The following is a 288358-nucleotide window of genomic DNA, read 5'->3' on the forward strand; positions in this document are numbered from 1 at the left end:
CCAAGAGAAATGCAGAAACCTTGGAGCAATCACCCAAATGTGAAGGAGGCACAAAAACTTTTGAAAGGGGAAAAGCAAAGAAAAACCCCTTGTGTTATTTTTTTTTTCGGTAATAATAATTTTTATTTTATTATATAATATATTTCTTACATCTTCAAAATGTCAAAAAATCAGGCTTTCATATGTTCATTTAGCCTGACACATGTGCTTACAAACCTTCAAGCTCCTCACATATCCATCCTTAGCAATCAGAGCACCACCAACATTACAAAAAACCACTCACCTACCCTTCACCCCCGAAACCCATAGAAAGCTTTATAATTTTGTTACTGAAAACTACAACTGCTAATCAAACCCATAACGGGTTTACATAGTTACTATTAATCTTATAAACCCTATTTGAATTCTAAAAAAATGAATTCCATTACACATCAAAAAGACTACACCCACCTATCACCTCACCTCCACCAAACACCAGTTCGATATTCGGAAGTGTTCATCTACTGCTGCCAATTGCCTTGGAATGTCCTCTGCTTCCACATTCCTTTGCACCTGCCTTTAGGGTGAGCCTTTGGCCATGCTTTAACAAGGTCATTCTCTTCCATCTCATGTTGTTGAATCAACCTTTTCAAATTCTCCCATGCTCCCACCCTTTCCAGCACATAGATTTCTTTGTCTACTTTCCCTATCCAGTGAACAAAGGGAATCAAACCAAACTCTTCCGCATCCTTGGCCTCTGCAAACCCTTCTAATTATTCTAACCCCACCCTAGGCACAACCCATTCTAGAATGGAATTGATCCCTTCAAGCATAGCATCATCAAAAATTGACGTTACTACCCATTTCACCGTTTCAATGTCTTCTCCAAATTCTAGGCCCCATGCTATCACCATTGAGATAATATCTAGATTCACCTTCCATTGAGCCACATTCTCCATAAAGAATGGGCCAACCACCTTTAGCACAATGTTTATCATTTCCTCCTCCTTAAATCGGAGGAGCCCTGCCATTCTATCCCTGCTTACAGCCCCTTTAAAACCTTTTTGTTGTTTTTTGGTGGTGACTGTAAAAGTCGCTTCCATATTGTCGACTCTTTGCCCTTCCTCATTCACGGATGCCTCTTCACAATTTCTCAAGACCTTGTTTACTTCTCCACACTCGTTGTAAACACTGCAACTTCTAATTTAACTCGTAAATCCCCTATTTATGGGCGTTGCACATCGTCCAGCTGATAATGCCTTCGCACATTTGCCTCTGCAAGACCCTATCAAAACACATTTAAACTCCACTTACTCCATCCACCTACTGATTTTTTTTCAAGTGTGCCAAGGAGCCACGCATCATTATTGTTACTTGCCCAATTGGACGCCATTTAAGTTTTACTTTACGTGTTATTATTGTGACTTCATAGTTTCCCCCGTACGAGCTTTCTCTTCGGCCTGCCACACACATAGTCCCCTTTGTAATTGATGCCATCCCACTATCAGCACACCTTCCAAACCTACTCACCAATCATTATCCTGTCACCTCACCCAAAAGTGATAATCCTTGAAAACCATCTACTTTCAAAACATCTTCGGCGTCGAAAGACAATACCCATTTGGATAACTTGTCCGCAGTTTGGTTGCCCACCCTTTTAATATGACTGATTTTGAATTTTTCAAAATAATTAAGTTCTTCTAATATTACTGCTAATGGCCCTTGAAGATATCAAGCACTTATCTCCTCATTCATAATTGCTTAAACTATAATTAAGGAATCCCCTTCCAAATGAAGGTTTTTAACCCCTTCTTTTTTTGCTAGTTCAATACTCAATATTGTTGCTTGAGCCTCTGCCTCATTGTTGGTGCTCTTCTGGAGCCTTTTCACTCCATATTTTAAAAGATCTTTGTTTTCATCCCATAAAGCAAATCCAGCCCCTGCTAGCTGACCAGAATGTTGCGCTGCTCCATCAAAATTTACTTTAACCCAACCCTTCTCTGGAGGTTTCCATTGGACCTTCTCTACATTTCCCTTATTACCATTGATGTTGATCCATGTCTGATTTTGATTCCTAGCCATGCTTTTTGAATATTTCTGTCCATTAAGGAGAAGGAGTTGGATAATGAGGAGGATTGTGAAGCTGACGAACCTACCACCTCTTCTATGGCTCTGTTGATTCTAGATAGCAATCTTCTCTCATCCTCTATCTTTTCTTGAAATATTCTTCGATTTCGTTCCTTCCATATTTCCCATACAACTATAGATGGGCTAATTTTCCAAACACATGAGAGGGTTGACCTCCTAGGTTGACTTGGCCAGCTCTCAAAATTTTCTTTTAAGGAACATTGAAGCGGTCCCTGCTAGTTTAGGTTCCTCTGAGGTTCAGACCAACATTTATGCACTACTTCACAGGTTAAGAGCAAATGGTCCACAGATTCTTCCGCCTGATTGCACATAACACATTTTGAGGGTCCCACCATTCCGAGCCTCTTCCTTCTTTCACCAGTTAAAATTATGCCTTTCACTGCTAGCCAAGCAAATGCACTTGCCTTTGGGAGGCATTCTTTACTCCAGTAAAGGGTCCATGTTTTTGAAGGAGCTTCCTCCCAACCTTCTATAAGCTGAGAGAGAGAGAGAGAGAGAGAGAGAGAGAGAGAGAGAGAGAGAGAGAGAGAGAGAGAGAGAGAATCTCTTTACAATAATGTCATTAAGAAGAAATGAAAGAGGAGACATATCTTAAATAAAGATGAGGAGAGGAGTTACAAAGTAACTCCCAAATCTATGAATGCCACCATTCATAAAATGTGTGTGCCATGTGTCCACATCCTCTTAAGGAGGAAATATAATGTTCCTTAATAAAGGAAAATAAAAGAAATGACTTGTCCTCACACATGTACTAGAGGACAAATTACATGTAGGCATTCCAAAGGAATATCCCAAACTAAATACAAATAAACCTAAGCCAAGTAAAGATTAAATATCTAACAAACCCTAATTTTCAAACTTGTTCCGATTGACACGAAATTTGAACATTTAGTTATATCAACCATCCTGAGTCCATTTTCGAGATCGAAATCAAAATTTGATGTCAATTTTCTAGTCAAATTCTTACAATGTTGATCACTTGGCACTTTCAATTTTCAAGTCGTTTTACGCTCAAATATTTTTTGAATCAATTCTTATATCAATCTTCGTGCTTAGATTATTATCGCTAAATCATTTTATTGAACAAAATTGCCTAAAAATCACTACGATCTCACCATCTTTCGATTTTGCTCCTGAGGGGGCATACTCATTACATCATCATTATCAATGATTACATCATCAAAAAGTCAAGATTTTTTTCCAAATCTTCATCAACACTCGAGCAACAAAATCTTTTCAATCAAAGATTATTTGAACATCAACCAAATCTCATCAAAGAAAACCTCATTGCTAGGGGCATATCAGTTTCATCGCACCAAATCAAGCTGATATTGTCTTCATTTGAATCAGTCTCTTAACAGTAATTAGTTTCATCGCACCTCATCAAGCTGGTTATTCGTTTAAACATAATCAAGGATCAGTGTTCAGATTCATCGCATCAAATCAAGCTGGACCTTCTGTTTTGCTAATCGGTTCTTATTCAATCAAGTTCAAAATCAGTTTCATCTCTTCACTCCTCATCAGTCCTAGTTCAATAAAGTTTGAGATCGGGATCGCCTTGATCAATATATTCAGTTTCATCACTTCAAATCAAGCTGAATATCTCGCTCTTCATCAGTTTGTGATCCGTCAAGTTCAAAACCGATATCTCTTTGACATCAACTATTCTTTGAATCAATGTGTTGCCCGCACATCAATTCAAAGAGGGGCAAATGTAATACCCTAAAAATGGTCATCTAAACCATGGGCCCCCTAATCTCGACTACATCACCAAGGTCTTAACTAAAGGCAGTTAAATCAATCTTGAGCACCTAATCAATTAATTCTTAAATCATCAATGTCACGTGACAAATAAATCATCTTAAATTAATTAAATATTTATTTAATTAATTAATCATTCCAAGTAAATCATTTTAATCAATTATTCTATTTATTTAATTAAATATCCTGGCATATTTAATTAATAAATCAATTTATTATTAAATCATTAAATCATTAAAAATAAATTAATTTGAAAAAAGGAATTAAAATTGGAAAAAGGAATCAAATTAAGATATCTTGAAAATCTAATAAATTAAAAAATCTCAAGAAAAGCAATTAAAACAATTAAATCTCAAAATTAAATAAAAATATGGAATAAATTAGTTTTTCTAGATTTTATCTTAATTTTAGCTCAATTTTATTTCCTTCAAATCTGAAGAAAGCAACCAATCACATCAATTCACCTGGATTGTGCTTCCTCTTGGAGAATCTTGACCGCTCATCAACAATTAATCTCGACCATTGTTCTCTATCTGGATTTTCTATAAATTTAGGCCTTCATCTCCCAATCAAAGGACCTTAGAGATTTTATTGTCATTATGCTATTTTTGCTCTAGGTTCATTGAGAATATTGTGCTTTAAGATTATTGCATCTTATCCTTTTGCATATTAGTTTAATCACGATTGTTTGAATTCATCTAAATTAATATTCATTCTATCTAGCTTGACCTTGCATCCATTTGGCTTAATCTTTCATTCATATAGATTAAATCCTTCATCTTGGTGTAGCCTAGTCACTGATATTGCTTAGACAAATCTGAAAGCAAGTATATACTCGCATCTTTTTAGGAGGCAATAGGTCGATTTGTTAGGGTTTTTATACATTCATGGATTATATTTGTCTAACCATATATGCAATGACTTATTGAAGTGTTTATGTCTTGCAGCTTACAGAATCCACTTTTTACACACAAGATAAAGGTTGAAAAAATGGGACTAAGTCTAGATTTGGTGTCTTCAGGGAGGAACTAGTTTGGGAAGAAAGTTCACAAGTCTTTGTACAATGGCTTCTTCAGCATTCTCTCACACTGTGATTTCTCTTAGGTTGAATCAAAACTTGTGAAGGTTGAGGATCGATCAAAAAAATCTTCTTTTCTTCCCTTGTAGGGGGAAGAACTAAAGAAACCCCACTAGGTTGAGAGTTCCCATATTCTAGGCATTTTCCTTTATATGATATAGGGGGTGAGATCGCAACATATAAAGGAGGAATAGGAGTAGGAAGAAGTCTAGGTCTAGGATGAGGAGGAGGAATATCCATGGGTTAAGGATCTTTAGGTTTACTTAAGGCCAATATCATCTCATTTTTATATTTTTGATAAGATAGGAAAAGAGAATCATTTTGAGGCTTCAAAGGTTAAGGTTGTTTATGTAAAAACTAATCAAGGGTGAAGATTACACATCTTGATGTTGGTTTAAAAATACTATGATTAATCATGAAACTACACACATTATGAGGGAGCTACAAACACTTATGGATGGTACAAGGTATAGCTTGCATGGAAGAGAGACAAGGATGTCCCATCTTCACATGAAATTGATCAGAAGTAGGGATAATAGTGAAAGTAACATCTAAGCACTTAGTGCCAACCTCAACTAGAAGAGTGATATAACCAGATGTAGGACAAACCATCATGTACCTTGATCATAACATAAGATTTGTCATATGTTTCTTGATGAAGTTTTTGTATAAAGAGATGTTTTTTATGTAATATCATTCACCATACATACTGCATCAAAGCTTCAATAGTCACCCATTACTCTGAGTTTGATCTTTCAAACAGAGTCATCAATCTTCATTCCAAAGAAGGTAGCTTTAGATTTATGAGAAACAAAACACACTAATATTTCAAATCCCCAATAAAGTCACCAAAAATATGTTGGTAAATAGATTAGTCACTGTGTTTGTTTCTACACAACTGACTCTATTCACTCAAAGAGAAATGATAATTGTGCCAATGATTAGGGAGATTTTTGTGAAACTGCAATCTTCCTCTGGGTTTGAGAGGAGTAGCTCCCTCGTATAATGGGGGTATTTGTAGTTTTTGTGTACTTTTATCTTGAAAGTACATAAAGGAGAAAACATAAAAATAAAATATAATGGATAATAGAAACCCTACTGGGAGACATATGAATACCAAGTAGGACTTTGTAAATGATAACAAATAACATGGTATTTTAGCATAAAATAAGTTTTGTCATGCAATGATGATGAAAAAAGGATGACGAATCTTGACATACAAAGAGATATGATACTTCAACACATTCAAACCAAGATACCAAAGCATGCTTGTATATCATTACATCGATTGCACAAACCATGAATGTTTTAATGGATAAATTATGATTTTCACAATGAGAGAGAAGGATTACCAATTTAAAAGACAAGAGATCAGTAATGATGACATAGGACATCAAGATCCAAATTCTTCCTTTATTATCTTTATGAAAATATACAAGCTCATAGACCATTTTGTGCAAAGTGTAAACATTAAGTTCTCTAAAAGCTTCTCTAGAAAATTCTCCAGAGTTTCCCCTGTTAATATTTCTTCATAATTGTTTTGTCAAACTATGAATAATACCATTACAACCAAAACCCATAAGTTGGATTCCTTTAAATTTGATGATGTTAATATGAGAGGATGTGATTAATACTGAGAGGGGGGGGGGGGGTGAGGGGGTGAATCAGTATTAACAACAATTCTTAACTTAAACTTAAACGGATAAAACTTCACCAAATCAATCACAAACCAGTAATTAACTATTTACCAGTACCGATAACCACTGACAACCATTTGCTAAACCGATTTATCAATACTACTCATTAAGTGTTCATCAACATGCATAAACTGAAAATCAAATCAACACATCAGAAACATTCACCATATAAACACCATGTTTTTCACGTGGAAACCCAAATAGGGAAAAAACCACGATGGGAGTTGGTACCCACTAAAATTGTGTACTCTTTCAAAATGCATCCCGTTAGGATCCTATCTCGATTAGGAGCTTACAATGATGCCCTGTTAGGAGTCACTCGGTTAAGGGATTGCTATGATGAGCCTTGTTAGGAGCTTTGCCCTGTTAAGAGCAACCTCACAAGACGATTTAAGACTCAGATGTTGAGTTACCTTGTTAGGGGATTTACAATTTAAGGCATGTTAGGACCTACCCGATTAAGTGATTTTATCTGCTGCAATTGTTAGGGAACAACAAAGTATGATCTGGGTATAACACTTCACTACTTACTTGATCAGATCCAATTATGCTCCAAATCTGCAACACTTTGGTAGATACACTACACTAGTTCGGCTTCACACTCTTTTCTCAAAACCACCGACACAACAATCATCATCTAAACCGACCTAAACAACCTTTACAACTTTGTCGGTTACAAAACCTTAGATACATAAAAAAATTCAAATGAATTTACAATACAGATCATCATAAATCATTACAACATTTTACAAGACAATATCAGTCATGGAATGATCATAACTCATCACAGCAACTCGATCCAATAGGCAGTTAAACCCACAAAACACTCTTCTAAGTCCTTCGCTGTTTCGCAAGAAATTGTTGGCATTTGATTGAAGATTGCATTGATGAACTATTGTGTTGTCATTGATGTCAATTGTAACCGGTAATGATGTTGTTATGATGTTTTTTTTGCAACTAGTAGTTGAGCAAGTGAAGGAAACCGGTATTACTTTAGAAGCACTGAGATCAACTGGTAACCCTACCTGTTGATATGCCAAACCCTAACCAATGGAGCTTGGTGAATCGGTTGTGTTGATTTATTATCAAATGGTGACCAGTAATGTTTATGCCACATGTGCATGTTGTATGCAATGAGTTTCAAGTGGTTTTTGGCACGTAGAGATAACAGTTTTATCTTGGTAATGAGCGAGTACATTACATGAAAAGGAAACTCCGTGATGATTTACAGGAATCGATGAGCGGTGATCAAGGAGCGGTCGAGGTTTTCTTAAAAAATGTGCTTATGATTTCTATGTAATCTAACAGTCATACTTAAACTGATTTGTTTGTAATCTCTATGAGATCTTAGGTTTGTGATGTGTAATCGACCTATTGTTTTTCTTATAAGGTCGATGAGTTGTTTTGTAGTAGTGTTGGAAATTTTGGTTAAGTGTAAGTGTGATTGATTGCCAAAACAAAAGGAGTATCTACAGTATGTGTGAAGGCAAATAGGAGCATGAAACTGATTTGATCAAGCAAAGTAGTGCTATTTACCAGATCAGCAAACCCCTGTTGTTCTCTAACAATTACAACAGTTAAATCCCTTAACCGGGTAAGCTTTAACAGGCTTGGTGCTATCTAAATCCTCTAACCAGGTGATCCATTAACTTAGATTTCAAATCCTCTATCAAGGTTACTCCTAACAGGGTATTGCTTCTAACAGGGCATAATAGTCAATCCCTTAACCGGGTGGTCCCTAACAGGATCTGTTCCTAACAGGACATTTTGTAAAACTTTAACAGGCTTGGCTCCTAACAAGGCGAACTTCAAAAGAGTTCAGAATACTTGTGGATATGCATCCCCACCATGGTTTTTCCCATTTGGGTTTCCACGTCAAAAATCATTGTGTCAAGTGGTGAATGGTTTTTGTGGTTATTTTTTATATGATTAATTTGCTTAACTATTAAATCCACTTAGATATGTTAAGATGATCGACAGTAATCTAAAATGTGCTTTTACTATTGTTAGTAAAGTATTTTGATGTTTTGGTTAAATGGTTTGGGAGTTTCAAAGCTGTTATAATGTTATTTTGATATGCCACTCAACCAAAAAACTGACAGTGCTATTGCAGTTTGTAGTACAATGTTTGAACCAGTTAGTCTAGAGATTGTTTCTAAGTTTGGTGGAAGTTTAGTCGGTTTTCCATCTACTAATTCACCCCCCCGCTCTCAGTAGTTGTCTGGATCCTTATTGATTCATCATATAATCAGAAATTCCTTCCTCAATCGTGCCAAAACAACACCTTTTCCTTCCACACAGGTTGTGCCACGTCGTCATCAACATTTGAACTTGATGTAAATAATCGCCAAACCAAAAATCATTACCAGTTAAGAGAATTTGATACTAGTTCTAAAACCCTTCTTAAACCCTAGAGAAAATACAACAGAAATCATAAACATGACTTCCAGTAATCAAAACATGAAGCGGTTCCAATCAAAGATACATTACAAGGATGAAAATACATGTTGCAAACCGCAACACTTGATTCATCACCAATCTCCATAACCAATCAAAACATTTCCATGTTTACCGATTAAGGTCCTAATTCCCAGTTCACTATCTTTATTGTCGGTTCACTGTTAAGATGCCTCTTCTACCGGTTATGCCTCACCGGTTGACCTACAAGACTTAGATGACAAAATAAACATGAACAAACATTAGTTGCCATCAATAATAATACAATGTCATCAAGCCAATCAATCTCAATCTCTCCATTACAACTCAACTATATAATCAACAGTCCTATACTAGTTCAACCAACATTCTCCATCTGCATCATCAGTTATGCCAATCATGCCAACAAATGAAACCTTCAATTTAATTGCATTCGTGAATCTGCTAGTGAAAAATTGAAGTTTTAATACCTCATAAACCATGAGTCACCTTGAACTGAAAAGTTACCACATTAGGATAAATATTACTAGGAACCAGGGATAACTTTAAGAAACTCCCTCCTCCCCCTCCCCTGAGGTAAAGGTGTAAAATCTTGGCGAATCTTTCATTATTTTGGGGGGAAATATTATTTTTGTTGGCAATTTTTTTTTAATAAGGAAAAAATATTAAATTTCGTTGGCGAATTTTTCTCAGTTGCGTAAGAATTGTACAAAAATTAAGGCAAATTTTTCATTCTTTTTGGAAAAAATAAATATTATTGGCAAATATATTTCTATTGGGTGAATTTTTTTGAAAAATTAACGTGAATATTTCATTATTTTTGGGAGAAAATAAAATATATTGGCGATTTTTTTCATATTGCATGAACAATGTAAAAAAATTAAGGTAAATCTTTCATTATTTTGGGGGGCAAATAATAATTACATTGGCGAATGTTTTTCAATCACATAAAAAAATGTAGAACAATTAAGGTAAATCTTCCATTACTTATTGGAGAAAAAAAGTAATATAGTAAACACATCACATCTTAGCTATAAGTGTCCTGCATATTCGTATGAAATATTTTAGAAAGATGCTTTTTTGCACGTATGAAATATTGATCGAAGATTCTCTGCTATCCTTTTTGCATAGAAAACACTGCACCTATGAAAGGAAGAAAAATACGGAGGATAGCACAAATTTAATATTCAATGAGAAGCTTTCAAAATTAATTTGTGTTGAGGTCTGTGAGTTAGGTATAGGTGTTAGGACTATTGGAATGAAAGCTTACTTGTGGTATATTTTATATCAAGAAATGAAAAAAAGGTACATCTCACACATATTAATACAGTATGTGGAATAATCCAAAGTATAGACCTAATAGTCAGTTGCTACCACTTCACAAAACAAGAAATAGGGTCATTATTCGCATGCTGCATTTCATAATGTAGAAGATAGAAGTTATATTATTTGCATGTTGCATTTCAGAATGTAGAAGATAAACATATTTCTAGAGATAATTTTTTAGGAAGTGTTGTTGCCTTGCTTGCATATGTTTTAAAATGAAGTGCATAGAAGGTGCAATTGAATTCTGGCATAAGGAGATATCACTGAAGGGTTGTAGATGCCATGAAGTAAAGCAAATTGATAACTTGCACTATAGCCAGAGGGATTTTAAAATAGCCAAAGGTAACTAAAGGGATTTTAAAAGGCTTGAGTGCAACTATAGGCTTCGGTTGCAATTGCAAATAATTTGGATTTCTCTACCAAGTGCCATTTCCCCCTTATAATGGGTAAAATGCAAAGAGAAAGCTAGGTGAAGACATGGGACATGTGGTTTTGGAGTCAAGCATCCCTGCTTGATCAAAATTACCAAAGTTCTCCCCTAACAAGAAATGCAATGAGAATCTTGTATCCTGGTATCCTCTACATCAATAACCATAAATGTGCGACAATGGCATGGCTCATAAGGTAGTTTGCATTCATGGAAGTTTTTTGTGTCTCAGCACCAAAGCTTTCATGTATACTAGCCTAGCAGTTTTACAACATCCTATACATGCAATACATATTACACATTCTTGTAAATGGTCGGTAGCTTGTTGCATTCCTTATGATTATAAAAGGAATACCAAGGTTGTAAAGAAGGATTCTAAAATTTTCTTCTCTCCGAGGAGAGTAGAAACATGGATCGTCTTATCTATTTGTGTAGGGTGGTTTCATGGTGAAAGAAATTAGAATGTACACTTTCTCTCACTATTTTTTCAATTACTTAATGAACAAACTACTATATTGTTGCTAAGATTGTCTCCATTTGTACTTTTAGATGTTACATGAATGATGAATCATAATATTAAGGATATTTTGTTTTGTCTTGGCAATTTCCTTGTCAATGTGTTAACATTAGGCATTAATGCTCGAGTGGTTCACTCATTTGAAATTATCTTCTAATTGGGTTTACATTCTTGATCTCAGATTCGACTCTCTACCTTAGACATAAGCATTGGTCTATTGAAGCTATTCATTATTTTTTGGGAAAATAACCCATATAACAAACATTCCATGGTCGTTATAACTTGTATCAAAAATTAGAAAAATAAAAAAAGAAGATATATATACTATTAATATATACCGCACAAGGCAACTTATGGCAAGTATGCATTTAAAGACATTTATGATGAAGTCGATCAAATGCCTTTAAATTGGGCATTGCAGCATTACCGTATTTCCACATGACACATTCGAGTTGGAAACACAAAGGTGGGAGTGATGGACATGTTGATTACACTTAGGGCAATGAAACAATAGACAACGTTTGTAAGTGAAGTCACTAATAAACAACTAGGAGGGGTCTTGGTGAATGACCACTCGTGCATAATGCATGCGGTCAAGACAGTGTTGGGGTTGGAGTTTATGATGGCGTACCACAAGCATAGGGTCAGTTCAGACATTCCAACCTTTGTTTCTTTTCCATGGTGTTATATATGAGGGTTTCCAAGGAGTGGGCGAAAAAACTCAACCAGATGTTGTTCGAGCATGCATATTTGCGCAACATTGGTCCGGTGATTGACATTGTGGATGAGAACCTCCTCATTCCCCTCCCATAGAAATATTACATCCAGAGGGTTTCTAAATTTTTGATTGTGCAAACACAAGATGCCCAGTTGCTAAAAGGGCAAAGGAGTGATATACTATGTAGTATCAATTTCCTCCCGTATGTAGCCAAAATCAAGAAACCTGAGGAGGACAACTGGAATTGGGACTACTTGACCACTTGAGGGTTGCTAGATGAAGTTGAAAATGATGAGGCAGATGTGGCTGAGATTATAGATTCACTATAGTTGGGGAGAAAAGAGGAATACATTGAGGAAAAAATACGCGATGTGGAGGAAATTGCAGCAAGCAAAGCTCATTCTAACTACAGACATGACTATCCTCTCATCTTACAAACTAATAAAGTCAAGCAAGACAAAATGAAGGAGGAACGTGAAGCAGCAAGGCAAACTCAAAATGTCTCCTAATTCTAAAGTATGGTGCAGCTACTTCATTTTGTTTTGAATTTTGTATTGTGGGTTATGGGTTGCTAAGTTTTTTTGTTAAGTACTTGTGCCATCTTTTTTGTCACTACTAGACATACAATATAGTGTGATAATTGGAAACGTTATCGGGAATATATTTTTGGCTACAAGCCAAATACTATTGTATCTTTATTGTTAATGTTATCTTAATATAATGGGTGTTGGCCCTATCCGACTATTAACCTATCATATGCAAGTTCTTTCATGATAATATCGTTCTAGAATTTTTTTATGTCTGGTTTGCTTCATTTTGGAAGTTGTTGAAGCTATATTTGTATGAGATGGGCACGATGGGTTTCAATTTTGGTTTTATTATTAACTTTTTCCCTACTGGACCATTAAACCAATACAAGTAATAGCTAGGGTTTCAAAATAAAACTTAAAATGATTCCTTCTGCAACTCTGTTACTATAGATTATCAATTAGGCTCATGAAATTGAAAGACACAAAGAAAGCAATGATTAATGTAACAAATGCAACTATAGCCCACACAAAAAAATAGAGCATAAACCCTTACAATGGTAAATTCAAATTACAGGTAGTGTATTGGTTTAATGTCTTTAATTTTATTATTTTTTATTTGCCATAGTTAATAAAAACCTTTGGCACTATGGAGTTAGCTTCATCAAGAGCTTTTGGCTAATTCCGCAATCGCGCAAAGACCTTGGTCATTAATCTTATAAAAGACAGTCGCACATTATCACACTTAGGAGACAAACATGTTGGACCCACATCCTAGCTATGTTACATGGCTTTCCACATGTCATTCATTTAGTGTTCCAAGTGTATGTCATCATTGTTGGTACGACCTGTGTGGGTGGAGTTGCGAAGATAGTTTTGGCGAGCAACTTTATTTAGTTGCACAACTGTGCAATGATTTGGGTTGTCGGATAAACAAGAGGTGACTACTCAATATTGTGGCTTACGAGGAGGATAGAATGGGCCAACCCTTTCCGATGTGTCCTTTGACCTCCAACATGCATAATTTTATTGATCCACTTAATAAGAGATTGACGTCAACAAGGCCCATGTGCCATGTGTGTAGGCAGGGTTACGAAGTTAAGGTGAATGAACATCTTAATCTAATTGTGTAGTCGTGCGATGATCTGGACCGTTGATGTCAAAGAAAGTGCACGACTGGATAAAAGCTTGAAAAATTAGAGCAACTAGGTGGTTAACAAAAGGGGTCGGTTATGATGATGATGAAGGAGACTCGAGTAGGATAAATGTTTCTACTTTTGAATATTTTAATAATAATTTTTAATTTATTAGGTATTTATTAGTCATAATAATTGTAGCCACATAAATCTGTCCACTTAATTAAAATGAATATTTAGTATTTATTTGATTATTTAACCATCAATCAATAATTAATTAAATTAATATATTTAATTAATTCATCTTAACCCTCTTCTCCTATTAATTAAATAAATTATTCAATTTATTTGATTTAATTCACTTAACCAAATTCAGACCATTAATTAAATAAATAAATCATATTTATTTAATTAAATATTCTCTCACATTTAAATAAATTAATATTTATTTAAATCCCCCAAAATCCCACCTCTCACATTTAAATAAATTAACATTTATTTAAATCACCTTTATCCTCTACCCACTTGCATTTTCCTACAAATGCAAGTTGCACAATTATTTTAAATAAATAATTTATTTAAATCACCTTTATCCTCCACCCACTTGTATTTTCCTACAAAAGCAAGTTGCACAACTATTTTAAATAAATTATTTATTTAAAATCCTATTTATCCTCACCCACTTGAAACCTTTAATGGTTTCCCTTAAAGTCTTCAAACTTGATGGCTTTAAAGTCTTCAAACTTGATGGCTTTAAAGTCTTCAAACTTAATGGCTTCTCTTAAAGTCTTCTTAAGACTTTAATGGTTTTCCTTAAAGTCTTCAAGCCTTTAATGGTTTCCCTCAAAGTCTTCAAGCATTTTAATGCTTTATCTTCCTTTTTCTCATTTAAATAAATTAATATTTATTTGAATATTTATCCAAATGCAAATTACACCATTTAATTGAAATAAATGATTTTATTTTAATTGAAAATACCAAAATTCCTCCCACTTGCATTTTCCTACAAAATCCACTTGCATGCCTAAACCCCTTCTAGATTCTTCTAAACCTTCCTAATTAACCTAATCCATCCCCTAAATATTGTCACATTCCTAAGCAAATTGAAGTCACTTCTCAAAGACTCCAAAGTCTTTGAAAATCAATTAATGCTTTGTGTGTTCAACAAATTAACCTCTAAAGTCTTCCAAACCACTTATGGCTCTTACATGACCATTAATGGTTAATTCCACTTGCACCCATGGTTAAGGACTTTGACCCCTAACTTAACCCTCATGTAACCCATGTGTCTCTTCAAAGCATTTATTTATTTGACTAGGGTAACCATCATGTCCCCTCAAGCATTTAATGCTCCTTATCACTCCTCTCAAACCTCCTCATGGTGACACTTGTCAACATGGGATTGGATTGAAAGTCTCACATGTATTGAATATCTTTCAATCCTAACCCTTGTTAAGATTACTCAATCTTAACCCTTCATTTCCCCATTTCTTCTATAAATAGAACCCTTCTCCTCAAGCAAAAGGAAGCATTAGAGTATTGTTGTTATACTGACATTAGCATAGAGCTTTCTCATAGCATCACTATCTACACTTGCATAGCATTTGCTTATCATATTCGACTATCTTGAATCTCCATATGGCATCCATGGCTAGTGCTAAAAGCTAAGAGCTACACTCATTTGGGACTTGGAGAGGAGAGGAACAAGGGAGGAGCAACTATGAGCATCTTGATTGGCTATTTTATTCTATGTTTATATGCTTTCTATTTCATGCTTAATATCTCTCTTGATATGCCTGTTTAGGATAATCTTTTGTTGCTAACACTAATGTTTGTTTCTTGTGCTCTTGTGTGTGTTGCCATCAAACAAATTTTCTAATCCTTTTTGTAGAGCATCAATAATATTTAAAATTTAATTTTTAACAATATTTGTCTAGTGTTGTGGTGTAATATTTGAAATTTAATATATTATTTATATTTTAATAGTAATTTATAAAATATAAATAAATAATACCATTGAGGACAATCAAGTTATATCAATTTTTTATTGTAAATTCACTTACATTTGTTTTAGAAATTGAAAGAAAAATTTGAAATTCTTGTCATATAACTAAATTATACTCCGTAAAATTATGATATGTTTGATCTATTTAGATGTAGAATCTTCTTAATGAAATTTTTTATATATTGTATTGCATAAAATTAATATTCAATAAAAAAAAAATTGAAAAAAAAATGTTACATTAGCAAATTAGGTAAGTTTTAATTTATGGCACATTTCATTTTTTATTAATTTATTTAATTTGCAAAGATGCATTCTTGATTTTTATCAAATAAAGGTAGTGATATTTTGTTTATATTTTAAATTTTAAATATAGTTAAAAGTTTTGATTATAATTTATAAATTGAATCCATAATTATGAAGGTAAGTTATTACTTTTAATTTGTATTATATTGAAGTGTTTATAAATTTATTCAGTACTTAAATTTAAATATTAGCTTAACCAATTATCTCTCTCTCTCATATATATATATATATATATATATATATATATATATATATATATATATATATATATATATATATATATATATATATATATATATATATATATATATATATAACTACATTTTCTCTTTCAATTTTTTGTACATTTCAAATTTTAAATAATTTATTTAATTTGCAATGATGTATTTCTGATTTTTATCAAATAAAGCTTGTTGTGATATTTTGCTTATATTTTAACTTTTAAATATAGTTAAAAGTTTTGATTATAGGGGTAAATTATGAATTTAATTTTTATTATATTTAATTGTTTATAAATTTATTCATTATTTAAATTTAAATATTAGATTATTTGACTCACATAAATATGTTAATTTTATAATATTAAAATACATTTAAATTTTATTTCCATAATTTTCTTTTTCAATTTTTGGTATATTACAATTTTTTTAATAATTTATTTAATTTGCTTGTACAATGTGAATGATGCATTCTTGATTTTTATCAAATAAAACTAGTGATATCTTGCTCATATCTGAACTTTCAAATATAGTTAATAGTTTTTATTACAATTTATAAATTGAAGTGATAAAATATAAAAGTCGTTACTTTTAATTTTATTATATTTTATTGTTAATAAATTTATTCATTACTTAGATTTAAATATTAGATTAATTTATTCACTTGTAATATTAAACTACATTAAATTTTATCTTTAATTTACTATTGGCAAGGTGCAAGTGCTAGTTAACTATAAGTCTATAATTAATTAATCAATCAATTTAATGACCATTGGATGATCGCGATTTGTTGATCAACAACATAAGCTCAATTTTGGGTCGAAGTTCAGAAGGACAAAGGTTTCTTCAAAAAGTCTCTGGAATAGAGACATGTGTGAGCATTATCTAATTAACTATTATAAATTATATACTTAATATTAACTCTAAGTCTATACTTAATTAATTTTAATCAATTTAATGATCGTTCAATGATCGCAGATCTATGGCATAAGCTCTATTTAGGGTCAAAGTTGTGAAGGACACAAGTTTCTTCAAAAAGTCCCCAAAATAGAAACACATGTGAGCGCTGTCAAGAATGAAAGCTTTTAATAAATGAATGATTGAATGTTTTTAATAAAATAAAGAAAGAAAAAGAAATGAATTGTAACCATGGTTTTGCCCTTTGAGGAAGCTCTTGAAATTAAGGGAGATTGGACTTTGGAGTAACCAGTTAACCAAAGAAATTCAATAATTAGAATCCAGATCCGGGGATGCAACAAAGTTTGTCCACACCAATTTGTTTCTTCATCATTCCAAAATTTAAATTTTCGGGTAAGTTCCCGAGAGAAATATAGAACAACTACATCCCACATTTTTTATTTTTTCAATCTTGCAATTTAGATTGTAGAATTAGGGGATCGGGTGGTGGGTGCTAAAAGTTTACATTTTCAAGCTTGTCTACCATCAATATCAGCGATGGGGAAAGCCAAAGAGATACAAAAAATAGACTATTCCCAATTGGTTAAAACCCAAGGTTGAATTCCATGATATAATTTATGATCCTATAATCCATGGTAGGCTAACCACACAACTTATAATTTCATGTGAAAATAAGGTCATAGGAGGCATGCCCAACAAGGCATGAAAGATTGTGTATAATAAAATATTAGGCCAAAACATATATAAAATTGCAGCGTGAGATGTTGGATTGGGACGCATGATGCTACCTGAGGCTTTCCTTTGCCTGAAAAGTTGTCATGGTCTACGCCCAAAATTATGATGAAAATTGACATAATATGCCCAACTAGTTAAAACTCCAGATTTCATTGATGAATCCCATGATATTTATGATCCTATAATCCATGGTAGATTAACCACACAACTTAGATTTTCATGTGAGAATAAGGTTGCAGGGAGCATGCCTTGCAAGCCACGAAAGATTGTGCATAATAAAATATTAGGCCAAAATATAAATAAAATTATAGTTTGGGATGTTGGATTGGGCCGCATGATGCTGCCTGAGGTTTTCCCTTGCTTGAAAATTGTCATGGTCTGTGCCCAAAATTATGATGAAAATAGATGAGCAATTGTTAATAAAAATATTCAAAAAGAAATTTTATCCATTACCGAGGAAGAATTTAAAAGTTTGTTGAACTCATGGCTTGGAGCTAGAGATTTTGGACACTCAAATGTCCATGTTGACCTAGAAAAGCTTGTTTGTGATTATGAAGCAAATGATGAAGAGGGGAGAAATAATTATCTTAAAGCGATAACAATGGGATCAAAATCATAAGCCTCCTTATAAAGGAGATATTTTTGTGCCATGGGTTCATGGTACTATTTCCATACTAACATTTTGCGTGGGATTGAAAAATAATATAGAAGTGGGTGCAAGCCTCCTTGAAATGGTATTTAATATCCATTGTGTTAATCAACCTGTTAGTTATAATTTTGTTGAGCATATTCTTCAATCCATGCATGAACATTGTAAATATTAAAAGAGGTCCCTTTAAGAAATTTAGATTTACAACCTACCTATGCCATCTTCTTTTAGTGAAATATAGTGGAATGTTCGAGTCCAACAAGCTTCAAATTCGGGTGTATAAGGATGATGAGGTGAGAATAGTGCATCCAATATATGAATGAACCACTAAGATATGGATGCATGATAAGAGAGAGAACTACAACCATTTTGTAGACTTCTTTTTGGCTCCAATGTATCATGAAATTACAAACACTCCAATGTTTACTCGAGTCTTATAGAGATTGCATTCAACTAGGACCTGAAATACAATTGGCTAACTGACACCTCATGGAAGAATATATTGTGTTAAGGTTTTATGGATCGGGATTAGAACCCTACAAACTTCCAATAAATGTGACAGAGAGGGTTTTTGCATTGAAATATGTATGACAGATGGAGAGTACACATAAGTTCTACTTTTATGGTCAGCAAAAGAAGAGCATATTTCCTTCATTACCTCTTTCATGTGGAGGGTACACATTTGAAAGAAAAGCATTCAGTGTGGTATATGAAACTTTGAATTTTTTTAATTATGATGTTCATAGTTATTGGCAATATGATCCATGCAACATCATTAAAGTAATGGTTGTGGTAAATAAGAACTCTACAAGTAAAATCCAACATGAAAGTAAACCCTTGTTAGAAATGTTGAAAAACAAGGATTCTTCAGATACAGTCAAAAAAGTGATGGAGGAAACTACTAATGAGAAAATTATTTCTATAGAATAATTATCAACACAAACTATGGCATCACACCCACATAGAACACTGAGCAAGAGATCCAAACTAGGAGGTCCAACAATTTTTACAGAAGAGATGATGTTCTATCTACTAGAAATAGTATCCTAGAATCTTTATCAAAGGCTTGTGTAGAGGCAAACTGGACACGAAACAAAATCAAAGATTTTTGGTCTATGAGGAAGAATCTAGGTGAACCAAAGACTATTGCAGATTTTGAAGATATCCCAAAGGATTATGAGTTTAGCAAATTGTGGAATATAGAGAATCTCTCTGAAGTATATGATGATAGTGATAACGATAGAGGTCATGATAGTGATAATGAGATACCCTCAAGTTAAACTCCAACATTTGTTACAAAATCTGCAAAAACATCTATTTTGAGTGAGACACGTGTTAGAAAAATATTCTTTAGGGGTAGCCATAATGGAAAAATCGGGTTATCAAGGTGGTGGAATGGGGTCCAAAGGAAAAGGCCCTTGTACGCCATTGGAGGTAGAGTTACCAAGAAGAGGTGCATATCATTGAGACATTGGAGTTGAATCAACTAGGAAAGGTGATAATTATAAACCTGAACCTCATTTTGTTTTAGCTTCAAATCCCGACACTCAGATTCAATCACAACCAGAACATGGTGGAGAATCAAGTGCTACTACCATTCATGGGGATGGTATGAGTACTAGTACTAGTTTTGGTCAACAAGTGCAAGGACAAAAAGGCACTCAAAAGAGGCCAATAGTAGAAGATAATATACAAAATCCTAGTGATCAAGGCATGTTGTATAAGTAAAATCTTATGACAACAATGATGAGTACAACTCCAACTACATCAAGTTTCATCCTGAAGGTATTATTTCTAGCTCTAGAACAAGCCCCTAGGCCTCAAACGAGTCTGATAATCCCAACTGTAAGTTAGAGTGGGATAGGATTAGAAATGTGTTTTGAATCTTTTACTAGATCTCACTATGAATTGGTTAGAGCCACAAGAACAAGTGGAGGTGCCTACATCATTGCAAGTGCTATTTCACCATTCAAACATTCAATTACGTCATCAACCCTAGATTTTAATTACAATAATTTTATTGATCAATTTAGAGAGAGATCAGGAAAAAATAAAGAAAAAAGGAAGCTAATGATGAAGGTTGCAAGTACTACAACTATAGACTAACAACTTGCAATGAATAGGGTATTTCCCACATATGACCCAAGTAAATAAATGATTTAGTAAATGGTTGTTATGCCCCCAATGCCAAATAAAAATAAACCAAGGAAACAAATTGATAAAAATAAACCAAGGAAACAAATTGATTCCTCCCAATTTCACGTTAGCACCATCCAAATGGATTTCTCAAGAGTTAAGAATGTGGACAAAATTAATGTGTCAAGAAAGACCAATGAAGTGGTGTACACATCATGACTCAAGCAAGAGAGAGATAGAGAGATAAGTTGGAGAGACAAATACAAAAGTTACAGAGAGAACTAGAAAATGAGAATGCAAAGAGGAAAACTGTAGAGAACAATAGCAGTGAATTACAGAAAAGGATAAAAAGATCTGCCTCTACATCAAGTGTAGAGAATGAACATTCAGAGGTGGAACTAAATGAACATGAAGAAAAGCTTAGCTAAAAGCATCAAAAAATTTGAAAGTGAAAGAGCCTCTTCAATACAATTATACATAAATCTAGAGAATGTCTGCCTCAACAAAAAAATTACAAGACCAATTGAACAAAGAAAAGGAAAGAGCAAATTGGTGGGAAGAAAAAGCAGAGGAAGAAATGAAAATTAACTCTCTCAAAGACAAATTGAGTGGATCTTGGAAACAAACAATGAGGTTTATAAAATTAAAGATTTGGGAGCAAATAACGCAAAAGGTTGACCAATTGTGTTAGTTGTTTGAATTGATTGGAAATCTCAATGTACATTATGTGAAGCTGACGGAATACATTGCTCAAAACAAAAAAAAAATTTCAAGAGAGAAAATTGCAAATCAAATTTGCAAACAGTCTACAAATCCAATGACAAATATTTGGTATCCAAGGGAATTCACAACCGCATTGATGCCTCATCAAAGGCTTCATATGTCATTCAAAAATGTAAGAAACTATGGGAATCACAAGAATGTTTGGATAAGGCTGCAAAAAAGATGAAGAAGCTGCATGGAAAGGTGCAGGGATTTATAGAGCTGGGTTTGCCGATGAGTTTTGATACAACACAACAATACATTAGATATGTTGCTTTCAAAAGTAAGATGGAGGAGAAAATAAAGCTTGATTTGGACCCGTTTTCTAAGGACAAATGAGGATAACTTTTTGGCCATGGCTAAACCATTGATAATCTTGAATGCATCGTTGGTTGAAACATTGATGTCAACTTCCACTTCCAATTATTAATTGCTGACAAATTTGCAAGTCACTTACTATATGTTAGAAAAATTTGGAGTTTCGTCAGATGGAGAGTGGAGCATGCTACAGAAGCTCATATAATGATTTCATAATATGTATTGTATAATTTGTATTCCCAAATACATTCAGGCTTTTTGATTTGCTTTGTTTGTAATTCCAAGTATATTGTAATTTGTCGTGGCTTCAATTAACTCTGTTTTATCTATATTTTATAATTCTATGAATTTTTTTTCATGGCTTGAATTAAATCTGTTTTATGCTTGTTTTGTGATTCTATGAATGTTTTGTCGTGGGTTGAATTAACTCTGTTTTATCTTTGTTTTATGATTCTATGAATGTTCTGTCGTGGCTTCAATCAACTCTGTTCTATCTCTATTTTATGATTCTATAAATGTTTTGTCATGGCTTCAATTAACTTTGTTCTATCTTTGTTTTATGAGTCTATGAATGTTTTTCCATGGCTTCAATTAACTCTGTTTTATCTTTATTTTACCTTTGGCAAGATCGACTCATATCATCGCATGATTATGCGATTGATCAAAGTTACTCGCTTGTATTAAATCCACAACCCCGTCACTTATGTGGTGGATGGGATCTACTCATGATGATTGTATATGTCTGGACAAGTAAGCAAGTTATGGATGGAAGACAGAATGACATGGTGGAAGTGTGGGTCCGGTATTCTCACACCTTATGTGCTATACTAAGTGGACAAATTGTATGAGATCAACAGACACGATGCTCATGCGATTGCACGATTAATGGAAGTTGTGCCCAAAGGTTAATTCCGTGAACTTCGCTATGAATGTGGCATGTAGGCTCCGCATAGATGATGATAGAAAAAGCCTGGACTAGTAAAGTTGTGGACACTTGGATGTTTATGCCACATAGAAAGGATGAGTGTCCCACTTTCTCACTGTCTAGGAGAATTAAGAGACGGTATCTTCAAAGAAAATCAATGGCTAGGATGCTCATGTGATTGAATAAAGATGCATGATCAAGCTAATATCGCAATGCTGAGGATATTTATAAAGGGATTAAAAATAAAAAACAATAAGATGATTACACCAATCTACGTGCCTGTAGCTAACGAGATGGTTATCTCCCGCCATCACACTAGTTAATGAGCTCAATTGCTCATTATGATCCAGACTTCCTCGACTATATCAACATTTTCTTTTGGTAATAATTTAACATTAACAATGCTCTGGATATGTTTTGAATCTCTCTGTAATTTCTTGCTACCACAATTAGGGTTTATGTGATAAGGGTTGTCATGATATTCTCCCTGGATTTGCTATACCATACCCATTGTCTTCTATGTATTCCCTTGATTGTGTATAAGTCCTTGAGCATTCTCGTTGAAATTTGAGCTTAAATTCTGAAGTTTTAAGTTGTTGTCTCCACAAGCTCGGGTAAACCCCAACCCCAATAATGGCATAATCTTCTAGCCTGGGAAAAAGAAAGTTTTTAGAAGAGCTAATTGCTTAGATCCCCAACTCAACTAAAACATAAAAGAGGTCGAAGCCAGGGTCCAAGCCAAATGAATTTATCATTGATCACTCAATGGGAATTAGGGATGCACTAATTCCACCATGGGGTTTTAGCCTTTGGAGAAAAGGTTATAACAAGAAGAAGGAAAAGGTTCCAATTTCAAACATATGAAATTGCAATTCGGGCAGACTAGTGGTCCCAAATGTATATGTTAACATCGAATTGATCATTGCCATTGCTGCAAACTACAAGCCAGACACTAGAGAGATTGTGGCAAGTGAGGGTGGCAGGCTCATTGAAATCACAAGGGATGTTATCAATGAGGTTTTCATGCTTAATCCCAATGCGAATTGGGTCATTGATTCAAAGGAGTTGGATGTAGAATATAAGAACAATGAAAACCTATATAGGAGGAAGTTGGCTTCATTTAGGCCTCCAATGTTAAAGGGCGATGACAGAAAGTTGACTCCACAATAAACTGCCCCCTATAATGTTGATTTATTTGCTAGTTATTTCACTAACACTTACCATGCCCTCTTCCAAGTATGTTTTGTAGATGCAAGAGACCTGATTCCTAAATGGATGCTAGTGATATGTATGGATATCTAGAGCAGAGATATCAACAGGCCATTTGAATTTGCTTTTGTGGTGGTTGAGACCTCCATAATGCTCTCCATGACTTCAACACTGGAAAATAATCAATTTTTTAGGTACTACTATTTGCTAATGCATATATTCTTGTACAAGGGCCTCAAGGTTTGGCATCTAAACTTGCAGATTACAATCGTAATTAGAGGAGAACAACTCCCAGTCAAAGAATGGACTTATATCTAGGACTCTCATATGAATGAATCTAATTACTTAGTTTTTGAAAATCTTTTTGTTAGAAAACTTTTGAGTATTTTGTAGGAGGTTAGGTGGGGTCTAAGACAAATAAACAAAGAGTTTTTAGACCCATGGACCTTATCTTGAATTGGATATCCCTCATAATTGGGGATCATGGTTCTATTTCAAGGACCATACAGTCATTAGGATAATTGGTAGCCCTGTTACTCCTCAAAAGCTACCTATTACTATTCAAGATAGGGTTGCCTTGTTAGAGATTATGCATCAATTAGTTGAAGCTGACAAGTCTTTGGTTGGTGGATCTCACAAGAAGGGACCAATGATCCCATCATAGGTTGTGATTGGGATGTATCATTTCCTGAATAGGAACGTATATGAAATTCTTGATTCCATATGAAATAAGTATAGATTACCTCAACTCAAGTATAGGTTTTATGACTTTGAATGGTTTGTCAAGAAGTTTGGGAAATAAATGGTACAAGAACGTGAATGGGGTGATGAAGAAGATATCATGAGAAATGTTGAGGACTTAAATGATGTTTTGAAGAGGAATGAAAGGTGGTACCAAAGTTAGTACATGGACCACAAAAAGATTAGGGAGGATAGTACATATTCTCCATCATGGCAAATGTTGATAGTTCCAAAAGTTAGAGTAAAGGCCATCTTTTGTGCTTATCATAATGTTGATATAATTCCTTTTCCTTATGAGAGGCCTCAATTGGAAGTTATGCCATAGGTTCAGAGAGTAGAGGAGTAAAAGCCAGAATCTCCTCAGTCAATTGGTCCCGCCTCCCCTCTACCAAGTTATGATGATCCCCCTTTGATCTCTACTACTATTACTATGTCTTTTGACCCCTCCCCTTCACATATATTGCTTGCAGAGGTAGCTATGAAAAAACCTATGGCTGCATCATCCTCGGGTGGCCCTATTACTCAAATTCCAAAAATCCCAAGAGCAGTAACCCCTCTACACACGTTATCCCCGGGGAGAGAAATTTCATTTCAGTCTTATGAGGGTTTTGAATACCAAGGAGATGAAACTTTTCCACCTCATAGGTTTGACACAAGATTGCGTGTCATAGTTCAAGATCCTTATAAGGAATGGGCCCTTGATGTATTTAAGCTTGGGGGTGATCTCAGTGAGGATGTAAGGATAAATTCCTATGAACAATTCATGAGTGATGATTAGTTTGTGAATACGAGAGAGTTTAGACATTTTGTAATAAGGAATTTGAAAAATGAAATAGAGAGAAAAATGGGTATTGATTTGGACAAGCTTGAGTATAATGAAAGAGTGAAGTTCAAGGATAAAATATTGAAGGTGGCAAATCAACAATTGGCAACTATGACCCTTGAAGTGGGGAGGGAGATTGTGAAGAGGAGTGGAGTGCTTCTTTTGGAAGGATGTGATATCTCATCCATTATTGTTTTTGATGAGCTTAGAAAGAGGCATGAAATTGATTTGGAGGCAATGAATCTTGAACAGAGAGAAAAGGTGCTCTTTGAGTGATCTTCGATGATCACCTTGATCAACTGGTAATCTGGTGCCTTCATAGAGTTAAAAAGAGACCTAGAATGAGTTAGGAAATTGACCAGTTGTTTGGAACTCTACTTGTTAAGAGAGTATCTGATACTTCCATCATGAAGACAATAGGCCTAAATTTGAATGTGGCAAAATTTGCCCACAAGGTAGGTCTAAAGACGAAGGAGGAAGTGCTCATTCCGAGAGAAAGGGTGACAACATTGCAATAGTAGTTATATGTAGGACCTACATATAAGCCTTCTCACATGATTTAGTATTCATTTGAGGAAGTGATAGGATTAAGGAGTGAATTGGCCCAAGCTAGGTTTGATGTAACAAGGTTGAATAATGAAGCTGATATATTAAGGGCAAACACTTCACAAGTAGAAGGAAGAGTAAGGGTGTACATGGCTAAATCATTGCTAGAGTAAAAATATAGTGATATTTTGGAGCATGAAAATATAGCTTGGGATGAGCACAAATAATTGATGAGACTTTCTTAGGAGCATTTAAGATGGCAACGTTTCATAACATTCATTATCCTATATGAGAAAGACAATTGCAGTATTGGAGCTTTTATCAATCAAAGTTCCTCATGACCAGTTGCATATCATTACTATGAGTTTCAAGGCAAAGTTTGAGGTGGTCAAGAAGATCTACATTGTTCATAGAATGTATGCACAAAGAATTGGAGATGAACTCAGAAGTTTACAATGTCTAGTAGCAAGTCATATGCCTACACTGTTTGATAGAAAAAGAAGTAGAGTAGAAGGTGGAAAGGTCCTTAGATCTAAATCTGAGTGGAAGGAAGACCTTAGAACCATACAAAACCATATATTTCTAGATGTTACTATAGATGATGCACAGTTCTTGAAGAAGTTGGGGTCATGCATGGATGCATTGTCAAGGATTGACAGTGGGATGACCAGAATGGAGATAGCTAGATCATAAATAGAAGACAAAGAGTAAGAGAAACATCTCAAAGGACTCCAAGAGCTCAATCAACATGGATTTGATGATTCCTAATCTTCTTCTTCTCTGTTTTTTAAGCTCTTCAAAATTTTGAATTTTGAATTTTGTATTTGGCAAAAACAAAATTTGAAAATGAAGGCTACCAAGAACATGTCAAGAGGCTTCAATAGTTTAAGTAGCATGGATTTGATCACTTTTGATCCTTTTTCCTCTCTTTTCCTTAGTTTTCAAAATTTGAAAATTTCAATTTTCAAATTCTTGGTTTCCCACTTTTTTGAATATGTCAAGCAGTTTCCCAAGTTTTGTTATTGTAAAAGGCTCGAAGCATGTAGCATCCTCAATTTTTCTATAAGAGGATAATCAAGGCCTTATTTTTACCTCTCCTTCTTTGAATTCTATATATACTACAAAAGTCCAATAGAAGCAGATATACTAATTCACCAAGGGTGAATAATATACAAAAACTCCACAATTGTTATCAAGAATGATATATGAATCAATGAAATTGAGGATTTTTTGGTTCATATGTCAACTTCTTCTAAAGTAGAAGATTAAAATTGCTTACTCTATTCAAAGGGATTCTATGTAGAGAGCAAGTAGTATGTTGCAATTGGGAAAATTCATATCATGCTATGGTTTATATCAAATATTAATCATATTTTTTGATACTAATGCAATTAATAGTCTCCATGATCATGATGTAATTACTAATGCAACACTCCACTTTTTTGATACTTGAATGTTGAATCAAAATTATCAAATAAATAATTACTAATGCAACCTTATTCTTGAACACTGAAAAATAGTAGTACGTTAATTTATTAACTTGTAAATAGAAATTTGAAAAATGCAATTGTATATTGATATTAAATGATATTGACATAAACATTAAATATCATCAAGTACAATTAGGATTTTGTAATGTGACAGATGAAATACATTATGCAATATGCAACCAAAAGTTTAATAAATACACAGTATCTGCTAGTGCTAAATCTCTTAAATTTGCCAAATCATCTCATCATCCTGATCATCAAATTGAGAGCTTCCTTGATTATTGTCTGTGTTTTCTTCACACTGCATACCTCCACTTAACTGCATATCAAAACTAGTAGTACATTTGTCATTGGCATTCATTCTGTCACTATCAATTGTCTCACTTTGGTTTGAAGTGTTGCCCAACCCTCTTCTTTCCGTTTTGGACTTCCAAATTCCCACTGCCCTTTCATAAGGAAAACTTTGGACATTATACCTCGATGTATACAACCGCAAGCAATTTTCCAAATTCTTGTCTAGTTTGTTCCTTATCTTTCATTTTAAGAACCCCAAAGCATTGGAGACTCTCACATCCTCCACCAAGACCAATATCATGTTTTGACATAAATAAACAAGTTTTAGAAACTCTGATAATGAATCAACCAATTGTACGCTCTGACCTATCTTTGTCAAAACCTTTGTTACTGATCTCTCTTCCAAGGGAATCTCCTCTTTTTTTGATTCTTCAAAATGATACCTCATAGTTAATGCAAAAAGGGTCGATTGCTCCCTAGGAATTGTTTCATTTAAAATTCCTTCTATAGTTTGTCCATTGATTTCTACATATTTACAAAAATGGTTTTATCTAAGTCATTATCCTATGATCAAAATCAACTGGATTGTTGAGTTCCCAATATTAAGAAAACACGATAGACATGCCTTCAAGTAACTCATCACGAGGGAATCGTTTTCTAATTTATGAGGAAACATAAGAGACAATTTTCTTCAGACTACCAGTCACAAAATCAACAATCTTGCTTAAAATATTCCCTTGTGACACTTACTTCTTTCTTCTTAGAGCACTTTCCAAATTTCGCGACCATGGAAAGGTGGTGCATTGGTATCTCAAATCCACGTACACTGGCACATAACTCCCTGTTTGCATTAAACTGAAAAAAATTGTTAGGATTGTTCAAATCTGTCAATGTCTGCCAGCTAGCAAATTTTACATCTACAAATGTTTGTTCTCATTGATAAAGATTATCAAGGGTCATGCATGACATTTTACATATCTTAGCATATTGTGCAATATACATAGCTCTTTCTTGGGCTTTTGTCACAAGATGGTTCATTTCCTCTAGCATGGGGATAAGACTTGCTAAAGTTAGGATTGTCTCTATATCACATAACCTACGAAGCTAGTTAGGAGATTTGTCTACTATGTGACAATGTTCGTACATTAATCGAACCAAGGATTGATATTCTAAGTAAACTCGATGCACCAGACCATGCAAGGAGATTCATCTGGTATCGACATCCTTGAGATGCTTGTTCCCATCGGTTATTCCATCGACAAAAAATTAAAATTCCAAAAACCATTTGGGACTTCGACAAAATTATGAGTAGAGCTCTTTGATTAAATCTTTAATATTTTTTACTATAGGATATTTGCTCACAATTTTAAAATCTATATTCATTATGTGGGATATGTAATGAATGGCAGTCATGTAGGGCGAACAAGAAGTTTGTAGCTCTATGCAAAGACCATTCTTATGACCTTGCACTACTGAAGCTCCATTCGCTCCTACACATACCATTTTTTTTGCAATTGTCAAGTCATCCATACCTCCATATTCAATTAATGAATTCTTAACTAGTTGAAATAGAGTTTCCATTGTCGCACTGTCCTTGAATTTAGAAACACATAGTAGATGAGGTTGGTGAAAATGATTCTTTATTATATAAACATACATACATACCCAAGACATATTATCTATTATTGTAACTTCATCCAAAGACAATGTAATAAAGTTTGACTCTCCAATTCTTTCCTTTATATCTTGTCTCAACAAGACAACTTGCCTATTCCCAACCACTGTTTACTGACTAGTGGCTATTAGGAAAGTTAGGAATGCCCAAAAAGTCTAATAAAGTACTAATTTCTAGGTAGTCTATCACAAGATGCCCTCTGGTTAAACTATGAAAAACAACACTTAACTGAACAATTTTTCTCGATTGTGCTGTTGCCATTGCCTTTTCAAAAATAGTTTCAAAAGAACCTCCAGATTCAACGATCTTTGCCTGTCTTTTCAAATGCGCATCATATTCTAAGGCACACTTAACATATTGACATTGCTCCTTTTTTCCCATCTTATCACTGATCTTTCAATTCCATCTATGATTTGCTTTTCATAAACTTTGTCGATATACTTTTCAATGGTGTCAAGCTTGAGCTACAACCTCTTTTCCTTTTTATATTTCTAACTACAAATCTTACACCTGCATTCTATTGAAGGGTCACCTTTGTTTAGATTCTCCACTGGTTCAATGAATGGGTACTTTTACACCTAATCAATTTGAAAATGCCTTGCCATATCCCACCTTGACCCATTTTTTATTTGGATTTTCTTTTCCCCTTTCTTGCATCATATCATCATCATCTACGACATTGTCAACTAGGTCGATTATCACATTCCCGCTACCCTGGGTATCTACTAGATCTTCTTCTTCATTGTCATTTGAGATATCACATTCGCCACCTTCTTCAATATTCAATGTAAGTTGTGAATGTGTTTGTGGTAGTTGTGATGGTGTACCTTCATGATCATCTTTTTGACCACAAACATTGCCAAAGTACGAATTTAAGGTTTTGTGCTTTGCTGCCCTCTCTTGGCCTTCACCACATTCAGTAGTCTTATCCTTCTTTCTGTTCGACATCTCCAATGAAATAAAGGCTGCAAAAAAAACTATCTACTTGTTTAAGAAGCAATAATTGACTATAAGATTCATTGCCCCTAGGGCCTGGAATCTAGATGTTTAAGGTCTCCCTACTCAATAAAAATGATCTAAAAATTGATAACAAATCGAGATGAATAATATTATAACACTTTAAAGAAATGATCACTTACCTTTAGATTCTTAGAGAGTAGCACAAAGCACTAGTAGATGACAATGCAACATTGGTTGTTCTTGTCTGTAACTTGACTATTGATCCAATTTGAGAGCTTCGAACCAACCAAATTGTGTTAAAATAAATTTGATCTTTCATACAATCTTATACCAATCCATATTTGGCAAATATTGCATGAATTTTAAATGGTATACAAAAAAATTGGCGAATCCCACTTTATGCTAACACATCTTATGGAAACATAGGGAAAACAAAACATCGACAAAACATATACGTTGTAATTTACTAGGCGATTATGGACCATCCATTGGGATGGACTTATAATAGAATTGGCGAAATCAATCCTCCCACAACATTGAACGATTAATGGTGTTGGCGAATATTGGAGAGAATTAAGACACTCTTCCAAAAGTGCCGAGTGAATTGGGTCCTCATACAAATTGAACTATTGATGGCCATTGGCAAATTATGCTAGTGCATTAAGGCACACTTTCTAAATTTCAGGTGAAAATATTAATTAGATCGTTGTAAAAATGTAGACTCTATTGGTGAAATCTTTAAATCGTTACAAATAATTAATGAAAATGAAGGTGAATTGAAATGCATTTGATTGAAAATTTATAAAGTCAGGGCAATCCGACCACCTCGAATGGTCCAACTTATTTACCATTTTTGAAATGTCCGATACTAAATATTCACCAATTGGTGATTATTCGCCACTAAAATTTTCTTTGCTGGAAACATCACTATAAAAGGATTTTGCATCATCACACATAAATTTTTGATAATTAATCATTTTCATGATTTTTTGCATTGTGGACTAATCTTGAGGAGTTTTGATTGAAAAGATGGCTGTTATGCTTCAAGATAGTGAGAGAATTGACACACAATTTTTGTTGTTGTTGTTGTTGCAAGTTTAAAAACAAGGCTAACAAATAGCAAAAATAAAAATGAACTTGAAAATATGTTAATTTTGTGGTTCTTTATCCATAATCGATTCACAAACTTCATTAAACTTCCCTCCTCCATTCATTAAATGAATTTTTAGATTAATGCAATGATGATGAAAGAAGGATGAAGAATCTTGACGTACAAAGAGACATGATACTTCAACACATTCAAACCGAGTTACCAAAGACTGCTTGTATATCATTACATCAATTGCACAAACCACAAATGTTTTAATGTATAAATTATGATTTGCACAATGAGACAAAAGGATTACCAATTTAACATACGAGAGATCAGTAATGATGACATAGGACATCAAGATCCAAATGCTTCCTTTATTATCTTTATGAACATATACAAGCTCATAAACTATCTGTACAAAGTGCAAACATTAAGTTCTCTAAAAGCTTCTCTAGAAAATTCTCCAGAGTTTACCCCGTTAATATTTCATCATATTTTTTTTTTGTCAAAATATGATTAATACCATTGCAACCAAAACCCATAAGTTGGATTCCCTTTAAATCAGGTGAAACTTTCAATTAATTGCATTCACGAATCCGCTAGTGAAACATTGAAGTTTTAATACCTCATAAACCATGAGTCACCTTGAGTTAAAAACTTGTCACATTAGAATCATTTTCAAATTTTTTGCAAGTTTAAAAATGAGCCTAACATATAACAAGAATCAAAACGAACTTGAAAATGTGTTAATTTTGTGGTTCTTTATCCCTTAAGGATCCATAAATATCGTTAAACTTCCCTCCTCCATTCATAAAATAAATTCTTAGATTAAAACAATTAAATAAACGAAGAATAAAAATTCGTAGATAAATGCTTGATTTAAAAGCATTGATTATGGAACCAAAGGACAGTAATCATTGCGTGGATGCTTGGTTCTTCAATTAGAAACACGCCTACGGCGGAGAAAACACCACACAAAACCAACTTAAGCTGGACGTCAAATGTCAAATCCATGTGTTGAGACCTGATTACTACCTAACTAAACTAGTAAATCGAACTGCCGGTCAAGGAAACGATTAATAAATGAATTGGGGCACATGTTTGTTTTTTTGTATTTTTCTGTAATTTTCCTATTTACAACAGAATTGACGAGAAGTGGAAGCCGAGAGGTACAGAAATCCAGAAAAGGGCGTCAGAATGAAACTCCCCTCAATAATAACATTATCGTTTTCTCCTGGAGAAAGGGTCTTTATACCTACCTATAATATCCACAATTATTATTTTTTTCTAGCTTGAACTCTGGCTCGCCTTTTTGGCTATATTTAGCTCAAAAATGGCGCTATTAAGACGGCGAAAGGCAAGCGAGCCAGAGAGCTCGGATAACGATAAGAAGCAGGCGGATGAGCAGCAGCAGGAGAAGGGAAAGGAAAAGGAAAAAGAAAAGGAGAAGGGAAAGGAAAAGGAAAAAGAAAAGGAGAAGAAAAAGAGCACTAGAAGTAAATGGAGCTGCATCGACAACTGCTGTTGGTTGATTGGCTATGTAGTCGTCATTTGGTGGCTGCTTATGGTTCTGTATAACGCCCTGCCTCCTTCGCTGCCGCAATATGTAACAGAGGCCATAACTGGACCTCTTCCCGATCCTCCGGGCGTCAAGCTAAAAAAGGAAGGGTTGAAGGCGCACCATCCCGTGGTTTTTGTGCCCGGAATTGTCACCGGCGGGTTGGAGCTGTGGGAGGGCCATCCCTGTGCCGATGGCCTGTTCAGAAAACGCCTCTGGGGTGGCACATTCGGAGAAGTCTACAAGAGGTTTCTCTACCTGCATTTCTTTAAACCTTTGAAATTATTACTATTCGTTGCAGTAAGATCTTCTTGAGCGAATAATGTAAAATGATATATCTATAATGAGATTAGGGCTCTAAGTAATCTGCTTTGGGAATGACTTCAAATGAACTTGATTCTTTTTAAATCCGTTCTACTCACTTCTACTTTCTTTGCATCAAAGTAAGCCCTAATCTGGAATTCCGTATCTTTGTTATTAGTGTGATTCTCTCAGTTGTGATTATTATACAAGAGCTAACATATAACTCAAACAAACAATTATCTTTTTTTAGGGGATTGGGGTCACGTGAAATTTGTAATTAATATTGGTGGCAATGCCTACCATTTTGTTTGTGAAGCCTTTCTTGCCCTCCTTCGATACCAGCTTTTACTTGGTACAGAAAACTTCTATGTTTACTCTAAGTTTGTCCGTGACTGCAACAGGAGCTCAACGGGAAACCTTAGCTCATTACCTTTGGAACACCCTTCAGCCTTCAGGCGTGAAAAAACACATTTGCTTTGGATCGGCACATGCAACCTCACTTTCTTTAAAACTGAGTTAACAATTGTTGGCACTGCGGAACAGACTAAATTTGCAATGTATAAGGATAAACACATCAATGATCCTTCAAGCTAGGATGGTTAACAGCTCCGTTTTGAGCAAAATGAAATTCTGAAATTCTATAACTCAACAGTTTTAGAAATGACATTTTTTCACAAAGACTGTAGTGTTATATTTAAGTATTCAGAATAAAATTCTGTTTTTATATGGCAGAATAAAGACACTGAAACTCTGACCTGCTTACAATCAATAATCAAACAGCCCAATCTTATAGGTGAGCCGTTCCTGATTTTGAAGACAAACAATCTTCCATCAAGTGCAAAATTGCATAATACCATCGGAAATAAATTTAAACAATTAGCCCCTTATTACAATATGTCTCAAATTTGCCGGCAAGGAAAGCTTCTCTATAAATGACTAATCTTTACTTCACCTCACAACTTACTAATCGAGAACGAATTTTTCCCATATTCTTTATTTGCATGGATGTTGTTTCAAATATTCTTTTTTCTTTATCCTCTCTCTTCGTTTTGTTGGTCCACATTTGCATAAGATATGTTTAGCTTGTCACAATTATTGCTGCCCAATCATATAAACAATAAAGGATGTTGAAGCATACCATGAAGCATATTCTACATCCCATTGCACCAAATATAACCTTTTATCACTTGTTGCCAGGGTGCCCTTAGGTTTTAGTATCAACTTCCCTTCTTTAAAAAATGGATGCAACTGATTGTCTCTTTTAATCCAGAGACATAAAAGCTGTTATGTATTGTGGCACTGGCAGCTAATTGTTGATTATGAGCTACTGCTCCAGCTGGTGGACTAATAGTGAATAGGCCATAATACCAGAGAGATAGTTTGTAAGATGCATTCTTCTTAAGGATGGTTTGTTTATAAGGCAACAACTAAAGGAAAATTTATCTCCAATGGCAAAATTCCTTTCTGATAGATTCTTATCCGTGTGCACTTTCATCCTATTTTGCACATTGTCAAGACTAAAACTTGTATGATTTCTTGATTCTCTATAGTGGAATACTGAACTGCTCATACTTTGGTGTCCCAAAAACCCCAGTTTGCATGAAGGTGGATCATATCCCTTTGTATGGAAACATATATGTTGACATGTGATGAGTGGTATTATATCTATTTTCTACTAGGTGCAACCATTAAATTATGCTAACTATATTTTTCTTACATAGTTTTGCAGATAACCTTTGAAGTCTTATTCACAATTTCTGTTCAGCCATCAGTTTAAGGATGGTTGGTACTACCAAAAGCAAAGTGGTGCTTATATCAACTATAAAATTTCCTTCCAAAGTTTGCTACCGAATTCTAGTTTCCTATCATTCACAATTCTTCAGTATAGAGATAGGCACCACAATGCCAGAGTATCAAATAATAGAGTATACGATTGTATTGGTTGGAACATAGATAATGTCAATTGACATTCTGACCATCTTGGTAAAGAACAAATGCACTTGCATTTATTTCTTAATGGGACTAGAAGGTCTGAAGCTAGTGGCTTAGCTGGTGGGAAGAAGGATGAACAACCAGGTGGCTAGAAAGTAGTGGTTGAAAGATGACGTGGCAGTCGTTGACTGTTTTGCAGAGGTTTGAGTCTAGGAGCAAAGCCAGCCCAGCGAATGTGGAATACAATGGTGTGCTCACTTTAGATGGCTGAAGTTGGTGGACCCAGGTGCAAGATATAAAATTCTATTCTTGATGCTGCAACAGAAGTGAATTTAGTGGAAAATAATCACTTGGTGTCTAGCATATTCGTTTGGAAAATTCTGATCTAAATTAGCACCTCACCTAGATCCAACCTGTTGATTTGTTTTTTATGAAACTCAAACACAGAATAAAATACCAAGAATCTTATCCTCTCTTGAACAAAGACCTCTCAAATGCTAAGCTTCATGATTAAATGAGATGACTCCAAGGTTTATACTGTCAGGTCTTGACTTTACATTGTGGATAGACTTAGTGTTATATGATGTGATATTGCTGGAATCACAAGGGGACTTACATTTTGCTTGAACTTTGCTGGAATGTGGGATCTATACTATCTCACTTAGAAATAAAGACAAAGAGATAAAGGGTTAAGAAAGCTAATAAGATCAATGATGACGATGAATGTTACTTAGATAGACAAACTCCCTTAGATCAAGGTTTGCTTCACCATGATGATAACAACCACACAAACTTGATGCAATCTTCTAAGGAAATGGAAGATTTTCATACTGCGATTACATCACTCAAATACCCAATGCTGACGCAATCCAAATGAAACATTGACAATCAAACTTTTAGCAACAATGATGTTTAGGCTAACTTTGTGTTGTAGCTTACAATAAGCAAACTACAAAAAGTATGAACTAAGGAATTCATCACAATACCTTCGTAAGCATCCACCATAATCAATGAACTCTAACTAAACTTTGAGAAGCAACAAGAAACCATGCAACATGAAGAAACAACACATTGAGATCCACCATACTTCAAGGAAATTCTTGTATTGGATTCAACAAGTCTTGGCAACAATTCCTTCTTTCCTTCTCCTACTCTACTTCTACTTGCTTTCTAATTATGAACTTCTAACTATTAACCTTTTCAAATGAGAGAATTGAGCCTCATATAGAGGTCTCATTACATTTTGAAGGCTTAGATTGATTCTCAAATCGATGGCCAAGATCTATCAATTAAACCCTAATTAGGGTTTGTTACAACAAACTCCCTCTTGACCAATGAGAAAATCACATTATAATGGACACATGTCCAACATTGAATTTTAACCAATAGGAATCAAGGTTAGGTAAGATAAACAATATTTGATGAAGTGACATGTGTCACTTGCTCCATCTTTGAATGAATTAGGTTCATTGAACTTGGACATGTTGAATTCAATTTGTGGATGAAAGTGAGTTGTTGCTACCCCAACTTACTCCTTTTAACTCATCACAAGTTTTTGTGGTTGAGCAATATCTCTTGATCCTCAACATTTCAAATTGCTCCTTGATGAATGTGATGATGGTGAGAGATATTCCCAAATTGCATCATCTTATTTGATTTGATCACTTTCACAGTCCAAGGTATTGTTGACAAAATAATATCATCTGATTTTATAATACTAGAAGAGTTAAGACTGCGAATTGCATATCATATCAATTGTATGTGAAGGAGGTACCCGTTCCAAATTGCAGCTCCAATGAAATCTCCGGCTGGTAATCATGGACTCTACTTCAAATACCTTATTGGTAGGTGTCGACAGACACACTGTCAATAAGAGAAATCATTATTTTGTCTGCTTGATTGTGGGTTGCCAACTACTGGGCAATACCACATCTTTGTCACTTCCTCCTTGAATTCGTACCAATTCCCCTTGGGTTAGATGACCTGCTGTTTGATTCGTTCTTCCTTTGGCTCCACATGATAATGCTGCCCTCTGTATGTATGGTGTTGGCTTGCAACCATGGCCTGCGCACAGAGGGGATAAGCCATATTACTAAGCTCCAGTATTACTCCTGATAGCTGAGTTCGCTATGAAATATTCATTTCAAGCATTAGTTTGCACTTTAGAATATTAACAACATAATTCTCACACTGTTTCTCTTATGTGGACACTCAAAGAAGCCAAACAATGAGTCGGTCCCACAAAGAAAGTATTATACCAATAATATTATGCCTGCTTTTAACTTAACCTTCAGAATAATATAAGTAGTTGAATCCCAGGTAATTAATACTCGGGCCGATGGACTTACAAGGCTATTTAAAACCTTATGCCATCCTTAAAACAAATTGGCAAAATGAAATAAAATTCTGTTTCCATAAATCTTATGCTGAACTCAGATTATAAACTCCTCAAAGCCGATAAGACTTATTTGTAAATTTGTCTCTATTAGAAACTTCCCAAATTTGGCACAGTTGTAGACTACGTTGCGAATCCACCCCTTGGAAGAACTAGGTTTTCATCCAGCCCTTTTGTTGAAGTTTTGAAGGTTTTGGAAGCATAAAATGTTTATCAAATCAAAAGCATGCCTTACTTCCTCCCTCCAATCTCCTTATAAAGAACTCCAAGAAGCTTCTAAAATATTAGGCTGACCACATTTGGAGAACTTTATTTAATAAAGTGACATTATATATTATTTTAATATTTATTTAATTAAATTAATTAATAATAAGTCATCATTTGATATTTTATTTATTTTTGACAACTTTATAATTTTTTTTTTAATTAACTGTCACCTTTCAAATTGGGGACATTATAGTCCTCCCGCTTTAGCAATTCTCTGCTGCTCCACTAGGATCCCAAACTAACCATATAAAAACAATGTACCATTCCGTTGCTCCACTCTGATGCACCCAATCGTGCTGAAATTTGCAACTCTGTTATCTTGAAGCCTTCCCAGTATTGAGCTGCTCAATGGATCACAAATCAACACATTCTCACACCGATGAAAAGTGGAGAGGTAGATGCCTCTTATCATGCCATCAACGGTTAGTGACCGCCGACATCTGTATGAGTTCCCAAGGATGTGATCAATGATCATCTTAAGTGCAAATTTAGTTATGTCAATACACCATATGCTACTGTTATAAATTAGGACAACATCCACCTGCTTGAGAACCTCACTCCAAGTGAAGCAATAAGTACCTCCAATGACAAAGGATGATGGGAGTTCATCAATAAGCCAACCTCCAATAAGAGAAAGATGATACAATCCTCTCCAGCTCCTCCAATCAGCTGCTGTCCCGAAAAGACAACCTGAAACCTTTGTGGCTTCATCATGCCATGTACCAAGGCTCAACTGAAACTTATCCACTCCGAGCAAATGCCACTCAACCTGAAGAACATTGATCATGCACACTCCATACCCTGAAAATTGAGCAACTCCATACTCCAATAATGTATCATGAGGTAGAAGTGTAACAGTAGCTTCTCCAAGAGAGTCCACATGCTTCAACAAAGTTGCATCACCAATGCCCCTATCCATGTACACTCCATAGGTTGGTCCAAAAAATGTAAATTCTACTATGGAACCTCTAGGAGAGATAACTCCTCAAATTCTCCACGAATGATTAAAAGCCCAATCAAAACACTTATGCCTCCCTTTACATGTGTAGGTATAACACTAGTGGCTGATCCACCAAGTGTGTGCTCAACTATCCCATCTTCCTCTATGATTTGAGCCTTCAATGGATTCTCTAAAAGGGAAAACTTATGAACCTCATGATGCAAAGTAGATATCCCAACAAAAATTTCCAAATAATACCGTTGTCACAAAAGTTTGCACCCTTGCTGAGCTATCAACTCAGCAACCTCGTGAAACGTGGAAACAACCCCAAAATGTGTGTGACTTTGCGTAAGGGGGTTGAACCTCCGGAGAAGGCTGGCTTCCTTTTCAATCTAGGTGCAGGTGTTGAACCAATTCAACACTCCAAATTCTACTTCTAAACCTATTCTAACAGCTTGCAAAGGAAAAGGGAAGAAGGAAATGCTAAAATGAAAGGAGGTGATGCACCAAGATAAGAGATGTTCCCCTCCCCACCTCAAAATGACACAGAATCAATTAAAATACCTTTAGATGCACAAACTTTAGTTGCATGAATGACCCCAAACGCATGTATGGAGGTTAGAGTTTGTTGAATGTCAAAAGGGGAGAAAGTTTCCCACAAGTCACACTCAGAAAACAAGTTAACACATCATATATGTGAGAGAAAGCCACAAAACACACACTTATCATGAAGGTAAGAAAACATACACAACATGCATATGTCGAAGAGAGGCAAAAATGATGATTTCAATTCATTCTCAAGCCCAAGGCCAAACTTATAGTTGCAAAAATGCAAAAAAATATACAAATCTTCAAGAGAAGTGAAAGAGCAGAAGGTAGCTCAAGCTAGCGAGGAGAGAACCCTTTACAATGAGGCTTAATAGCCTATATATAGAAAACTGGTCACAAAGAAGAGACCAATGGTCAAGAAGGGGAAACCTTGACCTTGGCGTATACAAGAGAATGTCAGTCCGGGAAGGTAGGGAAGTGCATAGATTTGGCATGGTTGTGCGTGCAAGAAACCCATCTATACCTTGACAAGGTAGTCCCAAGAAGAAAAATGCTTCTAGAAGGTAGATTGCCTGACATTCCAAAGTCAGAGCATGTAGACCTGACATGAAGGCCATCAAGTAACCATAAATAAGCATGGCCTTGGACTCCACTTGATGGCAATCCTATAAAAAACATTAAATGCACCCTTGTAGCTCCATGAATGAAAATAGACAAGAGATAGGAGTTGGTGGAGCATTAAGAGCCTTGTCTGTTGATCACGCCATCTGGAAGTGTTGTAGTCATTGGAGGTCAGGCATCGGGCCCTTGAGAAATCGTTGCAAAGGGAGAGGAGCCGGGAATCTCGGAGTTCAAAGGGATGAGAGGGAGGAGAAAGGAGGACTTCAGATTTCAGGGAGACAGGATACCTTCCCAAAATTTGGAAAGGAAGGGAAGTTCGGGTTTTGGGGTTCGGGGAGATAGGATACCTCTTCCCAAAATGGGAAGGGGTAGACTGGTTCCCTAAATCCTGAAAGTCGGAATGGAAGAAAAGTCCGGGTTTTTGGGTTTGGGGAGATAGGATACGTATTCCCAAAAGGGAATGGGTAGATTGGTTCCTCGAAATCCGAAATCTAGAAAGGAAGGGAAGTTTGGGTTTCAAGGTTCAAGGAGATAAGATACCTCTTTGCAAAAAGGGAAGGGGTAGACTGGTTCCCCGAATCCTGAAATCCGAAAGGAAGGGAAGTCTGGGTTTTTGGGTTTGGGGAGATAGGATACCTCTTCTGAAAAAGGGAAGGGGTAGGTTGGTTCCTTGAAATCCGAAATCCAAAATTCCTAAGAAGGAAGAGGGAAGGAGAATGGACCAATGGACTCCAAGGGACGAAGGCATGATGCAAGGTTGAAGGGAGAAGGCCCAAAGTCTGCCTCATGATAAGAGAACAATTAAACATTTCCTTTATTTTCTGACTTGGCGCTTGATCAACTTGAGCAGTGCTGGTCCATGGAACATATCTCTGATTGGTTCTCATTGATGGACCAAAGGTGTCATAAAATGACAACATGTACCTCTTCTCTTGTCCACACCAATTTGAATGTACTTCTTGCTCGCTTAACTCAAGAGGTTCATGTCCCGTATGTTCCATCTCCACGTCTTCTTCGTTGGAAGAAATAGTGATTGAAGATAGGCTTCTCTTCGTTGTCTTGCTTGTTCTATATGACTGCAGTGTTCCTTAATCTCTTACTGTCTTGTTTCGGCAGCCAACAACTTTGCCTCCCTAGCTCTTTGTAGCCATCCATCACACATACTTTGTGTCTTCTTTTCATTTTCCATGCTGAAATATACAAACTTAGTCCTCTTTGTGTCTTGGATTCATAATAAATGCCTCATGTTTGACTCTCAAATCTTGAGTGTCAACATTGCGAGACTCCATAACATGATCATCTTCATGTGTAAGGGCTGCCAACTCATAATTATGCTGAGGTGAGGAATTGTTGCTCCAAATCAGGAAATCAATCCGTTAATCATGCCTATGTGTGATGTCTTCATAGATCTTAATCACTTCTCCTTTCATGAGTGGATGGTCATCAACAAGTGCTGGTTCAAGAGATGTCTCCAACTGAAAACCAGCTGCACCACCTATCATAATTTTTGTCCCATGGTGGAAAGTTATATCTTTATCTGCTCTTCTAACAACTTCACATTGAAATCCCACAAATTCTTCATCCACGCATCTACTTCTGACAATCTCCATACAGAGTTGTTGCTCTTTGAATGTGGCTGCTATAGTTGGTTGAATTTCCGATTTGGATGATGAAGAATGTGTCAAGCTGAATTCCAAGCAAAGCTTATCAACTTCATCTTTGTTTCTTCTTAATGCATCCAAGCATCTCATTAAGCTAGAGGAGATGATCTCTATCTGAAAGTAGGTGCATGTGATTTAGTTTCATCATAACTAAAGCTTCTTTGAGTACCTGTAAGGGTGCAAGAGATAGTTCTCCTTCAAGGCCTTTGTGTCTTCCTTGAGTCTTCCAGCAATAATTTGCCAGCATCTTACGAGTGTCATCAAAGTGAGCTAAGGCAACAGTAATCATGTCTTTGTTTACCCTCAATTTTCCTTCCAAGTGATGCGATTCTTGAAGTCTAACGTCTTTAAACAAATGTCCATAATCATGCCATTCTAACTTAGCTCTTGTTATGACCTAATCACACATCACCCCATCCCAGATGGGGACCCCCAACTTTTTAGGCCCTCTCGGTCTTTTGTGTTGTCTTTTGGGGTCTTTTGGTGGTGATCTCGTTAGTCTCTCTGCTTTGCAAGTGTTTGGGGGTTGAATTGATCAAGTCTGCTTTTCGTTTGAGTGAATTTGGTTGTCTATGGCTCGTTTTGTCAATTCTAGGGTTTCTGTCTTCAGTCCTAGATTTTAGGGGTTTCTTTTAGGGTTTTGGAAAAACCGAACGTAGAATTGGAATCAGAACCCTTCGAGGAACCTCCCAGTAAAATTTGAGCGAAATCGGAGCAACTTTTTAGAAAGTTCTTATTGTTTAGGGATTTTACTGCGTCCTAGAATGTCTTCATTTTGCCGAAAATCAAACTTACTATTTTTATTAAGTTTCTATTTATAGTAAGTCATCCGACGTCTTGTTTTGGGGTCTAACATTGACATTTTGAAAAGTTTCTATTTTTGGAAAGTTTGTTTTTGACAGGACCATTTAGGCAGGCAATGAAGATTGAACATTCACGACTATTTCTAAATCTGGAAAGCCAGAAGCAGACATACTGGATCAAAAATGGCTGTGTTGGCATCCATTCCTGAGGTGGAAAGCTTAAAAATCATCCAAGCCCAAGAAAACCCTTCAAATTCACAAATGGTATTCAAGTCCAGAAGTGATCAAAATCACCTTAGTATAGAAGAAGCAAGATGAAAATTCCACCATAGGATGAATCTGGCGCCCATATTCCAAGAAGGGCGCCAAACTCACTGTCTCATGGAAGGATGGAAAGCGATGGAATTCCTCCCTAATGAGGAAATTGCGCCTTAGGAGGAGATAGGGCGCCAAAGTGGAGGGTCCTTGGAATTCAAGAAATGGATTGAATTCCATCTCCAACTCAAAATGCCGCCCTAGGAAGCAGTGGGGCGTGTTGAGAGGTATTCACACATCGCCCCATTGCAAATAGGGACCACCACTTTTTGCTTTCTAGGATTAGTCCTCTTAGCTTAGTTATTGGTTAGTCTTATAGTCTATGCTATTAATCCTTACATTAAAGGGATAGAATTTCTTGGGTAGCCAGAGAGTTCATCAATTCAGGTGAAAAAGGATTGAATGAGGAGTCTTCCCTAGGGTCACTTTTAAAGATTAATTTGACATGGACATTGAAGTGACTTAAGAATTGGAAGTTTGAATGATTAAAGTATAGGCAAGATGAGAGATTGAACGAATTGTCTACATAGGGTCATGTCCCTTGCTGGAGAATTTTTGCATTTAGCTCCCGTACCTTGCCAAGGGTCAAGAGCGAATTTGGAGAGATCATGTACCTTGCTGAGTTCCTAGAGCGAACTTGTTTCATGTCCTTCCTAAGGTCCTAGAGCGAACTTGTTTCATGTCCTTCCAGAGGTCCTAGAGCGAAATTTCTTCACAAGGTCATGTCCTTCCGAAGGACATAGAGCGAATTTCACCACCAAGTCTTGTCCTTGGCAAGGTCCAAGAGCGATTTTTACTTTCAAGGTCATGTCCTTTCAAAGGACATAGAGCGAACTCTTTCACCTTGACTTTGTCCTTCCAAAGGACATAGAGCGAACTCTTTCACCTTGACTTTGTCCTTCCAAAGGACATAGAGCGAACTCTTTCACCTTGACCTTGTCCTTCCTAAGGCCCTAGATCGAATTCTTACCTTGGACCTTGTCTTTGCTAAGGACATGGAGCGAATTTCTTACTTGGACCTTGTACCTTGCAGATGCTTGAGAGCGAACTTTCCAAATTATGTCCTTGGAAAGGACCAAGAGCGAAATTTTTATCAAGGTATGTACCTCACCAAGGTCATAGAGCGAATTTCATTTTTGAGTCATGTCCTTGGAGAGGTCATAGAGCGAATGTCCTTGGAGAGGTCCTAGAGCGAATTTCCAAGACATGTCCTTCCATGGGTCCTAGAGCGAAATTCTTCCATCAAGGTCATGTGCTTCCGAGGGTCTTGGAGCGAACTTCAAGTCATGTCCTTCCAAAGGTCCTAGAGTGAAATTCTTTCAATCCAAGTCATGTCCTTCCAAAGGACATAGAGCGAACTTTTTACCTTGACCTTGTCCTTGCTAAGGACATAGAGCGAACTTTTTACCTTGACCTTGTCCTTGCTAAGGACATGGAGCAAATTTTTCATGAAGGCTTGTACCTTGCTAAGGACATGGAGCGAATTTTTGAAATCATGTACCTTGCCTCCTGTTTTGAGTGAATTCCTCAAATTCAAGCATCTTGGCAAGAGGTGAAGTCGGCCAGGCCAGCATGAGGAAGGCAATTTATTATTTTGTCAAAGCAAGTCGGCCTTATACCCAAAAGACATGACCTTTACCCTAAGCGCCTATAAAGGATAAGTTAGAACATTCACTTCAACCATCAACTCAAACATTTTCTTCTCTCCAAATGCGAATTTGGGAGAAGATTTAGCTAACTTCTTCAGCTAGGCATCAAATTTTGTCAGCACTTAAGCGAATTTCATCAGAATATAGGCGAATTGCTCCAGCACAAGGGCAAAATTGGACATTGAAGGTGCAGAGCTGGTAATCAAAGAAGATAAATTCAAGCATTAAAGATACAGATATGATGTTTTTGGAAGGCAAATTTACCATGAAGCATCTGAATTAATCAAGAGGGAGCAAATTGTACTCAGCTGGAAGACATATCAATCAGTAAATTCGATCATTAAGGCAGCCTAGATTTGCCCTAGGACATTAAGTTGGCTTTCTACATAGTGAATTCATTGATTATTGTCAGTCCTTTGATCAGATGTAGAAAGAAATATCAAAGATTAGATCAAGCTGTATATCATGTGTGTTTGATGTGCAATTGTTCATTTTGTAGGAGGTAAGGAAAGAGATCAAATGGGCCAGGTCGAAGGATGATTGAAACAAGGATCTCAAGGAGAGAATTTCAGCACCAAGGTCAAGATACAAGGAAGACCTCTTCAAGAAGCTTCATCAGCATCAAGAACACCTCAAGTGCATGAAGAGGACTCAAAGTGCTACTAGGTTGAAAAACTTCAAATATTCGACACCTGCAAGCAGTAGAGTGGGATATCTTCAAGGTTCTCATTCTATCACATTGACATGGAGAGATCATAAGATGGCAAAGGGGAGATCATACGACCATCATAAGGCAAGATATACAAGCAAGGATTGAAGGAATGGCTTGACCATGACAAATTCTTCCTATCACCACTATGCAAGATCAAGAGGAAACTTCATCAGCAAACACTAGAGCATGAAGGAAGGATAACATATATGATGGAAGAATGTTTGACAATCTTGAATTCCCTTCGGGAATCCAAGAATCAAAGTCAGTACAATAAAGAGTTACATTCAACCAAGTCCATCATCCACTCAAAGTACATCACGAGCAAGAGAAAGTGAACCAAAGTCTATTAATATTATATTTTCCTAAGTTATTAATGCTCAATAATGTAATATATTGTAATTTTAGTTTCTTATTAGAAACTTTCTATTTTATATTTCTTTGTAATTCTTTATAGTGATCTTCATGATCATTCGTAAATACAACAATAATTTTTTACCAATTATGTCCCCATTGTTAGTTTTCGTGATCAGATTAACAATAATGAGCAGGAAATAATAATGCACAGTCACAAGAATCAAAGCACACAAATAGAAAGGGCACACAACACAAGTCTACCTTGGGAAAACCTCCCTCTTGGAGGAAAAACCCAACAACAACAGATTCTCAGATCTGATTATTCATTATGAATAAAATTGCAGTCTTACGATGCTTATCTTAGGCTGAATACATGTGCAGATATCTTCAGCTTCAAATGACCTTTTTGTAATCAGCATAACCGTGCCTTCTTCAGCATGAACAATAGACTTAAGTTCGCATCAATCAGAGCAGAGTCGCATCCATAGATCAGGTATCTTCACACCAAAGGAGAGCAGATATATTTTGCTCTGTTATTGCAGATCTGATTCACATATATGATAATTGTATCAAGATGCATTCTATGTAGCTTTTATATATGAGGATTGGTGCCTTATTGGGTCGGCCCAATAAGGCACTTTTTGGCGCTCAAGTCTGTACTTTTCCCACGTTATATGTGCAAGATAGGGTCGGCCCTATATCTCACTCCACGATTTATTTAGGTTCAGCCCTATCCTGGTCGCTAAGGTAGATGCTACAATCTCACACGTTTGACCTTGCTTGGCGTGTGGAAGAGAAAGGGCCCAGTCCTATCCTAATTTGTGTACATAGATAGGGCCCAACCCTATGTGCCCTTTTACATAAATACATTAGATGGAGATAGGGCCCAACCCTATTTACACGCCTCCTTAATGAAGAAGGGCCCAACCCTATAAGGATTCAAATGATGCCTTAAGGCAATCCGAATCCTTTTTATTTTCCTATCCTAGTTACACAAAAAAAGCAACACCCATAATATGGTATCAGAGCAGAAAGAAAAATTTTGTTTTTTCTAAAAAATTTCGAATGAAATTTTTCATCAGTGAAAAAAACAAATCTAGGGCCTGTGATTTTTTCAGAATTTGAAATTCAAATTTTTTTTGTAAATGGTTTTCTTCCAGGCGGTTTTTTCTATTGTTCTTTGTGTTTTCTGTGGCGGATTTCTTTTTAACCAAACCTTCGTCTCGCGATGCCATTAATCCTCTGCGTGTGACGCGATTTTTTCCACCTGCAATTTTTTTTTTCTGCCATTTTTGGATGGAATCTGCATTTTCGATTAGGGTTTTTACCCCTCAAATCAAGTCAGATTTTTTTTTTCTGATTGCAGATTCTTGGTGGGTTTTTCAAGAGCTCAACTGGGTTGTTTTCAGAATTTTGTGGGTGCATCGTTTTCCGTGTCTCAAATTTCGTACTAGTGGATTTCAATTCTGATTTCAGATTCTTTTTGGGTTGTCTTCGGATTTTTCTGTGTCAGCCGAATTTTTGTTCTTGAAATCTGTGCCAGAGCCGTACTTCGTAATTTTTTTGAAGTCTACTTGTATCTGCCTTTGTTTTTTGCATTGGGATTTGTGCTTTGTATTCCGTGATATTGCCTCTTCTCTGATTTTCGTTTTTCATGCATTGGGAAACGTGCAAGATGGTGTCATTGACCAACTTGATGTTGGAAGGCAGTCAACGATTTAATGGCAAGAATTATAACACTTGGAAGTAGCACATGCTGACTATTTTTGAATATCGTTGCCTTGATGATCTTGTTTTGGGAACAAAAACTAGTCCTACCATAGCCGGATCAGATCAGGACAAGTTTGATGACCGGAATCGAGAGGCTATTATGCTTCTCAAGCTCTTTGTCACAGATGACCAGTTATCTCAGATTCCTTCCGGCAAGTCAGCCTCAGCAATTTGGAAGCATCTGAAGGAGTTGCATGAGACATCCGACAAAAGCCGAGCGTTCTTTCTAAAGAACTAGTTGTTCTCCATCATGATGGATGAACGCATGTCCTTACAGGAGCATCTCACAAAGATAAAGGATATACGAGATCAACTCGAAGCTATTGGTCGGAAAATGGAGGAAGAGGATATGGTAGTCATAACCCTGAAAAGCCTACCAAAATCCTATGAGCACTTCATAGAGACTCTCAACATTACGTCTACGAATGCTGATTTGAAATTTCCAGAGTTATGCACCAAACTTTTGTAGCAGGATTGTTGGAAACAACAGTTTGGTAGCGGTGCCACTTCATCCTCCTCTGAGCAAGCATTTGCAGCCAAATCCTTTCACAAGGATAATGGCAAATTTCAGTCATCTCAGTTCTCTCAGTCGAAAGTCTCTAGTCAGTCACAGGAAGGCTTGAAAAAGAAGAAGGTTCAATGCAATTATTGTCACAAATATGGCCATTTGATTAAGGATTGTCGCACTCGGATAGCTTCCAAACAGTGGAAGCAGGGAGGGTCTCAGCCTAAAGCCAATGTCGCTGAGCACATTGAGCAAAAAGAGTCTGCCTTTTACGCCTTCATGGCTAAAAGACTTGCAGACCATGTGAAATCTTCTGCTTGGTATATTGATTCTGGTGCTTCTCAGCATTTCACTCACATGCGTGATTGGTTTACAAAATTCTCTCCCTATACTGATTCAGTTATTTTTCGAGGAGGTGAGGAGTATATAGTTGTCGGCAAGGGCAACGTTCAGATACAGTCTGGTGGGAGGAATCTCATATTCCTCAATGTGTACTACGTTCCCGGCATGGAACTTAACCTTCTCTCTGTGAGTCAGATTATGCAGCATTCTCCTTAGCTTGATGTCATCTTCAGTGCACAAAAGTGTTCTATTATTGATCGTGCGACACACACTACAGTTACTGTTGGTAATGAGGATCATGGTCTTTATAGACTTGTGGATACAGGTGATTCTCTTGAGCATGCCTTCGCAGTAAATTCCTCCTCTATCTCCCGTATATGGCATCAGCGATATGGTCACCTAAACATTCATTATCTTGCTCACCTTGTTCGGGAAGATTTAGTACATGGCTTACCTGAAATTCAAACTCAGAATCAATGAGTTTGTGACGCTTGTCAGGCTGGGAAGCAGCACAGGACACTGTTCAAGGATGGTGACTCATGGCGAGCATCTAAGGTACTGCAGTTGGTCCACGCTGATGTATGTGGTCCAATGAATACTACTTCTGTTACTGGGTGCAGATATTTCTTACTTTTTGTTGATGATTACAGTCGTAAGATGTGGGTGTACTTTCTTAGACAGAAATCAAATGCGTTTCCTGTATTTCATAAATTTAAGGCCTTGGTAGAAAAAGAGTTTGGTTGTTCTATTATTACTCTTAGGTCTGATAATGGGGGGGAGTTTTGTTCTACTGCTTTCTCCACTTTTTGTGATACACATGGCATAAAACACCAGTTAACCACACCATATACCCCTCAGCAGAATGACGTTGTAGAACGTCGTAACCGCACCGTTACAGAAATGGCTAGGTCTATGTTGGAACACAAAAATGTTCCTAAGAAGTATTGGGCAGAAGTAGTGTTTACTGCAGTCTATCTCCTTAATAGGTCTCCCACTCATGTTGTTAAAGGGAAGACTCCTGAGGAAGCCTGGACTGGTCGCAAACCCAGGATCAGTCATTTGAAAGTTTTTGTCTCTCTTGCATATGTTTGGATTCCAGATGTGAAGCGCTCTAAGTTGGATTCCAAGAGTTAGAAGCATATGTTTACAGGATACAGTGACAACCATAAGGCCTACCTGCTGATTGATGTAGACACTGATCGTCTCATCTTTAGTCGCGATGTTGTCTTTGATGAAGATCGAGGACCATTTCAGCTTTCTTCCTCTGAGCAAAATTCCGAGGATCTGCCTTTGAAGGCTTCTGATTTAGGTGTTCGTCTTCCATTTGGTTCACTTGATGGGAGGGATGATATAGATTCTGTATTTGATGATGCACTACTTGAATTTCCTCCGGATGATGCTAATCTTCCACTTGTTCCAGATCCTCTTCCACCTCCAGTTCTAGTTATTCCTCCTCCATCTGATGTTGGCACATCTACTCTTCGGCCTAAGTGGTGGGCTAAGACCATCAGTGATCTTCGTCGTGATGAGCTCATTGAGGGTAGATCTTCCAGAAATAAGGGCAAGCAGCAAAATACAGTTAACTTTGCTCTCATTGCCAACATTCATAGTATTATGAGCCTCAGACTTATACCGAAGCAAAATGGATTCCAGAGTGGGAACAGGCAATGGACGCAGAATACCAGAGCCTTCTGAAGAACAACACCTGGGTTCTCTCTGATCTTCCTCCAGGGAAGAAACCCATTAGTTGCAAATGGGTCTATAAGGTCAAGTATCATGCCGATGGTACCTTGGATAAGTACAAGGCCAGATTAGTTGCTCGAGGATTCACACAGCGGGAGGGCATTGATTATGAGGAGACATTTGCTCCTACTGCCAAGATGAGTACCATTCGTCTTCTTCTCGCTATTGCAGCTCAGTTTCGATGGAAAGTCCATCAGATGGATGTTAAGAGTGCTTTCCTCAATGGTCAGTTGTAGGAAGAAGTCTACATGACGCAACCTCCTGGTTTCAAGGTTGCCGACAAAGAACATCAAGTATGTAGACTCATTAAAGCACTCTATGGACTTAAACAGGCACCTCGAGCATGGTACATTAAGATTGATCAGTACTTGGTTGCTCATGGTTTTCAGTGTTGCCCTTCTGACAGTAATCTGTATATCAAACACTCTGGTGATGATATTCTCTTTCTTGTTGTCTATGTGGATGACTTGATCATTACTGGCAGTTCAACACATTTGATTGCAGAAATCAAACAAGATCTGTGCAAGGATTTTGATATGACAGATTTGGGGCTTCTCCATTATTGTTTAGGTGTTGAGGTTTGGCAGACTGATGGTAGCATTTTTATTTCTCAGTCTAAGTATGCTAGGAACTTGCTTGACAGGTTTCGAATGTAGGATTGCAAACCTGCTTCCACACCTATGGAGACTGGCTTGAAGTTGTCAGCCAAGTCTGAATCTCCTCCTGTAGATGAAACACAATTCAGGCAACTAGTGGGCAATCTCATCTATCTTACTGCTACTAGACCTGATCTCAGTTTTGCAGTGAGCTACATTTCACGCTTCATGACAGCCCCCAAGGCTGATCATTGGGTAGCAGCGAAGCGTGTGCTGCGTTATGTGATAGGCACCTCTGATTATGGACTTCTTTACACTAGGAGTCATGATCCTAGACTCAGTGGGTTCACAGATTCAGATTGGGCAGGCTTGATTGATGACAGGAAATCAACCTCTGGATATGTGTTCAGTTTGGGATCCGGTGTAGTCACTTGGACTAGTAAGAAGCAGCAGGCAGTGGCTCTCTCCTCGACAGAAGCAGAATATTGGGGAGCAATTAAGGCAGCTTGTGAGGCAGTTTGGCTTCACCGGATGCTTGCAGATATGCAAATATCTCAAGCAAGTCCGACTCCCTTGTTCTCTGACAATCAGGGAGTTCTCAAACTTGCCAAGAATCCAGTCTTCCATGAAAGAACCAAACATGTAGAGCTTCATTGTCATTACATTCGACAGTTGGTTGAAGACGGATCCATTCAGTTGCTGTATGTTCCTACAGTGGAGCAGCAAGCCGATATTCTCACCAAGCCTCTCAGTTCAGACAAGTTTGTAAAATTCAGGGGGTCTATTGGTGGAGTTGATAGATTGAGCATTAAGGGAGGGTATTAATATTATATTTTCCTAAGTTATTAATGCTCAATAATGTAATATATTGTAATTTTAGTTTCTTATTAGAAACTTTCTATTTTGTATTTCTTTGTAATTCTTTATAATGATCTTCATGATCGTTCGTAAATACAACAATAAATTTTTACCAATTATGTCCCCATAATAAAGTCATCACAAGACCTACATTGAGCATGATTGAAGAAGCAGATAGTTTTAGAAGTGTTAATCAAAGTCTGCTTCTCATCATCATCATTACACTAAGCAAACTGGATAATGTTGAGTATGAAGAGATATCTCTCAACATCCCTTCATGGTGATGAATCAAATCAAGTCTATAAAGTACAAGATTGAGGTGGCATCCTAGTCATTGCTCCACCCATCAGAAAATGTCCACATCAGCATGTCTAGATGCAATACACCTAGTTCATACATGGATGCACAAACTTCGATATACCTACCTCCGATATCTATTGGTCCACACTCACTGAATGTAATTTTCTCATTGGCTAAAGAGAGTTTGTTGTAACAAACCCTAATTAGGGTTTCATTGTAAAAACTTGGCCATTGATGGAGAATCAATCCTGGCCATTCATTGTAAATGAGGTCTTTATATAAAGCTCAAACTCTTCATTTGTAAAGGTTAATAGTTGGTTAATAGTGAATAGAATAGTGAGTAGCTAATAATTAGTGAATAAGAATAGAATAGAGAATAGAATAGAAGTAGATTAGGAGAGGGAAGAATTGTTGATATGACTTGTAAATGAGATACTCTTTTCATTGAAGTTATGGTGAAATTTGTTATATCAACAAGCCTCATGGTTCTACTTCTGAATTTATTTTCATGTTGATTAGATTGAATGGAAGAAATTGTTGAATGAATTTGTGTGGAATTCGTTTTGTCCATACCACTAGCCTCCTATTGATTGTAAGAGTGCCTTGTGTGGTCAACTAGAATGACATGAGCTTAACTTCGAATCGTTCTACTCTCATTGCTTATGCATTAACTTGAATGGTGATCAATGTTTGATGGTATTGATTCAAATATCTTTGAAATATCCTTAGAAGATTGCACTGAGCTTGTGTCAAATTGTTCAAGTTGATGGTGAGACCTTGCTCGGTAGGATTCCAGCTAATCATTCAATAATCTTCTTACATTCTAGGTCTTAGAATAGACTCTCTTAACCCTTTCCTTTTGCCTTTTTTTCAATTCAAGCTAGTTTAGGACAAAGAGCATCACCATATAGTGACATTAGATGATCGAGTTTCAGCAAATCAAGCATTCAGGTATTCGAATGTAAGTCCCCTTGTGATTCGAGCTTAATCACATCAACCAATAGAGCTTATCCACACGTAGTGATCCTACATTCATGAACCTTGGAGTCTACTCGAATGATCCTTAAGCTAATCTTCAGCATCCGAGAGGTTTTGTTCAAGAGAGGATAAGATACTTTTTGGTATTTTATTCTGTGTTCGCATGTGCCTAAAAAAACATCAACAGGGTGCCAAACTCAATGTGGCATGGAAACTCCCCAAAAAGTGAAATTCCTCGCCTTAGGCAAATTTGCGCCCTAGACCATGGGAGTGTGCCAAAATGAAGTGCTCATGGAGAGATTGAAAAATATGAAAATCCATGGCAATGTGAATTTAGCGCCTAGGAGTGATGAAGGGCGCCAAACAGGGATGATGAAGGAAATGTTAAAATTCATGAAATGCCACCCCAATGTGCATTTAGCGCCCAAAGAGGAATCATGGCGCCAAACTGAGGGCACCAAGGAAAATGCTTGAGTTGGAAAATTCCTTGATGAAGTTGAGACAACGCTAAGGAAGAGATAGAAGGCACCAAGGTAACTAAGGCATGGAAATGTGCAAAAATGATCAAAATTCTTTACCAGTGCAGAATCATTGCCCAATTCTAAAAGTGGGTGCCCAAGACAAGGTATCATGGAAGAGCATGGAAAGGATGAATTTCCTCCATCAAAGTCAAAATTCCATGCCCAGTCACGAAGTTGAAAATTGCATGGAAATAATGAAATTCCTAGACCAAATTGGGTTCCACGTTCAAATCTAAGAATGAAGAGAAATTGTCTAAGGCATGAAAATCCAAGGGTTGAGGAATGGAAAAGCAGAGATCCCCTCGGGAAAAAAATTAAAATTTCCATTTTTAGGCATCAAATCTCATCAGAATCTAATTTTTTTTTCAGATTTGGACTTGTGAGAGAATTCTCTCTCTGCTAAACCCGGGTCCTAAATTTTAGGAAAGTTCCTAAAAAATAGGAGATGGTGGAAAAGTGTGGAAAATTCCCTGCAAGGCAGGAAAAGTCAAGCCAAGTGGATGAATAAGGAGAATCTTGAAAGAATCTTCTAATTTCCCTTCAAAATTTGAAAAAAAATGGAAATTAATGAGTTGGCAAGGGAATATTCTAAGTATTACGCATAACTCAACGCAATAAGAGAAAGTTCCATTTCAAAACTCAACTATAAGGAAGATTCCATTTGCATGGCGTGGTGAATGGGAGAGTATGACGCATAATAAATGCAGTTGCCAAATTTAATTCCTCCTAACTTAGCAGCATGTAAGGGAAATTCTATATAAGCATCAAGATACATTTCATTTTTCACGTGCGAGTTTCAAGAAAGAAGAGTTGGAGAAGTGAAGAAAGTCATACTTAGAGAATTCTTTTTCATCGTTTTCAAGGAGCTTTTCTAGGATGGCGGAATCAAGCAAGGCGGCTACCATAACCAGGTAGACACAGATAAAAGCAGAGGTGAAAGGCTTCCTTCCGGATTCCAAGATTACTTCTAGGTGGAAGGAGATCAACAATATGAATTTAGGAACGTTCAACTTGGCTACCTTCAAGATCAGGATGTTTGGAATAGCAGGGCATAATCCATTTCCTACAAATGTCAAGTTTGTTAGAAGTGGAATCGTTGCGGCAACTAGTTTTCCTCTTGCAATCTAGTGTCCAGACTTGATTATTGAATGTGCAAAACACTACAATCTGGAGAGGAAGATGATTTCAACGTCAAATGGCAAGCTGCTGGCAACTTTGACTCCGGAATCAATTGGTGAAGCCTTCAGAATTCCTTCACACCATTCCATGACATATAGGACCGTGAATGGAGCTAAGGCGGTATATGATGCGGGTTGTGGCAGATGTGCGGATATAATCAACAAGCATTGGTTACTGAAGCCTAGATTGCATATCTCCAAAATGCCTAAGATACTCACTATCTTCAAATTCAAACAAGAATATGTGGACCTAATTAAATTGCTAAGCAGAGTGATGGGGTGTTCACGTACTGTGAATTTTGAGCCATGGATGTTCTTTTACATCGACAAGATCATGAATGCCAATGGATTACTGGATTGGGCCAGGTTGATCAGCCACTACTTGCACAAACAACTGAGAGATTTGAAAGAAAGGAAGTCCCAATCCTTCTTCATGAGCTCCTATGTGATTTATATGCTTGCAAGAAGGGGAGGCTTTGATGGTCTGCCGACAAAAGGAATCATGGGTTGCGGACCAGCACATCTGAAAGTGCATGAGTGTTCCTTAGCTGCATCTTCATAATACTAATTCTTACAAGCTAGCGAATGACACCCTCACAATGTTTTTGACAAGACTTATGCAAAATGAATTGCGCACAAGGGTGTCACCACAAGCTAGGGCCTTGGTTTCGAAATATGGAGCCACATTCTTGCAATATTTGAAGTTCACCTATATCAAGACGCAAGGATTCTCGTACCAGTCATACAAATTGCCGAGGTATCCATCTTACAAACTGGTGCTGCTAGAACTCATGAGGCAGTTGATAACCTATGATCAATTACAAAAGAAGAAGAAGAAGAAGCAGTCTATTGAATTCCCAGTTGTCCTAGGTGATTACATGGAGGTGTGCCCAAATTTGGAAGCAGTTGAGAAAGTAGCAGAGGAGTTGGCATTCTATCGCCTGGCATTTTACACATTCAGAGCTCAATATGATCCTTATTGCCAAATTAGAAAGGTTGTGGGAATGAAATTTATACATAAGTTTCACCTAGAAGATTACTGGGCAAGTGCCAAGGATGACCTTGAAGTTTGGAAGAAAATGTATTCTAGATTGCCCCTTGACACCTTCAAGATAGGTGAGATAATGTAGGTGCCGGATCAAGTGAAGAAAGATTCGGACTTGGTGCAACCAAAATTCAAAAAGGTGAAAGATCAACCCATTCAGCTACTAGATTGGTCGGAACCTGAAATTGATGATCTAGACATCTTGGCCAGACCTGTTTTAAAGTTTACCAAACACTAGGTTGATATGCATATCAAAAGGTTGAAAGAGGGAAATGTCCTTGACTTTCCAATTAATGGGAAATCTTGATTCCCATAGTGAAGCAACTTAATGATCTTCACAAGCTCAGGAAGAAGGAGAAGTTCGGCTTGATAGAGGGAAAAGTGCTCCAAAGAGGCCGAGGACGACAAGGAAGAAGGATGTCCATTGGGAAGCCCAACAGAAAACCCAATAGGAAGTCCATCAAGAAATTCATTAGGAAGTTCAGCAGGAAATGCAACAGGAAGAACCACTACAAAAGAGAGCAAGGGTAGAAAGAATGCAGTCACCAACAAGTTAAGCCAGTGTACGAGAGGTAGAAATGTTTGCGCAGGAAAATCCAATAGACCCACCTCCAGGCAATATCCCTGACAATGCTCTAGCGCAGGATCTTCTCAGCGTTATTGCTTCACATAGACTACATCAGCCAGGAAGTTAGAGATAGGAAATTCCTCCTCATCAGGAAGAAACTCACCAGGATAGTTTCGTGGAAGCCATCCTTGGTGAGATGGAGGAAGTATCACAGGAGCAAGAGCAGATGGAAATCCATAGTCACTCCATTCCCGCTCTTGATTGGCTGATGGATACATTAAGAAAGGAGCCGGAAAAGGAAATTGATCGAGCATGGGAGTTAGAAGAGCTGTTGAAAAGAATGGATCAACCGGTAGAGAAGAAGGTTCCTCGGAAATTCTCCAAGGTTGTAAGGGATGAATCTGGATCCCAGACCTTATGCCAGAAGATTTTGTGATTAGACAGATTGATCTAGGGCATGCTTCCACTGAGCAGGTAATTGAAGACTTCGAAGGATCCTCCTTGGCCATGAGGGAAAAGATGCAGAAAACAAAGTCGAAATGTAAAAGGCTGAAGGAAGAAAATAGGACCTTATGTGAATACATTAGAAGTCTCAAGTGGCCGCTCTAAAAAGCAGATCCCTCATTCATTCCTCCTTCCTCCCTCCCTAAGGAATTCGTTGATGACACAAAAGTAATAAGAGTAATGGCGTAGAGTTCCAGGGAATGGGTGGAAGATGTCTTTATTGTAGCGGGTTAGTTTATTGAAGAATTAGCTCGTCTTCATTCCAGATTTGTTGCCCTTCTAAACAGGTTGGAGGTAGTGGAAGGTTTGTGGGAAGATGTCCACATCTATCAGGACTTAACTATTCCGCGATTTAGGACTCTAACGAAGATTCCGAAGCAAACATTGATTGATGAAAAGTAATTCAAGAGAACGAAATTTATGACTTTTCCCGATGGTTCTGCGCCATTTGCTCAAGAAAGAATACCTTTGAAAAATTTAGCATGGAGTCTTTAACTTTGAAAGACTCAATTAGAAGGGTGCACGAGGAAGTCATCAATGTGATTGAGGCACTGTTTGCAAAGAAGCTCAGTGAAGATGGAGTAACGGTGAACTCCCTGAAATCCCAATTACACGAGTTCTTCGTAGGTTCCTTTTCTAAGGAACATTTCCAGGATGTTTCCTCCTTTTCTAGCAAGATGAAGAAGGCGCTGGGAATGATGGTGGAGTGGGAGAACTTCTTTTCCAAGAGTGAGGAAGAAATCACCTTGATGGAGTTCGACATTGAAAGCGTGCCAAGTGTCTCCATAGGGGAGTTGGAAGCCGTCATCACTAAGTTCATCACGTATGCAATTAATGAGCGGGATAATGGTCGTCCATTCTTGGACAAGAATCTTTTGATTGAGTAGTGGTGACACATTTACTGCTGGAATATTTTGACATAGTGGCAGCCTGGTTAATGCATGTTGAATGCATGAAGAATCTTTTTGCATGCAGCCGCCGTATTAATGATTTATGACAGATTCCTTCTGCATGTAGCTGTCACATGGAGAATGATGGACATTTATGTTTGCATGAGGAATATTCATAGTATTTTGGGCAAATTTGATGTAATGAGGTGCATTTAATGCACGAATGGATGCCATTTTGGGCTTATTGAATTAATTGTATATGGGCTTAGTGGGTATTAATTGCTGATTCCCACCTTGTTGCATCTTGAGTGGAGAATCTTTTAGGGTGAAACCCTAATTAGGGTTTGCATGTTTTCATGGCCCAAGGCCTATATAAAGGGGTGATCCCCCTCATTTGTAAAGGGAGGAGAGATTGTTGCTTACAATTTTTGAAGCAAACACTTAATACATTGTTCGATTGTTGGTGTGTTCTTGTGTTGTTTCAAAGCTTGCATGTTCTCGCTCTCTTCATTTAAAGTAGATTTGCTTTATGTTGTTAGAAGCACTGGATTTGATAAGATTTCTTATTGCAGAGTCCGAGCTCATACTTTTGTGTGTAGCTGATTGTTGCATACTTTGCAAAGTTAGCCTGAGCCTCCATTATATGTGTTTGCTTAACTTCGTTGACCAGTGAAGATTGTTCGAATTGACGGTCTTCATTGGTGATTTGAAAACCCTCTACACACCCTTTGCAGATTGCACCACCTTCGCGTAGTTGTGCTTTGCTGGCAAAACGAAGCGTGGTTTGATTTTGCATGAGTGATCCCGTCTCCTTGTTCTTAGGGTTAAGTTAGTCTTAGTGTAGTTTCTTAAACCCTTGCCTTATTTACTTTCAGTATTTTCCAAATCGAAAAGTCCCACAAAAACATTGTTTTCAAAGCTAAATCATTCGTATCAAATCCTTGAACTTGCACAAATTTGTTATCCTCTTCAAGTGAATGCGTAAGGCCCCTTGGGTTATCAGCAAACTCATCAACTGACTGAGTCACGTCTAGGTTTAAAGGAACCTTGGAGTTAGCCGTTTGAACTATTTTGCAATCTTAGCACACGGTATAACTTTGATCAAGAGAGAATAGAGTGACCATTGGTAAACTTTATTCTGTGTTCGACGCTGTCATAAAAAAGTAAAAACATGTCAACAGCTCCCTTCACAACATCTCTCCCACATAACTCACGTTTTGAGGGTAGGCCAATATCATGCTCAATCAAACGATTACCAACATAACCGTGAGAAGAAATGTTATGTCCCACCTTAATCTGGAACATTGATTAACTGTAGAACTGATAACAACCTGCTTGTTCGTTGTATTATTATTTGTTTGATTGATTTTATCTTTCAGAACTAGACAGAAGTTGTAGAAGGGTTTGGTGTATTGTGTTTGCAATGTTTTTCTTTTGCATTGATAATAGTAAACAACAATATTCTTGCAATAATGACAATTCTGAAAATAGCATAAAAACAACGGAACCTGAGAACTTAATTTCCAGATTTCTTCATAGTTTCAAAGTTACAAAATTTGGTGCAAAAGAGAATGACCTAGTTTAGAAATAGGTAATAAGGGCCTCTAAAACTTGATGAAGGAAAGCTCCAAACAGCTGTCTTGTAGGTCAGAATCACCAAGCTAGCAGCCACATAGGATACTCAAAAAATACTAAGTTGGCAGCCACATAGGTCACTCAGAAAATCATTTGCAGCTCTCTCAAAGCTGCCCCTTCCACCTCGAAATTCTTCTCAACAGGGAGGTCTGATTTAGGCGCTTAAGAAGTGCAAAAGAGCCCTCAAAATCTAGGCAACTGGGCCTAGTATCAACATGTCTTGGTAGTAGTTGTATGGTCTGATGTGAATCAGATTTGGTGCTGTTATTTATTTTCTAACTCTCCAAAATCACTAAATATCTACTCAAATCTGCTGAAGATGAAGAAACTAAATATATTAGCACTGATCAGCAATAGAGAAGTCTTCTTCAACTCCTAGATGTTGCCAAGAATGGTGCGTCTAGACAAGCAAGTTGCACACTCAGAAAAATTAGCAATGATGCTTCACAAAACTAGTTTCTTTGTTGCCCAAATGAAACCTCCTAAGCGGGATTTCCTTGCACACTCTTGGAAGATCTCTCAATTCTGCAGGTACTAATCTTCATGAAGGATTTCGTCTTCACAAAGTAGTTCCAAACCCTCAGGTTCAGCCAGCTCCTTGGGAAGCAAGAGAGGAATAATCAACATAACCTAACCTACCCCAAAATGTTTTCCATGTGCCTTCTTATAAAACTCCAAAACCGTACACCCTAATAAGACTTAAGTGAATTTTGGTGTTGTATAACTTGGGTTTTTATATAGTTTTAACTTGGCAACATTGAGACATCATAATTAATAACTGATACCTCCCAATCTACCTGAGCAACCCATCTAATCCAAGAGAAAATCAAGTCAACAGGGGTCTTCTGCCCACCTTGTTAGTCTACAAGGCCCTGGTGATAGACTAATCTTGATTGGTTGACGCTGGCTAAGAAGGGGACATTGCAGTCCACCCTCCACAAATTTTTTTGCCCACAAGCAATCACCTGTATCAAATTTGTGTTAGACTCAAATGTTCCCATCAATACCTGGATCCCGAATTAATCTAGGCCCTTGGTATGTCTTCACATGTGTATCTCCAAATTTCTGCTGCTCCACTTTGATAAAAACATCACTATGCTTCGAATTGTGAAACAACTTATCATGATTCCAATGAAGTAATGCACCAAACCTACGAATGCCAGGATCCCAAATCATCACGCTGTCATATCCATCAATCATGAGAAAATAGAAGTATCTCGAAGAGCTATTAACAAACAACTCTCCAACTCCGGATTATGTCTCATGGATGTGCAAGATATCCATAGGTGCACTAAAAGACATAGTAGCCAATCCTAGGCTGCTGATGTAGACCAGAACAGCACCCATAAATCTGAAGATCAGACCTATGATGATGTAAGGAGTGCCTCTAATGACTAATGATGATGACACCTCATTGTTATGCCAACTTCCAAAAGTTAAAAGATGATCCATGTTCCTCCAAAGCACCCAAACAGCTGCTGTCATCCACGTCCTCTCTAGGAATTTAATGTATAACAGTATAGGACAGCCACCTCCTATTGATTCATGGAGCAGTGATCTGTGAATTTGGGCTGGAACGTCAATGTCCTTGTGCTTACACCAATGCCAAGCACCATAGTCCACAGCTGTAACACAATCATTTGCAATTCAAGGTCAAGTGTTATAACGATATTCCCATGTTTAGGATCATACATTAGCTGGAACTGAATTTCCCAAAATCCATGCCAATCAAAAGCAAATGTCTCCATGACATGTGCCATAAGTCTTGGAGGTGTTGTGACGTTTTCACACATTGCCCCATTGCAAATGGGGACCCCCTACTTTTTAGGCCTTTCCAGTCTTTTGGCTTTGTTCTTGGGTCTTTTCGCAGCAGTCTCGTTAACCTCTTAGCTTGCAAGTGAGTGGGGTCAATTTGATCAAGTCTGCTTTTTGTTTGAGCTAATTTGGTTAAGTCTAGGGCTTGTTTTGGTCATTTTAGGGTTTTGTCCTTCGGTCCTAGATTTTAGGGGTTTCTTTTAGGGTGTTTGAAAAACTGAACATATAACTGGAACCATGACCCTTCAAGGAACCTCCTAGTAAAATTTGAGCCAAAACGGAGCAACTTTCTATTTTTAGAAAGTTCCTATTTTTTAGGGATTTCATTGAGTCCCGGAATGTCTTCATTTTGCCAAAAATCAAACTTACTATTTTTAGTAATTTCTATTTTTAGTAATTTCTATTTTTAGTAAGTGCTTTCCTGACCTATTTTGTCCAAACCCTAACATTTTGAAACACTTACTATTTGGGAAAATCTATTTTTGACAGGTTCTTCACAGGAAAACATTGAAAACTGAACATCCTTGAAGACGCTGAAGACTGAACGTTTTTGAAGATCATTTCTAAATCTTGAAGAGTCAGAAGGCAAACAAGTGTGATCAAAATTTGGCCAAGTATGGGAACCAGTCCAAGAATGGAAAGCTCGAAAAATCATCTAGTTTGGAAATTCACATCAATCCACAAATGTCATCATGATCCGGAAATGGCCTGAAATTTGACTGTCTGAAAATTTAAAAGATCTTCTAAAACCTAGAATTTGCATTATAATTCCTAGAGATCTGAAACCACTATCAAACATCTTGCCAATATATATGAAATATAACTTAAAGTATAAGAAAGGAAAAAGACATATTGAAATGCCACTTATACTTAAATGCTATATTTCATATATGTTTTGATGAAGAGAATGAGACCGACCTGGTAGAAATCATCAAATTCCTCCACAAGCGTGGAAATCCGCCCAAGCAAGGATGAAGGCACCAAAGTGGAGTGGTCTTGGAAAACTCCAAAAATTCGAAATTCCTCTTCAAAGTGATATTCCGCCCAAAGAGGATAGAGGGCACAAAACTCTAATGCTCATGGAATTCAAAGGAAATGGTGAAATTCCTCCCTCAATACAAAATTCCGCCCAAAGTCTTGTGAGGGTGCCAAAGTAAGGTACTCTTGGAAAAGTTGGAAAATCATGAATTCCTTGGCCATGGTCAAAATCCGCCCCAAGACAAGTGAGGGCGCTAAAGTGAAGGATGCATGAAAAAACGAACCAATGATGAATTCCTCCTTCATTAAGAAATAGCGCCCAAAGGTGAGGAAGGGGGCCAAAGTTGGGTTGCCAAGGATAATGAAGAAAATTATGAATTCCTTGCCTTGGTGGAAATGGCGCCCAGTGATGGAGTAGGGCGCCAAATGGAGGTAATGAAGGAAGATTGAAACATGATAAAATTCCCCCCTTGTGAAGAAATAGCGCCCAAAGGTGATGAAGGGGGCCAAAGGTAAGGAGTCTTGGAAAACATGAAAAACTTTGAATTCCATCACTTGGTAAAAATTCCGCCCTACTCCTCAAGAAGACGCCAAGGTGTGGTCAGCAAGGAAAGAGAAGAAATTTGATGAATACCTCCTCCGAGTCAAAATTCCATGCTAGAAGCAGGATTCTGAAAAATCAAATGGCTAAGGATGAAATGATGAATTCTTTCATGAAGTGAATTCCATGCCTAAGTTGGAAAACTGAAAATTTGTCCAAGGCATGAAAACTGAGGGTCAAGGAGGAAGGAAAAGCAGAAATCCCCTCGGGAAATATTTTGAAATTTTCATTTTAGACACCGAATCTTATCAGAATCCGGAAATTTTTACAGATTTGGAATCGTGAGAGAATTCTTTTTGTCTTGGACTCGAGTCCTAAATTTTAGGAAAATTCCTAAAAAATAGGAATTGTGGAAAATTGATGGAAAAGCTTCCTTGGAACAAGATGAACTCAAAAAGCACAAAAAATTCCTTCCTCAAGGAACAAATTTCCAGAATTTCTTCTCCTGTTCCAAAATGTGCCCAAGGTTGAAATCAAGACGTAAAAATCAGGGTTTAGGAAGAAAGGTTCAAAATTAAAAAAAAATTCCTTCCTCGGGGAAGAATTGCGCCCAAGAAGAAGAAATTCTAGGAAAGTGAAAAAAAATGACTAAGTGATGGAAATTCCTTCACGTGAAAGTGAAAAAATTGACTGAGTGATGGAAATTCCTTCCTTCACGACAGAGTTCTTGGAAAAGGTGAGAATTTGGCTAAGTGTTGGAAATTCCTTCCTTCAAGACAAAATTCCAGAAAGGTGAAAATTTGGCTCTGTGATGGAAATTTCTTCCTTCAGGACAAAATTCTTGGAAATCATGAAAATTGGCTAAGGCATGAAGAATTTCCTTCCTCAGGGGTAAGGAACAAATTTCTCTCCAAAGGGGAATTCCTTCACAACATGAATTCCACGCCAGGATGAATTGAAGGTGAAAAAATCAATTTCTAAGGCAAGGAAAAAATCAAGGATGAACTGAACAAGAAATTCCCCCCGGGAAATTTTTTGAAAAATCCATTTTCGGGCATCAAAAATCATCCAAATTTTAAAATGATGATAGATTTGGAGTCGTGAGGGAATTTTATCTCTCTTAGATCGTGGAACTCTAATTTGAAATTTTTTATAAAAAATAGGAAATGTACAAAATTGATGAAAAATCTTCTCCAAGGCAAGGAAAATTCAAAATCTTAGGAAAATTCTTCTCAGATAAAGTTTTCTCTCTCCAAGGGTTTCTCGCCAAGTGGCAACCGGGTCAATGCATGATGAATTAATGGACCATATTTTGCTTGCAGCCGTTGCAAGTGGAGGTGTTGGTGTGCATTTATGGCATGATGGGGCAGTTTTGCATGGATGAATCTTTATTGCACAATAGACGATCTTTTGCATGAGGGTGCATTCATTGCATGGTAGGCACTTTTTGAATGTAATGGTTAATTAATGCTTTATGGGTGCCATTTTTGGTAGGATTGTAATTAATTGTATATGGGTGTAATAGGCATTTATTGTTGATTCCCACCTTGTTGCATCATGTGTGGGGAATCTTTCAGGGAAAACCCTAATTAGGGTTTTGCATGTTATCATGGCTTGAGGCCTATATAAAGGGGTGATTCCCCTCATTTGTAATAGGAGGGAGCCTTGTATGAAATTATTGCGATAAGTTTTTGAGATAATAACAGTGAAACATTGTTATCTGATGGTGTCCACTTAAGTTATTTTTTCAAAACTTGCATGGTTTCACCTTCCTCACTTAGAGTAGAATTTTATTTTCTCAGTTGTTAGATAAAGTGCTTTGATTTCAATAGAGAATGTAATGGTGTTTGATGAATTTCCATGGTTCATACTTTTTGCATCTTGCTGATTGTAAGTTGTAGTGTAAAGTTAGCCTGAACCCCAAATTTGTGCTAAGTTTGATTGTGATAGTTGCTTGGATTGCGCCGTGTTGGGTATTCAAGTGCACTTTCTCAATGTGAAAATTCTTCAACATCCTCAGAAGATTGCACCGGTTCTTGCAGAGTTGTAGTTAAACTTGGCGAAGCAGAGCTTGGTTTATTTGGAATTTGTCCACCAAAGCATTAACTGTTGATATCACTGCCCTTAGGAATAGATTTAGATCCTTCTAAACCCTTTCCCCTTTATTTTCAGGTCATTTTAGTCCGTTCGAAGCAACGGCATCACAAAATTGCCATATCCGATGATGAATTTCTAGCCACAGTAAAGAAGTGAAAGAACGATCCAAACGTAAGGCCCCTTGGATTACCAGCGATCACATCTGCCAACTGAGTCACGTCCATTACATGAAGGTGTTCTGACCATCTCACACATCGCCCCATTAAAATGGGGACCCTCCCTTTTTTTGGTCTAGCTTTCTCTTTGCTTGCCTTTTCTCTGCTTCTCGGGTGTTTTGAGTGAGTCAGTGATTGCCTAGGTTAGGTAAATTAGGCTTTCCTTCGAGGAGCCTGCCTCATGATTGTCTCTAGGGTTCGTTTTTGGGCCAAGTCTGGCCTAAGAGTAGGGGAAGTCATAGTTCTATGCCTAGAATCCTGGTGTGAATTTTAGCAAGACCTTGCCTTAGAGAGTCGAAGAATGTATATTTTGTAAAGAAAGTCTTGAAAGTTTGAGTCCAGATGAGCCAAGGATATCGGTCAAAGGGTGAATTGTTAGGCCAGAGTGTTGACAAGGGTCTCCTGTGAAGTTTGAGTTGATAAGATGAATTAAAGATCAAGTGCAATCATGAAGGAGAGAGTGAAGGGAGTTAAAGCTCTTTTTCCCTTAGTTTGATTAAGTTCTTTGTTTGTTGGTTTCAAATTGCCAAAGGATGGACATATTTATCCTTTGGAGGCACCTGTGGCTAAGTCTAAACTTGAAGGTTTGACGAAATAAAGAAGAATTTGAGTAAAACACCTAATTCGCTCTTGACCCTCTCTAAGGTACACGAGCGAAATCTTCCAAGACTCCCTCTTGTCTCCTATTTTGGACAAAATATCACTTTGAGGCTTGGATTAGAGGAAAACCAACTTGAATTCACCTTTGACAACGAATTTAAACACATTTAGACTTGAAGATTTGATGAGGAAGAGGGGAATTTGAGAAATATTTTCAAATTCGCTCCTGATCCTTCCAAAGGTACAGGAGCGAATTTCCCTAAGATCCTCCCTTACACCTAGTTTGGACCATAAACCTTGCTCCCATGACGCAAATGTAAGAATGTTAATGCCTTGAAAGTGAATTGAAGAAGTTAAATGCACTTGGAACATGAAGAAATTGAGAATTTGAGGCTTAAAGGTCAAATTCGCTCTTGACCCTTCCAAGGGTACATGAGCGAATTTTCTTAAAACACCTATTTGCTCCTTGTTTGGGTCAGAATCTTTGTTCCTATGGTGTGATTGAGAGAGGATTGATGTGTACATGCCCTTGAAGTAAGTGAATTCAAAATTGAGCAATGAAAAAGCAAAGAATTTGTGCAAACTTGACAAATTTGCTCTTGACCCTTCCAAAGGTACAAGAGCAGATTTTCTTTGAGGTCATGTACCTTCCAAAGGTACCCAAGCGAAATCTCTTCTAGGCCTTCCTGGGGGTCAAAATGATGATATCTTCATATGGAAGAACTGGAATCTAAGGCTAAAATGATGAAAAGAAGGCAATAAGTGAATTTAGCTAGTAAAGAAGCTAATTCGCTCATGTACCTCTTAGAGGGACAGGAGCGAATTCTTCATGAGCCCTGTACCTTGCCTGTGGTCTTGAGCGAATTCTTATCTTTGAGCCTTTTGATGATTAATTGATGATGTTTTCATAGGAGAGGAATTGAAAATCAAAGATCAAGACAATGAGAACAAGTTGAAGCAAGAATTAAGCTAAGAATAGCTAATTCGCTCCTGTACCTTGCCAAGGGACAAGAGCGAATTTCTCAAAAACATGTACTTTCCTCCCAATTTCAAGCTAAATTGCCCTCAAGGTCTTTTCCTAAGATGATTTGTAGCTAAAATAGCATGAACAAGCAAGCTAAGTGGAAGCCTTATCAATGCCTAAGCCCTATTTAGCAATTTCGCTCCTGTACCTCTCAAAGGGTCCAGAGCGAATTTTCTTAGAGGGTCTTGTACCTTCCAAAGGTACCAAAGCAAACTCCTTTGAGAGACTTCATTCCTCATTTAGAACATTGAATGAATCCCATTTCTAGCATATTTGAAAGCAAATCAACATGATCATGATAAGAGGAGGGTTGGAAAAGTCAAGTTTAAGGCAAGTAATGAGGAGTGAAGCATGAATTGAGCCTAATACCTCAAATTCGCTCCTGACCTTTCCAAGGATACAGGAGCGAAATCCTCAAATGCCCTTAATTGCTCACTCAAACAATTAAATGGATCCTATTATGAGCTAGGTTGAGGGCAGATGGACTTGATGAAGGTGGAAGGAGGACTCAAAAGCTAAGTTTAAGAGCAAAATTGAAGGAATATGAAGTGTTTGAATCAAAAAGAAGAACTTTGCTCTTGACCCTTCCAAAGGTACAGGAGCGAACTTCTTAGAAGGACCCCCTATCTCACTTAATGCACTAAGAAGATCTTGTTTTAAGCTAAGATGGAGGTGAATTGACTTGATCATGGTGAGAAAGGAATTAAGAAATCAAGTCGAAGGCAAGATAAAGGGAGGAATTGAGTGTGAATTCAGCTGGGAACAAAATTTGCTTGTGTCCCTCTCCAAGGTACCAAGGCGAAATACTATCAAGGACATGTACCTCTTGAAGGTACAAGAGCGAAGTTATGAAGAGGATATAGTGCCTCATGATATAAGCTGAAAGAATGGAGGAAAGACTAAGCAAACAAGTCGGCCTACAAAACATTTGATGAATTGATAAAATTGATTTCACCTTTTTGGCGCCAAGAGCAATTTTGAATTCCTAATGAGAAAGTCGGCCAGCTTTGGAAAGGATGCAACTAATTTTATTCATTAGGACAAGTCGGCTGTTATCAAGAAGGTGCAAATCCCGATGTAGGCGCCTATATAAGAAAGAACACATCTTAGTCACTCATCATTCATTCAAACACATTCTTCCTTGGAACGAATTTAAAGAGCAGACTTAGGAAGCGAACTTCATCAGCAGATTTCATCAAGTCTTAAAGAAGCCAACTGCAGATCCTAAGAAGGAAGCTTAATAATCTTCATGAGCCAAATTTTACAAAAAGCAAACTGCAGCAGCTGATTTGTAGGCGAACTTCAGAGCTTCATAAGGCAGGTTAAGGCAAATTTAATAATCTTCAAACCTAGACCTAATTCTCCAAAGTGCGAATTCAAGGAACAATGGATATAATTGATGAATTAAGAGGGTGAATTTAGAGAATACCTACCCTTCTAAGAAGGCTCTAACATATTTAAGGTGCAGGTCTGAATCATTTAAGGAAGCTATCTTGTGAAAGCATCACTTGGAAAGGAGGTGAATTCAACAGCAACTTACCATTTACCCATCTTTTTCAGGTTGATATCTTTAAAATTAAGGTTAAGGTATGTTCAATCTGATTTATTTGAAGGAGTTTTAATGAAGATCTGATTTAGTTCAATATCAATTATTTTTGTGAAGTTAGGTCTTCATGATTTAGCTTGATTGATATGTAAAGTCAATTTGAAAATTTATAACTTCAAAGTTTATTCTTTTGATTTTCAAATTGAAGTTCATAATATAGGCATACTTGCTATTTTAGGTCTTGAATTAATCATCCTTGTGACCTATCCCGTTAAAACCCTAACTTAAGGTATCTATGTAGGTGATAAATGGCGGCCCCTAAGGCGAGTGGATCCACTACTCGACAAGCCCTAATCAAAGAAGATCAAAAGAGTGAAGACTTGGAGACGAGGATCACATCCAAGTGGAGCAATGTCGGAGACACCAACCTAGGAAACTTCAATGAGAAGAAGTTTTGTGAAGAACCCTATTTCGGCAAGCCATCACCCATAGCCAAAAGGATAATTGAGAGTGGAATCATCAAAGCGGCAGGTTTCCCTCCCGCAGTCAGGTGTCATGTCATGAGCTAATGATTGAATGTGCCAAGCACTATGATTCACATTCAAGGGCAATTGTGGCCAAGGATGGGACTGTTCTCGCTTATCTCTCAGAGGGAGCTATAAGTGAAGCCTTTCACCTTCCAGAGCAAAGGGATATGATCTACAAGAGCCTAGAAGGAGCCAAGTCCATCTACGAAGATGATCCTGATACTTGTCTGAGTCATCAATAAGAATTGGTTGCTCAAGAGTAGACCTCGGCTAAATAAGATACCCAATGTACCTCATAGAATTGATTTCCAAGAAGAATTTAGAGTTTTGATAACCTTGCTTAATCGAGTTGTATGTGCCCCTCAGGCCTCATTTTTCGACAAGTGGATGTTCTTCTTTATACAAGTGATCATACAAGGGAAAGGGATGATCAACTAGGCTAGAATTATCAGTAACAACCTAGACGTGTAGTTGAGAAGGTTAGCCCCTACGAAATCATTCCACATGAGCTCATATGTTATATATTCTTTAGCCAAATGCTATGAGTATGCAGGACTACCTCATAGAGGCATAGTTGGGAGAGGGCCCGAAGAGATATGTGATTCCTATGGCCAATTACATCATCCACCTAAGAGGCACTTCAGGATTGTCAATGATGTTTTCACTATGCATATCACTCGGATCCTACAAGGAGGAATTCACCAGCGACTGTCTCCAAATGCACAAGAACTTGTAAAGAAACATGGTGCGTGGTTCATTCAATTTCCTAAATTCACTTACATCAGAATTCAGGGATGTCCTTCATCTCCCTATATGTTGCCAAGATATCCCATGGACAGGATAATATTATTTGAGGTGACTAGACAGTTGGCAGCATGTGCTAAGGCATTGAGGCACAAGCATGGGAATGGTATCCCTATACCCATTTCGCTTGGAAATTCAATTGAAGTTTGTCGTAACTCTCAAGCAGCTGAAGATGCAGAAAAGGAGCTATCTCTCTACTCATTCACATCTTTTGCTTCGAGAGATAATTTTGATCCTAGTGGTCATGTGGAAGAAACAGTCGGGAAGAAACACAAGCATGTGTCCCAAGTAGAGGATTTTTGGATAAATGCTCAAGATGATTTGGAAATAGAGAAAAGGATGCACTCTCGATTGCCCTTGGATCTTATCAGGAGATGCAAAGTTTATAGAGTGACAGATCAAGCACAAGACAGTGGCAGATATCTTCAATCTTCCTATGAAAAGGAAGACAAGGAAGTGAAGATTGATTGGGATGAACAAAAGGTCACTGACTTGAGAGCATTGATGGATCCAATTTTGAGTTGTACTCGCAGATGGGTGGATGTCCAACATCAAAAGTTGAAAGAACAAGGCATAGCTATGACATTCAACTTGGAAACAAGAACGGAAGGAGGAGAGGCGAGTGCAAGTGAGAACACTTCTCATTCCAAGGGATCGAAGAGAAAAGAAGGACCTGAAAAGAGAGAATCGTCCAAGAAGAAACAAAAGGTGAATCCTGATCATCCCCCTAGTGCTTCTTCTAGACACGAAAAGGAGACTGGTCAAGGAGAGGATCAAAGGGAAAAGGTATATGAGATAGATGAATCTATGGAGTCCACAGTGCAGGATGATAGACAAGACAAAAGGAAGGCACCTCAGCAATCATCAATTTATTCTCTTCCTCTCCAAGTTTGTGATAATGAACAACAAGAAGAAAGAAATGATGACGAAGCAACATCTCCTTTTAGAGGCGAGCGGCCATTGCCTGAGGAAATGCAAGTAAAAGAAGGAAAATCTTCCATTCCAAATTGGCTTAGAGAGAGACTTACAAGGGAAGTTGTAGTTGAAGAAGAGGAGCAGGTATTTGATTTGGAAAGTCTTCTAAGCAAGTCTCAAGAGGGGATTGAAAAGAAGAAAGCTACAAAGATATCTAAGGTAATAAGAGATGATACAGGCTGCAGGAAGATACAGATAGCTACACAAACGGTGGACAAGTATGATGATGAGATCGTGGCAGAAGAATATGATTTGGAGACTTTTGATCTTGGTCCACTTACCTATGAGCAAGCCATGGAAGATGCGACTGATTCAGTGAGGGCAGTCAATGATAAGCTAAAGGAAGAAATAGAAAAGAATAAAAGGTTGGAAAAGGAGATTAATGCTTGGAGAAATTATTTTAGCCAGCTTAATGAGCCATTGAGGCGACGGGATCCAGGAGTCTTACCTCTGCAGGCGCTCCCTCTTGAGTCAATAAATCAAGTTGAAAAGATGAACTCCGCCCAACTCATGGATACATGGATTGATAGATCCTACATGGTAGCCAAGGAATTTGTCGGCAGAATGATGAAAACAATCCATAGGGCCATCCAAGTCCTTGAGATCATTCATAATCTAGTGGTAATTGTCGATGCATTCACTCACACTAGAGATATCACCATCCCAGTGTTGCAAATAGTAAGGAAGACATCAAGACAGGTTTTAGCACACGAACGGATAGTTGATGGTGGAACTCATAATTTCCTACAATGGTCAACTTTGCTCAAAATGAAGGAGGTTCTATTCAAGGACATCAATGGTAGGTGCAACCAAGTTGAGGACACTATCCATCCTATTCAGAATAAGATGTTTGATGTACTATGTGCGATCCTTGATAGGAGGATAGAGATTGAAACAGATGTGAATATCCAAGAGTTGGAGGACAGGATCAAGGTCATCTTTTGTAGAGAGGACAACATGATCACAGAAGAGTAGCGCGATCAAATGTATACTACTATGTTCTTGATTGAGAGAACAAAAGAGCTGGAGCACGGATGGGAGATGACTCTTCTTGCAGCCTTTGATGAGGTCCTTCACTTGGAGGAATGAATGAAGAACCTACCTGAGATTCCCATTGCAGAGATTGAAGGGATTGCATCCAGATTCATCGAATATGCCAGAAAGGAACAAGGAAAAGGGAACGAAATTCTAGATGAAAAGTTGTTATGAAATGATGTGGCAATTCGATCCCCATTGGAGGATGCGTCCTCGTTATTCGTGCCAATTCATATTGGCTATGTTATGATAATGTTTATCCAAATAAGGTTATTCTTGTAACAAACCCTAATTAGGGTTTAGGTGTCAAAATCTCAGCCCTTTATCTTCTTTAAATCTGGGCCATTCATTGTATTTGAGAATGCTATTTAAGCTTACTCATTTCATTTGTAAGGTTAATGTTAATTTAGCAAAGAAGTAGTAGTTATTCATGGAGAGTACAAAATTGGTGAAGAGAGAAAGTTGAGCAATTGTTGTTATAGTTTGCTATGAGATTAATGAAACAATGAAGTTATGGTGTTTTATTGCAATCTTTGTGGCTTCTTATGTGGTTGTTTATCTTCTTGAATCACTTTATCGAAGATAATATTTAGATGTTAAAGTTAGATTGAATGATGAGATGTTGTGTATGAACTATCATGAAGCTCATAGTCCAAACCACTAGCCTCTTACTGATTGTAAGTGTGCCCTGTGTGGTCAACTGGAGATATTGAAATTGTTTAGGGTTCAATCATTACTTGAGTATTGATATGTATCCTATTGATAGTATTTATGTTCATGAATGATTTGAAAATCTTTGAATTCCCTTAGAAGATCGCACTGATTCCAGTAGAGTTATTGTTCTATGGCAATATTGAAATTGGTAGAGTTTCACTAAGATTGCCCTCCATTTAGTCATTCAGAGGCCTAGTTTAGCATAGTCTTCCCTAATCCCTTATCTTTTGTCCTTTTTTTGAAACATCGGTTAGTATTAGGAAAATCTAGTTCCTCATTGGTCAAGTAGTTGCAAGAACCAGCTTTCATAGAAAGTACGTAAGGCCCCTTGGTGAAACAACTAACACAACGAACACTGGTGCTTATCCACATGTAGAGAATCTACATACTAGAACCTTGGAGTTGCCTCGATTGATCCTTAGGCGAAATCTTTAGCATTCGAGGAAACTTTGTTCAAGACAGGATAAGATGCCTATGGGTATTTTATTCTGTGTCTGATCGTGTATAAAAGACACATCAACAGAAGGAACCTTGGAGTTAGCCATTTGAACTTTCCGCAATCTTATCATACGGTTAAACTTTGATCAAGAGAGAGTGAACTGACCATTTGTAAATTTATTCTATGTTAGACGTCGTCATAAAAAACACGTCAACAGGAGGTAGGGCAGCTTCATACCCTATCAAAGAGTCATTAACATGATGGGTTTGTATCACATCACAAGTCCACTCCTCAAGCTTCCCACAAATGATCAAAGGTGTAGGTATAATTCTAGTGGTTGGTCCACTAAGCGTGTGCTCAACTATCCCATCTTCATTTGTGATTTGAGCCTTTAATGGGCTTTCTAAAAAAGGGGATTCATGAACCTCATGATGCAAACTGGATATCCAAAAAGAATTTTCTGAATCATGCCTTCTCTCTTGTTTAGGTTCATCTGCTTGTTCTTTGTTTCCTTATCTTAAGAAGCTCATCCCTTGTATGCTCCATCTCCTTGTCTTCTTCCCTTGGAAGAAATATTGATCGAGAATAGGCTTCTCTTTGCTGTCTTGCTTGATCTATAAAATTGCAGCATTCCTTGATTCCTTTTAGATTTGGTTTTGCTTGGGCAGCCAACAACTTTGCCTTCCTAGCTGTTTGTAACCATCCGTCACACAAACTTTGGGTCTTCAACACATCATCTGTGCAATGATAGATAAAATCAGACCTCTTGTAGACTGGATCTACAATAAAAACATCATGTTTAACTCTTGAATCGTGAGAGCCCTCATTAGGAGACTCTATAACCTTTACATCTTCATGTTTTATAAGACTGCCATCTCAGGATTGCAAGGAGATATGTGACTGCTGTTGTAACTCAGAAAATTAGGATTTGTTTTATACCTTAGCATAGAGTCATCAACACCATCAACAAGTGCTGATTCACGAGATATTTCCAACTGAAAGTCAAGCGTATCATCCATCATAGGTGTTGCCACATGGCTGCAAGTGAAGCCTTCATTAATTTCCAATGGTTTTTCCACATGATGCCTATCCAATTCATCTTCCTTAATGACATCTCTTTCAAATTTTAAACCTTTATCATTAGATGTTGACTCACTGTTATGTCCTCTACCTCATGGCTGCAAATTACATTTTTGTTTTCATCTCTATGGAGCTCTTCCATCCCTTTGACTATTTGTGTGATCTCAGTCAATCTAGCATTGTTTCCTTCTTCCAAAGGAGTGGCTGTAACAGAAGATTGAATGTCTATCTGGGATGACAAAACATGTGCCAAACTCAGTTGTAAACAAAGGTCATGAATTTCTTTATCCTTTGTTTCAACCATCTTGGTAGCTTGCTCCCTATCCTTGAGCAAGTGTAGGTAATCAGCCTTTATTATTTCAATTGCCTTTTTGATAGGTTGCAATTGTACATGAGAGATCATATTTTGAAGACCTTTTTGCCTTTCCTCCATTTGGGTCTTACCTATGAGGTCTTCAATGGCTATGTAAGTGCTATCAATTCTTGTTAATGCTTGCACAACTTCCTTTTCTGAAACCACTAATCGGTCCTTCAAATCTTGCAAATCTAGGGGTCTTTGGTGAAGTTCACCAAGCTGGAAATCACACTCCAATTTGAGTCCAACATCCCACACCTTAGTTTTTTCACCAAGTGCAATGCTGAAACCAGGAGTAGTTCCATCATCCAACTCAAAAGGTGGATTGTCATATGTCTTCTCATCATCCATTTCCATCAATGGGTTATCAACAAACACCACAAATGGATCCCTCCGATCATGTTCGCGCATAGAAAGTGTATTGCTATTATGATGATTATCGGAAGCAGACCCTATGTCATGCCTGTCAGCAATAACTCCATGGCTGTCCCATGGCTCATTTGCCTCTTTAACATCAACTTGATGAAGGTGCTCAATAGTAGGATTTAACAATCTCATGAAGTTTTTGCTCAGAATCAGCTCCAAGCAATAATAAATCAGATTTGTTTTTAAACCTTTCATCTGAAAATATGCTTTCATCATGCTCTTCATCTAAAGCAACATTATGAACTCATCACAAGAAACATCATGGAAGTCATTAATCTTAGAAACATCGCCAGATAAATCTGAAATTGGGTCCAAGGCTGCTGTTTTGTCCTCTTCATCATGCACAACCTCAACCATAGAAATTTGTATGCTTGTCCAAACAAGCATCTTGAAGCCCTGTCACATAGTCCTTATCAATCAAGACACTATCTCCATTTTAATGATCTGCTATGAATTTCTCATGTTTGGTTCTTATAACTGTTTTTAGGTACTCTTTGATGTCTGGGTCCTTCATTAGTTTGGAGAGTTCTTGCATCAACTCAGAAATAGACTTATTGGTAGTATTCATCTTTACAATTTGTTATGCAACAATCAAGAGAGGTTTGAAAGATAAGCCACTCAAACTATCACATAATTGAAGACCAGAAGCAACCACAAATCAACTGGAATATTTTAAGCATAGGATGGCAGGAAACCGCTCTGACACCATTGTAATGTCCCACCCTAATCTGGAACACTAAACAACTGTAGAACTGATAACAACCTACTTGTTCCTTGTATTATTATTTGTTTGATTGATTTTATCTTTCAGAACTAGACAAAAGTTGTAGAAGGGTTTGGTGTATTGTGTTTGCAATGTTTTTATTTGGATTAATAATAGTTAACAACAATATTCTTGCAATAAATGACAATTCTTAAAATAGCATAAAAACAATGGAACTATAGAACTTATTATCCAGATTTCTTTATAGTTTCAAAGTTACAAAATCTGCTGCAAAAGAGAATGACCTAGTTTAGAAATAGGTCTTACAAATGAGATTGAAGCATGCCTAATAAGGGCCTCTGAAACTTGATGAAAGAAAGCTCCAAACGGCTGTCTTGTAGGTGAGAATCACCAAGCTAGCAGCCACATAGGATACTCAAAAACTATTAAGTTGGCAGCCACATAGGTCATTCTAAAAATCATTTGCGGCTCTCTCAAAGCTGCCCTTTCCACCTTGAAATTCCTCTCAACAGGAAGGTCTGATTTAGGCGCTCAAGAAGTGCTGAAAGAGCCCTCAAAATCTAGGCAACTGGGCATAGTATCAACATGTCTTGGTAGGAGTTGTACGGTCTGATGTGAATCATAGTTGGTGCTGTTAGTAACCTTCTAACTGTCTAAAATCACTGAATACCTACTCAAATCTGCTGAAGATGAAGAAACTAAATAGTTTAGCACTGATCAACAATAGAGAAGTCTTCTTCAACTCCCAGATGTTGCCAAGAATGGTGCGGCTAGACAATCAAGCTGCACACTCAGAAAAACTAGCAATGAAGCTCCACAAAACTAGTTTCTTTGTTGCCCAAATGAAACCCCTGAAGTGGGATTTCCTTACTCACCCTTAGAAGCTCTCTCACTTCTACAAGTAATAATCTTTATGGAGGATTTCGTCTTCACAAAGTAATTCCAAACCCTCAGGTTCAGCCAACTCCTTGGGAAGCAAGAGAGAAATAATCGACATAACATAGCCTAACCCAAAATGTTTTCCAAGTGCCTTTTTATAAAACGCCAAAACTTTATGCCCTAATTAGGGTTTCTTTTTCAAGCTCTCTTTATGATTTTAATTTGAGTTTATTTAATTTTAATGTCTCACTAACACCTTTTTATCATTTTTAACTCCACTTGGGGTGGTGTCCAAGGAAAGTGACCCTATTATAAAGTCATTTTCATAACTTAATAATTCTAGCTATTTAAACTCACCTTTTAATATCATTTGCAATATTGCAGATAACCAACATGTAGTGAACTCCACTTTCTCTTTCCTAAGGCGTCCAGATTTTTGGAGTCCATCTTAGGTTTTTTTTTCTGATTTGGATGGGTGCAGTTAATATGCTCAATTTTGCCAAATTACACATTTTTTTTCTAATTTTAAAGCTCTGTTTTACAAAGCCACAAATGCTGCAAGTAATCTTGTTTTTTTGTTTATGATGATTTGGGAAGCTTCTAGATAACTAGGCTTGAACCTTTAAGCTAGGGGTTATTTTACTTGTAACTAGGAAAATGGGAAAACACATCAAAGCCTAAAATTATGTAACCACAGAACATAACAAGCTAAGAAATTGATCCTAATACACACAATAGAAGAATGGAAAACAAACATCAAAAGCGCAAACCATAACCAATGCTAATTTCTTCTCCATTGACCTCCATTGTTTCTCTTTTTCCTCCAAATGTGTTGTGTCTATCACCTAAAAAATGCAAGTGTGATATGAAGCAAGATGATAGCAAAATCGCCAACGTGAGGATACTTGAGATGTGGTTGTTAAAATGATTGAGAAATGCATCCAATTTATAGATAAATTGGAGAGAGGATGAAATTAGCATGAAAGATATGAAAGAGGCAATTTGATTCGAAAATGGGAAAATTGGATTGAAAAGAGAAGGCTATGACACCTTCTATGTCACGATTTATGACACATTTCCAATGCAAAGTGAGAGGACTAAATGCCAAGGCAAGTGTTATGACATGTTGCTATGTCAACACTTATGACGAATGAGAGAATCGTGCTTCCATCTTATGACAAAGGAAGCACAAAAATAGGGGAAACTAGAGAGGGATAATTAGGTGGAAAATTAAATTTGAAAATTTGGAAAAAGGTGAAAAAGAGAAATTAGGGAAATTAGGAAATTAGAAATGAGGAAATTAGGAAATTAGGTGACATTAATTAATAAATTCTCATTTATTAATTAATTCACAAAGGGGACATAAGTAGCCATTTAAATGAAATATTTAATTGTTACAAGAGAGACCTAGGATAAATAAATTGATTTATTTAACCTAGAGGGGAATGTTAATTAGGATTAAATGATTAAATCACAAAACCCTAGGAGATAGATCAGAAATGCAAGAGTGTCAATTAGGGCATGACAAAATTGAAGAAAATGACATAAGGTTGATCTTGATTAAATGATAGAGACTTGTTCATTGATAAATTGCCGATGTTGATTGACAAAGATCAATGACAAATTGATCAATAATTGACAAGGGGAATCAAATTGATAGAGAACAATTGATAAGGATCAATGACTAATTGATCCAAAATTGATGAGAAATGATGATTGATTGAGATCGATGACAAATCGATCGAAGATTTATAAAAAGGTTGACTTTATGAAGGTCGAATGACAAAAGACCAATGACAAACCGGTTGCAAATTGATAAGCGACCGACAATTGACAATTGACAAGGGATCCAAAAGGATAGAAAATGATGATAATTGATCAAAGATGATTGAAAATGATAAATATCGAGGACAAAACCCTAATTTGACATCAATTAGGATTGATGATGTCCAATTGACATGATAAGATTATTACGACCAAAGATTGCAAGTCGAAGATGATGTCGATAAGACCTCATTGAAAATGCGAAAAACACAATCGAAGGGGAAAGAAGATGTAGAAGAATGACAAGATGTCGACAAATGATAAAGATCAAGTGCGCGACATAAAAGAAATGTTAATAAGATGCGAAAATGCTAAAATAAGGTCACGCAGACATGTTAAAGTATGACACTGCAAGCGTTGACCATTTTTAGATGCCTACATTTTGCCCCTCTTTAAGACAATGCGATTATGAGCGTTGTTTCAAAGAACAATCAAATAATATGCCCCAGACAACGACAAGGATATATGAATGCCCCCCTGAGGAATTGGCCGGAAAAATCCAAAAAAGAGGCCAATTTGTCGAAAATAATGCCAGGACTAGACCAGATGACTTCAAGGACTGACGGAAGAAATGTTAGTAAGAGGAAATTAGACGAAGACCAGTTAATGGTGAAGAAAACTTGCTTTCACAAATGCACAATAGTAGCTGAAAACCTTTATTTTGATGTTGCAAAACGGATGCGGCGCACCATGGCAATGAAGGCGAGGGCGATAATGCAATCCCTTTGCGTAAAATAGACACATTGCAGACAAGGAATGATTCAAAAACAGCCTAAGACATTACGTGTGTCAAGGGTCGAGGTATGTGCGAGGTTCACAAAGCGAACGTACTTTTCACAGACGCCCAAGACATACTTGCCCCAGAACGCTATGAAACACTCAACAAACAAAAAACAAAAAATAACCATGAACCATCCCGACCACTTTAAATCACTAAGTGCCTTCATCGAGCAACATAGGAACATGGTCAAAGCCAATGATAAAATCAATAAAAAGGTAAGATTCGCAAATTCAAACAAGTCAAACAAACATTCTGATCTTCATTGTCAAAAGTTGATAATGTTGTGATAAAATGACGATCATGCTGTCTGGTTTTAGGGAATGCAGTACCCCATCTAAGACAGGACACAGTCTGGTTTCGAGTATACCACACCCTGTACAAGATCCATTATAATGGTTGACAAAGGACTGATAATGTTGATGTTGATGTTGTTTGATTGATAAGACAAGTTCAATCAGCTTGAATGCTTGGTTGAATAGTCTGTTTGTTGATGCGTGATTTGTTTAAGCATGTCCAATTTTTAGGGTTTTGTGAAATTTTTGATTTTTTTTGTGCTTTTTGCAGGCCATTTTACAAATTTTTTGTGTTATTTCAGGACGTTTTTCAATTTTTGTGGATTTTTTCAGGATATTTTTCGATTTTTTGAATTTTTGTTTAGGACTTTTTTCGATTTTTGTGGATTTTTTCAAGATTTAGGGTTTTGTGAAATTTTTTATTTTTTTTGTGCTTTTTGCAGGCCATTTTACAATTTTTTTGTGTTATTTCAGGACGTTTTTCAATTTTTGTGGATTTTTTCAGGATATTTTTCGATTTTTTGAATTTTTGTTTAGGACTTTTTTCGATTTTTGTGGATTTTTTCAAGATTTTTTTGGATTTTTTAGGACTTTATTTGATTTTTTAATGGTTTTTTTTAGGACTTTGCCCCCAGTGTCTAGCAAGGCAAGGAATATGTTGAATGGATAAACAAGCCTGCTGAAATGTTGGTGGATAGAAAGAAGACAAAGGCCATTTATTATGGAGACAAAGGATTCAATTTCCAAGGGCAATTGTGCGATGGGATAAGGGACTAGATATGACAATGTAAAGCAATGGCATGGCATGAGGGACATGTCAAGAGGCTTTTGAAACCATGTTTTGCATTTTACATCCTTATGTCATATCAAGATCAAGGGACGAAAAAAAGTGTATGGACAATGTCAGGATATGGATAGGATAAGCAAGATAAAAAATGCATAAGGGACATGGACTGAAGTTTGTGATAGGCTAAGGGATAGTGACAGAAGGTTGCAATAAGCCAAATAATATGGACGAAATGGTATAATAAGCCAATGGATAAAAACCAAAAGCTATGATAGACTGAAAGCTGCGAATAGGATGCATGATGTTCATGAAGATCCTCAGCCTTGTCAAGATCAAAGGTGGAAAAGGGAATACAGATATGAGTGACGATAGGATAAGGAAGGATATGACAGGGGTACGATAGGATAATTAAATAATGAAGGGGCATAGGGTAACAACATGATAGCGTAAATAAAACCTGCCCCCAAATATGGTATGCAAGAAGTTCATGGATTACGCACGACGCCTGTTTGTTAGGTTTTCATCATTGTACTTGCCCAAGGCGACTGTTTGCCAGGTTTTCACCAGAGGACTAATTATTTTTCTTTACTATTTATTCTCTTTTTTTTGATTTTTTTTGCCTTTTTTTTTGTTGTTGCATTTTTAGCAGAAAATGGACATGTGATAGGGGATTTAAGAGGGACTCAAGCATCTTTTTGTTTGGATAGTGTTGTGCGAATCGCACACCCATCCCCGTCTTGGACAGGGACCCCCCCAGTTCGTGCCTTTCTTTCCTGATCCTGAAATTTGGTTAAGTCTGGAATTTCTTGACCCTGAAATTTGGCTAACTCTAAAAACTGAGGAAACCTCCAAAAACTAGAATTTGCAATATAACTCCTGGAGGTCTGAAACCACTCTCAAACATCCTGAAAGTATATATGGAATATAACTTATTTCCTTATATCCTTCTCCTTTCTCCTTTCTATCCTTCTCCTTTCTCCTTTCTTATACTTAAATGTTATATTCCATTAAATGATCCTCTGGGGAGATCTGGACAAACTTGCCCAAGTGCCCAAGCTCGCACTTCTTGGGAAAACGTTTAAAATCGCCCAAAATGCCCAATTTCGGACCCTAGGGCTAAAATGTGAAAAAGTTCAAAAGTTACGAAAATGCCCCAGAGGTCCGAATTCCACGTAAGTTGTCCAATTCCGGACCCCTGGACCAAAAAAGTGAAAAAGTTGACAAAACTGGCAGGAGGTCCGAAAAAGTGAAATGTTGCAAAAGTGCCTTCAGGTCCGAATTTCACTTAAAGCACCAATTTCGGACCCTAGGGCCGAAATTCGAAGTCTTTTCTAAATTTGCAAAACGCGTTTATAGGTCCGAAATTCTTCTGAAAATTACGAAATATGTCTTATGGTCCGAAAATGCCTTTCGGCACCAAAGCGCGAAAACTCCAAAATCGCAAAGGCAGAAAGTATGCTAACACTTCGAAATCTTCAAAATCGCGAAGGATGCCTCAAGGATCCGGAGTTTGCTATAAATTGGCGAAAGTCTCCAGTTCACCTTTGCTCCAAAATTTGAAATAATGGCAAATCACAAAAGAGGCGTTGAAGCTCCGAAATGTGTAAAACCCTCTATGTTCGAAATTCGCCTTAAGCCTCATTTTCGGACCCTTGGGGGAGGTAAATGGAAAGTGTATCGAGTTTATAAAGGTGCGTTTAGGTCCGAAGTTCCTTTTAAACTTCGCCAAAAATGTTCTGAGGTCCGGAATCACTTAAAATCCTCATTTTTGGACCCTAGGGGCGGAATGTGAAAACGCGAAATCTTGCAAGGCTCCTCGAGGTCCGAAGTTCGCCTTAGACACCCATTTTCGGACCCCAGCCCCGAAATTTTAAAAACTCATCAAACTTGCAAATAGTATGAATGCTCCGAAAATATCTCCAAGGTTGCAAAACGCTGGGAGCTCTGAAATTTGTTTAAAATTTGCAAAATATGCTTCAAAACGCTAAAAGCTCCAGAAGGTTAAAATCGCGAAAAATACCTTGGGCACCAAAACGTTAAAACCTCCAAAAATCCGAACTTCAAAGATTCGCAAAAACGTTGAATGGTCCAAAACCCTGGACAAGTTGTAAAAGGCGCCTTAAGTTCCGAATTTGGCATTAAAATCACAAAATTCCAAAACGCCAGGAGGTCCGAAAATGATAAAGTTGCAAAAAGTTCAAACAATCTGAAATTTCCCAAAAAGGGTGCTTTAGGTTCGAAAATGCTTAAAAGTTTGTACGAAACCCCAAGAGCTCCGAATTTCACCCAAAACATCAATTTCGGACCATGGGGCCGAAATTTAATATTTGGAAGGTTTGTAAAAAATCCCCATAAGGCCCGAAATTCGCCGTGAGTCCGCCAATTTCGGACCCTGGGGGGCTAAATTGGAGAATATGATGAAATTTCAAAAATGTCTAAGTTCTCCAAAATTCACCAGAAAAGCATGAGAGTTAGAGTTTTAAAATTTGCAGAAGCTCTTCAAACCTCCAGAATCGCGCCATAAGAAGATTTCAAAACGCCCAACACTCGAAAGGTAAAATCATGCAGAAGTAAAACGCCCAAGGATCAGATTTCACATTCGAAGAGAAAGAGAAGCATTTTCAAGATACATCTCACAAAGAGCTTCTCAAGCCAGACGTCATAATTAAATTTAATATTTGTTAAATTAATTATTTAATTTTTCAAATTGATTTAATGAAATGAAATTGGTTGATCGCAGGACGTCATCGAAGAACCAAGAGAAAGACCTGAAACGCAAATCGAGGAAGGGTCGCAATTCAAGGCCAGGCGCTGAAGATTGGAAAAGAAAAGATGCAGGAGCGCAAGAGCAACCAAGAATTGGGAACCGTGCCGTTGAACATAAATGAAGTCCACCGGCGAAATTGAAGGCAAAAGGCAAAAGAACACTCAGTCTATGCATTCTCAAGAAAGTGCACAGATGGATTTAATTCCAGGAATTCAATTCCTAAAAGCTGAAATTGCTTTATTGTAAACTGCCTATGGGTCCCGTGCAAGATATTTTTGTGGATAACTATTCCCAACCACCAAGAAGACCGGATAAACCTGAATTAAAGCCAAAAGTGGTTGGTAGTTGAGATAGTTGCTGGTTGGATAACTGAGAATTAATTCGGCATGGGTCAAAGCTGTCAGCTTCTGGAAGACAGATCAGGACCCTTGGATGCAGTCCATCCTAGCCTTCGGTTCAAAATTGTAATATCTATAAAAGGCAGAGGCCTTTCTTTTGTAAAGGGTTAGAGATTGTTAGATAGTTAGATTGTTAGATAGTCAGATGGTTAGATAGTTAGATTTTAGAGTTAGAATAGGTTAGATCTTAGCAGTAGCATAGAGATGCTGCAGAAATTGTTGTAATAGGCAGTTGAAATCAATATATAAACATTGATTTGGTGTTTATTGTCTTGTTTTCATCCTGTTTGTATGGTTTCTTTCAGCATTTTAGATAGATCTTTCTATTTTGGGTGTGCAGGTATTTGATAGATTCGGGCTCGTACCACTGAGGATATACTGATTGTGTATCCTTTTGTGTGGTTAACCTGAGCCTTCGATTGTGCTTAGTTCAATTGCAGGGGTCCGTCTGAGCTGCGCCAGAATTGGGTGCTTAGCCGTGCGTCTCCAATCTGAAAATCTTCCAAGTTCCTTTGAAGATTGCACCATTCCTGCAAGGTTGTGAGCTATTCTGGCCAAGCAGGAATTGATTATGTTGAATCCGTCTACCCGCATACCCGTGTTGTTAGTTTTAGATCTCCTAACCCTTTCCTTTGGTTCTTTATTGCGTAATTCGAGAATCACAGCAGACTAGCTTGTTGCAAATCGTAAGTCCCCTTGTGTTTCCAGCATAAACCCATCAAGCCACTGAGAGATCCCGCAGTCAAGACCTGACAAAATGAACCTTGAGGTTGTCTCCTTTGATCAAACTTAAAAAATAGCATTAGAGACTTCCTTATCTCAAGAGAGAGTAGGATAATCAGTTGGCTATTCTATTCTGCGTTGGCCGTATGGAGTTTGCAGCAATGCGATTTCATCCACGTCAACAAATAGTAGCCTTGAAAAATGGACCATGACCATTAAAAGTATGCTCAAAGACGTTGGCAGGATAATGATAGGGAAACGAGATGGGATTAAGGCCAGGATTTATGTAAAGAATTGAATCAGAGGGATGGAAGGATGGAAAATATGCATTGGATAATGAAGGGGGTGAAATATTTGGGCTTGAGAAGATGGAAATGTTGGCAAGATCAACATTGGCACACACCTTGAGGGGTGGTGGACTGATGGAGGAAAAATGGATCTCAGATTTTGAGATTTGGATGGAAGAAAGGCTATGGATTTTGGGATATAAGGGCCCAAAATGGATGAAGAAGATGATGGAGGAATTGATTTTGAAGGTTTGGATGGAGGAATGGCAATTTTGGATGCCAATTTGGATTCTTCTTTTTGTGCTTCCATGAGCCGCTTGGGAATCCACATGGTTTTTGACTTTTCATTCTTTTGTAGTTCCTTGGAACACATTGCTTGCACAAGTGCCTTAGGAACCCATATAGATTTTGACTTTTCTTTCTTTTGCTCAGTGGGCCTTTGTGGCCTTTTGGATTTTTCTTTTTCTTTTTGGATCATGTTTTTCTTTTCTTTGACATGTCGATTAGACTGGACATGTTGATCCTTGATTGTATGTGGATTGCTAGACTTATGACTTTTATGCTTGGCATCCAAATTGCTTGGAGGGGGAAAGGAATGCGTGGATGGATAGGAATGACATGGAGGTCTTTTGGATGGATGGAAGGTGCTCAAAGATGTGTGCCTTTGCTGATCTTGCATAGGGGATGAAGGGATATAAGAACCTAAAATGGATGGAAGGGATGAAGGGGAAGGTGTATGTTTGGATTTGGGTTTGGTAGGGATACCGTCTTGAGGAATGTCCCTAAGGCCATAACCTTTAAGATTTTCTTTGATATTGAGGGGTTCTTGCTTGTGAAGGTCTACCCCTTTGCCTTTATACATATTTTGACCTGTAAGATACTCTTTGCTTCGAGAAGAAGACATGAGCCCATTATAAGTTGCACATGATATGATGGGAATGACGGGATCATGAAGTGGATCGGATTGGACAAAAGGGGAGTAAATCATTATGCATGTAGGGGGTTCATGAACATCTTGCGCCAACATGTTAGGATCATGAGGGGGATCAAGATCAATGATAGGCTCTTCGTGAGATGGAATGGGAGTAACAATGAGATCATCAAAAGAAATGAGATCTTGGAATGTATATGGAGGACTAGGAAAATGTAACTAGGAAAATGGGAAAACACATCAAAGCCTATAACTATGTAACCACAAAACATAACAAGCTAAGAAATTGATCCTAATACACGCGATAGAAGAATGGAAAATAAACATCAAAAGCGCAAACCATAACCAATGCTAATGTCTTCTCCATTGACCTCCGTTGTTTCTCTTTTTCCTCCAAATGTGTTGTGGCTATCACCTACAAAATGAAGTGTGATATGAAGCAAGATGATAGCAAAATCGCCAGCGTGAGGATACTTGAGATGTAGTTGTTAAAATGATTGAGAAATGCATCCAATTCATAGAGAAATTGGAGAGAGGATGAAATTAGCATGAAAGATATGAAAGAGGCAATTTGATTCGAAAATGGGAAAATTGGATTGAAAAGAGAAGGCTATGACAGCTTCTATGTCATGATTTATGACACATTTCCAATGCGAAGTGAGAGGACGAAATGCCAAGGCAAGTGTTATGACATGTTGCTATGTCAACACTTCTGAAGAATGAGAGAATCACACTTCCATCTTATGACAAAAGAAGCACAAAAAAAGGGGAAACTAGAGAGGGATAATTAGGTGGAAAATTAAATTTGAAAATTAGGAAAAAGGTGGAAAAGAGAAATTAGGGAAATTAGGAAATTAGAAATGAGGAAATTAGGAAATTAGGTGACATCAATTAATAAATTCTCACTTATTAATTAATTCACAAAGGGGACATAATTAGCCAATTAAATGAAATATTTAATTGTTACAAGAGAGACCTAGGATAAATAAATTGATTTATTTAACCTAGAGGGGAATGTTAATTAGGATTAAATGTTTAAATCACAAAACCCTAGGAGATAGATTAGAAATGCAAGAATGTCAATTAGGTCATGACAAAATTGAAGAAAATGACATAAGGTCGATCTTGATTAAATGATAGAGACTTGTTAATCGATAAATCGCCTATGTTGATTGACAAAGATCAATGACAAATTGATCAATAATTGACAAGGGGAATCAAATTGATAGAGGACAATTGATAAGGATGAATAACTAATCAATCCAAAATTGATGAGAAATGATGACTGATTGAGACCGATGACAAATCGATCGAAGATTGATTAAAGGTCGACTTGATGAAGGTCGAATGACAAAAGATAAATGACAAACCGGTTGCAAATTGATAAGGGTTTGACAATTGACAATTGACAAGGGATCCAAAAGGATCGAAAATGATGATAATTGATCAAAGATGATTGAAGATGATAAAGATCGAGGACAAAACCCTAATTTGACATCAATTAGTATTGATGATGTCCAATTGACATGATAAGATTATTACGACCAAAGATTGCAAGTCGAAGATAATGTCGACAAGACCTAATTGAAAATGCAAAAAATGCAATCAAAGGAGAAAGAAGATGCAGAAGATTGACAAGATGTCGACAAATGATAAAGATCAAGTGCGCGACATAGAAGAAATGTTAATAAGATGCGAAAACCCTAAAATAAGGTCACACGGACATGTTAAAGTATGACACCGCAAGTGTTGACCATTTTTAGATGCCTACATTACTATATAATATTTTGGTTAAATAATGTATAATTATATTGATCTTAGAATAAAAGAACATACATATTTCTCCAACACAACTTATGTGAAGTCACATAATTTTTTTTTTCAAATTTGTGTTTATATTGTGTACAACAAGCATATGAATGCTTTAGTCATTTAGTTTGGCTGCTGGCTTGGCATACTAATCAATCATATTTTAAAATTTAATTTGCATTGGCTATGAATCACTTAACAAAATCACTGTGAAAATTAGGTAATCCGATTCCTTGGATTGGTTGGAGAAACTTAAAGGTGTAAGATACTTTTTGATGATAGATCTCAAATTGGGATATCACCAAGCGATTGTTGATTTGTAATGGCCTCTTTTCAAATTAGTCATGCAGAAGACCGTTAGCCTATTCTCACTCCCATGGGCCAAAGGATTGAACAAGGGAAAGTAAATTATAATATTGTTTTAAAGTTGGGCCCAATAATTTTTATTTAAAGGGGCAGCTTCATATAATATTATAATTAAAAAGGGGTTTTGAAAATATTTTATTAAATAATATCAAATACTTAGAGGGAAATTTAGATTCAAGGGCTAAATCTGAAAAGTTATATGAAGGAGGTGGCCAATAACATTTTGATCATCACAATTCATCTTTGGCACTATTCATTTTGAGTTTGAAATTCAAACTTGCATTCAAGGGTGAAAATACTTTGCTCTAACTCTACAATCCAAGAGGACGAAACTCCTATTGGCTACAGTACTTCAAAAGGTTAGGATTGAAACCCTTGCCTTTTGCATTGGTAATTTGATTTCAGGGATTGCATGATGGACTAAATTGGAGAATTTGTTGTCATTTTCTAGGTCAAGTGAATAGATGTTTGGAGTTATTCACATCAATATAATCCAATCAGCTTATGAGGAGGTCGTTACCAAGCAATAACAGGCAGATCCTAAGGATGTGCTCAGACTAGTAGCTAGTCATTGTTGTGACGGTTTCACACATTGCCTCATTGCAAATGGGGACCCCCACTTTTTGCTTAGCTTTGGTGTTTTGTTAGCTTGGCAGTAGTTTCTTAGGGGTCGTTAGCCTTTGCTTATGAGAGGATAGGTCTTGTCAGGACTGAGTTAAAGAGGTATGTGATGTCAATCATACGGATGTTGTCAATGTTGCTAAGCTTGCTAGGTCGTCAATGTTGTCCAAGGGATGAAAATTGCTCATTACGGTAAACTTGTCAAAAAAATTGTTAAAATTGCAAAGTTGTCAAAAATGCGGTTTGAGGTGCTGCATTCAAATTGGAAAGGTTACTTGTGATTCCGTTAGGAATTGCAAGTGTTACATGCAACCTTAACATTAACTGTTTGAAATCTTGAGGAAAGTTGTTGCATTTTTTGTAGCAAAACGTTGAGATATTGCATTTAGGGTTGAAATCTTGTAGTTTGCAAGTTGAAATGTTGAACAAAACTAAAATTTGCACCAAGGCATTAGATTCTAAAGCTTTGCCAAATTCCATCACCTTGGTAAAAACTTGCGGAACTCAAGCAAACTCTGACCTAAAAATGCACAATTCTTTGCAACATTTCAAGTTTTCATCAAACTCTGCCCTTGTGAGGTGTAAACAATACAAAACATATTTTAGGTCTGACTTGGTAAGGCAATGCAAAAACTTGTGAAAGTCTGACTTAGCCTTTGTATCAATGCTAATCTCTTAAGAAGTCTGATCTTGTGCAAAATAGATCAAATGCTAAATTTGGTGAAACTCCGATCAGCATTAATGCTGATCTTCATCAAGGTCCAACCTCATCAATGCAAAATTTGTGTGAAGTCCGCCATGGTAGAGGAATGCAAAATTTGACCCAAGGTCAGGTTTGTGAATGCAACTCATGATTGAAGTCCAATCTCCCAATGATGCCTTCAATGCCGATCTTGAACAAAGTCCAATCAGGAAATGTAAAATTGCTCTAAATTCTGACCTGCCTTTGAACATACCTGCCTTTGAACATTGTGCACAGTCTCACCAAACTCCGACTTAGCAAGGGAAAATGTTGGAACAATTATTGAAATTCCGCCCTATTGTAAGAGTGCAATTGTTGAACAAACTCCGACTTGAAGTAATGGAATGCAAAATTTGTTTCAACTCCTACTTAGATCAATACACAACGCGAAATCATTTGAAACTCCGATCTCCAAATTGCAATACATGTTCAAACTCCGACTTAGCTGACTTGAGGATTGTAAAATATTTATGAACTCTGATCTGCTTTGTTTGCAAATCTTCAAGAAACTCCAACCATAGAATGCACATCTTCAAGAAAGTCCTATCAGCACTGATGCAAAACTGCCTCAAACTCCAATCTTGCTAGTGCAAAACCTAACCAAACTCTGCCCTAGCAAAGTGTTGATCCTTCAAAAATTCCGACCTTGCAAATTGTTGATCTCACAAAAACTCTGATCATGCTTTGCAAATTTTGATCAAAGTTTGACTTAGGCATAATGCAGAATTCTTGAAAAGTCCAACTTTGGAGATTGCAAAATCTCATCAAACTTCGATTTGGAAGTGTGGAAATACTTCTAGGTATTATCGTGCAAAATATGAAAATATAAAACTATTACAAACTCCGACATGGGAAAGATATCAAATCAGTGCTCAGGTTTGTGAAGGCAGCCGACCTAGAGATACTTGTGGGTACGGCTGACTTGATGTGGCTTAATTTGATTAAACGTACAAACCATTAGGATCAGGTCAGCCAAATTAAGGATTGTAAGTGTTACCATGAAGGCATATAAAGTGGAGATTGGAAACGTCACCCCAAATATCAAATCCAAATCTTTCACTGCAATTTGATATAAAGAGCAGAAAAGTGCGAATTGGAGAGCAAAATTTCATTCCTTCATCAATGATTTGTAAGCAAAATCAGAACCATAAGGTGCAAACTTGGGTGAGGTTTCAAGCTATTTGTTTCCAGCATTTGGGAGATTTTTAACCAGCAGTTTAAGTAATTTCTAGACCTACATTCTTATTTTCAGAAAATAACATTTCCAGATCTTTTGGAGCAGAGTGATCAGACCTAAAAGCTAGACCTGAAGTTATCTTTTCACAAATGTAGATTTTAATGAGTTAGGAGAATGTGAACTTGAGGAAGTGTTGATGTGTATTTTGTACACGACCAAACACAGAATAAAATACCGAAAGGTATCTTATCCTTGTTAAGATATAGCCCTCGTGAATCTAACTGATGGTAAATCGGTTATTATCTGGAGAGTGATATATTAACAGAGCATACAGTTTGGAAATTAAACATAAACAAACTAATTGTTATGAACGGTTGCCTCCGTAGGGACATGTCCATACGTGGCAATTGCCACGTATGGACATGTCTCTACGTAGGCAACCTTTCCTCTTGTATTTAAACCGGATTCAATGATGGAGACGATCAATAACTCACGGCAATCAGTCTTCCAGAATCGCTGTCATTATTCTTCGATCCATATTTCACAACATGGTATCAGAGCCAGCGTATTAAGAGAATAAATTAGACAGCCATATTACTCATGAGCATTTATCGGAAGTAAATAACAAATCAATGCAGAGGCTATATGCGCAGAGGATATATCCGACTAAGAAAATATTCAAAATGTCAAGTAATATGAGAGTGGAAGATAGACTCGAAGGAGCCTCCAACTTCGTTTCCTGGAAGATACGAATCATTGCCATTCTTGAAGAACTAGAATTAGAGTCTTACATAGAAGAAAATCTAGACATGCCAAATGATGAACTAGAGAAATCTACCTGGAAAAGGCGTAATAATAAAGCAAAGAAAAAAATTATTGACTCAGTCAAAGATCATATTCTTCCATCTATAGCCAGACTGCCTAAAGCATATGAAGTATTTAAAACCATTAAAAATACATATGAAGTTAACAATGCGAGCAGAATGTTAACCTTGAAACAACAACTTTTAAACATAAAGATGAATAAAGATGATACAATATCTACATACTTTTCAAGGATATCTGAAGTAAAAGACCAATTACAAACTATTGGAAATGAGGTAGATGATCAAGAAATCTCTCTCATAGCCCTAAGAGGATTACCAATTTCATGGGAATCCTACATTCAATGTATTAGCAAAACACCCCCCTTACCCAAATTTGAACAACTTAAGAATGAGTGCATTCAAGAGGAATCTCGACTAATCTCAAGAGGATTAGGGACAAATAAAGAAGGAGAAATCCAAGCACTTAATACAAATACCTTCAACAAAAATAAAAAGTTCTCCAAACGGAAGAGCGGACATAAAAACCATCAGAAAAGAGATATGTCTAAAATTCAGTGTTACAAATGCGACAAATATGGGCACACTCACAGGAATTGTCCAGAAAGGAAGAAAACACAAGCTACTCTAGCCGAAGTCAAAGGAGAAAACTCACTTTTCTTCTTAGCCCTATCAAGCAAAATAAATACAAATAAAAACACTTGGATCGTAGACAGTGGGCATCAAGGCATATAACTGGATTCAGAAATCAGTTTGAAACACTTAACGGGCACTCAAGTGAAGAGGTTACTATTGGAGATAACTCCACATATCCTATGAAAGGAATTGGGACCTGTACTATCAAACTAAGAAATGGAGTATCTCTACAATTAAAGGATGTTCTGTTTGTACCTGGAATAAAAAGAAATCTAGTCTCAATCTCAGGCCTAGCTGATCAAGGATATCGGGTTACCTTCAATGAAGATAAAGTTCTACTCTGGCCTAAAAATACAAATATCAAAAATGCCATAACAGTAGGTTCAAGAGATGGTAGCCCATAAAAACTATGCATTGATCAAAAGGAAGCACTAAATCTTGAAGTTTCAAATAATAATGAATTATGGCACAAAAGATTAGGACACCTAAGATATAGTGCTCTATCCAACATAAAGAAGATTACTTCAGGACTGCCCCAACTAAAATCTGAACACACAGGCATTTGCAAAGGATGTGCCTTGGGAAAGAATGTGAAAGTTCTTTTCCCTCAAGTGAGCACAAATCAAAAGTTATTTTAGAACTAATTCACTCAGACCTATGCAGTCCCATGTCAACACCATCCCTAATTGGATCCTTATACTGCATAATCTTTGTTGACGACTACTCTCGAAAAACATGGATATATTTTCTAAAGTGCAAAGACTCAAATGAAGTACTATCTAAGTTCAAAGAATTCAAGGCACTAGTAGAAAACCAGTCAGGGAAGAAAATTAAGGTGTTAAGATACGACAATGGGGGAGAATATACATCTGACAACTTCAAAGACTTTTGTAATTCTGTTGGGATTAAGAGGGAGTATGCTGTACCATATAATCCACAACAGAATGGAGTAGCAGAAAGAAAGAACAGAACCATAATTGAAGCAGCAAAAGCCATGATGCATGACCAAAACTTACACACTTCATTCTGGGCAGAAGCTTCAAATACAGCAGTCTACATTCAAAATAGATGTCCGCACTCAGTTCTAGAAAACATAACTCCTGAAGAAGCTTTTACAGGGAACAAACCAGACTTAAGTCATTTAAGGATATTTGGCTATCCCGTATATATACATGTTCCTAAAGAAAAGAGGACAAAACTAGAACCATCCGAAAAAAGAGGTATCTTCATTGGCTATAGTGAAAATACTAAAGGATATCGCATTTACATTCCAGGGAAAAAATCTGTTGAGATAAGTAGAGATGTAAAGTTTGAAGAAAACACTACACTCAAAGAACCTGAGGATGATAACATTATTAAAGAAGAAGGAGATCACATAACTGAGATTGAGAGGGAGAATATCATAGAAAATTCCAAACCTTCAGACACTGAGAGGGAGGACATCATAAGAGCTTCTGAACCTCTTGTTGATGAAAATATTGAAACACTCAATAACAAGAAAAGACCTCTATGGGCAAGGAAAATGATTGAAGAGAATAATGTAGAACCAAATGAAATTTCCAAAGAAAATAAGAGAACAAGAACTCTAAAATGTTATGCTGCACTTCTAACCGAACTCACAAATTCTGAACCAACAAATGTTAGAGAAGCCTTATCAAAACAGGCTTGGAAAGATGCTATGGTTGAAGAATATCAATCTATACTAAAGAATGATGTTTGGGATATAGTGCCTAGACCAAAAGACAAATCAGTTGTCTCATCCAAGTGGTTATTCAAGATCAAATATGCATCTGATGGCAGCATTGAAAAACATAAAGCTCGCTTTGTGGCCAGGGGATTCTCTCAAAAAGCAGGAATTGATTATGAAGAGACATTTGCCCCAGTTGCCCGGTATACGTCAGTAAGAACAATCATTGCAATTGCAGCATCCAAAGGATGGAAAATTCACCAAATGGACGTAAAGACTGCCTTCCTAAATGGTTCAACTGAAGAAGAAGTATATGTAGAACAACCAGAAGGATTCACCATACGTGACAAAAATTGCTATGTTTGTAAACTAAAGAAAGCTCTCTATGGGTTAAAACAAGCACCTAAGGCCTGGTATGCAAGGATAGGCAACTATCTCTCCAAACTAGGGTACTCCAAGAACCTAGCAGATCCCAACATCTACTTCAAGGCTTCAAATGGCAATATGATTATATTGGTCCTTTACGTGGATGATCTTTTGATAACAGGAGAGGATAATCTCATTGAGAAATGTAAGCAAGATCTGGCAGCAGAATTCGATATGAAGGAAAGTACACCACAAATATTCTAACTAGATTTGGGATGATGGAGTGTAAGCCATTAGCTACACCAATGGAAACTAATTTGCACAAGCTGAAAATTGAGGCAAAAGATTCAGAACCTACAGATCTACAGACAAATCGTTGGTTCACTCATGTATTTGGTAAATACTTGTCCTGATATCTGCTATGCTACAAATGTATTAAGCCACTTCATGTGTGAACCTAAGAAGATATATCTAATGGCTGCTAAACACATTCTAAGATATTTACGAGGCACAATCGGACTTGGCTTAAAGTATGAAAATGTTGATATTCAACTTGAAGGATATTCTGATTTTGATTGGGCCGGAAGTACCACTGACCGGAAAAGTACTACAAGTTGTTGCTTCAGTCTTGGTTCTGCTATGATATCTTGTTTCAGCAGAAAACAATCAGCAGTTGCACAAAGCTCCACCGAAGCATAATATATGGCAGCCTCCATGGGAGCTCGTGAAGCGGTATGGCTAAGAAAGTTATTATTTGGATTATTTGGAAAAACTTTGAATTCAACAATAATTCACTGTGATAATCAGAGCTGTATCAAGCTCTCAGTAAATCCAGTTTTTCACAATCGATCCAAACATATTGAGATCCCTTATCACTACATAAGAGATATGGTAGATCGAAACGTCATAAAACTAGTGTACATCAGTACTGAAGAACAAAATGCTGATATCTTCACCAAGCCACTTGCAAGATTGAAGATAGAATACTTCAGAAGTAAACTTGGTATGACTAGATTATAATTGAGATTATTAGGATGAAATTCCTACCATGTGTAATTTGTTCATGAATAAATAAATAAAATGTATATTGCAATATTCTAACTGTGTTCAAGAAGATGACGATCTTCTTATGTTTAAGGTTACTATTTCAAGGTGACAATCTTGACAATAGTTGACCAAGTGTCAAGATTGACTACATTAAGTTGTTGTCCCGGATTGTGCTGGATATCTTGATCCTAAAGTATGTGATCATCTCATGATTGACTTCTTAAGTGATTGTCCCGGACTGAGCCGGATATCATGATATTGAGTTTATTGTCATGACAAGACTATATTAAATGTTGTCCCGAATTGTGTCGGAAGTCATGATAGAATATGCTCCCAAGAAAATTACTTAGATCCACTCCTCCTAAGAGGGAGTGTTAAGATATAGCCCTCGTGAATCTAACTGATGGTAAATCGGTTATTAGCTGGAGAGTGATATATTAACAGAGCATACAGTTTGGAAATTAAACATAAACAAACTAATTGATATGAACGGTTGCCTCCGTAGGGACATGTCCATACGTGGCAATTGCCACGTATGGACATGTCCCTACGTAGGCAAACTTTCCTCTTGTATTTAAACTGGATTCAATGATGGAGACGATCAATAACTCACGACAATCAGTCTTCTAGAATCGCTGTCATTATTCTTCGATCCATATTTCACAACAATCCTCTCTTGAACAAAGTTTCGCGACTGCTGAAGATCTCGCCGAAGGATCAGTCAGAGTAACTCCAAGGTTCTGATATGTAGGTTCTCTACGTGTGGATAAGCTCTTTGTGGTATGATGTGATTTTGTTGGAATCACAAGGGGACTTACACTCGATGATTTGAACGTCTGATTTGCTTTAAATATTACTAGAACATAGGATTTCACTAGCCTAGATTTTGAAAAAAGGAAAAAAAGATGAGGGCGAGGGAAGGATCTAATTCTGACACTAAGAATGTAGGAGCAATGAATGACCTTTGCTGAAATTCTAACAAAGTCTTGTTTTGACATCCCAGGACCATCTCCACAAGGTTAGTGCGATCTTTGGAGGAAAGGTTTTTGATGTTTAGATCATTGCTACAGGCATAGACACCATCAGGCTGATGCATATTAGTGAAGAAGCGACAATTGAAGTTAGGCATAAGCTGAATGATTCCAGTTGACTACACAAGGCAAGTCTGCAATCAACAAACTGCTAGTAGTATGGATATACAAATTTCACCATCAATCAAACACATTTCTTCCACTCATCTAATAACATGAAATCAAATCTGAGAAGTATAGAGACCATGCAAATTGTTGAATCGACCCATAGATTTCACCATTTCTTCAATGAAGTTTACAAGTCTTTTACAACAACATCTTGGCAACAATCTTTCCTTCTCGTTCTATTCTACTCTAATTGCTATTCTATCAGCTGACTATTCACTATTAGCTAACTATTCTCCCACTATCAACTATTGACTAACTATGAGCCTTTACAAATGAGGAGCCAGGGCTTATATAGTGCTCTCAATACAATACAATGGCTCAGATCAATTTGAGATCAATGGCCGAGATTTTACAATGAAAACCCTAATTAGGGTTTGTTACAACAAACTAAACTCTAGCCAATGAAATAATTGCATTATTTGGACACGTCTTCTCTGGAATATTTGACCAATGGATAACCGGGGTAGGTACATTGAAGTTTGTGTCATCTTTGATGAGTCAGGTACATTGAATCTAGACACGCTGCGGTGGACCAATCCGACTGGAGTAGTGATGATTGGGACGCCACCTTGTCTGACACTTGGTTGATGTTCAATTTGGTGATGCTGAGAAGCTAACTTTAATTAACTCTTCTGAAACTATCTGCTCCTCCAACGGACCCTTGCTTTAACCTCCATTGTCTTTGATGTGCAAGATGGATGGTGTACCTTTCCTTGAAATGCTGGATTGGAAGAGGTCGTCCTTGATGATGTTGGACCGGAGAAGGTCGTCCTTGATGATGCTAGACCGGAGAAGGTCGTCCTTGCCCTGGCCTGGTCTTCTTTTATCTGCACAACAAACCAAAAGATGATTAAGGTCATAAAACAAATTCATTTTAACATAGCATTTTATACCTTAAATCATCAACAAGAAGACATCAAAATGAAGTTTGCTCAAGGTTCTCCCCAGGGACAGGAGTGAAATTTGCTATTTTGCCCAATTTAGACCTCTCTTCAACATTATTTCACAATTAGCTCCTCGCCTGGCCCCAACAAGGTGAAAAATAGTAGTTTCAAAGGATTTCGCCCTGGACCCTTTGGAAGGGTTAGGAGCGAATTTTGCAGTTGTGGACAAATTCCATCATGTCTCTACTCCAAAATGCCTTCCAAGGCAAGCATATGCTATCCTTCTCCTCACCAAAGGTTAGGAATCCACAACTTGACCTGCCTCATGGGCAAACTAGGTGATTTTGGGAATTTCGCTCTGGACCCTTTGGAAGGGTCAGGAGCGAAATCTACTCTTTAGCTCAAAATCTTTACCTCTTGGACTCAAAACCTATTGAAACACATGCCTATGGCCATCTCTGCCTTGATCATTGTCTTGGCTTAGCTCAAACTTGAAGGAAAAAGGACATTTTGTGAATTTCGCCCTGGACCCTTTGGAAGGGTTAGGAGCGATTTTCATCATTTGGGTCAATTCCTTCATACTTGATAATTATTGGCAATTTGAAGTCATTCTTGAGGCCTCCTTTGATCTTGATCCACACTAGATTTGGCATAAAATTGAGGGAAAAGATAGGTTTTGCACAATTTCGCCTTGGACCCTTTGGAAGGGTCAGGAGCGAATTTCTTCCTCTAGCCCAAAATCATCATTTTTGGAGACAACAATCAATTCAAGGGCAATCTCAAGGGCATCCCTCACCTTAGTCTAGGCATGGCTTGGCACAAAATTTGGAGAAAATGATGGGTTTTAGGATTTTCGCTCTGGACCCTTTGGAAGGGTCAGGAGTGAAAATATTGTTTTAGGCTTATTCCTCCATCATTTCAACTTGAATCCACCTTAAAAGGGAAGAAAACACTTCTCCTCATTCATCCAAGCTACAAAAACCCAAGTTGGACTTGACTTTGCTAGGAAAATAAGGGATTTTAGGAATTTCGCTCTGGACCCTTTGGAAGGGTTAGGAGCGAATTTCCTATATTGAGCTTGTTTTGACTACTCCATTACCTCAATCCAATATTCAAAGGCAAGAACACATCAAAATCCTTCTAACCATGCCATAAAACTCAAGAATTTGACCATCTCCAAGAAGAAAATATGAGTTTCCAAGAATTTCGCTCTGGACCCTTTGGAAGGGTCAGGAGCAAAATTCACCCTCTTGGCTAAAATCCTTCATTTTTCAATGCTTTCAAACATTTCCAAAGGCCAAACATGTCCATTCTTCCTTTCAAGATACCTTGCAAATCAAAATTTGGTCAAACAAGGAAGGGAATGAGGTCTAAGAAGATTTTCACTCTGGACCCTTTGGAAGGGTCAGGAGTGAAAATCATGATTTGGGCTTGTTTGTTCAATTTTCAAACTTTCAATTTCATTTGGGAGCAAACATAGATCATTCTTCATCTAAGGAGCAAGGTTTCAAGCTAAAACAAGGGAGCAAATGAAGTATATAATGAATTTCGCTCTGGACCCTTTGGAAGGGTCAGGAGCGAAATTCATCTCCTAGGCAAAAACTTGATTTTCTAAAGCATCCCACTCCCTCTCAGGGCAAGAACATACTAATTCCTCCTTCATCATGCCAATGCCTAGCCAAAACAAGGAATAAAACAAGTGATATAAGGATTTTCGCTTTGGACCCTTTGGAAGGGTCAGGAGCGAAAATCATGTTTTGACCTTGATTCTTGATTTTTCAAACTCTAATCTTCCTTGGGAGGCAAACATAGACTACTTCCCTTTCATTCCCACCTTGGTCCTGACTTTGGCTAAAAGAAAAATGAGTGTTTTCAAGAATTTCTCTCTGGACCCTTTGGAAGGGTCAGCAGCGAAATTCCTACTTTAGGCTAATTTCCATCATTTTGTCACCTCAAGTCTCCTCGCAAAGACAAATGTGCATCAAAACCTTCCCATCACGCCCCAGAAGTCAACAAACTTGGTCATGTCAAAGAGCAAAGTGGAGAAAATGAATTTCGCTCTGGACCCTTTGGAAGGGTCAGGAGTGAAAATCATCCTTGGGCTCAAATCCTGACTTCATTTTCACATTTCCTCATTCAAACAAGCGTTTTTACCTTCATTCAAGCCTAGGAATGCGTTAGTTCTAGGTTTTGGTCAAAGTAGAATGTCTTATGGAGAATTTCGCTCTGGACCCTTTGGAAGGGTCAAGAGCGAAATTCGCTTTGGACCCTTTGGAAGGGTCAGGAGCGAAATTTGACATTTTGGTCTCTCTGTCAGGATCATTTTATGGAATATAACATTTAAGTATAAGTGACATTTCCTTAAGTTATATTCCATATACATTGTCAGGATGTTTGAGAGTGGTTTCAGACCTCCAGGAGTTATATTGCAAAATCTAGTTTTTGGAGGATTCTTCAGCTTTCCAGACTTAGTCAAATTTCAGGATCAGGACATTCCAGACTTAGCCAAATTTCAGGGCATTTGAAGATTAGGATGGGATTCCAGACTTCATCACTCACCAACCTAGCTTGGACCTTCAAGAATGATACTCACTCGCCAAGCAAGACACAATTAGCAACAAGAGCAAAACCAGGCCTTAAGGAAGACTTTCAAAGAAACCCTAATTCTGGGGCCCCAAAGACTAATCTCGGTTCAAGCAGAGCTTGCCATCATAGTGATCCCCCTGGCAGCACTCAAAACGCAAAGGCTAAAAGACAAAACCCTAAAACCAAGAAAGCAAAACCCCACAAAGCGGAAAAAAGTAGGGGTCCCCATTTGCAATGGGGCGATGTGCGAATACGTCACAACATCTAGCGCCACCTTGAATAAATGTTCCGGAACATTTCAGAGATAAAGACTCAATTGACACCTAGAACCTCCGGAAAATTCAACCTAGCTTATCAAGAGATTGGAAAATGCACTCAAAGTGGAAGGAAAATCTTTAACCGGATCTAGACACTTAGTCTTTGATTACCCAGGTGTGCAAGTGTATTCATTCCTCTCGACAAGACAATCATGACTTTCAGGTTCCCCTGTGATCGGCTACATAGTTTATCTGAACCTCAAAAGCATCTTGGATAGAGCCTTGTTGCCAGTTAGACGTCCATAGTCCCGATGAGGTTATCGCCGCAAGCTCACGAACATTACTCCATTGCCAGCCGGGCGTCCATAGCTTCGATGGAGTTACTCGCATGTTCCCATTAGCCAATTTTGATATTTCATTTCATTTCATTTTTTCTTGATTTTTCATTTTCTCATTTTTTCTTCTTGAAATTGCTTTTTCATTCCGTCAATTCCTTTGGCTCGCAAGTAGTGAAGCTTACTAGGGTTTGAGGACTGCGGTGGCGCTGAAATCAGATTTTAGATTTTTCACCAATCACAGCTTTGCCTGAAAACCATAATGACGCGGAGTCAATTAATGTGTAAAGATATAGTAATCAACAGATGTCGGCATCAAGATACAGAAAATGATTCCCTTCCAAGTCAAATACAGGTCCTGATCTGATGATAAAGTTGGAGAGGAACAACCTCGGATTCTGAGCACTTCATGAATAGATATCTAAGAAATGAGTCTAACATAAGATCCAGGATATTGCCAGTGTGTGAGCAACAACACTGATGCCTTTCTCACGACTGGGGGCTTCTACTCAAGACACCTAAACTAAACAGACGACCAATGCAAAAGCAAACTAAGCTAAAGCGCACACCAAAAGCCAACGAAAGAAAGCAAACAACTAATCTTGAGCCACTCAAGAATCATGAGTCAAATGACCCAAGGCAAATTAAGAACAAGGCTCAAAAGACCTCTAATCTAAAACACACGAAAGGAAAACCTACTCTAAACCTATATACAAGACTCCCAGACTCAACACGACTCAAAGAAGCAAAATATATACATGACTTCACATGATTTCTCAGGTTGTGCAACAGGAGCATGGCAAACGTGATGGTTCTCAACCGAGCAAATTCATCCTTAAATATAGAAAAGCAAACACTCACCATGCATCTCTCATACTCGGGCAAATTTTCACTCAAAATGATCAACAGGGGTAATTCATTAGGGCCATGATCGATCCGGATGTAAGTTGTTTTCCCAAAATCCCCAAAATCAAAATCATAATAACTCACAAGGCTGGGATTAAGGAAAGAGACAACCTGGCACATTTCAAGCTCAGACGGAACTGTATTGTCGGAAGCGAGATCACCGGCTGCTTCAGGAGGCTGCCATTGATGATGAACTATTCCACGAGCATCCACAACATGTTGATCTTGATTAGGAAGTTCTTCTTGAAACAAGCTTAGCACCCCTTTGAATAGCTCAACATTCTTTGTTTTCATTGAAATATCTTGCATAAACCGAGCATCTTCATGAAATTTTGTTAGCATATCCTCAAAAACCAAGCACTCCCTGATGGATTGAGCCTCAAACATTTCCTCTAGTTGATCAAAGATAATCTCAGGTGACGTCTCATTCTTGAGCGATGTCTTGGGAGGTTGCAATTGATGATGGATCACATCACTCACCATAGCTTGTTTATCTTGAAATTTTTTTGGGAGTGATTCCACTTGTGCTTCCTCTATATGGTCCTTCAGTGCTTCCTCAAATAGTATGATGGTGATGAAATCTTTAAGCGCCCCTTTGAATTGTTCTTCATACCTGGGCTCACTTATGATGATTTGTATTTCTTTGTTCAACATCTCAACTTGATTGTCTTCTTCAATGATGCTATTTGAAACCTCTTGCAATTCAATCTCAACGATCTCCTTTTGTAGCATAAACGAGAATTCTTCAAGGAGTGAGCCATCTTCTCCTTTAATTGCTTGTTCAACTCCTGGATCTTCCTTTATCACTGTTTGAGTATTCTCAACTGATTCTTCAACTTCTGTTTCATGATATTCCTTTTCAGGTGCAAGGCATGGCGAGCTATCCACTGTAATACATTGTTCCTCGGGTGCATTTGTATCGTCAACGTACAACTGATCCTTCTCACAATCAGATGCTGGAGCAATGTCTTGTTCATAGGTGCTCCTAAATTCAGCTGCGAGATGTGCACCCCAAGATCTATTCACAATACACTCTTTGTCAGACAAAGCTGGCATTCCAAACTGATTTCTGACTTGATTGATAGCCATTTCACATACTGAGCAAGTAAATTCAGAGTGAGGCGAGTTGTGAATTCTACACCACAACGGTAGTAATGTGTTCTCTAAGCGCATTTTACCATTCAAAATGAGTTGACTCTCGATCATCCACAAGAAGCTTAGAAGAGGATCCTTGCTTTCTGGGACACTGAAGTTGCCTTCTTCTTTTTCTGGCCTGGGAACATCCCAAAAGAAGATTTTTCCCTGCGCTGCCGATTCCATCCTTGATAAGTACTTCAAGCAATGCATTTCATCATGTTCCTCTGTCTTGTGGACTCGAAACTGCCCTGGCTTTGCAAACTCGGACAATCTTTGTGGATAAAGCTGTGTATCTAATCTCCACCAAAGTTGAGGAAAATCAACTTGTTGCTCTTCGTGAAACTGTTGCCGCTCCATTGAGAAATCTTTTCTTTTTGATTTTTTGATTTTTTTGATTTTTTTTGATTTTCTATTTTTTCACTTTTTTTGGGATTTTCTATTTTTCACTTTTTTTTGGATTTTCTATTTTTCACTTTTTTTTGGATTTTCTATTTTTCACTTTTTTTTTGGATTTTCTATTTTTTCACTTTGTTTGGATTTTTGGTTTTTCACTTTTTTTTTAGATTTTCTGGAATAAGAGAGATATGGAATATCTCAGACAATTGGTTCCAGCTTGCTTCCTTGTTTTTGCAAATCCAACTGACGACCCAGCGATCACCTACCTTCTTTGTATCACTTCTATCGAGTGTTTGAGAAAAGGCTTTCCACTGATCTTCCTTGGATTCAAGAGTTCGTATTCACTCACCTTTCTTCTGCTTCAATTCTGTCGAGCGTGGAGGAGGCTAAAAAGCTCTGGATAATTTCTTCAAATGTGATGTGACTTGACAAGATCCGACGTTCAAATGCTCAGCCCTCCTTCTAGTGCCAATTCTGTTGATGTGTATTTTGTACACGACCAAACACAGAATAAAATACCCAGAGGTATCTTATCCTCTCTTGAACAAAGTTTCTCGACTGCTAAAGATCTCGCCGAAGGATCAGTCGGAGTAACTCCAAGGTTCTGATATGTAGGTTCTCTACGTGTGGATAAGCTCTTTGCGGTATGATGTGATTTTGCTGGAATCACAAGGGGACTTACACTCGATGATTTGAACCTCTGATTTGCTTTAAATATTACTAGAACATAGGATTTCACTAGCCTAGATTTTGAAAAAAGGAAAAAAAGATGAGGGCTAGGGAAGGATCTAATTCTGACACTAAGAATGTAGGAGCTGTTGATTTGAGAATCAATCTGAGCCTTCAAAATGTAAAGAGTCCTCTATATAAGTCTCAAATCTCTACTTTGTAAAGGTTAATAGACAATAGTTGTTAGATAGCAGTTAGAGTAGAGTAGGAGGAGGAAGCTTGAAATTGTTGCCAAAGTTGTGTTGAAATCAATTCAATACTTTCATTGAAGTTATGGTGGATGTATGTCTTATGTTTCTACATTTTGCATGGTTCCTTGTTACTTCTCAAGATTAATTAGAGTTCATTGATCATGGTGGATGCTCATGAAGATATTGTGATGAATTCCTTGGTTCATACTTTTGGTGGTTTGCTGATTGTACGCTCCAGTGTAAAGTTAGCCTGAGCCTAATCATTGTGTTAAGTTTGATTGTGGATATTTGTTCAAGTTGCGCTAACATTGGGTATTTAGATGATGTATTCGCAGCATGAAAATCTTCCATTTCCTTAGAAGATTGCATCAATCTTGTGTAGTTGTTGGCATCGTGACGTAGCAAGGATTGATTTGAGGGAATTTGTCTATCAAAGTATGATCCATTGTCATCATTGTTCTTAGGAGTAGATTAGATTTCCTATCCCTTATCCCTTTTGCCTTTTATTTTCTAAGTTAGTATGGCCATGTTCCAGCATAGTTCAAGCAAAACACAAGTCCCCTTGTGATTTTAGCAAAATCACATCATATACACTGAGTCTATCCCAAGCATTTAAGTCGCATAGTTCACATTGTAAACCTTGGAGTTGCTTTGATTGATCACTTTGTTTAGCATTCAAAGTTCCTTTTTTCAAGAGAGGATAGAATACCTTGTTATTTTATTCTGTGTTTGAGGTGCATAAAAAACACAGCAACAGTCAGCATCATTAATTGCAGGGTCTGAGGTATTGGTGCCTAGGATTTATTTAAGCTATGGGCAGAAACAACAACTTAAGGACAACAAATTGCACCTAGGAATCAGCACCACATCTGAAGGTGGAAATAAGATATTGACAAATCTCCAGTGCTGCCCTAATCATCTCCAAATATCTCACACTAGCTGGGCACCCATACAGTCAACACCATTAGGATCTGTGGAGGCAAGGAAAATTGAGGGAATATTTGGAAATCACACTCCAGGCTCATACCATCAGCAAACAACATTTTTGTAATTGTGTGGAGCGGCCATATAACTGAAAATTTGGAAAAAATAAAGATTGATCATTGTTACTATTGCATCATATTTCTGGAAAGCAATTATTTTTCTGAAGGGATTAATGCTATTTTATGCTGCCTAGGGTTTGTCTTTGCAAAATTATGAGTTTCCTAGCAGCTATGGTTTCTATTTTCCAAACAGAATTCAAATATCAGAAATAATTTTTTTTATGATAGATGAGAAATTTGATTGGTGTTGGATATGATTTTGTTCAGGGAAATTACATTGATCCAACATCCGGGTGGAAAACTGCATTCCTGAAGAAGGCTTGTTTGTGTGGTTGTTCATGCCTTTTGGTTTGACCATTACACCTGCAACATGTTGAGACATGGACCAGCTAGGACTCGAACCTAGGACCTTCCATACGCTGCTGGAGTGTTCTACCACTGAGCTACTGGCCCCTCTTGGACCAGTCCATCGTCGGTCCAGGTGTGGCTTATTTCCAACACCAACACCCCCCCTTAAGCCACACCTCTCGTGTGCTTGGGGCTCCTAGCCTGGACCTGGCTCTGATACCATGTTGAGACATGGACCAGCTAGGACTCGAACCTAGGACCTTCCATACGCTGCTGGAGTGCTCTACCACTGAGCTACTGGCCCCTCTTGGACCAGTCCATTGTCGGTCCGGGTGTGGCTTATTTCCAACACCAACACAACATTCTTGAGGATGATGAATAATACTCTCTGGCCCTTTGTCAGCTCCCTCATGGTTATCTACTTGGAAGACACTTATTTTCGACAAAACATGGAAGGAGCATTTGGAGCATGTTAGGCAATTTCAAGATACCTTGTTTTGTAACAAACTATAAATAGACATGCAGATATGGTATTTTGGTATGCAAAGGATCTAGTATTTGGGCTACATTGTAATAGAGATGAAGTACACAGAGATCCAAACAATATTCAACCAATTCAATATTGGCCAATACCATAGAACCTTATAAATCTGTACTGCTTCTTTAGTGTGGCCAATTTCTACCACATGCTTGTTTTAAGATACTCTCACATTGTGTGGCCATTCAAACAAGTGAGAAAAGGAGCAAAGGGGGAAATTCATATGGATGAGGGCACAAGAACACAAATTTGATGAGCCAATATGTTGACTCTGCTTATAATCTTTTTCATCCTTAAAAATTTGCAGCCATAGTTTGATGTCAAGGCAGATGCTTTAAATTTGGAGTATCCACTTGGTATTATCCTCAGTGAAACATGGATTCTAGGTGGCCTATCACTACGAGATGACAATGTTCACAAATATATGGCACAGTACCTTATGCCATTTTCCTTGGATGTTGACATTGGAAGCATCACGTTATCTGATCTGTAATCCCTTAAGTTTCAATACTTACTGAAATTTTATGTGTCCTACTTGAATTAAGCTTCAAAGTAGATTGAAATTAGTGTTGGAATTGGTGTTTTGAGGTTGTTATGAATGAAAACCGGTTGAAATTTAATGAAACAAAGATGAATCATCCATATAATGGTAAAGCAAGATGATCAATCACAAATTTATGACAAAAAAAAATTAACCTGGAAACATCAGTGCGAGAAAACCAGCTGGAGATTGCAAGTGATTAGCTTCCTTTCCTTTGGCCAAAAGTAACTATAAAGAGAACAAATGAACATTTATAGCATTCTTCCTAGTGCCAAACTCACCCCTCTATTTTCTATAGCAACAAATTCTATTATAATGACCAACCAAATTCGCCCATTTTCAATTTTACACTCTCATTTCCTTCATGATTTTGCCTCTTGTAGATGTCATATGTTGGATATGTCACTAAAGAATGTCTGGTTGTTAATGAGAATGAAAAGTCACCTCTTTTTTCATTAGCTTCTTTTTTCACAATGGGATAAACAGCTATGGGCACCAGTACAAAACAATGACACATACGTAACAGCTTTGGTTGAACTTACATACTTTTGTAAATGAGACAAGGTTCTTACAACACACTAAAATGATCCAAAAGTTTGGAAATATGTGCTTCTCTTTTGAGTAGAATTCTTTCCTCTTTTGACAATGTAGTTTGTCCAAATTGTAGAGTAGCCCATCTTTGAGGTAGAAATAAGCTTGTCCTTCAACATATATTTCCTTTGTCTTTGATTACTGATTTTTCAATGTTGCCAACAATTTCACAACTTATTTGTCAACAAGTTGTGAAATTGTTGGCAACACTGAAACATGCTTTGCAATTAGTGGCCTAGATAGCATATCCACCACTGGGATTATGCTTCCTATATTGTACTTGACCACTGAATGGAGTTTTTGAAACTTCTACTGTCATGCATGCTACAATTTAGTTTGCACTTGCAAATATTGATGAGGTTTACAATTATATGAACAATTGTTTCTTTGCCCAAAGAGTAATGCTTCTGTTCCATAGTGGTACTGTAAAAGTACATACATTTCTTTGTCAGAAATAAGCTATTCGCTTATGGGCTTTGAGATTTCTTAAATGGATAATAATCTGGCTTACCTTTTTGCAATAAATTATAGAACTGCACCCAATTCATTTTCATTTGCATCTGTTCAAATTATGAAGCATAATCAACTGTATATTGGCTGTCTTATATTTTATTGAATTAAAAGTGTGCTACTAAGTTCTTTATCCCAATGAAGAGTCTTATCACCTGCCACATGGCATCCAAAGGTGCCACATTTTATTGAATTAAAAGTGTGCTAGTAAGCTCTTTATCCCAATGAAGCGTCTTATCACCTGCCACATGGCATCCAAAGGTGCCACTATTGTGGAGGATGAGTGAATGATTTTCTTCATATATTGAACTGCCTCAACAAAACTTCATATTTCTATAGCATCATGTATATAGAGAGAACTAAGTGATTCCTATACTACCAACAACAATCAATAATAAACTAATTCAGTTGAATGATTTCCTTTTTATATGATATTTCACTCATACACAGAGGGAGACTCCTTGCTTTGCCCTTTCTTGGTTAACTTGAAAAACGAGTCTCTCATTATTCTTGCTATTGTTTATGGGATCTTGTATCCTTGTTGTCAGAATAGTTTGTATGCATCTGACATTGCGAGTAGAGTATACTTATTTTGTTTTCCATTACTTAACATTTGTTTTTCAGGCCTCTGTGTTGGGTGGAACATATGTCATTGGACAATGAAACGGGATTGGATCCTGCCGGAATTAGGGTGAGGGCTGTCTCAGGGCTTGTAGCAGCAGATTATTTTGCACCAGGGTATTTTGTATGGGCAGTGCTGATTGCTAACTTAGCTCAAATTGGGTATGAGGAGAAAACTATGCACATGGCTGCATATGATTGGAGGATTTCTTTCCAAAATACTGAGGTATACTCATCATTAATTGTCTCAGTACTTTATTAGTTAGGCAGTTTATAACTTTATTCTACTTATGTTTTGTCAATAAAGGAAAAGATACTCAAAATGTTTCTTTGTTTCTCAGTAATATCTTTAAGAAATTTATCTATCCTTTGTAATACTATAGAAGTTTTCATTGAACAGGTGCGAGACCAAACCTTGAGCAGGATGAAAAGTAACATAGAGCTTATGGTAAAAACAAATGATGGCAGCAAGGTGGTTATCATACCACATTCAATGGGTGTCCTATACTTTTTGCACTTTATGAAGTGGGTGGAGGCCCCTGCTCCCATGGGTGGTGGAGGTGGCTCAGACTGGTGTGCCAGACACATAAAAGCAGTAATGAATATTGGAGCACCATTTCTTGGGGTCCCGAAAGCTGTCACTGGACTTTTTTCAGCTGAAGCCAAAGATGTTGCTGTTGCTAGGTAAGCTTCACTGATGCGAAACCTTACCCGTTCTCTGTTTTTCTATGTACATAGTAGTTAAGTACTAGCCAAACAATTTAATAATGTTAGCGATCCATAATTTTTGGAATTTTGTCAACTACTGGAGACATGGGATCTGCATTTACCCAAATTTGTTTACCTTTTCTGTCCTTTCTTGTATAATTAGAAATTAATAATGCCAAGGAAAAGTATAGGCTTTACTTATTCTGTTTGCAAATCAAGTATTGGATGGTTCAAATACATAGATTTGGTACAAATATTATATTCAATACCTGTGCTGCAAAATTATTTGGATGGCATTCATGAAAATAGATAATAAAATGAAATATTAGCGGCTATAATATTCAAGTACTTTCCCTTATCCCCTCTACCATCATTTAATCAAAACCACTAAATTATCTTAAGCTTCTTTAATGAAGAACACTGGAAAATTCCTCAAATACAACAAATTTACCTGTTAAAATGAGTTCCTGATTCCTAAATGAAATTGGTACATTAACTGAAATTTGGATTTTATCCTTCAGTTATTCTCTTTCAATTTTGTTGGCGGTCAATTGTCCCAATACAAGTATAGAGGTGTACGCTAAGTCAAAACATGTATGCATAACTACATATTGCATGCAAACGCTGTGATCAGATGCCTCCTAATCCTTGATAGGTCTGTGATTAGCTCAAGATTCAATCACTTTGTTTCTGACGAGGACAGCTTGGACTATGGGTCTAATTCAGTTTTTTATTTTCTTATGCTGAATACAGCATATCTTGGGTATTCAACAATCATACATGGTAGAGAATGGTCTTAATATTTTGTAATGAACATTTTTAACATTGCCTTGAACCAAGGAGTACCAGCCTATAAAAAATCACTGGATATCAAAATATTATCCATTATAACTTTTTCAGAATGGCAATTTTTACATTGTACTTATACTGATTTTAACTATAGTTACTCTTAATAGGACATAGATGAAGAATTCCATGTAATCCTCAAATCAAGGTGAAGAATGTCCAAGTCGCAGTGGAAGATACTAAATTGGATGTCCTCAAGAGTCAAGACAATTGAGGAGAAGCTGCTAAGACTGGCTCTGCCCAAAGCAAGAAGAAATCTGCAAGAAACAAGTAGCAATTAAGTAAAATTTTTACTGTTTTTGAGGCCATTGACTCACTCAGCTTTAATACTATGCTTCTATAAAGCTAGTTTACTGGCAATCCATGACAACCCTTATTCTACCATTGAACTAGTATCCAGTGAATAATAGATTGCATGGGAATAGTAGTATTTCGAGTGCAAATAATGAAGAAAAACATCCGCCACGAAATCGACACAACTATTGATCTTTGAAATCCTAGTGTGGGGTAAACCAGCCTGAAACATGGCCTTTGTGGTTTCCTTAAGCTCAGTTATGCAAGTACAAGGTGGCTATGATACCTCCTCAACAAGAGAATGGCGATTTAAACTCTTCATACTTTGCTCTGCAAACTTTGCTATACCTCACTTCTGAACTCCCAATAACATGAGGAAAAAAGACGCAACAATTGTAATTTAAAGACAAGAAGGTGTACAAGTTGGAAAGCCATCCCAGTGACCCTTTCTCTTCCATTCTAACTTGGGTGGCTTCATAGAATTATTGCCAACATCCTTGGTAAATTATCTGTCTATGCTGCCAATTCACTCCCAGTGTAAAACTATGTCAATAAGCTCAAATTGCAAAGTAGCTTCTCTGTGAATGATGATGAACGTATTGTACAATTTTACCCCCATGTGAATACTTATGCAGAAGGGGGGAACCTGTTGTAATCCTAAAATTCCTTAGAATATGAGGATTGGTTCAGGTGCTTTCTAACATCTGAAAGAGCCCTTCCTTGGCCAAAATATTGAGGATAGGTATTTAAGATTCTGATATTCTTCTGTTGCATGGATTTTCATTTATGAAAATTCTTAGGGTATAGGACTAGATATAGTTTAGTTTACTTTAAGTTTCCTATGTCATGATTTTTATATATAGTTTTTATCTTATGTAGAAAGTTAGTTTCCAAGTTGTCAGGTTGTTAGCCTAACTTAATGTGATGAACCCTTGCTGGTTCAACTCTTCAACCTGCTGTAATTTGTAGATCTTCTTTGTAATTTTGATTATTAAGATGGTCTTTCAGAAATAGACAGAAGTTGCAGAAGGAGGTTTCTTTAATTTGCAACACATATTGAAATAATACATGAAATTAATCAACTGAAACAATAAACTGAAGAATTTAGAAGCATACCCGTAGGTCCTTAGCCAATTTACTGAATTAAAAGAATTCAATCAGCAACTTACAAAGTTCTGATTTTTTATTCTGAAACAATTCAGATCTGCTCTTATTTAATACTAAGACACCCAAACTGTGGAAGATGGTGCCAATAAATGAGCAAGCTGTGTGTATGGGAAAAGAAGCCTCCAAACCACAGAAGAATTAACAACAAAACAGTAAATAGGAAACTTACAACAAATCTGCCTTGTAAGAAGCCAAATCTGCCCGAATTTAATTCAATTTGACTTGTGAATGATGCCAACCAGGCTGCAACAATTCGATTGATCTTTCACAATCTCAAAGCTATTAAATTCTGAAGAATGCACGCTCTCCAAAACAGGTCCAAACCCTAGCCGCCATAGCCAAGTGCTCAAAAGAAATGTCAAATGCTCAATATCAATGAATGAGGTTTAATTTCCATCTTGCCTACCTAAATACCCAAAAAGTACAATTTTTGGCAATTAGTTTTTTAAAAATCATAACTTGCTTTTAGGGTTCCCAACTTAACCCTAAAAGGAACACCTAACTTAGGAGATATTAATTTTTCACTTAAATAAATTTAAGTGATGCACTTTGGGGTTTTATTTTAATATTTCATTAAAATATTAATTGCCTGTGGGAACCACTTAAAAATTCATATCTCCCTCATTATTGCTCGGAAACTAAATCTGTCAGAAGCTGGGGCCACAGTTCGCCATGCCAATGAAAATAGGACCATGTCTATTTTTAGCAGTTTTTCCCTAAAAATTAGGAAATCCTCATATAATGTCAGAAACTGATGAAACGAAGTCCAGAAGTGAACTCAACACTAAACTAGAACAAATAGATAGACCACTCGTCAAGATACTGCATCACTGACCCCCTTATCCATACCCTGTTAGCCTACAAGAGTCCAAAAATAGGCTAACTCCTCAAACCACTGTCCCTGACTAGGATGGGGACATGACAGTCCACCCTCCCAGAATTTGCTTTTCCTCAAGCAAACTCAATGCTGGATGCTGTAAAATGTTATGACACTCCCAAGTAGCATCCTCTATCGGCAGATCCTTCCATTTAATAAAAAATTCCCTGATGACACTTCTTCGCAAATGACGCTCTCTGAACTCCAGAATGGCCTCAGGTACTAGCACTAACTTCCCATCATCATCTAGGGGTGGTAAAAGTGTAGAAGGAACTATCTGTTGTCCCAATGCCTTCTTAAGGCGTGACACATGGAACACATTATGAACCTTACTATGGGCCGGTAAATCTAACTCATAAGCCACCTGGCCAATTCGCCTGGCAATCCTAAAAGGACCATAATAACGTGGCTTGAGTTTCTCTGAGCCCTTCTTCCTAAGAGAGGACTGTCTATAGGGTTGTAGCATCAGATACACCATATCCCCAATCTCAAAAGATCGCTCTACCCTCCTCTAATCAACATATTGCTTTTGCTGATTCTGAGCCTTCTGAATATTATCACGAAGTGCTCTCATAATATCCTGGTTCTCCTGTAACAGATTCCCAACACTCGGTACTCTGCAATCGCTCATCAATAAATCCAAAAAACTAGGAGCATCATATCCATACAAAGCTCTGAAAGATGTCATCTGAATAGTCATGTGGTGAGTGAAATTATAACAATACTCGCACAAATGTAACCACTTCACCCAAGCCTTCTGCTGCCCTGAAATATAGTTCCGCAGGTATCCTTCCACGCATTTGTTGACAATCTCTGTCTGTCCATCAGTTTGGGGGTGGTAACTGGTACTTGGAGTGAGCTCTGTCCCACAAAGTCTGAATAACTCTTGCTAGAAGTGACCCATGAACTTGCTGTCCCTATCACTGACAATACTCTGAGGTAAACCATGCAATCTGAATACCTCACGAAAGAAAAGATCAGCCACTTCCAGCTGAATAAGTAGTCGTGATCAGGAAGAAATGTGCATAGTTAGTCAACCGATCAACTACCACAAAACTGCTGTCTTTCCCTTGGGCTTTTGGCAAGCCCGTAATAAAGTCCATAGACACGCATTCCCACTTCCTGTCAAGAATAGGAAGTGGCTGAAGTAACCCTGCAGGAAAGCTGTGCTCCTGCTTGTTCTTCTGGCAGACAGAACACTCTCTGACGTACTGAAGAACATCAGACTTGAGACCCTTCCAAGAGAATATCTCCTGTACCTGCCTATAGGTCTTAAAGTAACCGGGATGTTCTGCTGGCAAACAGAACACTCTCTGACGTATTGAAGAACATCAGACTTGAGACCCTTCCAAGAGAATCTCTCCCGTACCTGCCTATAGGTCTTAAAGTAACCGGGATGTCCAGCCATAGGTGAATCATGGAAAGTCCTCAATACTATGCACTTCACCTCAGAACCTGGGACTACAAATATCTTTTCTTTGTAAATGATGAGGTCATTCACAAGAGAGTACCTGCTGTCCTGTACTGTCCTATCAATAATACTAGAGGCCCATGGATTGTTGGCATACTCTGCTATAATCAAGTGTTTCCAATTTTTGGAAACAACTGCCATGGAGCTCAAATGGGGGCAGCGAGATAAAGCATCAGCAACAATGTTCTGAGTCCCTTTGACATAGGAGATGTCAAAATCATAAGATTGTAACTTGCTGACCCACTTCTATTGACGCTCATTTAGATCTCGCTGTCCAAGGAAATGCTTCAAACTATTATGATCAGTTTTAACACAAAACTTGCTGCGAACTAAATATTGCCTGAACTTGGCCATTGCATGCATGATGGCCAACATTTCCTTATCAGAAATACTATAGCTCCTCTGCAGACCCCGAAGCTTCCTGCTCTCATAAGCTATAGGATGACGATCTTGCATAATTACTGCACCAATGCCCTCTCCACATGCGTCACAATGAAGCTCAAAAGGTTTGGTGAAATCGGGTAAATCAAGAATTGGACATGTAGTCATTAATTGCTTGAACTTCTTAAAACACTCCTGTGTGAGATGTGTCCAAACAAATGCACCCTTCTTGGTCAAATCAGTGAGTGGTGCGGCATGCCGTGACAAACCACTAACAAATCGACGGTAGAAGGCACATAAACCAACAAATCCCGTAAGCTGAGTCAGGGTCTCAGGCGTAGGCCAATCAACAATGGCACGAACCTTATCAAGATCCATGCGAACTCCCTCTTTGCTGATTATGTGACCCAAATACAAAAGTTCTGCCATTCCCAATGCACACTTGGACTCTTTGGCGTAAAAGGACTCCTTGTCAAGTATGCCTAAAACAGTATCCAAGTGAACCAGGTGCTCCTCCCAAGTTCTACTGTAAACCAAAATGTCATCAAAGAAAACCAGAACAAATCTCGTCAACTGAGACTAGAAGACCCTGTTCATAGTGGATTGAAAGGTGGCTGGTGCGCTAGTCAACCCAAAAGGCATAACCAAAAACTCATAGTGTCCACAATGACATCTAAATGCAGTCTTCTCAATATCCTGCTCCTTGACACTGATCTGATGATAACCTGTTCTCAAGTCAATCTTGGAGAAATAACAAGCTCTGTGAAGCTCATCTAACAACTCATCGATGCGAGGAATGGGATACCTGTTCTTTATAGTCCTTCTATTCAGCATACGGTAATCAATGCACATTTTGAGTGTGCCATCTTTCTTCTTCACCAAAACAACTGATGAAGCGAAAGGAGATTTACTCGGCCTTATGTGTCCCATTGCGAGAAGTTCTTTGATGGTTTTCTCAATTTCATCTTTCAACCGCTTGGGGTGCCGGTAAGGTGTAATCATGATGGGCTTGGTGCCCTCTTCAAGCTCAATAACGTGCTCTATGCCTCTATCAGGAGGCCTACTAGGAGGTATGTCACTAAACACCTTTGTATGCTTAACTCTAAGCTCCTGAATATTTGAATGGTAAGGTGTTTTATGCTGCTCCTCATAAGTAGGCATTAGTTTACACTGTGCTGCCCATTCCACCATGTCATGCCTGATAAGTCTCTCCATTCTTTAAAGAGTGATTAATTTCAAGTTGCTGGCCTTGATAGCTTTAAGAACATGATTAGTCCCATCAACCCTGAATTTCATCTCCATATCTCTGAGGTTGAGTGTAAATTCACCTATGGCATGAAGCCACGTCATGCCAAGGACCACGTTCATGTTTCCCATGTTAACCACATAAAAGTCAACTTTGAATTCATAATTATTGAGTTTCATGGGTAAGTCTGAAATCATTCTATCACAAGTCAGCACATTACCATCGGCAACTTTCACCCTTATGCCTTCAAACTCTTGAGTTTGAATCCCACGCTTCTCCACCAACTGTGCATCTATGAAATTATGAGTTGCACCTGTATCAAGTAGAGAAATGACTCTTTGACCAGCCAAGAGTCCATGCAACCTAAAAGAACCTTTTCCTTGCATGCTAGACATATGAGCTTCCCGTAGATCGAATTCTCCTTCATTTTCAACTTCCTTTTCTGAATTTTCAGTCTCAGAATCATCTTGATCAGCTTGCTGGCCTGTATTATCAGTCATGTTTTCTCCCTCATAAAACCACTCCATATTCCTATTTTGACCCTTAGGCTTGAGGGCACAATCATGGTTTTGATCATAAGGGCCTTTATAATGAAAACACAACTTCCTTCTACGCAAGTCATTAAGTGTTTCCCTATCCAAAGGGGCTGTAAACTTCTTACCTTGGTCCACATTTTCTGATTTCTTTTGATCAGACTTGCTGTCATTAAATGATGAGGACGGTTTTGAGTAGTTTGGAGTGAACTTACTACGAGGAGCGGTAAGTTCCATGCTACGTGCCTTCCTCATGGCTTCTTGCAAGGTAGGGGGATCAAAAGCCTTAATCCAACCTTTCATAGGCTCAGAAAGACCTTCAATAAAAAGAATGACCAGCCTTCTCTCTGAGATGTTAGTTACCATAACTGAAAGCTTATGAAATTCACTAATATAAGATTCCAAGCTGCCCATTTGTTTCAGTTGAGCTAAATCCCTGAAATACAACTTTGGATCCCTTTATCAAAACGCTCAACCAATCTGTCAGTTAATTCTGGGTATGTAGTAATAAGGTCATGATGCAAAGTCACCATCCCATGGTGCCACCAATCATGGGCTACCCCATCCAAATGCAAAGCTGCAAACTTAATAGCATCTTCTTCTGACATAAAACGTAGGTTCAAGAAGGTATCCAACTTGCTAATCCAAGCTCTGGCTGTAACTCTACCGCTGTCACCAAAAGTAGAAAGTATGAGCTTGTTGATTGCATATTTGAGATCATTAGTTTTGTTCCAAGGTTTCCTGTCATTCCAATTCCACTTCTTGCTCTGTTCCCTCTTCTGACTCATAAACCTGTCAAAGTTAAGATGTTCCTTAACTCTTGGTGGTAATGCATCCCATTCATCATGAAGTGTGGTCACATTAACCGTAAAGGCCACCTCATCTTCCTCCTCCGCCACGTCCTCTTCTTCAGGTTCATTTCTAATAAAGGTTGGGCATGTAGGCCTATCATAGGTGTGTGTAGGAGTCACTCTTGCCCTTGGGCGACCAGCAACACTACCATTTTCCTCCTGGTTTTGGTTATGCCCCCTTGACACAGTGATCTGCTGTATGGCTGTAGTCAACTGCTGCAACACATTTGCCACCTGTCGCTGCCCTGTTGCTAAACCCCTCATAATAACTTCGGCGTCTTGGTCCTCATTGTTAACAACCTCTCTGTGTGGCTCACCATCATTCCTGTCCCCCATAATTTCCAAGGGTATTTCTTCAGTTTGATCAGGATCACCCTGTAAACCAGGTCTCCTGCATGTGTAATACCTGTGAGGCTCAGTCTGTTGTTGATGCATAAAAAACTCTAACCCTCCAGGAAGGCAGGATCAAAGCTCTGATACCACTGTGATGAACCCTTGCTAGTTCAACTCTTCAACTTGCTGTAATTTGTAGATCTTCTTTGTAATTTTGATTATTAAGATGGTCTTTCAGAAATAGACAGAAGTTGCAGAAGGAGGTTTCTGTAATATCCCTTGGCTAATCTGACCTTGTTTTGCTTATTTGAACCCCAAGGAATACTGTCAAACACTTGGCATACAATGTTTGAAGCCGCTGTAGTGAATTCTTTATTTGTTTTCTTTGGGTTTGTACGCTGCAAATGAAGTTATGGAAAGCTTCTAACAATGCAAAGTTGTTATAGAAATGATATGCTACTGTTTTAGACCTTACACACACATGGAATGACTGAAATTAACTAGAACAGCTAGTAGACATTAAGACAAACACTTGTCATGCATCCCAAAGTACACCTACAACCATTAGGCATTTAAGCAAACAGTTGGCATGAAAGCTAAGTGGCTGATCAATGTTGAATGTCACCTGGAATTTCAATCGACCCCAATCTGTAGGTGATGAAGGCGGCTACCGGGGTTTGCAGAATGTAGAAGAAGTAGCCAAAGACTCCTTATTCAATCTTCATCATAAATCTGAACAAACATCTCCAATTTGGTCTCCACAAAGACCACAAAATTGGCGTGGTACTGTAGCGTTTACTGTAGCGCGGTACTGTAGTGTTTACTATTCATGGGTACTGTAGCGCACTGTTCACGACACTGTAGCAGCAAATAAACCCTCTGTATGATGTTCTCAGTTTGCCATATACATATGCCCTCAACTATGCCAATAAATCTGAAAATAAATCCCCAATCAGCACAATGTCAACTTCTGGATGAAGCCAACCCTAGGAGCAACTTCAGATGAATATCTCACACTCTCAGATTGCTGATGCAATGAAGTCTTCACGTTCTCCAATGCCGATACTCTGGACAAGCTGCAGAAACCCTAGCTTCTTCTCCAAAGCCAAGAGACAAGTCTTCTCATCAAAAATAACCATGATCAATCCCCCTTCTCTTCTTTTCAAAAGCCTTATATATATTTCCCATGAAGGTTCGATTTTCTCCAATAAGGCATTAAATCAATTAATGATATTAAATGACATTTAATGATATAATATTTTCACTTTGTCATTTAATATTTCACCTTCGTAAAAAAAACCACAATTAATTAATTAAATGGTCCCCTTTAATGATACTTGGACCCTTCCTTAAGTTATAATATAAAATTATATTATAACTTAATAATATAAGCTCAAAACATTAATGTTTATTTAAACTAAATAAACATTAATATCTCCATTAATATTCAACATTTTTGAACGTCGTCTGAATTGGGAGCTGACATGATGAAGCTGCATGTGACCATACCCCCTTTACTAAAAATAGCAGGGGTCCATCTCTAACATCCCAAGACTTACTAAAAATAGGAAGTAGAGCAAATGATGTCCGAATGATGCCAAACGAAGACCAAACTGAAGCACTCTGAACACTGGAGATGATACCAATCCTCAAAAGACCCTCTATCCAACACATTAGCCTACGAGGGTCAGGATAATAGGCTAATCTCACAAAATCCAAGTCTGCTAAAATGGGGACATTACAGTTTCTTTAATTTGCAACACATATTGAAATAATACATGAAATTAATCAACTGGAACAATAAACTGGAGAATTTAGAAGCATACCCGTAGGTCCTTAGCCAATTTATTGAATTAAAAGAATTTAATCAGCAACTTACAAAGTTCTGATTTTTTATTCTAAAACAATTCAGATTTGCTCTTATTTAATACTAGGACACCCAAATAGTGGAAGATGGGGCCAATAAATGAGCAAGCTATGTGTTTGGAAAAAGAAGCCTCCAAACCACAGAAGAATTAACAACAAAACAGTAAATAGGAAACCTACAACAAATCTGCCTTGTAAGAAGTCAAATCGGCCCCAATTTAATTCAATTTGACTTGTGAATGAAGCCAACCAAGCTGCAACAATTCGATTGATCTTTCACAATCTCAAAGCTACTGAATTCTGAAGAATGCACGTTCTCCAAAACAGGTCCAAACCCTAGCCGCCATAGCCAAGTGCTTAGAAGAAATGTTAAATGCTCAATATCAATGAATGAGGTTTAATTTCCATCTTGCCTGCCGAAATACCCAAAAAGTACAATTTTTGGCAATTAGGTTTTTAAAAATCATAACTTGCTTTTAGGGTTCCCAACTTAAACCTAAAAGCAACGCCTAACTAAGGAGATATTAATTTTACACTTAAATAAATTTCAGTGATGCACTCTGGGGTTTTATTTTAACGTTTCATTAAAATATTAATTGCCTGTGGGAACCACTTAAAAACTCATATCTCCCTCATTATTGCTCGGAAACTGAATCTGTCAGAAGTTGGGGCCACAGTTCGCCACGCCAATGAAAATAGGACCATGTCTATTTTTAGCAGTTTTTCCCTAAAAATTAGGAAATCCTCATATAATGTCAGAAACTGATGAAACGAAGTCCAGAAGTGAACTCAACACTAAACTAGAACAAATAGACAGACCACTCGTCAAGATACTGCATCACTGACCTTCTTATCCATACCCTTTTAGCTTACAAGGGTCCAAAAATGGGCTAACTCCTCAAACCACTGTCCCTGAATAGGATGGGGACATCATAGTTAACTAGTTGTCAGCTTCACCTTGATTGGCAGATTGATCCTACTGTTCAAGTGACAAGATAAGTCATCATTGCTGATGTTTTCACGAGTAATGAGTGTCTGTAGAATATCCTTAAGCACATGCTGTAATTAGATTTCCATATTTTGTTCAGTTATGTTCATGTTCCTTTAAATTTCAAACACATTGCAGCTGTATGTTGAATCCTAATCTCAAAGGTAAACTTACATAGAAGTAATGAACATTTTAAGAAGATGTATTCAGTTTTAAATAAATGAGAATTCATTTTGGTGAACTAGACATTGGTATGACAAAGCTAATTATGTATTGTATTAGGAACTTTTAGTTTTTCCTGGTTTCTCCTGATTTCTCATTTGTGGCCTTGAGAAAATTGGTAAAAGCAAGAGGCAAAGGTGATTTAATCTCATTGCAACAAGACATTTCCTCAAGAAGGTGGAATAAACAAGAGGAAGTATGAAGCATCATAATGAAGAATTTGTGAAGCAAGAATAGGAGGATTCTCTTGAAGGGAGATTCTTGAAGTTGGAGGCTGATGATACAAGCATTAGCCAATCTGTGTTAAGCTTGACAAGACAGGAGTTCTCATGGATAGACTTGGGATTCAATTTAATTTCAAAGAATCATTAGGAGGCAAGAAAAGAGCTGCTCAAAAGAAAGAGAAGAGAGTAGTCGCATGGTAGCACAAGGAATTCCCCAACTCAACAACCCTTCAAAGCAGAAACCAATGTGAAGCTTGTGCCATATATAGGAGGTGGATATGTAAAACCTCAACTATTGGCTTGCCTGACTTGAGCTGCATTTCATTCTTTATCAAATGAGTGAAGATCAACAAATTTATTTTTCATACCTTAAGCTTTCTAGTGAGGCACTCACTTGATGTTAAGGTTATGTATGTTCTTTAGCCTTGTAGAAGTTGCCATTGATTAGTAAATCATAGAAATACAAGAAAAGTATCAAATCTTGATTTTATTCTATTTGTTGGGAAGATTGTGAAGTAAAGTGGCAATTTTGTAGACAAATGCTGGGACAAATTGAATTGAGCTTGTGCAAAACATGACCAAATTGCGCTGGTGAAGTACCTTGGAGGACTTAATGGTCACATAAGAAGCAAGTCTTGATGGCAAAGCTTAAGATTAGTGATGGGGCATGTGATCAAGCTCACTACATTGAGATGGATAAGGAAGGGACCAAGGTCTGTTATCTTCTTCGAATCAGTCAAGTGGATCAAGACCAAAGGGAAAAGCTATATGGAAAGGTAAGAGTGTTAGAGATTGTTGGAGATTGGTTGATATGTTGTCATTGATGTCAACATATGAAGAGATTGACATTTGGGGAGATTGTTGGATAGAGGAATATGTTGAATATGTTTAGTGTATCCCAGTGTTGTAGTCAGACTGAATGAGTTGGTTTAGCTTCTGTGTTGCAGATGAGCTGATGCGGTTTAAAGTGTTTTTGGTATGTTGTTTGTAGATGGTTCATTCCCATTTACAGAGGTTCGCATGATGTTGTGATCGAGTTATGAGATCCGGTATTGAGGACGTTATTCAATTGTTCGTGTTATTCGGTATTTTGGTTTGTGCTCTATATTGCTCCGGAATTGCTATATCTTTAGTTGCGGATGTGTTCTGGATGTTGATGTGTGTCTTCAGTTCGATTGGTTCATGATTTGGAAATCCACAAGCAAATCTTTCAGGTTGACAGTCAGTTATGATGGTGATCTTGAGCTCCGGTAGAGAGGATGATAACCCGAGTTGTTGCAGTTATTGTGGTGCAATTCATGTTACTTGTGAATATCTCTATATCGTGTTCTATGCATATTGCTGGTCCGCATTGATAATTGTGCGTGTTATTGAAGATTTTCTTTGTCCGGTGTTGTTCTTTGTGTTATGCGACATTCTTGGTGGTTGTAGTGTGTTGCGGATGATCGAGGCGTAATTGTTGGAGGTGTTGCATGTTTGTGGTATTGATTTGGGTCTAGACTTTGTCTTAGCCGACATTGTTTTGGTCCGCATGAATTGTTGTAGCGTGAGCTTATTGTTTTGTAATTCTTATTGAGGGTTTAGCCGACCTATATTTCAAAGGTTGAGGGTTTGTATAAATAAATGTAATAATCATGTAAGATGTATGTCTGCGAATGTTTGCGATCCTTGAGAGTGTGTATGATCGAGTTGTATGTGCAAACAAGTGATTTGATCTTTCAGAAGTGTGAATGAGAAGAGAAGTGTTGTAGAGAAGACTGTGTGCTTAACCGAAACTGTACTCAAGCATATGGAGATGCTATTTTCACAGTTCATGTAATCCGGATTGTTGTCCGAATGCTTTTGTAAGTCAGTGAGACTTCCTATAAGGCAGTGAGCCTTCCCTAAAGGTTGTAGCCTTTCTGGGTTTCTTATTTGAGCAGTGAGCTCTAGGCAATGTGCCTGAATGCATGTGCATTCCCCTTGTAATATTTCATTTATTCCTAATAGGGTATTATCTCATTGTGGGTAGGTTCCTACCGTGGTTTTTCCCTTAACCAGGATTTCCAGGTCAAAAATCTTGGTGTTATGTGTGTTATTGATGTGATGTTGTTTCATGCTTTAACTGTTAATTATCAGATTTGATTTGTGATTTAAGTTACAGTAAGTTTTTGAGCAAATTGATTCACCCCCCCTCTCAGTTTGCTGCATTGTTACCAACAATTGGTATCAGAGCTAGATCCTCCGAAAGAAGTTTGACCGCTTGAGGAGATTCGGGTGGTAACCTTTGCTTTCAAGAAGGATAGTCCGAGATTTGATGGAATGAACTACACTCTTTGGAAAAGCCGAATGCAATGTCATTTGAGATGCATTGGAGAAGAGTACTAGAAGATTACTAAGAATGTGTATAATGTTTTGTAGAATGGCCCTATTATCACAAAAACTCGCACCCTTGCTGAGCTATCAACTTAGCAACCTTGTGAAACGTGGAAACAACCCCGAAGTGTGGGACCTTGCACAAAGGAGTTGAATCTCTGGAGAAGGCCGACTTCCTTCTCAATCCGGGTGCAGGTGTTGAACCAACTCAACACTTCAAAACTTACTCCTAAGACTATCCTAACAAATCGTAGAGGTAAAGGGGAGAGAGAATTGCTTGAAATAAAAGGAGGTGATGCACCAAGAAGAGATTGTTCCTCTCCCTTCCCGAAATGACACAAAGAATCAATTGACATACCCAGGAGATGCACAAACTTTAGTTGTATGAGTGACCCCAATGCATGTATGGAGGTTAGGATTCGTTGAATGCCATGGGGGGAGAAGGTTTCCCACAATGCGCACACAGAAATAAGTTAACACAGCATAAATGAGAGATGAAAACATACACAAGATACATAAGTTGAACGAAGACAAGAATGTTGATTTCAATTCATTATAAGGCCAATGGCCAAACTTACAGTTGCATAAATGCAAATAAATACAAGAGAAGTGAAAGAGCATAGAATAGCTCAAGCCAACAGGGAGAGAACCCTTTACAATGAGGCTTACCAGCCTTTATATAGAAAATTGGTTACAAGAGTGATCATGACCCCTGTGTGTCAGTCTGGGAGTGTAGGGAAGTGCATGCACTTGACTTCCGTACATACAAGCAACCTAGCCATACCCTGAAAAGGCAACCCTGAGAAGGGTGGATTGACTAACCTTCCAAAGTCAGAGCATGCAGACATGACATAAGTCACCACAACAAGCATGGTCCAATACCTTTCAATGGAAATTCTGCCAAAAACATTAAATGCACCCCTGTGGCTCTACAAAAGAAGGTGCATAAGTCACAAAAGCTGTCAGAGCATTTAAAGCTTTGAGTGTTGGTCACAGCATCCGGAAGTGTTGCCAGCTAAAAAGAAGTCCGAGGACTTTGGAAACTCGGGATCCCGAAGTGGGGAAGACAAGGAAAGAACCTCGGAACCTCAGGGTTTCGAGAAGGAGAAAGGAGAGCAGCAGGGAACTTCGGAACCTCGGGGTTAGGGAGTTTCGGAGAACTGAAAAAAAAGGGCTAAGGAAAGAACTTTGGAACCAGTGCATGCATGCAAGGTTAACTTCAAATTTTTAACAACCCCATCTGTCTTAGTAGAAGTGTCGTCTAATTGGACCACCCCTTTAGTCACAGGTTCATATTCTATGCCAAGAAGGCCAACTACCTTCTTAGGCATGATCGAGCTACTAGCTCCTGAGTCTATCATGCAGTTGTGAACTAAGTTATCTCATATCATTAAGGAGAGATAGAAGGGGGGGGGGGCTTGCTGATCTTGCTTGAATCTTCTTCCACCTTGGGTTGCACCAAACTGGTGGAGACTGCCTTTTTGCTGACTGCTACCTCATCACCTGACTCATCGACGTCCCTCAGTGCCTCTTTAAGCAAATCCCTTTGAGATGGGATCGAAAGGGTCTCCCACATAGTGACGTTGAGGTTGGCCTTCTTCATCTGATCAACTATGTTGAAAGGAACACCAACTTTAGAGGCCCCTTTGAGGCTACAAGGTCTACTTTTGCTCTTTGGACGACTTGGGCCTCTTCCTGCCTCTTGCTCCCTTGCATGGAACTCTGACTTGTATCATGGGCGGCTACATTAGGTGTTGGAGCTTGGGCTGATGTTGAAGGTGAGGTAGCCTCCATGGCTCTCTTGTTTGACCTTGTATATTGCAGCGTAGACTCACCATTTGTTTGGTTCAAACCACATAATTCTGCCTCCTGCCAATTGACAAAGGTAGAATCCCCTTGCAGGTAAGCCCGAGTGCTAATACTAGGCTGATTTGGGTCATATTGCTGGCCAGAAGTGGTCAGCTCATTCTGCATCACTAAGGCTTGGACAAACCCTCCATTTTGGCATGCCCTTTGGTTGTGTGGCAGATTGCATGGTTGACACCAATCTTGCTCTTGGGCGAGGTTATTTTGCATTGGAACTATCGCTTTTGAGTTGCTTGCAGTTGTGGGGTTCACACTATACAAAGGCCTGACGTTGCTCCATTGGTTTTGCCCTTGAAAGGGTGGCCTATTTTGCTGATAGTTCTGATTTTGTGCCTGATAAGGTCTGCTATGCTGGGCTTGTTGCCTCTTTAGTGTCACCAACTCATTGCTAAAGTTTTGCAATAGAGCCTTGACCTCATGGAGCTCATTGGAGGATGTAGAGGGCGTGGATGGTTGACCTGTGAAAGCCATGGGGATAGGAGCCAAGGTGGGTTGTTGAGTAGGAGCTTTTGGGAAGAGAGGCATTGGAGGCCTTGGAGCTATCTTCCCAGCCTGAATCAAACAATTTTCTGCCCTGATGGCTATGTCATATGCACCCTGTAAAGAGGCTCCACCCATTGATTGTACCATGACAGCTATATCCCTGTTGAGAGCTCTTAGATAATACAAGAAGGCATGATTTGGAGATGGTTTCACTAGAGCAGGAATTCTATTCCATGTCTTATGGAATCTGAAATTGAAATCTCCCATGAACTCGTGGGGTGCCCTCTTGATCGTAGTCAACTGCTCCACAAGTGAGAGGTGATCGCTTTTGTCTTTGAAATGGTTGCACAACCTCTCCCCCAATTTGTCCCAATTGTGAATGGAGCTAGACGACAACCCTCTATACCACTACAAAGCTTTGCCTTTCAAAGATGTGGCTACGAGTTTGACAGCAACATCATCCTGAGTGATATTATGGATTGAGTAGATGTTTGCAATGTCTTGAATGTGCTCAATGGGTGTAGTAGCTGTTTCACTAGTGAAGTATGGTGTACTCTTCAACGCAGCCACTAGTATGTCATTCCATTGAGTCAAAATAAGGGGACTCCCCCCATTGAAGGTAACAAAAACCTGATTTCTTGCCATGCGAAACAATGGTCTATTGATATGAGTGGTGGGAGCCCTTGATAGTAACGATCTTGTAAATGGAGGGGTAGAATGAGACCTGGGAGATGGAGTGTTTACAACCATGACCTCCCTTACTGGTGACAATGAAGGTCTACCTCTCTGCCTTCTAGTGGTTGAAGATGAGAGCTCTTCGAACTGCAAGCTACCTCTAGAAGACGCCCTTGTATGAATTCTGGGCATGAAATCCGGAGCTGCAACAAGTCATGAGCAAGTAGTGGACCTATTGAGCAGAGACCTTAGAACCTCGGGGTTTTGGGGTTTTGGGCTTAAGCACTTTGGAACTTGGGGGTTCCAGACCTTCGGAGTTAGCGGACTTCAGAACTTGGGGGTTCCGGACTTCCAGAGTTGTGAGAGTTGCGATGACTTGGGAACCCGGGGATTCTGGGGTCCCTGAGTTATGAACTTCGTATGAACAAGAACTGGACCTTGAGCAAAGTCACTAAGTGCTTGAAAGATGATTGCCTCTAAAGGTTGAAACACTAAGAATCAACACTGAATCCTTAGCATGTATGTCGAACTAAGTTCCATCGGGCGTGCCAAAAACTGTTATCACAAAAGCCCACACCCTTGCTGAGCTATCAAATCAGCAACCTTGTGAAACATGGAAACAACCCCAAAGTGTGGGACCTTGCGCAAAGGGGTTGAATCTCCGGAGAAGGTCGACTTCCTTCTCAATCCAGGTGCAGTTGTTGAACCAACTCAACACTTCAAAACTTACTCCTAAGCCTATCCTAACAAATTGCAAAGGTAAAGGGGAGAGAGATTTGCTTGAAATAAAAGGAGGTGATGCACCAAGAAGAGATTGTTCCTCTCCCTTCCCGAAATGACACAAAGAATCAATTGACATACCCAGGAGATGCACAAACTTCAGTTGTATGAGTGACCCAAATGCATGTATGGAGCTCAGAATTCGCTAAATGGCAAGAGGGGAGAAGGTTTCCCACAAGTCACACTCAGAAATAAGTTAACACAACATAAATGAGAGAAGAGTCACAAAACATACACCTATGATGAAGGTAAGAAAACATGCACAACATACATAAGTTGAGGGAAGGCAAGAATGGCGATTTCAATTTATTATAATGCCAATGTCCAAACTTACAGTTGCATAAATGCAAAATAAATCCAAGAGAAGTGAAAGAGCATATAATAACTCAAGCCAGCAGGGAGAGAACCCTTTACAATGAGGCTTAACAACCTTTATATAGAAAATTGGTTACAAGAGTGATCATGACCCCAGTGTGTCAGTGTGGGAGTGCAGGGAAGTGCATGGACTTGACTTTTGTACATGCAAGCAACCTAGCCGTACCCTGAAAAGGCAACCTTGAGAAGGGTGGATTGACTGACCTTCCAAAGTTAGAGCATGTAGACATGATATAAGTCACCACAAGAAGCATGGCCCTGTACCTCTCTTGATGGAAATCCTACCAAAAACATTAAATGCACCCTTGTGGCTCCACACAAGAAGGTGCATAAGTCACAAAAGCTGTCAGAGCATTTAAAGCTTTGAGTGTTTCTCATGCCATCCAGAAGTGTTGCTAGCCAGAAAGAAGTTCGAGGACTTTGGAAACTCAGGTTCTCGAAGCCGAGAAGACAAGGAAAGAACCTCGGAACCTCGGGGTTTCGGGAAGGAGAAAGGAGAGCAGCAAGTAACTTCGAAACCTCAGGGTTCCGCATTTTTGGAGATCTGAAAAAAAAGGGCTTAGGAAGGAAGTTCGGAACCTCGGGGTTGCGGAGTTCCAGGAAAGAAGGGAAGCTAAGGAAGAGAACTTTGGAACCTCAGGGTTCCGGAGTTCCGAAGAAAGAAAGGAAGAAGGCTAAGAGGGAACTTCAGAACCTCAGGGTTCCGGAGAAGGCAAGGGAAAGGAACTTTGGAACCTTAGGGTTCCGGAGTTCCGTGGAATTGAGGAGGCAAGGAAAAGGCGGAACTTAGCAAAGGAACTTCAGAAACCCGAGGTTCTGGAGTTCCGGGGAAGGGAAGAAGAAGAGAAAGGAACTTTGGAACCTCGGGGTTCCGGAGTTTTGGGGAACTGAAGAGGAAGGGAAAGAAAGGGAGGAACCTCAGGGTTCCGGAGTTCCGGAAAAAGAAAGGAGAGGCAGCAAAGGAAGGAACTTCGTAACCTCGGGGTTCCGGAGTTCCAAGGAAGGAGGAAAAGGAATCGGGGTTCCAGAGTTCCGGAGAAGGAAAACAAGAGAAGGGAAAGAGAAAGAACATCGGAACCTCGGGGTTCCAAAGTTCTGGGGAAGGAAGAAAAGGTCAAGGGAGTGTTGTGATGTTTTCACACATTGCCCCATTGCAAATGGGGACGCCTACTTTTCGCTTTTTAGGATTAGTCCTCTTAGCTTAGTTCTAGGTTAGTGTTGAGTCTTTCGCTATGAACCTTTGCATTGAGAAGGTATATTGGGTCAAGAGGTCATAAGTTGATCAAGTTTGTCTCTTTAAGATGTACCGAGGTTCAACACTTCCTTTGCCCAACCAAGATTTTATCACTTCCACTTCTCCCAACACTGCCCGTGGGTGCCCAGGCCCGATCATTCAGCTTTCCACTTCCCCTTTACCTACCTAACCCTCTCCCCATCCTAGTATACTCATCCACTACGCTTCATCTACACCTACCTTGCCCACTCCTACATCTTCCACCCTCCTATCTCTATACCCCTTAGCCTACCACATCCTAACCTCCCTACTGTTGTGACCATTTCACACATCGCCCCATTAGAGTGGGGAACCCCCTCTTTTTTTTTGATTTTGCTTTCCCTTAGTTAGGTTGCTAGGTTTTCTGAGTGAGTGAGTGGTCGCCTGGGTTGGGTAGATTAGGGTTTCTTTCAAAACTGAGTCTAGTCTGGATTTGGGAAGTCTGATATTGTCTGCCTTGAGCCCTAGGGTTGTTTTAGAGGTTTTACCTTTCAGAAGAATGAAGATGGATAGATTATGCAAAGGGAGATGATAGGTCTCAGGTTAGGGTAGGCCTGGAATGATGATTTTCTTGTCAGAGTCTTGTTTTCCTCCAGGTCAGAGTCAATTAAGCGGAGTCAGTGGCCAAGGGGAGATTCAGGAGGCTATTTCAGGAATTGATGAGAAAATGCACTGGATGATGTTTGAAGGAGTTTTTCCAAGGCAAGGAAAGGAGTTTTGAGGCATACAATGAGCCAAAACCATGATTTTCGCTCTTGACCCTTCCAAAGGGTCCAGGGCGAAATTTATATTTCTGTACTCTATCCCTTTGTCTTGACCAAATTTGAGACTTCTATTGCATGGTGTCAGAGGGTGGAATGCATTTTTGCCTTAGAAAGAAGGTTTGTAGCGATAAAATGATGAAAGTTAGCCCAGAAGAGGAAATTTCGCTCTTGACCCTTCCAAAGGGTCCAGAGCGAAATTCCAAGAAGGCACCCTTTTTCTCCTTGTTTGCACTAAAAGTCTTGTTCCTTAGGCATGTGGTGGAGGTTTTTTATGTGTTCTTGCCTAAGAGGTGATCAAAAGCATTAAAAGATGAAGATTTTGACCTAAGGCATGGATTTCGCTCCTGACCCTTCCAAAGGGTCCAGAGCGAAATCTACCTTTTCTCCACTTTGCTCTTGATGTGATCAAGTTTTTTTGACTTTTGAGGCGAAGTTGAGAAGGTTTGGATGTATATTTGCCTTGGAGAGGAGGTTTTAGACCTTGGGATGATGAAAATCAACCTGGGAGGAGAATTTCGCTCCTGACCCTTCGAAAGGGTCCAGAGCGAAATCCTCCATTTTGCCTTCCTTTGGCCTTAAAGACCTAGTTTGACCTTGCCTGGAGCCAGTTGGATGGTGGATTGTGTTCATTGTGATAGGAGGATGTTGAATTGACCAAGTTTGGAGGAGAATGAAGTGAACCTAGGTGAGAAACTAGCCAAAAACATGATTTTCGCTCCTGACCCTTCCAAAGGGTCTAGATCGAAAATCCTTGAAGACCTCAATTTCTTCCTTGTCTAGGCCAAATTCTTAGTTTCTAAGGCATGTATGGAAGTGTTTGACATGTTCTAGCCTTAGGGAGTGACTTGAGGTGGAGGAGATGAAGGATTTTAGCCTAAAAGGTGAATTTCGCTCCTGACCCTTCCAAAGGGTCCAGAGCGAAATTCTTGAAAACACTCATTTTCCCTTTAGCCAAAGTCAGGACCAAGATGGAGATGCAAGGAGAGTAGTCTATGTTTGCCCCCCAGAGAAGATTGAAGAAGAAAAGATGAGCAATCAAGCCCAAAACATGATTTTCGCTCCTGACCCTTCCAAAGGGTCCAAAGCGAAAATCTACCTAGCCCTCATTTTCTTCCTTGATTGATCAAATTTTAATATCCAAGGCATGTTGAAAGGAAGAATGGATATGTTTTTGCCTTTGGGAATGTTTGAAAGCGATGAAAGGTGGAGATTTTGTCCTAGAAATGGAAATTCGCTCCTGACCCTTCCAAAGGGTCCAGGGCGAAATTTCACCAAAACCACCTTTTTTCTCAATTTTATGCCAAGCCCAATGCAGACTAAGCTGAATTGTGATGGGAGAGGTCCTTTGGAATGACTTCAAGTTGCTAAGAAATCATTGAATCTGAAGGAATTGAGCTAAACCAAGATTTTCGCTCTAGAGCGAAAATTCTACAATCATCTACTTTCCTTGCAAGACAAGTCAAACTTTGTGTTTTTATAGCTTGGATGAGTGTGAAGAAGTGTTTTCTTGCCTTTTAAGGTTGATTCAAGTTGAAAAGATGGAGGAAGAAGCCTAAAACAAGATTTTCGCTCCTGACCCTTCCAAAGGGTCCATAGCGAAAACCCTAAAAACCATCTTTTTCTCCAAAATTTGAGTGAAGTTAGGCCTAGACCAAGGTGAGAAAAGCCCTTTGGATTGCCTTGGAAAGATTTTTGACCATCAAAAATGTGAATTTTGAGCTAAAAAGTGAATTTCACTCCTGACCCTTCCAAAGGGTCCAGAGCGAAATTCTGGATAGGTCCTATCCTTTGCTAGTTTTTTTGAGCGAATTTTCCTTTTCAAAGCTTGTGAGGATCTAACCAATGTTGCAAAGTTGAGAAGTGGATTCAAAAAGAGGGAGTCTAGATGAGTTGAAGTGAGGAAAATGGAGTTGAGTGTGGATAAGCAAGCAAAAAGTGAATTTCGCTCCTGACCCTTCCAAAGGGTCCAGAGCGATTCTTCAAACCCACTATTTCCTCCTTGTGTCAAGTCAGGATTTTGATTCCTAGAGTGTAGTTGAGATTGGAGTGAGGTTATTTAAGCCTTGCAAGATGAGTTGAAGTGAAAGAGATTGAAAATTAAGCCTAAAAGAGGAATTTCACTCTTGACCCTTCCAAAGGGTCTAGAGTGAAATTCACAAAATGTCATGTTTTCCTCTAGGATGGTGTTGAGCCAAGTCAGTGATCAAGGTGGATTTGCCTTAGAGATTGCCTTAGAAGAGATTGTGAGTGAAAGAAGGGTGAATTTTGACCTAAAAAGTGAATTTTGCTCTTGACCCTTCCAAAGGGTCCATAGCGAAATTCTTATAATCACCTAATTTGCCCTTGGTGGAAGCTAGAAAATTGAATCGCTAGGCTTTTTTGAGCTAAAGCTAGCATGTGCTCACCTCTAAGAGGAATTTGGAGTAAAAAATGAGACATTTAAGGCAAAATCAAGGAAATCGCTCCTGACCCTTCCAAAGGGTCCAGGGGGAAATCCTTGGAGATACCTATTTTTCACCTTGTTTGGACTAGGCAAAGAAATGATGACAAGAGCATGAAGGGGTGAAAAGTCAAGGTCATGAAGATGTTGATTAATGAAGTAAATATAACTAAGTGAGATAGTCAAAGGAGCCTCCTTGGGGTGATCTAAACCTCTCTCATACCATGGACATTCTAGTGTCTAAGAAAAACATCTTCTAGATTTACCCTGTCTCTTCAAATAATTCACATGCGAATCTCTTCAAGGCACATTTTTCCTATTTCAAATCATTCACTAAGCCTTATCTTTGAATATACCTTGATTAAGCAATTCCTAAGATTGGCAAAATCAACCTAAAATCAACCTTTAGGATTTGAAATTATCTTAAAAATCAAATAATCCACATTTTGGCGCTCAACACAGTTTTTTGTATTTTATCATCAAGTCGGCCAGTTTGCAAAAGGTTTTATTTTATTTTATTCACATACTAATCAAGTCGGCCTATTGGCAAAATGAGGTGAGCGCCCTATAAAGGAAAGGCGTGTTTTGAAATCATTAATCAATCATTCATTTTCTGCTATGCGAAATTGGAAGAGCAGAGCTAAAGGTGGAATTCCAGCAGACTTGGGCGAATTTTTTGATTAAAGAAAACTGGTTAAGGCGAATTTCTTGCTTGAAGGCTGATTGGAGGCTGGCTGGGAGCTGATTGGAGGTTAAGTCATCAAAGGGAAGGACCTGAAATTCAGGTCAAAGACCTCTTATCCAGCAAATTTCCATTTTCCTTTATCCATTTATTCAAGGTTGATAGCTAAAAATCAAGGAAAGGTATGTACAATGAGATTTTTGAACGCATGTTGAAGATTTGATTTAATTTGCTATATCAATCTTTTGTGAGGTTAAGTCTTTCATAATCTGATTTAATTCTTAAGTAACATCAATTTGAAAAATTCATAATTCTAAGGATTTATCGCATTGTTTTCAAATTGTAATCTATCATTTCCTTGAAAGGTCTTAAATCTCCTATTTTAAGATATCCTGCTCAAACCTAACTTAAGCGTTTCTTGTAGGTATCAAATGACGACCCCCAAGGCCAGTGGATCCACTACCCGACAGGCTCTCATCAAGGAGGATCAGAAGAACGATGAGTTGGAGACCAGGATCGTGTCCAAGTGGAACAATATCAGAGACACTAATCTAGGAAACTTCAATGTGAAGAAGTTTCGAGAGGCACCCTACATTGGCAAGCCTTCACCTGTTGCGAAGAGGATAATTGAGAGTGGCATCATCAAGGCCGCAGGCTTTCCTCTTGCAGTCAAATGTCACGAGCTAATGATTGAATGTGCCCAGCACTATGATTCACTTTCAAGGATGATCGTAGCCAAGGATGGAACTGTCTAGCCTACCTTTCAGAGGAAGCTATAAGTGAAGCTTTTCATTTCCCGGAGCAGAGAGACATGATCTACAAAAGTTTGGAAGGAGCTAGGTCTATCTACGAGGATGATCCTGATTCCTGTCTGAACTTCATCAACAAGAATTGGTTACTCAAGAGTAGGCCTCGCTCGAACAAGATACCTAATACGCCACACCGAATTGATTTCCAAGAAGAATTTAGGGACTTGATAACCATGCTCAATCGGGTTATTGGTGCTTCTCAGGCCTTCTTCTTCGACAAGTGGATGTTCTTCTTTATTCAGGTGATCATCCAAGGAAAAGGGATGTTCAATTGGGCTAGAATCATTAGCAACAACCTAGACGTGCAGTTGAGGAGGCTAGGCCCTACCAAGACATTCCACATGAGCTCATATGTTATATATTCCTTAGTCAAAAGTTTTGAGTATGTAGGGCTACCAAAAGAGAGAGTTAGAGTCAGAGAAGAGATAAATAAGATAAGATTGTTAGCAGCAGAGAAATAAGTAGTGAAGAGAGAAAGTTGAACAATTGTTGTTTTATTTTGCTATGAGATCAATGAAATATTGAAGTTATGGTGTTTTATTGCAATCCTTGTGGCTATCTTCATGGTTGTTTATCTTCTTGATTCACTCTTAATAGAGATAGTATTTAAGTTTTAAGATTGAAGGATGAATGTTATGCTTGATCTTTGGTAAAACTCATAATCCAAACCACTAGCTCCTTACTGATTGTAAGAACGCCCTGTGTGGTCAACTGGAAACATTAAGATTGTTTAAGAGTTCAATCATTGTTGGAGGTATTGATATGTATCCTACTGATAGTATCTATCCCATTGATGATTTGAAAATCATTGAATCCCCTTAGAAGATCGCACCAATTCTAGTGGAGTTGTAATCTTTTGGCAATACTGAAATTGGTAAAGTTTTATCAAGACCAGTCTTCATTGAGTCATTCTTAGGATTAGTTTAATCTCACCTCCTTAAAACCATTACCTTTTGCCCTTTTTTGAAACATCAATTAGCATTAGGAGAATCTAGTTCCTCATCGAAAAGTAGTTGCATGAACAAGCTTTCTCAGAAAGTACGTAAGGCCCCTTATAAAACAGCAAACACAACGACCACTGGTGCTTATCCACGAGTAGAGAACCTACATAACAGAACCTTGAAGTTTCTCTGATTGATCCTTCTGCGATATCTTCAGCATTCGGGAACTTTATTCAAGAGAGGATAAGATACCTTTGGGTATTTTATTTTGTGTTTGGTCGTGTACAAAAGACACATCAACACCTACCTACTTAATTATTCCCATTTCCCACCTTTATTCCTAATTACCTTCTTCCTACCCACACCTTTCCACTTTACCATCTACCCTCATCCTAGCCTACCCCTATCCTATCCCTATAACAACCCCCTTACATGTCACACCCTTTACCCTTTTCACTACCCCTTATACCTCCCGTTCCACTTTACTCCCCATATCCTAACTCCTACCTCCCACCGCAGCACTTCTTATAACCCTGTATCCACTTTGAATTACCCCTTATGTCTCCCTTCCCCAACATCTTCTCCTTCCCTTCCTCACGTGGCATTTCCCTTACCACTCTTCCCTTCCCCCACAACACCTCACATTTCTTCATCAATCCCTGCCTCATCACATCTTGGGCCCCACACGCTCTAAAATGGAGAATTAAATAAATTCTTTCAAGGACTCTCATCTTGGGCCCCACATGCTCTAAAATGGAGAATTAAATAAATTCTTTCAAGGACTCTCATCTTGGGCCCCACACACTCTAAAATGGAGAATTAAATAAATTCTTTCAAGGACTCTTGTCTTGGGCCCCACACACTCTAAAATGGAGAATTAAATAAATTTTTCAAGGACTCTCCTGCTGGGACCCACATAATCTGAAATGGAGATTTGGAAAGCTTGTTTCAAGACTTAATATTTCCTTTGATTTCCTTTACCACGTAGCTTTGATTTGGCCCCACCAAAATTTTGAAATAAAAGAAAAGTTTTTAAAAGAATCCTCAAAAAAAAAAGTATCCACCTCATCAGTCTTTGCAAGGTGTGGTAACACAAAATAAGGAGCTGGCCCTTAATGAAGATGTGTCACTTTGGTGAAGATAGAAGAAAACAGACCCTTTAACATCCACCGGCTATATAAGAAGACACTCATCCTCATTCTAAGGCATCGATCAAAGCAATTTATACAATCTGCTCTGGATAAAGTGATTGATCATTTCATTGATCAAACATATGTTGACAAGGAGAATTGGAACAAATTTGAGTTTAAGACAAGTTGCAGCAGACAGAGAGGTAGAGCTACAAATTTGAGGATCAAAATTCAGATCAGAACTGATTGTTATTTCCCAGATTTGAATTAATGATGCATTAAGGGTTTGAAGAATTGTTTTGTTTGCATGTTTCTTGATTCATTATATGTCTTTCAAGTTTTGATAGGAGGATCGGAAGCTGATAAAGAGATGGTTTCAGACTACACTCAGGCAAATTGAATTCAAGGACTCACACATCAATATCCACATTTGAATAGGGACAATATCAAAATTCAATCACATGAAGAAGATGGATCAGACCATTACTATGCACTTACAGAGCTGAATGTAGGATATTCAACACCTTAAACAGAATTGGAGTTTGATACAAAGGCAAAGGGGCAGATTTCAAAGGAATTCCAGATCATTTTCCAAGGTTCTGATTTGATGTTTGATATGAAGATAGAAGAAAAGAGAAAGATGAGCACCCAAGGAAGCATGGAGGACAAGTCACGACAACATCAATCTGGAAGATAATTATTCAGAAATAACTTCCTCCACCATTGAAGAGATCTGATTGCACTTACATTGAGAAGCAGGTTGAAAGGAAGTGCTCCCTGATTGGAGTAAAATCTGCTTCCATTGCTGATAGTTGGGAGCGATGTAGGCACTTGAATGGATGAAATGAAAGGAGTGGGCAAAGGATGTATTAAATTTCAAGTTTGGATTTCAATTTCATTTGAACAGTTGAGTGAATTCCTACTTCGCTCTTGTACCTTCCAAAGGGACATGAACGAAGTTATTCAAGCTCATGTACCTTGCTAAGATCAAGAAGACTAGATTGGAGAAAGAATGGACAAAGAGAAGGAATTGACTTATACATGCCCCTGGGAATGAATTCAAAGCAAGTTGGAACGAGATGGGATGTGGAAATTGAGCCTTAAACATGAATTTTGCTCCTGACCCTTCCAAAGGGTCCAGAGCGAAATCCTTCAAGGGACCTCTTATCTCACTCAAACAGTTGAATGAATCCTATTTCAAGTAGATTTGAGGATGAATAGACTTGATAGAGATGGAGGGAGGACCCAAAAGCCAAGTCTAAAAGCAAAGTTGATGAGGAAAATTGGAGAATTTGTGCAAAGAAGCAAATTTCGCTCCTGACCCTTCCAAAGGGTCTATAGCGAAATTCCTCTTTAGGTCCTGTCCTTCCAAGGGTACCTGAGCGAATAGGTTAAGACTTGTATTTGATCCAACATTTTGAGCAAGCAAAGCTTTAGAGGTGACTTCTTAGCATAATCCAAGTGAGAGCAATGTGAATAAAGGTGGAGAATGAATGTTTGAGTGATATCTAAGCCTCATGCCTTAATTTCACTCCTGTCCCTTCCAAAGGTACCGGAGCGAAATCCTTGAAAGATCCTAATTCCTCACCAAAGGCATTGAATGGACATCATTTTGAGCAATAGTGAGAGCGAATTGACTTGATTGTGGTGAGAGGAGAGTTGGGAAATCAAGTCTAAGGTGAAGAGAAAAGGAACGAAGTGTGAATTGAGCTAAGAAGAGGAGATTCGCTCAGGTACCTTCCAAAGGTGCAGGAGCGAAATCTCTTGAGGAAGGAGTTTTTTGCTGATTAAGAGATCTAGACAAGCCTCCTTAAGGGGATCTAACCTTTGCTACATTCTAAACCTCATATAAATCATAAGAATTAAACATGCCTCAATCAAATAATGGTAAAAACTTCATCATTTTCTCAATTCGCTCACGTCCCTTTCTAAGGTACCAAGGCGAAATTTTATTAGGAACCTGTACCTCTTGAAGGTACAAGAGCGAAATCAGGTGAAGAGCAAGTGCTTTGCATTGGAAGACCGGCTGGAGAGAAGACTAAAAGCAAGCAACTTGGCCTATGAGCATTAATGCATTAACAAAACCAATTTCACCTTTTGGCGCCAAAGACTAATTTGAATTTACAATGTGAAAGTCGGCCAGTTTAACGTTGATGCAATTAAATTTATTTATCCAAAGCCAAGTTGGCTTTTAGAGAAAGAGGCGAAGGTGCCTATTTAAATGAGGTTGATTCTTAGTTATCCATCATTCATTTCAAGACATCTTATCTTCCTAAAAGGGGCATTCGAGATCAGATTTGAAGAGCTAACTTCAACAGTCAAGAGGCGAATCCTCAAGAAAGGATCAACATGTCTCTAGCTTAGACCTGATTCAAAAAAGTGAACTTAAAGAACAAGATCCACCAACAGTTAAAGGAGTGAATTCCAGATTTGTCAATTACAAGACAACAATCTCCACAAGCTGAAGTTCATCAAGGAAAAGAAAGAAATCAGAAGGACTAGGTTGGAGGGAAGATCGGAACGAGGATCTCAAGAAGTATATTTCGACATCAAGGTCAAAGGAAGACCTCTTCAAGAGGATCTTATATGCAAACACAAGAGAGTCAAGGAAGGGTACATCGTTCATCAAGTACATCAAGGACGATGGACGATCGACCAAGGTCATCACAGAGCAAGTACCAAACAAGGTGACATCCTAGTCACTACTCCTCCAGTGAGAAAGGTCCACATTAGAATGTCCAGATTCAGTGAATCACGCTTATGCATGGAGGCACAAACTTCGATGTACCTACCCCTGACATCTATTGGTCCACATCTATGAAATGTAATTTTCTCATTGGCTAAGGAGAGTTTGTTGTAACAAACCCTAATTAGGGTTTTCATCTTGAAATCCTAGCCATTGATTGTAAATCAATCAGAGCCATTGAAATGTAAAGAGCTCTCTATATAAAGCTTTGGCTCTTCATTTGTAAAAGGTTAATAGTTAGTTAATAGTGGTTAGAACAGCCAATAGTCAATAGAATAGAAGTTAGAGTAGATTAGGAGGAGAAGGCAAGAAATTGTTGCCTAAATTATAAATGAACTCACGTTTCATTGAAGTTATGGTGAAATGTGTCGTTTCTTTGCAATATGCATGGTCTCTTGTTGGATCTTCATGTTAGATGGTAAATGATTAGATTGAATGAAGGAAATTGTTGAATGCACTCTTGTGGAATCCGCTTAGTCCATACCACTAGCCTCTTACTGATTGTAAGTGTGCCTTGCGTGGTCAACTGGTATTGAATGAGCTTAATCTTGAATTGTTATACTTACTTTGTTCATGTATTAACTTGAATGGTGATTAGTGTCTGATGGTGTAACGATTTGAACATATTCGAAGCGTTCCTTAGAAGATGCACTGAGTTGGTGTCGGATTGTTCAACCTGATGGTGAGACCCAACCTAGTAGGACTCCACCTAGTCATTCATCTATCTTCTTGCATTCTAGGTCTTAGAGTAGACTTCCTGAACCCTCAATCTGTTGCTCTTTTCTATTCTCCCCGGTGAGTAGTAGATAGGACTCAAGTTCTAGCAAATCAAACATTCAGGCAACCAAACGTAAGTCCCCTTGTGAATCTAGCAAAATCTCATCACACCAACAAAGCTTAGCCACATGTAGAGACCCTACATACCAGAATCTTGGAGTTATTTCGATTGATCCTTAGGCAAATCTTCAGCATATGAATAACTTTGTTCAAGAGAGGATAAGATACTTATGGTATTTTATTCTGTGTTCGCATGTGCGTAAAAAACACATCAACTGAATTGGCGCTGGAAGGAGGGCATGATTGCGATGAACACTGAGCAACTGAAATCCAGATTTTATTAAGTCATATTTAGAGGAGTTATCCAAAGCTTTTACCCTCCTCCTGCTCTCAACAGAATTGAAGCAGAAGAAAGGAGAGTGAATGCGAACTCTTGAATAGGTGAATCCAAGGAAGATCCGCGGATGAGTCATCCTCAACGCTCGATAGAATTGAAGCACAAGGAAGGCATGATTGTGGATACATGAATGAAGCAGTTGATTGTGGAAGTCACCCTTTGGTAGACTTGCGAAGAAAGGAAGCACTTTGCGCATCTGGAACCAATTGAGCTTTCAATTTGAATCTGAGATATTCAAGATCTCTCTTATTCTAAAAAATCCCCAAAAAAGTAAAAAAACAGAAAATCCACAAAAAAAATAAATAATCAAAAAAGAAAAAAAGGTAAGATTTCTCAATGGAGCAGCAACAGTTTTATGGTGAGCAACAAGTTGATTTTCTTCAACTATGGTGGAGACTAAATGCACAGCTTTACCCACGCCGCTTGTCCGAGTTTGCAAGGCCAGGGCAATGTCGAATCCATGAGACAAATGAACATGATGAAATGCATTGCTTGAAATACTTATCAAGGATGGAATCGACAGTGCAGGGAAATATTTTCTTTTGGGATGTTCCTAGGCCAGAAGCAGAAGAAGGCAGTTTCAGTGTCCCAGAGAGAAAGGATCCTCTTACGAGATTTTTGTGGATGATCGAGAGTCAACTTATTTTGAATGGTGAAATGCGTTTGGAAAACATATTGCTACCATTATGGTGTAGGATTCACAATGCACCCCTCTGAATTTACTTGCTCGTTGTGCGAAATGGCTATCAATCAAGTTAGATATCAGTTTGGAATGCCAGCCTTATCTGAGGAAGAGTGTATTACGAATGGATCGTGGAGTGCGTACCTTGCAGCTGAATTCAGAAGAACATATGAACAAGATATTATTACACCACCGGACAGTGAAGGAAGCCAATTGCAAATTGATACCACAAGTTCACCTGATGATCAATGTATTGCAGTGAAAAGTTCACCATTCCTTGCACTTGAAGAAGAATATCATGGAATGAAAGTTGAAGAAACAGTTGAGAATGCTCAAGTAGTGATAAAGAAAGATCCAAGTGTTGAGCAAGCAATCAAAGGAGAAGATGAATCATTCCTTGAAGAATTCTCATTCATACTGCAAAAGGAGATCCTTGAGAATGAAATACAGGAAGTTTCAAGTAGCACCCTTGAGGACAATCAAATTGAGATGTTGAATGAAGAGCTACAAATCATAGTAAGTGAACCCAAATATGAAGAACAATTTGATGGGGCACTCACAGACATCCTCACTTTCATGTTATTTGAGGGGGCGTTGAAGAATCTTATAGAGGAAACACAAATGGAATCACGGTCAAATTTTTTTCAAGACAAACAAGTTAGGGTGAGTGATGTGATTCATCATCAACTTCGGCCTCCCGAGACCATGCTTGAGAATGAGATACCACCAGAGAATGTATTTGATGAAGTAGAGGAAATCTTTGAAGATCAATCACTCAAAGAGACACTCATTTTCAAAGATATGCTTACAAAATTTCATGAAGATGCGTGGTTTATGCATAGAGATGAGCAAGATTCTTCCTCCAGACAAGGCAACACCTCACACTTCATGATTCTTCTGCTTTCGCCTTGATCAACTAGGGCAACGCTGGTCCATGGATCGTATCTCTGATTGGTTCTTGCTGATGGACCAAGGGTGTCATAAAATGACAATAGGTCCCACTACTCCGAATGAGATAAAGGAAGCAAAATACAATATCAGAGCTAAGGAAGCATTGCTGAGTGCCTTGTCAGATTCTGAGATGACTAATGTGATGGACTTAGACACTGCTCATGGGATCTGGATAAAATTGGAGACCTTGCATGAAGGTGATAGTCATGTGAAGATTGCTAAGTTGCAGAGCTTGAAGGGTAAATATGAGAACCTGAAGATGAGTACATTACTTCTTTTATGCAAAAAGTGAATGAGCTGGTGTTTTGGAATCAGATGTGCTAGTGGAGTATTAGAAGAATCTGAGATTGTTACTAAAGTGTTGAGATCCCTGCCTCCTCCTTATAAACATAAAGCCGCGCTATTGATGAGATCCTGACTGTGACAAATGTGACAAGAGACATGCTGATCGGTAAACTTTCTGCTTTTGAGCTGAGTGAGTTTGGAGACTCTCTTCCTAAGACTGTTTTCGGGAAGCAGAGATATTATCCAGGAGAAAGTTCTACACGAGTATTTAGATATGAGAAAGAGATGAAAGAAATGGAAGATGATGAAAGAGAGCTTGAGGAGCTTGAGGCACTTATTGCCAGAAGATTGCCTAAAGGTGCTGGTAAGTATGAAAGATAGTTACCTCTTAAATGTTTTTCATGTAATAAGATAGGACATTTTGCATCAAGGTGTCTGGAAAAGCGAGAGAAATCCTAAGAAGCCATTTAAGCCATACAAGCCTAAATATTAGAAGAAATGTTATTATGCTGCTGATGAAGGTGTGACAGATGATGAGTTGGATAAGTGAAATTCAGGAGTTGAATTTGTGTTCATTGCTATCAAGGAAGATGATCTTGTAACTACAAATTCTACAAGCTGCATTAATGTGGAGAAAGCTTTAGCTGCTAAAGTTGAGGAGAAAGACAAATGGGTAATTGACAATGGTTGCTCTCATCATATGACAGGTGATAAGAGTAAATTTGTAAACTTGGAAAGGTATGATGGTGGTATAGTAAGCTTTGGTGATAACAAAGCTTGTGTAATCCATGGTAGAGGTTCTATTTCTCTTGATGGTAAGCATAATACCGATGATGTGTTGTATGTTGAAGGTTTAAAGCATAATCTTTTAAGTTTTGGTTAGATGGTTGATAAGGGATATAACTTGCAATTCAAGAATGGCAAATGTGAGATCTTGAGTAGCTCCAGAACTGAGATTGCATCAGGGACAAAGACTAAAGGTAATATCTTTAACTTGAATGCTGGTGGTAAAAGTTGTTTGATTGCTCAAATGGATGAAAGTTGGTTATGGCATAGAAGGACGTGTCATGTAAATTTTGATTGCATGGTTAAGATAAGTTCTACTCAAGCAGTGAGGGATCTACTGAAGTTAATAAAGCCCTCTAATCTGGTATGTAAAGAATGTCAATTAGGGAAACAGACAAGAGTTACTTGTAAGAGCAAACAATATAATTCTAATGGATTGTTGGATCTTGTGCATACTGATTTGTGTGGTCCTTGTAGAGTGAGAAGCTTGCAAGGTGACAGGTATTTCATGTTGCTGATTGATGATTAGTCAAGGATGATGTGGGTTACCTTCTTAAGGGAGAAGTCTGAAGCATTGGAGAAGTTGAAGATTTTCAAGGCTAGAGTTGAAACTGAGATTGAATTGAAGTTGAAGTGTCTGAGATCTGATAGAGGTGGAGAATTCACTTCCGGTGAGTTTAATGCATATTGTGAAGAACATGGAGTTAAGAGAGTTATCAGCTCCTAGGACACCATAGCAGAATAGTGTTGTGGAAAGAAAGAATAGAACAGTTCAAGAAGCTTCTAGAGCCATGATGATTGAAGGAAATGTTCTGCATGTGTTTTGGAGAGAAGCTGTGAGTACTGCAGTATAAACTCTTATGAGTTATGGTTTGGTCATGCTCCTACTGTTAGATATTTCAGAATTTTTGGAAGTAAATGCTATATCAAAAGAGATGAAGATCTTGGAAAGTTTGATACTAGATGTGATGAAGGAATCTTTCTTGGTTACTCTACTAAAAGTAAGTCCTACCGGTGTTATAATAAAAGATTGAGAAAGATGGTTGAAAGTGCTAATGTGAAGGTTGATGAAGGTAATATGAGACAGATTAGATCTTGCGGATATGATTTGATGACCAGGATGCTAGTTCAGATAAAGGAAAGCAAGTGTAGACCCAAAGTCAAGTTTAGATTGCTCCGAAAAAACCTGAGAATGAAGGTGCAGATGTTAATTCAGAAGAAAGAGTTCAAGAGCCTGATATTCAAGAAAATCCTAAAACTCCTAGGTCTGTAAGGTTGAATCATTCAGAAAATCAGATTATTGGTGATAAGGATAAAGGTGTGATGACTAGGAGAAGACTTGCTGAAGAAATTTGTTTGATTTCTAAGATTGAACCTAAGAATGTTGATGAAGCATGTAAAGATGAAAACTGGATTAAAGTTATGGAAGAAGAATTGAATCAAATTGAGAAAAATAATACATGGTCTCTTGTTTCTAGACCTAAGGATAAAAATATAGTTGGAACCAAATGGGTATTCCGAAATAAGTTGAATGAATAGGGTGAAGTTGTTTGAAATAAAGCTAGACTTGTTTGTAAAGGTTATTTAAAGATGGAAGGAATTGATTATGAGGAGACTTTTGCTCTGGTAGCTAGAATTGAAGCTGTTAGATTATTTCTTGCCTATGCTGCTCGCAAAGATTTCAAGGTTTATCAGATGGATGTCAAATCAGCCTTTCTTAATGGTGAATTGGAAGAAGTCTACATTGAGCAACCAGATGGATTTCAACTGACAAATGAAAAGGACATGGTTTGCCGGTTGAAGAAAGCATTGTATGGATTGAAGCAAACCCCTAGAGCCTGGTATGCTAAATTGGATAAGTATTTGATGAAGCTTGGATTAAATAAAGGTACTGCTGACAGTAATTTTTATTTCAAGATTGATCGAGCCTAGGCTTCATCATTCCAAGGCTCCCAAGACACTCATGTGCTTAGACTTCAAAGAGGAATATAGTGATTTAGTATTCCTGCTTAATCGAGTGATGGGGATGCCGTAGGGTGCAATATACGATGGATGGATGTTCTATTTCATCCAGGATTGTCTTAGAGGGACATTGATAAATTGGTCTAGAATCATAAGTGACAATCTGGACTTTCAGCTGAGAAATGTAGAGCAGTCCAAGTCATTCGCTATGACTTCCTACTTGGTATACCTGCTTGCACTGTTTGTTACATACAAAGGATTGATATGCAGAGGTGAAGTCGGGAATGGGCAAGGACAATTCAGGAGTTATGAGTGCTATCCCCAGCTGAACATGTATAGAATTGAAGATTATAAGAGAGTGAATGATGTATTCACAATGTACATCACGCGGATGCTACAAGACGAAATCCACAGAAGGTTGTCCAAGGAGGCAACGGAGTTGATAGAGAAATATGGATCGTGGTATAGATAGTTTTCCACTTTCACGTACCTTAGGATTCATGGGTTTCAATCCAAACCCTACAGGCTTCCTAGGTATCCTTTCGACATAATGATCTTGTTGGAAGTGGTGAGACGGCTTCTAGAGTTTGATTCCATTCAGAAAGAGAAGCATAGGACAGGCATGACATTCCCTATTTCAGTTGGGAAGACGTTGGAGGTTTGCCAGTCTGCCTTAGCCGCTAGCACTGCGAGTGAGGAGCTTGCATTCTATCGATTTGCAACCTTAAAGAAAAGAGAAAAATTTGATCCAGATAAGAAAGTTGGAAGGATCAGGGGAGAGAAGTGCATCCACAAGGTAGACATAGCAGATTATTGGACCAACCTGATGGACAAGCAAGCAGTGAAGAGACAAATGTGGTCCAGGATGTTAGTGGATTTGATGAGGAAGTGTGGACTTTTCCTCATTCCTGATCAGGTGTTAGATGACAAGGATCATTCGCATCCACAGTATGAAAATGAAATGAAGAAGACAATCTTATTGCCTAATTGGTCAGAATTAGAAGAGATAGATTTAAAGATATTGATGAGAGAGGTCTTGAATTTCTCCCGTGCATGGGTGGATATTCAGATGAATAAGTTAGTTGATATGGGTGTTTCCTTCACTTATGAAAAGATGAAGCTGGAAGAATCTACTTCCGAGGATGATCAGAGGACTATCAGTGATGTTAGGATTCATGTAGATGAAGAAAGTCAAGCTCCCAAGAGAAGGAAAAACACGCCAGGAGGAGTAAAGGCCAAAGGGAAGAAGATTGAGGAGGTCAAGAAGAAGAAGCAAAATACCATCATTCCTTCACCCCCTCTCAGTGTCTCATCAATTAAGGAAGTTGAAATGATAGAATAGAAGAAGGAGACCCAACAATGTTCCAACACAGTGATACTACCAGAGAATATTCAGGATTTATGTGCCACAGCGACATCTGCTCCACCAAATGAGAATGATGATCAGTCGGGATCCCCTACCGTCTGTTGACATGTTTTTTATGACCGCGTCTAACACAAAATAAAGTCACCAACGGTCACCTTATCCTCTCTTGATCAAGATTAGTCCGTATGCTAGGATTACTTAAAGTTCAAACGACTAATTTCCAAGGTTCCTTCAGTGCGTGGACGTGACTCAGTTGTTTGATGGGTTTGCTGATAACCGAAGGGGCCTTACGTGTGTTAAGAAAACTTATGCAAGCTCAAAGATTTCTGTACGGTTGATTTGCAGTGAAAGCTTCAATTTTGAATCTTTTGGATTTTGAATTATGTGGAAAGTAAATAGGAGTAGGGTAGAGAAAAACTAGGCTAAGGCTAACTTAATCCTAAGAACAAGAGACGAGATTACTTATGCAAAATCAAACCACTCTTCGTTTCGCCAGCAGAGCACAACTACACGAAGGCGATGCAATCTTCAAAGGGTGCGTGGAGGCTTTTTAGATCATCAATACAGATCATCGGATCGAACAATCTTTACTGACAACTGAAGTTAAACACATACACATCAACAGGCTCAGGCTAACTTTGCATGGCGTACAACAATCAACTGCACACCAAAAGTATGGGCTCGGATTCTGCAATAAGTTCTATCAAATCCAGTTCTTCTAACAACATATAAACAAATCTAATCTAATCGAAGAGAGCGAGACCATGCAGATTGCCAAAGTAGAACAAGAATACACCATCAAAATTCGAACAATGCATTAAGTTGGCTACTTCACAATCCTGATGCAACAATCTCAGACAAAATAATCTCTCTCCTTTACAAATGAGGGGGTCACCCCCTTATATAGGTCTCAAGCCATGATCACATGCAAAACCCTAATTAGGGTTTGCCCTAAAGATTCTCCACTCAAGGTGCAACAAGGTGGGAATCGGCAATTAATAACCCATTATGCCCATGTACAATTAATTTAAAGAGCCTAAAATAGCGCCCACTAGCACATTAAATGTGCCCCATGATGTTCATTATGCTTAGAATATAACCGACATCATCATAAATGCCCATCAGTCTCCTAGTGACGGCGACATGCACGGAGAATTTTAAATGTGCCCCATGATGTTCATTATGCTTAGAATATAACTGACATCATCATAAATGCCCATCATTCTCCTAGTGACGGCGACATGCATGGAGAATTTGTCATAAAATCATAATGAGAAGGCGACATGCAAGAAGATTCCTTATTTGATGGTGACATGCATTGACTGGACCCACACCTAGTCAACATTCCTTCAACAATAAGTACGCCACTACTATTTAGCTAGAAGACTTTCGTCCAAAAATGGACGACCATTATCTTGTTCATTTATGGCATATGCAATGAATCTGCCGACGACTGCTTCCAGTTCTCCAATGGAGACACTTGGCACATTTTCAATGTTAAACTCCATCAAGGCAATTTCTTCCTCGCTCTTGGAAAAGAAGCTTTCCCACTCTGCCATGACTTCCTGCGTCCTCTTCATTATACTAGAGAATGAAGAAACATTTGCAAAATGTTCCTTAGGGAATGAACCTACGAAGAAGAAATCGTGCAATTGAGATTTCAGGGAGTTCACCGTTATTCCTCCGTCATTGAGTTTCCTTGCAAGCAATGCTTCTATTGCACTAAGGATGTCCTCCTGTACCCCTCTGATAGATTCTTTCAAGGTGATGGAGTCAACGCTGAATTTGTCAAAGGTGTTCTTTCCCAAGCAGATGTCGCAGAACCATTGGGGAAAGTCATAAGCTTCATTTTCTTGGATCACTTTCCCGTCCACCAGAGTTTGCCTTGGAGTCTTCGTGAGAGCCCTGAGTCGTGGAATGGTTAAGTCTTGGTAAATGTCTACATCCTCCCATAATCCTTCTGTTGTCTCCAATCTGTTTAGGAGGGCCATGAGCTTTGAATGAAGCTGAGCTAGATCCTCAATGAATTTTCCTGCCTCAGCATAAACGTCCTCTACCCATTCCCGAGAATTTTGCGCCATTGCTCTAATAAGCTCTGCATCATCAACCACTTCTTTGGGAAGGGAGGGAGGAGTGAATGAAGGACCTGCCTCCCTGAGGGTTCTTTTGAAACTCTTGACTTATTCGCATAGGACTCTATTTTCTTCCCTTAGCCGCTTACATTCGCCTTTGATTTCAGCAATTTCCCCTTAATGGCTAAGGAAGATTCTTCGAAGTCTCCCATTACCTGACCTGTGGAAGCATGACCAAGATCAGTCTGCCTGATGATGTAATCCTCCTGCCTGATCTTACTTCTATGTTTATCCATTGCAGGCTCAACAATGTGCAAGGTCCGGGATCCAGATTCTTCCCTGACAACCTTGGAAAATTTCCGAGGGGCCTTCTTTTCTGCCGACTGATCCATCCTCTTCAATAATTCTTCCAACTCCCGAGCAGGATTGGTTTCTCCTTCTGCTTCATTCCCCAGCCTGCCTATCAACCAATCTGGAGTGGGGATGGAATGGCTATGATCCTCTACATGCTCTTGTTCCTGAGATACTTGCTCCATTTCACCAAGGATAGCCTCCACGAAGCTGTCCTGGTGAGCTTCTTCCTGGTGCGGGGGACTTTCTTGCCTCTGACTTCTCGATCGATGGTGTCCTTGTGAAGCATTGATGCTGAGTATATCGGGTGCTGGAGCGCTCCCTGGAAGTGAACCTGTGGAATGTGGAAACATGTCTACTTCCCACATGCTCGAGGAACTAATTGGTGAATGCTCCCTTTTTGTCGTTGGTCTCTTTTGTGGAGGTTCTTCTTGCTGGGCTTCCATTTGAACCTCCTGTGGGATTTCCTGCTGGATATCCTTCTTCTTTGTTGTCTTTGGCCTCTTTGGGGCATTTTTCCCTTTGTCTATCCGGGCTTCCCTTCCTGCCTGAACCTGTGAAGACCTTTCAGTTGCCTCACTGTTGTAATCTAGATTTCCCATTAGCTGGTATGTTAGATGAACATTTTCTTCCACCAACTTTCTTGTCTGCCTGTCAATCCAATGCTTAGTGAATTTCAGCACTGGTCTAGCTAGGATATTCAAATCATCTATCTCGAGCTTTGACCAATCCGGCAACTGAATAGGCTGATCTTTTATCTTCTCGAATTCAGGCTGTATCAAATGTGCATCTTCCTCCACTTGATCTGGCACCTGATATATTTCACTTATCCTGATAGTGTCGAGGGGCAATCTGGAATGTATTCTTCTCCGGACCTCAAGGTCATCCTCAACACTTGCCCAGTACTCCTCCAAGTGAAACTTGTGTATGAATTCGACGCTAGCAACCTTCCTAATCTGGCTGTTAGGATCATATTGGGCCTTGGATGTATAAAATGGCAGGCGATAGAATGCCAATTCCCCTGTTGCACTTTCAGCGACTTCTAGGCCTGGACATATTTCCATGAAGTCACCCAGAACAACTGGAAATTCAATTGATTGCTTCTTCTTCTTCTTCTTCTGTAGCTGGTCATAGGCCGTTAACTGCCTCAGGAGCTCTAGCAATACAAGCTTGTCCGATGGATATCTGGGCAACTTGTATGACTGGAAGGAGAATCCTTGCATCTTGATGTAGGTGAATTTAGGGAATTGTAAGAACGCAGCTCCATACCTCCGGACCAAGGCAATTGCTTGCGGTGACATCCTTACGTGCAACTTCTTCTGCATGAGCTGTGTCAAGTACATGGTGAAGGTGTCATTCGCTACCTTGTAAGAATTAATATTGTGGAGATGTAGCTGGGGATAACATTCATGTACTTTTAACTGAGCTGGTCCGCAACCCATGATTCTTCTTGCTAGCAGCCCATCAAATCCTCCTCTTCGTGCAAGCATATAGAACAGGTAGGAGCTCATAAAAAAGGACTGGGATCTTTTCTCTTTTAGGTTCTTCAACTGCTCATGCAAGTAGTGACTGATCAATCTAGCCCAGTTGATCAGCGTATTTGAATTCATGATCTCGCCTATGTAGAAGGACATCTAGGCTTCAAAGTTCATAGAATGTGGGCATCCCATTACTCTGCTTAGCGTTTTTATCAAGTCTACATACTCCTGCTTGAACTCGAAGATGGTGAGAGTTTTGGGCATCTTGGAAACGTGCACTCTAGGCTTCAGCAACCACTATTTATTAATTAAATCAGTACACTTGGCAGGACTTGCTTCATATACTGCCTGAGCTCCGCTGCTGGTCCTGTACGTCATGGAATAATGTGAAGGAATTCCGAAAGCCTGACCAATTGACTCCAGAGTCAATGTTGCCAGCAGCTTGCCATCTGGTGTTGAGATTGTTTTTCGCTCCTGATTATTATGTGTTGCACATTCCAAGATCATGTCTGGGCATTGAATAGCGGGAGGAAAACCAGCCGCCGCAACTATTCCACTTTTCACAATTCTGACAGCTGTCGGGGATGGATTGTGCCCTGTTGTTCCGAACATTCGGATCTTGAATGCAACCAAGTTGAATGTGCCTAGGTTAGTATCGCTGATTTCATCCCATCTTGAATTCAACCGAGAATGAGGAAGAAAACTTTTCATTTCAGCCTTGATCAATGCCTGCTTGGAGATAGTCGTTGCCTTGTTTGATTCCGCCATCCTGGAAGTACCCTGGAAACGATGAAAATAGAGACTAAATACGACTATTCTTCACTTCTCCACTTCTTCTTTCCTGAATCTTGCACGTGAGAAATGAAATGCCTTTCCAAACTTATATAGATTTCTTCAAAACATCTTGCTAAGTTAGGAGGCATTAAATTAGTAATTACATTCATGAAGCGTCATACTTTCCTCCATAACTACGCCATGCAGGAGCAATTTCCCATGCGAATGAGTTTGAATTTAGAAATTTCCTTAAATGCTCCAAGTCATACGTCATACTTGGAAGATTCTCTTTGCCAACTCGTTGATTTTCATTCTTTCCAATTTTGGAGGGAATTCAAAGGAATCTCTCAGGATTTGCTTGATTCCATTCTAACTCGTCGTCTCTCGCTTTTGAAGGAATTTCCATGTCTCTTTCAACATCCCTATTTTTTAGGGATCCTCCTAAAATTTAGGAGTCAGGTTCATTGGATGGAGAATTTCACCTCGATTCGAATCTACAAAATTTTTCACACTTTGTCGAGATTCGGTGTCTAAAAATAGCAAATTCAAAAATTCGCCCGAGGGGAATTTTACTTTTTATTCTTCCTTGACTCGTTGGATTCCATGCCTAAGGCAAAATTTCAACTTTTTAACTTGGGTGTTGAATTCACCGCGCCTTGGAACTTTTTCATTTTTTACACTTTCCATGGGTATACCATTTTGACGCCCAACTGCATACTTGGGCGGAATTTTCACCTTGTGGAGGATTCATGAAATTTATCCATCCATCCTTGCCTGACCCATTTTGGCGCCCAACTGCATCCTTGGGCGGAATTTTCACCCTGTGGAGGATTCATGAAATTTGTCTGCTTATCCTTGCCTTCTCCATTTTGGTGCCCAACTGCATACTTGGGTGGAATTTCTCATAGGCCAAGGATTCATGAAATTTGTCCATCTATCCTTGCTTGACCCATTTTGGCACCCAACTGCATCCTTGGGTGGAATTTTCACCCTGTGGAGGATTCATGAAATTTGTCTGCTTATCCTTGCCTTCTCCTTTTTGGCGCCCAACTGCATCCTTGGGCGGAATTTTCACCCTGTGGAGGATTCATGAAATTTGTCCACTTATCCTTCCCTTCTCCATTATGGCGCCCAACTGCATACTTGGGCGAAATTTCTCATAGGCCAAGGATTCATGAAATTTGTCCATCTATCCTTGCCTGACCCATTTTTGCGCCCAACTGCATCCTTGGGCGGAATTTTGACTATGCCATGGATTCTTGGAATTTGTCCATCTATCCTTGCCTGACCCATTTTGGCGCCCAACTGCATCCTTGGGCGGAATTTTCACTATGCCATGGATTCATGGAATTTGTCCATCTATCCTTGCCTGACCCATTTTGGCGCCCAACTGCATCCTTGGGCGGAATTTCTCATAGGCCTAGGATTCATGAAATTTGTCCATCTATCCTTGCCTGACCCATTTTGGCGCCCAACTGCATACTTGGACGGAATTTCTCATAGGCCAAGGATTCATGAAATTTGTCCATCTATCCTTACCTGACCCATTTTGGCGCCCAACTGCATCCTTGGGCGAAATTTTCACCCTGTGGAGGACTCATGAAATTTGTCTACTTATCCTTGCTTGACTTAGGATAATTTGACCCTTTTGCAATTTTGGAATGACTTCCTGAATGCTGGTGAATTCCTGAGCTTTCCATTTTAGGCATAGGCTTCCAGCACTTGATCAATTTCTGGCTTTCTCTGTCTGCTGTCTGACTTACCGGAATTAGAAATGTCTGCGAACGTCTGATCCTTGTCGTCTTGCCTGACTGAACCTGCCAGTACTAACTTCCCCAAAATAGAAATCTTCAAAGTGTCAGCGTTAGACCCCTAGACAGGGTGCAAGAATGACTTACTAAAAATAGAAATTACTAAAAATAGTAAGTTTGGTTTTTGACAAAATGATGACATTCTGAGACTCGGAAAAATCCCTAAAAAATAGGGACTTTCTAAAAAGTTGCTCCGTTTGGGCTCAAATTTTACTGGGAGGTTCCTTGAAGGGTCCTGATTCCAGTTGTATGTTCAGTTTTCCCAAAACTCTAATAGAAACCCCCTAAAATCTAGGACAAAAGGCAAAAACCCTAAAAAGGGACAAAACAGGCCCTAGACTTCATAGAATTCACTCGACAAAGAAGCAGACCACCCCTAACTGACCCCCGAACATTCGCAAAGCAGAGAGATTGAAGAGATTGCCACCAATTCACACAAAAAAACAAAACCAAACGACCAAAAGGGGCCAAAAGCTAAGGGGTCCCTATCTGGGATGGGGTGATGTGTGATTAGGTCACAACACCGTCCTTTTGGAGGTTAGTTTGGGAAATAAAATATATGATTTGACTAGGAGTAATCTTGATGATGATGATGATGTTATCTCGGCATTGAGAGGACTTGATCGAGATATGTGTCTCGATGATGGTATGGAGATATCCGCTATTCCTGATTGGTTGATGAAAAGTATGGAAAAGAGTAAGAAGATGATAGAGGTACAACCTATTGATAACATTGATGACTACCTAGCTAGGAGCAATAAGGAGAAAGAACCCAAGAGAGATGAGATTTTGTCGCACATAGCTAGAGATGAGACAGGAATGCGGATTGCGCAGGTGGCTGTTCCTATTGGAGGTGTGACGGTGGACATTGCTACTCCTATGGATTTCCAAACTACTTCAGTTGCCCTTGGCCGTACTACAAGAGAGCAAGAATTTTAGGAGGTTGGTGATAACCTCAAGGCTATCAATGCGAGATTGAAGAGAAGGAGAAGTACAAAGAAGAGAATATCAAACTTAGAGAGTATATTGCGGGGATAAGGTGTGAGAATCCCACCCTTATTTCCCCTATTGCGGTTGATCATGGACTACATTCACACTATGAGGCAGTGAGAGATACACTCTTGGAGGTGGAGAAGTGGATTGAAAGTGCAAGAAAACAGGGGGATGATTTCCTTACTTAGTTTGTGTAGGCATATGATAGGACAACAGGGCTCATGTTTAGAATCTAGTATTTGGAGGGTGTTTGGGAAGAATTCCGACCTATCTAGGAGAGGACTATTTCATGCCTCAGAGCTTTGAATAAGATTCCCATGTCCATGTTGATCAGCGAGAGCATTGTGCACAGTGTAGACAGATACGATTTCAATGGCTGGTATTGTTCATTGGCTATGAAGAAATCAACTTATGAGAACGCCCAACTGAGTTGTACAGAGATGGAAGGATTGATTTAGGATATTCAGATAAAGATCCTTGCCTCAATTGAGGAATTATTGGGTGTTGATGTTAGTGATGCTAGTGGTTTACACTTAGCCGAATTAAGAGACAAGATGAAACTTATGTATTTTTGTCAGTTGGACTCTTTGAAGAAGAGTCAGATGGATGATTTGGTCTCTTTGTTGATTCATGTTCATAGTTCACAGAAGCTCATGCCAGATTGGGAGAACACTTTGGACACTTGCTCGGATTCATTGGACGTGATTGATTTGCAACAAGATACCTTACCTAGCATTTCCATGGAGTTAGATTCTGTATTGGCTAGATTCTTGGAGTATGCTAGGGGGGAGAGAGAGAGAGAGAGAGAGAGAGAGAGAGAGAGAGAGAGAGAGAGAGAGAGAGAGGGAGGAATCTTCTAGAGGATTCCTTATTTGATGACTAGGTATCTTTCTATTGGGCCATATGTTGGTGGCACCATTTTTGATGTAAACCCTAATTAGAGCAATTCTAGGGTTTTGTTGGCATGATCTTGGCCCTTGATTTAGTTTTAATCTTGACCATCTATTTTGTATGAGACTCTATATATACCTCATTGTCTCTCATTTGTAAGGGAGAGTTTTTGTAGAATTGTTAGTATATGCTACAACTATTTGAATCTAAATCATTGTTCAATTTGTTGGTAATTTTGCTCTTCAAATGTTGTCTTTGCATTCATGGTTCTCAATTCCTCCAAGTTAGATTATAATTTGTTTTCATGTTTATTAGATTGAGTGAAAGATTTGTTGAATATATTTGTGTGGAACCCTTAATCCATACCACTAGCCTCTTGCCGTTGGTAAGTGTGCCTTGTGTGGTCGACTGAAAATTTGAGTAAGCTTAACTTCAATTATTATGCGTCCCTTGACAAGCATCAACTTGGATGGTGTCAACGTTTGATGGTAATAGTTTGAAAATCCATAAGTATACCTTAGATGATTGCACTAAGCTTGTGTCAATACCTGTTTGTGAGACCTCGTCTAGTTTGATTCCACTAAATTTGTTCATCATCCCCTACATTCCTAGGCTTAGAATAGATTTCCCGAACCCTATTCCTTTTGCCCAGTTTTTTAGTAAGAATTAAGTCCGAAGCTACAATTGCTAAATCCTAAGTTGTCACCACAGCTATTTTGCATATTTCATGATCAAAGAAGACAATCTAAACATTCATGTAAGTCCCCAAGTGAATACAACAATTCACATCGACCATTGAGCTACCCACTCGTCAAGACCTGACATGTAGAAACCTTGGAATCATTTTAGTTGATCTTACTCTTAGCATCTGAGGTGATTTTGTTCAAGAGAGGGTAAATTACCTTGGTATTTTATTCTGAAATGTTATGTGCATAAAACACACATCAACAAGTCATCAGCAAAATTCACTCCAAATTGATGCCAAGGTACATGATTTCAAGGAACTTCGCTCAAATTAGTAAGGTACATACCTTAGCAAATTTGCTCAAATTTTGATGCGAGGTACATACCTTAGCAAATTAGCTCAAATTTTGATGTGAGGTACATGGCCTGGAGAAATGCCCTCAAAATCAAGGCAAGGTACATGGTTTTATATAGACTTCATTCAACCTTTTCACTTGCCTTTACTTCACTCGCTCAAACCTCATGTCTTTTGGTCACTCCAATGCCAATTAACCTTCAAAGGAGGCCTTAGGACTTGGAGAAATTCGCTCAAAATCAAGGGCAAGGTACATGGTTTTATATAGACTCTTCATTCAACCTTTTCACTTGCCTTTACTTCACTCGCTCAAACCTCAAGTCTTTTGGTTGCTCCAAATTGGGAGCAAGGTACATGGTTTGGAGAAATTCGCTCCATGTCCTTAGCGAGGTATGGGGTCCAAATGATAATTTCGCTCCATGTCCTTAGCAAGTTACATGATCTCAATGAAAATTTCGCTCAAAATTTGGGGTAAGGTACGGTGTCATTGCAAATTTTAAACTTAATTCCCAAACTTTCTTTCACTTTGTTGAATCATATCCAAGTATTCCAACCATCTAAACATGAATCTTATCAGATTTATCCTTAAAGAAGGCTCAAGGAAGAAATTCGCTCCCACTGGGGAGCAAGGTACATGTCCTTGCTGAGAATTCACTCTAATTTGTGAGCAAGGTACATGACCTTGAGCAAATTTCGCTTAAACTTTGGGGTGAGGTACATGACCTTGATGTTGCCCCTTAGTTCAATATGTTCATCCTTCTCTTACCTTATTTTTTAGCCTTAAGTTTTCAAATCTTTCCACATGAAGGCATCACCAATTTTGACCCTTAAGAGTACCTATGGAGGAAATTTGCTTGGATTCTTGAGCAAGGGACATGGTCTTAGCAAATTCGCTCCAAATATGGAGCAAGGTACAAGGTCTAAGGCAAATTTCGCTCCAATTAGGGAGCAAGGTACATGACCTTAGGGAAGACTCTTCACTTAACCCTTTCACCTGACTTTGCTTTATTTGTTCAATCCTCAAGTCCTTCAACCACTCCAATGTGGAACATGTCAAATAAACCTTTAAAGGTGGTCTTAAGAAGAATCTCGCTACAAATTGGGAGCAAGGGACAGGCCCTCTGATAAATTTCGCTCTGCAAACAAGAGACAAGTCATTCATTTCGAAAGCCTCAACAACTGACTGTCTTCAATCTATCCTCAAGAGACCAACCCGACTTGATGAACCCTCTGGCTACTTAAGAAACTCTATCCCTTCAATGCAAAGATTACTAGCAAAGACTCTTAACACAACTAACAACTAAGCTAAGAGGATTAATCCTAGAAAGCAAAAAGTAGGGGTCCCCATTTGCAATGTGGCGATGTGTGAGAATGTCACAACAAAAAGTACTTCTAGAAGGTGGATTGCCTAACAGTCCAAAGTCAGAGCATGAAGACTTAACATGAAGGCCATCAAGTAACCATAAATAAGCATGGTCCTATACTCCACTTGATGGCAATCCTACAAAAAGCATTAAATGTGCCCTTGTAGCTCCATGAATGAAAGTAGACAAGTTGCAGGGGTTGGTGGACCAATAAGAACCTTGAGTGTTGATCACATTATCCAGAAGTGTTGCAAGTCGTCGAAAGTTGGACGTCGGGTCCTGCCACAAGGGGAGAGGAGTCGAGGACCTGGGGTTTCAGGATTCTAGGGTCATGAAGGAAAATGCTTGGAACTTGGGGGTCCTGGGATTTTGAGTTCATGAAGGAAAAGGCTTGGAACCTAGGGGTTCCGGGATTCCGAGGTCATGAAGGAGAAGGCTTGGAACTTGGGGGTTCCAGGATTCCGGTGTCATGAAGGAAAAGGCTTGGAACCTGGCTTGTGACAAGACAACACTTAACACTTCATGACCATTGGCTTTGTCCTTGATCAACTAGGGCAGCACTGGTGCATGGAACATATCTCTGAACAACAAATAGGAAGAACAATAAAAGGTGAACGCACTGTGAAGGTCATTGTGGCCTCAAAGGCTTTAATTTTGGCTGCGTGATGAAGACTTTGCCCCATTGACCCTGCCCTATATTACATAGGGAATGTGCCAAGGGTGCTGCTCTTGAAGTCAACTGTGAACTGCCGTCTCTAGACCCCTACTCTGGTTTTAAAAACATGAACTAAAAATTGTTTTGGGTTGCACCAAATTAGATCTGAGTAATTGAATTCCATTTATACTTTTTGGTGTTGGTTCATTCTTGATACCAAGTAATGCTACCGAGGTTACATTCAAATGATCTGGAAAGTAAATATAATGTTCTTTAGTGAAGATGCTTTGATTTGAGACATACATTGGCAGTGCAACTTGTTGCAAAATCCTTTACTTGAAAATATGTTGAAGCTTCTAACTGATGATGAAATGGCCCTTTTAAAATTTGGCTGGCATTGGTGTATCTACTTTTATTTATTAAATGAATAATTCAGGAGCCTGGTACTCTCTTTGAGATGATGAATGGAAACAGGTTTTATCATCTTCAAAAACAGAAACTGCAGAAACAGTGCCAGGATTTACCCATATTGGTTTGAGAATGGATGGCATTGAAACATTGGACGGTCAGAAAGATAATTCACAAAGTCTTAACAATGAAGTCTTGGCCAAAGTTACAATCTCCACTCAAGATAGGGGTGAAGACATATTTAGATTTATTTTCTGCTGCAAAATGTCATACATCAGTACAACTTTGTATGAACTTCATCTTTTACTCATAGTGTTCACAAAAATGGTAATTGTTGTTTTTTCTTTAACTGTTTTTTGTAATTAATTTTTCAAAGATTATTTTTATATATATATTTTTTTACTGCTGCCCTGCTATTTTCCCCCGCCATCCCCAAATTTTAGTAAAAGATTTGCCATCCAATGCTTCCCCCTCCTGGATATTCTATGGAACAGTGAAAAGAACTTAGGAACACACACACACAGTAAAACAAGATAGGATTTACTTTTAAGAAACGTAGTGCAGAAAAACTACATCAAGTGGAGTTGTGCTACAGATTCATGAAGAGCACATGGTTACACTGAGATGGGGAGCGGGGCGGGGGTGAATCAGTATAACGGCAAATTTTACCACTTCAAACTTTTTCAACTTCAATCACAAGTATATAACTTATCTCATTATCATATTCCTTGCATACCAACATTCATATGTGATCTATCTAATATGAACACAAGTAGAACACAAGATATATACGTGGAAACCCTTACGGGAGAAAACCACGGTAAATCAATGCTTTTATACAATTCTTCTTTTACAATGTTTGTAGGCACCAACCTACTAGAGGCACCAACCCCTAAGTTTGTTTGTGAGCACCAACCCACTAGAAGCACCAACTCCCAAATCTGATTTTGTGAGCACCAACCTAGTGGAAGCACCAATTCCCATTTCTGAATTTTGTGAGCACCAACCCACTGGAAGCACCAACTCCCACTTCAGAATTCGTGAGCACCAACCCACTTCATATAAATCTAAATTTCCATCTTGACAATGTTGCTTCTTCAACGGATGATGGACATTACAATCTTTTCAAATCTGCATATATCCCTTTTAGGATCTGTAATAATTCACTCTTCTATAACTGCTGGATTTTCTTCTTTATATTTGCATTAACATCCTCTTTCATATCTTTTGAGTATATTAATCTGATCTTTGTCTTCAAGAACTGTGCATACATCTGAAGATAATCTTCACCAATCTGCTATAATGAATATTACTAATCAGTACAGACCTGGTCATACTCTCCTCATAAATCTGTGATATAAATCTGTTTACAAACCCTTCACAAATCTTCCCATAACCTGTCCATATACCTGGAACTAGTCTTCTCACAGTCTCTCTATAAATCCTCTTAAAACTCTTCTTATATTTTCAGTTCTATGTACCTCTCTTCCTCATGTATAGGCTGTTCTATTTCCAGCATTATTCACACACTCTATTCTGTCAGCAACTTATTATATTTCCAGCATCATACACCTTGCCAACTAACTCTCACTCTAATTATTCTTCCTTTTATATCTTTACCATGAAAGATGAATTATAAAGGACATTATCTTTCACTATAGACGCACCTTTCCATACTTTCTCATTTAGACAAAAAAATCATACTTTTATTATTTGTATCTTTACACTATAATGAATCGCTTATTAACCAAAAGCATATTAATTATGTTTTTCACGATCATAATCACACCATCTGGAATTCTTAATTCAGATCCAACGCTTTCTTTGTTTTGACAAGTCACCGTTTTAACTTCTTATCAAAACGTGGCTTTACACAAGATCGCACCCTTTCATAATCATACCTTTTCATCTTTTCAAACTAACTGTCTGGCAATTGATTAATCTTTTTAATTAATTCGCTGCTTTGTTGATTGCTGATCATAATATTATTCACGTATTTAATGAATCACCACTTCATGATGTATTCAGTTTAGTCACCTACCTTTTCTAATCAATTCTTCTTCTGTAATGTCACTGCCATTTGTATTTTCTTGAATCGTACCATATTGGCTACATCGTATTTCCCATAATCAAACCCCACTTCTTTAATTGTTTCCAAATCGCAAACTTCAGTATTATATGTTTCTTCAATCGCTGTCTTGAGTAATGTAATCATGGAGCGATTAGGCTTAATTTTCTGTGTCATTATAAGAATCGATCAAACTTGGTTAATGTATATATATAGCTCAAACTGGCGCCTTTGACTGTTCTTTGAATAATCTTCTCCTTGCTAAATCGCTATCCATAAATTAATTTTAATAAACTTCCTTTCATCGCTATTGTATGTGCATCTTGTTGCATTATTTATGATCTCTTTTTAACAGATCACTGCATCATTTAATCATTACAAAATATTTATTTGTTGTCTCCTTGTCTTATATCATTGCTATTCTTGATAATTCTCTTGGACGATTAACATGTTTAAATACTATGACCTGGGCGCTGAAGTCTTCCTGAAATATATCGATTCAACTTTAATTTGTTTTCATCTCATTTCCATGGAGATATCGACCTATGAGGAAGTCGGTCTTAGCTTTGATCAAGATTCAGTCCACCAACGTATGATGGAAGTTTCTTTCCTATTGTTTATAGTTAATAAGCTTACTATTCTGGATGCCATCTTCAGTACGGATCACTGTCTTTTTTGTTCAAATTGTTCTCTCTCTTTTCTTTCAATACAAGATTGCAAATAGTTCTTGTCGTTTGAGTCAGCTCTGGAATGATTAAAGATGGCTTCAATTGCACCTTTACATTGACTTAATGATTCACACCTTTGTCATTAACATCGCTATTCACTTGGGAATGTGGATAGTGCTCCTGGAGGTGCGGCTAAAGGACAAGGGCGAGCTTGAAAAAGGCTGCCTTGGCTTCTTCAAAGGAAATCCCAATTCTCAGGGTGAATATCAAAGAAATGCAAGGGATTAGCGAGAAATTGGCTAATGCCCTTAAAAACATAATGTAATTTGTTTTTTTTCTGTTTTTGCTGGTTGTGTTGGACTTTCATGCTGGCTTTTGTCCAGTACTTTGCTAGTTTTTTCGCTGTCTGTCCCGTTTAGTTTCTTAATGCTTTTATCTTTTATGGTTCCTTTGTAAAGGGTTTCGGGGTCCCTTCAAAACCTATTTTTCCCGTAATCAAAAACATCGCTGTTCACTTCATACAATCAATGACTTAAGCATATTGATTGTTTCTTAGTAAACGCATCTAATACACTCACTCATTCATTAGAAAACATTGCTTATGTCATTGTCTTGAATCAAACTATTGAAGTGTAAGGGATCGCTGTCTTCCAATTGCTCAGATCACTATATCTTTAATGCATACCATCTGTTCTTAAGATCGCTGTTTCTGATCACTGACAGTCTGCTTTGTCTTGATTGCAGTTGGTATAAGGCCTAGGATTAGTGTCTTGATGTCTTTAGTTACTGATACTAATAAAGTCGCTGCTGCCATTTGTCCAGTGACAATAGTTATGTATACATACCTGCTGACTTCTCGTTATCGTTCCTTGCTGATTTCAGTAACAAAACGACATTATATATATTGCTGTTTTCTTTATATATGTATTACTGCTGTCTTTAACTTCATCTTCTTCTCTTCATATGTAATCATTTAATGTGCTTTCCTTTTGATTCCAATCGTTCCCTTTACATTACCCAAGTACATCAATGGTAATGAGCATCTACTTGACAAGCTTCTGTTCATCTTCTTTGAGGTGTTTGGATCATCTTTCTCATGTCATCTAATCATTAGTCTCTCTTTTTCATTTATAAAGATAATGAATATCTTTTTGACATCAATGACAATACTTCCAACAATCTCCACTGATTGCCTTTGACATCAATGACAATATTTCCATCAATTCATTATCACCAAGAACGTAAGGTTACAAGCTGAAAATCCTGTTGATTCAAACAACAATTCAACTTCCTTGTTTTGCATCCAATTCATTCTTTTCTCTGCAGTTGCATCTCTTACTGACTAGAAATCAGATTTGAACCCTAGATTACTGTTTGGCTGCACTTCAAGATCCTTACTTAACCAAAACATGTTGGAACACCAATGCGGAAATGTCAGAACTTGAAACTAACTTAACAGCTGGAATGTGAATCGATTCAATTTCCAATTTGGGTGGTTGTCATTCTTTCTTTCCAATCAGGATGGAGTCATTGGTGAATGTTGTTCTCTCATGATAATACTCGTTTCTTTACACCAATTGGGAAGTTCAAATGGAATTGGATCAGTCTGATTGTAAAAATATGTTTCTACGACACTGGACTAATGACCTGGTTCCATTGATAAGTTTGGATACTTCTATGACAATAAAAAATTAAATAACAAATGGTTTCTGTTTTTGTTTCATTATTGCTGCTTGTTCATCCTCATGTTCAATCTTTCTTTCAAAGAATCAAATGACAATGATGACAGACTCACATGGAGACAAGTTAGGCTTGTTAATTTTTTGATTCATTGATCCTTGTACTCGTTTCTTCACTTTGTTTGCCTCCAATAGAGGCTACGTATCTATCTCAATGGTTGGGAATGGAGCATCTGGTGGCAAGTGAATCTATTGTTCTAATCTTTCTTAGCTAGCACACTTTTTGGTTCTTCAAACACCTAAATTGGCTTCGGTTCCTGAGGCTTGTTAGTAGAGACAAATAATGAGGAGTGGTCAGGAAGAGGCTTCTTAGTAGAGATAAAAGACAAATAATGAGTCATTTTGAAGGTTCGGTCGGCTCAGGAATGTGACTCTCATTGAGGATTTGACAGAGAAATGTTGTAGAGTTCTTGTGTTTATAGGAGTAGAGTGGAGGTTTTGGAGTGTGAAGGTTTCATTGTATCACTTCAATAGGGCATTCAAATGGCATTGTACTCCATGCATTGACACCAAATTGATGGGTACCTGAAAGCATACCCTTCTTGGAGTTTTACATTCATTTTGGGTTTTCTACAGTTGAATCTTAGTGTCACGTGATTTGTTTTTTCTGTGTATGTGCTCTGTTAATTGTTGTTTTCCTACTTGTTATTTGAATTTCATACTTTTGCAAATGATTTAATCCTTTCAAGAGTAGTTGTTCAAAGTTGTGAGCAAGAGTTAATCTCGGATTCCATATTTGATGTGCCATAGGGTTATCAACTAAGTGGATTATGGATCATTTCATCTTGTCATGAAGATTTTAGCCCTCTCATGTAGACGCAAGTTGCTAGACACCACCATATCATTGGGAATGCAATTTGATAGTTCCTTAGGCCTGTCAACTTTGGCTTTTCTCGATCTTCATTATCACAAGTCCATAACAAATTACACATTTTCAATGAGGCTTTTATTGGCTCAAGACTGAGCTTATTTCTAATTAACTATGGATGCAATTTTTTTGTTATAATGCTTGAGCCTCCTATTTTTTGATGCTTCTGTTTTCAAAGACCTTTAGAGAACTGTCTATTTTCCTCTTGGCATACCCTTTCCAAGCTTCTTCCAAAAGTCACATACTTTTTTGCTTGCTTGATGATAACTTTAAGCATGAACACAAATGCCTCTTGAGGGTCATCAATAGGTCCTCCCATCACTGAATGGAGGATAATTTAAGAGTCCTCTCCAGATATCTTTTGAATCAAGATAAATTTATTCACTTTCTCTAGAGAATGTATCTTATAATGCTGAGACTGAGATTAGGTAGTGTTTGGCAAGGTGATTATTTACTATGACTTGACCAAAAAACGTTGCATTTTAATGTTTTAATAGGTTTTAAGATTTTTTATTATTTTGCTATTTTTTGTACTCCTTGAGATTGCCTCACATTGTGGCTTGGAAAGTACTAGCCAATAATTCTTGAGATTCAACACTGTGATGTATATGCTCATAGGGCATGCCAGTTTCAAAAAATGTTGGAGAAAGGTACTTGGAGATGGCAAAAAATAAATAAATCATATTTATAATTTGAATTTAGGAAAAACAAAGTACAATAAGCATCATTAAAGAATGTAAAATGCTCAAATGTGTTAAAAATAAATAAAATTGAAATAGATGTCTTTGAAATCAAAGGTTAATTTTATTGATTTTTGATAATAACCATGTTATAAAAAATTAAATTTAAAACTATAATCACCTGAAAATCTCATAGAAAGACTAGGAGGAAGATGGTATGAGGGTTGTTAGACATGATTATATTTTCAGTCAACTGATAAAAATTCAATGGATGTCCATATCTTAAGACTTATTATTCTTTTCTCTTTGTACTACTACTTCTTTGGGATTTGATAAGCATTTTTTTTGTCACAAATAATCCTGTAATTTTTTATGGAAATATTAGAAACTTACAAGTCTATTATTGTATTTCTTTAGTTCTTTTAGCTTTTGTCAACAACATGTCTGCATAACTTTAGGAAAGCCTGGTGTCATTTGTATTTGTTATATTTGAGAAACCTCTAGAAGTTTTCCTAATTTTCAAGGGTTGCTTCTACCAGACATATAGAGACACAAAGAAACTTCATCTAAGCTCTCCAAATGTTTTTAGGCATTCCTTTATGGGTCTCTGAGAGAAATGCATGTTCAATATGGGAGATGAATACCGAGAGTTAGGTTATGTGTCTCTTTGTATCTATCTGTGTTTTTAATTGTTCAAGTTTAATTTTTTGTTTAAAAAACTTCCTTCTAAGATTGTCTCCTTTGGTATTACCCTTTTTAAAAATAATGTTGCCACTTTTGTCATCATAAGATAACGTCACTTGAACTTGGCCTTTTTTTTTCCTCTTTTGTTTCTAATTGTTACAAAACTTGTCAGAGAAAAAATAACCTGTGATTCTTGAAGAAGACCACAACGATTTGAATTCATTACTTGCATCCCCAGTCATCTGTTGCTTCAAGCATTCATTGTATTTTCATGCCACCAAGGTGTTTGCCTGTTAATACTATTGCAGATATTACTGCTTGCATTTATCCTATCCAAATCATCCACCTCTTCTTTGAATTGCTTCTTGGTTATTCTCAAGTTCATTGAAGGGAACATATCCTAAGCTTCCTTGGTGCTGTTGGCACCTGCATCTGTGCTAATAGGTCATCTGTTGCAAATAAATTTGATTATTATCGAAGTGTATGTCTACAAGGAGAAGTATCCTCCTGTCTTGCCAAAATGGCTTCTCAGCATGTTTGGCACTGAACTTATTTTTCAGCTACAGGCATCAAGTAGCTATGGCTGCTGATCTCCACATTGGTTGTGTCCTCAGGAACCATGGACATGGATATTTGCCTCACCAACTGGTAGTTTAAGGAATTGGAAGGCATTTGGGAACTTTGCTTGCTGCAGCTAGGTGTATAGTGGGTCCTCTCCCTCACAACTTTCTCTAATTTTAGTCTTTTGGCTGATGGAGAAGTCTGCTTTCTGCTCATCTCCTGCTATTCTTTATGTTATTCTACCAACCTTGTTAAAATGATTTTGAAACAATTTTTATTGAACATTTTTATTAAGCACTGAGGTGCTCTTCAATGCTTGTATAAGGAAAAAATAATGGCATCTTTCATGTTCCTAGCAAGTTTCGCTCAATTTGCAACAAACACTGCTCAAACATTTTAACCTCCCTGTTGATGACTACTTTTATATCTGCCTTTCGTAGGTCAACATGATCCTTGTGTTTTTGTGCCAATTAAAAAATAAAAAGGATTGTTATCAAAGTCTATCAATCTTTTATTCATCAAATATATGCTTGTTTCCTAACCAAGGAGGCAGATTGTTGAGTCTATGCCATTATAAATATTGCAAAGCATAGAAAATATGAGAATTGTGGTCGATTTCTGTTTCCAAGCATCAGACCTCTGAGCATCTAGTTTATCCAAAAGGAGTATTCTGAACAGAGTCCTGTGGAGAGACAGTTTACATGACATGAGAGCTGTTACATGTCCAAGTCCGTCTCAATACTGTAGGCATGCAGAACACTAAACCCTATTCATGAGTGAATTATATAACCCTGTTTATTTGAGGGCTTTCACTGAACAAATTTTTGAGTACTACTCTCAAATGTGGTTAAGGTCTCCCCTTCTCATTCTTACTATCTCAAAATTCAGTTACCACTGCATTATATTTAGCTATGTAAGTTACATGCACAGCTTGCTTCTTGTTTATTTTATTCCAGTTCTCAAATTAATTTATTTTCCAGTGCATGGTTAATTATAACATGTTTCATTGCTTCAAAGATTGCTATAATAGAATAAGCAAATCAATGTACTGAATATTATCATCAGAGTTCTCCAACAATTGACACTTTATGGTAGTCAGGACTTAGGAATATATCGTTGAAAACGTGGACGCTGAAGGTATCAATTGTATGCTTTTATTTTTACAGGGCAATTGCTCCTGGTGTTGTAGGCAATGAATTGTTTGGAAGGCAGACTCTTCAACATGTCATGCGCATGACTCGTACTTGGGATTCTACCATGTCGATGCTACCAAAAGGCGGTGAAACAATTTGGGGTGACTTGGACTGGTCTCCAGAAGAAGGATCTGACTGCCACACAAAGAGAGACAGAAATGATGAGGTGCATGATCTAACAAACTCAAGTGCAGAAACACAGAGACCTACGGAAAAACCTCTGGCACGTTATGGAAGGATTATTTCATTTGGGAAGGATGCAGCAGAACTTCCTTCATCAGAGATAGTGATGAGTGACTATAAGGTAATTTTTCTTTGGAGATTCAATAAAATAAATCTTTTTGCCATGCTAGCTATGGATGCTGCAGCTGTGAATTTTTTATAGTGCTTTCCTTCCTGTCTGTCCATTTTGTGAACTTGCGAATTTAAGAACATTTATGATTACATACATTGTAGATAAGAACAGTTTCATTCTACTATATAGCAACTATACCTTTTATCAGATCATATTTTAGGCCAGATAGTTACCTAATAAGTCAACAATGATATTGCTAATTGTTGATTTGTCTTTTGTACACGATCAAACACAGAATAAAATACCTAAAGGTACCTTATCCTCTCTTGAATAAAGCTCCTGAATGCTGAAGATATCGCAGAAGGATCAATCGGAGAAGCTTCAAGGTCCTGTTATGTAGGATCTCTATGTGTGGATAAGCTCTTCGTGGTATGATGTGATTTTGCTGGAATCACAAGGGGACTTACACTCGATGACCTGAACGTCTGATTTGCTGGAATCACAAGTCCTATTTACTAACTGGAAGATAAACAAATGGCAAAAGATACAGGATTCAAGTAGTCTACTCTACTACCTAGAATGCGAGAAGATGGATGAATGACTAGGTGGAGTCCTACTGGGCTAGGTCTCACTATCAGGTAGAACAATTCAACACCAACTTAGTGCAATCTTCTAAGGGATGTTTCAAATATGTCCAAATCGTACACCATCAGATATTGATCACTATTCAAGATAATGCGTGAACAACATAGGTGTTATGACTCAGGATTAAGCTCGTTCTATGCCAGTTGACCACGCAAGGTGCTCTTACAATCAGCAAAAGGCTAGTGGTTTGGGCTAGGAAGATTCCATGCGAGTACATTCAATAAATTCTTTCATTCAATCTAATCATTTATCATCTACAATGAAGATTCAACAAGAGACCATGCGTATTGCAAAGAAACGACACATTTCACCATATCTTCAATGAAAAGGGGGTTCATTTACAATCAAGGCAACAATTTCTTGCCTTCTCTTCCTACTTTACTCTAATTTCTATTCTATTCACTGTAGATCATTAACTATTAACCAACTATTAACCTTTACAAATGAGGAGCCAGGGCTTATATAGAGAAACCCTTTACAAATAGACGGCTCTGATTGATTTAGAATCAATGGCTAGGATTACAAGATAGAAACCCAAATTAGGGTTTGTTACAACAAACTTCCTTAGCCAATTAGAAAATTTCATTCCAAGGGTGAGGACCAATAGGAAGCAGGGGTAGGTGCCTCGAAGTTTGTGCCATCCCCGATGAGTCAGGTACATTGAATTTGGACATGCTGAGGTGGACCAATCCGACTGGAAGAATGATGACTGGGATGCCACCTTGTCTGACACTTGTAACTTGGTTGATGTTTAATTTGATGAGGTTGAGAAGCTAACTTTGATTAACTCCTCTGAAACTATCTTTTTCTTCAACGGACCCAGGTACTGACCTTGGTTGATCCTCCTCTGTCTTTGATGTGTTTGATGAATGGAGTACCTCTCCTTGAAATGCTGGCGACGCCTTTCATTGTCATCTTGTGGTTCCTTAGTGTGGCAAAGTGAAGATTCTGGAGGTTGCTGGCAATTCCTTGAACACCTTGAGTCCTCCCTTTTGCTTGTGGAACGTCCTTGACGATGATGGATTGGAATTGGTCGTCCTCGATGATGCTGGACTGGAAGAGGTCATCCTTGATGACGCTGGATTGGAAGAGGTCGTCCCTGATCTGGTTTTCTCCATCTGCAAAATAAACCAAAAGGTGATTAAGTACATATGACATGTTCATTTCAACAAAGCATTCTCCACCTTAAATCATCAACAAGAAGACTTCAAAATAAAGTTCGCTCAAAATCTTTCCCAGGGACAGGCCCTATAAGAATTTCGCTCTAGACCCTTTGGAAGGTTCAGGAGCGAATTTTGCTATTTTGCCCAATTTAGACCTCTTTTCAACATTATCTCACAATTAGCTCTTCGCCTAGCCCAAACAAGGTAAAAAAAAGAAGTTTCCAAGGATTTCGCCCTGGACCCTTTGGAAGGGTCAGGAGCGATTTCCTTGATTTTGTCTTAATTGCCTCATTTTTTCCCTCCAAAATCCTCTTAAAGGTGAGCATATGCTAGTTTTAGTTCAACAAAGCCTAGGGATTCAATTCTTTAGCTTCTAACATGGGCAAATTAGTTGATGATGAGAATTTCGCTTTGGACCCTTTGGAAGGGTCAGGAGCGAAATTCACCTTTTAGGCTTAATTTTCAATCTCTTTCACTCCCACTCATCTTGCAAGGCTTAAATAACCTCACTCCAATCTCAACCACATTCTAGGAATCAAAATCCTGACTTGACACAAGGAGGAAATAGTGGATTTGAAGAATTTCGCTCTGGACCCTTTGGAAGGGTCATGAGCGAAATTCATGTTTTGCTTGTCCTCTCCTACCTAGCTCCATTCTTTTCACTTTGTTTCCTATAGGCTCCCTCATTTTGAATCTACTTCTCAACTTGGAAACATCTACTTAATCCTCAAAAGCCTTGAAAAGGAAAATTCGCTCAAAAACCTAGCCAGGGACAGGACCTATCCAGAATTTCGCTCTGGACCCTTTGGAAGGGTCAGGAGTGAATTTCATGTTTAAGCTCAAAATTTGCATTTTTGGTAATCAAAAGTCTTTCCAAGGCAATCCAAAGAGCTTTTCTCACCTAGGCCTAGGCCTCACTTCACACAAATTTTGGAGAAAAAGATGGTTTTAGGGTTTTTCGCTCTGGACCCTTTGGAAGGGTGAGGAGCGAAAATCTTGTTTTGAGCTTATTCCTCCATCCTTTCAACCTCAATCAAGTCCAAAAGGCAAGAAAACATTTCTTCACACTCACCCAAGCTATAAAAACCCAAAGTTTCACTTATCTTGCAAGGAAACTAGGTGATTGTACAATTTTCGCTCTGGACCCTTTGGAAGGGTCAGGAGCGAAAATCTTGGTTTTGCTCAATTCCTTTAAATTCAATGATTTCTTAGCAACTTGAAGTCATTCCTAAGGACCTCTCCCATCTCAATTCATCTTGATCCATACTTGCCTTGGCATAAAATTGGGAAAAAAGGTGGTTTTAGTGAAATTTCGCCCTGGACCCTTTGGAAGGGTCAGGAGCGAATTTCCATTTCTAGGACAAAATCTCCACCCTTTTTTTGGTTTCAAACATTTCCTAAGGCAAGAACATGTCCATTCTTCCTTTCACCATGCCTTGGATATTAAAATTTGATCAAGCAAGGAAGAAAATGAGGGCTAGGTAGATTTTCGCTCTGGACCCTTTGGAAAGGTCAGGAGTGAAAATCATGTTTTGGGCTTGATTGCTTATCTTTCCTTCTTCATTCTTCTCTGGGGGGCAAACATAGACTACTCTCCTTGCATCTCCACCAAGATCTTGACTTTGGCTAAGGGAAAAATGAGTGTTTTCAAGAATTTCGCTTTGGACCCTTTGGAAGGGTCAGGAGCGAAATTCAATTTTTAGGCTAAAATCCTGCATTTCCTCCACCTCTAGTCATCCCCTTGGGCAAAAAACATGTCAAACACTTCCATACATGCCTTAGACATCAACACTTAGCAAAAATTAGGAAGGAAATGAGGGTTATGAGGATTTTCGCTCTGGACCCTTTGGAAGGGTCAGGAGCAAAAATCTTGATTTATCCAATTCTCTCTCAAACTTGATCAATTTCAAGGTTCTTTCAAACTCTATTCATCATTTTAGGCAAGATGGAAGGTCAAATGGAAGATTTCGCTCTAGACCCTTTGGAAGGATTTGGAGCGAAATTCCTCCTCTAGGCTAATTTCCATCACTTTGTAGTCTTAAACCTCTTCTCCAAGGCAAACATGCATCCAAGTCTCCTCAACTATGCCTCAAAAATCCAAAACTTGGCCATATGAAAGAGCAAAATAGAGGAAAAGGTGAATTTCACTCTGGACCCTTTGGAAGGGTCAGGAGCGAAATTCATGCTTTAGACAAAATCCACACTTTCAAACATCTCAAATCACTTCTAAGGCAAGAATATGTCAATTTGCCCTTACCATGCCCAAGGAATCAAGGTTTCCAGTGCAAACAAGGAGAAAAAGGCGTCTAGGGAGAATTTCGCTCTAGACCCTTTGGAAGGGTCAGGAGTGAAATTCACATTTAGGCTCAAATCTTGATTTCATTGCTCACATTTCTTCATCCAAACAAGTGTTTTGCCCTCAATAATGCCTGGGAATGAGTTAGTTCTAAGTTTGGGTCAAACTAGAATGTCTTATGGAGAATTTCGCTTTGGACCCTTTGGAAGGGTCAGGAGCGAAATTTGACATTTTGGTCTCTCTGTCAGGATTCATGTATGGAATATAACATTTAAGTATAAGAAAGAAGAAAGATATTCGTATACTTTAAGTTATATTCCATATATACTGTCAGGATGTTTGAGAGTGGTTTCGGACCTCCAGGAGTTATAATGCAAAATCTAGTTTTTGGAGGATTCTTCAGTTTGCCAGACTTAGTCAAATTTCAGGATTAGGAAGACATTCCAGACTTAGCCAAATTTTAGGGCATTTGAAGATCAGGATGACATTCCAGAATTCATCACTCACCAATTTGACCTAACTCAGACCTTTAAGGATGATACTCACTCACCAAGCAAGACACAATTAGCAACAAGAGCAAAACCAGGCCCTAAGGAAGACTCTCAAAGAAACCCTAATTCTGGGGCCCTGTGGACTCACCCTGGCTCAAGTAGAGCCTGCCATCCAAGTGATCCCTCTGGCAACACTCAGCATGCAAAGGCTAACAGACAAACCCTAAAAACCCTAGAAAAACAAACCACAAAAAGCAAAAAGTAGGGGTCCCCATTTGCAATGGGGCGATGTGTGAATACGTCACAACACTAATGAATCCAAATACTTGGAAATTTACTCTAGAAAAATGCTTGGCTTTATTCTTATGCATAGTTTGACCAGCTAGTGGTAATAACCATAGTTGCATGGAGGGGCTTCTTCGACCCCTTAGGACCTGTCTTGGATACCATGACATGTTTCCCTGTACCAGAAACTCGTTGGGGAGATCCCCACTTGTAGGAGATGTCCCGCTGATGTTTCCTTAATTTTTCATTAAAAAAATAAAAACCTACATTTTGATGAGTTTCCATGTGAAAAGGAATAAAAACGAATCAACATCTCTGAATTTCAGTACATAATATCAAATATGTAGTATGAACTCTTTGATTCCTTGACATTTGTTTGTTTAAACTCTAAAGTTAATGTTAAACTTTACTGGTGTTCTTGTTTTGATAGTTCAATGTCATGATATTTTCAGTTTTAATGTAGCAAATTTATAAATTATTAAATTATAATAAAAAAATGGTGTCTCCAAATTACTCCGTCTTCTATTTTTCAAAAATAGATGCACTGGTACGCATACTAGTCTCCCGTACCAGTACCAGTATCGGTCTCTTAGCAACCTTGGTAATAACAAGAGAATATGAATTTCTTTTGCGGTTATGTCTTAATGATGCATAGGTATATGATTGCTTTGTTTTACTGCATTGAGATTCCTGAATAACTTGTTTCCTCATCCTTATGATGATGTGAGTTTTTTTTTATTTGCGTCAGTGTCTCTTGTATGTTTTGTAACCTTTGTAATGGTCACTTCTGTTTAATTCTAAGTTACCGGGTTCTCCTCTGGACCCCCCTGGTTCGGGTTCTGGTTCGTGGTTCTGGGCCTGGTTCGACTGGGTTCGACCAGGGTTCTTAAAACCCAGAGGTGGTTCGTCTTGGGTCGAACCCGGGGGAACCCAAGTCGAACCAAAGAAAACCATAGAGAACCCAAAGCGAACCCGGGCGTCTAGGTGGCCCAAAAAGTGATTTCTTATGCCAAATTTAATTTTTTTTTCAATTCCGCCTAGGTGGTTCGTCCTCTTTTTGTTGTTTGTACAAAATTTTCCATCAGTCATGTATATCTACGCATGGCACACATGTGATAATTCCTCAACTTTCACCACTGGCAGCACCTATTCCACAAACTTAAACCTAGTTATGAACAATCTGTATCTTAATGCACCTAAAAATTCAGGGTTTAACACTTCTTCCCATGGCCAATCTCCCAGTAAGGTCTACGGTCTGCTCCAGTGCACTGGAACTATATCAGCAGATAGATGCTCAAAATGTGCATTGGAAGAAAATAAAACCCTTCACGACCTTTGCCCCAACGACATAGGTGGGAAAATATGGTTGGATGACTGTTTCATGCACTATCACAATTCTAATTTCATTTCAAGACTAGATACTAAAAGAATTCTCTTGGCGAACACGATGGATATTACTAAAAGTAGAGATGCTTTCGAGAACACAACCAGCAGCCTTCTGTCAAATCTGTCTGAGAAAGCTTACATCCCTGCAAATAAGCGTTTCGCTGCTGGAACAGCCAAATATAATGCTAGTGGAACATTATATGGTTTAGTTCAGTGTTGGAGAGATATATCAGTACAAGATTGGAGAACATGTTTGGCTAGAGCAAGAGCAAATCTGAGCAATTATTGTTCTACAAAACAAGGATCCCAGTTTCTGAGCACGAGCTGCAGGGCAAGATATGAGATATACCCAATTGAAACCTACTATTGAGATAGGGATACTTGAATATTTTGTCATTTTGATATTAAACTTGATGTATGTGATGCTATTATGGTATGATCATGATGCTATGATTACAAGTTTATGTTTGTTTTGTTGTTTATATGATGCTATGTGACATGCTAATCTTAATTCATGCTTATAGGCTGCACAAATATATATATATATATATATATATATATATAAAATTTACATGTTTTTGTACTAACGAACCCAAATGAACCCAAACCCCTTTTCAAAATTTTGCCGTAACCCAAACCGGTGCTCGAATCCGAACCGGCAAGCTAGGTTTAATTTGTTTTTCTAATAATATAAAAACTCAACATTCACATGCCAAACAGTGATAGTCACTGTTTAAAAGTGCTGATACAAAGTTTACAATGCTGATGCAAGTGCTGATACAAATGGCACTAGTGCAAATCACTTCTCAACATTGCACAAAAACAATAAATCAACAACCAAAAGAAAACAACAATGATTATACCTTGAATTTGGTGATTGGATGATCAAGTATGGGTTTGCAATCACACTTTGAATTGCTGGTAACTGATATTGCACGTCTGCTATGAAGGATTGCTACACTGATAAGCTTCAGCCAGTCCAATAAATTACTCCATATACAAATTTTCCATTATACCCGGAAACACGTGTGCTGATCTAAACATAGCAGGTCTGGAAACCACACTATAAACTGCTGCATGTGTTATAACAGGTCTGATATATCTCTTTGCAGGTCAAACAGTGACTGAAAATCATCAAGCGCCTTTTCTAAAACATCAATGATCACGTCCCATCACTACCCAGCAGTAACATAAACCTCCAAACATCACCAAACAGCAACAAAGTTAAGAAATGCAAGTGAATCATGCCCAGCATTTCACACCAGGTCTGTAGGTTTGTAACATTTCAAATAGCAGGTGCAGAGCTTTGAAGATATTATCATATCTTTGTGAAAACATCTTTTCCCACGCCCCAAACACATGGGAACAAGTTAACCAATCTGTGCAACCCCTTAAATCAATGGATATTCCCTGAAACCTAGGCATTTACCCCAGCAAATGCTCATGCCTGTACCTAGAGGTGATTCGACCCTCATAGGAAATTGTGTAACCAGCAAATAGTCTGAAAATCTCCTCAACAAAGTTGCCTTGTAGTGCAAATCACAACAGGCACAGCCTCAAATGATTTCTGAACCTGTAAACAACCTATCGAAGCTAATATGCATGGTATGGCCAGCTAGGGCATCACAAGGGAAAGCATGAGTTATGCAGCCTACAATGATACTTTGAAATCCTTCAAAATCTCAACCCAAAGCTTAGAATAAACACCAAAACAAATCCTCCAAGTTTTTGTAGATAGCAACAAACTTCATTGAAGCTCGAATGTGATTTTTGAAGCGAAACCACCATAAATCAGCTAGGGAGGATCTTTTACCACCAAAACCAACAACTTGAGGATTTTTGTCCTGAAGGGTTTTTGAGAAGAACACAAGTTCTCTCTCAAAATGCAGAAGCAAATCCAACCAAAGGGTTATGAATTTAATGATTACACTTCAAAGATTCAGCTAAGTGTAAGTCATGGCGCATAGTGCAAGCACATATGCACTATGCGCCCATGCTGGTGCACTCTCATGTGTACAATGCGCCTAGGTAAGGGGGGTCCTTCATCAACTCAATCAACTTGTAAGTACTTAGCATCTTACGCTGGTTCAAGCAAATCAATCTCAATCCTATGCAATAAAAGCCTAACTTACCACAAGTTTGTGCATACATAGATACACTATGCGCCCAAACACTAAGTCAAGCAATTTTTTGTGCAAGATCAGATGCACTATGTGCCCCATATATGAAGGAGTCTTAAAGAAATGTCAAAAATCTAGTGAAGTGTTGCACTTGAGCACATAATACACTCACTTCATGCACTATGCGCTCATCAATAGTGCAGATGCTTATGTGTTTTGCACCCAGCAATACCCTTCATTCAACCTACACACTCAACAAACAAGCAATTTTAAATAGCACAAAGTCAGCCCTTTTTAGATCAAAATTCAAAATTGTCTACACAACTCAAGGTCGGCCTTGGAAGATGAAGAGGTGTGGCCTTTGGATTGACACTTGTATAAGGGAGTGAAATGCAATTCATTTAGTCATTCAAGCAATTCAAGGCGATTCGGATTTAAGGCATGAGTAGAGCAAGAGTGCGAATTTCATCACATCAAGCCAGCGATTTCTCCGAGCAAATTTGATCATTTTATTGATCAAATTTACAATCAGAGTTGAGTCGATTTTGTCAACAGCGAATTTGAAGCTGATTCAGGAGCAATTTCCATCCATTATTATGCAAGTTTGAGGGCTAGTTGCATGCCAGTTTTTGGAGATATCTTCATCCTAAGGCATCCGTTTGGTGAGAAATTATCAGGGACTTAGTATTTTGCTCTCCATTTTGTGCGAATTTACCTCATACTTGAGCGATTTCTTCACAGACCTGGGTCTGATTTTCAAAATCAGGGTTTAAGCAAGCAGGTTTCCAGCCAAAGGAAGATATTGGGCCACCTATTGATGGTGTTTTTAAGCACTATATAATGCAGAATAAAATACCTAAGGCACTCTATCCTCTCTTGAATAAAGACTCTCAAATGCTGAAGATTTGCAAAGGATCACTTGAGATGACTTCAAGGTTCTCGATGTTAGATCTTAATGTGTTGGATAGCTTCAATGGTATGATATGATTTGCTGTACCTGCGAGGGGACTTACGTACTACCTTGATTCAATCTCAATGGTTATGACATTCTTCAAATGATGTTGCAATATCGGTCTTTCCTACTTCTATTGATTGTTGTTTAAAAAGTGAAAAAAGAGAATAGGGCGTAGGAATGCTATTCTAAACTAGGAATGTAAGACAATGGACAATCTCAGGTGAGCTCAACTAAACTTTGCTTTGACATCTCATGAACATCTCCACAACGCTGGTGCAATCTTCTAAGGGTAGCTCAAATGATTTTCAAATCACTAACTCAAATAGACACCTTCAAAATGTAGCATATCAATGATGAATAGTAATTGAAGTTAAGCTTAAGCTGAATGATTCCAGTTGACCACGCAAGGCAAGTTTGCAATCAACAAACTGCTAGTAGTGTGGATGATGGAGCTTCTCTTTCAATCATGCGCATGCATCTTCCACTCATCTAAAACTTAAAAGCAAATTCTATTCTAATTTTTTTTTTTTTGATTATAAGCTCTCACAAAAAGTATGAAGAAACAAGCAAATGCTCCAAAACTCAATAAGTCACCAACACTTCAATGATTTTATTAATTTCTGAAACATCAAGCAAGAATTCTTCAAAGTTTTCTGATTGATCTCTTTCTAATTTCTGCTTCTAGTCTCTATTCTCTTCTAGTTCTTATGAGATACAAATGAAATGAGTTGAGCATATATAGACTCAATTACGATGGATGGCCGAGATTGAACTGAAATCAAGGGCCCAAATTTTTCCACCTAAACCCTAATTAGGGTTTGTTATTACAAAATACCCTACTTATTGCAAAGCATTAAATGATAGCCAATGGGAATATGCCATCCATTTGGCACATAATACGAGGAAAAATCCTCCATTAGGAAAAATGATGCCACATAGGATTATAACAAACTTTCTTCTAGAATCTTGTTGCCCTTATCCTTTTCTCTTTTTGCAAATTCAATGAATCTGGACGTCATAGATTCTATCTTGGTTATTGGAACTGCAGGTAGATTTTGTTATTTTAATCCCTAGGTATGTTAACCAGATTTATCTAATTGATTATGCCCTAGGTTGTATTCAGATTTGCAGTATTTAGTAAACCAACATAGATTAAATTGTGCTCTAGATTGTAATCAGATTTGCAGTATTTTAGGAAACCAACATAGATTAAATAGTGCCCTAGATTGTAATCAGATTTGCAGTATTTAGTAAGCCAACATAAATCAGAAATAGAACAGAAGACAAACAAGCATACCCTGGGAAAACCTCCAAGGAGGAAAAACCCAGCATGAAAGACCCATAGGTCAGATTATATATTCTCCTCTAAATATAAGTACAATACTTAGCTCGAATCTGATCTGTCCTTGTATGCTTCAATGACTTGCATCAAGATCTACTATGTCCCCTTGGACAATTTCGCACCAAGCTAAATAAGTTCGCACTCTTCCTTAAGTTCGCACAGCAGAGCTAAATCGCCTTTTGATATGATTGAACTTGATTGTAATTGACTAGCAAATTGTCATTTACTTATATGCATCTTTTTTCTTTGTAAGTCGGCCTCCTTGTAAGTCGGCCTCCTTGTTATTTTTGGCGCTAATGTTATTTTGGTTTGTATTTAGCGTGGCATGGTGAATTAAGATAGGGTCACGTTATTTTAGGGTAGGACCCGGTCCTAAAGGGGGTTCGGATGTTGCCTTAAGGCAATCCGAACCCCTATACCCCTAGTTACAATCAACACTCCCTCTTAACTAGGGAGGAGGAGAATACATAATCTGAACCTTTTAAGTTCCATCTAGCACACAAGCATAGAATGGATCTAGCACACAGGCATAGAATTACATCTTCCACCTAGCACACAAGCATAGGATGGTTCTAGCACACAAGCATAGAAAGTGTAATACATCAGTGGGTCTTTACATTATTACAATTATCCATCTAGCACACAAGCATAGATTGGATGTAATTCATTCTTGCACACAAGCAAAGAATGATTCAAAGTGCTACCAATAGTCACTGAGATTGAAGCTCCCTCTCAATCAGGGTTCCGTTTTCCATGACACCAAGTCTATCTCTGAAGTACTCGAACTTCACTCTGGATAAGGGTTTGGTGAGAATGTCAGCAATCTGTTCATCTGTGCTAATGTACTTTAGATGAATGGCGCCTCTCTGCACCATATCCCGAATGTAATGATAGTGTGTTTCCACATGTTTGAACCGATCATGAAATACAAGATTTACTGACATCTTTATACAGCTTTGATTATCACAATGAATGGTGGTAGGATCATTGACTTGACCAAATAATCCAACAAGGAGCTTACGAAGCCACACTACTTCTTTGGATGCAACATATGCGGCAATGTACTCAGCTTCTGCAGTGCTTAATGCTACCGAAGATTGCTTTCTGTATGCCCAAGAGATCACTGCGGAGCCCAAGTTGAAGCAGATGCCTGAAGTGCTTTTCCTGTCCTTGACACTTCCTGCCCAATCTGAATCTGAGTAGCCTTTCAGGAGGATTGGGGTATTAAGTGAATACTTCAGCCCATAACCAATCGTGCCACGTAGGTATCTTAGAATGTGCTTGGCAGCAACCAGGTGAACATGTTTAGGTGAGCTCATGAACTGACTGAGAGCATTCACAGCATAACAAATATCTGGCCTAGTATTGACTAGGTACATCAGGGAGCCAATCAACTGCCTGTACTCAGAAGGATCTGTAAAATCCGAGTTAGCTGCAGAAACACTTAACTTCTTTAAGTTAGATTCCATAGGAGTACGCATTGGTTTACAATCTATCATTCTAAATCTTTTCAAAATATCAATAGTGTATTTTCCCTGACTTAGAAAGATTTCATTAGCTCTTTGCCATACTTCTAACCCTAGGAAGTAGTGCATTAGACCTAAATCCTTCATTTCAAATTCTGAGGCTAATTCCTTTTTACATCTTATGATTAATTTATTTTCACCCGTGAGAAATAAATCATCTACATACAAAACTAAAATAAGCATCTCATCATTATAAATTTTCAAGTAAATGTTAGCATCAACATCATTCTTGGAAAACCCTAAACTTAGTAAGTACTTATCAATTCTTTCATACCAAGCGCGAGGAGCCTGTTTGAGCCCATATAAAGCTTTCTTCAACCTACAAACATGAGAATCTCTTTTATGGATTACATAACCTTCTGGTTGCTCAATATAGACTTTCTCCTCAATGACACCATTAAGGAAGACTGTCTTAATGTCCATTTGATGCAGCTCCCAACCTTTGGCTGCAGCAATAGCTATTATAGACCTAATAGAGGTATATCTAGCAACAGGGGCAAAGGTTTCTTCATAATCTATTCCTTCCTTTTGAGAAAAACCACGAGCTACAAACCTAGCTTTATATTTTTCAATACTACCATCAGCATTATGTTTAATTTTAAACAACCATTTAGAGGAAATGACAGACTTACCTTTGGGTCTGGGTACAATGTCCCAGACATCATTCTTGATGATAGACCCATACTCTTCATCCATGGCTAATTTCCAAGCATGATGGGACATAGCTTCTCCGATATTGTGGGGTTCAGACTCAATTATATTGCACATCACAGAAATGTAGTTGGCGTGATTTTGGATACTCTTGCTATTTCTGAAGGTTCCTCTGGGAGCAGCAAACCCTTCAGCATCTTGAATTGTATTTCTAACCCAAAGTGGTTTCTTCTTGCAGACCACAATATCCTAAGGTATATCAGTAGATTGCATGGGTTCTGATGAGTCATTTTGAACTTCCTGATCTGGAAGATCAGTAGACTCCTCCTGTAACTCAGGGTTAGCATCAACAATTGAATCTTGTTTTTCCATCACCATATCATCATTGTTGATTAATGAACCTTTAGATCTTTTGAAAGCAATATCTTCTTCAAAAGTTACATCTCTACTTACCTCAACATACCTTTGACCTGAAATGTAGATCCTGAAGGCTTTGGAAGATTCGTTGTATCCTACTAGGATGCCTTTCTTTCCAAATGGATCCAACTTGGTTCGTTTTTATTTAGGCACATGAACATACACAGGGCTTCCAAATATCCTTAGGTGACTGATGTTTGGTTTGATTCCTGAAAAGGCTTCTTCAGGTGTCACATTCTTTAGGACTTGATGAGGACATCTATTCTGAATATAAACTGCGGTTTTGGATGCTTCTGCCCATAGAAAAGGTTGCAAGTCTTGATCATGTATCATGGCTCTTGCAGCTTCAACAATGGTCCTGTTCTTTCTTTTAGCAACTCCATTTTGCTGAGGGTTGTAGGGTACACAGAACTCCCTCTTAATTCCTGCTTTAACACAAAAGTCATAGAAGCTACCTGAGGTGTATTCACCTCCATTGTCAGACCTCAAACATTTAATTCGATTTCCTGTAGTATTTTCAACTAAGGCTTTGAATTCTTTAAATCTATTTAGGACTTCTTCAGACTCTTTAGTTTTAAGAAAATAGATCCATGGTTTCTTAGAGAAATCATCTATGAAGATAACATAATATAGGAAACCGCTAGGAGATGCTACTGACATAGGACCACATAAATCTGAATGAATAAGCTCTAACCTTTCTTTAGCCCTACTATCGCTTTTATGAAAGGGATTCTTTACATTCTTACCCATTGCACAATCTTTACAAGCATCATCATGAGATAAACTGAGATTAGGCATACCTTTGACCATTTTACCGAGAGTGGGAAGAGCTTGAAAGTGAAGATGAACCAATCTTCTATGCCATAGCTCGCATGATTCAGGGGTCTCATGAATGAGAGCTTGAATTGAATTAGCTGCAAGCTTATATAAACTATCACATCTATTTCCAATAATACGAGCAGATTTGAAGTTAGATTTCTTAGACCAAGCGAGTACTTTCCCTTCAGAAAATGCTATTTGCAAACCCTTATCTTCTAAAGCCGAAGTGGAAATAAGATTTCTTTTAATACCAGGTACAAATAGAATATCACAGAGTTGTAAGGAAATACCAGAATCTAGTTTTAAAGAGGTAGTGCCAGAACCTTTTACCGAGTATCGAGCATCATCACCGATTACTACATGAAGATTGGTGTCTTTTTCAATCAGATCTGAGAGATGCTCACGAAATCCTGAGATGTGTCTGGAGGCACCACTGTCAAGTATCCACGTATTGCTGTCCGTAGGAACATTGCTGGAAAGAGCAGAGATAAGAAGGTAGTCTTCACTTTGTTCGGCAACTTCATTTAAGTTAGCTTCCCTTTCCTTTGGGTCATTTTGACAATCTCTGACATAGTGACCATACTTATCACATCTGAAGCAACGAATGTGAGAGGAATCTCTTGACTTTTTCCTTGGATCATAGGAGGAGGATCTAAAATCTTTGCTTCTCTTTTCTTTCTTCCAATGACCACCTTTCCTAGATTTAGATAAGAGAACATGATTATCTTTGAGAGAGTTCTTGAGTTTTCCTCTTACCTCAATTCGAGATTCCTCTTCGATGCAATCAGATTGAAGACGCTCAAAGTTGGGACGATCATCTCTTCCACCAATGCTACGAATGAATGGTTCCCATTCATCTGGTAGACCATTTAATGCAATCATAACAAGGTCTTTATCTGAGATTTGGCAATCAAGAGTGCTTAGCTTGTCCTTTAGTTCATTGATCTTCATGAAGTAGGCTATGATTGAGTCTTCTTCTTTCATTTTCATGTGTAGAAGTTGCTGTCTTAGGGCAAGAGCCCTACTGAGATTGTTGACTTCATAGATCCCTTCCAAGTGTTTGATCATTTCTCTGGCAGATGTAAACTTTGATATGACAGTGACAAGATGATTCTTGACGGACTCAATTATGATCCTTCTAGTCTTGAGGGAATCTTTCTTGAACAGTTTCAACTCTTCAGCATCTTCTGGAGAAGACAACCTTTCTTCTTCTACAAATTTCAGTAGGTCATTTTCTTCAAGGATCAATAGAATACGAATTTTCCAAGCAGCAAAATCAATGGCTCCCTCAAGCCTATTTTCAGCCTCCAAACCTGACATCTTTAATCTGAACACAAACAACAGCTATATGCAACAATCGATTTGCTAAAATCAGAAGTTAGTGACACCTAGAGCTCTGATACCATGTTATTTTAAACCCTAGGTATGTTAACCAGATTTATCTAATTGATTATGCCCTAGTTTGTATTCAAATTTGCAGTATTTTAGTAAACCAACATAGATTAAATTGTGCTCTAGATTGTAATCAGATTTGCAGTATTTTAGGAAACCAACATAGATTAAATAGTGCCCTAGATTGTAATCAGATTTGCAGTATTTAGTAAGCCAACATAAATCAGAAATAGAGCAGAAGACAAACAAGCATACCCTGGGAAAACCTCCAAGGAAGAAAAACCCAGCATGAAAGACCCACAGGTCAGATTATATATTCTCCTCTAAATATAAGTACAATACTTAGCTCGAATCTGATCTTCACATATCAGATCTGTCCTTGTATGCTTCAATGACTTGCATCAAGATCTACTATGTCCCCTTGGACAATTTCGCACCAAGCTGAATAAGTTCGCACTCTTCCTTAAGTTCGCACAGCAGAGCTAAATCGCCTTTTGATATGATTGAACTTGATTGTAATTGACTAGCAAATTGTCATTTACTTATATGCATCTTTATTCTTTGTAAGTCGGCCTCCTTGTTATCTTTGGCGCTAATGATATTTTGGTGTGTATTTAGCGTGGCATGGTGAATTAAGATAGGGTCACGTTATTTTAGGGTAGGACCCGGTCCTAAAGGGGGTTCGGATGTTGCCTTAAGGCAATCCGAACCCCTATACCCCTAGTTACAATCAATAGATTCTTCAAATGCTCTTACAGGTAGCTGATTTCATCCAAGCTCAAAGCGAAGGTTGCATCCCAATTTGGTCTAAAGTCTCTAGCCTTGCTGGCAAGTACGGGAAATGAATGGATAGCATCTAGCTGCTTCTCGGAAGGTGCTCCATTTGGTTCGAAGAAGATGATTTTCACTTTATTCATCAAATATTTTGCAACAATGTCAACTCCCTCATTCTTGTTCTTCTCAAGAATAATCTCAGCGACTTCCAAGATCTTATCATGTATTAAATTGATTTTTTGATCAACTTGAGTGCACCCACCATTGATATCTTCAAATATAAGCCTCCTCATGCAATGCAAGTTACACCACAACTAGAAATCTAGTGATTGCCCATCCTTCAGTATTCCTTCACTTATCAATGTTTGTCTCAATGTAGTCTTCATTACTTGCAATATGGGGATGGTGAAGTGTCTTGTGTAAACAAAGGCGTCATATGCTACCTTGAGTGTCTGGATCCTCTCAAGAATCATCATGGCCTTATCAAATATCCTCACTAACTCCCTTACAAATGCCTTTGCCCTTCTAAATGTCTTGGTGATTGTTGTGACGTATTCACACATCGCCCCATTGCAAATGGGGACCCCTGCTTTTTTTTGCTTTGTAGGGTTAGTTTTCTTGGTCTTTTAGGTTCTTGGCTATTAGCCTTTGCATTGAAGAATTGTCAGAGAGATCATTAGGATAGCAGGGTCTGCTTGAATTGAGGTGGGTCAGTAGGTGGTCCAGGTCAGGGTCTCTTTGAAAGCCTTCTCTAGGTCAGGCCTTGCTCTAGTCTTGTTAAGTTCTTTCAAAATTCTGTGATCAAAATAGAAGAGATGGAGATATGATCTGAAAGTTGTATTTTATCTGCTATAGCGTGTTTTGAAGATGCACAACACTTATTAATTTCGGTGTGTCCATCCTCCTCAATGTAAGCATGCTATATAAGTGAATGAGGGGTTACATAATGAAGAGATATGTCTTCCCATGTGGGAAGACACATCTCTTCCCTACGTACCTCTCACCACAATATATAAACTAGTCACCATTTACTTACCCGATCGGAAGGAGTGCGACTTGTTTGAGAATCGCTTTACCACCCGATACCAAGAACGGTGTATATATATATATATATCGGAAGCATGAAATACTATGACTGACGTTACAAATTTAACACTCCCTCTTAACTAGGGAGGACACATTTCATGTTAGAGAAAACATCACAATTCATCCATTGATTGTGAAGAGAGGAGATATCACACCATAGTGATATTCAGAGATATGGTTCAACAATGAATATCAAGTCTCTTGATACTCACCATAACTCATAGTTATCAAGTAAGGTATGTGCACTAGCATCAAGTCACATGATGCCTACCATACTGATAATGATTTCTTGGCATGTCCACGAATATTATGTTCATAATATTCACCATGAAGATCTCTATCATAATTATGGTTTATTTAATGATATCAACCAACAGATATCTACCATAATGTCTTAGAGATATATATACTATCATGACATGTCCATAGATATCAAGTCACATGATATCCATCAAGATAGTTAAATTGATAATTGTAAAATCGTCACCTTACAATATCAATTTGAAACAAGCGTTCATTGTTGAAAAGTCGTCACCCTTAAATAATGTTCACAGAAGGCCGATGCAGTCATGGAGTCACACACATGACAAATAAAAGAGTTTACACACTAAACATCTTTAAATATATTATTATATCAGAATAAATGAGACTCTATCTCAAAATTAAATAACATTTTCAACCATACCAAGTTTATCTCTAAAGTGTTCAATCTTGATCTTGGAGAGAGGCTTGGTAAGAATGTCTGCAATCTGATCACCTGTACCAATATAATTCAATCGGATCACATTCCTTTCCACTATATCTCGAACATAGTGATAAGGAATCTCAATGTGTTTAGACCTGTCATGAAATATTGGATTCATTGAAAGCTTGATGCAACTCTGATTGTCACAATAGAGGATAGTAGGATTTAAGGGCTGACCAAACAGTCCTACAAGCAGTTTCCGAAGCCATACTGCTTCTCTTGCTCCCATGGAGGTGTTGACGTGTATTTTGTACACCATCATACACAAAATAAAATACCAATAGGCATCTTATCCTCTCTTGAGAAAATAGTCTCTAACTGCTGAAGATTCGCGTAAAGGATCAGTTAGGTAGACTCCAAGGTTCTTTGATGTAGGGTCTCTACGTGTGGACAAGCTCCAGTGGTATGATGTGATTTGCTGGGATCACAAGGGGACTTACATGTGATGATTGAACTTCCGATCTGCTTTGCTGGACACAGGCTCTTACTAACTTAGATTAAAAAAAAGGAAAAAAGGAAAGGGGAAAGAGAGGATCCAATCCTAATACTAAGAATGTAGGAGCAATGACTTGATTTTTGATGAAACTCTAACTAGGTCTTGTTTTGACATCAATGGAACATCTACACAAGACTAGTGCGATCTTCTAAGGGGAGCTTTATGATGTTCAAATTATCACCGCAGGCATAGATACCATCCAAGTTGATGCATATCAATGAAGAGGCAACAAATTGAAATTGAGCTTAGGCTAAATGATTCCAGTTGACTACACAAGGCAAGTCTGCAATCAACAAACTGCTAGTAGTATGGATGTACGAATTCCACCATCAATCAATCACATTTCCTCCATTCATCTAATCATCTACCATCTAAGATTGAAGACTCAACAAGAAACCATGCAAATTGCAAGAAAAACGACATATTTCACCATTACTTCAATGAAAATGGAGTTTGTTTACAATCAATGGCAACAATTTCTTGCCTTGTCCTCCTATTCTACTCTAATTGCTATTCTATCAACTATATTCTAACTCTTCCAACTATTTACAACTCTCTCTAATCATCCTTTACAAATGAAATGTTTGGGTTTATATAGTGCCCACAATACAATTTGATGGCTTAGATCAATTCAAGATCAATGGCCAAGATTTTACAATGAAAACCCTAATTAGGGTTTGTTACAACCATTACATAACATTTAATGTTTGACCAATGATAAAATTGTATTGCTTGGACACATGTCCCTTTTAGAAAAATTGACCAATGGATAGCCAGGGTAGGTACATCGGAGTTTGTGCCACCTTCCATGAGTTAAGTACATTGAATCTGGACATGCTGAGGTGGACCACACTGACTGGAGGAGTGATGACTGGGATGCCACCTCATCTGACACTTGTAGCTTGCTAGATATTCAATTTGATGTTGTTGAGAGGCTATCTTTAATTAACTCTTGTCCTAACTCCTTTTGTCCTTGATGTGCAGGATGACGATGTACCTCGCCTTGGAACGCTGGATTGAAAGGGGTCGCCCATGTCCTGGCTTGATCGTTCTGGCGAAGACCGTCCTGGCGAAGACCGTCCTTGATCCGGCTTGATTTTCCTTGATGAGATCTCCATTTGAGGCCTACACAACATTTCAAAATTAGTAACATGATTTTGCAATATAAATTAGAGAGCAAATTTTTAGGAAACTTAATGATAAGTCCTTTATTAATCATTTCCTAAAAATGATTGAGCTAATGGAAAACAAAATTTCAAAATTTCAAAATCTAAGCTATGACGATCAACAATCAAAATCAAAACAATAAATCCATATCGCCATACCTCACTAGAGAGCTAACTCTAGAATGCAAAATGAGGAATTTGCCTAGGCAAAAATCAAAATTTGAAGCCTTTGACTTGATCTTGAAGGATAATGAACGTCCTCTTTATTAATTCGCCACCCTTGGAATCTTTGATGTGTTCTTCAATGTCCTTGGCAAGTTCGCCTAACTTGAAACTTCAAGTTCGCCTCTCCTTTGGATAGTAGTTTCGCACCACCTTTGATTGAATTCGCTCCTCTTCTTGAATGATAATTTCGCCCTTCCTTTGTATGAAATTCGCTCCTCTTTTGCCTTCTCCAAGTTGCATATGAGAGATGATAAATGATGATGTGAAAATGAAATAAACACCTTCCTTTATAGGCGCTCACCTTCATATTGACCTTAGGCCGACTTTTTGCAAAATATAGCAATTAAAACGATTTTTAAATAAATAATAAAGGCCGACCTCTAAAATATCAAGCGCTCCCTTTTGATTTTTATTAAATTAATAATTAATTATTAAATGCCTTTATTTTTAATTAATAAATTTCGATTTTTTACAAAGGCAAAAATAATTAATAAATACATACCATGCGCTATTTAAATGCTTTTAATTAAATATCGATTTTTTCTAGCATTTAAATAAATTCAAAAAATGTGTTTGAGCGCCAAATTTTGAAGATGAAGGATACGTACCTCATCGCCCTGGTCCCTGACTGAGGGACAGGAGCGATCCATTACCTTGGTCATGATCCTTGCATATTTTACGTCCAAGGTCTTCATTTCTACGTTGAATTTGCCATTTTCCTTGGGATCTTCGAACTTGATTGACTTATCCTTGCGATTGAATGTCCTTTTGATTCCCTTGGACACTTGGAACGTGATCAATTTTCAAGATTTAGAGCCTTTATGCAAATTTCGCTCTAGTCCCTCCCTGAGGGACAGGAGCGAACTGGGAATCTTGGTGTAAATTCTTCAATGTTAGCAACCTTTGATACTTTGCGCTTGATTAGGACGCCTTAAAATGTCTTCACCACCTTGTATTCGAACTTGGAGTGTCTTGAACTTAAAGGAACGGCATCATACTTATCATATCGCCCTGGTCCCTTGGAGAGGGACAGGAGCGATTTTGCTCTTGTGGGCCTCATTTCACTTCATCACCTTCGAAAATTATATTCAACGGATTCGCAATGCCTCCTTTCATTCATTCATGCCTTGAGATCGGTTGAAATTTGGCGAGAAAATCATCTACAACAAAAATCGCTTTGGTCCCTTCCTGAGGGACAGGAGCGAACTTAAGCATTTTGGTCCTTTGTTGACGTTTGATAATCTTCAATTTGTCTTCAACGGGTTCGATTGACCTCCTTTCTTGCCTTCGAACATAAAATTTGCTTGATCTTTGCCCAGATCGTACCTTATGAAGAATTTCGCTCTGGTCCTTCAGTGAGGGACAGGAGCGAATTTGACCCTCTAGGCAAAAACTTCATCATTTCATTGTTTTTGATCAAGTCTGGATGCTCTATCATGCTCATTTCGTCCTTCACCATGCCTTTGATGTCTCGATTCGTCCAAACAAGGTCAGGAATGGCTCAACTAAGCATTTTCGCTCTGGTCCCTTGGTGAGGGACACGAGCGATTCGCCTTGGTCCCTTGGAGAGGGACACGAGCGAAATTTGACTTTTCGCACTCTTTATCAGGATAATTTTAATGGAATATAACATTTAAGTATAAGTGACATTTCCTTCTATGTTTCTTCTTTCTTATACTTTAAGTTATATTCCATATATACTTTCAGGATGTTTGAGAGTGGTTTCAAACCTCCAGGAGTTATATTGCAAAATCTAGTTTTTGGAGGTTTTTTCAGTTTCCAGACTTAGTCAAATTCAGGATCAGGGCATTCCAGACTTAGCCAAATTTCAGGATCAGGACCTCACTCAAGCCGGACTTGCTATCCTATGTGATCCCCTGGGCGACGCTTCAAGTTATATTCATTTGATAAAATGCACCTCTTTGGACCTTTTCACATCGTCAAGACGTTAAAATCTTGCAAGGACAAAGCAAAATTGGATTTGTAGCTCCGGTCCTTCACTGAGGGACAGGAGCGATTTTTCCCCTGGAGGCATTTCTGTGCTCATGAAAATCTTCAATTTATATTCAATGGAAAGATCTCGCCTTTCTCCATCACTTCCAATTCGTAATTCATCTTGACCCTGCAGGAATAGTAAAATATTTGAAAACGAGCTCCCGTCCTTCACTAAGGGACAGGAGCGATTTTGCTCCTACAGGCCAAAATAACATGATTTTACACATTTTAACACTTCACAAGGCGAAAACAAATCATTTGAAATGCCTAGGATCAAAAATCAAAAATGTCAAAATTTGGTCAAAAATATTCAATTGGACAAAAATTCACATTTCATCTTCAACACTTAGACAAATTTAAGCTCTGCATCAACATTCCAATTGAAAATTAGACCATTCTGGCGAATTCATTGCATTCAAAATTTGCATTCTAGAAAAGGAAATTCAAAAAGCTCTCAAAAGAGACTGGATTCAAACCAAAACCCTAAAAAGCAAAGCGAAAACGAGCAAAAAACATGGGTCCCCATTTGCAATGGGGCGATGTGTGAAAACGTCACAACAGGAGGGTGCAATGTATTCAGCTTCTGTAGAACTTTGAGCAACTGAAGACTGTTTTCTACATATCCATGAGATCATTCTTGATCCTAAACTGAAGCAACATACTGATGTGGTTTTCCTATCAACTACGCTTCCAGCCCAATTAGAATCAATGAATCCATGTAGGTCAAAGTCTACATGTTTATACTTCAGACCAAAACCAATAGTTCCTCGAAGATATCTCAGGATATGTTTTGCAGCAACAAGATGTATTTCCCTAGGTTCACACATGAACTGACTTAGTGCATTAACAACATAACATATATCAGGTCTTGTGTTTACCAAATACATCAGAGATCCAATAATCTGTCTCTAGAGGGTAGGATCTGCAAACTCTGATTCTGCAGCTGCTTCCTTTAGTTTGTGCAGATTTGTCTCCATAGGTGTGGTCATGGATCTACAATCCATCATTCCAAATCTCTTGAGTATATCAATGGTGTATTTTCCTTGATTAAGGATTATACCATCTGCCTGCTGCCAAACTTCCAATCCAAGGAAGTAGTGAAGAATTCCTAAATCTTTCATACCAAACTCAGAGGCTAATTCTTTTTTACATTGAGAAATACAATTATCCTCTCTTGTAATTAGTAGATCATCAACATAAAGAATAAGAATTAATAATTCACCATTGATTACCTTGTAGTAGAGATTTGGATCTGCTTCATTCTTGGAAAACCCTAATTCCAAGAGATAGTGATCAATTCTCTCATACCATGCTCTGGGGGCCTGTTTCAGTCCATATAGAGCTTTCTTTAATCTGTAGACATGTGATTCAGCCTTATGAATCACAAAACCTTCAGGTTGCTCCAAATAAACTTCTTCTTCAATCTTACCATTCAGAATAGCAGTCTTAACATCCATTTGATGGACTTTCCATCCTTTAGATGCTGCAATAGACAAAACTGCTCAGACAAAAGTGTATCTGGCAACAGGAGCAAATGTCTCTTCATAGTCAATACCTTCTTTCTGTGAGAAACCTCTAGAAACAAACCTTGCTTTGTGCTTCTCAATGCTGCCATTTGCTGCATGTTTGATTTTGAAGAGCCATTTAGAAGATACCACAGATTTGCCTTTAGGCCTAGGCACAATATCCCAGACATCATTTTTCAGAATTGACTGATACTCTTCTGACATAGCATCTTTCCAAACTTGATGCTTGAGCGCATCTCCAACACAGGAAGGTTTTGCATCAATGATCTCACTCATCAAGGCATTATAACTGGAAAATAGGTTAGGTCTCTTACTTTCTCTAAAGGTCCCCTTTGGAGTAGCATAATTTTCAGCTTCTTGAAGCATCTTTTTAGCCCAAACTGGTCTCTTCCTAGTTTCGGGATAATTTTCTTCTAAAGGTAAGCCTTGAACTTCATGCTCAACATCTTCAGGGGTCTCCCTTTGAATCTCAGGGGTGGAATCCTCATCCAAGCTTGTAGGAGGATCTTGGTGTTCTAATTCATTAGAGCTTTTGGACCTCTTGAATGCTATGTCTTCCTCAAAGATGACATCTCTGCTTAGTTCAATTTGTCTTTGACCAGGTATGTATATTCTGTAGGCTTTAGAGGTTTCACTGTACCCAACAAATACTCCTTTCTTTCCAGAAGGTTCTAACTTTGACCTCTTTTCTTTGGGGACATGAATATAGGTTGGACACCCAAAGATCCGGAAATGACTTATGTTAGGTTTGTTGCCAGTAAAGGCTTCTTCAGGGGTTTTATTGTCAAGAAGAGAATGAGGACATCTATTTTGAATGTACACAGTTGTCCTAGATGCTTCAGCCCAAAATGAGATTTCTATATTTTGGTCAAACAACATAGCCCTAGCAGCGTCTACTATAGTCCTATTCTTTCTTTCAGCTACCCCATTTTGTTGTGGGTTATAAGGTACAGTTAACTCCCTCTTAATCCCAACATTTATACAATAATCTTTAAACATATCAGAAGTGTATTCCCCCCCATTGTCTGTTCTTAAGGTTATGATTTTCTTACCTGTCATATTTTTTGCAAGAGCTTTGAATTCCTTTAATTTAGAAAGGATTTCTTTAGACTCTTTGTACCTCAGAAAATATATCCAGGTCTTCCTAGAATAATCATCTACAAATATTACATAATATAAAAATCCCCCTAATGAGGGTACAGACATGGGTCTACATAAATCAGAATGAACTAATTCTAATACATTTTTTGATTTGTTGTTGCTAGAATTAAATGACCCTTTAGTATTCTTTCCCAAGGCACACCCTTTGCAAGCTCCTTCAGATTTTTGACTTAGCTTGGGTAAGCCGATCACCATCTTCTCTATCTTAGGTAGGGCATGGAAATGAAGGTGCCCTAATCTTCTGTGCCAAAGTTCATTCGAATCTGGAGTCTCATGAATCAAGGCTAGAGGTGGAGTGGTGCAAAGTTTGTAGAGGCTCCCTTGTCTTACTCCAATGGTGTGGGCTTTCTTGATGGTGGAGTTCTTTGGCCAAGCAAGTACCTTTCCTTCCATAAAGGGTAATCTGTAACCCTTATCTTCAAGTGCAGAAACTGAGACAAGGTTTCTCTTTATACCAGGTACAAATAGAACTCCAGTCAGCTGTAGGGATATGCCTGACTTTAGGTTGATATTGCAGGTTCCTATTCCCATAACTGGATAATTTGAGTCATCACCAATTGTCACTTCTTCATTTGAACTTTCCACAAGTGTATCTAGGTGCTCACAAAATCCAGTGATGTGTCGAGATGATCCGCTGTCAATCACCCATGTGTTGAAACTGGAGGTGACTGACTAGAGAGGGCCGAGTAGAAGACTAGCTTCTCGGAATTACTCCCTTTCTTAATTTCTGAAATTGAAGCTTGTTGTTTGATCCTATCTGGACACTTCATTGCATAGTGCCCATATTGGTCACATCTGAAACATTGTACTTCAGAAATGTCTCTCTTCTTCTTTGAAGACCTCTTACCATTTGAGTTGTTGTCCCTCTTTCTCGTAAAGTTCTTCTTCTTTTCTTTCTTGTGGGAATTAGAGTTTAGAACTTGAATGTCTTCATTACCATTGTTTTGTTTTATTCCTCTTGTGACAAGTCGAGATTCCTCTTGAATGCAATCGGTTTTCAATCTATCAAACTTGGGAAATTTAGAACGAGCACCGATTCCTTGAATGAACGATTCCCATGAGGTAGGAAGTCCATTTAGGGCCATCATAGCAAGTTCTTTGTTGTTTACTAGATGTCCAATAGTGGATAGTTGATCCCTAAGCTCAGTGATCCTCAAGAAATAGGATGTAACTGTTTCTCCTTTATTCATCTTTATATGGTGTAGTTGATTCTTTAGGGTGAGAGCCCTGCTAGTGTTGTTGATTTCATAAATGTCAGCTAGTGCTTTGAACATCTGAAAGGCCGTCTCATATTTAGAAATAATTGGTACAATGTAGTCTCTTACTGAATCCACAATTATCTTAAGGGCCTTCTCATTGTCCTTGTTCCATTGAATTTTGTCTGTATCATCAGAGGGTTCAGGAATTTCACTTTTGACATGGGAGTCAATTTTATTTTCTTTCAAAACAAGCATGATCCTGAATTTCCAAGATACAAAATTTGATGCTCCATCTAATCTATCTTCAAACCTAACTACGGTTGCCATTAGGATTATGGGAATGTGATCTTAGTGAGAGCTTGGTGAAAGTTTATGAGATCATTATAGAATTTTAATATGATCTTCCTTAACTTGGCTCTGATACCATGTTAAGTTCTTTCAAAATTCTGTGATCAAAATAGAAGAGATGGAGATATGATCTGAAAGTTGTATTTTATCTGCTATAGCGTGTTTTGAAGATGCACAACACATTAATTTCGGTGTGTCCATCCTCCTCAATGTAAGCATGCTATATAAGTGGATGAGGGGTTACGTAGTGAAGAGATATGTCTTCCCACGTGGGAAGACACATCCCTTCCCTACGTACCTCTCACCACAGTATATAAACTTGTCACCATTTACTTACTCGATCGGAAGGAGTGCGACTTGTTTGAGAATCGCTTTACCACCCGATACCATGAACGGTGTAAATATATATATATATATATATATATATATATATATATATATATATATATATCGGAAGCATGAAATAGTACGACCGACGTTACAAAATTTAATAGTTTTCTTGGTCTTTTAGGTTCTTGGCTATTAGCCTTTGCATTGAAGAATTGTCAGAGAGATCATTAGGATAGCAAGGTCTGCTTGAATTGAGGTGGGTCAGTAGGTGGTCCAGGTCAGGGTCTCTTTGAAAGCCTTCTCTAGGTTACGCCTTGCTCTAGTCTTGGGGTTATGTCTTGATTGAGTTTGGGAGAGTCTTTGCGTTATGTCGAGGGCCTTGTTTGATACCAATTTTACCCTTCGAGGAGCAAAGGACATGAAGATTAAGCATGAAATCTTGAGAGTTGAATGAGGAATTTGGGTGATAGTGTCAAATTCGCTCCTGACCCTCTCAAAGGGTCCAGAGCGAAATCTTCCTTAGCTCCCTTTTGATTCCTATTTTGGACAAAACCTTCGCCCTAAGGCATGGATTGAGGGGAAATAAGCTTGAGTTCACCCTTAGAGATACCTTGGACAAACGTAGACATGGAAATTTGGAGGAAAGGATTAGAATTGAGCCTAAAACATGAATTTCGCTCCTGACCCTTCCAAAGGGTCCAGAGCGAAATCCTTCAAGGGACCTCATATCTCACTCAAACAGTTGAATGAATCCTATTTCAAGTAGATTTGAGGGCAAATAGACTTGATTGAGATGGAGGGAGGACCAAAAAGCCAAGTCTAAGAGCAAAGTTAAGGGGAAATGAAGAAATTGGGCTTAAAACATGAATTTCTCTCCTGACCCTCTCAAAGGGTCGAAAGCGAATTTTTCTAAAAACCTCTCCAACTTCTAGCATAGGTTAAAATCCTTGCTCCTACGCCTTGATGGAATGGGGAATGACCGGTTTATGCCTTGTGAGCATATTCAAGCAAGATTGGATGATGAAAATGTGAGGAATTTGTGCAAAAAAGCAAATTTCGCTCTTGACCCTTCCAAAGGGTCCAGAGTGAAATTCCTAGATAGGTCTTGTCCTTCCAAAGGTACCTAAGCAAAATTGTTAAGATGCACTTTTCATTCAACATTTTGAGCTAGGAACTTCTTTAGGGTGATTTGTTAGCATGATCTAAAGCCAGGACAATGTGAGTAAGGGTAAAGTATGAATGTTTGAGTGATATTTAAGGCTAATTCCCCAAATTCGCTCCTGACCCTTCCAAAGGGTCCATAGCGAATTTCCTTGGATCTCCCTAATTTGCATCAAGCTTAGGTTCCATAGCGTTAATTGAGGTTGATTCAACTTAGAGGTGCCCTTAGACATGCATTTGAGTGGGTCATGGTCACTAAACGTTAAGAATTTGAGCAATTAAGCAAATTTCGCTCCTGACCCTTCCAAAGGGTCCAGAGCGGAATTTATCCAAGCTCCTGACCCTTCCAAAGGGTCCATAGCGAAATTCCCTAAAAGACCTAGTCCTTCACCAAAGTCATTGAATGGTGGTCATGCATGGTAGAGAAAAGGATCAAAGATCAAGTTTAAAGCAAAGCTAAGTGAAAAAGGATGTGAATTTGAGCCTAGAAATGCAAATTTCGCTCCTGACCCTTCCAAAGGGTCCAAAGCGAAATTCCTTAAACCTCTATTTTGCTCCTTGTTGAGACCAAGATCTTTGTTCCTATGGCGTAGTTGAGGGAAGATTGATGTATTCTTGCCTTGAGAAGTGATTTGAGGCAAAGAGATGATGAAATTTGAGCTAAAATGCAAATTTCGCTCCTGACCCTTCCAAAGGGTCCAGAGCGAAATTCCTAGGAGGTCTAATGTTTTGCCTAGGTCCTTGAGCAAAACCTATCTTTAAGCAATTTTGAAGGCAAGTGACTTGATCTTGATAAGATAAGGGTGAGATATGGTGTTCTATGAAGGAAGATTGAGTAAAATGCAAATTTCGCTCCTGACCCTTCCAAAGGATCCAGAGCGAATTTTTTCTTGAGGCCCGTACCTTGCCCAAGGTCCAAAGCGAAGTCCTTTTAGGCCATTTTTAGGGTCAAATATGTGATGTCTTCATGGGAAAGGGATCGAAAGGTAAAATCAATGCAAATTGAAGTGAAAGGAAGGAAGAATTCAACCTAAAACATTCAATTCACTCTTGACCCTTCCAAAGGGTCCTGAGCAAAAATCTCATTATAGGGCCTGTCCTTGGAGAGGATCCAGAGCGCATTTTATAGGTCCTGTCCTTGTAGAGGATCCAGAGCGAATTTCATTATAGGGCCTGTCCTTCAGGAGGGTGTAAAGCGAAATTGATTCTAATGTCTTCTTGTTGATGATTTAAAGTAAGAAATACCATGTTAGGATAAATATATTCTGTATACTTAATCATCTTTTGGTTTGTTTTGCAGATAACAAGACCGGGCTAGAAGGAAGAAGTTAAGAACAAACAAGGCGACCTTTTCCAGTTCCGTCATTCATCAAGGACACAAGCGCATAAAAGAAGACTCAAAGTGCTTCTAAAGTGTTGGAAGACTTCAAGTGTTCAAGGAGTTGCAAGCTATCCTCAAGATCTTCATTCTACCACATGGAGAAGCCACAAGATATCAGAAGAAAGATCTTATAACACTTCAATGCTATATGAGCTACCAGAGGAGGAGTGACTTGACCGGGAAGGAGGCTTCATCAAACACATGAGAGTCAAGGGGGTACATCATTCATCAAGTACATCAAGGACAGAGGAGGATCAACCGAGGTAAGTGCAAAGGTACATTGAAGAAGCAGATAGTTTATGAAGAGTTAATCAAAGTTAGCTTCTCAACATCACCAAATTGAGTATCAAAAGAGATATGAGCAGGTTCCAGACAAGGTGGCATCCCAGTCACTGTTCGTTTAGTCAGATAGGTCCACATCAACATGTCCAGATTCAATGTACCTGACTCACTAGTGATGGCCCAAACTTCGAGGCACCTACCCCTAACATCTATTGGTCCGCACTCATGAAATGTAATTTTCTCATTAGCTAAAGGAGTTTGTTGTAACAAACCCTAATTAGGGTTTTCATCTTGTAATCCTAGCCATTGATTGTAAGTCAATCTAAGCCATTGAAATGTAAAGAGCTCTCTATTTAAAGCTCTGGCTCTTCATTTGTAAGGGTTAATAGTGAATAGCTGGTTAATAGAGGTGAATAGCTAAGAGTTAGTAGCTAGAATAGTGAATAGAATAGCAATTAGAGTAGATTAGGAGAAGGCAAGAAATTGTTGCCTAAATTGTAAATGAACTCCATTTTCATTGAAGTTATGGTGAAATGTGTCGTTTCTTTGCAATATGCATGGTCTCTTGTTGAATCTTCATTTTAGATGATAGATAATTACATTGAATGAAGGAAGTTACCGAATGCACTCACGCGGAATCCGCCTAGTCCAAACCACTAGCCTCTTGCTGATTGTAAGTGCGCCCTACGTGGTCAACTTGCATAGAATGAGCTTAATCTCAAGTCATTACACGTCTATTGTTCATGCATTAACTTGAATGGTGATCAGTGTCTGATGATGTACGATTTGAATATATTTGAAGCATCCCTTAGAAGATCGCACTGAGTTGGTGTTGGATTATTCAACCTGATGGTGAGACCCAGCCCAGTAGGACTCCACTTGGTTCTTCATCCATCTTCTTGCATTCTAGGTCTTAGTTTAGATTCTCCAAACCTTGTATCTTTTGCTATTTCTTTATTACCTCGGTGAGTAGATAGGACTTGAGTTCCAGCAAATCAGACGCTCAGGCAGTCGAATGTAAGTCCCCTTGTGATTACAGCATAATCACATCACACCATAAGAGCTTACCCACACATAGTGAACCTACATATAAGAACCTTGGAGTTGCCTCGATTGTTCCTTAGGCGAAATGTTCAACATTTGGGGAAACTTTGTTCAAGAGAGGATAAGATACCTTGGTATTTTATTCTGTGTTCGCATGTGCATAAAAAACACATCAACAGTGATCCAAGCATCCATCAATTGTGCTGAGGCCTTTATCTTTTTGAAATCATCAATTGTATCCGGAGGAGGTAGCGATGATAGTGAAGCTAACGGGTCGTGTTGCCTTAGTGGAACCTTGAGTTGTTGTTGGTAGCCTCTCAAGATGCTGTTTTCTTTCTCTAACTTGCTATTCTTCTCAACTTCCAACTTGAGCATGTCATGAACTGTTTTCACCGTATCATTCACGTCTTCTAATGCTTGATTAGTGGTGGGAGGACCTAGATTGATGGTCTCCAAATCAAACTCTTCTGCTGTAATCTCATCTTCTGGATTGTCTACTCTTGGAATGGCAACCTGTGTGATCTTGGATCCTTCTTCATCTCTTGTCATCTTTGATATCTTGGAAGTTGCCCTCTTCTCATTTTCTTGATTTCTATCTAGGTAGCTTCCTAGATCGAAATGATCCTGTTCTTCTTCTACAATCACCTTCTTTGACAATCTTTCCCTTAGCCAAGCAGGTATAGCTGATCTCTCCTCCTCAACCTATATCTCTTTCAATTGTTGTTCTTCTCGTGGAGGGGATTTGACTTCTTGTTCTTCATCATCTTCAATTTTCACATATGTATCATTCCCTGCTTTATCATTGACTAGATTGGGTGAAGCTATCTTATCTTGGACCACCTGCTGTTTTCCCTTATCTTTCATTCCGTGATCAATACTTGTTCCAACTGCTTTATTCACTTCTACTTGATGTACAAATGAGTTACTGGTAGAAGGATGAGGTGCTTGACTTGACTTGAGTTTTTTCTTTGGATGTTCTTCCTTGTTAACTTCCTTTTTTTAGGATCCTTTGGAATGAGATGATTGAGATGCACTCTCATTATGACTCTTGCTTTCCCTTTCATCATTAGAAGATTTGACTTCTCCCATCATTTGGAATGTCACCTGGATGCCTTTATCTTGCAATATATGTGGTTGTGCTTCTACCTATCGCTTGGTGTTGATCAAGACTAGCCTCATGAGTTCCCTCAAATTTGTAACCTCAACATCAACCCAACTAACCTTCACTTCCTTGTCCTTTTCTGTCTTAGACTGGTAAGAGGCATCTTCCACTATCATGTGCTTGATCAGCAACATCGAAAACCTTAGTTGCTTTGATGATCTCAATAGGTAGCCTTGAACACATCTTCCTTCGGATCTCCAAATCATTTGGTGCATTCATGAAATGATCTTCTAACTGTAATCGATGCCCATGCTTCTTTCCAAATGTCTTCTGAATTTTGCCGTAGGGATCAAAGTTGTCTCTTAAAATGTATGGTTGAAGGTGTAAAGACATCAACTCTTCATCTATTTTCTCCACTGCTTGCAAGGATGGACAAAACTTCCAAAGACTTTCCTAATGAAATAGGAAAAGAAGTCTTTGTCTTCAACTTGTTCTTTTGTACTTTGTTATATGCTATCAATTGTCTCACCAATTCAAGTAATATCAGTTTGTCAGTAGGATACCTCGGTAACATAAGAGGTGGGCACGAGCATTCTTGAACTCTTATATAAGTGAATTTAGGAAACTAAATGAACCATGCACCAAAATTTTCTACTAACTCTTGTGCCTCTGGAGATAGCCTCTGATGAATGCCGCCCTACAATGTCCTTGTGATGTGCATAGTGAAGGCATCATTTGCCCTCCTGTAATGTGTCTGATTGAGATAATGCAACTGTGTATGAATTACATGCTCTCAGTTGTCCTGGTTTAGTACCGATCGGTCCTCTGTATGTTAGTCCCACATACTGATAGGCCCAGGCGAGTGAGTATATGATGTATGAGCCCATGTAGAATGTCTTTGTTCGCTCAAGCTTTCTGAGTTGCAAATTGATGTTGTTACTGATGGTCTTTGCCCAATTAATCCTCTCTTTCCCCAGTGACACGATCTCCATGAAGTAGAACGTCCAAACCTCGAAGTAGAAGGTCTGCAGGATCCCAAAGACTCAGCTAAGGAGTGTTATTAGATCACCAAATTCCTCCTTGAAATCGATCTTGTGAAACTTGTTTGGAAGTTTGGATCGCGGCCCACTCTTCAATAACCTATACTTGTTAACTATCTCTTGACATTTGTCTGGATCATCATCATAAACTATCTTTGCACCATCAATGTTCATGTATATCATGTTCTTGAATTGAGGTATATGAAAGGCCTCACTGATTGCTTCTTTGGAAAGGTAGGCGATCTCTCTTCCATCGGGTGTCACAATCACTCTCCTATTTGGATCAGTGTTTGGCGCATTCAACGATGAGTTCATTGCATTGCACTGCCAAAGGGAAGCTTGCCGCTATCCATCATTGCCTTGGCGTATCCTGTTGGTTTGGTTGTGTAGAGTGAGCTTTGAAACTTCTTCATATCAATCTGGCCTAGATTGGGGTCGCCTACATTGCCCCAATACGATGTGATCTTGGACTGCACAATGATGTTCTTCAAGTTTCTTAATGAGGACTTGTCTTGTTCCTGCCATTTTGCACCTGTGAGAATTGACTAAGTTAGTTTCATGAGATGACATTTGCTTGCAAATAGGAATCGATTATCTAGGCTAAGGGTCTTAGTGAAAGCTTGAAACCCTAGATTAAACCTCTAACCCCTTGATCGAACACAATCACCCTAAGCTGATAATAATTCCTAGAAAGGATCCTAAGATGATTAAAATGAAATAAAGAAGACTATTATAATCAAGAACATTGAATAAGACAAAACCAGATCAGCATAAGACAATCTGATTTTCTGTCAGAATGATCGAACAAACTCATCTCAGACCTGCAAATGTCTTAGAACAGATTGGAAATCAAATGAGTGGACCAAATTGTCCTCTTTCCAAGTTTGCTAAACAACAATCTCGCTTTTAAACTCGATTGTTGATTAATTCGAAGTCAAAATCACTATCAAAGTTGCTGATTGCACTCAGTATTGTTCACTGTATCTCTCATTTAAACTCAAGTTGCTGCCAGCATTGAATTGCCCTCACTTGTGTCAAAATCACATCTTTTACATATTAGCAAATGGAGATCGCATCAAAAAAATTGCCTCAAACGCAATTCGATTCTCCAAATCGCTGATAAAATAAAGTCGCCGATGATGAAAATGTAAACACTTTGCTGCGACAAGAGATGAGTTTGCTGTCCAAGGTGATCAAGTTTGATGCCTTTAGTAACCTCACCTTGTGAATTCACCAAAATGGAGTTCGATGCGAAAGGAATTCGCAATCAAATATGTATCGCTGAGTATAATCCGCTGATAATTAGAGGGTTGAATCGCAGATGCAAAGGTAAAATCGATTTAATTTGATCAAATGAAATGATCAAATTTAAGTTTATAGTCATTCAGGGATGTCGATACCTCATCACAGCGATTTGGTGATTTAAATTTAATGCGCCTTGATTGGGATGACAGAATTCGACCATCTTCATTCAGTATTAATCGCAATTCTTTAAATGATGGTGATGCTCCAAAATCGTGGATCTTGGGGAGTTAAAATGTACATCTTACATTTGATCATTGCATTAAATACATCGCATCTAAACTTCGTACTTTCCCCGTTGAATTCAATTCATTTCATAAGCTTGAATGCCCATCATTAAGTGCAATCCAATGATGCCTTTGTGTAAGGCTTCGAGTTTTACAACTCTAGCCACTTAGCACAATTAACCTTGCATCATTGAATGAAATCCTTTATGTTTATTGAATTAACAAATGCAGCGCACCCATTCATTTAATATCACTCAATCAATCCTTAGTGAAGCAACATCGAGTTTTGCACTTAAATTGCTTGATTTAGAACTTTTAAAACCTTGATCTTTAATTGTGATTACGCTGGCCACCTTGAATTTAATGATCCACATTGAACTTTACAACATTAGAGGCATCAAGTTTAAATGCTTGCATTTGTATGACAACTCTTAATAAATGCCTTTAGTGTATCACTCAAATCCCTTCTTGAACTTAGAACCTTAATTGCATGGGTTGCATGAATTGCATCATATGAATGCCAAACGTGGAGATAGCTTCATTGAATACTTGCATTTTGTTTCATCAAGGTCTCCATTTGTCTCTTTGTTCATCGCATCTATTGAATGTCTTGCATCGTTGGGAGTTCAAGTGTTAGCCCCTATCTCATGTTGTTTGAACCTGATCAAATTTACTTTCATCCATACCTCATCGTGGTCAAAGATAGGGTGTTGTGAGCAATGACAGGGGGTGTCGAGAGCAATGACAAGGGGTGTTAGCCCCTATCTCATGTTGTTCGAACTTGATCAAATTTGCTTTCATTCATACCTCATCGTGGTCAAAGATAGGGTGTCGAGAGCAATGACAACCTCAATCATTTTCATGCCTTAGCAAAGTTTTTGATCTTTTTCAAATTCTAAAGGTGAATCGCTCAGCTCACTTCATGCTGGATCATCTCACAAGAAGACTTTGACACTTATTCTAATCTATGACAAATCAAAGAGGGGTCCCCATTTGTGATGGGGCGATGTGTGATTTGGTCACAACACCATCTAAGTTGAGCGAATTTTTGTCTTCGAGGCAAGCTTTTGAGGTTACGAAGATTGGTTTTCAAGGCGGAATGCACTCAAATTCCTAACATTTTGATCCTTAATTTCTGATCTTTTTGATTGATGTATTTATCATCTTTGTGGTATGGTTGGTTGACTTCTAAACAAATGATTTCATTGATTCTCTTATGATTTCAAGGCTCTCATCCTACATTGTATCGATATGTTTTCAAACCATTCTTGTAACTTAAGGTGTTTTGCTTGTAGGTAATCGTCAGGGGCCCGAGCTGGAGGCAATTCAAGGCAAGAGCAGATGAACAAATTCAAGGGGGCCCTCTTAGAATCGAAGATTACCTCCAAATGGTGAAAGATTGGAGATACAAATTTGGGACACATGGATGTGAACGACTTCCGGGAGCAGGTATTTGGACAAGGAAAATATAGTACCTCTAAGATGGCGAGAAAGGTGACAAGAAATGGGATTTCTCAGGCTGCTGGCTTCCCTCCTGCTGTTCAATGCAGTGAATTGATCGTGGAATGTGCTAAACACTACAATTCAGAAAAAAGACAAATAGTGAGATTGGATGACAAGGTGCTAGTCTATCTTACTGAGGCTACAATAGTGGAGACCTTCGACCTCCCTACCTACAATTCCATGGTTTACAAGAATAAGGAAGACGCCTTGGCATTATACAAAAATGAACCTGATAAATGTGCAGAAATTATCAACAATGTATGGATGAAGGAGCCTAGGCATCATCATTCTAGGTTACCAAAGAAACTTCTAAAGTTCGATTTCAAGGAAGGATATGGAGAACTAGTTGTAATGTCAAACCAAATCATGGGGTCTCCTTGAGCCTCTACTTATGAGCACTGGATGTGGTATTACATCGAGCAAGTAATTGATGGAGTGAAAATAATTAACTAGGCTAAGTTGATAAGTGACAACCTTAATGATCAGTTGAAGGAGGTGGAACAATCAAAGGCTTTCTACATGAGTTCATATTTGGTTTATCTACTAGCTAGATGTTGCAAGTATAGGGGGCCAACTTGTAGAGGACCAGATGGAAACGAAGATGGACAAATTAACGTGTATGACTGCTACCCCCAGCTACACTTACACAACATTGCCCACTACATGAGAGTGAATGATGCTTTTACCATGCATATTGTAAGAACCTTGCAAGGAGGTACTCATCTAAGATTGTCGTAGGAGGCTATGAATCTAGTTAAGAAGTAAGGCTCATGGTATATTCGGTTCCCTAAATTTACTTACTTAAGGGTGCAAGGGTGCACTTCATATGCATATCGCCTTCCAAGGTGTCCTACTAATAGTATGGTGTTATTAGAATTGTCAAGGCAACTATTAGAGTACCACAAAATCCAAAAGAGAAAGAAGGCTAGTTTGAGTTTTCCTATCATGATTGGGAAATCAATCGAAACATGCTCATCACTAGAAGCTACAGAGAGGTCAGACGAGGGGTTGCAATATTACAATCTCAAGACTCACACTTCAAGGGAGGATTTTGATCCTTATCATAACATTAGAGTTGTGCATGGAAAAAAGTTTCATCACTAAGTGCATCTTGAAGACCATTGGGCAAATGCGGTGGATGACTTTGAGATAAGGAAAAGGATGTGTTCAAGGTTGTTAGTTGATATGATCAGATTCACATGAATATTGCATGTACCAGATCAGCTTGAAGAGGATGGTAGGCATGTTCTACAACATTTTGAGAAGGAGAAGACTAGACCCCTTCCCACGTTAGATTGGTCTACTCCAGAGGTTGTACATCTTGAAATGATAAATCAGGCGGTGGTGGATAATACAAACAGATGGGTGAACTATCAAGTTGTCAAGTTAAGAGAAAAGGGTATCCCTCTAACTTATGAGTTGATGGAGAGTGTGGACATGAATCGATTGAGGAATCAAAGGATGAAAGTACTGATGATGGAATGAACATGCAAGAAGATAGAAGCCATGATGAAGAGAAAGACATGGGTGAAGGTTGACAATCTCAAGGGTTAAAGAGGAAAGGGGTACAAAATGAGCAAACTCAGCAAAATAAGCATAAATCAAGAACAATACGTTCTATCACTAGCACTTCCTCAATTAGGGAGGTTGATCTTTTTGTGGATATGAACACAACATCAATGACAAGGAATGAACCACAAGAAAGGGATGGATTTACTCCAAATTTACAAGATAGGAGTATAAATGAATCAGTTGAATCTATCTAGTAGGAGAATGTAGAAGTCAATTCACCTCACGATAATGAAGATCCTTTGCATGAGCGACCTTTACAATAGCCAACAAATTTTGTTGGAGCAATGGAAGGAATGGATATAGAGGTTCGAGAAGAGGGATTTAATGAAGAAATGATATCAGCTTTAAAAGAAACTCAAGAATAGGAGGAGTTAATTGAAGACAATGAACAATCGAATCAAGTACTAGAATGGCTAAGGGAACAAATGAAGAAGAGACCAATAGTGAAGGTTGATGGAGATAATGATTTGGAAGCTTTCTTAGCTCGGGTAGGACAAGCAAAAGAGAAGAAGCCTAAGAAATATTCAAGAACATAAGAGGAGATTCTGGATCTTGGGTGGTGCAAGTGGCAACCCCAGAAGTTGATATGCCAAGGGAAGAAATCACCGCTAAGGATTATGATGTTAGGGAAATTGACCTAGGGCCTATCACTCAGAATCAGGCAATTGATGAGCTACGAGGTTTAGTATTTAACATTGAAGAGCAATTGAGAAAGGAAACATAAAAGAAAATATAATTGAAAATAGAAAATAAATAGTTAGTGGATTACATAAAACGTTTGTTGAAGCCACTCCAACAAGAAGATGTGGCATTTGTTCCTCCTGCAATACTTCCAAGGGAATCAGTTGGGAGCTTTCAAGAGACAATGGTGATAGCTCAAACCACCAAGGAGTGGATTGAAGATGCCTTTGATCAAGCAAGTGTGTTTTCTAGAGAGTTTGTGCAAACATACGATAGAGTTACATCATTCTTATGTTGGATTCGTAACACAATGGAATCATGGGAGGATTTCTAAATTGTCCAAGACAAGACAATTCCTTGTCTGCGAGTGTTGGAGATTCCTAGACAAACTTTGGTAGATAGAGGAGTGATGGAGGCAAAGGCAATTTATGATTTTGGCCGATGGTATTGTCCGTTGATAAGTAAGAAGGAAACTCTTGAATGAGTGAAGCATGATTGTACTAGATTGGAAGAAATGCTTGAGGGGGTTTAGGATCAACTCTTTGTGTCAATTAAAGGGGTATATGAACAAGACCTACTTGATGATAATTCTTTGAGTGTGGATGTATTGCAAGATAAGGTGAAATGTGACTTCTTTCCAGCTAGAGGGTTTTCAGCAACTCTCTTGAGTAGTGTTTCCTCATTCATGGCTTTCATGGAAAATTTCCGAAAGCAAGAGTTAGCATGGTAGAAGGTCTTTGCTACATATGTTGGAGGTCATTGAGTTCAAACTTATGTCACGTCAAGCGTATCCATGGAGGAGCTTGAGATGGTCATGTGTATTTGCTCTCAAGGAGAGAGACAAAGGGAAAATTCTCCTAGATGAAAGTTTGTTACAATCCTTGTTTGCATGGAATTTAGCCATTCGTTCTCTTTCCTCACATTTTGTGCGAAGGAAGGTGTTCATTTTATATTGGCTGGTTTTTGATGAAGTTTTGTGATTAGTTAGGTGGTTATAACTAACCCTAATTACGGTTTAGTTGTCTTAATCTTGGCCATTGATTCTAGATCAATTTGGGCCCTTCATTTGTAATAAGAGCTCTATATAAGCTAGCTCATTTGATTTGTGTCATAAGGGAGACTTATGTGAAATTGTTGCCAGAATAATGCCAAAGTTAATGTAAACTCATTGAAGCTTGGTGAGCCTATGTGTGATTTTGGATGTTAGCATGGTTTCATATCTCTCAAATTTAGATTAAGAGTTGTTTTTGCATTAAGTTACTTAGTTGAATGGAATGCATTGTTAATGATATATGGTGAAACCTACATGTTCATACCATTTGTAGCAAATGGTTAGACTAAACTTTATTCATGCTAAAGTTCAATTGCATTACTGTCATTGATTCACATTTCATTTGGTGTTAATGAGTGTGAGCAATTTGAAAATCTTTCATATCCCCTTAGAAGATTGCATCAACTTTGTGTAGTTGACTTGTTCCTAATGGCGAAGCAAAGTTTAATTGGGTTTTATTAAGTCATTGATAATTTCTTGCATTGGTAGAGTTAGATTAGATTCCTAAACCTTACTCCTTTTGCATCTTATTTCAAGAAGCATTCTTAGTAGTAAAGAGCTTAATTGCAAAATCTCAAGTCGTCTTGAGGAAAAGGATTGATTGATATCTTAGAACAATTGTGTAAGTCCCTTTGTGCGAACCAGCATACCCACATTCAAATAAATGAGTCTGTCCAAGCAATCAAGTCGCTTAGTCTGCATTGTAAACCTTGGGATTTTCTTGATTGATCTTAACAATTAGCATTCAAGATTTCCTTGTTCAAGAGAGGGTAGGATACTCCGTATTCTATTTTGTGTATTATGTGCATAAAAACATATCAACATGGCCCACATCCAATTAGGGTTCAACCCTAACCCTAAAATTGCAATAAAAATAAGATTTTAAATTTTTTTGCACTTTTTTATGATTGTTGATGGGAAATGCTCAAATGTCTCTGAGATGCTCGACGGATGCTTGTGCGTCCTCGAGATGCCCGCCCCAAAGATGCTTGGGTGTTTCTGGTGGAGCACCGATGGTGGTGGTGGGACTGTGGGGAACCCCTTTTCCCCACATCTCGGAGACTTCAACGTCTCGAAAATGTGGGGCTCGGGGGGGGGGGGGACGCATCTCCGTGGTTCATCTTGGGAGTCTATGATCTTGGGAATCATACCCTTATGAGGTTATGAGACAACTTAATGGATCTTGATGAGTGTAGCCCGACATAAATTATTGTCCAATGGTTTCAGATTTTGGGGAGGTGGTAATCCAAGAACTTGGGAATTCATCTTAAGAGCTACACCTTTACGAAGGTCCAAGGTAACTTGATGGAGTTCTATGTAGTATATGGTTTGTTTTCAAAGAAAAGCTTCTAAAGAATGACATATTCATGGTTTAAAGTGTTTTTAGTTTGTGATGTTTTGTTTTTAGTGAAGTAAGCCTCCTACATTTGGTACACGTTGATTTGTGGGGAGCAATGACGACTAGTCATAATCATGCCCTATATTTTCTCCTTTTTGTTGATAATTATACTTGAAAATCTGGGTATATTTCTTGAGTAGTGAATATCAAACATTTGAAAATTTCAAAGAATTTTGAGCATTTTTACCATTCGGTCACTCTCTCAAGGCCATTTGCTTAATTTGAGGGGGCAAATTCATAAATAGAGAGTTTTCAAACTATCTTCAATAGGATAGACTCAAAAGATGGTTGACAGTATCTTACATGCGTTAACAAAATGGTATTGTAGAGAGGTGTAATCACACCATTGTGGAAATGGCGTGATGACATGTGCTTCAAAAAAATGGTGTTGCAAAGAGGTGTAATCGTACCTTTGTGGAACTGATGTGATGCATGTTAAAGGATGCAAATTTGGTTGTTGCATATTAGGCTGAAGCAGTTTCTACAATTGTGAACTAGTTGAGTTGGGCACCCACCAAAGTGCTTGAAAACATTACTCTTGAAGAAGCATGGATTGGGTGAAACCCCTCCATTTCACATTTGAGTGTACAACCTTCATACACATCCCCAATATGCAGAGGAAAAACTTCGATGAAAAATATTTGAATTTTTTTTTTGTATATAGTTTAGAGTTGAATATTGGCTTTTGGATTTGGATCCCAAGTTGTACATTAGCAAAGATGTAGTTTTTGATGATAAAAATGGATGAAACACATCTCCCTCTCCATTGTTAGTGTTTTAATTTGTCACTTTTATGACAAGACAAAATAGAATAGTGGATGTTGAATACTCTTTTCAAATTTACAAGGGAATTTCGGTGATTTAATCTTCTCTAAAATCTAAAACAAAAACAAGTTTGCTAGTATGAACACAATACAATCTATTCTTTATGGTTTTGTCTAAGGATAAAATAAATACGAAAACATGACTTGTGTTTAGATCTTAGAGGCTAACTCATGAGACATTGAAGAACTCCTATTCTCACCGATGAATTTATAGGCTTAATAGCTAAACCATAAAATGCATTGAACCATAATTCGCAAACTTGGACTTGACTTGGATGTGGTTGACAATTTTTTTTCGACTTCACAAAAACTCGACAACTCAAACTCGTATTTAAATTTATACAAAAACACAAATGTTTTGCAAATTGTATCAAATGAGTCAATAGAACCACAAGGAAGTGTTTTTTATTAGATATGAATACAAATAGAGTACAAAATCACATCATCATGTGGATATAATAGTTAGCTGATAACTATTATGAATTTATGATGATTGCCTATGAAAATCATCATAAATTGCATATCTAGGCAAGTTATAAATTGCATGATTTTATAATTTCCTCTTTTCCATTTAGTGAAAAATTAGGGGGGAGAGGGTCTAGTCCTCACACTTGGTTGTGGTTCCTCATTCATTCTAGAAAGTTGTGCTTGTGGTTCCGCCTTGCTACTAGATGGCCATGACTCCTTTGCCACATCAATACCATCCACTAACAATCCAATCTTGCCGGCTTCTTTTTCAACCACATCCTTTATAGCTCGTCTCTCAAAATTATCAATATCATTTTTCTATGTAGTCCAGTCACCATAAGGATCAATCTCATCAAAATCAATGTTGTTCTGATTTGTCCTCCAACTTTCTTGTGTGAAGACGAAGGTTGCATTGCAAAAAAATACTAGCTCATATTGAGGCATTGTTGAATCAACTTATTATGCTTCTTTGTGTGAAAGACATCAAACAATCTAACTCCCAATGAAAAGTGCTACAAGGTTGAAACAAAATTTGGTGGGCTAGCATTTGAAGATTGTGGGTATTTTCACCTCAATATTTCCATCAAGAACCTACAAATAGGAAATTGAAGAGTTTGTAAGCAAGCAATATTTTATTAATAATTGTAATTTGTGACTATAAGATATAAGACATTTTCTCACTTGGTGGTTTGATGGATCTTCTTTGGATAGCTAATGGCAAAGAAAATAGCTTCCCTTTAACTTGCTTATAATTTTACAACTTTGAAATGATAAGGTCTCTCACCTCAACCTTGAGTGTCATTCTCTCGATCAATGTTAAGATGCCCTCTATAACACCTCTATTAGCATCCATTAAGCTATTGGAGAAGAAAGACTTGGAGTTAAGGTATTACTCCACTACATGAATCAATCTGATTGATGATCTTCCAAATTAGGGAAAATCTATTTTCATCCTCCTTATAATAGTTTTCAATCGCCTCTTTGTTTCTATTGATGCCCTCATAAATGTAGCACATTGGATTTTTCTCTCCATCCACAAGCACAAAACCCTCACCAATGGCTTTGATACTTGCGAAGTACAAACAAATTAAATTTTTAAACCTACAAATCACTATGAAGCTAAATAATTCTTAAGTTAAAAAATTAAGGATTCAATTTGAAATTTAAATTTAGGTTTGAAATTACCTAGACAGTTTCTATAGCTTTCTTGGCAAAGACATTATAAAAAAAATGTCTTTGTTGTCCTCTCTCCCTTTCATTGAGTATGTTGAATCTAGCCATGTCTAACTTATAAACATCCTCTTTAAGGATGTGTTGATGTGTTTTCTATGCACATGCGAACACAGAATAAAATACCAAGGTATCTTATCCTCTCTTGAACAAAGTTTCCCCGAATGCTGAAGATTTCGCCTAAGGATCAATCGAGGCAACTCCAAGGTTCTGGCATGTAGGTTCTCTACGTGTGGATAAGCTCAATTTTGTCTGATGTGATTGTGCTGGAATCACAAGGGGACTTACATTCGACTGGCTGAGTGTTTAATCTGCTGGAGCATGAATCCTATCTACTAGCTGGAAGATAAAGAAATATCAAAAGATACAGGGTTTGGAGAATCTAATCTAAGACCTAGAATGCAAGAAGATGGATGAACGAATAGGTGGAATCCCATTGGGCTGGGTCTCACCATTAGGTTGAACAATCTGACACCAACTCAGTGCGATCTTCTAAGGGATGCTTCAAATATATTCAAATCATATACCATCAGACACTGATCATCATTCAAATTAATGCATGAACAATAGACGCGTAACGACTCGAGATTAAGCTCATTTTATGCCAGTTGACCACATAGGGCGCACTTACAATCAGCAAGAGGCTAGTGGTTTGGACTAGGTGGATTTCACGCAACTGCATTCAATAACTTTCTTCATTCGATCTAATTATTTACCATCTAAAATGAAGATTCAACAAGAGACCATGCATATTGCGAAGAAACAACACACTTCACCATAACTTTAATGAAAATGGAGCTTATTTACAATCAAGGCAACAATTTCTTGCCTTTTCTTCCTAATCTACTCTAATTGCTATTCTATTTGCTATTCTATTTGCTGACTATTCACTATTGAATATTCTCTAACTATTAACCCTTACAAATGAAGAGCCAGAGCTTTATATAGAGAGCTCTTTACAATTCAATGGCTCTGATTGATTTACAATCAATGGCTAGGATTACAGGATGAAAACCCTAACTAGGGTTCGTTACAACAAACTTCCCTTAGCCAATGAGAAAATTACATTCAATATTTGATAACCAATAGGAAACAAGGGTAGGTGCCTTGAAGTTTGTGCCATCACTGGTGAGTCAGATACATTGAATTTGGACATGTTGATGTGGACCTATTTGACTAGAGGAACAGTGACTGGGACGCCACCTTGTCCGGTACTTGTTCGTATCTCTTTTGATACTCAATTTGGTGATGATGAGAAGCTAACTTTGATTAACTCTTCTGAAACTATCTGCTTCTTCAACGTACCCCTTGCACTGACCTTAGTTGATCCTCCTCTGTTTTTTGATGCGATTGATGAATGTACCCTTTTTGACTCTCATGCATTTGATGAGGTCTCCTCACGGTCAAGTCACTTCTTCTCTAGTAGCCCATCTTGCCTTGAAATTTTTACAAGATCCTTCTTTTCTGTTGTCCTATGGTTTCTCTATGTGGTAGAATGAAGATCTTGAGGATAGCTTGCAACACCTTGAACTCTTGAAGTCTTCCAACGCTTTAAAAGTACCTTGAGTCCTCCTCCATGCATTTGAGGCGTCTCGATGATGGAGCTGGAATAGGTCGCCCTTGTCCTGGCTTGATCATTCTCCATCTTAAATTTGTTGACCTGCAAAACAAACAAAAGACGATTAAGAATACATGATATATTCATTCTAACATGACATATTCCATGTTAAATCATCAACAAGGCGGCATTAAGATCAACTCACTCAGGATCCTCTCCAGGGACAGGCCCTATAGTGAAATTTGCTTTGGACCCTTTGGAAGGGTCAGGAGCGATTTTTTGTCATTTTGCTCAATTTACCTCACATTTTCATCATTTCACAATCTTGAACTTAATCTTTCAAACCTCCTCCCATCATGATCACACAATTAGCCTCTTGCTTAGCTCAAACAAGGAGAAAAATATGGAGCTCAAAGGATTTCGCTCTGGACCCTTTGGAAGGGTCAGGAGCGAATTTCATGATTAAGACTCAATTCCATCACTTCCTTGCTCCAAATTGCTTTTCAAGGCAAGTATATTTTAATCTTCTCTCCACCAATGCCTTAGAAAATCAATTCTAGATCTCAAATGTGAGCAAATTAGATGTTTTTAAGAATTTCGCTCTGGACCCTTTGGAAGGGTCAGGAGCAAAATTCTTCCTTTAGGTTGAATTCCTCTTCTTCTTACTTCGTTTTACCTTGATTCTCACCTTTCAATCTCTTTCTCATGAAGGCAACACTTATTTGACCCCCAGAAGGCCTGAAAGGAGGATTTCGCTCTAGGCCTTGGCCAAGGACAGGACCTATAAGGAATTTCGCTCTGGACCCTTTGGAAGGGTCAGGAGCGAAATTCACACTTTAGGTCAAAATCTTTCATTTCCTTCACTTTCAATCACTTCTTAAGGCAAGAATATATCACTCCACTCTCAACCATGTCCAAGGAACTAAGATTTTGGTTTAATCAAGGAAGAAAATAGTGCTTATGGGAAATTTCGCTCTAGACCCTTTGGAAGGGTCAGGAGTGAAATTCGTCCTTTAGGTTGATTTCACACTTCTTTTCCTCTCAACTCACCTCCAACTTGACTTATCCAATCTCTTCTCACCATAATCAAGTCAATCTGCCATCTATTTAACTCGAAACAAGGTCTTTTTAATGCATTAGGCAAAATAGAGGGTCAAGTTGAGGATTTCGCTCTAGACCCTTTGGAAGGGTCAGGAGTGAAATTCTTCTTTTAGGTTGATTTTTACCACTTCATTGCCTTTAACTACCTTTCAAAGGCAAGTACCATCAAAGCCTTCCCAACCATGCCTTAGAAGTCAAAAAACTTGGTCATAACAAGGAGCAAATAGGGGTTATGGGAAATTTCGCTCTGGACCCTTTGGAAGGGTCAGGAGCGAAATTTGTCTTTGAGCTCATTTCACACCCCCTTTCTCTTTTCTTTGCCTTGGATCTAACTTCTCAAACCTTCTTCTATCATCATCAAGTCAACTTGCTCTCAAAGTGGTGTTTACTTCAAGGTTTTAGTGAGGAAATAAGGTCTCCCAAGAATTTCGCTCTCGACCCTTTGGAAGGGTCAGGAGCGAAATTCAAGTTTTAGGCTCAAATTGACTTCATCTCCACCCTTTCCTTATCAAAACAAGTGCTTGGCTCTCAAAAATGCATCGGACAAGGATTAGTTCATAGGTTTGGGCAAGGTAGAATGCCTTATGGAGAAATTCCCTCTGGACCCTTTGGAAGGGTCAGGAGCGAAATTTCTCTTCTAAGCTCAATTCACCTTCTCTTCCACTTGGCTTTGCCTTAGAATCAACCCTTGATCCATTTCCTTCCATAGTCTTGCAAACTTACCCAACCATCTAATGACTTGGTGAAATCTTAGGTCCTTGGGGAAATTTCGCTCTAGGCCCTTTGGAAGGGTCAGGAGCGAAATTTGTGAATTTGCCTTAGATACCACTCAAACATCCAAACTTCTACCTCAATCACATTGCTTTTACCTCTAACAAACCACCTTGAGGAGTTCCTGGCTCAAAAAAATGGATTACAAGGACATTTTAACCATTTCGCTCAAGTACCCCTGGAAGGACAGGACCTATCCTAGAATTTTGCTCTGGACCCTTTGGAAGAGTCATGAGTGAAATTGGTGTTTTGGGCCAAATTTTCTCATTTTCCCCTCAACTTTGCCCTTTGACTTGGTTGTTAGATCTTTCCTTCATCTTAATCAAGTCTATTTGCCTTCAAGGTGATATCAATTCAATGCTTTTGATGACAAATTAGGTCTTTTCCAAGGATTTCGCTCTGAACCCTTTGGAAGGGTCAGGAGCGAAGTTTGTCTTTTAGGCTCAAATCTTGACCTTTTCATCAAATCTCCAAGTCTAGGCTTGTCCAAGGTGTTTCCAAAGGATAAATAGGTCAGCTTCACTTCATCATTCATCAAGTGGACCCATCTCAAACCCTTAAAGATGATATTCACTCACAAAGCTTCATTGACTTCCTCAAACTCAAACAAGACATCACCTAGCAACAAGAGCAAAGCCTGACCTAGAGAAGGCTTTCACAAAGATCTTGACCTAGACCACCTACTGACCCACTTCAACTCTGACCCATTTCAACTTAAGCAGAGCCTGCTATCCTAATGATCTCTTTGGCAAATTTCACTGCAAAGACTAATAGTCAAGATCAGACAAACAAGCAAAATAAACAAACCCCAACAAGCAAAAAGTAGGGGTCCCCATTTGCAATGGGGCGATGTGTGAATATGTCACAACAGGATGTCAATGAATTAGAAATGCTTCATGCAGCTGGCACACAATGCAATACTCTGATATGTGATTGATAATCCAACCTCCTAAATTTGAAAAAAATTGCTTTGTTTCTTGCATTTGGATGCCAAGATCATGCTTTGATACCTCTTTTATTAAAAATTTCTGTACAAGAGAAGAATACAACAACAAATACTTAGAAGTACAATAGGAATTATTTGCTAATCCTCAATAATAATTAGCTACTTTGAGGGGGGCAATTTCCACAAGTCTTCAACAAAAATAGAATTTGCAATTTGATGATAATAAACTAACCATACCTCATATATATTAATGCCATGGTAATCATCTGAGCTGACTTAATTACCTATATTATGTTGTCATTGATGTCAATATGTTGGAGAGTGAACCGGCAATATGCTGAAATGTGAACCGGTACAATGTGGTGAACCGGTATATGTGCAAAGAAGTGAACAGGTATATTGAAGCTAAACAGTTGGCAAAGTGAACCAATATAGTGGTATAAACCGGTATATTGAGCAAGAGGTGAAGTGGTATGTTTGTCCAAGAGAACCGGTATGATGAAATGTGAATCGGCATATGGAATGTTCTCTATGAAGACTTAACATTATATGACTACCGGTTGGTAGTCTTAGCTTAAAGGTTTCCTGTTGAAGTGTTCCAAGCCTGTGTGACTCAACCGACGACATTGTGTGATGAGTTAGCATTGTAATGAAGATCCGATTGTGTTGCCACGTCAACTTGAGCGCCTGAAGGATCTTGCATGAAGGAGATCGATCCTATCTACCTCGGGAAGATGCGAAGTCTCTGTAAACGGTGGAGAACGCGTGATGGGTTACAAGCCGCCATGAAAGCGGTGAAGAATGAACGATGGAGAATGTCTTGGGATATGTTCAAGATTTTTGTATTCAAATGCAAAGTGTTCAATGGCCAAGATTGAACTGCCTGAATTGCTTAACCTAAATGTTTAGGGTTTAGGGTTTATGCTACCGACCTATCTGTTTCCTATAAGGTCAATGTTGTGCTTCTTTCTGAGGTTGTTGGCAAATGGTGTGTGTGTGTATCTAAGTGAAGAGATACGTGATTCTTTCCAGACCAGATGAGATAAGAGGATTGATTCCTGCATTGTGTGTGTGCAGAAGGAAGGAACTTAAGCGGATCTGCATTAGGCATTGAGTGCTATTATCAGATCATTGTAATACTTGTTGATCTTTAACCACTTCAATAGTTGGAAAATCCCTTAACCGGGTAGCTTTAATCATCTTGCTGTAAATCGTTTAACAGGGTGACTCAAACTAATTGAGTTCTTGAAATCCTCTAACAAGGTAACCTCTAACAGGGTTTAACCCTTAACCGGGTATTTAGCCATCCCTTAACCGGGTGATCCCTCACAAGATCGGTTCCTAGCAGAACCTGTTGTAACAGTCTTTAACCGGACTAGGCTCCTAACAGAGCGGACTTCTAAAGAGTTCAAAAGCAGCTTGTGGGTATTCATCCCCATCGTGGTTTTTCCCAGTTGGGTTTCCACGTGAAAAATCTGTGTCATGTGTAGTATTTTTCATGTGATGATTTAAGTGATTTATGTCTGAAGGTAAATCATTCTGAGCTAGTTGTTATTATATTTCTGATGATAGATTACCTATTCATGCATAAGGGTGAAATGGAAGTGTAGTATTAAGTTGAGTGGAAAGTTAAGTGATTAACCGGTTAATGCTTGTCACAGTCATTCTTAGCTTTACCGGTTGCACTTTGTTTCAGATCGTTAGTACTGTCTATCAGACATTTGCAGTGTTTGCAGTCAAACCGGTTCGGGAAAAGAATTTGTGACTGTACTGATTCACCCCCCCCTCTCAGTACCGGTTTGGTACTTATTGTTCATCATTGAGTTATCAATTAGTATCAGAGCATCCTCTAGGTCCTCTGTGTTGTAAGCTTAACCGCTTGAGGGAAAGATCCTATTGTAATGATGAAGAGAGAAGGTCCAAAGTTCAACAGAGATAACTTTAAAATTTGGAAGGACAGAATGAAGATTTACATTAGAAGCATGGGTGCTCAACACTGGAGGTATATTGAGAATGTTTTTGTTATTCCTACCGGTACGCTCACCGATGATCAAAAGAGAGAAATACAGGAGAATGGGCAAGTCATGGAAGCCCTAATCAGCAGCTTATCTGACATTGAGTTTATTGATGTCTAGGATAAAGATAATCCCAAAGAAGTATGGGACACTCTTGAGAATATCTATGGCGGTGATGAGCATGTAAAACAAGCTAAGGAAGAAAGCCTTAGAGGGAAGTGTGAAGACATGCGGATGGTTGAAGGTGAGATCATTCAACAATATGGAATAAGGATCAAAATTGTTGTTGGAGATATCAAGAGCGCAAGTGGTAAAATGGAAGATTCCACTGTGGTAAGCAAAGTTCTGAGATCCTTATTACCGGTCTATGCAATAAGGGTTGCTGCTATTCAGGAGTTGTGATCAATAGACAAGACTAAGGTATCCCTAGACTCCATCATTGCAAAGTTGACAGCCTATGAGCTAAATAGTTTTGATGGCAGTGTTCAAAAGACTGAATCAGCCTTGAGAGCTTTTGTTGTACCATCCAGAAAAGGAAAAGAAGCAAGCACTAGTGGTGAACCAAGGTAGAGCAGAGAAATGGATGATAAGGAGATCCTGATGGAATTTGAAGCTCTTCTTGCCAGGAAACTTTCTAAAGGAACCGGTAAATACAAAGGTAAGCTCCCTTTGAAATGCTTTTCTTGTAATCGGATAGGACATATTGCTATAAACTGTCCTAATGGTGACAGCAAGGACAAACTGGAGAGGTTCAAGAAATTCAAAGGAGGAAACCGGAGAAACTGTTTTGTTGCAGTTGATGAAGGTGTCACAGATGAGGAATCAAAAGATGAAGAGAATGAAGATATTGTGTTTGTTGCAGTAAAGGAAGATGTGTCAGACAAGAAGGCTCTTGTCTCTCGCTTTGATAATTCCAATGAGTTGATCATTGATAATGGCTGTTCTCACCATATGACCGGTGACCGGAGCAAGTTTCTATCTTTGGAAGAATATGATGGTGGTGTGGTTTGCTTTGGTAATGATGCACCATGTATGGTGAAAGGAAGAGGGTCCATCTCTTTGAATGGAAAGAGCAGTGCCGACAATGTGTATTGGGTGGAAGGTCTCAGACACAATCTATTGAGTGTTGCCCAACTGAATGACAGTGGACTCACTCTGGAATTCAAAAATGGAGCGTGCAAAATCAAAACAAAGAATGGTGAATTGATGGCCACCGGTATGCAGACCAAAGGTGACTTATTTCAGCTGAATGCAAATGTAAGTACATGTCTTATGGCTAAATTTGATGATAGCTGGATATAGCATAGGAGACTCTGCCATGTAAACTTTGATAACATTGTGAAAGCCAGTAAGACCAAGGCAGTCAGAGGATTGCTGGTGCTGAGCAAACCGGAAAATCCTGTGCAGAGAATATCAACTGGGGAAAATGTCTTGCTCAACTTTCAAAGGTAAATCTTTCATATCAGACAATTTACTTGATCTTGTGCATACTGATTTGTGTGGTCCTATGAAAACTAGGAGTGTGTAGGGAGATAGTTATTTTATGATTCTTACAGATGATTGCTCAAGAATGATGCGGGTCACATTCTTGAAGGACAAGTCTGAAGCCTTTGGAAAGTTCAAAGCTTTCAGAGCATTGGTAGAAAAGGAAAGTGGTAGAAGAATCAAATGCCTTAGAACGGATCAAGGAGGGGAATTCACTTCCGGTGAATTCAACAAATATTGTGAAGAGAATGGTATCAAGAGGCAACTGTCTGCCCCCCGAACTCCACAGCAGAATGGCTTAGCAGAGAGAAACAACCGAACTGTGGTTGAAGCAGCTAGAACTATGTTGATCCAAGGAAAAGTTGCTCACACTTTTTGGAGAGAAGCAGTGAGCACTGCAGTATACACAATAAACCGGGTACTCATCAAGAAAGGAAAGGATAAGACTCCTTATGAGTATTGGACTGGTAAGACACCAGTGGTAAGCTACTATAGAATGTTTGGTAGCAGATGTTATATCAAGAGAAGTGAACATCCGAGCAAGTTCGATGCAAAATGTGATGAAGGAATATTCCTAGGATATTCCACCAAGAGCAAAGCTCTCAAATGTTTCAACAATAGGACTCGTAGAATTGTTGAAAGCATCAATGTTAGAGTTGATGAAAATTCTGGAAAACCTGAGGAAACCGACAGTAAGCAAGTAAGAGATGAACCGGTAGTAACCTTCTGGGAACCGGTTGCTAATCAGCCAAGTACCGGTAACAGTGTTCCTACACTGGTAGATGTTGATGTTGATGAAGATGAGGATGAAGAAGAAAAGCAGGAGGAATCAGTCAAGAGCATTCCTTGATATGCCAAACTAAATCATGATCCAAAGTAGATCATAGGAGATAAGGATGCAGGAATCCTTACAAGAAGAAAGGTCAGAGAGAATTCTTGTATGATCTCTGAATTTGAGCCTAAATCATTCAAAGAGGCACATAAAGATGAAGACTGGATCGAGGCAATGGAGGAGGAACTTGACCAGATAGAGAAGAATGGTACATGGTCTTTGGTACCCAGACCGGAACATAAAAATGTCATTGGTACCAAATGGGTTTTTCAGAAACAAGCTGAATGAGGATGGCACAGTGGTAAGGAACAAAGCCAGAATAGTATGTAAAGGATATGCTCAAGAAGAAGGAGAAGACTATGGAGAAATCTTTGCCCCAGTAGCCAGATTGGAAGGAGTTCGTATGCTTCTTGCATATGCAGATTTTAAAGGATTCAAGGTATACCAAATGGATGTAAAATCTGCATTCCTAAATGGAATACTTGAAGAATAGGTGTATATAGAGCAACCAGATGGGTTTGCCCTATCAGAAGACAGTGACATGGTGTGTAGGCTACATAAAGCCTTGTATGGACTAAAGCAGGCACCTAGAGCATGGTATGAATGCTTGCACTCCCATCTTGTGAAGATTGGATTTGAAAGAACAAGTGAAGATAGCAATATCTACTTGAAATCAGAAGAAGATCAGATTCTGCTCTGTGAAGTATTTGTTGATGACATCATCTTTGGAGGTGATGACAAGATGAGTCATGAATTTGCTGATGAGATGAAAAAGGAGTTTGAAATGTCACTCATAGGGGAGATTAAGTTCTTCATTGGACTACAGATTCAACAAATGAAAGATGAAATCTTTATTACTCAGTCCAAGTATGTCAAAGAGGTGTTGAAGACCTTTGGCATGGAAGATAGTAAACCGGTTGGTACACCAATGGTGATCGGTTGTAAGCTATCAAAAGAAGATGACTCAGCGGTGGTAAATTAGAAGGATTACCGATCAATGATTGGTAAGTTGCATTATGTTGTGCATAGCAGACCGAACATTGCACATGCAGTGGGTATTACCGCTCGGTTTCAGCAAAGCCCTAGAGAATCCCACTTGGTAGCAGTCAAGCGGATTCTTAGATATCTAAAAGGAACTATTGACTATGGGTTATGGTATCCATACAATAATTGATTTCAACCTGAAAGTGTTCATAGATGCTAATTGGGCTGGTAATGTAGATGATCGGAAGAGCACAACCGGTGGTGCATTCTTTCTCGGTGGTAGACTGGTCTCATAGATGAGTAAAAAGCAGAGTTGTATCTCTCAGTCTACAGCAGAAGTGGAGTATGTTGCAACTTTTATGAACTGCACCCAGACTATTTGGATGAAGCATGTATTGAATGGCTTCAAAGTTCCTGTATTTGAACCGGTAAGCATATTTTGTGATAATACAAGTGCAATTAACATTTCCAAGAATCCGGTTTTGTATGCTAGAACCAAGCACTTTGAGCTCAAGTATCATTTCTTCAGGGAGAAGGTTCAGAACAAGGAGGTTGTGTTGGAACATGTTTCCAATAAGGAGCAGTTAGCAGACATATTCACCAAGCCTCTACCAAAGGCTATATTTACCTATTTGAGAGGTGAATTAGGGGTGCTGCCCCTTCAAGAGGTGAACTGAAAGTATGTACTCCACATCAGTCAGGTATTGCAATGTCCAAATTTTTCCAGATTGATGTGTTGAAGGATGCTACTCCTCAGGGGGAGCAGCATAGTGGAATAGGAAAGCTTGTGCCTCCACTTTGGCATTGTTGTCAAAAGGGGAGAAGATGTGAAGCGGAGAAGATATCTGCAGCAATGGAGAGAAGATGTGATGCAGAAAGAGAGATCTTTGTATATTGCCATCAATGCCAAAGGGGGAGATTGTTGGCATTTGTGTTGAGTATGTTGACATGATGATATTATGTTGTTATTGATGTCAATATGTTGGAGAGTGAACCGACAATATGCTAAAATGTGAACCGGTACAATGTGGTGAACCGGTATATGTGCAAAGAAGTGAATAGGTATATTGAAGCTAAACAGTTGGCAAAGTGAACCGGTATAGTGGTATAAACCGGTATATTGAGCAATAGGTGAAGTGGTATGTTTGTCCAAGAGAACCGATATGATGAAATGTGAATCGGCATATGGAATGTTCTCTATGAAGACTTAACATGATATGACTACCGGTTGGTAGTCTTAGCTTAAGGGTTTCCGGTTGAAGTGTTCCAAGCTTGTGTGACTCAACCGACGACATTGTGTGATGAGTTAGCATTGTAATGAAGATCCGATCGTGTTGCCACGTTAGCTTGAGCGCGTAAAGGATCTTGCATGAAGGAGATCGATCCTATCTACCTCGGGAATATGCGAAGTCTCTGTAAACGGTGGAGAACGCGTGATGGGTTACAAGCCGCCATGAAAGCAGTGAAGAATGAACGATGGAGAATGTCTTGGGATATGTTCAAGACTTTTGTATTTAAATGCAAAGTGTTCAATGGCCAGGATTGAACCGCCTGAATTGCTTAACTTAAATGTTTAGGGTTTAGGGTTTATGCTACCGACCTATCTGTTTCCTATAAGGTCGATGTTGTGCTTCTTTCTGAGGTTGTTGGCAAATGGTGTGTGTGTGTATCTAAGTGAAGAGATACGTGATTCTTGCCAGACTAGATGAGATAAGAGGATTGATTCCTGCATTGTGTGTGCAAAAGGAAGAAACTTAAGCAGATCTGCATTAGGCATTGAGTGCTATTATCAGATCATTGTAATACCTGTTGATCTTTAACCACTTCAACAGTTGGAAAATCCCTTAACCGGGTAGCTTTAATCAGCTTGCTATAAATCCTTTAACAGGGTGACTCAAACTAATTGAGTTCTTGAAATTCTCTAACAAGGTAACCTCTAATAGGGTTTAACCCTTAACCGGGTATTTAGCCATCCCTTAACTGGGTGATCCCTAACAGGATCGGTTCCTAGCAGAACCTGTTGTAACAGTCTTTAACCGGACTAGGCTCCTAACAAAGTGGACTTCTAAAGAGTTCAAAAGCAGCTTGTGGGTATTCATCCCCACCGTGGTTTTTCCGAGTTGGGTTTCCACGTGAAAAATCTGTGTCATGTGTAGTATTTTTCATGTGATGATTTAAGTGATTTGTGTCCGAAGGTAAATCATGCTGAGCTAGCTGTTATTATATTTCTGATGATAGATTACCTTTTCATGCATAAGGGTGAAATGGAAGTGTAGTATTAAGTTGAGTGGAAAGTTAAGTGATTAACTGGTTAATGCTTGTCACGGTCATTCTTAGCTTTACCGGTTGCACTCTGTTTCAGACCGGTATTACTGTCTCTCAGACATTTGCAGTGTTTGCAGTCAAACCGGTTCGGGAAAAGAATTTGTGATTGTATTGATTCAACCCCCCCCCCTCTCAGTACCATTTTGGTACTTATTGTTCATCATTGAGTTATCAATATCGCCATGCATGCTATAGTTTAAGGGTGTGGCATTGCCCTAGCTGGAGACCTAAAACATAGGTTTCCTTTAAGTTTGTTTGTACCACATAGAATTACATAGAACTGAAACTAATGTAATTATAGATTTAGTAAAAGGTTGTAAAAGGTTAAGGTAGTTTTTCAGGTCTCATCCTAGGCAGAAAGTTTGTTGTATGAGATCTCTTGTGGGAGCAATGGAACTCTACATTTTACATGTGCATCTGTCTGCGTTTGTGTTTGGCCATAATTTTCTTATGATAGTTTGAATTTCAATTAACATAACTCAAAATCTGTCGCAAGCCTCTTACAACTAATTAGAAATTTGCAATGTTAGTTCTTAGAAAAATGTATTATGTTTCTTATTTTCTTGTATGGTTTATCTGAAATATTGTCATTTGATTGCTGAAGGAATGTGTAGACTGAATGTTGTAGTACTTAAGAAAATGTATTATCTTTCTTATTTTGTTGTATGGTTTATCTCAAATGTTGTGTCATTTGATTGCTGAAGGAATGTGTGGACTGAATGTTATTTCTGGACTTAAAATATTGTGGCTGGAGTTTTTGGCTCTCCAAGTTGTTTTTAAGATTTTAAAAATCTACCTGATAATATTTAGAGATACAAAACTATCTGCCTGTGAAGGAATTAGCGTTTCATTTTTGGTGCAATTTTATGTCTTTGTAGGAAACTAATTTTAGCCTGCCATTAAATTTTTCTGTATAGGTTGCACCTGAAGGTAAGAGCCTCGTAACGTCCAATGCATCTTGTGGTGATGTCTGGACTGAATACCAGGAAATGAGCTGGGAGAGCATCAAGGCCATTGCTGAACATAAATTATATACAGCAGGAAGTGTCTTAGATCTACTACACTTTGTTGCTCCAAAGTTGATGCAACGTGGAGATGATCATTTTTCTTATGGTGTTGCTGAAAATTTGGATGATCCAAAATATGAACATTATAAATATTGGTCTAATCCACTCGAGACAAAGTAAGTGTTTACGCTCCTAACTTGTATGATACGATCTGGCTTCCATAATCAAATTGACAACAGTCCTGCTTTGGCAATTCTCAGTTTATGTAGTGTGGTGCACATTATTTGCATCAAATCAGTTAAACTGTATAACAATTAGAGTTGATTTGGTTATTTTCCTTTCGTACTTTTATTTAACAACTTTATTATGCTACTTGCTCTCAAGATTCATTATTTTAATTGTTTTTGAGTAATTTTCATCTGGCAAATTTTGCTGCAGATTGCCAAATGCTCCAGACATGGAAATTTTCTCCTTGTATGGAGTTGGCATCCCTACAGAACGATCGTATGTGTACAAATTGTCACCTTCTGCTGACACGTGCTACATACCATTTCAAATTGACAGTTCAGCTGAAGGGGGGAATGCAGGCAGTTGCCTGAAAGGTGGTGTATACTTAGCCGAAGGCGATGAAACTGTGCCAACACTTAGTGCTGGGTTCATGTGTGCTAAAGGTTGGCGTGGACAGACTAGATTCAATCCTTCAGGTATGGCAACCTATGTAAGGGAGTATTTACATGCCCCACCTGCAAACTTGTTGGAAGGTCGTGGTACCCAGAGTGGTGCTCATGTTGATATTATGGGGAATTTTGCCTTGATAGAGGACATTATAAGAGTAGCTGCAGGTGCAAAGGGGAAAGACTTAGGAGGAGATCAGGTGTATTCTGATATTTTCAAATGGTCTGAGAAGATCAAACTGAAGCTATAAATATTAACATGAGTATTCTGCCATTTTTTATTCATGGATAAATTGCGAATTTGGAAATATTGCTGTAGTGTTAATGCATTGGAAACATGAAGTCATAATGAACAGTCCTGGCTCTAATTTCAGGGATTGTTTATTGGGATTGATGTAATTTTTGGCATATTGCAAATGTATAGAAGGAAGATTTTAAAACTTTTCCTTGGTTTGACGGTTATCACTTCATCCATTAAAGGTAACACACTATTTTCATGGGAGCTGACTTCTGAATATAATATTCAAGTATTATGGTACATAGAACCAGGTTAATTTCGTTTATGCTTATTATGGCAGATGCATATAACCATTGGTAAACCCCTTTGAATTTTAAAAAAAATCTCTTTGCTGGTTGGCTTAGATGCTACAATGGAGGGGGAGGGGAATCTCTTCCATCAAATTCACATAGGACTTGCACCTGGCACAGTCCTTTAGCTTAGATGTCACGATGTAGGGGTAATTCTTCTGTTAAATTTTCCTAGTAGTTGTCATCTGGTCTTGTTCATTGGGGTATGCCACACCCAAATGGCTTACCACTTGGAACTCTTCCCATTTGACAATAAACCTCACTGTTATCAAGAATCATTGAAATTAGTTTGTTTTGGTAAGTAAAACTTTCTTTTTCATCCAGTATCATAAAGACCCATAAAGTCTAACGATGTATCAGTGCCTATTCAAAGCATGGTGCAATGAGATTTTAGACAGTACAGAGCAAATTGATCATGAAAATATTACAAGGCCCCTTAAATTGGGAACTTCATAACCCTACTTAAGATGTTTGTCTCCTTTAGCAGCTTATCGACACAACTCTGAAAGCTATTAAAAATATTCAGAAATAAAAAATCAAAGAGGTGTGTGATCCTACACCACTTTTCCCCATCAAAATCACATAAGCCCCAAAACTTTATTCTGAGATTCTTTTGATCTGGAGGAAATCCTTTGAAATGTTCCTTCTTCTCATTAAAGTATATCAGGATCCCTTCCCATAGCAGGGTCATCTGATACAATTGGGGATGAATTTGGGAGACCTTTTGCACGAGGAGTCACTAGAGAGGATAAACCATAAGAATACGAGTCTGATGTTTTACATTGCCTGAAAGGCAGATTGGGGGCAGAAAGAGCATTTATCATCTTTGCGAGTTGTTTTGCAAGAAGCGTAGGATGGTTGTTTGCTCCTCCATCATCAGAGCCCCAATACACTTCTCCACGTGAGCTTTTTAATTTCATGGTCGATGTTCTTCTTACAAACAATGAGCTGTTGAAACATTGTAATGGCAGTCGGTTCAGAGATGTTATTGTGTGGAACATAGCTTGAACCATCTCTGTCATGGTCCATTGGAAATAATGGGAAGGCATTTGAGGTTTGTTATTGTTAGCTATTTTCCTGCATACATGCAATGACTAACAACTAAAAACTTAATACTCCTGCTTACTGACATCCAACTTTATAGCCTCATTGGAAGCATTCTTAACTACTTTACCCTGTAAGTGGCATATAAAATATTATATTATGCTAGCATGAACATGAAAAGCATATGCACAAGCATATTGAACGCACAAATTGAAAGAACTTTGTCGCTTTTATTCATTCATTGAACATATTCTCTTAACATTGTAGCTCTAGTTGATCGGTATTACATTAGGTGTGACTACTTGTGATCTTGTAGAGATATAGTCTTATTGTGCCTTTTATCACAAACTATTGCATTGCCTAAAGGTAATCATTCGCAATGTGCACTGTCGTGTGGTCTCCATATATTGGGCAGCCATTCCATCAAGATTTGAATGCATGGTAGTTAGGTGTAGGGCATTTTGGTCGGTAACTGAGGGAATCATCCTCCTCCTTGGCCTCTTATAGTTTGTAGGTTTCATCCATTATGATTACCACCTTTGCTTTGTTTCTACGATTCACTCAATTATTATTTCTTTGAGTCTCTTGCCCATATGCACTTGAATGAGTTGCTTTGTCATTTCACACATGACATGCATATGCAAGAAAGATCGCCATTCATCATGTTTTTGGGTACTAGAGAGAAGATCTCATAGCCATCCTTGTCCTCCAAAATACAACTTGCTTCAAACACCGTAATTGACAAAATGCCAACATTTGTCATGTGAATCTACACAAACTCTCATAACAACTTGACTCAAGAAGAACACAAATCCTTGTGAACATATCACTTCTTTTTCTTGTCTACAAATTCCTTATCAATCTTACCATTACATCTTCTAACATGCTTGTCCACCTTAAATCTTCTAGTCAAATTTTCTTTTTTCCAATTGCTGCTATAGTGAGTGGGTCAATGCATCAAATGATTATAAAAATGTAATGTTGCTAGGTGGCATTACCTACCAACTCCACTTGCACACATCATCTAAGCATATATGTGTGTTCAACCAAAAATTGAATGTGCATCTTGTCCACCTCAATCTTCTAGTCACATATTCCTTTTTTCCAATTGTTGCTATAGCGAGTGCCTCCATTCACCAAACAACTATTACAATGTAATGTTGTGAGGTGGCATTACCTACGAAATTCACTTGCACACATCATCTGAGCATATATGTGCATTCAACTAAAAATTGAATGTGAATCCTTATGCACATATTACCTCTTTTTACCCTGATAAAATCTAGTTCTACGACTATGCACTACCATATGCTAAAACCATGGCCATGATCAACACACAATAAATGCATAAAATAGAGATGGATATCAACATAGACAAGTTAATCGGTCCCTTAATTGAAACATGACATGGTAGATGTTCACTCTTGTTATTTCATTGTTAAGTAGGTGTAACATCATAGACACATCTTGGTCATTATTCTACAACTTCTAATCTATGCATTCCTCAATCAATCCATCATAATGTGTAGACATTCTTATCTTGTGTTGGCCCACTAAATCAGACACCTTCTCATCTTGTGAAGGCTCAACAAATTAGGCACTGCACTTTTCATTCTCTTATTATGACTAGCATTCCTTGCTCCTATGTTTGAGACCCCTATAATTCACTATCACTCATGACACATACCATTAATTTGGATGGACCTCAAATTTTATTGGATAACTCAAGCTTCCATGTCTATTTTGTATTTGTACACTTAAAATGACTAATGAATCTTTTCATCATGTTTCATCAACCATTCTTCTAATATTAATTAAGTATTTTTATTATTTAACTAAGCTAGTATCATTTTTCTCTTTCATTATTTCAATTTGAGATTTTTCTTAATTTTCTCTATTAATTAAATAATTTATAATTATTTAATTATTTTCTCTTTTATTTTTTTCATGCACTTTAATTAAATATATATTTTTAAATTATTTAGATAAATCCATTTACATTTATTCATTTAAGTAAATAATATATATATTTTTAATTATATATGAGCTAATTTATCCATTCATAGTTGCTATTTCCATTCATTCTACCTCTTTAGTTTTTGATTAAGTAAAAACAGGTTTTAGGGGACTTGAAACTCGATTACAATTCGAAAGATGAGCATTAAAGAGACGAAACAAAACAACTGCAAAACACCAGCACAAAAACCAGCAGCTAAGAAAAAGATAGCAAGAAGCCAACAAGAAGTTGGCTCCAAACCCAACATTACAAATTAATTGAAAACTTTAATAGATTCCTCAGCATTCTGAACCAAGAGCATCATCGCCTTGGCCGCTTCCCTCAGGTCGTTGCTTTCCTCTCTCAGCTGGCTATCTTTCGTATTGATCTTCATCCCAGTAGTGTTCTGCCTTGTTCTGCGCCTGGGAGTCTGGTGGGTGATGTTGAAAGTTGGAATATCATCAATGATAACCAGATTCTTTTCCTGATTTTTCCTTTCCAGATGATCCACCAAAGCATTCATGTTCTGTGATGAGACTTTGAGGACCTGGAGACTATGGTTCATGAAGTTTTTTAGAGCCTTCTCGGTACAGGCAACCCGGGTGTTGATGTTGTCTTTATCCTCTTCAGCCTATTCTCTCAAGGTTCTTATAACATCCTCCAGGTGTTTCGAATCCCCTTTGATCAAATCTTTTTCCAGCCAATCCTCCATCTCGATTTCCTCTTCAGCTTCACTGGTTTCCGTCTCATCATTCTTTTTCCCAGAGTCCTTAATCAACTTATTAATCTTGTTTTCCAACTCCCTCTGTTTACTTTGCATGCTAGTAATGTTGTCGACAACCCATTTATGGAAGTTGAAGGACTCCAGAGTACAGTTACGGGCGGTATTCAAGATGGTGTTCGCAGAATCCCTACCCTGTTAAGTGCCCACAGAGTTAGGATTGTCATCCTCCTTAGAATTCAGAGCAACATTCCTGCTGTCCGAGCCCATAGGGTTAGCGTGAGGGTTTTTAGAGTTACCCCCTTCATCATCTTCACCAATGTTCTCATCCTTTTCATACTCCATATCAGTTTCAAAATCCTTACCCTTTTCTTCCTCCACATCACATTGCACCTCCGTTTCCACATTATCTGTGTCAGCTCTCCTTTTTTTGTGGGTAGATGCATTAGGCTGTTCCTCATCCGAATCCGAATCTTTGCCGCTCTCAGAGATATGAGCATTCGTGATTAGAGGGTCATCTTTGGTCGCCCTAGCCTTGTCCTTCAGATGTTCATAAATGAGCAATATAAGCCCCTGATGGGCTATAGGGTAAGAGTTAGGTTTTTGAGCATGGTCAACAAGACTCTCATTTAGAGATGACGCTAAATAAAAAGGTAGGGATATTTTGGCCCCATGGCGGAAGTGGTTCAAAATAGCAAAGTGATAGTTATAGATTTTTGTAAATCTACCGTCAACAGTTAAATACTCCATTAAAACCCTTAAAACTTTTTGCCAAAAGGGCTTTACCTACTGGGGAATGTAATAGGAAATGTTGTCTTTCTTCACAAGCTTGCCCTTCTCATCCTCTGATTTTGGGAAGATTTTGAACGCTTCAGCTGCATACTTCCAATCTCTGTAAAATTTGGTTCCCTTCGTCTGAAGACCCGTGACCTCTGCGACCAAGTTCTCATCAATTTGCCATATCTCCCTAAATAGGGTGACTCTGTTGTTACTCTAGCCTCTGGCAAAACCGTGAGAAACAGAATTTCTGCTTTCGTGAAGCTTTTCCATATAGTCAGTAAAGCCATATCTATGAAGTTTTCTCCAGACTTTTCGTTCACTCTTCCAATTTTCACATCCTGGGGGCTCGTTCTTGTTTAAATTACCACCCATTTTGAGCTCCAAGTAGAAGTACCAGCATCTATAATTCACAGTCTGCAGATGAAACCCCAAATGCTTGTAAATTCTGGAGTTACAGAATAGAGACTCTTTTGTTGTTTTGAAACTTATGTTTATGGCCGCACAAACCCAACAATTATGATTATAATCTTCCTCATGCATATGATCATGAAAATGATGCCAAAAAGCACTCATTAACTGGTAGTTAATCCGCCTCCAAAATCTATCTTTGAAATTCGTTCCCCAAAATATAATCATGATATTAACTTGACCCATTGATACGATCAAAATATAATTGATCTTTAACCTCCCTTTTACAATGAGTTTCTCCAATATATTTAACATCATTCTCTAAATTGACCCCTTCATTAGCTAAGAGATCCGCTACCTTATTGCCTTCTCTTAGAGTATGAGTTATGCTTGTTGGCATATGGACACTTCAATGAGACATTGTATGTGATTGAAGGTTTCGTCATTGATGGCAACCTTGCAATCCTATGGCACCGGCAAGACATCATAAGGGCAAAGCATTACACAGGCAAGACAGTGCATTGGCATCAACAAGATCACTCTACATTGGCATCGGCACCGACATAGAAGAAAAGATGTATATCGGCATAGAGGCCGATAGGACTTTTGATATGTAATATTTTGTTTATTATTGTAAGCCGACTTGGCAAATTGTAAAATGACTCTTGTATATAAAGGAGATCATTGTAGACATTTAGAGAGATAATGTAGCAAGCATAAAGAAAATTATTAGGCAGACCTTAATGTGCGAATTATAGGTCAAGGGTATATGTAAAGAACAGAGTTAGAACCAGTACTGAATCTGGCATTGGAGATGCTATTGTAAAGTAGTACAAGTCATTGGATTAGTATAATCCTCATTGTAAGTCAGTGTGACTTCTCATTGAGCAGTGAGTTCTAGACAGTTGGCCTTCCTACATGTGCAGGCCCCTATTGTAAGTAATATTCTCTTATTGGCCAGTAAGTGAATATTGTGGGTCACAAATCCCACTGAGGTTTTTCCCACACCGGGTTTCCTTGTTAAACATCTTGTGTTATGGTGTTCTTTTCATGTGGATGTTTCTGATTCTGTTTATTGCATTAATTCTTGCATACCGGTATATTGCTATTTTATGTTCTGCATGTTTTAACTTAAGAAATTCTTATCACCGGTTAGATACTGATTCACCCCCCCCCTCTCAGTATCTGTGGGAATTCTAACAATTGGTATCAGAGCTTGGTCCTCTATTTTCAGAAGCCTAACAACTTGAGGAAGATCTTGACATCGGTAAAGATGGAAAATCTGATGAAGCAACTTGAAGGAGCTCTCTCAAACTATGATATAGAAAAATTGAAAAATATCAAACTAGAAGATGATTTAAGAGCAGCTCAAGATATCATTCAGGCACTTCAAGAAAATCTTACTGTTACAAGAAATAAGAGAAGAGAACTTTGTGAAAAATTGCAAAATGAGAATGATGAAAATGAATCTCTTAATGATATGATAAGCAAGCTGAAACAAGAGATCATGACAACAAAAAATGAAATGCAGGATATGACTATGAGATTTTGCAAAGAGATTGAGGACAGAAAGAGAATGAAGAAGAATTGACCAGAAGACTAAGTGATGCAGCAAATGAGAACACAAGACTTAGCTATGAAAATGACATGTTGAAGACAGATCTGATGCATACTCAGAATGACTCAAATGAACTAATGAGGCAAAAAGAAATCTTGGAAAGGGAATTGGAAACTGCAAATCAACATAAAGAAAAATTCAAGAAAAACTCAGAAGAACTTGGTACCTTATTGAAGAATAAAAAACCTAAAGGTGACACTTCTGGAATTGGCTTTGAAGTTGGTGAAAGCTCCGGTACTGCAAATACTCAGGATCACAACAAACCGGTAAGACCACCTAATGCTTATAAATTCAATGGAAAATGCTTTAATTGTAATAAGTATGGTCATAGGGCAAATGAATGTAGATCTAGGAATTATCAGAATATCAATACACCCACCGGTCAATGTTCCAAATGCAACAAAGTTGGTCATAACTCTGAAAACTGTAGAATGAATGTGAGATGTTATGTTTGTGGAAGATTTGGACATTTATCTAATCAATGCAGAACACAAACCGACATAGGTTATGGGAAAGCTATTTAGAAAAATAATGTAACTTGTTATGCATATAACAAGATTGGGCATATTGCTAAATTTTGTAGAAGTAAAGGTACACCGGTAGACAACAAAGGTGCTAGCTTGAAAGGAAAAGAAAAGGTTGAAGAGGTTAAGCAAAAATTCTCAAAGCAATGGATTATAAAAGCTGATCTAAACATTGGGAATACTCCTCCACCGGTAGAACCAACAAATGCTTCACTGGTAGGACAAAGCAGTGCTGCACCGACAGGAAGTTCTTCATCTAATTGAAGAAAATTTCCTTGAGGGTTTGGCAATCTAATGACACGTGCTATTATTCCCTCGGTTAGAGATAAGAAGTGGAAAATCATTTATTACCGGCAAACAATGTTAAATGAATACTTAACTGACATGCAATTAATGTGGTAGATAGCGAAAAAGACTTTATAAAATAAGGTTTTGGCTCCATTTCATTTCACTGTAATTTCAAACCTTCAGAGAAGCGCGAAGATTCCGAGCTAAGGCATTTCGAGCAAGAAGCAAGCACACTCCAAGCAATCATCCATCCAAAACAAAAAAAAGGTATTTAATCATGGCATCCACCTCTGCAATTGAATACATAGCGAACCTTACTGTTGTGGAAGTAATTAAAAGACCTAGGCCCCTATTTCAGTTAGTCCTCGAAATAGCAAAGAAGGATGATACCTTAGGTGCATTTTCTCAAATCCCTAAAGGTGTTGTATATGCTGAAGACCCTAGAATGTACATCCACTGTAACATTGAAGAGTTAGGAGATGAGGAAATCAAAACCATGTATAAAACCGAGATATGTGATGATACCGACAATGTTAAAACTGAACACAAGGTTATTGAAACCCTAGGATTCACAGAAATCCTTAGCATTCTTGAATTTCCTAAGGATGTGATTAGGATAGTGTTAAGCAAAGTTCATGGAGAATTTTTTTGGTTAGATGCAATTCATAAGATCACTAAGGAAGCGGTAAAGGCTGTCACAGGGTTACCAGCCACCGGTAAAAGACCAGACAAAAACAAGATGGTTTCAAATGATTTAGTCATAGACCTAACAGGTGCAACATTTGATAAGAGATCTCTAAGGGCTAACGATGTAAAGGATACAAATGTGAGATTCATAAGCATCATATTAGGTTACAAAGCCACTCATGCCAATAGACTTAACTCAGTTTCAAGTTTATGCATTAAGAGTGCTTATGATATGGTGATAGACAATGCAAAAATCGACATCTGTGAATGGTTAAAAGATGAACTGATAGACAACCTTGGAAAGATAAAGAAGGATAAGAAAGGAACTTTCAGATTTGGAAATCTGTTAGTATGCCTAATGCTTCATATAACAAAATAGGTTCCCAGTATAGGATATAAAGAACTAGGATATGACATACTGGTAGGAAAACAATTGACAGAACTGTTCAATACCATGGGTGAGAACAAAGAAAACAACATTCATGACTTTTTCTAAACATTGAAGACAAAAATGAAGAAAAGGATAAGGTTATCTCAGAAAATTGTAGATAAATACAAAGACGACATATGCTTTGTTATTAAAAAGGATGAAATATGGATGGAAGCAGTCATCCCAAGGACAATCTGGGTAACCGAAATGGGCTATGAGACAGATGACCACATAGTTGAAACTTATGCCAAAGCACTTTTGGAAGCCCCCAAAGAACCTAAGGAAGAAGTATTTGGTAGTGCTGAAACCATAGAAAGCCAAATACAGTCCAAGAAAAGAGTGAAGAATGTAGAGACATTTGTGAGGAAAGGATCCAGACAAGCAAAGGCCATTAAGGAAGATGTATTAAAGAAAACCAGCATAACAAAAGATGAGTTGGAATCCCCACAACCTGAAGCTCATCTATCACTGGTAGGTACTTCTTCGGAAGGTGACATGCCAACAACCTTTAAAAGAGTTGTTAGGAAAAGAGATCCCTCACCGGCAACCACTCCTTCACCTAGAAGGACAAGGCAGAAGCAACAAGCCGTGAGATCTCTGGTCAAAAAGGTCACACCTTAAAGGAAGCTAACTCCTAAGAAAAAGAAAAAGACAAAAACTGACTTGGCACCTCTAGACATTTTGCTAAATGAGATCACAAAGGAAGAAAAATTGAAAAACATAAGGAAAATTTATGACACTCTATCTACTGATGAGAAAGGGCAAGTTGAGGAGAGTGTAATACTGCATATGGACATGTTCAAAAAGTTTTTGATGGAAGTAATCAATGAAATTCCTGATGATTTATACAAAAGACTTGAGGCCAGAAGGCAAGGAGTGATTGAATTAGACAAGAAAATAAAAATAGAAAAACTACTTGTTGTATATCCGGTAAACTCTCCAAAGGAAATTGATGATCTGATTGCTCGGGCAAACCGGATAGTTTTCTCCACTGCACACTGACATATTTCACTGATGGCAGGAAGAGTTACAAAAGTTACAGAGGAAACAGAAGATGGTTGGGACATATTCCTGGTTGAAAAGGAAAAACAAGAAGAATACAGGAATCCCAAGCCTATTAAGGTATATCAGAAGGATAAGGACAAAGGGAAAGACAAAGTTGGTGAACCTCCAAGCATAAAGGTTAAAGACAACCTACCTCCACCTGTAAAAATTACAACCCCTGAAAACCAACCGGCAACAAAAAGCATGGATGTAGAGGATAGCAATCCAAATCCTGAAGTCCTATACACTGTAAATGTTGATACCCAAAAGATCAACATAATAGTTGATAAAGATACAATTGAAGAGTCAGATATGGCTAAAGAGCCTCTGGTAACAGGAGATACAGAGCAACCGACAGAGGATACAGGGAAAAAGGTGGAATCTGAGGCACAAACAGAGAAACCAATAAAGCTAAAAGCTCTGGAACAGGCTCACAAGGAAACAATGCCATCGGTAAGCAATGAAGTAAGAAAACCAGTGCTAAAAGAAATACAAACACAAACTGACCTGCCAGAGGTCAATACAAACATGGTTATTTCCACCGACACTCAGACTCTTGGATCATCATCAACATTCAAGTCAACTAATGTGACTGAGGTATTACTTGAATCCATTAAGAAAATAATTGATTGCAGTTCACAGGCTTATAAAGCAATAGATGATTCAATACCAATTTTGAAGATAATTGCTCCTGATTGTAATATAGATAATAAAGATTCTTTTGGACAGTTGGATACATTATGTAAATACATTTCTGGAAATATTGAGAAAATAAAGGAAGAATCAGTAAAGGACATGGTAGAAAAGGAGAAATGGAAATTCTTTGATGAAGAAATAAAGAAGTGTAACAGAGACTTTGACACACTTCTACCGGAACTATGTAGTTTGTTGAAAGAGTATAAAAATCTGTATAAAGACACATGCAAAACAAACTTCTTGACTGTAGATATTGACAAGAAAATAAGCAAGACACAGGATGAGATAAATAAGCTTGCAGACAATTTTGTCAACTCACTGTATTCACTATCTGTTTTTGAAGATAAGTTAGCAAATTTTGAGGAAGAATTGCTTAAACAGTAAAGAGAGAAAGAGAGAATAATAAACAAGGCAAAACACTTGAGATCTAAACTGAGTCCAAGATTGGACTATCTAGCATCTCTGCGGAAGGAAATCTCAGAGGCATTAGCACAGGGAAGTAAAACACTGGCAGAGCAATTGCAGCATCTCATCGGTACTGTGAAAAGGATTGAAACAACAATAAAAGATAGCAAAAAGTTTATGGATAGTATAAACTCAATTTTGGGCGATCTTTTTCAGAGAATAACTACCCAACTATAGGGTTGAGGATGTGGACAGATGTAACTACAAACTCTACTAACATCTTAACAACCTTTGTCACTGATGCCAAAGGGGGAGTAGTGGGATGAGAAAGTTCAAAGACAAGAATCATATGCTTAGGGGGAGCCCTTCATATTTTTGGTAAACATTCTTTTTGGTAAATTTTTTGGACTACACATTTTGGACACTTTTTGAAATTTCTCATGAGTGTTGCCATCAATGCCAAAGGGGGAGATTGTTGGCATATGGACACTCCAATGAGACATTGTATGTGATTGAAGGTTTTGTCATTGATGGCAACCTTGCAATCCTATGGCATCGGCAAGACATCATACCGACAAAACATTACACAGGCAAGACAGTGCACCGACATCATCAAGATCACTCTACACCGGCACCGGCACCGACACAGAAGAAAAGATGTATATCGTCATAGAGGCCAACAAGACTTTTGATATGTAATATTTTGTTTATTATTGTAAGCCGACTTGGCAAATTGTAAAATGACTCTTGTATATAAAGGAGATCATTGTAGACATTTAGAGAGATAATGTAGCGAGCATAAAGAAAATTATTAGGCAGACCTTAATGTGCGAATTATAGGTCAAGGGTATATGTAAAGAACAGAGTTAGAACCGGTACTGAATCTAGCATTGGAGATGCTATTGTAAAGCAGTACAAGTCATTGGATTAGTATAATCCTCATTGTAAGTCAGTGTGACTTCTCTTTGAGCAGTGAGCTCTAGGCAGTTGGCCTTCCTGCATGTGCAGGCCCCTATTGTAAGTAATATTCTCTTATTGGCTAGTAAGTGAATATTGTGAGTCACAGATCCCACTGAGGTTTTTCCCACACCGGGTTTCCTCGTTAAACATCTTGTGTTATGGTGTTCTTTTCATGTGGATGTTTCTGATTCTGTTTATTGCATTAATTCTTGCATACCGGTATACTGCTATTTTATGTTCTGCATGTTTTAACTTAAGAAATTCTTATCACCGGTTAGATACTGATTTACCGCCCCCCCCCCCTCTCAGTATCTGTGGGAATCCTAACAATGCTAATACTAACATAGTTATTTAACAAATATTTAGCACTTTTAACTAAGTTAGTAATATTCCAAGAAACAGAGCTTGTACCTTTGAGGGCTTGGATGATGTTTAAGGAGTCCCCTTCAAGCCAAATTTTTTTGAATTTGAATCCCTGAGCAAGCTAGAGGCTTTTTAGCATGGCCAAAGTTTCAGCCACATGATTATTTTGGATCCCAAAAGGAGAAGCAAAAGCTACAATGCAGACTCGAACATTTCTGATAACTCCTCCACCACTAGACTTCCCAGGGTTGCCCTTAGGCGCCCCATCGAAATTCACCTTTATCCAATCATGATCAGGAAAGCGCCAGACAATATTATCTCTCCTATTCTTATTGTCAGATCTGCAGACTTTATGTATTAGGTTCCATTCAGTGAGGATATCTTTTTCCATATCATTCATATCAGTAACAAACCATTGATTATTGTTCTTGTGAGGAATATTGATGTTCTCTTTTATGGCCTTGCAGATTTTTTCAAAAACCACTTGAGAGTTACACTTAGCTTCCCTAAATATTCTGTTATTTCTTTCTTTCCAAATGCCCCAACAAATCATGGGGAGGGTCAAGGACCAAAGGTTCTTGATAAGCTGGCATTTAGTGGGGAAATTCTATTGCCAAATAATATCCTTGATACTCTTGTTCATAACCCAACTAACTTTCCATTTCTCCCACATTTTACACCAAATTTCTCGGGTAAAGGAGCAGTGAAAAAAGAGGTGATCAACTGATTCTTCCTCTTTCTGGCATAGCTCGCATCTATTAGGGAATTTGAAACCTTTTCAGAACAAATTGTCAAGAGTAAGGATACTATTATGAGAAGCAATCCAAAAGAAAATATTGACTTTAGGGATCAGAATGCTGTTCCAAACTTTACTCCAAATGGGATTACAGGTCTGAGAAAAAGTGTTTTTGTAGGCTGAAGCAACCGTAAATTCACCTCTAGGATTACTTTTCCAGAGAAAAACATCATCATAGTTGATAGTCTTTGTTAAGGGAAAAGGACAACGACTCCTTCTAGAGTAAGGAAAATCCAAAATGTATACATCAAGCCTCACCCATTTGTCCTCCTTCCAGTAGTCACACAACATAAGCCCAAACCTCCTTTTACATTCCTCGATAACTTGACTGTTGTCTTGATCATAAAGAGCTTCATTCTTCATCCAAGGGTCCTCCCAAAACCTTATTTTGTCACCTTTTCCAAGGATCCATCCAACTCCAGCTTTGGCCACTTTTATGGATTTGATAATACTATTCCAAATGAAGGATCCAACAGGAATGTCTTCAGAGTTAAGGACCCCTTGGATAGGCTGATTTTGAATATATTTATCAAACCATATTTGATTCCAATCTTTCTTGGTATCATAAGCTCTCCATAATTGTTTTGCTAGAAGAGCTTTGTTAAAGGTTTTTAGAGCTTTAATCTCCAACCTTCCTTTGTTCTTCGGTCTACAAACTTTGTCCCAAGCAACCAAGGATATCCTCTTTTTTTCTTCAACTCCTGACCATAAAAATCTCTTCTGGATTCTTTCCAATGCTTCAACAAATTTAGCCGGGATACCAAATAAACTGAGGGCATAAATAGGGAGGTTCTGGAGTGTAGCTTGAAGGAGCTGCAATTTCCCAGCCTGAGGTAAAATAGAACCTTTCCACCTAGCTATTTTTTTGTTGAATTTATCAATAATCATGTTCCAAAAGGAGTTTGGGGGAGTTAAACCCAAGGGAAGACCCAGATAGGTGGAAGGGAGCATGTCCACCTTGCAACCAATAATTTTAGCAATTTTCTGTTGTCTTATGACCGAAGTATTCATGAAATATATAGCCAATTCGTCCCAATTGACTTGCTGACCAGTAGCCAAAGCATAGGAATTAAGAGTGGTTTTGAAGGCCTCAGCCTCCCTAACAGAAGAATATCCCATTAGGATAGTATCATCAACAAACTGTTGATGAGAGCAAAAAATATTAGCAGAGGAAGGTTGAAGACCTTTGATGGTTTTACTCAATTTTAGATTGTGAATCAATCTGCTCATGCTCTCAGCCAAAATGGTGAAGAGAAGAGGAGATATGAGATCTCCTTGTCTGAGCCCCCTTGACGTTTTAAAGAATTTTGTAGGAGATCCATTAATCAGAATAGAGAACATAGGAGTGGTGATCAGCTCTCTGATAATTTTGGTTATCTTTTCATCAAATCCAAAAGCCTCCATGATTCTGAAAAGAACATGCCACTCCACTCTATCATAAGCCTTCGCCAGATCCAACTTTATCAAGAAGCCTTCTTTTTTAGCAGAATTGAGGGAATGCATGTTCTCATGCACAAGAATGATAGAGTCCAAAATCTGCCTGCCAGGAACAAAACCTTTCTGCTCCTCAGAGATGATGAAGGGGAGAACAACCAAAATTCTAGTGGTCAAAACTTTGGATATGATCTTATAGAAAGAGTTACATAGACTTATTGGCCTAAATTTTCCCATAGAATCCACCCCAACAACTTTAGGGATTAGGGCAATAAACGTGGAGTTGAGTTCCTTAAGGATTCTTCTAGCTCCAAAAAATTCTCTGACCACATTAACTGTGTCTTCTCCCACAATATGTCAGAATTCCTGGAAGAAAAACATAGGGAAACCATCAGGACCCGGACCTTTATCCCCTTGAAACGAAAAGACAACTTTTTTAATTTCTCCAGCAGACGAGATAGCAGATAGGGCCTTATTCTGAATAGGATTAATGATCTTAGGAATGATATTAACCAAATTGTGTTGGTGGGTATGATCAATGTCCTTGTTACTAGTGAGGAGCTGATTGAAGAACCTGACAACTTCATCCCTGATTTCCTCCTTATTAAGAAGAGTTTTGTCCTCTACATTAAGTGTTGAAATTCTATTCGTTGCTTAATGTTTTAAAGATGTCATGTGGAAAAATTTAGTGTTTCTGTCCCTAGCCTCCAGCCAGATCACCCTGGATCTCTACCTCCAATAGATTTCTTCCCTAGAAATAATGTTGTGGATTTTGACTAGAACATCATCTTCCATGGCTTTGGAATAATTTTTATAGCCATCTTTCTCTATTGAATTTTGGATCTGATCCAACTCCTCCTTTAGCTTTTTCTTTGAATCAAAAATATCACCAAAGACCTTCTTGTTCCATATCTTAATGTTGACTTTGATATTTTTAAGTTTTTTGGCAACTTTATACATGGTAGTTCCATTTACATCAATATTCCACCAATTAGCAATAGATTTTTCAAGATTAGGGTGGGAAATCCACATCTTTTCGAACCGAAAAGGGAAGCTCTGATTATTCTTAAAATTCTCAGTAACAAAAGAGATGGGATAATGGTCTGAACCAATTCTATTAATAACAGAAAGGGAGCATCTATGAGAAAGAATCCAATCATTAGTGACAAGGGATCTATCAAGTCTTACCTGAATGAGATCTTCACCATCCCTTTGGTTAGACCATGTGTAGGATGCCCCATTGAGATCCATATCAATGAGAGCATTGATATTAATAAAGTTCATCAAGTCAAATCTGTTGTCTGGTTGAGCATGGAGACCCCCATATTTATCAATGTCTTGCAAAGGAGTATTGAAATCTCCCATCACAACCCAACTGTTCAAAGGGAAAGATTTTCTTTTTTGCTGAATTTTATCCCAGAATTTGTTTCTAGCAAATTTGGAGTTAGGGGCATAGATATTAGTAATAACACATTCCTTTCCATCAAAGATGCTTTTAGCTTTCAGGGATAAAATATTGCCATCTACATCAATCATTTCTCCAGAGATGGTTTTCTTGTTCTAGAAAATTGCTACCCCTCCAGATGCTCCATTCGAGCTACTACCACAAACTCCTCCATTTTTAAAGAAGTTTAATTTCTCCACTTTCTCTTTACTCATTTTGGTTTCCTGTACCAGGATAATATCTAGATTTTGATCTCGAATGAGGTTCCGTAATATATCCTATTTATTGAAACCATTTAGGCCTCTGATGTTCCAAGATATTACCTTCATTTGGAAGCTTGAGGGCAGGATTCCTTTATAGTTCACTACCTTCCATCAGCTATGTTTTGCTTGCTCTCCTAGTCCCTATGCCATTTCATAGTTTTATGTCCCGGTGGGGATCTTGAAGCACCAAAATTAGCCTTGGACCTGGTTCTGGTTTTCACCCCATTAAGGCCTCCTACCTTCTTAGTTTTTATTTTCTTTCCATTTCCTGTTATGTTTTCTTCTTGTTCCGCTCTAGGCTCATCTTGCATATTACTCCATAGTTCTCCTCTTTTCTGGGATGATGTAGGCGTATCAACTCCAATATTCTGGAATAACACATTTAAATTTACTTGAGGCGATCCAAACTTGTTGCTCCTTCCAAGTTTAATTTCATGTTCTTCAAATTCATCTAGGCACTGTTCATCTTTTTTTGATATAGAATCTTGAAAGACCTCACGATGAGACTCAGTGATATTCTCAATCTCACCATCTTCAAGTGTCTCTTCATTGATTTCATTCTCCTTCTCCTATGTCTATAGAGCCTTAAAGGTATTGACTGTTTTGATCTCAAACTCCCCGATTTCATTCTTTTTATTCTCCTTCATAGGGGGATTCTTAGCAAGGTCAATTCTATCCCCTTCTGATGGTTCTGATATATTGACAAAGCTTCCACTTTTTCCTTCTAACTTGTTACCTTCTTTGTTATTATTCTTTTCTTTCCAGACCTGTTTGTGGATATTTGTTATCATAGGTTTTTTAGGGTTGCTGGGACAAGCCTTAGCCTAGTGACCAACTTTTTTGCAAGAAAAGCACACAAGGGGGAGTGATTCGAACTCTATTGACTGTTCCCATAATCCAAGTTTGGAGCTTATATCAATAGTGTTAGGAAGGTCCATATTCTTCGAAATGTTGACACATATACGCGCATAAACCAATCTCTTGCGAGCTGCTGTTATTGGATCTATCACAACAAGCTCCTTAAAGGAGTTAGCGATTCCTGAGAAAACATCCTCCACCTAGTATTCCAATGGCAACCCTGGCAGCCTTACCCAAACCAGAGCAGTTTCAAAGAAAGAGTCATTGAGTTCCATGTTAGGAGACCATTTTATCACAGATAAAGAAGATTTACCAAACATCTAGGGGTCACCACTTAAAGCAGCTTCCATATCTTCCCCACAAGAGAATGACAAAACAAAAAAGCCTCTAGGCAGGGTAGAGACATCAACCTGACCTTTCATTCTCCATTTTCTCTTAACAAAAGACCTAACATCCTCAATATTAGGTCGAGGTCCAACAAACTTCCCCATCAGAGAAAAAGCCATTAAAGAGATGCTATGATCGATAACTAAATCAGGAATCTCAATAGCAAGTTTACCCATTTTATTATCTGATATATCTTTCACAAAGGGGAAAGACGATTTACCAGTCGGTTTTTCAGATGCTTTCCTTGCAAAAAGACTACTCCAGGGTTTGGAAACTTGCCCCTCCTTGATATTTTATGAGTCAACTTTCACTGCCTCAGGGCTCGATTCTTGGGAATCTTTCAACTTTTTGTGGTAAGGAGGAGGGTCCCATAGCCGTGGGTCCCCATCCTGTCTCCCATCCTCATCATCCATTGCTTGCCCTTGAGCTGCAGTGGATTCAGAACCAGAGGATCCAGCCTCACTGTTCCCTCCATTTCCCGATTTCAAATTTCCACATGCAAACGTTGTTCCCTCCATGGTGCTTGAGTTCAGTATTTAGTTATTTTGATGTTATATCAATAAAATATATCTGATTCGACATTTGAATTGTCCTTGTGCAACCACCTGCAGAGCCACATACTACTTCAAAGAGGCTCGATTTTGATGATCCACCTCTTTAGTTAGCTCTTCTTACATTTAGAATATTCTTCCTCCTCTAGTTAACTTAGTCTCCAAATAGAAATTTTATATGCATAATTATTCATCAAATAAAGAATAATTCATTATTATCCTTTCATAAATTCAAAATGACACATTTTTATTTTCATTAGTGTTAATTCATGACTTCATCCTCATTTCCATCTTTAAAATCTATAAATGCAATTTTCATTAATTTTTCTGCCTTAACCACAATTTTTGAGCTTTTGTGCAATTATACTATCATTTGTGTGTATGCTAAAAATATGAGAGCAACAATACTATTATTCTTCAAAATGAAGCTTGAAGAAACAATGCAGTTAAATAAGGTGTTTGCATTAGAGGTATAATTGCTATTATGATTTTTGTTTGTGCTTTCATCTTTATACTTGATTGGTAGATTTGATTTGATTGTGAATTTGAGGGTTTTTATGGTTGAACCTATGTGATTATTCTTGAATTCATTTTATCCATATTTTGGTACATTTTGTGGGACCCACATCTCTAATTACTAACATTTTTCTGTGAGAAATATAGAGTTTTTGAAGATTTAGTTACGAACTTGTGCAATTGTTTGCAGGTGTTGGGATTTTGTTATATATATGCACTTTTGTTTCATCCTGTTCCACATTTACTTCTTGAAATTGCATTATTGCACCATATAGTTGCACCTGTGTTTTCTGTGGTTCTACTCAAAATCTCACACGACAAAGTTGTGCTTCCATTCTATCCTACTCAGGTTCAATTGAATTCTATTTTGCATTTGTCACATTTTGTTGCACTTTTGTACAATATTACTATGCATATGTTATGTAATGCTATGCTTCTGTATGACAAAGCTCCATTTTTGTTATCTATTTTTGTACTTTTGTTATTTTTTATGTGCTTTTGTTATATGTTTTTGCATATTTGTCATCTATTTCTTTGGTCTTGTTTATTGTTTTTGAGCCTTTGATTTCTGTTTTTTTTTTTGCATTTCAATTGTTTTATAATTCAGCTAACCAGATTTAAGATCTTGACTATTGTAATGGGATGAAATGGGGTTCACTAGTCTAAAAATGCAAACTAGGAATCAAACCTATTCACAACATCACATTGAAGAGAATTGTTAGAGTATTTGGGTATTTACTTGATTAATTAAACATTCTTTGTTTAATTATTTAAGTTCCCTTTATCTCTTTTACACTTAAGCTAACTTTAGGTGCATATAATTAATTATTTTAATTAATTATTATGTGCAAACCTAGGTTTTCCCTTTTTAGGGTTTCTTGACCTATTAAAGGTTGAGTTCTTTCTTTTCATTGTAAGAATCACATTACATATTTTTGTGAATATTGAGCTCTCTCTTTTTGAGCATATTCTCTGTGTTTTGTATGTTCTTCAGATTTTGCTTCATTGCTTCTCCTTGTAACAGGTTATTCGGCTTGCAGAAGATCTTCAGGCTCCTGTGGTGTTGTATTTTCTCAACTCCTATATGGTATCAGAGCTTGGATCTGCAGCTGCCTGTTCTTGTTTTGAGATTTTTGGCTTTAGAAGCAGATCTGGGGTTTCAGGAATTTTTTTTGTGTACCTAGGGTTTGAGCTTTTTTCTGAGCACCTTGGGCCTAAACGGACCTCACCATCGTGCTCAGAAGGCCCGAAAACCCCTATGGTCATATAAAATTCGACCTATTTTGGTTCTTGAGCCTTTGGGAGCAATTTTTTTCTTAGATCCAGGGCGTACGACCCTGGCACGCAGATCGAGAAATTTTTTTTTCAAAAAAATAAAAATTTTGCCTTTTTATGGCATGCAGGCCGAAATTTTCTTTTAAAAAATAAAAAAAGCGAAAAAAAAAAGGTGTACCGCAGGGTATTGGACTGACAGGCCTGTCAAACCTGTTAGACCTGTCAGTCCGGCCTCTGCGGCCCCCGCTGGCGGCCCTTTCCGGCGTTCTTTTCCAGTCCCTGCTGTCCGCTCCTGTCGGCCGCTGCATGCTCCCCGCCGACCGCTACTTGTTCCTCCGGCCGCCGCCCGCAACTCCTCCCCGCCGGCCGCTGCTTGTTCCTCCGGCCGCCGCCCGCAACTCCTCCCCGTCGGCCGCTACTTGTTCCTTCGGCCGCCACTTCGCTCGCCGACCGCCGCCCGCAGCTCCTCTCCCCGACCGTGCTCTGCCCTAGCCCCCGCCACTTAGTCCCCGGCCGCCGCTCCGGGTCCCCGGCCCTTTTTTTCGGCCGGCCACCGCTCCGCCACCAGGCCACCACCCGGCCGCCGCCCTGCCACCTGGCCGCCACCGGTGCGCCACCGGAGCTCTGCTCCTTGGCCACCGGACCACCAACAAGCAACCAGACCCCCTTTTTTGGTTTTTTCAGGGGGGGGTTTGGTTTTTTGGCCCTATCTTGGGCATACGGAGTCGGATTTTGGTGAACGAATAGGCGTCGGAAAGCTAGTTCCAAGGCCGACCTCATGTTGTTGGTAATTTTTTCCAATTTTTCTGTTTGATTGTGTTTTTTTGCAGTCAAAGTGAGGTCTCTTTTTTGTACTCCGGGAGACGTAGAATGAGCATCCGACCTTCGTTTTTCGAAAACTTTATATTTTCAGAAAGCGTGTTCTGTGTACTTTCCAGAAAAATAAGTTTTTTTTCTAGATTCTGCTCCATGCATATTTTATTCAGTTTTTTGCTTTTCAGCACTCTGGTGGATATCGTGGTTGTTTCAGGTCTTGGGATCTCTTTTCTGAGTAGGGTGCCTCTGTTTTGATTCTCGTTTCTATTTCCAGTCTTCTTATCATTGTAGCTTGTAATTATGCAAACACACTGAGATAAAGTGCCATCATGCATTGTTTACTTGGAATCTTGCATATCTTGTGTCTCATTGTATATGCACTGTTGATCAAGTGCCATGAGGGGGTTGATGTTTGCCCTTGTTTGCCATCTTCCTTTGTCAAGTGAGTGTTCCTTCCATGACATTTGCCTCATGATGATGTGTCTCAGCACCTTTGATGTTCTTGGTTCTTCGTCATGCAGTTGTTTTTGGCTATCCTTTTCAGTGTTCCTGTCCCTCTCCCACTTCCGCATTATGGGGAGGTTTATCCTGTTGGTTCTAATGCTTCTGTGGTTCGATAGATCAGCTCTTCAGGCTTTGGTTTCTCATGCCATCTATATCTTCGATTTCAGTTGTTTTGCCTTGTTTGCCTCCTGATTCAAGTAGTGTCATTTGAAGGCACTCATGCAGATTACAGTCTTCTCTACCTGGTCGTGTTCTAGTTCAGTGGATGTTCTTCAGATCAGCAGTTATTCTTCGACAGAGTTTGCATGTTCTTCATGCTTCAGTGGTGTTCTTTTATCTCTTTTTGGAGAGGAGTTTTTTCCCACTGGGTTTTCTCCTTTGTCTCCGTTTCATAGAGATTTCATTGTATTTGGGTACCTGATCGGGCCTTGTTGCCGGGACCCATCTTTATTGCTTTCAGTAGCTGTTCTAGGTTTTAGCTTCTCCCTAAGTCTAGCTTAAGGGGGGGTGTTAGAGTACTTGGGTATTTACTTGATTAATTAAACATTCTTTGTTTAATTATTTAAGTTCCCTTTATCTCTTTTACACTTAAGCTAACTTTAGGTGCATATAATTAATTATTTTAATTAATTATTATGTGCAAACCTAGGTTTTCCCTTTTTAGGGTTTCTTGATCTATTAAAGGTTGAGTTCTTTCTTTTCATTGTAAGAATCACATTACATATTTTTGTGAATATTGAGCTCTCTCTTTTTGAGCATATTGTCTGTGTTTTGTATGTTCTTCAGATTTTGCTTCATTGCTTCTCCTTGTAACAGGTTATTCGGCTTGCAGAAGATCTTCAGGCTCTTGTGGTGTTGTATTTTCTCAACTCCTATAAGAATAACTCCAATAGGCCCAACTTTAAACCTATTGGAAAGAGCTATGCATGCTATTGGATTTACTCACCTTTTTGTCGAATTGTTGCAATTGGATACAATATAATTATTATATGGAATAACTAGGGCTAATCATGCAAAATTGAGAGTAATCAACAAAAACATAAAGTTTTCGAACAAATATATAGACTCTGAGTACATATATGGAAATGAGAGTCAAAGAGGAACCCATGTTTGCAATTTGAGCAAAAAAGTGTTGACTATATGGCTAGGTGATCCAATATTGAAGGTGTTATATGTAAATAACAAAAATAGTTTTAGGATTAGAATGCCCCTCAAAATCTCCTAAAATTTTGTTGAAAAAGTATCAAACAATGTTCAATGACTGCCACTGTCCAATGTTTTATTCTTCTTCAAAACTTGGTTCTATATGTCACAATCTATGATTTCTCAATCTATATTCCTTCTCTTCTGAACCTATCACTTGCACACACAAGAGAGGAAAAATGTTGCTGGGTTGATAGGAGTTTGCTTAGGTCAAACCTCAAGTTTCAAATCAACCCCATGATGAATAAAATAGAAAAGAGATCTTACCCTTGTAGGGTAGAGGGTAGAATTAGTAATAAATGTTGAATTGAAATGCTATACCTTCTTTATGAATCTCCTTTGCCTTGAATTCTTCATAATATAGTTGATGTTGTCATGTAGGATTTATGCATGTCTTCATAATAACTTGATCATGGATGCCATCTTGAATGCTGAAAATTTGAATACTTGACTTCTCCTTTATTGCTCTAATGATTCTTGATTGCTTTCTCACTTGAATGCTAAATGTGAAGTGAATTTCCTTGGTGAGATATGATTGAGAGATGATTCAAATGAGGGGATAAGACTTGCTTTTATACCTAACCTCATGAAATATGTTGAAAATTACAAAGAAAGCTAACATCAAAAACCATTTCTCACTCAATATTTTTCAATTGTTGGAGGATTCAAATTTGGGCCCTTTTGGATTAGATTATAGTGCCTAGTGCCCTTGTCCAGTAAGACAAGGGCACTAGGTGCCCTAGTCTAGTCTGTATGGGTTGAAACAAGGTCCAAAAGTCAAAGAAGAGAGAAAAGATCACATATGTGACATTAATGTGAGTTGAATCAAGCATAATTAAGGCACAAAAGGTAGAAATACTAAAGTGAGGCCCAAGTGAATATGAAATTGTATGAGGATACAATTTATGAGAGCACACTTAGCCCCCATTTTAACATGAGTATGAACTTACACTCATACTCTTGGTAAATTACATAATAGCATTGAAAGACTTTCATTAAGAAATTAAAGAGACAAGAAACACAAAGCCCCTAGGGATTTAGGATTTTATCAGTCTAATATCAAGATAAAAGGACCAACACAAGGAGAAAGAGGAGAAGAGAGAAAAGATACGACTTCTTGGTCTAGTAAGGATCTACTTACTATGAGCATGCTAGCACAAAGAAAGATTACAAAACAAAAACTCGACTGCAAAATGGGTGATGTAGCATGCACCAAGCACAAATATTAAAAAAGAAAAGCGTTGGCTTGCAAAGTAATTTGAACAAAGATCATCTACAAAATGGGTGTTGCAACAAGCACCAAACATATCATTGTGTGTGATAAAAGTGTACAAACCAAGCCTTGGTGGTGGTAACACAAAGTGAAGTGTATGCCCCCATGTTAATATATGGCATATGCCTTACCAGAGAAATTGCTTTAAGGCAGCATACACACATCCAAAAGATAGGTTGTAGAGGTGAAAGATTATGGTTAAGATTAAATTAAGATAATAAAACCACTAAGTAACCTAATTTACCAATACATTGAGGGGGGAATCTAATAGATCTAGAATTGATAGATCTCGATTTTGATCAGAGTCTAGACCTCCTAGATGGGGCTCTATCCTCCTGTAATTCAATTGAATTGAATTGTTGAAGATTAGGGCATGATAGTGAATTATTGAAGAAATTTGATAGAAATAGTAAGTTACAGATGCTGTACAGAGCCACCAACTTGGATCTAAGAAGAAGAAGATGATTCAAATCCATTTCTAGAAGTTTGTCTTGATTTTTCGGGACCAGGTAGTATCAATTCGCCATGGTCCTTTGAATTTCTTGTGGTCAAAAGATGAATTTGTTCACCTCTGTGAATCCTGTTGATCCTCCTAAATGCAACTCTATCCCTATTTCCTATACACAAAAATAAGGGGGAAATTGTTGGGAATAGGGGTTATCCTTAGGTCAAACCCAAGTTTTGGAATTAACCATGAAATTGAATTAAAAATGTAAATGAAGTAGTGCAGTAAAATACTTTCCTTTTGAGGGAAAGTTTGAAAATGAATGAAAACCTAATGATATACCTTTAATGAAATTTTGTTTATCTTCACAAGGAATTAGGGTTTCATGCTTCATAAAACATAGAACTTGAATGCCATCTCCAATGCTTGAATCTTGACTTCACTTTTGCTCCAATGCTTGATAGAAGACTGATTGCTTGCTCACTTGAATGTGGGATCTCATTTTTTCTCTCTTGAGTTGATTATAAATTTGAATTAGGATTGAAATGAGAGGGATCAACCTCCTTTTATACTTTCTTGTTGAAAATCTAATCCAAATTTTTTGACCTAAGTTGACATGGGATATAATTTTTCACTCTCAGAATGTTACCTTTAAGAAGCACCAATTTGGGGCCAAATTGAGGATCATAGGGTGTATATGCCCTAGTCCTGAGAGGTCCAGGGTGTGGGCGCCATGGTCCTATGCCCTAGTCCTGCAAGTCAAGATCCTAGACAGAAGGGTCAAACTGGTGAAAATGCAAAAAGGTGACATGAATGAGGAGTGTAAGTAGAATGAGTGCTTTAGTTAGGCCTTAGAGGATGTAATGACAAAGCGAGGCCTAAGTGAGGACAAAATTGTAGGTGAGTACAATTTAGGATGCTACATAGGCATGCCAAATAGTGAAATGCCTCCAAGCATAGGCAAATCAAATGTAGTGGCTCACAAAACACACACACACACACACATAGAGAGAGAGAGAGAGAGAGAGAGAGAGAGAGAGAGAGAGAGAGAGAGAGAGAGAGAGAGAGAGAGATCACATAAGGGACCGACTATCTAGGATCAGAGTGTGCAGTAGATAAATCATATATATCAAGTATGATTGTATTGAATTGACCTCACCCCCCAAAGGTAGTGGAACTATGAGCACAATGGAAGAAGAGCACATAATATGAACAATAATTTTTGGGTCAACATGGAAGAGACCAAAAAGACAGATCTCAACTCTTTGCATCATCTCGAAGTAGACAACACAAATGCACATTTACAACACATGTATACAACATATATGGGAAGCGAGACACAAATAAACGAATGTCATAATAGGTTTGGTCCCTTCATTGCCTTGTGCCAAAAAAGCAACAAGTGTCATCGAAAGAGACATTAACATAAATAAAAGACATATCAATCATCACATCATAGGGGAAACACATCACATGCAAGAAAACACATTAAAGAATCCATTGCACAAGTGAAGCTGCTCTAGCAAATCATCTACCTCCCAATCTTGCTTAACATCATATAGAGACAGTGGAGAAGATGCAAGAGGAGACACAACAAGTGCGTTGGATGGATGTATCACACATTCTAAATAAGGACCATGCTCTAGTGATGAACCACTATATTTATCACTAGGAGCTAGGATTAAAGATTTTGAAAATCTCGAAGATAGCTCATGATTAATCTTAATAAATTCATACATATATTCAAAATCATTAGTATCCACATTATTATCATGAACATCATCATCCAAATTAATCACAATAGGAGATCTAATCCATAGAGGAGTTGAAGAAGAACAATCCTTTGTTGCAAGGTGTGCGCCCTTGGTCTCCTTGTATTGTGCAGCGCAATGCTCGAGTTTGTGACATGGCTTAACCGCCTCGTATGGATTCTATAAGTCTAGTGGTTGTATCGGGCATTAATAGGTCGATCTTTTGGTGCAACAACGACCACACTTTTAACAAGTGGTATCAGAGCTTGGTCACAGGTTCAAACCCCTCGCTTGCGCTGGGGGGGATTGTTGCAAGGTGTGTGCCCTTGGTTTCCTTGTGTTGTGCAACGCAATACTCGGGTTAATGACATGGGTTAACTGCCTCTTGTGGATTCTATAAGTCTAGTAGTTGTATCGGGCATTAACAGCTCGATCTTTTAGTGCAATGACAACCACACTTGTAACATCCTTTTGTAGATAATTTCAATTTTTGAGAAGGGTGATAAATATAAAATTCCTTCCTAGGATTAGGCGAATGTTTGGCAAATGAGATCAAGTCAACATTAAAAGGCTTAGGAGAGGAAACAATTTGGGAAGAAAGATCACAAGCCTTGACATGATGTCTTTATCCACATTCTCTCGCACTTTGATTTCTCTTGTTACAACTCGAAGATTGGAAAGGTTGGGGATCAATCAACACATGCTTCTTCCTTTGTAGAAGGAGAAACAAAATAAACCTCACTAGGTTGAGAGATACAAGATTTGGGTGCTCTTCTCTTTGACCTTTATAAGATTTAGGAGGTGGAATTGCAACATAGATAGGAGGAATAGGATGGGTAGGAAGAAGTCTAGGTCTAAGATGCGAGGGAGGAATATCCATATCTATAGGTGAAGAATCACTAGGTTTACTCAAGACCAATATTCTCTCATGTTTGAAATTTTGATAAGATAAGAAAATGAAATCTTGATGAGGTTGCAAAAGGTTAAAGTCTTTGAGGCCAAAAGAAATCAAGGGTGAAGTTTCTACATCTTTCCAAGGGTTGATAAATGCTATGATTGATCATTATAACACACCCACTATGAAGGAACTTCAAACATTTATGGATGGTAGAAGGAATAGCCCGTTAGAGTGTTTGTCATTAATGTCAAGTACAACATTCTAATTATATGCTTCAGATAACATAATTTTGTAGAGCTTATGAATCACCACCTTTGTGTTGGGTTTGGCACATGATCATCGTTCTATTGTTTCATGTATGAAACTGATCTTGATGAAAAACAGTAACAAAATGTTAATATGGAGTAGATTTATTAGTACTTGCCGTTAGGCAATGCTGTTGTAACGAAAATTCGTTTGTTGTGCTTATATAGTTATTAAAAAAAATTATTTAGACCAATGAAAAGCAATTATTTTTCTTTCTTTAAATTTTTTAAATTTATTTTATAGTATAGATGCACATTTGCTAACATTATAATTTACAAAAATTATTTTTGTTGCAAACGATTGGCTAAATATCATTTTGCCTCTTATAGGCGGGTTTCTCGGAACAACCCATAATCTCAGGTTTTTCGGAATCACCACGCATTTTAAAATTATTTACCTTCTTTAATTTGAGTTTCTAAAATAAGTGCTTAAATTTTAACTTCATTATTTGTTGTAATAGGTAGTTGTTGTAATAGGTAGTTCTTTTAAGTTAACCTATGAACAAGATTAAATTTTTTTTAAAAAAAAAAAATATGTATTATATTTAAAATGCTCTTTAATTTATAATCAAAATAAACTAAATTTCAATAATATTATTTTGGCAAAAAAGATAAATATCCATATTAATTTAATCTTTTATTTAATTTAAACATAATAATTTATTAAATTTAATATGAAAGTAAACAAATAGAAGAAGGATAAATATTATGGACTTTTCTAACAATTTATTTTTTTAAAAATTAATATTTTAAATCAAATTAAATAATATTAATATTTTTTTATCTATAGCTTTTCATTATTTAATTACATGAAAAATAAATAATTATTTTTAATTTGTATTTCTTATTTAATTTAAACATAATAATTTATCAAATTTAATATGATATTAAACAATCTTTCTAAACAACGCACAACATTGCCTCATTAAAACATTTAATTTCTCCATCATCCCAACCTATCTATACTTCCTTTTGATTAATATCTTCATACTAGTATTATCTTTGTAAACACTTTTCCCTTCAAATATCTCAAGTGTTATAACTATTATAACCTCTTATATTTATATGTCTACTATCTATGATAATAAAATCCAAAATAGATTAGTAGATCCTTTTCTCGTCCACTTTCCATTTACATTATAATTAGGTTGTCTTATTTTTTAAATGATAAGTAAGTAGTTATTTTTCATACCCATGTTATATTGATCACATGAATGTTCTCAACCTTTTCATTATATGTAACTTTCAATTTTCTAAGGATTAACCCGGTACACTGTAGAAACCAAGGGTTAGATGTAACATAATCCTCATAAATTGAGAATGAAATTACCATAGAATTTTAACTTGATCTTTAACTTCCTCTTTTCTCTTGACCAAGCTCGTAAGAGTATTTTTACTGTAGACCTAAACAACAAATGAAATAGGGTATTTTGTGCTCCCGTTCAAGGCTTTTCACCCATTGAACCAATGATCCTATAATCAAGGTTCCCTTACTTCACAATTTGTCTAAGAGGACGAGGATCAAATGCTTTAGTTTGATTGTCCCTCCTACCATTACTTGGTATCATATCTCTGCAACAGACTTATGAGGAATTAGTTTCAGTGAGATTCATGTAGGAATTAAATTATTAATAGTCAAATATGACATTTAGTGTGTGTGTGTGTATATATATATATATATATATATATAAACAAATATAAGTCACTTTGTTGTTGCATTTACTGAAATGTTAATTAGTATACGACATTTGGACACCAAAGATCATAAAGTCTTCATCTATACACTATAGTGTACAACCTCCACATAGCACAATTTAAATATAGTTGTTAATGTGCTATTCACCAAATATTTTATAATTATAGCCACATTAATGTTGCACTAAGTGAAGCTCTCATGTCACACAACAATGATCTAAAGTGGCCCAAACTTTGTGTGTACTATGATAGAGTTTATAATAGACATAAAAAATACAACTCATGCACCTAATAGTAAAACTATTGGATGCTTGCACCATATAAACGCTATAGGACTTCTACGATCTGTAAAATAATCACTAATATATGCCTACTCCCTAACAAAATGACATTGAACAACCAAATATTTCATCCTCGCATAGCAAAAAGGTTATCTACCAAAAAAATTGTAATTTATCATAGTCCAACACTATATTAGTTATATAATTAATAAAAAAATTCAATAGCTATAACAAAAATTACTATTTCAACTACAAATCAAGAAGCAAGTACTCACCACTATGTGGCACTTGTTTATGCTGATGTGAAAAACAAATGTGTACAAAGTGGGTGAATGTAGAAGACAAAAAAATATTTTACGATTTATCATGCCATTGGTTTGATCTGCATAAAATTCAATACATTATTCATATTCGATTGATTGTTTTAGAAGTTTGATTTGTGGATTGCTTCATATAAATGATAATTTTTAGTATATCATCGCCATTGAGTATCTCATTGTGTTAGTTGGAACCAATAATTGTTAACTGTCTGCAGTTAATTCATGAGAATTTTCTCATATTGTTATCGATGTTTGAGTAATGTATTCCTCAACAAAGTAAAGAAGTTTAAACTGTATAAAGAGGGATTTTGTTGTAACTACACTTCAGACAGTTAAAACTTCCCAACCAATGAGCAAGTTAAGAGAGTTAGTAGTCCCTCATCTATTGCAAGGAAATAAACATATATAGATCATTAAATGTGATGAAGGGTGGTTGATTGTGAGTGCACATATTAATGTAAAATCTGGAAATGAGTATTGTGGTTCAAAGATTTCTGAACAAGATAAGTAGAACAATATTCACTTATTTCTTGTATTGAAGATCACTGCAATACGAATGGAGGGATGTTGACAAAAGCAAGTAATATGCGTGAGAAATAAAGTTCAAATATGCTTTATTTCAGACATTCAGGTATAACTGTAATAGTTTTGCAGACCTTTGTTTATGTGATTGGTATTTTCATAACATATTCAATAGAAGATTATATGCTCATTTGTGACATTATAACAATGACAACATTGCAGATTTAATTTTCAGATTATTCCATGTGACAATTGACAGTATTTTTATTTTTTTGTAGGTCTTTCTTTGGTTTCAGTACATCATTATTTTAGATATACAGAGACATATTGATTTCCATTTTGGTCTATTTTATTTTTAGTGTATCATCCTTGCAAATATGCAGAGGCATTTGATATCCAAACTGGTCTCTTAGTTTTTTAGTGTATTTCTCTTTTGTCTATTCAAAGATGTGTTGATGTTTCAACAATTTTGTATATTTGATCCTTGAAGTGGTGATTAAATATGTTTTGTAACTGGATTGTTCCTGGAATTGGTTCTCTAAGGTTATTGAGTCAGTTCTCAAAGGTTTTGACCTATGATTTGAAGGCTTAGATAAAAAGGTTGGTGATTCCTTTGAGTTTGTGCTCTTAGAAAAGGGGTTTGGTGATTCTTTAGGGTTGGTTCCCTTAAACATTGTAATTGAAGTTTGTACTATGAGTTGAGATTAGGACAATAGATCCTAGCAGCTTTTTTCACTATGGTTTTCCCATCTTAGGTTTCCACATAATCATTTGTGCTTTGGTTTCTTTGTGTGGTGTATCTTTCAAATTTCAATTTGGTGCTTTCATTTTAGAATTAACTTTATAAGCTTTGAATAAATTTTTCAAAAGAATTAATTGGATAAGAATTTAAGTTTTATTTACTATTGATTCATCCCCCCTCTCAGTAGCAAACCCGTGTTCTACAATTGGCATCTGAACTAGTGCTTGCATAAGACCTAATCCGTTTGAACAGATTCTGTCAATAGAACACATGACTAACTTAGAAGGTCTTCATCTAACAAGGCACCTTTTTTTGATGGCACCAACTATGGATTCTGGAGCGTTAGAATGGAAAGTTATATTTCTTCCTTAGGGTTTGACATTTGGATGGTAGTAGAAAATTGTTATACTATGCCCAAACTTCCTTGAACTGATCCTATAGAGAAAAAGGATTATGAAAACAATGCCAAAGCTAAAAGTGCTATACTATGTGGTTTATATAACACCAAGTTTGTCAAAGTTATGCATTGTAAGTCATTCAAGGAAATTTTTGATAAATTGAAGAGCATTTACAAATGAGATGACAAGGTGAAACTATTGAATATCTGGGCCCAATTGAGAGGGGGGGGGGGGGAGCATGAATCAGTTGATAACTTAAAACAATTTCTTTTATTCTTTTCACATCTGGATCCAAACCAATAGAATTAACTAACACAAATATAACATGAAAAGTGTAAACATATAACATATCACATAATGAACACCAGACATGACGTAAAAAACCCAAGAAGGGAAAAACCACAGAGAATGTTAGTTCTCAATATAAAACACTGGTGAAGGTGACACTGGTTATGGTGATTTTTACAAAGGGTGGCTCACTACTAGAATGATCATTGCAGGTGAGCTCACTGCCCAAGAATGAATGAAAGAAAGAAAGAATCCACCACTGAAACACAATCTGCAAAACTAGACTACTTCCGATGCCTCAACAACAACACACTCACACATATCATCAACAATCAGATTTTTCTTTTCCAATCTTGCATATCTTCAAAACAATGCAATGCTTTTTCTATATTTAACTCATCCAAATCATTCTCATGTATATACTATCTCTAGGAAGCATAATCTTCTAAGTCGACCAAGACAAAGATCTAAAATAGGTCAACACTAAACATTCCGATGGTAGGAAGGAATGAGAAGTCGACAATACCACAACAAAAATCAAGGACTAGATCAATGATTACAATTTCTGAACCCAAATCATGACTCACGCTACACCAAAAGCCGCTAAACATTCTCAAATTTCAGACTTAATCCAGAACCAAACATCATTGCCCAAAATACCAAAAATAAGAATGGAACCAAGATACACATGAATACAATTGATCAACACCATATCTGATAATGAGAAATATCTGGATCACCAACAACACATGTGATCTACCAACACATCTTCTGGAGCACCAAAGATTCCGGGAACACATATTCTGGACCACCAATATCAAGAACATTAGAGATATCAATGACAACCATTATGTTGACATCTCCCTTTGTCATTGATGGCACCATCCATCAAAAAAAACCACATGACACTCTCTACACAACTCTACAATAACTCAATAATCTGAAACTCTCATAAGCTCTCAAGATCTCTCCCCCTTTGACATCAAGGAAAAAGGTGGGCATAACTCCCCCTATGAGGAAGCACCCAAGCATCAATCCTAATAAAAATATGCAAGTTGTTTATTAGACTAATGCACATCCAAATGTACATAAGTTCACACTAGGAAGGGGTAATACCCCTAACTTCTGCTGGAGATACACAAAAAATCTTTACACAGCGCTTTCGTGAAGATATTTGCAATTTGCTCTTTTGTAGGTACATACTCAAGCTTTACTTCATTATCCAATACCTTTTCCCTCAACAAGTGATACCGAATGGATATGTGCTTTTATTTGGAATGCTATATTGGATTCTTAGAAATGTTTATTACACTAGTGTTATCACACATAATAGAGATAGGTTCATTGAATGTTACACCAATATCCTTCAAAGTTTGCTTCATCCATAGAATCTGTGTGCAACATGATGATACTGTAATATATCATGCTTTAGTTGTAGATAAAGAGACAAAATCTCGCTTCTTACTTGAGCAAGCAACTAACCATGAGCCGAGAAAGAATGCTCCACCACTTGCATTTTTCCTGTCATGAACACTTCTGACCCAATGTACATCAGTATAAGTTGTCAGAGTGAAATTTGAACTTCTAGGGTACCACAAACCAAACTCCTCTATTCCTTTTAAATATCTGATAATTCTTTTCACTGCCACAACATGTGATTCTTTTGGTTCTTGCTGATATCTAGCCACCGAATAGATTGCATACATGATATCCGGTCTAGTAGTAGTTAAATATAACGGTCCTCCAATCATTGATCTATACCAACTTGCATCTGCTTTAGGGGACTTATCATCTTTTGTCGATTTGCATCTGGTGGTCATAGGTGTACACACTGGTTTCGAGTTTTCTAACCCAAACTTCTTCAACAATTCATTAATGTATTTAGACTAAGAAATGAGAATTCATTTATCATTTTGATTTACTTGCAAGCCAAGAAATAAGTTCAACTCACTAATCATAAACATCTCAAATTCCTTCAGCATATCATTAGCAAATTTTCTACACATACCTTCATTTCCTCAAAAAATTATGTCATCAACATATACTACAACAATTAAGATTTTACCCAAGTTAGTTTTGAAATATAAATTGCTGTCAGCTGAACCTTTCTAAAATCCTTGATCAATCAAGTACTTGTCTAACCTTCCATACCAAGCTCTAGGAGCTTGTTTCAATCCATACAAAGCATTCTTTAATCTACAACCAATGTTCGGATCATCTTTTAACTTAAATCCTTCAGGTTGTTCAATGTAAACTTCTTTCAATTCTCCATTCAAAAATGCTGATTTCACATCCATCTGATAGACTTTGAAATCCTTAAAAGCTGCAAAAGCCAAAAACACCTTGATTGCCTCCATCTGAGCAACCGGGGCTTATGTATCCTCAAAATCAATGCCTTCAATGTGAGTATAACCCTTGCAAACCAATCTTTCTTTGTTTCTCACAACCTTTCCATCTTCATCCAACTTAATCTGGAATACCCACTTTGTTTTAAACAGATTCTTATCTACCAATTTGTTAACTAATTTTCATGTCTGATTCTTCTCAATTTGATCTAGCTCTTCTTTCATTGCCTTCATCCAATTTTGATCATTGCAAGATTCTTCTACTATTTTTGGTTCAATCTCTGAAAGTAAACATAATAGGACTTGTTCTTGAACTGCTTTGCTTCTTGTGATGATACCTTTGTTCTTGTCTTCAATAATCTGATCCACTGAATGATTCTTTTGAACATATCTTGGTGTCTTATGTTTCTTAGGGGTAAATTAGTCATAAATAACATAATTAGATATCAAAGAGCGAATCACAACTCTAATCTAGTTAAGATTACTCCTAAATAACAATAGACTAATGCAAAATCAATTGAATTGAATAAATAATCTAATTAAGATTCCCTCAATCGATTTAACAAGGTTTCCATTGCTCTTCTCCAAATTGCGTATGAAGGTGGCTCTCAGGTATTGCACTGGGATTCCTGCATAATGTAGACAATTATTTTGAAGACTGTGATTTTGTGATTCTAGCTTGATTTGAGAAATTGATATTGTTTATATAGATTTTCAAGAGAGATGGGAAGGGATTTTGAACTCAAGTCCTATTTGGGAGTGAACTGATTTAGATTGATCAGTTAACATAGTTGATTGATTTGTTAACTCATTTGATTGAATAGTCAACTCAATAGATTGGATAGTGAACTGGATAGATTAGCTAGTTGATTGGATAGATTGAGGAGATGATTGATTTGATTGATTAGTCAGAAAAGGTGATTTGGAGTGAAAAGGGGAGATTGGAGAGTTAACTGATTAGTTAATTGATTTGATCAACTAGTCATGATTTTCAACATGTGTTGTAGGACTTTGAATTTGAAATTCAATTTTATGTTATTTGGATTTGAATTTTGATTTTCGCATGCTGAAATGCACATGAGATTTACTAAAATTCATTGAAATTCAGAATTTGGTGAAATGCTAATTTGGGAAAGTGAAATTAGATGGAATGAGATGAAATTCGAATTTGGAGAATTGGAGGAATTAATTAAATAATTTAAACATTTAGAAATGGGATTAATTATTATTTAATTAAAGAAATAAATTGTAATAATATTTAATTAATATTTGAAGAAAGGGTTAAATGATTAATCGATAAAGAAGTGGAAATTCAATAATTAGAAATGTATAAAATATTGAATGAGTTAGTTTAAAAGAAATAAGGTTAAATTAACTAAATAATTAAAGAATTACTTAATTAATTAGATGAATAATTAGTACATGATTAGTGAGACATTTTTAGGTGTCTACATCTTAGATGTAGATGCCAGATTTTCCCGAGCTTCCTTTCCTTCTCCTTTTCTGATCTTTTCTTTCCTTTTTCTGTCATCTAACTCATCAAACTCATATCTTGCCAATTTGCCAGATTCTTTAGAAGTGTCTTCATCAACCTTCACAGTTGCACTTTCAACAATCTTGTTCAGCCTTTTGTTGTAACATCGGTATGCCTTGCTCGTTGTAGAGTATCCTAAGAAAATGCCTTCATCATCTCTGCTGTCAAATTTTCCAAGATTATCCTCATCTCTCCAGATGTAGAACTTTCTTCCAAATACCTTGAAATATTTTATTGTTGGAGTTCTACCATGCCATTGTTCATAAGATGTCTTTCCATGTCTTTTCTAGTATATAACTCTGTTAAGAGTGTAGACTGCAGTATGTATTGTTGTAAGAATTTGTCAAATATAACCAAGATCTAGAGCACAATGAATAGCACAATAGGAGAGACAATAGATTTGATAAGATTAAACTGTACTCTAACCAAGATGCAAATACTATCAACTGGATCATTATATACAATGTAATATGAGCTTGCTTATAAATGCAAGGCCATATGGATATGTGAGCACACGATCATGACATGTGGCTCAATGAGAAACAAGGGTAGATAGGAGTAGGTAGGAGAAATAATAAAATATTTCACAAGAGGTGGATCACCCACTGAAGGTGGAATGTAACAACAAGATAAGACCACAAAAGGTGGAATTTCTCGTACATACACCATCCCTATGTGCACACTTCCCTAGGTGTCTCATATCTAAACTACTATGAAATGTATTACCCTAAGTCAACTTAAGTAAAGTGTAATTATGAGACATAATTTACACCAAAACCCCCCCTTAAGTGCAACTTAGGGGAATATAGACTCAAGTCAACAATGCAAGATGGGTCTTGGCTACTAGGCCATGTGAGGTACCCATGTACAGATGCAAATGTACACAAACCAATGCAATCTCTCACAAAATGGAGAAAGAGAGAAAAACCCAATGGGAAAAAAATCCCCCCCAAAAGAGAGATGAAAACTATACAAAAGAACTCTCAAAGAAGTATTAGAAGAACAAAACCCCATGTGAGGAAAAAGTCCCCCCTAGAAGAGAGACCAAGTAGCCCCCCCTCAATGTAGAATTTGCACCAATGGTAGAAGCTTGAAACTGAATGAATAAACTGCTCCATGACCTTTGAACAAGATTCTTCCCCTTAGGAAGAAAAAACCAAAGATGCATCCATGAAGTTTCCCCAATCATGAAGGGAAGATGTAGGAAAAAATCTCAAGAGGAATGGAGTCTCTAAAACCTGCTCAAGTGTCCCAATGTCGATGCTGAAAATTGCCCCCTCCAAATCAAGTGTACTGGTCCATATTGCTAAAAAAGGAACTCCAAGATCTAGTGGAGAAGAATGTAGAACAAGATCCAAAGACTCACATGTCTCCTCTAAGAATAAAGAGACCTCCTTCAAGTGTTGTACATATGAATCCACAATCATGTCAACCTCGAAAGAATGATCATGTTGAGAATGAACAAGAGGGTCATAGTGTTCACTCACAATTGTCAAAGGACCATATTCATCAAAGATAAGATGATTGTCATCAATGATGTCTCCCAAATCTCCAATGTAGGACTCCACAAGCAAACCTGCAATGTCTGTCAAGTAGTCATCCCAATGAACTGAAGCTAGAAGACAAGTTATATCCTACAAGACTGAATCACAAGAAGGAAAAACTATTGCAATATCTCTATCATTAGGTGCAATAGGTGATGTGATATAAATAGGAGGAGATGAAATGCAAAGCTCAAGAATAGGGTCAGATGTGAGAACACCTAAGTTCAAGTACCCAAAGATCTCGATATCTGAATCAACAAAATAAGTGTGATCATCATGTGAATAATCATCCTCATCAATAAGAACAAAATTTGCAAAGGAATACGGCTAAGATGCATGATCCACCATCCCTGTAGCAATAATAGCTCTAGTCTCCAAGTCTCTAATGATAATTGAATCAGGTGTGAACTCCACAGTTTTCCTTGTTGCCCCATGAGTGATTTGATAGATGGAAAGAAGATTGTTTGTCAAATGGGGTACACACAAGACATCATTGAAGGAGTTATCCCCAATGGCAATAGATCCTTTCCCAATCACATCCATATATGTATGATTGCCCATAAAAATTGGTGGCATGCTACAAGGTTCACATGAAGAGAACATAGACTGCGAAGATGCCATATGATGAGAATCCCTCGAATCTAGAATCCATCTTCCTAAATCATGACTTGTAGTAGCACAAAGAGCTTGTCCCTTACCTTTTGATTGTGAGGAAGGGGAAGGAGATGATTCCTTCTTCTTATAAGTGGATGGCAAATCAATGTTGTTCTTCTTGAGGATGTTGGTCAACTCATCAATCTGCTTAGTGTAGCAACAATGCTCATTATGACCACTTTTCTTGCAATATGAACAAGTAAGCTTCTCCTTATATGATTTTCACTTAGGTGAGGAATTAGAATCCTTTTGTTGTGGAGAGGAATATTGTTCTTTATCTTGTTGTGTCTTAGGCTTGAACTGCTTTTGCTTCTTGTTGGAATCCTTTCCTTGATTCTCTTGATTAGCCACCAAATCCTTGGACTTTGAAGACTTGAGAATCCCCATGCTCATGAAATTAGATTTCTCTAACATCAACATTTCTATGAATGTATCAAATGTAGGCATAGGGAATGAATTCCCCACTATCATGTGATGATTTTGGAAGATAGAAACAAATGCTGCATATTCTGATGGAAGCTTTCCCAAAAGGTTGTAGACCAATTGCACATCCTTCTTATCAATGCCACAATCCTTCAACTGCACTCTTAGCTCATTTGCCTTGGTAACATAATCTTGGATTGTATAAAAGTTCTTGGGATCCAACATGGTGAGATCATTATCAATTTGATAGCCTCTAAACTCATCAATTTGACCATACAATTTTCCCAAGACATCCCATGCATCCTTAACTGCTTTACACTTGTCAATGTGAAAGATGAGATCCTTTGATATGTATTTCCTCAATGTGCCAATAGCCATAATGTTCTTAGTAAACCATTACATGTGAGAATTAGGATCAAATTTATGGTCAAATGGTGCAGTTATAATTCCATCAAGATGGTGAGTTAATCCCTTTTCAATTAGCTTACTTCATATGTTAGTTTTCCACGAAGCATAGTTATGTGGAGTTAAAAGTGGAAATTTAGAACCCATTGCAAAAAAATGAAAGGAGCACTAAGAAAGGAGAGACACAATCACATAAGACACCCCCCCAAATTCACTCAATCAAATAACCCCCCCCCTAAATAAAAATAAAAATAAAAATGATGATTGATACTTTATACTTAGTGCGATTATAATGGCCACTTGCAAAACAAGGCAAGGTGGAATTATGATTTCAACTTTACAACTGCCTCAAATAGGCTAAAAGAGACTCCAACAAATACTACAAGTGATCTAAATTGAGATCCAAGAAAAATACAAGTACTAAATAAGCAAAAAATGATCAAATACTGAAAGTACAATTTCTACTCAAAATGGTGAAAATATGATCGCACCACGTGAAATAAGATGAAAAATTATGCACTTTCAGACAAAATGACACCTGACAAGGAGGTCATATGAGCCCGAACGAAGCCTCTGAAGTTGTAAAATTGAGCATTGGACAGGTACAATTGTGAAAAACTGAAAATTTTGAAAAATCTAACCACAAAAATAAAAAAAATCTACCACCACTATGAAGAGCACAAAAAATTAGCCCAAATGAAAAAAAAATGTACCAAAAAAGTAGCTAAAATGAGCAAGTTATGGGCCTCCAAAGTTGGCCTACAAAACCAAAAAGCTCATTGGAGAGGGGCTGATAAATTTTCAAAAAAGGCTGATGGAGTGCTGACGTCATGATTTCACACGATTAAATTTGACGATTGTATGATCGTCGCCAAAACTTCACAATCCTATCAAATTGTATGGAATTTCCACATGGTGCATTTTGACTGGTTTTGTACGACGACCTATCTATATATGGAAATTCTGTGTGGTAGGTGACGTGTCAATGTGACGTGCCTGTTCGTATGCTTATTATGCAATATGGCTATTGATGTGTCAGCCTACATGGTGGTATGACATGCTAATGTGGTCGATGATATGGCAGACTCCGTGGCAGATTATGTGGCGTTGACTGAACGTGATGTGGATGAATCCCGTTGTGCCACGTGGAAGCCTATGCAAATCGTGTGTGCACCGAGGGCCAATAAAAACAAGCCGTATGATGACTCTATCATTGATTGTGGGCGAAGCTGGGAAGACTCTGAGGCAAGTGGTAAAGTACAGGGTTCGGTGGCCCCCGATGAAGTTGCTGAGTCACTGATGGTGGAGCGCAGAGTTGTCGGAAGGAGCTGGCTGAGCACAGAGGCAGAGCTCGACTGAGGACGTCCGACAACATGGGGAAGAATAGTTGAGGCGGAGCATGGGCCGATAATGAACCACAAAAGTCAGTGGTGCGAAGCAGCGAAGAAAGATGGGAGCTACCGGAGAAATAGAACTGACAACGTCAAGAGAAATGGAGGCAGGGGCCGAAAGTTGCAGGAAGACTGTAGGCGCCAAAAATAAAGGTGACTAGCGGGAGGAAGGTCCGATCGGTTCTGCCGAAAAGGATAGCAGCGACAGTCGATAGGAAATGATGCTTGTGGTGGGTGGAGACAGGGTGGCAGGGCCCTTAAAAACCTTGCAAGGAAATTACTACCCATTACAATGATAGTACGGGGGTGGGGTCAAAGAACCCCCTCGTAATACATGTTTGATTTATTTTTATTTAAAAAAAAACTTTTACAATGCCCCCGAAAAATAAAACTTTAACAATATAAAAAACCGCAAATTATAAAATGTTGAAATTAATTAAAATTTTTGCAGATTTTTTTTTTTAGGAATTCGTACCGTATAGCCAAATTGGCTAAAAATTTCCTCCAAAGCCCAAAAATCACTTTTCACCAACTATAGGCAAATTTATACTCAAAATTCTTGGAAACAACCTCTCGACTGCAACGGTGAGGTCGAAATCACCATATGATGCCCCCAAAACGCATAACTCATAAGATCTGAATGCTCCAAAATGTCTGCAAATAGACTACTCAATGAAGCCCCAATAAGACTAATACCATGTAAGAATTTGTCAAATATATCCAAGATGTAAAGCACAATAAGAGAGACAATAGATTTGATAAGAATAAATTGTATTCTAATCAAGATGCAAATACTATCAGCTGGATCATTAAATACAATGTAAGATGAGCCTACTTATAAAGGAAAGGCCATATGGATGTGTGAGCACATGATCATGACATGTGGCTCAATGAGAAACAAGGGTAGGTAGGAGAAATAATAAAATATTCCACAAGAGATGGATCTCCCACTGAATGTGGAACATAAAAATAAGATAAGACAATAAAAGGTGGGATTTCTCCTACATACATCATCCCTATGTGCACACTTCCCTAAGTCTCTCATATCCAAACTACTATAAAATGCATTACCCTAAGTCAACTTAAGAAAGTTTAATTATGAGACATAATTTACACCAACAATTGCTTCTCTCCAATAGACTTCAGGGAGTTCTGCTCCTTTGATCATTGTTTTGGTTGCCTCTTGAATTGTTCAGTTCATCCTTTCCACTGCACCATTCTGCTGAGGTGTTCTCAGGGCAGACAACTGTCCTCTAATACCATTTTTCTCACAAAATATTTTAAACTCATCAAAAATAAATTCACCTCCTCTATCAGACCTCAAACACTTAATCTTTTTGTCAACTTCATTTTCAACTTTAGCCTTGAATATTTTGGATTTCTTTAGTGCTTTTGACTTTTCTCTCAAAAATGCAACCCATGACATTCTAGAATAATCATCAATTAATAACATGAAATACTTCTCACCTTGTATACTCCTTATTCTGGTCGGACTGCATAGGTTTGTATGCACTAAATCCAACAATCCAGTGGATGAATGGTCCTTTCTTCTGTAAGTTCCTTTCATCTACTTTCTAGTTTGACATTCTCTGCAAATGTTGTTATTTGGTTTAGTTAGCCTTGGTAAATCTCTCATTGCACTTGATGAACTAATATTCACCCAGTTGTCAAAATTGATATAACACATCCTCTAGTGCTAGAGTCAACTATCATTAACTTGAGATAACAAACAATGTTTTGTAACTCCTTCCAATAGATACATGTTTCCACCTGTCCTTTTCCCTACTGCAATAACAATTCTGGATCCTTTCTGGATCTCACAACCATCATCCTAAAAAACAACATTGTAAATATTTTCGCACATTTGTCCAACACTCAAAAGATTATGATGCAAACCCTTCACATAGTAAACATTGTCAAGATTATACTTTCTATCAAAATAAATAGAACCAATTCCCACAATTTGTGTTGTCTGATCATATCCAAACCTAACAGAACCACCATCATATTTATCAAGTTTCGCAAATTTACTTTTGTCACTGGTCATATGATTTGAACATCCACTATCAATCAACCATTAATTTCTATCTCTTCTAGCATGTAAATGAGTAGCAACATTGTTAGGAATATCAATCTTAGGTATATCTCTTTCTACCAAGAACAAGCAATCACCATCTGAAATACCAACATCATCTTTGACATAATAGGCTCTCTTATTAAATTTTCCTTTACCTTCTCTATATTTTTTCCTTGAACCTTTTTTCGGACACCTAGTAGCAATATGATTAATCTTTCCACATCTAAAACATTTAAGAGGTAACATACCTTTGTATTTTCTAGTACCTTTCTTCAATCTTCTTACAAAGTTTGCTTCCATCTCATCTGAACTTTCATCTTCTAGATCTTCCTTAGATGCTTTAAATGTAGACTTAGTCCTAGCTTTGTCTTTTGGAAACTTCCTTATGTCAAATGCTGATAGAGTACCATAAAGCTGCTCTCTAGTGAACTTCTTCAGTTTATAGGTTTCTTCAATAGCCGAGATCTTGTCACTATAAATTTAAGGTAGGGACATCAAGATCTTCTCAATTATGTCTTCATCTATCAAGGTGTCACCAAGTTCTCTAATTTCATTTACCACACTATCAACCTTCTTAAAAATAACTAGTTATGTCCTCTCCTTCCATTTTCAAGTTCTCATATCTGCTCTTAGCTGCTAGCTTTTTTGATAATTTGACTCTGCCATTTCCTATTGACATTATTGGCATTAGGTTGTCATTGATGTCAACTAGTTTGGCATGGTCACCGATGAGTAAGAAATGGTGACCAGTATGGGCGAAGTAAGACATTATGATGTCAATCCATATGTGTGTAATCACATAGAAGGAAGGTTATTGGTACACATGAAATGCATCATCTATTGATAAAGCAAGATCACTAGCAAGGCAAAGCAAGCAAGCAAAAGAAGAATTGAAGGATGTAAATCAGTACACTCAGAGAAGTTTAATGCTGCCAGTAAATGGACTGAACAATAGGACCAACATGTTTGATGGAAGGCCAAGTTGATCCACCGACAGAGAAGAGGTATGCAGGTATGAAGGCCCACCGGTGAAGTCAAGTTTTATCGGTAAGGTGAGTTGAACCGGTAGTCAATCTTGGTCGTTGAAGGATGTCAAACCAACATAGAAAACCAAACATAGATGGATGTTGACAAGGATGACAAGTGGAAGCCAAGTGGTGATCATGCAGAGGTTGGTGAAGTGTTCATCGACGTAACAGTTAGTAAGAAGGTCAACTTCTATGAAGAACTTGCAAATCATGGAAGGATGGTAGAAGGTTGCGGCTCGAGGAAGACAAGGTGGCAAGTGACTGAACTGATCCTGCAAGAAGATATGATCTTCGTACTCATTTATTGAAGGAAACAATCGAGCCATTAATGGTGTGTGATAGAGAAACACACAAAAGCATAGTGCAGATATCTAAATGTAGAAAACACACATTGAAATGTGAGATGTTGGTGGTGCTGATCGATGACATGCAGATCATCTCTCTAGAAAAGCAGATCAGATCAAATCTAATATAGATCAAGTTGGTGAAGGCAAAACCTAACACAACACTATTTGAATGTTGTTTTGGTGGGAACCCTAGAAGATAAATATGTGAGCTCGAGACTAGAATCAGTTGATGCTTGATGCAAAGTGTGAGAGAGAAGAGAGCCTAAGCAAGGAGAAAGATTGTCTACTTTAGAGTTATTCTGAGAAAGTTGATGTGTTAGTTAACATGCAAACCGATGAGAGGGTCTAACTGGTAGAGATAGAGTAACTGGTAAACAATTGTAGTTCTAATAGTCAAGCTAACTGGTGAGGTGTGATTGGTCAAGAAGGCATCCAAGAGTGACACAGTTTGGAGTGAGGCAGATGGACAAAGAAGAGATGCTAGAAGGAACCAGTGAGTGATTAGAGAGAGTAATTTGATAGCCGATAGTGTGGGAATCAGTGAAGAAGAGGAGGTTGTTAATAGATAGAAATCCATTAATCAGGTGTTGTAGAACTCATTTGCAACTAGGTTCTATAACTGTATCAAAATTGTATTTCTTTATACAACACCGAGTTGGAGCTTGGTGTAGGGCTGGGTGCTCCTTGGGTTGGTTCCCTAAATCATTAGGGGTTGGTTCTCCTTGGGTTGGTGCCCTAAATCATTGTAATCTGTTGTTTCATTGTGAGGATGGATTGGAGCAGTAGACTCCTGCAACATTTCTAACTGATGTTTTTCCCATATTGGGTTTTCCTCATACATCTGGTGTTGTGGGTTATGCATTTGTGTGTTTGCCTCTTTGTGATATCCACATTTATCTTACCGGTTTGAGTGTTTAGTGCTTAGGTTAATAACCGGTATTCCAAGCCTAGTTTAAGAGAAAAGATTTCAAGAACCACTGATTCACTCCCCTCTCAGTGGTACATTTTGTTCAACAATTGGTATCAGAGCCTAGGTTACCGGTTGGTTAAAATATTTCTCTAGCTTGGGTAGATTCTAGTCAAAGAACACAATGGCAAGAAATGAGTCCGCCTCCTCAAAAGCTCCCATGTTTGATGGATCTAACTATGCCTACAGGAGTAGAAGAATAGAAACCTATATTTCCTCTCTTGGTTTTGATGTGTGGATGTCTATCAAGAATGGGTATACTGTTCCTAGTGTTCCTCCCACTGATCTGGATGCTAAGAAGGAGTATGAGAATAATGCAAAGGCTAAACATGCTATCTTAAGAAGGCTATTAGATAATGAGTTTGTCAAGGTCATGCTCTGTTGATCCACCAAGGAGACTTGGGATAAAATGCAAAGGTTATTTGAAGGAGATGCCAAAGTCAAAGAGGCCAAGTTGCAATCACTAAGGGGTCAAATTGAAGGCATCAAGATGAAGGATGCAGACAAGATTGCAAACTACCTTCATATAATAGATGAAATTGTGAACACCATCAAAGGACTTGGAGAAGAAATTGCAAATGAGATTATTGTCAAGAAGGTACTTAGATCTCTCACATCTAAGTATGATACTAAATTTTCTTCCATAGAGGAAGCCAAGGATCTGAAGACCTTCACAATGGATGAACTATTTGGCTCTCTAACAACCTATGAAATGAGAACAACCAGTGAAGCATCCTCAAGGAAAGAGGCAGCGTTCAACTCCACTGAAAAGGGCAAGGAAGAGGTTGCTCATAAAGGATCCAGTGAAGACTCAGATGCAGAGGTAGAAAACTTTGTTAAAAATCTCAAGAGAGAATCCGAAAAGTATAAAGGAAAGTTACCACTCAAATGCTTCAACTGTGGCAAAGTTGGACACTTTGCTACAAAATGTCCTTATAATGAAACTGGTGGAGATAAGCAAAGAAGTTTTGGTAGATTTGCTGGTAAAGATAAAAAAAGGAATGTCTACCGGAAAGGAAGAAGAGGCTACCAGAAGCAAAACAACCTATATTCTATTGAGGAGGATGCCACAGATGAAGAAATTGCTTCAGAAGATGACTACCATGAGAATGAAAGAAAATTTAATCTCTCTATAGTACTTGATGAACTGGTTGGTGAAGATGAGGAATACGAAGACATTGAAGCCAAAGTGGATCTAGAAGGTGAGCTCATAAGCTCTCTTGAAGAGTTAAGTAAAACAAGAAGATAACTCAAGAAGTTCAAGTTTGTTGCAGTAGAAGAACAAGATCTCTTGAAACTTTCCCTGGATGAGTCCAATCAAGTTATCTTTGACTTGAAACTCCAGTTGGAAGAAGCCAAGAGGATATGTGAATTTACATCCACTGATCTAATGAAGAAGGAAAATGAGAATCAAGATCTGGAAGTAGAAATAGTAAAGCTCACGAAAGAGCTTGAAGAGAGAAAGGATGAATTGAAAATGAGGAGCAAATATGAGGGTAGCACCAAAGCCTTAGACAAGATGCTGAGCAAACAAAAGCAATCTAAATATATCAGTGGCCTAGGATTTGAAGAAGGAAAAAGTTCAAATAGAAAAGACACATTTAGTAAGGAGATACAGTTCACTTCTTCAAGTGAAGGTGAAGAGAAGAAGACATTCATGATAAGCAAGGACACTGGTAAGAAGTCTTATGTAGATGTTGTTAGAAACTGTCACACAAACCGGTATACACAATCAGTGAACCAGAGGCCACACTCAATGTATCGACATGAAGATCCTAGGAGAAAGGAAAGAGTTGATCATATAAGATTTACCAGAGTCATCAACATGAAAGGAAGACCCCCGGTGAGGCAGACGTTTGTAGGACCAAGGCAACCTAACCAGTATGTTTCAAACTTTCATGGTTATTGTTATCAGTGTAACAAATTTGGACATAAGTTATCTAATTGTAGATTAATCAATAAGCCCACTGAGTTATGAAAGTAGGAATCCATTTAATGCACTATGGGATATGAATATTGTTTGCTATCAGTGCAATGGATTTGGTCATAGGAGTTTTGAATGTAGGAAAAGTAAACTGGTGTCATACAAAAGTTTCATCTTTCAATGAAAATGTGAAATGCTATAGCTATCAAGAGTATGGACATATATAAAACTTTTGTAAGAATAGGAAAATCAAGCAGAAGAGGACAAATCCTGATTAGGAACCGACAGCCAAGCCGAAGCACAAAATTGTAGGTGATAAGAAGAAGGAAACTAAACCGATATGGGTTGAGAAAGAAAAGGACAAGGAAGAATCAAGTCTGATAGTGCAGACTGCCCTACATGCTAAAAGAAGAAATCTATGGGTTGTAGACAGTGGATGTTCCAACCACATGATCGGTGAAAAAAATAAATCTATCAAACTTGAAGATTGGAATGGTGGCTCAATAAGGTTTGGAGACAACTCATCGATCAATATAAAGGGAAAAGGTACTCTAAACATTGATGGAAAACTGAAAGAACATGATGATTATTATGTGGAAGGCCTTAAGCACAACTTGTTGAGTGTGAGTCAGATGTGTGACAAAGGTTATATATTCACCTTTGATTCTACCATCTATTAGATAAAGAAGAAGAGTGTTGGAAAATGCACACTGCAATGAGATATTCTAGTTGATTGAAGGTTTTGTCATTGATGGCAACCTTGCAATCATATGATACCAGAAAGACAATTATACTGGTACCGGCAATGAAAAACTCTACACCGACACACAGAACACCGATAGTGAAAGAAAGGATACCGACACCCAGTCCGATAGGAATTTTGTTGATAATATGTTTTGTAATTAATTGTAAATCATTGTAAGCCAACATGGCGAATTGTAATATGACTCATATATGTATGAGATCATTATAGAACATTTTGTAATAAGGTGATAGGCGAAAATATGCAGACCTAATATGCAAATTTTAGGTTAAGGGTTTATATATGTAGCAGAGCTAAAACCGGTATTGGATCTGGAATAGCAGATGCTATTTTGAAGCAGTACAAGACATTGGATTATTATAATCCATTTTTGTAAGTCAGCATGACTTCCTTTTGTAATTGACTAGTGAGCTCTAGGCACTTGGCCTTCCTACATGTGCAGGCCCCTATTGTAGTAGTAATATTCCCTTATTGGCCAGTAAGTGAATATTGTGGGTCACAAATCCCTCTGAGGTTTTTCCCACACCGGGTTTCCTTGTTAAACTACTATGTTATGGTGTGCTCTTCATGTGGTTATTGTTTTTCTTGTTTACTGCATTACTTTTGATTTGCCGATATACTGTATTGATATGCTTAACATGTTTTAATTCAAGCAAATTAATAAACTGGTTGGATATTGATTCACCCCCCCCCCCCTCTGAGTATCTTTGGGAATCCTAACAATTGGTATCAGAGCTTGGTCTTCTATTTTCAGAAGTCTAATAGGTTGAGGAAGATCTTGACACCGATAGAGATGGAAAACTTGAGAGAACAATTAAAAACAACTCTTTTAGACTATGATACAGAAAAGGTGAAGAATAACAAACTTGAAGATGATCTAAAGGCTGCTCAGGATATCATTGGAGCACTTCAAGAAAATCTTACCATTGCAAGAAATAAGAGAAGAGAACTTTGTGAAAAAATGCAAAATGAGAATGATGAAAAGGAAACTCTTAATGATCTAGTAAACAAGCTAAGACAAGAGATCAACACAACATAGAATGAGATACAAGATATGACTATGAGATTTTGTAAAGAAATTGAAGATAGGAAGAAGAATGAAGAAGACTTGGCCAGAAGACTAAATGATGCTGGAAATGAGAACACAAGACTTAGTCATGAAAATGATACATTGAAGACATATTTAATGCACACACAAAATGACAAAACTGAACTCTTAAGACATAAAGGAATCTTGGAAAGTGAACTAACTGCTGCAAATCATCACAAAGAAAAATTCAAGAAAAGTTTAGAAGAACTTGGTGACATGCTGAAGAATCAGAAACCTAATGGTGATACAAATGGGCTTGACTTTGAAGTTGGTGAAAGCTTCGGTACTGCAAACAATCATGATCATAGCAAACCAGTAAGACAACCTACTACTTACAAATTTAATGGCAAATGCTTTAACTGTAACAAGTATGGTCATAGAGAAAATCAATGTAGATCTAAAAATTATCAGAACACCAATACACCCACCGGTCAATGTTCTAAATGCAACAAAGTTGGTCATAATTCAGAAAATTGCAGAATGAATGTAAGATGTTATGTTTGTGGAATATTTGGACATTTATCTAATCAATGCAGAACACATACCAACATAGGATATGGGAAAGCTATTCAGAAAAACAATGTGACTTGTTATGCCTGTAACAAGATTGGACACATTGCTAAGTTTTGTAGAAACAAGACCTCACCGACAAATAACAAATGTCCTAGTTTGAAAGGTAAAGAAAAGGTTGAAGATGTAAAGCAAGAATTCTCAAAACAATGGATTAGAAAGTCAGATCAGATTGTTGATACTCCTCCACCGGTAGAACATAGTAACACTCCACCGACAGGAGACTCTTCATCTAATTGAAGGAAAATCCTTTGAGGGTTTAGCAACTAAATGAGAAACATGCTATTACTCCCTCGGTTGATGGTAAGAAGTTGAAATTACTTCTCTACCGACAGATAAGTTAAGTCATTACTTAACTGACAAGCATTAAATGTGGTAGTTGGAGAAAATGACATTATAAAGCAAGTGTTTTGGCTCCATTTTTCATTCACCGAGCATTCAAACTTTCGAGAGCACAAAAATTTCTGAGCGAAGGCACCCTTAGCAAAGCAATTCATCAAGAAATCATTCCTTAAGGCAGATAAAGGTATTTATATCCATGGCTTCTTCATCTACTCTTGAATTCATTGCAAACCCTACTCTTGTTCAAGTAGTTAAGCTCCCTAGACCCATCTTCAAATTGGTTCTTGAAATTGCTAAGAAAGATGATGACATAGGTGTATTCTCCCAAATCCCTAAAGGAGTAGTTTATGCTAAAGACCCTAGAATGTATATACATTGTCATATAGAGGAATTGGGTGATGATGAAATCAAAACCATGTATAAATCTGTAATTTGTGATGAATCCAAAAATGTCAAAACTGAACACAAGATAATAGAAACCCTAGGTTTTACAGAAATTCTTAGTATCCCAGATTTTCCCAAGGATATCATAAGAATTGTGCTAAGCATGGTTCATGGTGAATTCTTTTGGTTGGACTCTATTCACAAGATTACTAAGGAAGCTATCAAAGCTATAACAGGGTTACCTTCCACTGGTAACAAACCTGACAAAACTAAGAGAGTCTCAAATGACACAGTGATAGACCTAACTGGTGCAACATTTGACAAGATATCATTGAGGGTAAATGATGTAACATATATCAATGTCAAATTTATCAGTATGATCTTAGGCTACAAAACTACACATGCAAATAGGTTAAACTCAGTCTCCACCTTATGCATTAAAAGTGCCTATGATATGGTAAATGATAATGCAAGGATAGACATACGTGAATGGCTTAAAGATGAACTGATTGATAATTTGGGAAAGATAAAGAAAGACAAAAAAAGAACATTTAGATTTGGAAACCTACTTGTTTATATGATGTTGTACATAACTAAACAAGTACCCGGTATTGGTATTAAAAACTTTGGTTTTGATATACCGGTAGGCAAACAATTGTTAGATTTACTGAACAACATGGGAGAGAACAGGGAAAAGAACTTAAATGAGTATTTACAGGCCTTAAAGGCCCGACTGAAAACTAGAGTTAGATTGTCACAAACAATTGTGGACAAATATAAGGATGAAATCTGTTTTGTAATAAAGAAGGATGAAATTTGGATGGAGGCAGTTATTCCTAGAACCATCTGGGTAACTGAAATGGGGTATGAAACTAATGACAACATAATAGAAATTTATGCAAAAGCCCTCTTAGAAGCTCCAAAGGAACCTAAAGAAAAGGTTTTTGGCAGTGCTAAAACAATAGAAAGTAAAATTCAATCAAGGAAAAGGGTTAAGAGGGTTGAGACAACTATTACAAAAGGAACCCGATAGGCACAAGCTATCAAGGAAGATGTATTAAAACAAACCAGTATTAAGGAGAGTGAACTGGAAGAACTCCAACCAGAAATTCTTCTGTCACCGGTTGCGACTTCCTCTGAGAGTGACATACTAGCTAAATTCAAAAGAGTTGAAAGGAAGAGAAAAAACTCATCGGTACCCTCACCTTCTCCTAGAAAAACAAGACAGAAGCAACAAGTAGTGAGGCCCACAACAAAGAAACTGACTCCAAAGAAAAAGATGACCCCTAAGAAGAAGACTCAACAAACTATTGCTCCCATTGATAAAATTCTAAATGAAATAACAGAGTATGGAAAGCTGAAAAACATTAACAAATTATATGACACACTATCAGCTGATGACAAGGAGAAAGTAGAGAACAGTGTAATATTACACTTAGATATTTACAAGAAATTTTTGATGCAAGTTGTTGATGAAATACCGACAGATTTGTATAACAGACTAGAAGCTAGAAGGCTAGCTATTGTTGAGCTTGATAAGAAAATAAAGATTGAAAAACTACTTGTTGTACATCCTGTCAACTCACCTAATGAGGTAGATCAATTGATCTCTAAGGCTAACCGGTCAGTATTTTCAACTGCTCACCGACATGTAGCACTGATGGTAGGTAGAATGAATGAGGTAATAGAAGAAACAATTGATGCATGGGATACATTCCTTGTAGAGAAGGAGAAACATGAAGAGTATAGAAACCCTAAACCCATCAATGTATATCGAAAGGATAAGGGAAAAGGTAAGGTTGGTGGACCACCCAGTATAAAAATAACAAACAACTTATCCCCACCGCCTTTAGATACTCCACCGGTAGTTACTACTGACAATCAACCGGCTACTGAGAGTATGGACACACCACATGAGGATACAAATCTTGATTTTGAGGTGTTATATATAATGAACATTGACACTCAGAAAGTCAATATTGTGGTGGATAAAGAATCAACTGTAAAATCAGATGTGACAACAAAGCCACCAACAGAAAACATTATAGTGACCCAGACACTGAAAAGGCAAAGACCGCAGATGTATATAATGATTCATCTACCGAGCCACCAAGAACAGGCAACACAAAAGAAAAACTGGCAGTGGACAACATTGAGAAACATGCAGAGCAACAGGCTCCCTCACAGGAACAGGTTCATGCAGAGATAGTGCCACCAGCAACAGCTGAGAAACCCAAACCTTTGCTTAGAGAAATGCAAACACAAACTGACCTACCAGAGGTCACTACAAGCAAAGAAGTTACTCACACCGACAAAATACAGATTGCTGGTTCTTCCATGGCAGAATTCAAACCAACAAATGTGATAGAAGTTCTATTGGATTCAATCAAGAAAATAACGGAGTGCAGTGCACAAGCATACAAAGCTATTGATGATACAATCCCAATTTTGAAAATGATAGCACCCAAGTGTAATGTGGATAATAAAGATTCTTTAAATCAACTTGACACATTGTCCAAGTATATTACTGACAACATTGTGACAGTTGAACAAATAAATGAGGAAGCATTCAAAGAGAAAATTGAGAAAGAAAAACATAGATTCTTTGAAGAGGAAATAAAGAAGTGCATGAGACAATTTGACACTCTTTTACTGACACTATGTAAAACATTAAAAGAATTTAAAAAGTTGTACATAGATACATGTAAAACAAACTTTTTGACAGTAGATATAGACAACAAGATCAGTATGGTACAGGAAAAAATAAATAAATTAGCTGACAATTTCATTAATTCATCTGAACCATTATCAGTTTTTGAGCAGAAAATAATAGGTTTTGAGGAGGAACTTCAAAAATTTGAAAAAGAGAAGGAAAGAATAAAAGGAAAGGCAAAAGATCTGAAATGGAGACTTAGTCCAAAATTGGACTACCTTGCCTCCTTGAGAAAAGAGATATCTGAGGCATTGGTTCAAGGACAGAAGACATCGGAACAACAAATGCAACACCTCACTGGTACAATTCAGAGGACATAGGCCGCATTAAAGGACATTGAACGATTCACTGAGAGCCTGAATCTGGTATTAGTAGACCTTTTTTAGATTGTAACCAATCGATTATAGGGATGAAGCTGGAAACCACACTCAGTTGACACTTTGACAACCTTTGTCATTGATGCCAAAGGGGGAGTAGTGGTAATGAGAAAATGATTAGTAGAAGACACCATCAGCTTAGGGGGAGCACATATGATTTGGCATACAGTTTTTGGTAAGACAATTTTGGTAGATTCTTTTTGGATGACACTTTTTGGATTTTTCTCATGAGTGTTGCCATCAATGCCAAAGGGGGAGATTGTTGGCAAATGCACACTCCAATAAGATATTGTAGGTGATTGAAGGTTTTGTCATTGATGGCAACCTTGCAATCATATGATACTGACAAAACAATTATACAGGCACCGACAACGACAAACTCTACACCGACACACAGAACACCGATAGTGAAAGAAAGGATACCAGCACCCAGGTCGACAAGAATTTTGTTGATAATATATTTTGTAATTAATTGTAAAATCATTGTAAGCCGACATGGCGAATTGTAATATGACTCATATATGTATGAGATCATTGTAGAACATTTTGTAATAAGGTGATAGGCAAAAATATGCAGACCTAATATGCAAATTTTAGGTTAAGGGTTTATATATGCAGCAGAGCTAAAACCGGTACTAGATCTGGCATAGCAAATGCTATTTTGAAGCAGTACAAGACATTGGATTATTATAATCCTTTTTTGTAAGTCAGTGTGACTTCCTTTTGTAATTGAGCAGTGAGCTCTAGGCACTTGGCCTTCCTGCATGTGCAGGCCCCTATTGTAGCAGTAATATTTCCTTATTGGCCAGTAAGTGAATATTGTGGGTCACAAATACCACCGAGGTTTTTCCCACACTGGGTTTCCTCGTTAAACTACTGTGTTATGGTGTGCTCTTCATGTGGTTATTGTTTTTCTTGTTTACTGCATTACTTTTGATTTACTGATATACTGTATTGATATGCTTTACATGTTTTAATTCAAGCAAATTAATAAACCGGTTGGATACTGATTCACCCCCAGCTCTCAGTATCTTTAGGAATCCTAACAGAGAGTACCGATTAGACTGTAGCTGAAGGCAAGAGGACAAATGGTAATGTATACAATCTGAAAGAATGTTTTGAATCCCAATGCATGATGGGACAAGTGGATGAAAGTTGGTTGTGGCACAAAAGACTAGGCCACATAAATTTTGATAACTTAGTTGCAGTAAACAAAAAGGGGTGTGTAAGAAATATTCCACCCATCATCAAACTGGTAAGCACATTTTGTGATGAATGTGTGAAAGGGAAGAAGACTAAGGTGAGTTTCAGAACAAAAGAACACAACACCTCAAGACCACTTGAAATTGTGCATACAGATCTGTGTGGTCCAACTAGGACAAGAGCTCTTGCCAGTGAAAGATATTTTATGCTCTTCATTGATGACTATTCAAGAATGACATGGGTCACTTTCCTACAAGATAAATCACAAGCATTTGATAGATTCAATATCTTTAGGAAGATGGTGGAGAAGAAAAGTGGGTGCAAGCTGAAATGTCTAAGATCAGAACGGGGTAGAGAGTTCACATCAAATGAGTTTGAAGATTAATGTCAAAGAAATGGAATCAGAATGAAATAATCAGCCCCCAGGACACCACATCAAAATGGTGTGGTAGAAAGGAAGAACAAGACAATCAAGGAGATGCCCAAAACCATGTTAAATGAGGCCAGTTTGCCAGACATATATTGGAAGGAAGAGGTTCACACTGTTGCATATACCTTGAACCAGGCTCAACTAAGAACAAACAACAAAATGACACCTTATGAGTTGTGGTATGACCAGAAACCATCAGTCAAATACTTCAAGGTATTTGGAAGCAAGTGTTTTATCAAGAGGGATATAGATGGTTTAGGTAGTTTTGATTCTAGGATTGATGAAGAAATCTTCCTTGGTTACTCAACTAACAACAAAACCTATAAATGCTACAACAAAAGGATAAGAAGAGTCATTGAGAGTGTGCATGTAAGAGTTGATGAGGATATGCACAAAGGAAGACCATCACAGGTAAACCGGTATGATGATTCCGGTGATGAAGGTGAGGAAGCTTAGTCAGACAATGAACTGAAAGAAACATCCAAAGAGGCTCTTAACTGGTATGTGTAGATGAACCACCCAAAAGAGCAGATTTTAGGTAATAAGAGTGATGGTGTGCAGACTAGGAGAAGACTTTCCCGGAATGATGAACAAGTTAACTTCTGCCTTATGAATGAAGTATAACCTAAAACATTCAATGAGGCCACCAAAAGTCAGGAATGGATGGATGCCATGGAAGAAGAGTTGTAGTAGATTGAGAATAACAAGACTTGGGAATTAGTCCCTAGACCGGAAGACAAAAGCATCATTGGCACCAAATGGGTCTACCGAAATAAGATGAATGAAGAAGGTAAAATTGTTAGGCATAAAGCTAGACTTGTGTGCAAGGGTTACTCTCAAGTAGACGGAATTGATTTTGAAGAAACATTTGCACCTGTAGCTAGATTAGAAGCAATTAAAATGTTTCTAGCCTTTTCTTCCTATAAGGGTTATAAGGTATATCAAATGAATGTAAAATCTGCCTTCCTCAATGGAAATTTGGAAGAAGAAGTGTATATGGAGCAACTAGAAGGGTTTCTGTTACATGATGATGAAACCTTTGTGTATCAGTTGAAGAAAGCTCTGTATGGTTTAAAGCAGGCTCCTAGAGAATGGTATTCAAGGTTAGATAAATATCTGAAGGAGAAAGGATTAAAAAAGGGGAGTGATGACAACAATATATACATCAAGGTAGATGGAAATCACATGATCATTGTGGTTGTGTATGTAGATGGTTTTTATTCTCTGATTATTGTTTATTGGTTTTTCCCTTTACAGGGTTTTCCACGTACAAATCTTGGTGTCATGTGGATGGTATTTATTCTCTGATTATTGTTTATGCTTAATTGGTTTATCTTCTATTCTGGTATTTGGTTTAAGCATTCTGGTGTTAATGTTTAAGGTTCTGATAATCTGTGACAACTGATTCACCCCCCCTCTTAGTTGTCTTCCAGTTATTTGAACTATCTAACAATTGGTATCAGAGCTCTAGTCCTCTCTGTAGAAATATTAACTGCTTGAGGAAGATCCTATGGTGACTAACAGTTCAAGTTCATCTGGAGCTATCTTTCGGAGACATATTCCTAGGCTTGATGGAACAAATTACATAGTATGGAAGATTCAGATGGAGACTCATCTGAGATGTCTTGGCAAGGAGATTTGGGAGATCACACAGAATGGTGTTACACCTTATAATACAACATCTGACAACCCTCCTCTGACAAAATTGGATAAGGAGCTTGAGAATGATTTTAGAGAAAGAGAAGCCCTCTTGTGTGCACTTTCTGATCAAAAATAATGGGACTAACTGACAAATCATCTACAAAGGCTATATGGGACAAGTTGGAGACTCTTAATGAAGGTGACCCTACTATGAAGATTGCTAAACTTGATAGTTACTGGGTAAGATATGAAAACTTGAAGATGGAAGAAGATGAAAGGATTACTGCATTCATGGAAAGGGTAAATGAGATTTTTATGAGAATTTAATGTTGTGGTGGAACTCTGAGTGAAGATGAAATTGTTTCTAAAGTTCTGAGAGCCCTACCACCATCTTACAAGATGAAGGCTACTCCAATTAATTAATTTAGAACAATGGCTAATACTTCTGTCAACAAAGATACCTTGGTTGGGAAATTATCTGCTTTTGAGCTTGAAGAATTTGGACCTTCGGGAGCTGTAAAGTCTGAACCTGCTTTTCATGCATCTACATCATCAACCGGTAAGCAAGATTGGAAAGATTTATATGCAAAGGAATTGGATGATATGAAGAGAGAAGATGACGAGTTTGAGCAACTTGAAGCCCTATTTGCTAGAAGAGTACCTAAAGGATCGATAGGAAGTAAGTATGAAGGAAAAACACATTTTAAATGTTTTGCATGTAATAAGATTGGTTATTTTGCATCTAGATGTCCCGAAAGGAATTCAATATTTGAAGAGAGAGTTAGAAGATATTTTAAGCCTAACCTTGGATATCAGAACAAGTACAAGTATAGGAAAAACATAGATAAATCATGCTACATAGTGGATGAGGAAGGTGTGACTGATTTTGATGATGAACCAACAGAAGACTCTGCTAGTGGTTCCGCCAATGGGAAGGAATGGGTGTTATTGGCTATCAAGGAAGATGTTCTGGCACTGGAAGAGAATGTACCCAAAGAAAAGGCACTTGCTGCTAAAATTGAAGACAAGGATGAATGGGTAATTGACAATGGATGTTCACATTATATGACTGGAGATAAAAGGAAGTTTCTATCTTTGCAAGAATTTGATGGCGGCCTGGTTAGATTTGGAGATGACAAAGCATGTATGATCAAAGGAAAAGAAACTATATAATTGGATGGTAAGCAAAATACTAATAATTTTTATTTTGTTGAAGGTTTGAAGCATAATCTTTTGAGTGTAGGACAATTGGTGGATAAGGGATTTCAATTACAGTTCAAGGATGGAAAATGCAAAATCATTAATAGATCTAGTTTGGAGATTGCAACTGGTACACAGACAAAAGGTAATATATTTCATTTGAATTCTGGTGAGAAGACATGTTTGATTCCACAAATTGATGAGAGTTGGCTATGGCATAAGAGGCCATGTCATGTGAATTTTGATTGCATTGTTAAGATCAGTTCAACTAAGGCAGTTAGAGATATACCTAAGATTGTGAAGCCCTATAATCCAGTATGCAAATAATGTCAAATGGGTAAACAGGTTAGAACCTGTTTTAGGAGTATACAAGATAAATCTAATGATGTTCTTGATCTTATTCATATTGATTTTTGTTGGGATCCAAGAACATTGAGAGGGGGGAGTGAATTAGTGTTCTACCGGTAAGATAATATTTTATCCTTTTAAACCATACACATATAAACCGGTAAACAAATAAACATATAAAATGAAGCAAATAAACCATCCACATAAATGAACACCATAACACATAGAGTTTATACCTAGAAAACCTCAAACAGGAAAAACAACGGTGGGATTTGTGACCCATAATATCAGTTCACTGGCCATATGAAAGGATATTACATATAATGGGGGCCTACACATGTAGGAAGGCACACTTCTCATCACTAAAGAGTCTCACTGACTACAAGTTTCTGCTGAAGTAAAACACTAAAAATGAACTCACAAAATGCATCTGCTATGCCAAATAGAGTTTCAGTTCTAGCTCTGCTCTATACAGGTTCATAAACCCCTGAACACTACTACCAATATCTCTTCTCCTCCAAGAATTCTTTCCAAACTATCTACAGATCATTGCATGATATAAAATTTGTATACAAATGATCTACATACATATATTTTGCATTATTCAGTTCTGCTATATTCTCCTATACCCCATATTCTACAAAATGACCTAGCAGACTGAACTATATACCCATTACAAATAATATGCCTTATGTCGGCTTACAATACATTACAAAATATATTCAATGTCAGCCTTGACAATAATTACAAAATGATTTTCTAAATGAAACTTCTTTGATGTCGGCTTCCTTGAAGTACATGATGTCGGTGCCGGTGCTGGTGCCGGTGCTTGTGTAATCTTGGATACTCCAATGCTGGTGTCTACCGGTATATGCCTCCTAATGCCGGTATATGACTTTGATTTGATCTTGTTGCCATCAATGACAATAGAATGAATCTGATGAGTGTTAATTGCCAACAATCTCCCCCTTTGGCATTGATGGCAACACTCATGTGAAAAATGGATTCCCTACCGAGTCAACTGAAATATGCTCCCCCTGAGCAATACACTCCTTCTGATATTATGATACACTCCTTCCCATATGTTCCTGTCTGATATTTTCTGATATTGTTTACATATATACATACTCCCCCTTTGGCATCAATGCCAAAGACTGGTGAAAGAATATGCCAAAGACTGGTGAAAGAATTGAAAGAATTCAGAACAAAAAAATGAATAAATATTGTTTGTTTTACTGGAGCTTGACTAACTTCAAAATTTCCGGGTAAGCCTTATCCAACAACTGTAGGTATGTGTCTCAGCCGGTTTTGAAATTATAAGATATGGATGCTAGTCCACTTAGTAAGTGTGCCAGTGTTTCCTTGTCTTTGACTTCTGCCGATGTGGGTTTAGCAATCATGTCCATACACTCTCTTTTATGTACACTTAGTGAATCCAATTTAGGACTCACCAATCCGCTAAGATTCCTTTCTCTCCAAATGAGTTTATCTCTCTCCTTTTCAAAAGCAAAAAATTGGTTTTCCAAGGACAAAATTTGTCCATCAACAGATGTTGTCAGTGTGATTAATCTATCAAAAGAATTAGCAATGCTAGCTACCTTATCATGTAAGTCCTTTAATCCGCTATCTACATTTGCTGTAAGAATTTGTATGTTACAACAGACCCTATAGATATTTGTATATTGTTTTAAACAGTTCTCAATAAGAATGAGTTTAGATTCAATTTTCTTTTTATCTGTTTCAATGATCTGGTCAAAGGCGACTTTCTTAGCCACAATAAATCTTTCTAATGCCTGTCGGTCTGATATCTGTTGTAGTAATTGAAAATTGTTAGATATGTACTCTGTTAGTGCCTTAATCTTGTCGGAAGGGCTTGCTTCATTCTCAATTTGATAATCAGGGATTAATTTATGCATCACTATAACTAATTGATCTATTATTCCCTTATCTGCAGATCCCTCCTTCAATAGTTTTTGAGTAGCCATCATCATTAACTCAGTTGGACTTATCTTAGTGACTGGTTTCTTCTCAACTTGAGAAGTGTCAATTGCCAAATTCTTTACCAGAGAATCAACATGAACTATCGGTGTAGACTCAACTCCTTTTACCTTATCTTCTTTAGCACCAGTGGCTTCGCCACTTGGTGCAGTGTCAATTACTGCCGGTGGAGTATTATCCACAATATTCATAGTGTCTTGTACATTGCCTTGTTCAAAAATAGTTTGTGTCGATACAGATTGTACACTTTCTTTTACTGCTGGTTTTGTCTGTATATCTATAGTTACTGCCGGTTTAGTCAAAATTGGAGTTGAACTTCCCAGAATACCTTTCCCTTTTGATTTATCTGGAATGGTGGAAGTTGTTTCCTTAACAAACTCTTCATGAGATGTAAGAAAATATGGATTCTTTTGGAAGAATTTGGTCCAACCCTTACTGGTCTCATTTATTACCTCATTAACTTTGCCCATCATTAGGCTTATTTGCCGGGGTTTACTACTAAATACTGTTCTATTTGCAACATCTATGCATCTTTTCATTTCCTCATTTTTTATAGCACCAAACATTTCCAAAAGTTCTACTTCCTTAATTTCTCTATCCCTTTTTATTGCATCAAGTCTTCTAGCATCTAATTTATTGTATAGTGATAGAGGAATTTCCTTCAAAATTTCTACTAAGGCTTTCTTATATATATCCATGTATAACAAAATTTCCTCTTCAATCTCATTTTGCTCACTTTCTTCTAAATCCTCATAATACTTAGATACATTTTTCAACATTCCATCCTTGGTTATTTCATCAATCAATTCAGCATAGGTCTTTGTGGTCTTACCAGATTCAGTATCATCAATCTTCTTCTTTTTGCTTGTGGTTGTCAGAGTAGATGTAACTGGTTTTCTCTTTTGTATAGGGTTCCTTGATAGAGGTGGCAGTGCAGCAGGTTTAGTTGCCTTTCTAACAAGTCTCCTCCTAGGCTCAACCTTCTTCTGCTCTACTGGTGGCTGATCTACTTTCTTCCTTTGTACCCTTCTGAAATCTAGAGGTTCATTGTCCTCAGGGTCAGAATCAGAAGTGATGGTAGAATGTAAGCTTTAGGCTTCTTTACTTCTACAGTACTAGCCACTGCTGGTTCTGCTGCCGGTTTGGATCCAGAACCCAGTTGAGTGTCTATCTTATGAATTGCATCCTATACATATGCAAACATCTTTTCTATTTTCTTCTCTCTTCTCTTCCTGTTGAAGCCAGTTTTGATTTCAAGGGCCTTCTCTTCTACCGTGCCAAAATGCTTTGTTTTGTCATCCAATGGGGCATCTAGCAACATCTTTGCATAGAGTTCAAAAATGCTATCATCCACCTCATATCCAAGCTCTATAACCCATATGGTCCTTGCTTCAACTGCTTCCATGAGGGTTTTATCAGTTTTAACCATAAAACAGATATCATTAGAGTACTTTTCCACAGTGTTCTTTGATATTCTCTCCCTCCGCCTCATGTTTTCTTGGAATATTTTGAAATAACCTCAAAGTTTGTCATCTTTGTTGGTACCAAGACTGGTGATTTCTTTCTTGATCTGCATACCTACCGGTATGTCATGAGCCCAACGCTTCTTCTCTAGACCTGGTAGCTCATTCAGGAAGTAAAGCAGTAAACAAACAATCAAGTTTCCATATCTAAAAGTTCCTTTCTTAACTCCCTTGATCTTTCCAAGGTTCAACATCAATTCACTCCTCAACCATTCACATAAATCATATTTTGCATTATTCCTCAGCATCTGATATGCAACATGAATGCAAGAACTAGCAACATAATTCAATCAATTAGATTGAGTTACCTTATAACCTATTACCATGCTTGCAAACTTAACATGAATGTCAATGATTGTGGTGATCCTCATTGATCTGCTATCAGGAGTTGCACCCAGGAGTTGCACCGGTGAGTCTCTCAACCTCAGTGTTGGAAATTTTATTACCAGGTTCTTGTCCATATTTGGGTAAGCTAGTGACTACTTGAATAGCCTCCTTGGTGATCATGTAAGGCCGATCCAACCAGATGAACTCATTGTGAACCCTACTCAAAACGTATTTGATGACCTTATCTTTGAATTCTGGTATGTACAGAATATTGGTTAACCCTAGATCCTCAATTGCTTTGTATTCCTTCTTGATGGTTGCAGAGCTACCCAATATCACAGATTGATACATGCTTTTAATGTCCGCTGTGCCTAGATCCTCCAGGGTGTAGTGAATGTATGCCCTCACATCTTCAACATACATCACGCTGTTAGGAGCCCTAGAAAATGCTCTCGCAGAGTCTTCTTTCTTAGCAATCAGGGGAACCTGCTTGAATACGGGCCTCAGCCTATCCTTAACTTCAAGAATGGTGGGATTTACAATGAAAGTAGGAGTTGAAGATCTATATGCCATTTTTTGAAGAATACCTGGAAGTGAACGCAGGTGGAAGATTTAGTGCTTCTCAGATAACTTCTCGAAATCCTTTCAGAATGCCTTTGCTCTCTCTTAATTTTCTTGAAATTCGCCTTCACTTCACTCTGAATGCTTGAATACGGGGTGAGTAAAAATGAATTCACTTTCCCTTTTTATCAGCGAATAAAACCCTAATCTTTCTCTGTCATAAATGCTTCACGATGTACCTTACTGGATGCTGGTTTCACAGTCTTATGCTGGGTGAACCTTTAACAATGATGAACTCAACTCTCTAGATCTCTTACGATCTCCTCTAGGGGAAAAAGAAATATTTGCAATGAATTTGCCAGCCCCTAAGGCCCATACCTCAGTTACCGGTGGAATTTTCTACCAGTGCAGGAATGCTCTATTCTACCAGTGGAGTTACCAGTGTAGATCCATCTCCACTTGGTTCTTCAGATTTTCTAACTCATCTCTTGGTGTGGTCTTGTTGTATTTCATCTAACTTCTTCTTTCCTTTCTCGTTATCTTTATCATTTCTAACCGGTTGAGTCTTGCTTCTGCAATACTTAGCAATATGACTGATTTTGTTGCATGCATAACATGTAACATTGTTCTTTTGAATTCATTTAACATATCTGATGTCATTCCTTGACCTACAATGATTAGAAAAATGTCCCAACTTTCCACATGCATGACATTTAACATTCATTCTACAATCTTCTGATCTATGACCATATTTCTTGCAATTTGTGCATTGACTGGGAACATAATTGTAGTTTTGATTTTCTTTATTTATACATTGTTTAGCCATATGCCCAAATTTATTGTTAAAAAAACATCTACCATTGAATTTATAAGCATTAGATTGCCTTACTAGTTTCCTCTGTTCTGATGAGTTCTGCATATCGGTTGTCTGATCTTCATTTGCAGTACTAGAGCTTTCATCTTGTACAAACCCAAGTCCTCTAGAATCATCAATCTGCCTTTCTCTTTTCAATAACTCATCCAATTGTGCAACACTAATCTTGAATTTTTCTTTATACTCACTTGCAGTAGTCAGATCATCTCTCAGAGTAGTTATTTGTCTTTCAAGTTCTTGTTCATTGTTTCGGGAGTGTTCCAAGTCAGTTCTCAACAAATTATTCTCATGAGTCAATCTGCCACATTCATCAAATTTGTTCTTCAAAGATATAACAAGATTATCTTCCTTCTTCTTTTTGTCCTCAGTATATTTTAAGAACCTCATAGTCAGATCTTGTGTTTCATTCTTCATGAGCATGTTTGCTTGACTTAGTTTTTGACATTGTTCCTTAAGTGCATTCTTCTCCTCATCATCCAGGTTTTGCAAAAGTTCCTTTCTCTTGGCTTGAGTAGATGATAACCTTTCTTGCAGGATAAGAATGAATTCCTTTGCAGGATTCAATTCATCTTGCAATTTTAAATTCTTCATCCTTTCAGCATCATAATCCTCAAGAGCCATCTCAAGTTGCTTCTCCATATCCATGTTCAAAGATTATGGTTTCAGGATCTTCCTCAAGCTGTTAAACTTCTTCCGAGGTACCAGGCTCTGATACCAATTGTTGGGATCCAAGAACACTAAGAGGGGGGGGTGAATCAGTGTTTTGCCGGTAAGATAAGATTTTATCCTTTTATACCATACACATATAAACCGGTAAACAAATAAACATATAACATGAAGAAAATAAACCATCCACATAAGTGAACACCATAGCACAGAGTTTATACATGGAAAACCTCAAAGAGGAAACACCACGGTGGGATTTATGACCCATAATATCAGTTCAATGGCCATATGAAAGGATATTACATATAATGGGGGCCTACACATGTAGGAAGGCACATTACTCATCACTAAAGAGTCTGATTGACTACAAGTTTCTGTTGAAGTAAAACATTGAAAATGGACTCACAAAATGCATCTGCTATGCCAAAAAGAGTTCTGGTTCTAGCTCTTCTCTATACTAATTCATAAACCCTTGAACACTACTTTGAGTATCTCTTCTCCTCCAAGAATTATTTCCAAGCTATCTACAGATCATTGCATGATATAACATTCACATACAAATGATCTACATACATATATTTCGCATTATGCAGTTCTGCTATATTCTCCTATATCCCATACTCTACAAAATGACCTAGCACATTGACCTATATACCCATTACAAACAATATGCCTTATGTAGGCTTACAATACATTACAAAAGATATTCAATGTCAGCCTCGACAATAATTACAAAATGATTTTCTAAATAAAACTTCCTTGATGTCGGCTTCCTTGAAGTACATGATGTCAGTGTCGGTTCCTGTGTAATCCTGGATACTCTAATGTCGGTGTCTGTCGATACATGCCTCCTAATGTTGGTATATGACTTCCATCTGATCTTGTTGCCATAAATGACAAGAAAATGAATTCGATGAGTGTCAATTGCCAACAATTTGTGTGGCCCTACTAGAGTTAAAATTTCTCAAGGTGATAGATATTTTATGCTAATCATTGATAATTATTATAGAATGATGTGGGTTACTTTTCTAAGGGAGAAATCTGAGGCTTTTGAAAATTTTAAAATCTTTAAGGCTAAAGTGGAAACCGAGATAGGACTGAAGATTAAATGTTTGAGGTCAGATCATGGTGGAGAATTCACATCCAGTGAGTTTACTAACTTTTGTGAGAAGCATGGTATTAGGAGACAATTTTTTGCTCCCCAAACACCTCAATGGAATGGAGTTGTGGAAAGGAAGAATAAAACTATCTTGGATGCTGGTAGAACAATGATGATGGAAGCTAGTCTACCTCATACCTACTGGAGAGAAGCAGTGAGCACAATTTTTTATACATTCAATAGAGTATGTATCAAAGGAGAAACCAGTAAGACACCTTATGAATTATGGTTTGGCAATACACCTACAGTTAAGTATTTCAGAATATTTGGTAGTAAATGTTATATCAGGAGAGATGATATCATTGGAAAATTTGATCCTAGATGTGATGAAGGAATATTTCTTGCTTATTCTAGTGAAAGCAAAGCATATAGATGTTATAACAACAAATTGCAGAGAATTGTGGAGAGTACTAATGTCAAGGTGGATGAGCTGAATAGAAGTCTAATCATAGTTTATGAGCAAGAACTCACAATGGAAATGATTATATCTGAATCGGTAACACCTTTACCAAAACAGAATGTTAAACCAGTTACTCCGATAGTATCAAAAAATTCAACAGTAACTAAAGAACCAAGAAGAGGAACAAAGAGTTAGAAGAATCCTAGGTATGTGAGATTGAATCATTCAGAAGATCAGATCATTCGCGATAATAATAATGGAGTGATGAAAAAAAGGAGATTGACAACTAATGAGGTATGTTTAATTTCTCAAATTGAACTGGAATCAGTAATTGGAGCATATAAAGATGAATGTTGGATGAAAGCTAGGAAGAAGAATTAGATCTAATTGTGAGAAATAACACATTGACTTTAGTTCCCCGACCTAAAAAATAAGAATGTTATTGGAACTAAATGGGTTTTTAGGAATAAATTGAATGAGGATGGACAAGTTGTAAGGAATAAGGCTAGATTGGTTTGTAAAGGATATTCTCAGAAGGAAGGAATTGATTATGGTGAGACTTTTGTACCTGTAGCTAGGATAGAAGTTGTAAGACTATTTCTTGCCTATGCTGCCCATAAAAACTACAAGGTTTATCAGATGGATGTCAAGTGTGCATTTTTGAATGGGGATATTTATGAGGAATTTTATATTGAGCAATTTGATGGTTTTTCACTTTCAGATGATACAAACATGGTTTGCAGGTTAAGGAAAGCTTTATATGGATTGAAACAGACACCTAGAGCTTGGTATGCAAGGTTGGATAAATATTTTTTGAAGCTCGATTTTAGTAAGGGGAATGTTGACAGTAATTTATATTATAGGGTCATTGATGATGATATATTGATTATTGAAGTATTTGTTGATGACATTATTTTTGGAGGTGAAGATAAGTTGTGCATAGAATTTTCTAAGAACATGGAGAAAGAATTTGAAATGTCTATGATTGGGGAAATGAAATTTTTCTTAGGTTTGCAGATTACTCAGACAGATAAAGGCATTTTAATTTGTCAAACTAAGTATTCTAGGGAATTGTTGAAGAAATTCACTATGGTAGATTCTAAACCGGTAAGTACTCCTATGGTTACAAGTGAGAAACTGACAAGGAAAGATGTTTCTGCATCGGTAAATCCTACAAGATACAAATCTATGATTGCAGATCTGCTTTATTTGACTCAGACTAGGCTTGACATAATGAATGTTGTTTGTATTGCATCTAGATTTCAAAGTGATCCTAGAGAAAATCATGAGAGTGCGGTGAAAATAATTTTTAGATACTTGCAAGGTACATCTGAATATGGTTTGTGGTACCCTAAGGATGATGACTTTACTTTATGTGCATATACAGATGCTGATTGGGTTGGAGATGTTGATGACTAGAAAAGTACTTCCGGTGGAGATTTCTTTCTTGGAAAGAAGTTAGTTTCATGGATCAGCAAGAAACAATCATGTACTTCTTTATCTACTATTGAAGCTGAGTATGTTGTTGCTGCTACTAATTGTACACAAGTTCTATGGATGAAGCAAATGTTGAAGGATATTAAATTGCATTGCACTGGACTGGTAGTTATTCACTGTGATAACTCTGCTGCTATTGACATATCAAAGAATCTGATATTTCATTCTAAGACAAAGCACATATCTATCAAGTATAACTTTTTGAAGGAGAAGGTGAAAGAAAATGAAGCTAGATTGGTTTATGTGAACACTAAAGAGCAGATTGCAGATCTATTTTCACTAAACCTTTGCCTAAAGAATCCTTTTAGTACCTGAGAGATAGGTTAGGGGTTTCTGCCCCTCCGATAAAAACCTGATTGATGATTTTTGGCACAAGTCCAGTATGCATTATCAAAGATATCATTCATTCCGGCACTAATGTGGGGATGCTACTGCTCAGGTGGAGTGGTTAGCCTTATGATTCAATGGTTTATGTTTTTTCTTTGATATTTTTGTCATATTTCTGGCATTGATGTCAAAGGGGGAGAGATATATGTGAAAAATAGAGTTTTACAAAGATATCATTCACAGGGGGAGTTTGGTCTATTTTGGATACTTTACCGACACCCTTTTGGTCTCAGTAGGTTGTTTGGTTTATGGTTGGTTTGGATCCAACATGATCCGGTATGCTCTGGTATGTTTGGGTTATGGAATTGTCTTATTCATACTACTAAGGTTCATATTCAGTCGATTGGTTTTGATCTGGTGATCGGATGTTATCTTATTTTCTTGGAAGCTTGGTTTGTGGTCTCAGTGAGGGTTTCACCAACAAAGCTTTATTGAATATCTTTGATGATATGCATAAGTGGTGTTGGTGTAGCTTCTGGTATGGATTCAGGTTGCTGATGGTGATTATGTTCAAGACTTGGTTGATGGAGATCATTGCTTTAGCATGTGTTGACCTATATTGGGTCCAGTGTATCTAGGTTATGGACTGACTCAATGTAACGTGTGGATTGGACCTCTCGATGTGTTTCTGGGATGTCTTATGGGTTGGATGTTATTTGTTTGGTCTTAGGCTGACATGTTTTGTAATTATGTAAGTGTTTTATTGTCTGGTGGCTGACCTGATTGTATATGGTCGAGGGTTTGTATATATATGATGTAATATCTCATTGTAGATCATGATCATGGTCAATGGATATGGATATGTAATGTGCGAATAATGTAATATCATTCAGGCATAGGATTCGGTCGATCATTGGAGTTCGAGTTGGGTTTATGTAAGAGGATTTAGTCCTTTGGTATTGAGCTTAACCGAAACTGTACTCAGGCATAAGAGATGCTATCTTTGTAGTTCATTCATTCTTCCTGATTGTAGTTTGGATTTCTATGTAGTCAGCAAGACTCCTTTTATGATGAGTAGTGCGCTCTAGGTTGTTGTCCTTCTTGCAAGTCTAGGCCCCTCAATTAAAATTCACATACTTATTGCAGAAGTATTATCTGACTGTTGGTAGGCTTCCCACCGTGGTTTTTCCCTTTATCGGGTTTTCCATGTACAAATCTTGGTGTCATGTGGATGATATTTATTCTCTAATTATTGTTTATGCTTGATTAGTTTATCTGCTATTCCGGTATTAATGTATTGGGTTCCAGTATTAAAGTTTTAAATTGTTTAAGGTTCGGGTAATCCATGACAACTGATTCAGCCCCCCTCTTAGTTGTCTTCTGGTTATTTGAACTGTCTAATAACATTGATGTCCGGAAGAGCACAAGTGGTGGTGCATTCTTCCTAGGTGATCGGTTAGTCTCATGGCATATCAAGAAGAAGGATT

The 288358-nt window shown here is 37.8% G+C and overlaps 1 protein-coding gene across 1 annotated transcript; it reads left to right on the forward strand.

Moving 5' to 3' along the window:
• Positions 1 to 32550: 32550 nt before the first annotated feature.
• Positions 32551 to 220766, forward strand: LOC131069543 (phospholipid:diacylglycerol acyltransferase 1). The gene is made up of 6 exons (XM_058005034.2): positions 32551 to 33356; positions 106698 to 106920; positions 107095 to 107378; positions 163497 to 163827; positions 219559 to 219824; positions 220087 to 220766. Exons 1-6 carry the CDS (start codon positions 32884 to 32886, stop codon positions 220571 to 220573), a joined length of 2064 nt encoding a protein of 687 aa, XP_057861017.1. The 5' UTR covers positions 32551 to 32883; the 3' UTR covers positions 220574 to 220766.
• The last annotated feature ends 67592 nt before the right edge of the window (positions 220767 to 288358 follow it).

The sequence above is a fragment of the Cryptomeria japonica genome, chromosome 2 (genome assembly GCF_030272615.1).
Source record: "Cryptomeria japonica chromosome 2, Sugi_1.0, whole genome shotgun sequence".
In the NCBI taxonomy this organism is placed as follows: Eukaryota; Viridiplantae; Streptophyta; class Pinopsida; order Cupressales; family Cupressaceae; genus Cryptomeria; species Cryptomeria japonica.

Coding starts and splice junctions, on each gene's coding strand:
- LOC131069543 (XM_058005034.2), top strand. CDS start 32,884: ATGGCGCTATTAAGACGGCGAAAGGCAAGCGAGCCAGAGAGCTCGGAT. Junction 106,921..107,094: donor TTTCTTTCCAAAATACTGAG/GTATACTCATCA, acceptor TTCATTGAACAG/GTGCGAGACCAAACCTTGAG. Junction 163,828..219,558: donor TAGTGATGAGTGACTATAAG/GTAATTTTTCTT, acceptor TTTTCTGTATAG/GTTGCACCTGAAGGTAAGAG.